General features: G+C 41.4%; 5 protein-coding genes across 7 annotated transcripts in view; 3 read left to right on the top strand and 2 right to left on the bottom strand.

Moving 5' to 3' along the window:
* HECW2 (HECT, C2 and WW domain containing E3 ubiquitin protein ligase 2) overlaps positions 1 to 36,302 on the top strand; it is a 133,127-nt gene extending 96,825 nt beyond the window's left edge. Inside the window, exons 13-29 of the mRNA XM_026047485.1 lie at positions 1,899 to 2,023; positions 3,424 to 3,609; positions 6,761 to 6,895; positions 9,627 to 9,729; positions 11,770 to 11,866; positions 13,147 to 13,230; positions 14,921 to 15,030; positions 19,033 to 19,153; positions 19,889 to 20,002; positions 23,415 to 23,567; positions 25,310 to 25,408; positions 26,575 to 26,704; positions 27,211 to 27,357; positions 28,073 to 28,187; positions 28,925 to 29,010; positions 29,474 to 29,586; positions 33,714 to 36,302. Of these exons, the coding sequence (XP_025903270.1) occupies positions 1,899 to 2,023; positions 3,424 to 3,609; positions 6,761 to 6,895; positions 9,627 to 9,729; positions 11,770 to 11,866; positions 13,147 to 13,230; positions 14,921 to 15,030; positions 19,033 to 19,153; positions 19,889 to 20,002; positions 23,415 to 23,567; positions 25,310 to 25,408; positions 26,575 to 26,704; positions 27,211 to 27,357; positions 28,073 to 28,187; positions 28,925 to 29,010; positions 29,474 to 29,586; positions 33,714 to 33,825 (2,030 nt within the window). The 3' untranslated portion in view covers positions 33,826 to 36,302. The remainder of the gene's footprint in view (positions 1 to 1,898; positions 2,024 to 3,423; positions 3,610 to 6,760; positions 6,896 to 9,626; positions 9,730 to 11,769; positions 11,867 to 13,146; positions 13,231 to 14,920; positions 15,031 to 19,032; positions 19,154 to 19,888; positions 20,003 to 23,414; positions 23,568 to 25,309; positions 25,409 to 26,574; positions 26,705 to 27,210; positions 27,358 to 28,072; positions 28,188 to 28,924; positions 29,011 to 29,473; positions 29,587 to 33,713) is intronic.
* A 6,769-nt stretch (positions 36,303 to 43,071) lies between these two features.
* Positions 43,072 to 55,540, top strand: STK17B (serine/threonine kinase 17b). Of its 2 annotated transcripts, none has more exons than XM_026047497.1 (8): positions 43,072 to 43,138; positions 44,804 to 44,959; positions 48,681 to 48,893; positions 50,516 to 50,660; positions 51,026 to 51,152; positions 51,749 to 51,797; positions 52,377 to 52,556; positions 54,596 to 55,540. In XM_026047497.1, exons 2-8 carry the CDS (start codon positions 44,838 to 44,840, stop codon positions 54,876 to 54,878), a joined length of 1,119 nt encoding a protein of 372 aa, XP_025903282.1. In that variant the 5' UTR covers positions 43,072 to 43,138; positions 44,804 to 44,837; the 3' UTR covers positions 54,879 to 55,540. The 2 variants fall into 2 exon arrangements, with proteins under 2 accessions (XP_025903282.1, XP_025903290.1); XM_026047505.1 differs by lacking the exon at positions 43,072 to 43,138 and adding an exon at positions 44,052 to 44,064.
* Positions 55,541 to 60,360: 4,820 nt separating this feature from the next.
* On the top strand, positions 60,361 to 144,265 carry DNAH7 (dynein axonemal heavy chain 7). Its single transcript, XM_026048219.1, has 63 exons — positions 60,361 to 60,375; positions 64,444 to 64,552; positions 64,656 to 64,806; positions 65,177 to 65,270; positions 66,119 to 66,299; positions 66,671 to 66,746; positions 70,109 to 70,234; positions 71,147 to 71,266; positions 72,575 to 72,758; positions 74,097 to 74,276; positions 75,405 to 75,677; positions 76,484 to 76,611; positions 76,777 to 76,855; positions 79,543 to 79,767; positions 81,011 to 81,157; positions 81,621 to 82,306; positions 84,036 to 84,222; positions 87,829 to 88,022; positions 88,721 to 88,919; positions 90,381 to 90,521; positions 91,125 to 91,337; positions 92,249 to 92,358; positions 92,834 to 93,002; positions 93,772 to 93,874; positions 93,978 to 94,105; positions 95,618 to 95,830; positions 96,671 to 96,769; positions 98,559 to 98,807; positions 100,116 to 100,265; positions 101,370 to 101,552; positions 102,205 to 102,381; positions 102,714 to 102,845; positions 103,514 to 103,738; positions 105,433 to 105,630; positions 107,009 to 107,164; positions 108,156 to 108,324; positions 109,250 to 109,376; positions 110,248 to 110,467; positions 111,310 to 112,182; positions 112,885 to 113,114; positions 113,774 to 114,104; positions 114,633 to 114,979; positions 116,019 to 116,199; positions 117,288 to 117,473; positions 118,732 to 118,895; positions 119,602 to 119,756; positions 120,687 to 120,877; positions 122,374 to 122,507; positions 123,275 to 123,610; positions 125,200 to 125,326; positions 126,177 to 126,371; positions 128,136 to 128,225; positions 133,507 to 133,683; positions 134,054 to 134,215; positions 134,614 to 134,814; positions 137,366 to 137,527; positions 138,714 to 138,899; positions 139,395 to 139,532; positions 139,712 to 139,942; positions 140,681 to 140,833; positions 142,077 to 142,254; positions 143,485 to 143,588; positions 143,929 to 144,265. The coding sequence occupies exons 1-63, from the start codon at positions 60,361 to 60,363 to the stop codon at positions 144,133 to 144,135; spliced, it is 11,955 nt and encodes a 3,984-aa protein (XP_025904004.1). The 3' UTR covers positions 144,136 to 144,265.
* LOC112954743 (baculoviral IAP repeat-containing protein 5.1-like) lies at positions 128,707 to 132,574 on the bottom strand. Its single transcript, XM_026048008.1, has 4 exons — positions 132,437 to 132,574; positions 131,266 to 131,375; positions 130,699 to 130,813; positions 128,707 to 129,298 (listed from the first exon to the last, which is right to left on the bottom strand). Exons 1-4 carry the CDS (start codon positions 132,572 to 132,574, stop codon positions 129,113 to 129,115), a joined length of 549 nt encoding a protein of 182 aa, XP_025903793.1. The 3' UTR covers positions 128,707 to 129,112.
* Positions 144,266 to 144,557: 292 nt separating the features above from the next.
* Positions 144,558 to 176,082, bottom strand: SLC39A10 (solute carrier family 39 member 10). Of its 2 annotated transcripts, XM_026047908.1 has the most exons (11): positions 176,035 to 176,082; positions 162,658 to 163,737; positions 161,500 to 161,701; positions 156,492 to 156,661; positions 155,342 to 155,560; positions 154,357 to 154,477; positions 152,225 to 152,593; positions 151,304 to 151,384; positions 149,942 to 150,132; positions 147,299 to 147,466; positions 144,558 to 145,807 (listed from the first exon to the last, which is right to left on the bottom strand). In XM_026047908.1, the coding sequence occupies exons 2-10, from the start codon at positions 163,726 to 163,728 to the stop codon at positions 147,308 to 147,310; spliced, it is 2,583 nt and encodes an 860-aa protein (XP_025903693.1). In that variant the 5' UTR covers positions 163,729 to 163,737; positions 176,035 to 176,082; the 3' UTR covers positions 144,558 to 145,807; positions 147,299 to 147,307. The 2 variants fall into 2 exon arrangements, with proteins under 2 accessions (XP_025903693.1, XP_025903685.1); XM_026047900.1 differs by having other exon boundaries at positions 144,723 to 147,466.
* Between the last annotated feature and the right edge of the window lie 45,237 nt (positions 176,083 to 221,319).

The raw sequence follows: 221,319 nt of genomic DNA, 5'->3' as shown, positions 1-221,319 counted from the left end.
TGTTTTTTTTTTTTTTTTTTTTTTTTTTTTTTTTTATCTTTCTAAGTACATTAAATATCTTGATAATTCTCATGGTTTGTATGTCTGTTTGGAAACAGAAGATATGTTGATTTGTCTTTAGTTTCCTTTGTCTTTCTTTTTCCTGTTCTTAAAGATAGATGTAATACTTATTCCTTTCATATCACAGATTGGTGTGAGGTGGTTTTGTCTAGTTCCATTCACTCTAGTTTTCTAGAGTGTACTTTGTCAAGTCCAAAATGTTTGAAAATCTCTAATTTAAGGGATAAATATATATATATTCTTCTTTATTAAATGAGTTCAGGCTTATTACAACTTTTCTAAACAATTCTTTCCTTGCTCTTCATCTTGCTATTAACTTGCTAATATCTTTAGAAAGATAATTTGTCATCCATCTAGTCCTTTGCATAGTTGAGTCTTCTGTACTTTGATTTTTCCTTCAGATTCTCTTGATATTCTGTTATAACCCTCCTTCCTAAGGAGGTTCCCTCACACCCCTGCAATGCCACAGTGCCCTGAGTCACTGAAGGACTTGCGGTGTGTAGCTAAGTGGCCTCCTTATTCTTCCTTTCTGCCTAGCCTTCTCCTTTTGCAACGTCAGACTAAACCCCCATCGACAAGTTCAGCTTAATGAGGCTCTCATAAATCAGACTGAGAAGCCTCTCAGCTGCTGAGCGAACCTAACTGAAGACATTCCCTGCTTTCCAGGTTAGGCAGGCTGTGGTGGCGGGCCGCAGGAGGCAGGATGTGGGAAGCGCCTGCAGCCCACCCAGGCTTTTGATCCCTGCAGAGCTCAAGGTAGCAGCAGCACCCGCCTGCTCCCGGGGGAGCTGCAGGGCCCTCCCAGCCCCAGAATTTGGGCAGAGCTTCAGGGCTTTTTGGGCCATGCTGGGGGCTTATGGGCCCATGTCATGAGAGAAGTGTCTCTTTTACATTTACTTTTCCCCTACTTAATACTCTTCCATTTCTGGTTTCATTTAAAGCTTAGAATGCCATTCAAATAGCCTACTTATTTCCCCTATCCTACTTTTTACATGATTTTTACCAATTTGTATATAACATTTCACTCTAATTTCTGTTTTGTTTCACATTTGCTGTGTTCTACATAGTTAATACTCATTTAGCATTAATTAATAGTGAGAGTCAAGTTGATGGAGAAACATGCAATAATGTAATACAAAAAATGCAGAGCATGTGAAATGTAGAAAGTGGCATGTGTTCTGGAATAAAACCACTGCAGAGCTAGTCTGAATTTACAAATTTTCATTTACTTTAACAGATACATCCAAATATGCTGTGGATTTTCATAGTTTGGGGAGAGAGTTTAAACACTGTAATAAATATTGCATTTATAATATAGTTTCAGTTCCTGATAGTGTTGCAAAATCAGTGCCCCTCACAGTTGCTATGAGAGGACCCAAACATTTACTGAAAGCTGAAATGGAGAGGTGCTCCTTGGCAACCCTTTTTTTATTTGGGTAAGCTGGTTAAATACTGTATCATGATCAGGGCTGTGTTGCTAGCAGTGACTTGCCTTTCTTAAAACAAGGATAAAATACTTCTGCATGTGCAATTTCTATATGTTGGTCAGCAGTGGGAATTCTGTATCTCTGTGTACAGCGTTGCCACAGGTAGCTTCTCATGTGCTAGGCCTAGGTGTGTCTTGTGCCCCGAGGAATAAACTCATTTTTTAATCCTTGAAATCCAAAAGCAATGAATAAATTTTATCAAATACATTAATTCTGTTATTTTCAGGATTTTCAGTGCTGTATTAGAAGAATTTCTGATACACTTGTGGAGAACACTGAATAAGTCTGATATTGTGGTGTCTTTGGTTAATGTTTATAATTGGACATCTTTGTCATTAACTTTCTCATTAGATTTTCGACGAGAGAACATGCTGCCTCACTCTACCTCCAGGTCCAGACTTACGTTATTGCTCCAGTCTCCCCCTGTGAAATTCCTCATCAGCCCAGAGTTCTTTACAGTGCTGCATTCTAACCCCGTGAGTACAGTGGGCACACATGAAAGGCTTTCTTAACTTGTGTCTCTGTTTACAAATATGGATGTCTGATACAGATTCATAGAATGCTTAAGGTTGGAAGGGACCTCAGAGGTCATCTAGTCCAACCCTCGTACAAAGATATCTCTCTGTTTGATACTAAGATACTTGTTAGTACCTAGGGAGGCTGGATCAATTCAGTGCTTATCGCCATTTCTTGCAATTGATGGACTATCAGAGGTGCTGATACAGCTTCTTCAGCTTTTATTTTTAACTCAGCTTTTCATCTTTCTTATGTTGTCTGCAAGCACCCTTGTTAATAATTCCGTGTTTTTTTTTTTTTTTTTTTTTTTTTAAACTACTAGTCATTGATGGCCTAGTTTGGATATATCTATATGCTTGTGCATTTTTGAGTAATTCTGCTTGGCCTATACAGCTTTATATTTAATTTATGAAGTAATGTAGGAGTAGGTAAGACCTACTTTAAAGTTTTCCCTATTCCTCTATGTTCTCTCCTCTTTATTTTGTTAGATAAGTTACAAGTAGACATACAATTATAGACTTCTGGTGCATTTTTTTGGTTTGGAGTCTTTTTTTTTTTTTTTTTTAAGAAATCACTGGGTGGAAATGATAGCTACACAGGTTTTTTGATGAGCTTGAAAAGCATGTATATGTGCCAGCAAAAGCTGGGCAGCTTTTTTTGCTATGTTCCATGGCTGTGTTTGATTCCTTACTCCACAATTTAGGGAATAGCTGTGCAATTTTCTACTTTTTAAGCAAATTCAATGCTCTCAGATGCCTCACAGTTTCAATGATGAGTGTGGTGAATGGCATATGAAATGATGCTTCAAACTTTGAAGTGATTAGGTAATGACAGTTCCTATATGTTCATCTCAAATCCTCAGTGTGAGGACAAAGGTGAAAGGCCTTTTTCAGGTTTTATAGATAATTATGTCATTTTTTTACATTGGAAAAAATGCCTTTTGTAGTAATAAGAAATGATGGTTCTTTTTGGTGTAAATTAAATCTGAAAGTATAAAGTATAATGGGAAGAATTTACTCAGAAAGTGCTTATTTTCTCATTTTTCACAGGACCGTCTACTTATCAATGTCCCAGATCAGGATATCTGCAAAACATAATTAGCATTTTATATGTGTGGGCATCCCCATTGAACTACTTCTGGCCAAAATTCAACATCTTCCAAGTTCAGGGGATCTCTTTTCATTGCTGTGGTGGTATAGATCACTCCCAGTTCCCCGAAAGCAGTGTACCTGCTTTACTGCCCTCCTTGGAAGACGCTTAAATTGCTATCTGTTTAGCAGGCAGACACAGATGGAAGTGAACTTGTAGCTTTTTATGTAATTTTTGTCGTATAAAATTATTTTTGTTGTGGATTTTTCAGAGTGCCTACCGCATGTTTACAAATAACACGTGTTTGAAGCACATGATCACCAAAGTCCGGCGGGACACCCACCACTTTGAACGCTACCAGCACAACCGGGACCTGGTTAGCTTCCTCAACATGTTTGCCAACAAGCAGCTGGAGCTGCCACGAGGCTGGGAAATGAAACACGACCATCAGGGCAAGGTAACTGCAAGAGTTGCTTGGCATTTGTCCTTGACTATTGCCATGCCAGAACTGAGTTGGTTGGTCTTAACGAGAACGTGAGTGCACATCGTTCTTCAGATGCACAAGGTGCATGTCCTGTGCTCCTTCCTTTGCCCAGCAAAGGCTGGAAACTCTCATTTGCGCCAGTAGAGCTTTATTTGAAAAGGGAAAGAGAATGGTAGGTGAATATAAACATTGCAAAAAAAAACTCGATATAAAACCCTTAGCCTTTTTATTGTGAAATAAGTTGTTTTGATTCCCCTGGATACTTAAAGCTTTTTTTGAAGTTTTAAGAACTTCAATTCTTTATGGAAGAGAGAATTAGAATTCCATAGAATTCTCTCTTCCATAAATATAGGCACTACTGTGGAGTTCTTTGAAGTTTTACCTATGTATTTGGAAGAGAATTTAGATGTGAAGTTATTAAAGTATTTTCTATAGAATTTTGTCTGGATATTGCTGAGCTTCCTGTTTAGCTGTCAAGATTTTCCTTAGAGCTTTTTCCTTCTTCTTTTTTTTTTTTTTTTTCCCCTCCTCCTCTTCAGCCTTTTGAGTGGAATTTATTAGCATGCAGTGTTTGCTTTTTCTTTTCTTTAACAGCTACCAGTCTTCTCAGGTGAGTTCTCCGTCCAAATGCTGAGTAGATCCAATGTTCATCAGCTTCTGAGGTGAAATGGATGCACTGGGACTCTAGGGATGGCCACTTTGCTTATGGGTTGGCTAACAGGAAAGAAACTGTGTGTAGCAAGTTTTACTAAATCGTATGAATCTTGAATAGTTGCAAACCATGTTGACTGTTAAAGCAGATAATTACAGATCACAGTAGCAGTTGTAAGAAAGTATTTTAAAATACAAGGATAATAACTGACACTTATTTGTACAGTGGGAATAGAATTTTAGTGCAGCTTTAAACTGTGTAATTTTTGCTATCTAGAATATGATTTTCTTTGCAGAAAATAGGAAGGATAAAAATAGACCCTGATGAGCACTGAGGAAGAGATAAGGCTATCGGCTTGTGTGAGACATCCTAATTAAGACTTTAGGCACATTAAGCCCATCAGTTCTTATGTTTATCAGTCTTGGTACGCTTAGCTGCAAATGTTCATATAAATAATGATCTTGGTGACCAAGAAGATTACGACAGATTTCTAAACTGAAGGGCTAGAAAATGTGCTTGGGGGTTGTTCTCTTGAATTTATTGTCTTTGGAAAGCACTGCATTTTTTCATTGTAAACAAGATTAGAGGCATGCAATTATAGTAACCTTGTTATTTGCCTGTCCTGCTCTTTTCTGTTCTAAATCGACCTTTTCTCTTTGTTTCTTCAGGGCTCAGTTTCCTCCTGAGGAATACTGTAGTAGTTTCAATTGCCTTTAATAGGTGCCCCATAGAGAGAACGAAACCTCTGGATTTCTAGTGTGGTTTTTGATAATGATTATGCTACTATAGCTTTAATCACCCAAAGGAAGCACTGAATACATCCCCTTGGGATTTCCTCACTTTGAATTATGCTCAGTATTATTCATTCTCGTTATGTTGAATTGTCTTTTTCCCAAGCAGCACTTGTGGCCTCCAGAAAAGCTTACTCAGCACATGAGAGAGATGATGGCCAGTAAACGATGAAGGCAGCACTTGAGGAGAACAAACCAAAGTGAACCTGCCCTTAGCAAAGCGTAGACCAAAAAGAGATGAGCAGAAATTAGCCATGCCACAACAAGTAATTTTATCTCCTCTCCATAGCTACTGATGCTGCTGAGACAAGGATTTCTGTAACTTAGAACTAAGTTCATTGTAGCATGATGTCCTTGTTCCTGCTCATAAGGAACAGTAAGTGTCCTGACCCTTATGAAGCACTGGAAGTAGTCAAGCCTCTAAGTTCTTCATCTGCCTTTAAATAGAAGCTACTAAGAAGAACAATGCATCTCCATGCAGTTCTAGTAGCTTGTCCCCTTCGAAGACTGTCTTCCCCCTTCAGGCTGGGGCTGCCCACCTCTCACGGCCCCGCCAAGCTGCACAGAGCAAAACCCCTTTTGCTGCTGCTCTCTGAAAGGAGAGCTTAGGAAGCTGCCATGTTTCATGGGCTACCCGTAGCTTTGGCCCCATTCATGTTTTAACAGTCTCTTCAAACATCAGGATTTTATGAATTACATCTAGATAGGAATTCTGAACAGGTTTTTTTTTGTTTGAAAACAGACTGAGTCACAATGTATTCCCAGCTGTCAAATGTCCAGAGTAGCCCAAAGCAGGGAAGCTCCAATGATTGGCCTCAGTGAAGCTTCAAAATAGTAATGTATGCTTTATTTTCAAGTAGTCTACTGCTAGCTGGCCTTCAAATGTTCATGTTTAATAAGACATGATTGTCTTTAAATTAGTACTTAAGTTGTTTAACTGTAAGTGTAACTGTAAAGCCAAAGGGCTCTCCATGCAGTGTTAAATTGGTGAATGACTTAACTGCATGTTGCAGCTCTAAGTATTTCTTCTTCTCTATTGACTCATTATTTTTATTTCCTGATATTTTCTTTCCAGAATGTTTTCAGTATGTAATGTTAACTAAATTAAATCAACCTTTGTCTAGCCAGCATTTGGGAAGAGTGAGGAAATGTCATCAAAACAGAGGTTCTACCCACCAGATTGTATGTAGCCTGGCCTAGATAGAATAATAAATAGAGGAGCTTGCAATGCATATCGACCACCTGCTCACAAATTAATAAACCTATTAAATAACCTATTAAATAACCTATTATTCAGGATAATTAGTATTAATTAAATTATTAGATTAATTATTATTAGATTAAAATACCTACCAAACAAGAGCAAAAATTTCAACAAGCCTGGATCCATTCTGGCAGCTTCATCCAGCCTCTTGCCAAGCCCCAAATTGAAATTTCAAAGTGGCTTTCATTCTGCTTTCCTGTTTTCTCCCTCTAGAGAGGTGGAAAAAGTGTTATCCCTATTCTGCCAAAAGGAAATGGGAGCTGTGGTAATGGGAAAAGATTTCCCAAAGTCTCGTATCAGTGGTTGAAACATGGATTCTGGATGTATGTCAACCTTGGACACATGCTCTTGGGTGGTTCAGTAGTTTGAGTCATAAATTATTGACTATGAATTCCTTCTTCGTTTCTGTTCCTCCAGGCCTTCTTTGTTGACCACAATTCCCGAACCACCACATTCATCGACCCCCGGCTGCCCCTGCAGAGCAGCAGGCCCACGAGCGCGCTGGTCCATCGGCAGCACCTGACCAGACAGCGCAGCCACAGCGCGGGAGAGGTAACACGGATCTGTCCCTGTGCTGCCAAGAGCACCCCTTATTTTCAGATCATCCTGCTCCACATTATTCCGCTTCATTATTATAATTTTGTTAGGGTGTGTGGAGTGTGTGTTGTGAATTGTGCTCTGCAGGCATGTGGTACTCACCTGTAAACATTCATTCTTTGTTATTTGCTTTTTTTTTTTTTTTGAAAGATACGATTTGATATCTTTCAGATGATTTTGCAAACAAAATTGTGTACATATATATATAGATGAGTAACTCTCTGAATAAATACAAAAAAGAAATCTTGTTACCATATATAACAGCTAATCACACTGTTGTATGTATGTACATATATATGTATGCATTACCTCTGTACTTTCTAACTGGAGACACGAGGAAAACACTATTTTTTCTGAGATATGACAGTGGGCCACTAATGGCATAGCCTACAACTATGAACTGCTTTCACCAGCAGTTTTCTCACTTCTGTGACTTCTTTTGCCTCATGGGCAAGTGTATGTGCAGTGACTCAAATTTCTGTTGTTCTTCATTTAACCTCCATGCTGTTGGCTGTCAGCTGTCTTTCCAGTCTTCTAGAGGAGAAGACTCTTGATAGAAATTACCCTTAATATGGGTTAGGCTGGCCAGAAGGATGCTCTGATTTATGCTATCTCTAGCTCAGTGTCATGGCAGATGAATTGCTGCTGGAAATCTGTTTCAGAGCAAGCATGAGTCTTCCTTGCCACTCATCTTAACAGGACTTCCGCCGAGCGTCAGGAAGCGTCAAGCCACCCGCTGTGTATCTCACCATATCCTGTGTGACTGTAGCTTAGCTGCCCTGGTTACTTCCCTTCCCCCCAGGTGCTTTTCACAAAGGACTTTAAATAACATTTTCCAGCAGTCTGGTTTTGCAGTGAAGGCCAAAATATCTTCTCGATAAACGACACAGCTAAAAGCACCTTTGTGTGGCTATTTAGCTCTTGTGTGAGGTGAAACAAGTGTTTCTGGTGAAACGAGTGTTTCTGTTGTGGTTGATACATAACAGAGCAAGAATAAGTTGTTTTTCTTGACTTCATCAAATGCCCAGACTCTCTTTTTGTAAGCAGTGCATAAAAACTCACAACAGATATTCATGTGAACTATGCTGCTGGAGTTGTCAATACTGCAATGTAAGCACGGTTTATCCTATAGGAAGTTGTCACATATATTGCATCTACACAGTGCTGTCCATCTGTCTAAATTTCACACTCAATTTAGATATATGGAAATCTTTAAACCGTGTTTTTGCATGGCAATTTAGAAATACTTTGATATTGTTACGCTTGTAACATGATTCCGAAGTTTAATTCCAGATGGGAATCTTGAATCTAGTGATTCACTACAGTATTCTCATTCTGGGATTAATGATATAGATACTCATGTGTATGAGCCTAAATATATATGCATATATATGGATCTGATCATTGCTTTTTGTCTCCCCTTCTGATTTAAAAACTGCTTGATTTTTTTTCTATTTTTGAACTATTGCATCAGGGCTATTTATTGCATCAGGGCATGTTACTGTAGATAGATGAATGTGTAATGAACTCAGATTCTCAGAATACTTTATTTAGATTTGTACAGCCACAGACTTTGATGTTTTTAAGTCGCTGACCCAGTTTTTTACAGGGGGCTGCTCTAAAGCAAACATAACCCATTGTAAGGAATGCCTGTATAGCTAACACTGAGCTGCAGCACAAGGCTGGAGCTAATAACAATGGCATTCCTTTTCAGCACAGTGTCTACAGGAACTAGTTTTTCATTTTTCTAAGAGAGTATTATCAGAGAGCACACAGGTCTTCCAAGGTATCGAGGGACTTTTGCTTCTTTGTGGCTATATTTAACAAAACCTGCATGTTATTTGATCTTTTGGAGTTAGCTTTTGGAAGAGTTGTTCAAATGCTAACCATTGTATGTGGCTGCAGGAATTGAGAAATAAACCTACGGGTTCAAAAAGGTGAAAAAGCGGTTGAACACAATGCTCTGTATAATTAAAATACAAAATACCAACACTGTAGAAAGGACTGAAGCCACAACATGCGGAAAACTGTGGTAGTTGCCCCGACATCACAAGTACCACTGGGAATGATTTTACATTGTGTTTCTACTGGAAAAAAATGTTCATGAATAACATTCTTTTATTCCCAAAAGGTGAAAACACACACACACACGCACACACACACACACACACACACACAAGCTTTGGACCGAATCCGAACAGACTACGTTATCCCTCTTGCATCAGCCACAGAATTGTTTCCACTTTAAAACTGGTGAAATTCCCTTCATGCACAGAGGTAATAGAAGCTATGGTGCTAATAAAGAAATCAGAATTTGTTCTTCAGGACCTTTGATATGTCCTGAAGGACATATACACAAAAAGGTGTATAAAAATGCCCTCTGAATCCCAATTTGAACTTTTACAGAATGAATTACTTTTCCAAATAGGACTGTTTTTCAAAAATAACCACAAATCCGGAATGCGTCTCTCTCAATTTTTTATACTAATAAGCACAATATACCAGATAATCTTTCATTGATAATTTGGACAGTACAGATTATCCCTTCAAGTGGTTACTTGGAATAGTTCTTCGTCAGAGCATCCATGTACGTGCTTAATTTTAAGCGATACAAGTTCTCACCGATATGTACTTAAGTGATTTGCTGGCATGGAGACATTCATTGTGCTTACGTGCACCCTTCCAGGTTGGAGAGGACTCCCGTCACGCAGGACCACCGGTTTTACCAAGGCCATCCAGTACCTTTAATACAGTCAGCAGAGCTCAGTATCAAGACATGGTTCCAGTGGGTACGTCAGCATTTGCGATATTTCCAGAGAAGTACTTGGTGAATTAATTTGTCATGTCAGTGTGCGTTTTTGGGGTGTTCAGCTGCATGAGGTGGGTGGAATTTACCATTTTTTAAACTCATTCTGTCTGTCGGCATTTCCTTATTGTACAATTGCAACCTGCAGGAAAGATTTTGAAAAGATTCTCTGCAAAATAGAATAACCAAGGTAAAAATTCTCCCTGTATGGAGTTCCCTAATTTACCTGATGAAAGCGTTGGCAAAAAGTTGAAGGCGTTGACTCAAGTTCTGTCCTAAATGAACTCCATATATTCACAGTGATTCTGTACAGCTTCTGGATGTCTGTTTTGGCAGGGTCACAGAAAGTGTTAATCAGCTTGGAATTAGTCTTTAGTTTAAATTCTGCTCTCAGTTACATGCACAAAACTTTCTGCCTTCTGTGCCACTGAGAACAGAATTCAGCTTCCCGAATCCAACAGCTGTCACATTGTGCAAAATCCAGATAACGAATTTGACTGACTATAACTGCTGCTTTGTTCTCTGCTGTGTTTGCTTGAAAAATGCTGCTAATTGAAATCTTTACCCTTTCCATGGATGTGGTGAGCACTGACTGCAGGCTCAGTAGTTGTTGAGTAAATACAGGTGTTTTCAGCAATTGCTTAAGGTTGACAGTGGACTGGACACCAATGCTGACCGAGTCCCAGAATCACTTTAGAAAAAGGAATACACAGATAAGAAAACGTATTTGAATAAGTGACAATATGTAAAAATTAGGACACTTCTATTAGGACGTATTAATATTCTAAAAAGCTGAGTATGGATGTAATTAAACAGGAAAACTATATTGCACTGTAGTACCAGGAATGTGGGTTTTTTCCCCCATATAATATAATTTGCCGATGAATTTTGACAGCAAACAGTGAAATCTTTAATCATTTCATTCCTATCTTTTTGCAAAGTTGCAGAGAAGAGAAGGAGTAGCATTAATTAAATTTTGAATATTTCTTAAACACATCAATAAAGTGAACTGTACCGCAAAGCTGACGTAACTGGCCTCAATAGACATCCTGTCAAAGTGTCAGAAAGCCACATCCCCCCTAGCAGCTGAATTTACGGTAAGCAGGAAAACCTATATGGTTTAAAGGTGGAGCCTGCATGTACAGCCATGCATTTGAATGCACTGCCTTTGTGAAGTTCAAGGAGAATAAACCCAAAAAGTCATCACTTCTCAGAGGAGGAGATTAAAAATATTCACATATTTACCCTATGTATAGTGGGTAGGAACTTCATAATGTCTAAGTATCTGGGCATCTTGTAGCCTTGGCTAACTCTATGAGTCTAAAATATCACACAAATGATGACGTGAATGATGCTTAACTCGTCAGTCTACAAGTTAGGTGGTTAATGTGGTCTCCCACTAGTGCAGACAGACAGACACCTCCAGACTGCAGTTCATCAATTTAAAACCAGTCCCCCGTGTGGGATGATTCTTCCCTCTAGTAGGATTTATGGAGATAACAGTGAGACAAATGGCCTGGAAGGGGATGCTAAAGGTGTGAAGGAACCTTGTGGAACACATCACTGTGAAGCAAGGTATAGGACTCCCCATTGGTGTTGTGAAGGAGGATTTTACAGAGGAAGCAGTGCTTCTCCCAAGCCTTGTATGGCTTTGCATGGGTGTTATATGACTGATCATGGGGAAGTGCTCTGGAGGAGAAAAAAAAAGGTTCTCAGAATTAATAGTCTAGTTTGACTTCTAGTGAGAGAACATGAGTGGTGAGGTACTATCTAAATTCCTACCAAAAGTCTCACAGTGGGAAAGCAGGGTCGTAATCAGATTTGATTCCTAATCACAAAGCAGGACCCTCAAATGATAGTATGATCAGTATCCTTAGATGAAAAGATCTATAAACCTAGTACTGCTAAACAAAAGAAGTTTGTGGAGATGAAGTGGGCTGTCATTATTGTTCAGAATTCAGAAGCAGTGCAGTCTTGTTCTGTACATCCTTGTTTCAGAAGGTATTTTTATTGCTATTTTCAGCTTACAATGACAAGATCGTTGCATTTTTGCGACAGCCCAATATCTTTGAAATTCTACAAGAGCGTCAACCAGATCTTACCAGGAATCATTCACTCAGGTAATTAAACTGTATTTGGAGTCTAACTAAAAGTAGTTTCTCCTGTTAAAGTTAGGAGTAGAACATAGAAGAGCTAGAATTTGGGCCAGTGAGAAACAAACTTATGCATAAAGTTGTGGGAATTAGTTCTTTACTGTAATTCTGTACAATTTCCTGAAATAAGATTTAAATGAAGCAACGTGCAAAAAAAGTTTGCAACAACTGGTTGCAAACCAGAGATTTGCTGGTGTCATCAAAACGTGCCAAGACAGCTGGATGAGAAAGCAAATGTGCCCAAATGTGAGACTGTATTCAGCTAGGAGTGTGAGACAGAGGCAGAATGATGTTTGGATTAGTAAATCTAGTTTTCCTCTAAATGTGTATTTACAGAAGGCCTATCCTGACCTAACAACCTCAGAGGTCAGCTTAATTAGCCTTGTCTGTCAGCATTTTTAACGTTCCCACCTATTTTAAGTAATTATGTATAGCTTTTTCATGGTTCAATGACATATGATGGTGAGACCTGATACAGTGGTTATAATTCACTAGCATGGGTAGAATTCCCAAATCTGAACAGGCGTTTTTTCAGAGCATCATTTTCTAACAAGTTATGTTTGAGATTTGATTTATTCTCTAAATAAATTCTGACTAACAGCCCAGAAATTTAAGTACTTGCAGGACTCAAGCTGTCTAGAACATACAGAGGAGGAGAAAAACTGAAATCTTGTGGTTCTCAGCCTGTCTCAGCCATACATACACTGTACGTATGGATTCGTAGCCTGGATCCATAGCAATACATAACAATTCCTCCTCTGGAAGTGCCCGGAGCCCCTGACCTTGGCTAAAATTATTTTATCCTCCTAGCCATGGTTGCTTATAGGACAGTGGGAGAGATGGACCTCCGAGCTGAGCCAGTGCTACTTGCTCTTGCTCTACTCTCCTCTTTGTTTAGGAGAAGCTTCCTCTAGAATTGTGGCACTTTTTACTACACTTTTTATTTATATATCTGTTTTTCTCCCTCCTTAAAATTAAGGTCAGATTAGAGTTCAGTTTTCTTTAGCATATCACTATAGCACTTGTCCTGAGAAAAGAAGAGGGGAACGCTTTCATTTCAGAAAAGCAGGCACGATCTCTACAGAGCAAAAGGGCAAAGGGGATCTCTGATATCCAAAAGAGATACCTTCAGCACGGACCCTAAAATTCCACAGCAGTGTACAAGCTTTCTCCTGTTGCACTGGTGTAACATTGGTGCATTACGTGCAAAAGATGTGTTTTTTGTTTGCCTGTTTTGGCTCATGCAGGGAGAAGATCCAGTTCATCCGGACGGAGGGAACCCCTGGGCTGGTGCGTTTATCCAGCGACGCAGACCTTGTCATGCTGCTCAGGTAGGCACTGCTGCTTCCGGGCTCCACAAGATATTTTTAATTTTTTAATTTAATTACTTTTAATAGTTAATTTAGTATTTTGAATGTTGAGTTTCTAGGTGGTAGTTACTAGCATGGAGGTCACATTGTTTTCTCATAGCACAGATGAAAGATTTCCACTCGGTGGAGGGGAGCAGGTAAGGATGCTCTGCCTCTTTAACAGATCTCATTCAGGCATCTAACTCAAATAATCAGGGATTTTTTTTTGTCAGATTTAAACCTTCATATCTTCATATTGTGTTCTCATTAGTTGTAAAAGTACTCCTGGAAATTCATAACTATATTTAATACTAAATCTAGTGTAATAGGATTGGCATGAGCAGTATTTAGATGTCAAGTTGCATAATCACAATCCTTTCAAGCCCTTAAATCTCCGAGTTAGTTAAAGATGTAGCATCTCATTTTGAAGCTGCACTGAAACTATTTTTAAGTGAGAATATAGATTTAAAAAAAATCCTTAGATTGTGGTTTTCTTAAAATGAGGGTTGCAGGAATGATTTTGTCATTGTTAATTAGCAGAGTTCTGGGGTGTTTGCTGTTCTAACAGTAAAGGCTGCAACAAAATCTTATAGTGAAAATACATCAAATTCTACATTTTAATTACAATCTTTCTTTTGTAGAAAAGCCATAATCAGTATGAGAAAATAAAGAGGATCCTGTGCTACAACTTCATTGCTTTTTTCACGTTTTATTTCTCTTAATCTACTGATTATTTTATCCAAAAATTGAAAAGCCCCCCTCCCCAGGATTTATTGCTCTCTTTTGGTAATTACTGAAGTTGACACTAAAACCTAAGAAAAAACAAAGTATCATTTTTCCCCAAGATATATTACTTGCTATGTGCATCCATTGGTTTCTTAAACCATTAGATTTTGTGCTTTAGAACTGGAACAAGTTATTCCAACTTTACTGTAGTTACGTGTTTATTTTGAGGGTAGATGTTTGTGTAAAAGGAAAGTTGAGCTGTGTTAACATAGCAGGGCAGTGAGATATGCTGGAATTTCTCTTTATACTGAATTCTTATTATATACAGGTCCTCTGTATATGGCTGCAATAAACAGGCTGTAATAAAAAGTTTCATTTTTCCTTTAAAAGTTGTGTCACCCAGAGGGCAATAATATATGAGGCATAAAATAGCCTGAGCAGACTATATGCAATACCAGTTTCAGCAACCGTGTTAGCTGTAAAATGAAACAAGGAAATCACTTGCTGTGCTAACAGGCCTTGCTTTTAAATATGTTCAACAAGTTCAAATGTGATTCTTTCTCCTAGAGCCTTAGAATATTTGTTAGAGTTCCTGATCTTTGTGCAGTGTTACAGATATTTTTACAGGAAAGTGTGACTGAGGTTATTGACCCCTTTGTAACGAGAATGCAAATTGAAAAAAGTTTTAAAAAGCCAATTAACTGTTTTTTAATCTTGAAAATATATACTGAACTATTAAAGTGGTGCCACACGGAAGCAGTAGTAATTGCTTTCTAGTAATTTCCAAGATTGAGGGAAAGGTGATAAAATATTTTCTAGCACCCTAGGTGTATACAAGGAAATATATGTGTGCCTGCCAAATAAATCAGGTTAGTTTTGAGGCTGTAACCAGAGAGTGATCCCATTCATTCACATGAGTATGTTATTTTGTCTCTGACTTCACCAGCTTGTTTGAAGAGGAGATAATGTCATATGTGCCGCCACATGCCTTACTTCATCCCAGTTATTGCCAGTCCCCGAGGGGCTCGCCGGTGTCCTCGCCTCAGAACTCTCCAGGTAGGTTGCTTGAGCACCACTTCAGCAGAGGCTGCAAGAAACCGCTCCTCATACTCTGTAAGGGCCAGTTCCTGAGTCAGGGAATCTGCTTACACGTTGCTATCACCATCCCAGAAGCCAGAGAATAAAAACAGGAGAGGAAGAATTTGACTATAACTTCTCGTTTGCTTTCTCAATTCAATTTTATGGTAGCCTGAAGCTGAGATCCTACCATGCTGGCAGCAGTAACCTGTTTTCCTTTGCAGCTCCCACCTTCTGGGTGGCTGGAGATGACCTGGACCTCCTCCTCAGTGATCAGTACGCTAGTAATTGCTGTCATTCTCTACTGCACTCCTTTCATTATGAGATTATCTCTAAAATTTTGCAGTAGTGCAAGTCTCATAATTTAGTTTACATTATGCTGTATGAAATTACTTCCCCCCTTTCTGAAGATCCAAGTTCTGTTACTGCAGCAACAGCCAAGATCTGTTTCTATTTGAGCCAAGCCAACCAGTGTGTTTGAATTTGACTGTCAAACTTCAACCTTTGCCTTGGGCTGATAAGGTGTTTTGGCAGTGGAAAGATAAGTGTATTTTCCAACATCAGAGTTTGGGATTTTGTTCTGACTTGCAAAATGTGCAAACTGGTTTTTCACAGATGTGGAACAATCAAGTACTCTTGCCCATATCCTGATGCCTTGAGAATTAAATTAGGAGAGCTAATAACTGTACATTAAAATGCCACACAGTGGTACAATGAGTCATAACAATTTTATGTAGAGTCGGGTTGTTGCCCCTTAACCGGAGTTCGAAAAATACTGTATTGCAGCTATCTGGCTGCACAAAACAGAATGGAATTAAGTTGTGCAAAACATTGCACAGAACATTGTACAGCACATCCAAATGTTAACTAGCTACATTGCTGAGAAAAACTAAAGTATTTCAGATTTGACAAGTTCCATTTGATCGCTGAAGGTGAACTACAGCGATTTGCACTTTATAGATGTCACTGTTCTTAGTTTGTTCCAGAAGATAATGATAGGTATGTAAAATCCCTACAGTAAATCAGAAATGGCTTAAGGGGGTTTCCACCAATTAGAGAGCAAAAATGTAGTTAAGTAAACAATCTTTGGGATATAACCAACTCCAGAAGTTTCCAGAAAATAAGGAGATTTTTATTAGAGATATTGTGATTTTTATGGGCCGCTTTTCCATCCAAAGATATCAAGACAAGAAAAGCCGGATTAAAAACATACATTAAGCATGTCCTAAGCAGTATCTTGTCCTCCTAGTGGACTTAGAACTTCTACAGAACCTGTTCAGAGAATCCACCCTAAGATCCTGATGATCTTATGGCATCCTGAAAAGTGGCAAAATATATTCATGTGTTACATTGCTATTTTGGGGACATTAATGATACATATATAATTATTGTCCTTCATTAAAAAGAAAGAAAGGATGAACATCTGTGTGTGTACCTTATTTTCAACTGCAAATCTGGCAATCTTTTTGAGTAAGAAGAGTTTTATCTTTCAGAGTGGGCATTTTGTTATTAGCTCATTCACCCTGGCTGGCAGGGCTTCAGTCCAAGAAAGTAATTTAAAAATGTTTTTAATCTTTAGCATGTGATCTCTTCATCTAGTCCTCCAAGTAGCAAAGGATGAGCTGTGATGGCCTCTTTTCCTTAAAATTGTACCTTTATTCTACCACATAGAAAAAGGTAGAGAGCAATCAGTTGGCTTGTTTGTGAGTCTGTGTGTTTGTACTGATACACAAATAAAGTCCTAACGCTTTTTGATCAGAAATTATAAACTGAGCAGCACTTCTGTAGTGGCTCTGTGTTTTCATCTGCGAAACTGGCAGTGCTGCACTGCAAGAGGCTGCGTGTTGAGGATCCAGAGTTTAGATGAGTCGCCACCGGTTGTATTTTCTCTGTTGGAAAAGGCAAATTGTCATGGAGCTGTTCTTTATTTTGTAAAATAATCTGTTTGAGAATCTAATCCGGTTATCCCTTCACTTTGTAGCCCTTCCACTAACATCTTTTGTTCCCAAAGCAGAAATAATCACTATAATTGCTCGGGAATTTCTTGGCAGATGTGTCTGATTTGCAATGAGAACTTGTCATGTGCTGACAGAGTATTATATTGCAGCGTATTATCCTGGTGATTTCTGAATCATGAAGTAATGTGTTGCCAGAGGGATCTTCTATGGTAGCTCTTAGCAAGAACTTCCTCCAGGGCTTGAGATGGAAATATGCTTTTGCTGCATTCTTTGGTGACTACATTTTTGCACCTCCTTTGACCCAAAGCAGGATAAACAAAGTAGAGAGAAAAGACCAATAATTAAAAGGCTGTTTACAGTTTCAGCCTGCTGGGCTTTCTAGAGCATTCAGCACAGGGGGTGTAAGAAGCTCTTGGAGCTGCCAGTGAAATATGGGAACCGCGGCGGGTTAATCAATGGCTGCGGCTTGTCCTCCCAGGAGGATTCTGCACATTCCTCTTGGAGCCAGGAGGATTTCCTGACCCTTTGTATTCCTCCCACACACCAGTACCCTAGACCTAAACGAAGTGGCACTTCTTTTCTTGTCAGACAGGTCTTTAGAGACCTCCAGATGATACGCGGTGTTAATTCTGGTCTTGTTCTTCCTTCTCTCTCCACTCTCCGCAGTTTCTTCCGGCAGCCACTTGCTGCCTACTCCTACGGCCAGACCCACATACTTTGTGGTTAAGCTGCTTTCTCTTCCCCTGCTCTTTTTCTGCAGGCTCTGTGTACTCTCTTCCTCTTGTTTATAACCTGAAATACTACATTCTCTTGTCTTCACTCCTGCTAGTAAAATCACTTTCTGTATGTGCATTGGTTTATAGAGGGAGGCAAAAGAAAAGCAGTGCAAGGAGCTGGCTGTCATTTAAAAGACACAAGCCTCCATACATATTCTTATAAACTGTTGAGTTGTGTTTCCTGGGCATTATTGGTGCATGGGGTGCATTTTGGGCCCCCCTCTTTGCAGATAAGGAGTTAGCAACCTATGTACAGCGCATGGCGTGAGACACGTTCACGTCCTTTGCGTTTGTATGAGAAGTCTGCACACTGCAGGGAAGTCTGCAAGGGAAGAATTATCTCATGTAGTAAAAAGTAGAGGGGAGAAGATGGAAATAGAACTCTAGGGTAAACTGCCTCTGTGGCCCAATTTCTTGCAATTACAGTCAATTGAAGTGATTTCCCTATGGAGGCAATGGAAATTCTAGTGTTCGTGATACTCAAAATAGATCAGACTGAAACACTTGATTTGCATCTATTAGACTTAGGCAGAAGAAACAGCAGAAGGGCTATGTGTGTTTTTTGGCATACTAATCTGTTCCTGCTTTTAGGAAACTGGTCCTCAAAATCAATTTCCGTTCTTACAATATTATAATATTATTCTTCCTTGTACTTCCCCAAGAAAAAAAAAATCCCTAATGGGAACTTTCCATTTAGGTACAAACATTTTCATTCTTCTGGTGTTTTTTTTTTTTCTTTCTTTCTTTACAGCTTTGCAGAGTTGCATTCTTCAAGCTGACAGACTCAACAGGAGCACATTACAGAGAAGAGGGCTGTCTCTTTATGTTTTATATTACTTTTTATTGCTTTTTCTCTTAATAATTTTAATCTAATAACAGAACAGAGGGGAGTATTTATTTAATGAGCATGAGCTATCTTAAAGTTTAGACATACAGTACATTTAACAAACATGAAGTTTTTCCAATTGATCCTCCTGTTACTTTTTAATCAAATTTTTGCATCCCTCTGGAATCTGGATTTTTTTTTTTAACTATATAAACATAATACCATTTAAAATCAGCAGCCAAAGAGCCTTGAATGTGGAACAGGCTTGAAGGCATGCAGCTTTAACTAGTCTGTAAAGGTGGTTTCCAGTGCAATCAAACATATCCTGTGCTGTTTGCTCTAAAAGAGTCTTTTCTTTAGAAAAAGGGATGTTATCAGTTCATGTTTTTATAGCTCACTCTGTGCCTCTTGCTTCCTGCAGGTACTCAGCGTGCCAATGCCCGGGCCCCGGCTCCTTACAAAAGAGATTTTGAAGCCAAGCTGAGGAACTTTTATAGGAAGTTGGAGACTAAAGGATATGGACAAGGCCCAGGGAAATTAAAGTACGTTGACAAAGGTCCTGAAACTGGACTTGTTTCACCAGCAGCCGGTCTTGCCTTGCACACCTACTAGCCTGCTCCTGCTAGAAGGAACACAGATGTGTCACCGTTACCCTCACACTTTTGAAATGAAGCATTAACCTTGCCGTAAAAGATATAGCACCGGCACACAATGCATAGCAGAGGATACCAATTCAGTGCACTGCTTCTCCATAGTATTTCCAAATGTTTTTGTCCAAACAATATTGCTAATGCAGTGACAGAAAGAGCGTTGGGAAAGGGCATGCTTGCAGAGCCTCATGTTTACAGAGCAGGACACATTTCAACTCTTCCCATACAGGAATCACTGTGAAATAAATAGTTACATTTTCTTTTGTCTTTTCAGAAGATTAGATGGGCTTATTTTTTGGCATCTTTGCTTGTATTAAGACTGTAGTTCTACACAGTAAAGAGGACTTGTAGAATTAGTTTTCAAGGAATGCCTTAAAAACTGCTAATATTTTTAAGTTCAGCTGTCCAAATGCTTCTTGGTATGAGTCATTTTACTGAGGTTTAGTATGGACCTGGGAAGGACAGAAGCAAAACCAAACAGAAGCTACTTGATCTGGATTAAATCAGCAAAAATATGTATCAGTGCTCTAGTAAGAGTTACCCTGTTACCTTTTGCAGCGTAAACAGATGTTTCCAACTCTAGTTCACGTTCATGAATTGCTCTTTCAAACTTATTTTGATCTTTAGATTAATCATCAGAAGAGACCACTTGCTGGAAGATGCCTTTAACCAGATTATGGGTTACTCAAGAAAAGACCTGCAGAGAAATAAGCTCTATGTAACATTTGTTGGGGAAGAAGGGTGAGTAGAAGAGGGAAGTAGATGTCAACTCCGAACTCGGTATGTCTTGCAGCTGTGCTGTTTCACCAAATTTTTTGTGGTCTGGGGTGAAAAGAGGAAGGATTGTGGTCAGGAAATGCCACATACATAAGCCTAGAACATACAGCTGTTCGAGTCAGGCCTTGTGAAACATGATGCATCCTGCTTTGCAGAAGCTGTACGTCTGTTTATGTGAATTTTCGGAACAGTCACCCTGTGTTTCAGAATGTTGCTGGGAACGCCGAAGCAAAAGCAAACAGCACTTTGTCATGTTGCTTGTGTTGCTTTTCTGTTAGCCCTGACAATATCCCTCCGGTGCTTTGTACAAGACAGCTGGTGCCTCAAGAACGAGCTGAAGGCTCAGTCCTTCGTTCAGCTCCTACCTAAGGCAATAGGAGCTGAAAGCTCCTGCTACAAGAGATGCTCATTGTGTGTCCAAGCCAGGGCAAGGAACTAAGCTGTGGCTATATGTCAAATAAGTACAGGTATTCCTTTGAAATTTTGTTCTTTGGTATTTGAGGAAACTGCAGCGCACAGCTCTTGCAGTGCTGTGTGTTAGTACTGTGTGATGTGTGAGTCTTTAAAATTGCTAAATTGTGATAAAAGCACAAGATTAGGTAAGTATAAACTGAACCTGTCTCTGAAAAAAAACCCTAAATACTCCTTGTTTGTTTAAAGTTCCCCCTGAAATCCTTAGTATTAACAAGAAGTCACTGAAGGTTTAAAATAAAGAAGTTGACAGCTGAGAGCCAAGTGTAGGCTTGTTCATGTAAGTAATATCCCCACACAGAGAAGGCAGAACTGGAATGACGGGGCCGGTGCCGTGCGAGACTGCGCTCTATTGACAGAGCAGGGTGGGGATGTGTATATAAGTAACTTTAGATTTATAGGGGTAAGTTAGACATAGTTATTGCCCTTCATATTATTTGGATCATAACTCCCTGAATGTTCACTCTCATTTTTTAAGCTTCAGTTTCAACAACCTGTGATACTATTGGGTTTTTTTTTTTTTATCATTCATAATGCAGATGGAAAAAAAGAAAAATGATACAAAGAATATGATTTCTTAAGTTATACTCTCTAAGTTGTATTATTTTTAAGCACAAGTTTAAAAAAAAAAATCTGAACTAGTGGAGATGATAAAAAAGGATTTTTTCTGGATTGGATTTGCTCTGGTAGTAAAACTAATTTGTCTATGTTTCATGGTTTTAAATGTTCCTGCTGTGTGTGTAGTGTATAATTCTCTTAGTTTTTGATTGTCTGCCTGTGAAAATCCTTGTTTCCTAGCCTGCTAGGCCTACTCAGATGCCTACATAGTAGGCATGTGTGAATGTTTCATGACATCTAAAAATGCTGCATGAAATTTTCACCTCTGTCATAATTGCCTTGTTGAAGGGTCAGAGAGAATGCGAAGAGCCCTAAAATCCAGGAAGTGCCTCCTTAGTGGAGGCAGTCTTGAAGATGCTTTCACAAGTCCATATGTACAGGAGCTACTAGGGACATGTATTATACACCACAGATGTTCAAGGAAGAAGTGTAATCTGCAAATGAGTCCTGGGAGCCAGGCTTAATTTTGGTTCAGGTAACCTCTGCAATCATTACAGCAGGCCAGGAGGGCATTAAAATGCCTTAAATAATTTTGGGGGACTCTTTATTTCCCTGACAGATAAAGTTCAAAAATATCACCAGTATTTTAAACCTTCGATATATATTTCATAAAGAAATAAGGGCTTTTTTGTTTGTTTGTTTTGTAACATAGGAGAATGTATGAATGCCCTATGTCTTCTTAAGGTATCTCAGAATAATAACAAATTAAACCACAAGAGTCTTGTGCAATCTGCTTTTCCTGACAGCGGATGCCTCCCATTTAAGAGTGGCAAATCCGAAGTGTTCTCCTGGTGATTCCCAGGAGACCAGGCTCACGTTGCCAACAACATATTCCTCTATTCCTGAATACCCAGATGCCCCCCACTTGCAGCTGTTGTGCGGTTGCATACCTCTTGTATGAAGTTTCCTGCCCCTCATGCCAAGCCTTTAATTGTGGGATAAATCTGAGGGACGGGGCAGCGCTCACACGACTGATTTATTTAATGTGACTCACAGCAGTGCCATTCACTAAGGGAGCTGTAGGAGCTGGCTGGCAGTCGAGCACACGGTTTCTCTTCTATGATTCAGATTTCATAGCGATTCTGACTATCCCAGGAGTTTGCAAGAGTCTTGCAAGAATCATTTCTTGGTCTGGTGTTTGTACCTAATTAAGATTGTTAATTTGCCCATCAGTTGCCCATGATACCAGACGGTAATTTCATTCTGCAGTTTGAGGGGTGGAATCTGCCCTGCTTGCCAGGGTGGGAATCTGTTTCAGGACTTCACCTCTGAAGCTCAGCAGATGCCGACTTCTTCCATGTGACAGAAGGAAAAATACTTTTCCTTCAGCAGGAGAGAGGCTCTGCCCTCAACTTAATAAGGGTACCTAGCCCTTACTTTCCTGACGACTTCATCTTCCCAAGCCAGTCTCACGTGCAGCTAATAAGCTTCTACAGAAGACAAACAAAATGTCAGTAATAGGAGTCCCATGTGGAAGCTGACTTTTTGACCTGTGTGCATTGTCTTAGTTTTGAAGCAAGACCTTAGAAGTCAAGTAAGAGTTCTTCAGGCTACAGAAGATGCTTTATAGCTGTTAGGATTATAGTCATTTCTGTACAGGAAGATCCCTCATTTCCTGGTTTCCACCTCTACCAAAGCGTTAACTTCAAACTTAATTGGTCTCACTGGTGACCCACAACATAGTGTCAAAATTCAGGCTCAGTGCTTTGTCAGCAGCAAGTTTGTTTATGATTCAGGAGAAAGGGTTTATTTAGATTCCTTGTCCATTAGTACTGGAATCCTGAAATAGCAAAACCCAAAGGAAATGCCTTCTGCAGAAGATATTTAATTGCACTGAATAGGCCGAGAAAGATTAAACGCTGAAGTGATTTCTGATGGTACTGTCAGGGAAAACAGAAATATTACCCCTGCTGCAAGGACAGACCATGAGTGTTCATCGTCATCCTTACTTTGTCAGATGAAGATAGTTCTAGCATTGGTTGTGTTCAGGTGTCCTTTGCCTTTCCAGAATTATTTGGTAGATTCCGATGGCAAAGGGACCATTGCAGATGGTCTTTGAGGAAGGCCATCCATGTAGCATTTCATTCTAGTCTTCCAAGCCTTCCATTTCAGAGGGACTCCAAGAGCATTTTGCATCCCTTGGCATTAAGCAGTGTGCAGGGTCAGTGTTCTGGTTGAAACGTTAAGAAAGTTTAATATAAAATGTGACATAAGGAATGTAGATTCACCAGCATGTTTAATTGTATGCAGTAAACACTTCATAGTAATGTCACATTTCTCTTTAAAGGTTGGACTACAGTGGACCTTCAAGAGAGTTTTTCTTCCTGGTGTCTAGAGAGCTCTTCAACCCCTACTATGGTTTGTTTGAATACTCAGCCAATGATACCTATACAGTACAAATAAGTCCTATGTCTGCTTTTGTAGACAATCACCATGAGTGGTAAGAATTATTTTGTTTGTTTGTTTTTCAGATGTCTTCTGTTGTTCCCACTTGTGGAGAACAGCTCATATTTGTTCAGACATGTAACACATAATTTGATCTTTTTAACCAGCAGCAAAGTAATTCCATTTCTCTAGACTTTCTTCATTTTGTTTTCTCTTGTGGTCATTTTAAATGATCTTACTTCTCACAAGGTCAGCAAAACTGTGATTTGGAACATGTGTCACGGGATTATCTCACAGCAGAACTCTGCATTTCTCGTGCGTTAGGAGACAGTCATTTTGTGAAAGCAGTATTAACCCCTCAGGCAAATTTAAAGAAGAAATTGTGGATAAAATATTGGCCTTTTGTCTCCCTTCATGTCCTAAGTTGACTTGAAGGAAATGTTGATGTACATCATTTGTCCAGGACTTCCTGAAGGGTGTAGAGGTCTCTACAAGGGAAAAAAAGCCCCCGTCTACTGGATTGGAATCTCTTCAGATATCTTTATTGAGTGTAAAAAAGAAAGGCTACTGGTAGCATAGCTCATGACCAAATATGTACACAGACACAAACTTTTAGCATAGTTGGCAAGGATTTACAGAAAAAATGGAAAAAGAAATACTTTTAGTATGTTTTTATGTAATACTCTTTTCACAGTTATCACCCAGTTTAATTGTGCTCAGATAATTTAAAGCATGGGATCTTTGTAAGCCTGTGAAGCTCATGCTTGTAAAGCTGTGTGGTGAATAACAGCAGAGTCTTGTTTGATGGGTCATTAGGTGATGGCAACAGTGGAATGGCAGCCGCTCGTCTGTGTAGCACAGGTAGGTGCTGGCTTCTCCATGGAAGCCAGAATGAGTGTCTGAGAGGAATCTCATGAGTCTCCAGCATGGACCTTGTCAGTGGTCAAGGGAGCCAGGACCAGGAGCGGCCTTGAGGGGCTGATGTGACCAGCAAGGTTCTTGTCTGCCCGGGTAAAGCCCTGCTGAGGGTGCATCTGAACAGAAAGTTGTAAGAAACTTTGTTTTCTTTGAAAAGTAACACTAGACTTGAACCTAGTTCCAGAGATGTGGATGATTTTTCATTAATCTTCATTGTTTTGGGAATACTTGCATTACCTCTATTGCAAGGTTACTATCTGACTCATCCGATCTCAAACCTGTCTCTCAATCCTCCCTGTACTTCCAGCAAAATGAAGATAAGAGAAGGAAAAAGGAGTGGAGGAAGTCATTTAGATCCTATAGATATAGGAGTGAGATATTTAAGAATCCAGCCACTGCTCTTTAAATGATATATGAAAGTCCACAATAGTCAGAAGAGAGAGCAAGTCCCCTAAGCAGAAGAGAAAAAAAGAGCAACATCTGTTAGGCTGCAAAAGATCTTCATCCTCTCAGTGGTGTGAAAATAAATTATTCAATGCAAGGAGTGTGCAGAAAATAGGCAGACACTGGCTATTGTTTTGGAAACTGTGTTTTTATAAAGGCCTTGTCTGGTAGGGATCGAACGGGTTAATATGGATTCAAGATTTCTATAAAGTAGCAGCTCAGATGACTGAGGGGCTTTCCACACCCTGCTGATTTGCTTTTTTTGTGTGCCATAGTAGAAATGTCAGAGAGACATGAGAAGACACAAAATACCACAATTTGAAACTGCTATCTGATTTGAAAATGCAGTTTTGGAAATATATGTGAGTTTTGCTGACAAAGCAGTGTACAGACCACAGGATTTCAGTGCCATGATTGTAACTCTTTCTCTTCTAGGTTCAGGTTTAGTGGTCGGATCCTTGGTCTTGCTCTCATACATCAGTATTTACTTGATGCCTTCTTTACACGGCCCTTTTATAAAGCTCTCCTCCGAATGTGAGTAGAAGTTTTCTGTCTCCTTCCCCACCCACCATTTTGAGTAGAGATAAATTATGAAGTTTTTCTCCAGTAATTCTATCATTTCATTTTAAGCCAAGACTTCCTTACAAGCTTATTTTTTTCTGCCTCTGATGTTAGCCAGGTACCTAATAACACAATATATGTTGTTTCTGAGCAGCATCAAACCCTCATGACTTGTTTTAGCTGTGGTATCATCTTTCGTCTATAAAATATTCTTTTTCAAGTTGTACAATGCTGTGGTTTTATTCCGGTTATTAATAGAGTTCTTATTCGTATGTCTTCCAGTGACTCATAGGATAGGATATGAATCACTTAACATAGACCACAAGACCCACTCAGAGGTGGACTGATTTTTGGCAGTCTCCATGTTGAGATGCTTTACTTTGGGATATTTTAGACCGGACTTTTTTAGAAAAACTGTTCTGGTTGAAGCAGTAAGAACTGCACTTAGGCAGCATGTCTGGACGTACAAGGCAGTGACCTGAGAGTGCTTCACCTCATGTCAGTGAACTATTTCACAGAACAAGGTGTCACACAGAATTGGCAAGAGCAGCAGCTGACCACTCAAATGTTTAAAGCTTGTAATAGTTGGCTCACTTTTATAAATGGACCAGTTAAGGGCAATATCACAGAAGTTCATAGGTATTTGCGTGGTAAGTAGGCTGTCTGAAGTGACTTTGCACAACAAGGGGACAAGAGAGGTGGCAGTGTAGGAACATAAGCAGTAAAAGGCAGCAGCTGCCTGTTATTAAAACTTAACATTTTATTTCTGAATTGAAATTTTTCTTAAATATTATATATTTTCCTAATTTTTGCTCAAATAAAGAAATACTGTGTACACCGAGTATGGGACAGATTCAGAAAAAGAAGCAGCAGAAGCTTGGAAAAGCAGTGCATCTTTTAAGTTAGCAAATGCTGGAGTTCAGTACAATAGCAAAACAACAGTTTGAGTTATGCAAGTAGCTGCTATTTTTAGTAGGCAAACACGCCGAGGTTTGGAACAGTGTCTTTGTTCTCCTGATTTTTCTGTTAGCTGTCTTTATTCTTGGTCTGCTTTGCAGGCCAGTAACTGTCAAAGCTCTGTTATTGAGTGCACGCCACTGCTGTCGTTTATACTTGGGTGTTTTCATCTTGTTTGTTAGACTGTGTGACCTAAGCGACCTGGAATACCTTGATGAGGAGTTTCATCAGAGCCTGCAGTGGATGAAGGACAATGACATACATGATATCCTAGATCTGACATTTACTGTGAATGAAGAAGTTTTTGGGCAGGTGTGCAGGATTCCTGCTTTCATTTCCATTCCTCTTTATAATCTCCTGCAAGCTAACCATTTATTTTGGCAGAAAATGACTGTCATTCCCTAATGATTTTTAACTTGTTTTTAAAATATTCTCATGTATGAAAACAATGTTGAAATCTTGGGAGGAATTATTATCTGTAACCGGTCAAACGTGTCTTTCTGGTTAAGAAGATTTTCTGCAGAGTATTCAAAATATGAAAATTTTGGATTGCTTTACTGATGGTAGTTCACCTAAGTTTAATTACAGTGGATTTAGCATTCAGGCATCCTATTACAATACCTAGATTAACACCTGTATTATTCTTCACATTTTGTGCTAAATATCTTGTGTGGGGAAAAAAATGTTCTCTCATTCCATATATTTCAATTTGTTTAAAGTTGACCTTGGCTAGTACCATTAAGGAATTACTTCAACTTAGAAGTTTTAACTATTATAATTATTCTTTTTATAATGTTTTGTTGCCATCCTCTTCTAAGATCACAGAACGGGAGTTGAAGCCAGGAGGTGCCAACATCCCAGTTACGGAGAAGAACAAGAAGGAATATATAGAAAGAATGGTGAAATGGAGAATTGAGAGAGGGGTTGTACAACAGACAGAAAGTCTAGTTCGTGGCTTCTATGAGGTAAAAACAAAACAAAAGCTTCAATTTAGTATACGTGTGTGTCTCTTCAAAGTATCTTTCTCCTCATATACATTTCCTAAATACACTGTCCCCAAAAGCAGATAAATGCACAGCCAGAAGTGGCCCTATACATATCTGTGTGTATGGAAATATCATTGTTAATCACTAGCTTAAATACTGCAGTTCCCTTTATAAAACCCTAGAAAATATAATCGATTTTAGCTTGTATGACCGACAGTGAGTGCTGCAGAAGTGAACGTGTTTCTTCTTTGGGTCTCTGAGATCATCCGAGTACATAGTACATGCCATACAGAGCATAACCCAGTAGACTGTATTTCAAGGTATTCCTCTTGCATATTTTGCTTTGGACAATGAAATTGAACATACTGATCTCAATCTGTCCTAGAATAACTGAGCGTTATTTACTCATTTAGTTGAGTATTATTTATTGAAGCTAATAAACTTTTTCTACCAAAAGTGAATGAAACTGAGTGAAACCTCTAATAAAACTTAATGGACATACACCTTAGTACAGGGTGGGAAAATCGTCTATGTATTTGCCTTAAAAAAAATAAAAAAAAAACCTTATTCATGAGGCAAGCCAGTACATTACTTGATAAATGTGGTCATAACAGACAAGTCTGTTTACAGAAGTACAAAAATCAATAAATGAAGAAATGTTAATACACTTTTTTTTTTCTTTTTCATTTTCCAGGTAGTTGATGCCAGGCTCGTGTCTGTATTTGATGCAAGAGAACTGGAACTGGTCATAGCTGGAACAGCAGAAATAGACCTGAGTGACTGGAGAAATAACACCGAGTATAGAGGAGGTAACATTATTTTTTTATTGTTCACTCACAGTGTAGGGGAATCTGGAATTACGCAAATTCTAAGACACTAATATATTATCCTATACTACAGATACAGATGTGTTGTACTTTCTTTTGTCTGAACAGCATAGAAAATGAAAGAGGCCTCTTCACAGAGGATACTCTACTCACTAGCGCCCTGGTAGCGTATCACTCAGACACTGGAGTCGAGTGGAAATAGTAATTATACCTTTTTTTTTTTTCCCTTGAGAGAGAATCTGCCTCTTCTCCTCTCAAGAAAAATTAGAAACAGTGCCAGGTGACTACAGCTTGGCAGTTGAGAACTATTGAGAACAGTGGAAAATGGAAACTACTTTGAGGGAGATGGTTTGCAGCAACATTTGCAGCTTTAAATATTTCAATGATCTTATTTACACACACATATCTACATATATATGTATTTATTAGCTACACGCACACACACACACACACTCACTCCAAGAATTGGCACTCCTGTTTGAGACTGATTAATGAAAGAAATGCTTACAAAAGAAATTTCTTTTTTGCCACATTTCCTGCATTATATGACTTTTTTTTTCCTTCTCAGAAATAGTTTTCTCTCATTTGTCTTTTGCTGCAGCTAGATAAGAAATATGGCATTAATACTGTGACCAGGCCTGAGCTAGGAGAGCTTATTAGTGTTGTCTCAAACATTTTTGTGGTCATTAGACATATAAAGCCTATTGTTGTTTTAACAGGTTATCATGACAATCACATTGTAATTCGGTGGTTCTGGGCTGCTGTGGAAAGATTCAACAATGAACAACGACTAAGACTTTTACAGGTAAGAAATCAGCTGATTTATGTAGAAATATTCGGTGTCATTTAAGTTAAATACTAAATTAATTTCTATCTAGGTTTATAACACCTAAAATAATGTCAGTATTAGCTAATAGGAATAGCTTGGTAACCTTCAGAGGATTACTGTAGTAATTTTAAGTGAATAAAATTTACAGCATGTATTTTTATTACTTTATAACTTAAAAAATACACTTAAGAAAGAAATACTTGAGTGATTAAAATATATATTAAAGCTTATAATATGTGAATCAGAAAAGGAAAACTGTTCTTGATTTTGCTACTGAATATAGAATTTGGATCCATTTTCCCTTAACCTACAATTAAAGCAGCTTTTATTACTTAAGGCTCAGACATTACCTTATTTGCAAGTGCTGTTACATAAGGAATGGCTCTAACATGGGCATACTGATATATTTCTATCCGTGATGCTTTATTTGTGTTGGCAGTTTGTTACAGGCACATCCAGCATCCCTTATGAAGGGTTTGCCTCCCTACGGGGGAGCAACGGTCCGAGAAGGTTCTGCGTGGAGAAGTGGGGGAAGATCACTGCTCTTCCAAGGTACGCCCGGGTGTGCAAATTGTGTTAGTGATGTTAAGGCTAGGGATACCTTAGCACATTAGCTCTTGGGATAAGCACCTTGGAAAGAGTAAAAAAGTTGTTATAAAATGTGGGATGCCTTGCAAGATGATTTATTTCCCTATTGTTGCAATGTGTGATTATATCCATGTTTCTTTGAACTCAATTTTGACTCTCATGGAGATGGACAAGGCAGTGTAGTTGTGGCTGACATCTATATTTTAATGTTGTTAGGTAAATTAAAATATAATATACTGTGCTCTGCTTCAGCCAGGTAAGTCTACCTATAGTCTGATTCTGATTGATGTATGGGCTAGCTTTGATACAGTTTAAAAAGAAGCAGCTTTTATTTTTAATTATTTACTACATGAACATTTTAATTCTAACTTATTTTAAGCGTATGTAACAACAGAGATTGCGGAAATCTTTCCCTTTGCTCTTTTCCCTACACTCTTTAATATTGAACTTTCTGCTTGCAATAACATGTAGAACTTACAATACAGAAAAGGTCAGTCCATGCATGGAAATGATGCTCAGAATTTCCTCTGGGAAGGTAATGTAGAGCTCTTGCTATAGGATAAAACTGCTCCCTATGGAGCAGTGGGGAAGGGTGCTGAGAATCTTCACATCTGTAGGGTGCCCAGCAGGTGCTAGGAATTGCCATATCTTCACCTTCATGCCTAGGAGAACGTGTCAAGCCTCTGGAGTTTAATTTATGATTCCCTTGTTTAGAAAACATTAGATTTTGTTTCAGTAGGTGCTCTTTTGTTTTTGACATGTTTTTATGAATATGAGAATTAAAAGAAACAAGCAGTACATATTTTTAAAGAAAGAGCTGTCCGTGACAAACATATGGGATTACAACAATCTGGCAATTCTTGGCATCCGTACAAGGAGCCTAGATGTCATAGAAAATATACTGCTGCTTATAGCTGCTTTGCGCACCCTGAAGTGGAAGCACGAAGCAGAAAGCAGCAGTTGCCCCTGTGCTCTTCAGCTCCCGTGTGCAGTTCAGCCCAAGTCGTGGCAGATTCAAAGACTTGACCAGGTAGACACCAGGTAGGACTGGCCTGAAGTCCAGACCAAGAGGCTTCCGACTGCTAACAGTTATGTAGGTACCTGACTGTGGTCTCACCCGCTGGGGTTCTAAACACAAAAATCTCCACTAGAGATTAACCTGAGTTGCAAATTTGGGCTACTGGGCAATCTGTTCAAAATGCTGTGTCAAAATACTGAGATTTGTCAGATGCAGATCAAGTCACTTTTACTACATGCATGTCAAGTACTACTTCTGCAGAAGTAGGTCAGTAGCATGTAAAAGGCACCAAAAATCTGTTATTTGGAGTTTAGTGTAGCTACTACTGTCCTTGATGCCGCTTTTACCCCCCTTTTCTCTCATCACTTTGTGCATTACACTAAATCAATAGGCAAACTGTAATTCATGCAGTTTATTTACATGTTGAGAAGTTGGTTGTGTTCCCGGTAGCTTTTGTCGCTGTATATTTTTTGAACACACGTTATCATTCACATACAAACAATATTTTTGTCGAATGGCTGGGCTTTAACCCGTTTCACTGCTGTAATGCTGTTCAGGTTATAGTGAACTGGAGGTCAACTCAAACTGCAGACTTTAGGAACCAGTATTTTTTGGTGTGTTGTCATATAATGTGAGTACAGAAGGATGAATGGGTAGCATCCACATGATTTGAAATGTTGGCACAGGAAAATACTTTTCAGAGAAAAATCTTTCTTACTGAATATTGATACCACTGCTGGCTAGGGTGAGAAAAGCATATGTTTCCTCCATAGACTAAAATCTTACCTTTTTGCCGTTTTTTTTCTTTTTTTAATGATTTGGTTTTCCAAAGTTGATGATTGCATTTCCAAACTTACCTTGCAAATTAAGATAAAACTCAATTACCATTTCCATAATAAAAGCAAGGTACCTTAGAATCATAGAATCATAGAATCATAGAATGCCGAAGGTTGGAAGGGACCTCAGAGGTCATCGAGTCCAACCCCCCTGCTCACGCAGGGTCACCTAGAGCACGTGGCACAGGGCTGCATCCAAGCGGGCCTTAAAGATCTCCAAAGAAGGAGACTCCACAACCTCTCTGGGCAGCCTGTTCCAGTGCTTTGTCACCCTCACAGTGAAGAAATGCTTCCTTAAGTTCCTGTGGAAACTTATTAGTATTAAACCAGTTTATAATGATTCCCTCACTAATTATATACTGTGTCTTTTAAAAATTGTGGTTTCACAGCCCACACAGCATGACCCAGAGTTCTAATGAGGGGTTGTCAGTCCACGCAGCAGGAGCATGTGGTTAGACTGTTAATTGCCTAAGACTCCTCCTCAGTCTGCGCTGAACTCCAGAGATCACTGAGGTCTTCCAGCCACCTTGGCAGATTTTATTTTATTTTTTTATTTTATTTTATTTTATTTTATTTCATTTCATTTTATTTTATTTTATTTTATTTTATTTTATTTTATTTTATTTCATTTCATTTCATTTCATTTCATTTCATTTCATTTCATTTTATTTTTGTTTGTTTTCCTGCGGAGGGAAGAATACAATACATATGTTAAGGGATTGCCTTCCTGATGCTGACACTGATGTTTGTGACACTCTGTGAGTGCATTTCTCAAGCCCAATATTTTTATGACACCATAAAGCTGTCACTTTTAAGTGACGTATTTGACCTTCCCTGGGATTTGTAATGAACTGGTGTGTTTTTAACCAATTTAGTAGCTAGATCTGAGAGGCACTTGGCCTCTCAGCAAGCAGTCAAGTTGCTCCCATGGAAGGTGGCTCCTTCTGGCTTGGAGAAAGCTCGTTACAGGTCTGCCCTGGACAGGCACCTCGTTGGCAGGGTCAATGAAGAACAGTACTTGCTATTAGGGACCTTGCCGAGTCCTTCCACTGACATTTTACATTCATCTTTAATATGGGTCATGCTGTGAAGGACGGGACGTTGCTGGAAATGTTTATCTCCTGAAATGTACTGAAATAACTGTAAACCGTTTTATTGGAAAACAATAAAGTTAATTTTTAAGCAGAGACCTATCAAAATACTGAAAGATTTTCATCCTCTACAGAGAACTGAAGTGAGGCTTCAGTAAAGAGCTTTACTCCCCTTCCCAGCATTTCTTCCCTAAGAACCTGACAGAGGAGCAGCTGTATTACCTATTTCACTGGAGCAGGCTCGTCCACGACAGTGTTTTAGGCATAATTATCCTCAGTGGCCCATCCTTTGGTGTCCCATCATTCTTCTAAGAGTGTAAATGTTTATAATCCCCCTTTTTGTTTGCTGCAGGAGGTTGCAAGAGTCAGCCCAAAGTGTATCAAAAGACTTGAGATTAGAAACTGAGAAATAAAATGGTATTTATCCTCTTTAAGTGCACGTGAAGGTACCTTAGAAGTACGTGCATATTCCCATGTAGTTACAGAAGGATTTGTTCTAAAGGTCATTGACTTGCCCAGCCACATCTGTAAAAGCATAAATCAGTAATTAGATTGAATTATGGATCCGAAAAGTCACTTCCCAGGGCCGGAGTCCACCCACTGGCTGAGGAAGTGTGAAGAGCGTCAGGTTAGTCTGTCCTGTATTCATGCAGAATGGTTTTTTGCACATTTCAAGCACTTTTTTAATACTTCAGCAAATCCAATAACTGTAATGGCCTGTAAATGATGGCTAATACAGTAATCAAGTATCATCAGTGCAGAGAAAAATGTTACTTCTCAAAAGATGCATTTAAAACCAAGCTTTCAGAACCTCCTTCTTAAATTGTACCTTTTTTTCATTTTTTCTTTTCTCTTTCACATTTAATGCATAAAATTTACATTGCCCCTTTTGACCTATTCCTACGGTTCTAAAGACCTTGACAAATGCTTCTCACTGAATTATTTTAATTAGAACAGTCAGATTACACCCCACCACTTTCTCATCAGGAAAATGTCATTTGATGGCACGTTTGCTGAAAGAAGACTCTGGCTGTCGCTGCACGAGCATGTACCAGTGTGAGTGTGTGTATTTGCTTCTGAACTCCTTTGACTAATGTATTTACTGGCCTCTTCTTTCTCCCCTCCTTTTCCCTTCGCCTCCCCAAGGGCTCACACTTGTTTCAATCGTCTGGACCTTCCCCCTTACCCGTCATTCTCAATGTTGTACGAAAAACTGTTGACAGCAGTGGAAGAGACGAGTACGTTTGGACTTGAGTGATTCGCTAGCCACAGTGCCCAGCTCGGTGGACGTGGTGGATCTGTCTTCTCAAAGGCTGAACGAACGTTTCTATCGTGTTTCCTAGCGGAAAATGGTTTCACTGTACAATTCGGGAAACGGGATTTGGGGAGTGAGCTTGCAAAGGACTTGAAGGCCCTGTGGCAGTGGCAGATCCTCCACAGAGACACTGGTGTGTGCCTGGCGTGCAGGGAGAGTCAGGTCTCGCCATCCACAGGTCTTGAGGACTGCCAAACTTGTTACGTTTGTGCGCCAGGAAACGCGGTCCCGTGCTGCGATCAACACGGCTGCAGCAAAACCCACCTACACCCATAAACTGGGGCTCACCAAAGTTGCTGAATAGGAAATTTCGGGCAAAATGAGAAATCATTCAGCCCCCTCATTACATAAATGAAACAAATTTACACCGTAGACATGTTTTTTAAAAAAGATTCATAAGGGTTCATTATTTTATGCCATATATTAGACTAGAATATCCAGTCCTTGCTATACCTAAGACTACGAGTGCCTGCATGGTGTGCACCATAGATTGCAGCTTCCTGGGGCACAAGTGAGTTGGAAGGAAAGTCTGCAGCAAAGGACATCGCAGCCACGGCTGGCGCTAAGGAGGTTTGTGGAATTGTATATGCAAGCGGTGTGTATGGCAAAAAAACAGACAAAAAAAAACCCAGAGCTATCATAAAATGAACTCAATAAGACTGATTTTATGCTTTATACTGCATGGAAACTGTTTTAAGAAGAAACTAGCAATTTATCACAGCATATCAGGAAAAGAATCCTTACACAGTGACTTCTGTTTATTTTTATAGGTTCATTATATTATGAGTTTCTTAGAGTGTGAACAGGAACCAAGCAAACTAGAAATGCTCTTTCTGTTTTTGTCACGTTTCATGCTTCAACAGGCATTGTGCTAGTGTTTATTCTTTAAGCACTCTCAAGGGAAAAAAAATGCCTTTTATTTTTATAAGGGTAAAAAAAAAACTCCCAAAATATTTTGCACTGAATGTACCAAAGTTGAAGGGACATTATGATCTGACTGACAGCAATCTGCATCACTATCGAGTATCTATAAAATGCTTAGGAACCAGGCTTTCTTCACGGTGCCATGTCTATAGATATCAGGACTGAGCACATAAGTAATAATTTTATAATACTTATTATATGTGATATTGTAATATGCATTTATTTTAAATGCATCTGGGTCATTTTTCATGCATTGGATAACTTAATGCAAAGGAGTTTAATACTGATATTTCATACGTTCCCCGCAAGTTTTTATTTGTACAGCACCATAAAACACTAGCTGGCAATCCATGAGCAGCCTCCTTCAAGGTGAAGCACTGAGCAGAATGCCACTGCTGTCCTCTGTCAGTGAACACCTAAAGATGTAAACTGTTCATCGTCTTTTTAAGCTTGCATTTTCTCTGATAAGTAGCTTTCTTATCCAGTGTTGTTTGACTGAGTTCTTTTTTTATGGCAATTCCAACGCTGCATGGGCGCCACTTTGTTTCTGCCTGGTTTTGCGGAAAGGCACCGCGCCGCTGGCCTCCCTTTTTGGTACTTCCCTGCGGATGGTCCCGGGGAGCCGGCAGAGAGCCGTGACCGTGGCTGTGCAGCTGCGGAGGTGCTGCCCGTCCAGCAGCTTCTGAACAGGTCAGAAAGCTGCGCTGGATGCAGGGCAGCGAGAGCGCAAAGCTCCTTTGTGCTGCTCCTCCCGATAGCGCTGGAGTACTGCAAGCCTGCTCCGGGGGAGAAGGTGGCTTTGAAGTCAACTTGCCGTGCTTGCTTTGGAAACCGAGTGCCTCAGGGAGGTGTCCTGCTCGCTCCTGACCTGCTGGGCGTCTTTTCAGCAGTGAAGATGTCACAGCAGCAGCTGCCGTCCCCGCGATCGTGGTGGCGGCAGCTGAGAATGAGGAATCCCATGGGGCTTCCGGAGCAAATGTTCCCAGCACAAAGGAAAACCCACTCGCAAAAGCCGAGCGAAAGCATCCTGTGATTTCAGGAGTAACTCGGTCTCTGCATGACGCCTGGACCTCATGCAAGTAACGCAAGTTTTCTTGCCTCCTCTGACCGGCGTTCAGTAGCAAAGGAAAATCCAAGCCTGGCATCCTCCTCTCACCCTCACGCTTGCCCATCTTTGCTGCGGTTGCATGTCCCACGTGCTCGTGCACACCCTGAGCAGTAGCCAAGCTCTCCCCTTCCGCACATCCCGCCAGCAGGGCTCGTTCCTTACGGTCACTTTATTGAGTAGCTGGAACGTTGGCGCTCGGAGCAGGATGCAACTTGTGCTTGGCTGAGGGACGGCAGAGTTTTGATTTTACAATACTGTGTTATCTGTGGTCTAAAAAGGTGATTTCCCAGGTGGAAACTGTACCTACAGAACCAGAAACTCTTTGGGATTAAAAGTTTAAATATTTGGCACAAAAGAAGTTTATACAAGTCTGCCTTTAAGTTATGCTTTTGTACAAATCAAAAATAATAAATGCATCTGTCAGTTTTTATTTATATCTACCACACACATTCGTTCTGTATTTATGCATATCCAAATAATGGAAGTTGACTTGTCGCAATCCAGAACTTTGCAAACATTTGACAAGATCACCAGCGCGCAGACCCCGGCACGCGGAGGGCTGTTCACACACGCGGTGCTACGGTTGGACAGCGGTGCTGCTCAACACCCTGCAAAAGGTGGGAATGGGGCAGACGGGATCGTCACAGCGGAGCTGGCGCCCGCTGCACTTTGGAGACGGCCCTCGGCTGCATGCCCAGCATCGGCGGCAGGTCCATGTGCTGAAGGATTCTCTTAATCCACAATAAATTGCAGTGCAATGTATAATTCAGCTGCCTGGAACCCACACACATGTCATCAGGTGTTCTTGGGATTCTTTAGGCAATTCCCTTTTTGTTTTCAAAACTATTTTTCATTATCCACGCTGTGAGCCTGCCGTGAAAAGGCGTTAATGCTGCTGTGCAGGGTGAAATCCAGCCCGGCCGCAGACCTGCTGGCCGCCGCGTCAGCCCCACATTAAAGCCGCTACCCCAGGTCACGCAGTGCGTGCAGTAAATACGTGTCCTGGGAGGGAGCAGCATGTTGGCAGGGCACCAGAAAAATGGGTTGGCCCGAGGTACCCTGTCAGAGCACCGGACCCGTAGTTTGCTTGGATTTTAATTATTAGGAAAGAAAGCAGCTTTGTGGTTTCCTCTGTGATTTCCTTCTTCCTCATGTCCACACGCAAGCTTGCTTCTCAAGCGTTCGCTGTATCATCTGCTTGCCGTGGGTAATCTCGGTATTAACTGCAGGAGTTTTGTGAGAGCCTGCGGCGTTAGCGGCTGCGGGTCCTGGAACCGTCTGGAAGCGCCTTGTCCGGGAGGCCTGGAATTCCTGCGCGCGGAGCGGAAGCCTGGGATAGCTCTGCCGGGATAGCCGGGATGAGTTCGTTCGCCACGGCATAAAGCCCGTTATTCCTTCTCAGCGATTGAGACTTATTTATATTAAATTATACTAACAACTGTGTTGATCTTGCCACTAGTTTTACGTGGAAGAGCAACTTAGTCCTTTCAGTGCTAACGAGGATCCAGCGTTAAGGATTGTCTCCAGCGTTAAGATTACAGGCGTTTGCCTTAACGTGAACCGCGCAGGTTAACTCTCAGCCACCACTGTTACGCCCCTTTCCTATCCACTGCTCCTCACTTCCTAAAGGTAAGCAAAGTCTACTGCAAGCAGAATATTTCAGAATAACCACTCAAGCCTGGATTCTTCAACCGTTTGTGTTTTGCCTCTACTGTGCAGGCCACAACCAGACTGCAAGAGAATTAAGATGAGATGTTGCAAGCACAAAACCTTTGCAGTGTTGTTAGCACAGCCACAGTGGCTGTGTTAGAACTAAGCTAAGGGTTTTTGCCTAGATATTTTAACAAAAGAAAAAGGTTAGGGGGTTACATTTGAAATTGCTGGTCTGAGGGAAAGATAAATGGAAGTTATGGTGAATTTAGGATAGAGCCAAGCCCAAGTCTTCATCCTTTTTTAAACAAACAAAAAAAAAGTTGAATAGTGGAAATTATATTTTGGTTTTCAGGACATAGTTACATTATTCTCAGTCCATTCAACAGCCTCAGTCGGCTGTTCCACTGGTTTGGCAGTTCAGTGCTCATCTCAACCTAATCATTTTTAAATATACAGGCCTGCAGTGTTCCACGAGAGCCTGGCCTGCCTTCCCCGGGGCCGCTTCCCACAGGGTGTCCTCTCCCCTTTACCTGCACGTGGTCCTCAGCGGCGGCCTCCTGCACCAGCTGCAGGGTCTGCACCAGGTTGTGCTTCCATTGATCCTTCTGCTGAGAAGGAAACTGGCCTCCCTTGCAACAGGAGTAGCTGCCACCAATCCACAGCGGCAAGAGCCCAAGAGTTGCTCTGAAATATAGATGTTGTGCGTGAGTTAAGGACAAATATCTCCTCATCCCATAGTCATAAAAGTTACTTGGAAAACAAACACTTGACTTGGTATCCAGTGGGCAGATGTGCTCTGGCTTTGGTTTTGCAGAGGTAACAGAGGTAGGGGACGGTTCTCACCAAGTTTCCTTTGACCAGAACTTACCCATGTGCTGCCAGGAGGCACAAGTAGCCCCTGCTGTGGGGCAGGTCAGGGCGGCCCCCGAGGCCACAGGAGCCCCTCCGCATCCCCATGAGGAAAGGGATGCCCAGAGCAGTGCAGGTGGCTCCCAACATCATCTACCGACACGTCCCTTCAGCAGCAGCTCTCATCTTAAATCAAGAAAACGGTGGTTTTTACAGCTGGAAAATACCAATGAGTCCAGATAGCAAAAAAAAAATATATAAAATAGATATGTATTTTTTGCCCAGATGTCATAATGTCACATTCGACTGCAGTGCTGATGGCAGTGAGACTTTGGAGCTGAGCGGTTATAAATAGATTCCTGCCTGAATAAACAAATCTCCAAAGCCTCATAATTTAGGCTGGTGCAGGGAGGTAATTACAGGCATTGTAATGATAAGATGCGGTTGTTCCACAGGGAAGGTCCAGCGCACAAAGTGCAGCCCGTGAAGAGTGCTAGGGCGAGGACAGGATTGACAGAGCGGGCACAGAAATAGGATTAGCCATTTGCAAATAGCAGCTGGGACACGGAGCAGAGCTGAGCCCTGCTCACTCAACAGGGACACGCAAGAGTATTAACGTAACACACCAGGAGAACGGGCTCCTAAGCCTGAATTACAGTGGTGTCGCCCGCACGTGCAGCAAGATGTATTTTAGCTAATGTTTTAAGTTTATACAGTCTGGAGCGGAAGATGGGAAAAATAATTCCTCTGGTAATTGTTTTTGTCCTTTCGGTTTGGTTCTCTTTAATTGGACTGCTCAAGAGAATGAAGGGCTCTATAGATAAGATAAGGGTGGTGCTGGGAAGTCTTGTTTATTTGTGTTTTTACAGTTGCTGTGTTTATGACTAGCTGTCCTGGCAAGCTAATCGGTGCTTGATAAAAAGTTAAATCATTACCACTAATGGTAACTTTCCTTGTAAGTGTAGTGGGCCAAATCAAAAGGCAAGTGAAAAACAATGTGCTTATTTCAGATGGTTGGGTTGTGTTAGGGTTCTATAAAAAACATGATTTTTTTCACAAAGAGTGTTTATTTATTTATTTATTGCCATTCTGGAATTGGTGTGGAGTTTGTGGCGTGTATTTTAGGTGATAACGCAATGACTACGTTGGCTTTGGCCAACTCTCACCCTCTAGCAGGATGACAATTAAAAAACAAAAAGAAATACTAAGTAAGAAGGTAGGAAGCATTTCAGGATCTGGTTCTTCACCTTAAAGAAACTCAAGATGGTAACTGAGGTGGCAGGAGATCCGTATGAATGTGAAGTCGCCAACTAGAAGACGACCAGTGCATTGGACCCTCCTGCTTCCATAGTCCGTCCACGCAGCAGGGCCTTATCCTGCAAGGTGTCCACCTGGAGACTGCTGTTCATTATCAGTGCTACAAGGAGGAAGAATTTTAACGATATCAAGTACATAAATGATGTACATAAATCATAAAGCAGGATACTTCTTCTCTGTGCTCTCTTTTTCGCTCTCTTTTTCCTTGGATGGCATAACTATGACAGCATCCATGAATCCACATCAGCAAGGCTGCCTTTTGTATGAGCAACAGAATATTTATACTCGCAAGGGGCAGGACAGGACAGGACAGAAAGGGAACAGTTTGGAGAAGACAGGGCACTAAAGTGAATGTTTGGCAAGGCCAGCTGGTGCCCCCCGCTATTCTCATCCTTGCCAAACTGAAGCTTTGGTTTTCAGTGTGTCTGCATGTAGTTTTACCAGTTTTTGTAGCGGGGATGCAGGCATCCAGACTCTAGCATCTCCCTCATTTTTGACAATTACTTGATCTAATTTTATACCAAGTTCTTTGTTCTCAAAGGATTTCGGGCACTGCGAATATATAGTGCGTATTTATTTCTAAGCTTTAAGTATAACCTGTGGTGTATTTTTTAATCCGTTCCATAGTTTTCAGTTTAGTGTCCACAGGACCGTATATCAAATACAATACCAAGTTTTTTCTATCTTTCTACAAGAGAATTTAAGTTTCACCTGGATTTGGTATATGTCTCACAAAACACTAAATGGGGAAAATGTGCTTTAGGCATCAAGATGGTGTATGTCTTTTTCTCCATTGACATTGCATCACATTTCAATTTATTTTGAGGCTGGGAGAGCAGGTATGAGATGTGCTGTGTGTCTGACAGGGGTGTTTCATTGTGCCTGGCTTCAAGGACTGTAATGTCAGGTTTAAATCTGCTCACAGATCTGCATAATTATTTACTTAGTTGAACACTGGACTGTTGCGTTGCATTTCCTGTTACACAGGAACATTTTGGGAAAAGATTTTTCTGTGTGTAATTTTATTTTCATACTGATATCTATTTTGTTTAAGACCATGTTTCATCATGAAATCACTTAATTCAAAATAAATCTTCTTATAAAAGCACCTTCGGAAGTGTACGCTTTTATCGTGCCTCTGAATGTATCGCGGTTTTTTTAAACGAGTAGTCCTTTTCTGCAGATTGTTGCTCATCAAATGCAGCAGGTTAAAACACTCAGAGAACCCAGGTGGTGCCACCCCTCACACCATCTTTTCCCAGCTGGTCATCATTTTGGAAGCAAATACGGATCCTGCAACAAGGCACCCCCCAATTTGAGCCAGGATTACGTTTGGAACGAAGGCGGTCGCAAATAAAACAAGCAAAGCCCGGGATGCTGGAGGAGCCCGCCCAGCCTCTGCGCCCTTCGCTGGAGCATCCGCTGCCAAATCCCTGTATCCAGAGGTGCCTTTGGACACGGGAGCCGCTGGGCAGGGTGCGAGCAACCAGCCGCCCCCACCACCCAAGGTCCACCACTGGTGTCCACCACCAACAGGCACCACCACGTGATTCCTCCTCCTTTTGGGACAGATGAGGCTACCTCTAGCAACAGGGACCGGCCTCAGCGGGGAGAGCTGCCTGCCTTTGCTCACTCCTTTCCTGTAACTGTGGTAGGATTCCTGTAAAAAGAAAAGAAAAAAAATGGCACTATCAAAAGCTGGCTTTTAAAAACATCTGTATTAAGTAAAATGCTATTACCTTGGTGAGGGATGGGAACATCCCATGACTAGGTCATTTCTAGAACTGTTGTAGATATGGCGGGACTGGCACACTGGGTAGCAGGAGCTGGAAATGTTGGAAATGTTAGGTGTTTTATTAAATGTCTCTGTTACTTGTACCGTTTACAGTACTCTGGGTTGTAGTTTGGCAATGGGCATATTAGGCTTCTTCAGCTAATCATTGATATGTTTAGGCCATGGGGTAATGTCTGTGAGTTTGGGGTTTTTTTTTTGTCTTTTCTTGCTCATTTTATCCCTGCAAAACGAGAGAGAAAATGCTCAGCCTGGGTCCTGGAATACCACCGCTCACTCAGACGGGCAGTTTTCATCTCTATCCATCCTCTCCCGTGACGTTTGAGCTTCGGAGCACTGAAGATGCTCAGGTGAGGGTTCTTTTTGTATACAGGATCACAGTTTGTATACAGGATCCAGTTTAGGGCATCCTGACTGCTTGTGGCTGTGCCATGGGAATCACAGAATCCTAGGAATCCACAGAGGGTTGGAAGGAACCTCTAGAGATCATCTAGTCCAACCCCCTGCACACACAGGGTCACCTAGAGCCCAGATCTTGCCTTGCCAATGTCTTGTCCAAGCAGTTATCACAACTGGCTTGGAGAGGAAGGCTTCGAGAGTCTCAACTTCACTGGTGTGGCTCTTAACTGGTGTTGCCTTCTTGTCCTGTGCTGCAACAACAAAGCCAGCTGCTGTTTACGTCAACCCCGTCATAGGTCTCATTTGAAATCAGCAATGCTGGAAGGAATAAAAATAATAAGAGAAAATTAGTGGTAAGAATAGTAATTCTGAAGCTAATGCATTCAGCGTAATTTAAAAAATATCCACTACTGACCTTCACCTGAAGTTCTAGTAGAACCAATTTTTAAACCAAGCTAGTCAGATGAGTGCATGATAAGAGGCCAAGCTCAGGCTCCTGCTGTAACCTTCACCCTGCCGTTCTCCCTTCTCCACCCCTGTCACTCACTGTTGTCTCTAATTAAAATTCCAAAGTCCTGGGGTGGAGACCCACGGATTACACCCTCCTCAGGGTGCCCGGCACGTGTCCTGCTTCCGTGGCGCTCCATCAACACACAACAAAGACGGCAATAACGCTCCTGGGGCATGGAGCGTCCTCACTGCCTGCTCGGCTTTCCGCACTGGGAGAGCGCAGCAAGCCCTGGCCTGGAAAAGATCTGCACGGAGACACACGGAGCTGGGGGACACACATAAGCACTGGCCTTTATTTTTGGCCTTACGTGCAATAATAACCTAAAGCATCTCCACTGCGGTATCTTCTCATTTTGCTCCTGCGGTCATGTGGCCCGTCCGCAACGCTGCTTTCCAGACTGTGCAAAAACCTCAACAAAAGGAGCCCTTTCCAGGCACGGTGCGGTTGTTTCATTTGGCAGAGCCCTCTGAAATCGGGTCACACACCGCGAAGAAAGCGGGGAGGCCGCAGCGCCGCCGTTGACTCTGTCCAACGACTGCTCAAAACGCCCGAGTTACAGAGGGAAGGTCGAGCCGCGACAGCCACTCTGAAGCTCTGAGCAGGTTATCGTGGCCGCATTCCCAACTCCTGCGCTTTCGATCTGAACTCAGCTGCCGTGAACCCGTCACCTCCCGTTCACGATAAACGGTGTCGCTGACGCCAGGTAAGCGCCGCGGGGCCGGGGCGCCGCCTCAGGGACACAAAATGGCCCCGCCGCGGGGCCGCGGCTGCCGCTGTGCCCGGCCTGGCGGCGAGCCGAGCGGTGCGGGCCGGGCCGAGCCGAGCCGAGCCGAGCCGGGCCGGGCCGGGCCGGGCCGGGCGCCCCGTGGGGACCCCGCGGCCCCGCGCAGGCGACACCTGCTGCAGCCGCCTCAGCGCCGCCCCCGAGGCGCGAGGGGAGCCGGGCGGCGGCGCCACCTCATTGGGCGAGCGCCTGACCAACCGGCGGGGCGGACGGCGCCGCCCGCTGGGCGCGGATTGGCTGCGGGCTGCCGTTGGGGCGGGCCGCGCTGGGCGCCGCCGGCAGAGCCGCGGTTCGGGGGCTGCGCTTTTCAAACGGCCGTTGTGGCGGTTGAGGCGCGGCCGTTACTGGGCGGCCGTTACGGGCGGGCTCGCCGGGGGCTCGTTGGAGCGCGGTGAGTGCGGTGAGTGCCCCTGTGGGACGGCGCGGCGCGATGCGGGGGAGGCCGCGGGGAAGCTGCACGTCTTTGCTTCATCCTCCTCAAGAGGAGGATGTGCCCCGTAATCCGGGATAAAGGAGGACGTGCTTGGGGAACGGCGGCTGCTGGGGTTGATTCAAGGTTGTCCTGTTGGGGCCCCTCGAGAAATCTTTAAAAAGCTCTTTTGGATGCTGGTCCAGTGCTAGTTGAAGATACTCTTTGAAAGACATAGAGATACTTTTTTTTGATAGTTTTTTTCCCCTCCCTCCCTCGCTTAAGCCTTCATTTAAATCTAGAGGAGTTGCAGTATGAGTGCGAGCATTTCCAGAACTGATTTGCCCCCTGTTTGATGGGGGTTGGATGCTGTTTGAGCTATCGCTGGGTCACGTACTGCCCCAGAGGGTTTGAGAGCATAATTTGGATAATTAAAGTATGTTTTTATAAGGTTGCTAGCTCAGTTCTGACCTGTAATCTTATTTGCGTTCTTTTTTCACCGTTAAGAATAATCCTGCTTTTCAATTTATTACAAAGCAATTAATTAAAGTTTCTCTTTAAATAACATAACGGTGTTCTGCTTTTGTGCCAGGCCTATTTGTGTGAAAGCCATAAAACAATATGCCCAGATCATATTGAGCTACTTTTGGTGACCAGTAGAAATAACGAGGGTGAGGATATGTTCACAACGCACAATTTATTAATGTACTTTAATATTGCTAGTTATTTGTTGGTTCTAAAAGATCTGAGCCTGCAGAAAGGATGCTGTCCTTTCATAGTGATTTCTGACAAATTTGTCTTGCACTAAGAAATGCTTAGGTGAGCTACAAGTAAGTTTAATAAAAATGCAGAGCTTTGAGCTTGTTTTATTTTCCTCTGCTCAGCTGTGCCTGCTGTGTTGCAGACAAGAAGAAGGAAGGAAGCTTGTTCAAGTCAGCCAATACTAATTAAAAACAAGGAGTGTAAAACATCAGGGAATTGCCAGAACTCTAGATTCTGTAAAGGAGTTAAAGCTTACTTTAATGAAATTTAAAAAAAAAAAATGTAAATATGTTGTCTTTAGTAACTGTTAAGCAAACCTAAGGCTATTCTATTTTGTTAGCCCTAATATTTGTATACTTTGCTGCTGTGTAGCTGTGGGATTTCCAGAACTCTTGTATATATTGTCTTAACAGGTAACTGGTAGAAGAGAGACATCTGCTCCTAACCATGTCCAGGAGAAAGCTGGAGAATAAAGGACTTTCTGGCTTGCTGGCCACATCTCTGCAGACGCAAATCAGGACAGACAATTTTCACAATTTCTATGTTCTTGAATCTAAAGAACTAGGAAGGTAAGACTTCTAATAAGAGGGATTTCTGCTGCAGCCAAATCCTCAGTGCAGTGATAGAGTTTCTGTCTGGAAAACTCTTCTGGCAGTACACGTGGAGAGAGAGCTATGTCCTTATTTTTCATTACCCCTCTCCAGTGATGCCCCAGATTCCAGGTGTATAAAGAGGAGATGGCGTAGGGTGACACTGCAAAAATGAGAAATTTCAGTTGGCTGGAATCATCTAGAGAGCAAAGACTTGTTTCTTCTCATCCTCAACAATTTTGACTGACTAGTTTTTTAGCAACCTGCCATTTCAGATTTATTTTGTAGTCAACTGCCTTGACATGTGCAATAGTAAAATAATTTTTTCAATCCTCTATGTTTATACTACCACTGACATCTGAGTTATGTGTGTTTCTTCATACCTTCAGAATACTCACAGCATTGGATAGAAATACAAACATAATAGCTCCTCTAGAGCTTTGATAATCTGAAAACTGTATTTGCAGATGATACAGACCTGAGACATAATGTCTGAGGCATCTGCATGCATGGATTTTGCAGGCATTCCAAAACACAGTCCCTACAAAAAGAGACTTAAAAAGTTAATGCTAAAATGTAAAGAAACAGGCAGGGAAATAGCTTTTCCAAACAGCTTATTGAACTTTTCCTGACCTAAGTGTTCATATCTATTCTCAATGTTTTATCGTCTTAATGTTTAAAAGATGCTTACACTTCTTCCTAAGTGGTATAAAATTTATCTTTATATGTAATTTCTCTAATAGGTGTAATTAGGTCCTGCTGTTTTCTTCTTCCTCTTCAGATTACTTATGTATAGTTCTTTTGTTCCTCTTCTGTTTCCTCCACACCCTTTATCTTTTAGGTCCTCTTGGTATTTAAGACAGTGACTCACGGGTAAGGCAGGTTTTGTTGGAGGATTAAAGTAGTTGTGTCCCTGCAGATGGCTTGGCTTCTTCCAGAGTAGTTGAGTAGCTGTGGTTTACGGCTTGCGATGTGAAAATAACTTGAATTGTTTTTATCTTATAAAACTGGGTTGTGAACTCTAATGGCTTGCCGGCAACAAGGAGTGGGAACAAACAGTTTACTGGAGGGTCCTCGGCTAGAAAACTTGTTTCTTCAAGGTGCAGCTCTGCCGTTACACTGAAGTGCTGCCTCGTAGATGAGCTGTCAGGTTTTAGGGATGTTTTTTAATTTTGGTTTGTGAGATTACAGTTAGCTGGCAGGATGTATTAACTGTGTTAGCTTGTCTGCAGGTGCTTTTAGAAGCATAGTCTTATTTTCTATATCCTAATAAAAAAAAGTGTTTCAATGTCTTTATCCTTGACTGTCTTTCCTTTAAAAGCCTGCTTGCATAGGACTAAGTTTTATATACACCCATGTATCCTGCCTTTAAAGGAGTTTATCCCATACTTTGGGGAATGGTAGCATGATCATGTGAAGGTAAAAGGGATGGAAAAAGATGTCCGCTGAAAATTCTTTGTGGTGAAAGCTGTGGATTAAGCGATGAAACACTGGAGTCTGTAGAGAAGGAGGCAGAAGCCAGACAAGACTTATCGCAGCACCCCTTCACATGGCTAAGGTTAACAGTTGATAGGAAATTGTTATGTTGAAGAGGGACTTCTGTATAAAACTTGGTTTGCATGACAAATGCACTCTGTTTGTGAAATGCATTTTTTAGATGCCAGAGGTGCATAAAACCGCTATTTGCCAGAAAATATTTATTTTTTCAGATGGTTTTCTTTTCGCTTACTTCCTCAAAGGTGTCTATTGATTTGCAGTCTCATCCTCTCACTTTATAATTATACTTTTTAATAATTGACACACTACAAAACAGTATAAGCAGATAGGAATTCAGACATTATCAGTCTTCTCTGGAGATACTGCTGACTCTTCAAAGCTGCCGTATCTGCAGTTACTGCCTGACAGATGTCCAAAAACTCTCGGGGAAGATCTTGTTCTCATGAAACCCAAAGAGTTCCCCTTTTTCAGTCTGAGGAAACTGTGGTGGGTGACTCTCTCCAGGCTCAAGTATATTACAAAATTCAACTCGGTAAACTTTAAATCCTCAATGCTCTGCGACAGTAAGTTGCCTTGACAGTTAGGAGAATGCTTAGGTGTTTCACATGGGTGGGTAGATTGTTTCTAAATTAAGTGTGTATACATTAGGTTGTAAATGATTTTCGGCTCTTAAATTGATTGCTTTCTTTTGTTTTTGTGCTCCTGCCTTTTTGAACGTAATGCTTAGAAAAAGGACCAAAAAAATACAAAATCCACAGGTAATTGACACTGAAAAATGATGATAGAAAAGCTGTTTTGTTGAATGTGTTATATATAAATGACAGAAGTACAAATAAAGGTCAACTCTTTGTGATTTATAATTTAGACAGACTTGTACAAACTGTGCCTGACACATTATTCTTTTAATAATAGAAATCTGATTTATGATGGCACTTTTTTTTTTAGTAGAATGCTGAAATCCAGGCGTGGGTTTTTTTTTTTTTTTTTGAAAGATGCCACAAACATGCTTTTCATTTTAAATGTACTACTTTTAAGCAGTCTTTTGTACCAGATGAAGAGCAAGACTTTCACAGGAATAGCTAATATTCTTAACTAAAAAGAGTTAATATTGATGAAAAAGCAGATGAGATAGTGAATATTCAGCCTCTTCATTGGGTTTGTGCTATGATGGCAAAAAGTACACATGGAAAAATGTCAGTTGTTCAAAGATGTGTCATTCTTGTTCTTTGTACATAGTTTTATCACTGCTTTTAGAGCTTTACATAGTTTATTTTAGCCCTTCTGCCTTTTTTTTTTTAAAAAAAAAAAAAAAAAAGCCTCTTGTTTGATTTGAAAACACTTCCTAAGTATGCAACAAAGCATTTTGGGGAATGTGTAACTGGTGATTATAAAACTTTGTTTTTTTGGGAGTTCATAACTTGGCTTAAATACTGCATTTTTTCCTTTTTTTTTTTTTAAAAAAAAAAAAAAAGGTCAGCTTGGTGTTCTAACTATGGTATGTGGTTTTCTTTTAAAAACATATCTTTGCCAAAATACATTTTTGTTTCCATGCTTAGATGGTTGGCTAAGAAATTAAATAGCAGGCTTTGCCTAACTGTAATTGGGAAAGGGAATGTGAAGTACTGGGGCTTTCTTTTTATTTGTTTTTTAACAAGACAGAACTGAATTTTTAGCAGTATTTACGTGGTTTGTGAAGGCAACTTCTTTTCATAACTCCCAAACTTTCTAGTTTTCTGCTCTTTAACAGATGTGTTTGCTGTATCCTGTAAGTGCCATAATTCACTTGAGTTTGATTTTTCTCTGGTAACATATTACCAGCTTGAACAAAATCTCTGCTTGAGTAGCCTGGTCTCGCCTCGGAGATGACTAGGCTTTGAGCAGGAGGTTGGGTTGGACCTCCACAAAGGCCCCTTCCAACCTGAGTTTTTCTATGAAGCTGTGAACTTTCAGTAAGAATGCTGTGTAGGCAGGTACTCTGATATAATGTTTTGTTGCTCTATGTACATGAGAGGAATTGTACTTTGTCACACCCAAGTTCCTTTTAGCTTACAGTGACCAAAAGTGGATATTCAGGATTGTAAGAAAAGGCGAAACATGTCACTCGCCTGACAGTTTCCCTAGCTGCCATTTACTTGCCATGCTCTAATGGAAATTCAATTACTTCTGATATGTTAGGTTTTAATGTTTTCCTTTTACTTTGCAGAGGAAGATGTGCTGTGGTTAGAAAATGTATAGCTAAATCCACTGGCCAAGAATATGCAGCTAAATTTTTAAAGAAAAGAAGGCGAGGTCAAGACTGCAAAGCAGAGATTTTTCATGAAATTGCTGTCCTTGAATTAATGAAATCTAATCCTCGGATAGTCAATCTCCATGAAGTCTATGAAACAGCAAATGAAATCATCTTAGTGCTGGAGTAGTAAGTATGCTTTCTTCAGGTGTCCTGTGTTTTGTAAGAAGAAATCTGTCGATGTATTCAGTTTTAGCATAAGTGCCTGAACACCCAGAAAAATTACAACAGTACCTGGTGTGTATTATGCTTGTGATTATACCTCAGTAAACTCGCACGGCATTTTTTGGTATGATTTATGTTCATGTAAATGTAAGTGTTGAATCCATTTCTGTTCACTTCAGATGTTTGTAGTAAGTGTTGTACGTGTATTGTGTTGCACCCCTAGCTAAAGAGTTATATCAAACAATATGGAGTAGAGACATAAAACAAAAATGACCAAAACCTATCCTGATTGTGTTCTCAGAAGTCTTAAAAACATTGCATTCTTTCTCATGTATGAATGTGTTAAATCAACAAAACACTGAGAAATGCACTTAGGATGTAAATACCAGGACAGTGATATTAAGCATCATATTTTATACAGGAAAAAGAAACAAACTGATCTGATTGAAGTGAAACACTTAATAGGCTCACTCTTGGACTTTTTTTTTTCTTAATAGACTTTATCATTTTGTTGAGGATGGAATTCGGTATTAATCCTCTGGTTGAGAAACTCCTTTCTCCACAAGGGAGAGAAGCTTGAGGCAGTTAAAGCAGGCTGAGTGATGGTTTGAAGCTCGTATGAAAGGAAACGCTGTGCTGCTACAGTGTTGGTAATAACCAAGAAACCACACGCAGCCAAGTGACGCAGCGTCGTTTTCATGCTTCCTTTTTGCTTTGCTAACGGTTTTCTATATGGAAATAAGAGTTGAGGGAGCCATTTTGAATTGCTTTCTGAAAACCTGAAGCTTGTCAACCTCATCTTTGTTGTTAGTGTGGAAATGGTGCATCTCAAAGCATGAGTAGTTTGTATCTGCTGGAGATATTGCTTGTTGGCTGGCCGAGCTGGGCATTACAGCAGCATCAGAGAGAAAGATTTTCTTCCCAGTAGCTCTGGCAGAAATAGGTCATTTTCAGTCTTTTGTCAGGATGGCAGGCTTCATAATAGTAATTGTGCATTCTTCAGTACCTCTAGCTATTTATTATGTTGTTGTTTTTGTATCTTTGAAATCAATTTCTCTTTGACAGTAAGAACACTTTTGATCTTTCTTCCCTTAAATTGCTCGTGGAACTGCTCTATTTGAAGGTTTGGAGATGTCACAGAAATTTTAGGTTTCATTTCAAGAGGTAGGCTCTGCCTCTGTTGTAGAATAATGACAGAACTCATCTTCCTGGAGCCTTGTGCAGGCCCAGTTGCAAGAGAACCAAGTTGAGGCTTCCAAAGCTTTGTGAGGAATTCAAACAAAAAATGTTGTCCCTGTTTGCACCCCTGTTGGCCTGCAACAAAAGCATCATTAGATTTCCTGACCGGCCCTGCTACATCTTTTCCATTTCAAAGTGCTCACTTGCTATGTCTTAGCACGTGTGTTTAAAAAATAATTTTCCCAACAGTTTCTAGGATGAATAGTGAATAAATAGATATCAATACATTTATGTACATATATAATACTACCATATCTACTTACATAGTATTTTGTATATGTAACTTTTTTTTTATTTAAGCTTGACATTTCATGTTTAATAAATGGATATTCTTGAATGTGTTTCAGTGCTGCTGGAGGAGAAATTTTTAACTTGTGCATCCCGGACTTGGATGACAGAATTGGTGAAAGTGATATTGTAAAGCTCATAAGACAAATACTTGAAGGACTTTGCTGCTTGCATGAAAATAATATAGTGCATCTTGATTTAAAGGTGAAACAGTGTCAGACTTTTTTTCTTTCAATAGTTTACTTTCAAGTTAATATTGCGAAATTTGTTTAAAAAAATCATTTGTTAAAACATAACAAAGATGAGGAAAAGGGGCAGTATAGAGTTTAAAAACTTGGAATACAAAAGATTTTACAATACAGACAATGTCTGTTCTGTTTAGCTCTCTGCAAATTTCTGTGGTCAAAATAATGTAAGTTTAACCTTTTTTAAAAATGCCTTAGTGTTTAAAACTCAATGTTTAAAACTTTTGCATCAAGCTTTGCATAGTATAAACTGGAATGTCATTTGGCATGTTGTTTCTTATGCAGCTTGTAGTGTATGAATTAACTAAAACTCATCTATTCTAGCCTCAAAATATCTTGCTGAGCAGCTCCAGTCCTCTTGGTGATGTGAAGATTGTAGATTTTGGTATGTCTCGGAAGATCGAGAATTCCAGTGAACTGCGGCAAATTATGGGAACGACGGAGTATCTAGGTATGGAAGAGTTCCTTCAAAATTTCTAGGTCGCAATTTCCTGGATACAGCAGTTCATATATTGTGTTTGAGCCATTGCTGGAGAAAGAATAGCACAAAGCAATATTTTGTTTTGAGCTGTTCCATTCCTTAAGAGAGTATTTCCAGAAACCCCCCAAACTATAAAAATAGCCTCACTACTACTACTAAAAAATAGCCTGACTTCTACAGGAAATATAGCTTTAAGAAGAACCCACAGAATCTTCAGGTAACTCTGTGAAGTTCTTACAAAATCTTATCTGTGCATCCATGTGAACTGAAAATATTTTGGAACTTAGAATAGGCTTTATGCCATGTAATACTATTTCAGTCTGAACCAGTTAAGCATCAATGTCCCTGATCAAACCGAAATAACGTTTTTCACCCTTGTAGCTTGAAATAATAAACCTGAATATTGAAACTGGATGCTTAGTCTTACAGTACTGGTCAACAACAACAAAAAAACTTTGCCAAAAAGATCAGAGTATGTTTTAAAAAAAAACCCTTGAATGTATTGAGTGTATTGTATCTCTAGTGCTTTTTTCTTTCTTTTTAATCTTTCCCATCTCTTTTTCTAGCTCCAGAAATCTTAAACTACGATCCTATTACAACAGCTACAGATATGTGGTAGGTGGTATACTTTGTTTTGATAGGCACAACCAATTAGCAATCTAGAGTCTAGATGCAGTTCTTGAGCAAACTTTATCTTGCTTACAAAAATACTGTTCTCATGGTGGGCCAAATAAAAGAAGGAAGAGGAAAGATGGTGCTCAGGATATATACTGGAATTACTGCACACAAGTCTGGATTGTTCAGCGGTTTGTAGGGAATGCAAATGGCTTCTGAGCATACAGACACAGGACAGTGGTTCTAAGGGAATAATTATTATTGGATAGCAGACTTTAGATTACTCCTTGATAACACTGGAAACGTACTTCAGGTATTAGCTACTCTTGGACTTTGGAGGAAAATAAAGAAGAAAGAGAAATAAGCAGTTTTCAGAAATCCCTTCATTTGGATGTATGAATGATTTCCATTTGTGTGTACATGCACATATAGCCAAATCGCATAAGTGAGAGATAGTATGTTGTTTCCTATGCTTTCATATGGCAAATATCAAAAAGTTGTGATCTGCAGTACAAGTAGGGGGCAAGGGACTTGGCTTAGCTGTGCTACATAGGATGACGCACTGTCTTCTTATCACAGGAACATAGGTGTAATTTCATACATGCTGTTGACACAAGAATCTCCATTTGTGGGAGCTGATAATCAAGAAACTTTCCTTAATATATCTCAAGTTAACGTTGATTATTCGGAAGAAACATTTTCATCGATTTCACAGCCTGCCAGAGACTTCGTTCAAAAGCTTCTCATCAAAAATCCAGAGTAAGTAACAAATTCTTCAGGGTAAGAATTCTATGTTCTGTGTTCATGGAGCATTTAGAAGAAGCGAATATTAGTATGAAAATTTAGTATTATATTTGTATTTTACATAAATATTTACATATTTAATATATATTCAATTATATATTTATTTAATAATTTATTATATAGATATATTTAAAAATGCAAATACATATGTTTATATTTTATTTATATATTAGATATATATTAAAAAATATACTCACACACCATACATGTAGGGTATTATTGGCTGGGTATTTAAAACTTCAGGTTTCATTATTTGCAGGCTGGTGCTATAATTGCTCACTTTGACTTCCATTTGGATGACAGATTATCAGTGAATCTTAAATATCCTGGAAAGATCAGATTCTGTCTAAAAGGAGCTTGCTTTTTATTCCTCTAAATGCAGTGTGGATTTTTATTACACTAAATGTGTAGAGGAAAGAATATGATGCTTTGATGTTTCGTGATTTATATTTAATGCAGCTTTTCATTTTAATACGGTTTTATATATTAATACGGTTTTATAGTCTTACGATTGAACATTCTTCAGGAGGAAATAGCGTTTCGCTATGTTCAGGCTTGTCAAAAACATCTTCAATCAAGAGTACAAACCTCTCTGTACTTCTAATGCGTATTTCCATAGGCTTACATTCCTTGTAAGTTTGTTCCTTGTGAGTTTGGAGGCCTTTCAGAGCAGCTGAACTGTGAGATGAGTTTTTGAGAGTGAGAGAACTGTGCACAGAGAATGTGTGTGCCTGTCTTCGCTAGTGTTAAATATTGAATTTTTAACTGTCACACTAGCACATTAAAAAGGCAATTGGAGGATGACTCTCAATCATTTGTAACGGTAACTTTTTAACAATACCTGAGTTTAGTAAAGTCAGCTGGTCATGTTCTGCTAGGCCTGGTCAGGGATTGTTGGTGCTGGTGCTGCACGTTGTCACGTGTATTCAGCAGTCACCGTCGCCTACGGAGAGGCTCCACAAAGCAGGAGAAGGCTCTTTGATAGGAGGAGTTGACTCCAGCAGCTGACCGCTGTGAAATGCCTGCTCTGAGGAAGCGCAGACCACACATTAACCTCACGCCTAGCCAGGACAAGATCAAGGATGAGAAGTCCTTTCTATTTGATAGTATCAACAGGTGAAAGAGGTCCCTGGAATCACAGTATCATCAGCACTGAGGCAGGCTCTTCCGAAGTCCCTGTCAGTGTGGAGCCGCGGGCAGCCCGGCACTCTGCCCCAGCTCCGGTGTTTGCCGTGGGCCCGCCAGCGCCTTCGCTGCGTGCTCGGGAACGGCTTTTCCCTTCCCACTGCTTATGCTTAATGACTGCCGCCTTGAATGTTTAAGTCTGTCTGAGACTCATCTCCATAAAGTCAGAGCTCTCTCACCACCACACCATATTTATGCGTTCCTACACAGTTGAGAGCAGATAGTGGCACTATGGCATTTCAAGTAAGTTTGGGGGAACTTGCCAATGCAAAACAGGATGAAAAGTGTAACAGCGCTGCACTAGATTAGGCAAGGGAACAGTAGTAATAGTCTGATGGAGTTGCAGACAAATTCCCTCATTTTGTCCTCTTTGAAAATGGAATGACTGAATATTCATTAAATAAGATTCCCTACTTAAAATATGTAAAATGTAGGACTTCAAAAGCATAAGCATGTGCATATATGTAATGATTCATAGCTCTTCAGAATGATTTCATACTTGCTAAAGTTTCTGTTCCTTGTTCTGATTAAAACTTTACCAGATTTGACATTCAGGAACAGGGAAACCAACTAAAATGTACATGTGTATTGCTAATGATGACCCCTAAATTTCTGTTTGTTCTAATGCACTTCTTATAGCTCTGGTGATGAGAGGAAAAGCAGCAATGTTAGTTGTGGAGTGTTCCCTCTGTAATGCCAACTGTGATTAAGATTTCTTCTCTGCATATGCCAGAACTACTTTAATTATATTTTTACTGCTTCTGAAATTAACTTAGGCAACTTAACCTCTTGGTATTTTTCTCTCAAAGGCAAAGACCCACAGCAGAGGCCTGTCTCTCTCACTTGTGGTTGCAGCAAGGGGAATTCATACTCTTGTGTAGCCCTCAAGAAACTTGCTGCCCGTCTCTGATGCCAGGACACACAACGAAATGCTCAGAAGAGTGGAATATAAAATCCAGTTGCAGTGGTACCTGTAGCAACAAGGAAGACAAAGAAAACATCCCAGAGGACAGCAGTACGGTTTCCAAACGTTTCCGGTTTGATGATTCATTGCAGTATCCACAAGACTTCATGACAGACTTTGTATGTTAATGGGTTTTTAGAGACTTCTTTTGAAATGAATTTGGCATAATCTATTCCATTGTGAATATAAGATTATGGCTTGCCAATTCTTGCAGCATTGATGTACTAGAAATGCACTTTTGAACCTTTTATGCTGGTGCTTCCTTTTCTGTCCGTTGCTGGCAATGGATAACTCCTGAGAAAATGGAGTTATAGCACCAATAAAATGAGGGTTTTGTTTTAAGGTATAATTAAGTAATTGCACTTTTCAAGTTCTAGTCCAAAATTGATGCCAGAGTGAGCAAATTAAACCTAAAAAAAGTTTAATTAAACTCAAGCTTAGCCAAGCAGTGCTTGAGTAACACATACACATTTTAACGGTTACACTTTGATAATAAACTGATCTAAGTACGGAAACTGAATTGGTCTCTCTTACCAAGTTTCTTTGTAACCGTTCTCACCGGTTCTAATGAAAGGTGAAAGTCAGTGTGCTTTGTGAGTACAACACATCTCCTGGGACTGCTGCTTTGTAGGATCACGAGTAATTAAGGAAAAGTTCCTGCTTTATGGGTCTGGTCTGCTTAAGGATGACGATGCGTGTTGTGTGTGTGTTTTTTCTGTGGTACCTGCAGTACCACCTACCTGGGTGTGTTTTTCTGTGGTGAATCTGCAGGGCTTGAGCAGTGTACAGGTAGAATGAACAGATGATCACTCAGAGGGCTAGTGGTCCCTTGCTTCTTGTTGGTGAGTTATATTAGAAGAGGATGAGGAGGATGAGCATATTCCACATGCCTGCTGGTTTCCTTTCATACAGTCTTCTAAAATAGTGTTGTCTACCTGTAATGAATGATTTATTCCTCATCTTAAAAAAGCTTTAGAGATTAAACTGAGTGTAACTTTCACTAGTGAAGCTGCACTTAAAGAGGCTTTTTAAAATTTTTTATTATGCCCTTTTAATGCAGGTGCTCGGTGCATCTTTTCTGTCAAGTCCTGCTACCCACACTAGCTTAGCTTTATGCCCGCTCTGAGAAATGGACTGCAGTGCGTTAGTAGTTGAAGATAAATTATCCAGGAATTGTTTTATCAAACCCTTCAGTATGCTTTGTTTTGTGGCTTTTTTTTTCTTGTTTCTAAGATCTGGGAAATAATAAATACCAAATTTTTGATTGGAGCAAATGCCAATTATGTGTTAACAGCCTGAAGCTAATAGTTTACACATGAAAGACTGACAAGATACAATCCTGATCATAACAATGCTGAGTTTAAAAGTCTTTCTGTATAGGGAATATATTAAAACTCGTAGAAATTTTCTGAAAGTAAGGGCACTATGAAATACTTTTTTTTTTCCCCAATTTTCCATTCCTCATTGCATAGACCAAGCCTCTTTTGGCTTGGATTAAATTTTTTTTTTATTATTAAAAAAAAAAACAGTCCTGACTGTGATATTTTATTATCAAGTGTGCCTGTAGTCCTCTCCATACTTGGGGAAATTGAGCTTTATGAGAAGTAATTAAAATAATAATCAGTAAAAATAATCAGTAAAAGAGTCTTTTCCCAAAAAAAGGAACAGACTTTTTTTTTTCTTATATAGTTTTCAGTATAAAACTTTGCCATAATGTATGGGGAATTCAGGATTTTTGTCTTTATTTTGGGTGATGCTCACCTTGGCATATGAAAAGCCACGTGTGGTAAGGCCTGTAAGACTGTTTTTAAGCTTATGTTTGTCAGAAGTAAACGTCTTCCAAGACTGAACTTCACGTGAAATGAAAACACAAGTATATTTGGCATGGATGGATGCCTATGTATAAATAAAATGCACTGACTTTTCTCTGCACGTTAATTCTGATGATAGAAACTATAAAATGACTTCACTGGAAGTTGTTGTTGAGTTGTATTCAGGTACTTTATACCATTCTCAAAGCTCTTGACTTTTCCCAGGTAGTCTTTAAAAAAGGAGGAGAGAGAGAAAAAAGAAAAAAAAGGAGGAAAAAAAAAGAGAAAAGGGGAGAAAAAAGGGAAAAAAATCCCCCACCAGCCCAGAGTCCAATTTAAACTGAGTAAGTTTAAAAATATGAATTACTAGTTCACTTTATATAAAGTAAAAAAACTATCAAAAGCCAAAAAAGATAAAGGCAGGAAAAAAGGGTCTACAAAGTTATTTACACTTTAAAATCCTCCAAAAGTGTTACTAAAGGGAGATTACAACTGTGAATCTTGCTTTGTATATTAGTATTCTGCTTTTAACATCTGAAAAACAAAGCTGAAAGCATATGCCAGCACTTTAAAATTTTTATTATAACTCATGTTTACATTTCTAACTACTTTTGGAGCTAATTTATCTTTAAATTTGAATAAATGAAATTTTGTCCTTGCCAAGGATAAGGATTAAAGACTTTATTTGTACTTTATGTAAATTCAAAATATACAGTGAATCTGACTTATTTTTGTTTGGATCATTGTTTGATGTTTATTTAAAAATAACTCAGCATGTGCAACTTCAATTGACTGTAAATAGAAACATTCTAGACAATGTCAGCCCATCTTGCTTCCTGCCATATTATTGGGGATTATGAACTGTAAATGGTTGATAAGTAACATCTTAAGACTACTGAAGTCACTTCAATGCAGTTTGTGACCTTTTATATATTAAAAAAAAAAAAAAGCATTGTCTTTTACAATATTTGTGTGTTGTTTTTACTCATACCTTTACCAGCTAGTTTTCTGGGATTCTTGAGTGTGTGTCTCTATTACACTTAAAATTTTTATACATTCTATTTTTGTATTTCAGTGGTCTAATGTCTTGCAGTATTTACTACTGAGTCTAGTCAAAGAATCAGTTCTTTCCCATCAAAATAGGAAGAGCAGGATCATTCTTGACCCAGCAACATCTATGACAAAACTGTTGCCTTCCAGTGAAATGACCTTTGGGAAAAGTGTGAACAGGAGCCTTCTGGATGAAACACTACTTGCAGCCAGAGCCACCAAGTAGCTATATTTACTTGCAGGTAATGATGGTCTCGCTAGCAAACAACTATTTTTAAGAGACAGGCACTCAGGCTGGCTCTGCAGTGCTGTTGGAGTGGCTGTGACCAGCAGCACATCACAAGCACTGTCCTTCTGGCTGGCACAAACCCGAGTCACTTTTTTCCTCCCCTTGTTGCACTGACTGTAGGAGCCTGCGGTCCGTCTATGCGGGAACTCCTTGTTTCAGCTTCTCAAAGCAGGCATTTCCTGATGGTATTAGTTCTTTCATGGTAAGAGCAAAAAGCCTAGTGAGACTGGATGCAAGCTTCTATCAGTACAGCATGTTCCGGAGTATACAAACAGTATGTGCATACGTACCACCCTTCTTAGGAAAATTTTCTAGTATTACAAATTGCATAGGAAAAAAAAAAAAAAAAAGCACAGAAAAACATTACTTAGATTCATGCTTCTGTTTCATTAGTTCAGGTATGGTCTAACTGTGGCATACATGCAATAGTCACCTATTTTGGTTCTTCAAAAATCCACTGAGATTTTTTTTTCTTCTCTTTGAAAGCTTGCCTAAGTGTAATATGCCACCATTCCTGATGAGTCAGAGTTTTTTGTTATCTTTATGAAAATATCACTGTATCTAATTTCATTTTAATTATCTAAAATTCAAGTCCTGCCTGTGAATACAGAACTAAGTTTCAAAAGCAACCACTTGTGATTTAAATTGCTCAAGCTTGAATTTTAATGACTAAAGCTTTTCCTCATAGATCTCTGAGGCTGTACTAAGATGTATACAGGCAGGCAGATGCCATCAGCTGCAAATGAATATCCTGCCTACATGCGGAGTAAAATTCCTAAGGTAAAAACTATGTGAGATGTACCTAAAATACAGCCCTTTTTTCCCCCCCTGTGCTATCTTGCATTCACATGGACTTTGTCTGAAGAACTTAATCTCTTTTCCTCCTCTGGAATTTTATCGTGATGTTCTCACTATATGAGGTGAGGTGTTTTTTTTTTTTTTTTTTTTTTTTTAAATCTCTGTTAAAATTGGACAAGATTCCATCTTGTCACCAATTTTTCCCTAAATTTTGCTAATCTTAGTTGCTAATATACAAACTAGATGATACTGAATGTCTGTCTTCAGTGAACTTCGGTAATAATAGACTTTTCAAGAGTGCTTTTTTTGCTGCTTGTAGAAAAAAAACACTAGATATATATTCTCCATGACATTCTTAAATTTAGAAAACTGTATCTTTCCTTTTCTGACTGGTAAAAGCTGACTGGTATTTCCAACTCCCTGTGTGGAAAATCAAAAATTCAGTCAAGAACCGAATTTCCAAAAAGGAGACAGGGAAATCCTAAACCTTTATTTGAATAGATGATGTTGCTGACGGGGGTCGGCAAGCCTCGTTCGCTAGCTGGACTGACCTGGGGTTGTCCTCACCCCAGGGCCCTAGAGCACAGATACCAGTATGGGGGGTGTGGCAAAATGGCCTTTATTGCGCAGTTTAGTCTGCCTATATACTCCAACTGAATGCGGAGACTCACCTACTGCCCATCTTTTTGCCTTGTATGGCATGGGGTTATCAGTAAGCTGCCTAAATTAATTATGCTCCTAACTCCCGTGACATCGCGAGATCTTCCGAGCGCCATGCCCTAAGCTCTATGCCCTATGCTATACTATATCATCTACTTTTGCTAAGCTTTCTACCTTATTAAGCCCTAAAGGCACAAAAACTCCTACAACATGGGGAGAGCCCATCCGGCATATCCCTGTGGGCTCTCTCAAATTGCTGGATGTCGCAGACTTCTTTTTATCCTAATTTCTGTTTACAAACGTGGGGGGGGGTGTGTTCCTCTCACCAGGCCTAGGCAGGACTTGGAAGAGACGAGCAGGAATATTTACCTCAACCCATGTGAGCACCACATGCACCAATGCAACCAACTCTGTTTTTCAGAAGCTCCACGGCCCTTACGGGGAGCCCAGTGGATTTGCTTCAGGGAGGCAATTTTATCCTCACGGTGGAGCAGCTACAGCAAAGACAAACTTGGCCTGCACTAGCTGAAAACACATTCCAATGGATTAGGAAAAAAAAGGGGGGTGAGGAGGTGGAAGAGCATTATAAGTTATGTGACACTTTGTGATACAAAGCAAGGAATGAGCTGTTTGGAACTTGTAAGCATATGGTCATCTGTGAAACGTTAAGAAGATACTCCAGGTAAAGCGGGCTGGTCATTAACAGTGCTCGTTGGGGAGTAGGGGTCTCTGCTCGAGCAGCTGCAGCTAGTAAAGCAGAGCACGGCTTGGGGGAAAGTAACGGGGGGTTCCTGCCCCGCGCGGGGAGCGGGAAACTGCCCACCGGCCCCCAGCAACAGCCACGCTGGGGGACGGGCCCGCCCCGCCCACTGCTGCCCTGCGCCAATCAGCTTCGCCGCTGCCTCTGCGCGCGAGGCGACCGTTAACGGCCGCGCGGAGCCGCTGCTAGGCAACGGCGTCGCCCCGGCTCCGCGCCCCGCTCCGCGCCTCGCCGCCCCCGACATGAGCGCCGAGCAGGTAGCGGGAAATGAAAAAAGCTTTTTTTCTTTTTTTTTTTTTTCCTCCCCTTAAACGGCCTTTTAACTTCGGCTTTAGCAACCACCTTGAATTGAAAGTTTGAAACTGCGGGTTTTTTTTTCTCCCTTTGCCATTCAAGTTAACCGTTGCGCTCCGCGAGCGAAAGAGCTGGCGAGGCTGCCCGCGTAGCACCCCGCGTCTCCCGTGCTGGTTTTAATCGCTTCAGCGGCGCGAATTCACACAGAGAAGCACAGTGGGAGGTGGATCGTGTTGCCTATATTAAGTTTATAGTATAATCTTTGAGAATCTCGGTGCTCCCTTCCAGGCACTTAGTTTCATTGCTAGTTTTATTATCAGCACCAGAGGTATAAATAGTGGCACTGCATTCTCCGTCTTTCAACTGCAGAAAATCCAGGCGAAGCTGCAGAATGGAGTATACAAAGTAAAGTCATTTTTCTGCTCCTGATGTTTGTGCAGATATCCAGATTTCTCTTAGAATCATAGAATCATAGAATCCTAGAATGCTTAAGGTTGGAAGGGACCTCAGAGGTCATCTAGTCCAACCCCCCTGCTCACGCAGGGTCACCTAGAGCACGTGGCACAGGGCTGCGTCCAAGCGGGTTTTATAGATCTCCAAAGGAGACTCCACAACCTCTCTGGGCAGCCTGTTCCAGGGCTCTGTCACCCTCACTGTCAAGAAGTGTTTTCTTAAGTTCCTGTGGAACTTTTGGTGCCTCAGCTTGTGGCCGTTTCCTCTAGTCTTATCGCTGTCCACCACTGAAAAGAGGCCGCCCCCCTCCTCCTCACTGCCTCCCTTGAGGTATTTATAGATGCTGATCAGGTCCCCCCTCAGCCTCCTCTTCTCCAGGCTGAACAGACCCAGCTTTCTCAGCCTTTGCTCACAGGGCAGATGTTCCAGGCCTCTGATCATCCTCGCAGCCCTGTGCTGGACTCTCTCCAGCAGCTCCACATCCCTCTTGTACTGGGGAGCCCAGAACTGGACGCAGTCTCCAGATGTGGCCTCACCAGGGCTGAGTAGAGGGGGATGATCACCTCTCTCGACCTGCTGGAGACGCTCTTCTTAATGCACCCCAGGATCCCGTTGGCCTTCTTGGCCACCAGGGCACACTGCTGCCTCATGGCCAACTTGTCATCCACCATGACGCCCAGGTCCCTCTCTGCGGGGCTGCTCTCCAGCAGGTCCACCCCTAATCTGTACTGGTGTCCAGGGTTATTTCTCCCCAAGTGCAGGACCCTGCACTTGCCCCTGTTGAACCTCATGAGGTTTCTCGCCACCCAGTCCTCCAGTCTGTCCAGGTCCCTCTGGATGGCAGCACAGCCCTCAGGGCTATCAGCTACTCCTCCCAGTTTGGTATCATCAGCAAACTTGCTGAGGGAGCGCTCCATCTTCCTCCAGGTCATTAACGAATAAGTTGAACAGCACCGGACTGAGGACCAACCCCTGGGGGACACCACTAAGTACAGGCCTCCAACTGGACTCCGTGCCACTGACTACCACTCTCTGCACCCTGCCACTGAGCCAATTCCTAATCCACCTCCCCGTCCACACATCTATCCCACACCTTTGGAGCTTGCCCAAGAGGATGCTGTGAGGAACGATGCCAAAAGCCTTGCTGAAGTCCAGATAGACCACATCCACCGCTCTGCCCTCATCTATCCAGCTAGTCACCCCTTCATAGAAGGTGATCAGGTTAGTCAAGCAGGATTTCCCCTTGGCGAATCCATGCTGGCTACTCCTGAGCACCTTCTTCTCCTCCATGTGTCTGGAGACAGTAGCCAGGATGAGCTGCTCCATCACTTTCCCGGGGATGGAGGTGAGGCTCACCGGCCTGTAGTTGCCCGGGTCCTCCTTCTTGCCCTTTTTGAAGACCGGAGTGACATTGGCTTTCTTCCAGTCCTCCGGCACCTCACCCGTTCTCCAGGACCTTCCGAAGATGATGGCGAGCAACTCGGCTATGACATCCGCCAGTTCCCGCAACACCCTGGGGTGCATCCCATCATGGATTTGTGGGTGTCGAGGCTCCCTAGATGCTCTCTGACCCACTCTTCCTCTACCCAGGGCAAGCCTTCCTCTCTCCAGCTCTCTTCGTGTGTCCCTAGGGCCTGGGATTCTAGAGGGCTGCCCCTGACAAACACCGAAGCAAAGGCAGCATTCAGCAGCTCTGCTTTGTCCGTGTTTTCTGTAACCAGGGTACCCACCTTGTTCACTAGTGGACCCACATTCTCCCTGACCTTCCTCTTGTTGTTAATGTATTTGAAAAAGTTTTTCTTGATGGTCTTAACATCCCTTGCCAGATTTGGTTCCAAGCGTGCCTTGGCTTTCCTCGTAGCATCCCTGCATTCCCTGACAACGCTCCTGTATTCCTCCCAAGGGGCCTGTCCTTTCTTCCACGTTCTTAGGTGTTCTGGGGTTGTGTGAGGATTAACATTACAGCCCTTCTCATGCAAGGGAAAGGACAGTACGCTTTTGGGGCTGCTAAGGCTCTGTGCAGCACTATTTGTGCAGCACTATGCTCAAACTGAAAAACTCTGTATAGGCCACACAAGTGTTTAGTACTCATAAAAGTACGTTTTATGATGCAGCACAGATGCCGTTAGGAGGTAGCTGATATCTGATAGTGTTGCTCTATTTGCGGTTGAGTGTGTTAGACTACAAAGAAATAAATTGTTTCTTATTTTCTCAGTAGAGTTAAAGCTGTTTGAAATCGCAGACAAAAAGCAGATTTGTTGTGCAAATCTTTCTACATTTTTTTTCTGTTCTTCTTTTCTCCCTTCCATAGCCTTTGTGAAAGAACCAAAGTGGAGAGGATGGTTGTGGAATAGATAAGCAGTATTATCGCAAGTGCAGGAGCGGGAAAAGAGCTAGTATTGGCATGGGTAAGGAAGAAAGGAGCACAAAAAGCACTCACGTCAGAGACAAATTTAAATAATTTTGCAACTGGATTGTCTGGTGTATCTGTAGGGTGCAGTTCCCTGCTGAAACACCTACCCAAAACTCTGGGTATGGTCAGAGGCTGCTCTTGGTTTTGATGTCTGATGCTGAGTGTTGGGCTGAGGTGGTAGCTGACCCCCGGTGTAGACACTGGTGTCACTGCGGGTGCCTTAGCTGTGCCAGGTTTCCTTTCCTTTCCCTAAGGGGAGTTCGTTACGTCCCGTTTTCTCTCCCTCCTTGCACTAGAAGGGAGGGAACAAATAAATATAGGATATAGTCATATGTAACAGAGGCAACGTATTATGAAGAATATCAGTTACTCAGTGATGAATAATTCCCCTTCCCTTTTTTGCCTCCAACCTCAAAAAATGGATTTCAGCAATTGGATTTTCTTTTTCTTTCCTCTTTTTTTTTTTTTCTTCCTCTCTTCTGCTCCATCTTGAAGCATAAATAAGGTCTAGGAGTATTTGCTTGTTTGTTTTAATTACTATGCTTTCTTTTGCTACTCGGTAATTTATCAAAACTTTTCTAACCTCCAAGACATTCACTAGAGATTTAGATATTTATTTGTGATTTTCCTTCTATTTTCAAGACCGGATCAAATGGGAAAGAGAAATCAGCAAAGAAAGCAATGCAGTCTCTCCCACAGTTGCCTCAGGTAGTTGTGTTGGCTTTTTTGAAAGCTTTCATCTTCGAAAACGTGTCAGAGCATGGTTGGCTAAAGACTGTTCTCATTATATTTATGGTGAAGTTTAATAATGTCTATAATCTCCCTCTTTGCACTATGCACACATACACACATGCTCTATATTAAATCTATATTAAAAAAAAAACTTAGTATTTTGGAATGTATGTCACTATTTGGAAATACTGAAAGTAAAGTATTTGAACAAGCTTGAAGATATGTAAAAAACAGAGTAAATTAAAAATTGCATATATAAACCTAGGCAGCTCTCTCATGATCTGGATAATATGCTGCATTTTTTTATGCTGCCTTATTCCTGCTGTGTATTAGGTTATAGTCTTTCTGGCTTGCTTCATTTAAGATATTTTAAGGTATGTGTTAGTAGTACCTACAGCAAGTATAAAACTAAAATGTAAAATATTTATTCTAGACAAAGTCCAAGCCACTGTGGCAGCAGACTCGTCCTTCGTTCCATTTGAGGAAAGAGCAGAAAGATGATGAATCAGATGATTTTGCTGTAAAAAAAGTGTATTTACCCGGTAAGGTTAACATTTAGTACTTTTTAAAAACACTCAGAAATTAAGCATATGCACAGCACATTAGGGTTCATAAAACTTAAGTTCAAAATGTATTTTCTGCAAGGAAAATATTTGGAGACAAGATGTAAGAGACGCAAGATGCAGGACTCTAGAGACAGTGAAGCGGTTGCTGTACCATCAACTTCTAAGCTGCAGAAAAGCAGTCACCTGAAGAAAGATGAACGCTTTAGAAGCGCCCTTGTTAACATTATATTGTGAGTATTTCATCTTTGAGTAATGCATTTTTACTTTTTGGTAGATGAATCAAATTTAAAAATTAGATTAGTGGGAGGAAAGAAGTTAAAGATTACATTCATATACATACTTTGGATTTGTGTCACCAGAACATTATCGGTTTTCAACATTGAACCTTAGCAGATAGAAATACAAACTTGGTCACCTGCTTCACAGTTGTTTTTACATTAGAATGCCTTAAGCTCATTGTAAAATGGTGCCAGTTACCTCTTTTGGTTTGTCTTAGTGCAGCTGGCATGTGTATTGGCTTTGTTTCAGAATATTTCAGAATATTCTGAAATATTGTTCCTGAAGAACATGAGACATGCTCAGTTTTTTTTTTTTTGCTAGGCAAGAAGACCGTTCTGAGAAGCAGCTTTCATCCCATGATGGAACCCAGTCTCCAGGAACAGATTCTTCCGTAGAAGTAGAGAAAGATATTTTGGTAGTCAAAGATGCTTTTCTAGACTACTAAATGAAATATTGTTTATTTGCCAGTTGTTTATTGTAAACACAAACAAGGTGATTCCATGACAGATGATTGGCAGTGACATGTTCTTCTGCTGTTAATTTCACTTCAATATGTTATTTCTACTGTGAGGATGTAGATTCATTTTTAATATCTGTCAACAGATTTTCTATATCAGTATATATACGTAAATATTTATATATTTCACACACCTAATTAAATGCTGGCATCCAACCAGATGTATTTGTGATTCTATTTTCATATTGCTTCTTACATTTCTGAGCAATGCATTACCTGTAAGTTTTAGATTTGTTTGTTTGAAGCTCTGGAGACTGCATGGATTTCTCAGTCCAGATCTAGGTACAGGGAATAACAGTGACCACACTGGAATGCTGCGATAAATGAGTATACACTGGAAATGCATTTAAGGAAAGGGCTGACACTAAAACAGTGCTATAGTAAAGGAAAGTCAGCTCACCATAATTGTCCTTTTTTTATATTAAACTGATTTCAGAGAGTTATGTCTGATGTTCACTGAAATTGTTGTTACTTTGCCATCCTCAGAGAACTGGGGTAAAGAATATGGTTATGTAACCATGTTTTCCATCTCAAATCTTTTTTATGATCATTTTACCTAATAGTCTTTGGCAAGCTGATTAAGGTATTTGCACTAGATTTACTAAGAACACATCATTTAATGTGTAAGCCAGTCCTTACAACTAATTAAATATTCTTTTACTAAACGAGCCCATATATACTATCTAAACCTGTGGTAACGCTGACTGTCTGTACATAACCATGGATCTTATTCTTTTATCTTGCAGAAATACTACTATTACATTCACCATGGAATTGATACAGAAAATGTGGCCCCCATGGAGAAATCATGGCTAGACCATGTCTTAGCTTTAATTCCACCACGTTTGAAAGTGCTGGAGGAAAGTATACATTTATTGTCTGATGAAATGAAAGAAGACTATCTTCTGAGTGTAAAAAAGTCTATAGGTAAATTTCTAGTATTTTACTCCTCAGAAATGTTCATTGTTGAGTGCTTTTCCCTGTTGATATCTACTGTTATTAAAGCATTATATAAGTATCTTCCTAGGTGTTAGGTGCACATTTTAATAAAAGGAATACTCTCATTTTCTTATCCTTGCAATGGTGAAAGGTGATATTGTTGAGTATTTTTTATCTTTTAAGATTTGTTTTAAATGTTCTTTTATTTTATGAATCCTATTTTAATAGTATAGCTTTCTGTTGAATCCCTTTTCATATATATTCATTAATATTGCTCATATAAATGAGCAACCCTTTGGTTGTTTTTATTCTTTTGCTCAGTTTATTTATATTTTCGCTTATTTTTACACTTTTTCTAGTTGACTTTGTTTTAAGAGATCCCAGGGAAAAAGATGAAGACAAGAAGAAAGTTTTTCTCCCACCTCATCGTGCAGAGTAAGAAAACGTATTTGTTCAAAAACCACTGACTAGAGAGCAATGGAGTAGTGTAGCGTGTGTAAGGAACAGTCTTAAGTAGAGGCAGTCAATGTCAGTTGGAGTAGAGCGGAAGACGATAGAAGTAAATAAGAGTTATGTAAATTCAAAAATGAATATTCAATGTACTTGGAGGAAATTATGAAAAATGTTGGTTAATTGCTGGAAATTAATTTTCCTTTTCAGTGTATAACATTTAAGTCTCAGAGCATTTGAAAATGGGATATAGCAGTCTGAATCCTCATGTGTAAATTTTTTTGTACTCACTGGAACAAGGACATGCCCTGCACTTGATTTCACTGAAACTCTGGCTTGTTTACAGATGATAGTTTGCTTCAATATATACTAGTTTAAGATTTTACTACCTGGAGCAGCACAAATCTATTTTATTCTTCAAAACAATTCAGCAATTCATTAAAAAACAGTAATAGATGCCTAGTTTGCTTTTCCAGTATGCACCACCATCCAAATTGTAATGGATAGAGTTGGCCTTTATTTGGAATAAAGGACTAGTTAGAGTCCTTTCAAATTTCCCTCAAAAAGTCTGCTGTATAGCAATAGCTTTCTATGATGAGATGACTGGCTTGGTGGAGAAAAGCTGTGGATCTTGTCTACCTTGAATTCAGCAAGGCTTTCAACATTGTCTGCCATAACGTTCTCATGGATGAGATGGTGAACTGTGGGCTAGATGAGCAGACAGCGAGGCGGATTGAAAACTGTCCGAAAGACCAAATTTAGAGGGTTGTGTTCTGTGATAAGAGGTCTAGTTGGAGGGCAGTAGTTAGCAGTGAATCCCAGAAGTCAGTACTGAGTCCAGTGCTGTTCATCATTAGCGATCTGAATGATGGGGCAGAGTGCCCCCTCGGCAAATGGGAGGGGTGTGATGCCACTCAGAGGGACCTTGACAAGCTGGAGAGTTGGGCAAATAGGAATGTTATGAAGTTCAAGCAAGGGAAATGCAAAGCCGTGCACGTGGGGAGGTGTTTCCCCATGCACCAGTACAGCCTTGTAGCTGGCCAGCCTCAAAGCTGCTTTGCAAGAAAGGGGTCATCATTGAGCTCATGGGTCAGCACCAAGCGGAATATGAGCCGGAAGCGTTGTGGCCACATCAGGCAGAGCATTGCCAGCACTGTGATTCTTACACTCTGCTCAGTACTGGTGAGGCTACCTGAAGTGCTGTGTCCAGTTATAGGCTACCCAGGCCAAGAAAGACATGGAACTACTGCAGCAGGTCAACCTTTGTCATATGAGAAAAGGCTGAGAGAGCTCAGAGAATAGGCAGCACAGGAAGGAGCTAAATATCTGAAGGGGAGATGTGAAGAATATGGAGCCAGACTCTTTTCAGAGGAGCCCAGTGACAGGACAAGAGCCAATTGGCACAAGCTGAAACACGACAAGTTCCTTGTGAACATAAGAAAAAAAGTTTTTATGGTTGAACACTGAAACGGGTTGCCCGGAGAGGCTGAGAGAGACTCAAAAATGTGATCCTGGGCAACCTGATGTAGTTTACTCTGCTTTGAACAGAGGTTCGACTGGATGATCTCCACAGACCCCTTTCAACCTCAACTTTTCTACAATTCTCTGAAATGCCAAAGTAAAAAATTTTCATAATAGGCTAATAATCATTTTATTCCTTTAACAGTACTTAAAATATGAAACTTTCTTCTAGATATGAAAGACAGATGTAGAAAAAATTCATATTTTTTAACTTCCTATCATCACTTTTTCTGTCTTCAGTAGAAAACATATTTACTGACAAATTTATGAAGATTCTATTTTATGTCTGTCTTTTTTGGTAATAGTACTTAATTATGGAGATGAGAGTAAAAGTTCTACAAACACATGAGCTACTTCTCAAGAGTGTTTTTGCTTTTCCCTTAGAAATATGTTCTTCTGTTGGAAATAAAAAGCAGTTACTGTTTTGTAAACTGAGGTTAAATTTGCCCATATATGGAACAGAAGTCATTTTCTTCTAGCATCTGTTACTATTTACTGACTTTTTCCCCCCCCCATATTTCATTTTTAAGTCATCTCTAATCATGTTATTTGAGGAAAGCAAAATCTTGGAGGAGAGACAAAATGTTTGTGGCTGAATAGTTCTTAGATTAGTTGTTTGTCATTATAAAATACTAGGAAAGATTATCATCAGTGTTTGAGTAGCCTCATGGTGTTCCTTGTCATGAACTTACTGAATACCTACTGGGCCACTTTCATAACTGCTATGCCCTACTCCAGTAATGGATTATTATTATTATTGGTATGAAAAAGGCTGTCTATGCAGTAAACACACTGTCAATACCACCAGTTGAGTGAGATGTGTCAAGAAGCTCCTGGATGGGAATACCCAAGCTGTTTACTGGAAGTTGCCTCAGTTTGAGATGGTTGCCAGTTTACTCACTCCTTCCAAGAAGGTACCGATTGTCTGCACAAGCAGAATGATCAATATATAAGTTCCTTTACTGGCAGAAATGTAGGATGCTACAGGTGTGTAAATGGCCAGCTGAACACTTGTTGGTGCCTTGCCTTAAATTCCTCAAGTGTTAACTGATTTTGTGTAGCTTAATCTTCTTGTTCGCTTCACAGAGAGCATTTCATGTACAGACAGGCACAACTCTTCATTAGTTTCAGTGCCCAAGTTTGATGCTCAGTATAACGGAGCAGCATTTTAGTCTCTACTTAGGACTTCATTTCCATCTTCTGTTTAGGCCAGTACCATTTGGAAAGTTATTTCATAATGTAAATAAGCAGAGAGCACTTCAAGAAGAAGTGAAAGTTACTTGTCTGGCATTTCTAGGTAACTGTTTTCCTTTGAAACCTGTTATCGGTCTGAGATTTGATGTGAGGCAAAAGAATCTGAGGAGGGATTAGAGTATCATGTTTCATTTTGTAGTATCACTCCAGGAATATTCAGGAAGATGTGGGAAAAAGCATAGGGGGGTGTAAGGTAATGTGCTATATGTACAAAATAAAATGGTGCAGTCAGTGGTTCCTAGACACATAAGTCTTTACTGAAGAACTAGTTACAATTAATAACACAAAAATCATTAAAATTACAGTGTATGTTTCTTAAAATGTAATTTCAACAGTATTAGTTGTATTAGTATTTCAACAGTAACATCACCTGCTATAGAAATTTACATAGCTGCAAGTAAAATTGTTTTAAATAAAAAAGTATTTTAAAGATCTAAATAAAGAAGCAGAAAACTAGATTGATTTTTTAAATTCTAAGCTTTCTGGATGCAAAACAATTATCTCAAAGCAGAGTACAAACATTTGATTTTTAGGACAGCTATATTCATTGTACTATGCTTTTTGCTTTTTAGAATTGAAGTAGTGCCAAAACCTTGGAGCAAGTCTTTCTTGTCAGCATACAGTTACATAAAAGAAAATTTGCATGCAGTAAATCCTACAATACTAGCAGTTCTGCATTTATGGGAGAGTTCATTTAGGTAAGTGCTATCTATATCTCTTAGCTTTTCAGATACTATGGTTGATGTTTATTGGCAGAACTGTATTTGGTCTAACAGTGTTCAATGCTTTTGAAATTCATGTAGGGAAAAACATGGTTGGAGACATCTTACAATTTCCAAGTCACCATACTGTATTTTTGGCTGCTGCACTAAATATTGGGACATTGATTGTGGATATGACTTCTTTGTTCAAAATCTGTTATTTCCACTATGTTTTATTTGTCTATGTGCCCTCTAAGTTTGTGCTTTGAAGAATTTCTGCCAACTTTTCCTTTATAGAGGTGAAGCTTCCTTATCTGTACTTCTCCAGAACTGACGTGGAACCTTTTCAAAAGATGTCACGTGTGCCATCATCTTTTCTTCTGATATCTTGGCAGTTTTAACCAAGAAGCTTAACATCTAAGCTAAAAATTTAGCTATTTCATGCTTAATTTTCTTCAGAGCGTGGCTGAAATGCCATCTGGATTTAACAGTATGTAACTTTTTGTCGTTTTTTTTTAACCAACGGCCTGTTCTTTTGTGCAGAAAAGTTCCAGAACAGAGCTACTATGATATTATCTTCCCCAAGGGCCATTCTGTGAAAATACATTAGGTGACCCTTTATTTTCTGCTTTCCATAGCAGCCCAAAATGCTTTCTCATTTCTTGAGTACTAATAGGAAAGAAATTAACTGATCAGACCGGGCCAGGAGCAATTGCTCTAGCAACTTGCAAGGAGTGCTTTTTTTCTTTGTTGTTGCATCTGCTTAGTAGTAGATAAAACGTGGTTAGTTGTCTTTTTATAAATACTGAAAATAATATTTATAAGCTTTGTATCATTTTATATATTTGTAAAATGTATTGAGTAATTCATGTTATATATTCATAATATTCATGTTGTATTCTTTTTCAGAGATTTACGCCTTATCGATACAGCAATATTTCGCAACAAACAGGGAGCTGCAGAACTCTCGTCTTTCCAGATTAAAGCCATGAGGGAAATTGGAAATTCCAAAGTGATTCTGTCTAGGAAGTATGATCCAGTGTATCCATATCTTTTAACACTATAGTGGTACCTTCAACTTTTCCATTTTATGTTTTTGGAGGTCCAAATTTTGCAGAGGGACAAGGCATGACCCGTCTTAATTGTCCACATTGAGGAAAGGGGTGCCATCTTGTAAACTTCTTTGTCTGTAAGCCTCAAACAGAGCTGTGTAAATATTTAGCATATTATCATACTCTGTACTTTTTTTTTTAATTCTGAATTTTGGAGTGATGATACTAACAGTATATATTTTTAGTGTGTTATGGCAAAAACTTTTGAGGTTTCTTTTGTGCTCTGTTCGTTGAAGGATTTTTTTAAAGTATTTTAGCTTAATGAAGGCCTGCTTTTTAAAAACTTTCCTAACTTTGATTTCCAGTTTAAAATTTGTTGGTCCACTGAAACCACCTAAAATACTGAATGCTAAAAGAAATAAAAAGTGAAAATAAATACTATAAATAATGTATAACAATTTAAAATATAACTGTGATATAGCTTTTTGTATAACGAGACATACTGCATCGATGCAGCATACAAAGAAAGTGTCTCTTCATGACAGTAACTCAGGTTAGCACAGTACTACATAGACAGTACTGTGCCATGTTGGTGTCTACTCAGTTTTGTAGCTCTGAGAGCAGAGTCATCTAAACAATGTCATATTAATAAGATCCCTTGACATTTTATTCCTTGACATTAAGGTTTTTTTCCTTTTTATTGCTTTATCCCTTGACATTAAGGTTTTTATTTCAGCCTTTGTCTATGATTGTCACATATAACCTTTGCTTTTTTCAGATATATTTCTCCCTGACCCAGAGGATACTTTTGTGTTCTTAGATTAAGGCTACACTCTTCAAGTGCTTTCTTCTTCCTTATTTTTAAGACCGCCTAATATAGCTGATTTCATTCCTTTCATTTTTTGGTCTTAACATCTTCTGAAGTTACCAGGTTGTTTAAAGAATTGTATTATCTCTGGCACTTGAGTGTGATGCTTCTGAAGCCTTTCTGACCTTTCTTGACCAGAGAAATAGGAGACAAAGCAAGACAGCAGATTTATCTGTCATAGTATCTTATATTTTAAATGTGATTCCATTAGGAATAGGAGATAACAGTTTCATTTCATATTCATAGGAGATAACAGTTTCATAACATTTTCAGTTTCAACTTCTGAAGTTAAAGTATGGTTTTCCAAGTGTATCTATTGACTGCTTGTAATATATACATATCTAGTAATTAATTTAAAAACCAGTGCTTATTCATGGCAATCTCTTTATAAACCTTAAAATACTGTATTCTTTTAAGGTGGTTTCCAGAAGTGCAGAATATCTTTTACCAAGGTAATCGAAAAAAGCAAATACCCAGCAGTGCCAACAGTGTTGCATTAGCATCTTTCTTCAGCTGTGCTGCCACTTTAATGACACGTCAACTGGAAAACTTGCTTTTGTATTCAATTCAGGACTTCACGGATTTAATTGTTCAACCTGCAGTAAGTAGTCTTAATGCCCGTATTAGCAGCTTTGCTCGCCAATGTACATAAATAGTTCTTTCCTTTGCATTTTACTGCTTTTTCTGATAAAAAAATGAAAAGACAGCATGAACTATGGTGTCAGATACCTCCTTGGAAAAAAAATATTTTAGAGGTGCATTATTTATTAAATGGAATTAAAAAAACTAATACAAAGCGCCTTTTTTGTCATGTAAGAAAGGAAATGTATTTTATGTCTGGTAACTTCAAGAACATGCTGCAGTCAGGAAGACTTAAGAGTAGAAGTTCGTTAATGCATAGGCCATGTGCATGTAGCATTTTGTAGGGCTACTTGTCCATAATCCTCATCCATGAAGAAGACAGCATCACCTATCTGCTGTTGGTAGATGTTTATTACATGATTAGGCAGCATAGTTTCGGGGAAGAAAAAAAAAAAGGTAAAGAAAGAAGACTTCTTTGATATTCATGATGATATAGAGAGTATATGTTTTTAATTCCTTCGTAATTAGTAATTAGTTCAGCCTGCTGTCCCCAAAGTCTCTGAACTGAGTGAACTTGAATGTCTGCAGTACTGCTTTCTGTGATCATTAATAAGATGTACTTATTTTTTAATTTTATATTTTCTAATAGCAATCTTATGCTCCCAAATGGTGATAAAATTCTTCCTTTATTCTTCCTATTTGTATTTAAAAATAGTTAGAATATATTGGCAGGTACAGAGAAGTTAAGAAAAGTCATACTCAGATTAAAGATATGAAAAATTCAGTTATGCCACCAGGGATAAAAGCATATGAAAATTTTTAGACCAGGATACATCAGAATCCATACCACAAAAGAGACTGCTCCCTGTATGGCAAATATGATGTTCTCAGATGAGTTTTGTGTGGATCAGATTCTTGGGTAGCAACTAAGATAGGAAGCAGATCTTTTAAAGTTAGTAGATTAGTATTGACTGCTGCAGAGGATGAATAGAAGTATTACAATGTAATACAGTGTAGTAATAGAGTAATGCCTATATTGTACAATTGTGGGACTAATACTGTAAAGCTACTCTGCATCAGTCTGTGGCAAGAACCTTAGCAAAGTTGTGGCTGGTGTGTGGAGGATGCTTATTGTGCCTACTAAAAAAAACAACATATTACGTTTGATAACAATATCACTTTAGTGTGAATTTTATTAAATATCCTTGTCATTTGCATGTAATTTCATTATGATTATGGCATGGCATTTGCAATAAATGTCCCAGCAATTTCAGGTGTACATGCTGGAGTATTTCTTAACGATCCTTTGATTATTAGCTAAAATTTTACTCTGTTTTTCACTCTTTTTAATCTTAAGAAATCAGTCCTTGCCTACGAACACCCAGGTTTCATCCTGCGGTTAATTCTTGAGAATGACTGCATTAAATTTGAACCTAACTTCAGTGACTGTGAGGATATATTACTGAACGTTTATACTGTTATGATAAAAGCTCTCAGCGATATACCAAGAGTTGAGACCAAATTATTTTCTAAATGGGTAAGAAATTACAAGCTTCTTGTTTTTATTTTCTTATTGTATTGCTGCTGTACTTATTTCCTAGGTATTTTGAGGAATAGTCCTACTGACACAAGTCACATGGTAATAGGATAGTATGCTTTGAGTACATTTGAAACATTTTGAAATCATCTTAGCTTTATTAGTAAAACTACAATCACTGTTCTCTAAGTAAATTGAAAGCCAGGAGAGAACTAGTTTCTTCTTTGTGTTACTGTCTCAGATACTATACTCAGATACAATACCAGGGTATTGTAGGCTAAAACCAAAGCTGAAGCAACTAAATTTTAAATGCAATTCTGCAATATGATGGGAAATATCTTCTATTTTGATGATGAGAAGGATATTCTTATCTTAAACACAGATTTTTGTGATTAGATTATCCCTTATAAAATAGAAAACATTTTTAAGCAATTCAGATTTTTTTTGGTCAAATTAATGAGATTATCCAGGTAAATAAGAAAAGTAATTTTCAGCTACTTGTTTTGGAGTTGCATGTTGCTGTCAGTGTTAGTTTTTAATAATGAGAGAATCAATGGAATGTCCTTTAGTGCCTCTTGGTTATCTAGTGAGCTGTTGGATGTGGATGTTTTATTCCCGAAGGACTGTCATTTGGAGTTACTACTGCTCTTTCTATTTAGTACAAATTTGTATTTTAAGAATGAAAAATGTAGTTGTGTAATGTAAGAAAATGTAAACAAGTATGTCGAGTACACATGAATTCATGAAAAAAATTGAGCTTCTGACACTTGCAGGAAGGCTTCTGTGTATTTCAAATGTTACAGATTCATCAGTTCATGACAAAACTGATTGTTAAAGTTTGAACTGAGGTTGTGGTGACTCTCCAGGAAGGAAAAAATCAATGTAGATGAAGTTTATTTTTAATAGTGTTTTTAAATGTTAATTAGTATATGGACTTCTGAATTTCAGAATGAAGCAGCTCTGTTTATTTGTTAAATACAGACGTATAAATAAAATTTGGAAATAGAGTGTAAATAGCTATATGTAAAAATTAGATGGAGATGGATTTAATTTTATTTTTTATTCTGTTTATCTTCTGGGAGATAAATGAATCATGTGCATAACTGAAATGTGAAAATCTTTTTTAAGCCTAAAGATGATGCTGCCAAAGTTTTGAAGCCTGTTATCCTGGATGAAGTCTTAGATGAACACAGGAAAAGGATCAGAGAAGAAATTGTCAAGGAAAGCGCTGCGCCAATGGAACATCTGAAGCTTTATGATAAGTACAGCTTCTTGGTAAAGAAACAAGCTGATCGAGATATTGAGAAGTTCCTGACACAGAAACATACCTTTGAGGAAATAACAAGGGAAATTACTAAGTACAATGAACTCAGTAAGGAAATACAATATACATGTAGAAAGGTAAACTATAATAATTTTTTATCAAGAGATATTAAGATCACTTTGATGTTGATTTTGTACTAAGAGAAAGAACTAGTTCTTCAGGAGTAACCATTTATAGGATGTGTTTGCCCCATTTGTGTGAGACATGGTTCTTTCTGCTAAATGTCATTCTGGAATTTGTGAAGGCATTCAGGATACGCCTCTCCTAAATGTCAAGGCCTAAAAGAAAGTAGTAGTCCAGCAATCCTATAGTTTCTTCCAAGGATCCTCATTGTGATGGGGTATTTTTGTTTGTTTTTGTTTGTTTGTTTTTGAGAAGACCAAAGAGGTTTTCCTTAAACTTTTTTCCTTAAAGTGTTTGATGTGAACCTGAGTTTTAGAGAAACTTGTCTGCACTGACCTGTCCTTCATGAGCACCCCTGTGTGGGGGATTCTGATACTCACAGGGCAACAGAGTCCCCCAGTAATGCTGAGGAATGTCACATCCTTCGGGGTTTATCAACATAAGGCAAGACCCTTCATTTTAGATATATTTTAAGCCCTGTAATTTTACCAGGCAACATTTGTTGCTGTCTCCTTACAGAGAGTACATGCCTTTCTATAATGAAGCAGTAGCAGTATTTATCAAGATAGAAAGCAGTAAAGTGCTTTGAAGATTGGATTTCAGACATGGAAGAACAATCATTCCTAACTATAGTTTTTGTTTTTCCTTTGCCTTCTTCACTGGAAAGTTTTAAGATATGACTATCCCAGTAAGGTCCCTGAGGAAAGGTAAAAGATAAAAGTTGTGTGATGTTCTGATAACTGTTACATTTGTATTGCAGTACCTCCGTCTAGGGATGTTTGAACTGCATTGTGATGAACTGATAAATGCTTTGGCAAACAGAGCAGATAACATTTCTGGAAAAATTATTGCCAAAATGTTCAAAGATTATCAAGATGTAATCCTGAGGTAAATCTCAAACTAGAAGTGTGTACTTAGGTGTACTTATTTTTGTTTCCACTGTTGAATTTTGTAATCCTTAAAGCATATTTAATCTCATTTTTGCTGTTGTACACATGTATGATTTTATTATGGATGATTTAAAAAAGAAAAATTGTTTTACATATATTTCAGACTCTGTGATGAGTTTGAGAGAATATCAGAAAAAGCCCTTTCTACTCCATCAAATACACATGAACTAATGGAATTTAAGGTACACTCTTCCTTTTAATGATTCCGATAGCGTCATTCTGTCCTTAAGCAATAGCATTTCCAAGTTGTATGCTTTTGTGGGTATGAGTCAAGCCTGCCTAAAGTCGCTGGTGCTGTACCTGCATTACAAAAACTTGAATTAGAGATTAAATATCCTTCCCAGTGCCACAAACTAGTTAAGGTCTTAAAACCTACGATATAGGAAACTTAGGTATTTTATCCTTCACAACAGAACATTCATTTGCACTTTTTGGGACCGTCTGTGAATTTTGCATTTATGTGTTGAATTATAATTTTAAATTTAGGAGATGCAGACTTTGCTTTTTTGTAGCTAGAATTTGCCACTTCTGTAAGGAAAGCCTGCTGTTGATTGGCTATACTCCAGCAAATCCCTCACATACACACCTGCAGCAAATTATGTGTCTTACTCTCCCGCTGTTCAGCAGGTTCTGTTCTGTGTTCTTGCTTGAGCGATTGGCTGAAGTTGAGCCTAAGGGCTTTGAATCTGTACTGCTGTCAAGTTGAACACAAGATATAACTGGAGTCATTTTTTCAAGTGAAAAATTGTAGAATCCTTAAGGTTGGAAGGGACCTCCAGAGATCATTTAGTCCAACCTGCCTGCACACACAGGTCACCCAGAGCACGGGACACAGTGACATTAAAGCAAGTTTGGAAGATCTCCAGAGAAGGAGACTCCACAGCCAATCTGGGCAGCCTGTTTCAGGGCTCTGTCACTCTCACTGTTAAGAAAATTTTCCTTAAGTTTCTGTGGAACTTTTGGTGCTTCAGTTTGTGGCCATTTCCTCTGGTTCTATCAGTTGCCACCACTGAAAAGAGGTCACCCCCTCCTCCTAACTGCTTCCCTTGAGGTATTTATAGGCACTGATCAGATACCCCCTCAGCCTTCTCTTCTCCACGCTGAACAGGCCCAGCTCTCTCAGCCTTTCCTCATAGGGCAGATGTTCCAGGCCCCTGATCATCCTTGTAGCCCTGCGCTGGACTCTCTCCAGCAGCTCCACATCCCTCTGGTACTGGGGAGCCCAGAACTGGACACAGTACTCCAGATGTGGCCTCACCAGGGCTGAGTAGAGGGGGATGATCCCCTCCCTCGACCTGCTGGAGACGCTCTTCTTAATGCACCCCAGGATCCCGTTGGCCTTCTTGGCCACCAGGGCACACTGCTGCCTCATGGTCATCTTGTCATCCACCACAACACCGAGGTCCCTCTCTGTGGTGCTGCTCTCCAGCAGGTCCACCGCTAATCTGTACTGGTGTCTGGGGTTATTCCTCCCCAAGTGCAGGCCCCTGCACTTGCCCTTGTTGAACTTCATGAGGTTTCTCACCGCTCAGTCCTCCAGTCTGTCCAGGTCCCTCTGGATGGCAGCACAGCCCTCAGGGCTATCAGCTACTCCACCCAGTTTGGTATCATCAGCAAACTTGCTGAGGGAGCACTCTATGCCTTCATCCAGGTCCTTAATGAATAAGTTGAACAGGACCGGACTAAGGACCGACCCCTGGGGGACACCCCAAACTACAGGCCTCCAACTGCAGTCAGCGCCACTTATCACCTCCCTCTGAGCTCTGCCATGCAGCCAGTTCTCAGTCCACCTCCCCGTCCACTCATCTATCCCACACCTTTGGAGCTTGCTCGGGAGGATGCTATGAGGGAGGGTGTCAAAAGCCTTGCTGAAGTACAGCTAGATGACATCCACCGCTCCCCCCTCATCTGTCCAGCTAGTCATTCCATCATAGTAGACGATCAGGTTAGTCAAGCATGATTTCCCCTTGGGGAGTCCATGCTGGCTACTTCTGAGCACCTTCTTGTCTGCCATGCACTTGGACACAACAGCCAGGATGTTCCATCACTTTTCCAGGGGTGGAGGTGAGGATGAGTGGCCTGTAGTTGCCTGGATCCTCCTCCTTGCCGTTTCTGAAGACCAGCATAGCCTTGACTTTCTTCCAGTCCTCAGGCATCTTCCCCACTCTCCATGACCTTTTGAAGATGATGGAGAGCAGCTGAGCAATAACATCCACCAGCTCACACAGCACTCTGGGGTGCACCCCATCAGGGTCCATGGATTTGTAGGAATTAAGTTGCCCTAAGTGCTCTCTAACCCAATCTTCCTCTACCCAGGGGTAGAGGGATAAAATAAAATGTTAATAAAATGTTAAGTAGCTGAAATATATGTTGGAGTGTGTTCCCTTTAAAATTCTGTGTTTAATGCTATAGTTTTATGCTGGATACAAACCAGATGAGATGTTCTCACGTGTAGTATGCAACAGTATGCCAGCTTTGAAGCTCTCCTAATAGTTCTTCCATCTCCTTGCTGGGAAGATGCATAAATCTTCATTTTGGATATTTGTTAGTAGGCCAATGTTCTCCAGATCCAGAGCAATGAGTATAACCTGCTGCATAGAAGCTTCTGTTAAGAGAAGCACAGGTTTACTGGATAGTTTATTCCCATCTAAAAAGTCTGATACCACATTATGTCATCATATGTATTCTTTTCCTGTAGCCTGATGGATGTAAAATATATTAAAATGATGTAATATTGACCTGTCCAACTGGCCCACATTTTTACCACTACAGCTCTTTCCCTGTTTAAGAAGAATTGTAACGCTTAAGAAGTGATATTGATATTAAATTACATAAATCATATCTTTATTTTCAAATTTCTCTTCTCCAGGCCTATATACAAAAGGTAGAAACAAGCGACATGCCTGAATTGGAACAGAAGTTAGTGGATGCTGTTCACTGCCTTGCTTTCTTGATAGACTATGTCAACCTCTCACCAGCAGATACGCGACTCAACAATAGTGTTTTTCAGTGGTATGCACGAATGCCAGATATTTTTGAGGAGCACAAAAAGATAATTGAAGAAAAAACGGAACAATTTCAAGAAGGTCTTAAGGTTTGTAACGACAACCTTTTGAAAGTTTTTGCATTACTGATTTTAAATGACATATATGACATAAAATCATATCAAATTGAATACTCTCTTTTATTTTCTCATATATTTTAAAAAGAAGTGGAAGCTTAAGTACAAGCTGTTATATAATTCCTAATAATAACTAAATTTTGTCCATTTCCTGCTTGTTCACTGTTTGCATGTCCATGAGTTATAAGCTGTGTTTTCACATTTTGCTCTCAGTTCCAGTGATGTTGACAGAAGCCATTTGAACGTGAAATCTTAAAATCTGTATTCCTTAAACACTAGTGGATGGCTTCATTTTTGCACATGAGCAGTTTTCTGTTGTCAATGGCAGTGTACTGAAGGCAATGAAAGTTCTACAATAACTCCCAAAAGAAAACGACATTTACTCAGCTTTTACTTTATTTACTCAGCAGTACAGTGGTTTTAAAGTCTATGTGCTGTACTGTCTGTACAAAATCTGGTAATTCCTAGGCTGCCTATGCCTTTTGACTACTGCCTGTAGAGCTGTCTGCTTTTTTGTCTGTGTATGTTCCCTGGTCTCTTCATCATTTTGTCTGAGTTAATACCCTTTGAGAAAGTTAATTGCTATGTTTATGAAGTATATACCAAAAGAGACTTGCTAAGTGTAACTGTAATGCAAATAAATATTAAAATGAGTAACTTGATGGAATGCAGCATAGGCTGTGTTTTCTGAAACACGGTAATGCTCTCTTCAGTTAGTTGCTGTGTTCCAGACACTGGCCACTGTTGATGCTCTGATTTGCAGATGAGGGAAAAGTTATTTTTGAACTGTTTTGCTTTAAAGTAAGAGAAAAAATTATCTTTCTCTTGTGAAAATGTTTAACTTCAGCTGTCATTTGATTAGTCTTTTTTTCCTAATTTAATTTGTGCTATATTTGGCATTTCTATTTAGCTTTTTATTAATAGCCTACTATGTCCATCACAGTAAACAGAATTTTCTGTGCTACCCATATCCTATTAAAGAGCAAAGAGGAAGAACACTTTTGTCAGCTCACTGAGTCGCTTTATGTAACAGCTGTATTCAGGGGAAATTCTGTTATTTAGGTGGAAGAGGTATAAAAATGTACAAAGACATCGGAAATTTTGGGTTTTCTTAAGTGTTCTTCAGTGGGAAATCAGAGTTACTATTACTGCTTTTTGCAGAAAAATTCATTTATTGTCTTTTTTTTCATAATACATTTGTTTGATATTAAATTAGCTACGTTGCCAGCGGTTTGTGGAGGAGCTGGAAAGTTGCGCAAAACAAGTTGAAGAACTGTACACGTTTGGAGACATTCAGGAAGTCAAAAGGTACTTGAAGAAGGCTCAAGCGTTAAATGCAAAGTTGGATCTTGCTGCTGACAAGGTATTTTTCATAGTTTAAACTAGCTCAGTTACATAAATTGTAATTTTTGTTATCTGTGTTAGCAGAATTTTTAAAAAGAAAAAGCCTCAGCAGTATGGTTCCTGGTATGGTATGTGGAAGAATAATTCATAATTCAGTTGTGAAGTAAATTTACTTGTTTTGCCATATAAAGAGCAAATTACTGAGCACAATAAATACTGATTAGACTTGTTTTGAGTTGGGACAGCAGCACTATGCATAGGGGAATATTCGTCTTAGGTAGGTTTTCACAAAACTTTTACTTTGATGTGGGATTACTCCTGCTGCATTCAGTGGCAGCAGTTATTTAAGGACAGGTTTAATTGCTGAAAATGTACTTTGAAACCTGTTGAAGTTGCAGGACGACCTTCATAATCAATGTGGCAAAGACTTGATATCACAGATGGCTTTATTTATATTTCACACCTCACTTGTGTCTCAACAGATTGATCAGTTTAATGCAGAAGAAGAGGCCTTTGGATGGCCAGTATCTCACTACCCTCAGCGTAAAAAGGTCCAGGATACTCTCGCTCCATATCTTCGTCTTTATGATATGACTGTTGAATTCAACAGAAAACACCAAGACTGGACGGAGGGGTCACTTGCGAAAGTGAATCCAGATGAAGTAGAGTCAGATGTAGGAAACTACTGGCGTGGGCTATATAAACTAGAAAGGACCTTCCATGATTCTCCAAATGCATTATCAATAACAACAAAAATTAAAACAAAAGTAGAAGAATTCAAGAGCCACATTCCTCTTATCCAGGTGATTTGCAACCCTGGTTTGCAAGAAAGGCACTGGGAAGAAATGTCAAAAATTGCCGGTTTCTCACTATCTCCTTCTGAGTACTCAAATGTCTTGTCATATATTAATTTGCATCTTGAACCATTCTTAGAAAAGTTTGAGACCATCAGTGAAACAGCCAGCAAAGAACATTCACTTGAGAAAGCTTTACTGAAGATGATTTCTGAATGGGATCAAATGGAATTCTCTGTTCTAGCCTATAGAGAAACAGGAACACATATTTTGTCATCTGTAGATGATATTCAGATGTTATTGGATGACCACATTGTCAAAACTCAGACTATGAGAGGATCTCCGTTCATTAAACACTATGAGAAAAGAATAAGGTAATTTCTTTTTCTAAATAACAGCCACCAGTGATACTGGAAGATGCTACCAGACGACAGAGAGCTCTTGACAGGTTGCTAAGCAGTTTTAAAATGTTCCTGCAACTGAAGAGATCAGATGCATCCTAACATTATTTTATTTTAGTACTTATTTGTGGTGTTAAAGGAAAAATTATAAAATAAGCATGGAAACTAACTTTTCTACCTAGAAATCACTAACTTTGAAATATTAAATAGTGTTTTTTCATGTTAATAGGAGTTTGGATGCACTCATGTAGCTAGATAATTATGCCCAGAGTTTAGCTAAAAGATTTTCACTTTCTTCCCCAATATGACACTGTTCAGAGGATTTATTAAGCAAGTAATGTATTTTTTGAGGAAATAAACAAAGTCAAATTAACCTATGCTCAAGGATGAAACTATATGATTTTTAACATGTTAACACTAAGTTTTGGAACTGAATTTTCTGCATTAAGAAAAAATCTTTTCTCACTTCCCTGGAATTTGTCTTGTTTCATTTTCTTCATCTCCCTTTAAAACCTAACGTTTTTATACATTGAAAAACTAAATACAATAAATTATAAAGTTACTGATTTTTAGGTAGAAAAGTTAATTTCTGATATCTGTTCAATAAATCCAAGTGCGTACTTGCAGATACACATATATATGCACATATATACCAATAAGTATGAATTCTGTAATTACTGCTGCATTACTTCATGACATTTCCTTCCAAGCTAAACAGTAGGTTTTACCAGTTAAATTTTAATTATGTTCATCAAAGAGAAAACTGTACTATTACAAACAATATTAGACACAGGAAGGCTCAGATTAAATTATCGTATGTGATAATTTTGTCTCAGCTTTCAGGTGTTTTTGTAGGTGATTGCAGATCATCGTGGAGATGTAGGTGCAGACAATTAGGAATGCCAAGAGAGTTAGAGAACTGATAATACTATGTCTCTATGTAGTATTGGTAAGTTAGTGAAATGTAGCCTCAAATGATTGTGTTAATACTTTAAAAGGGATGCAGAAAATTCGATGACATTCAGGAGAACTAATAAATTAAAGCACCTTGAATTTTTGCCTATCCAAAGGAATAACCAAATAGGTGTTGAATTATAATATCTTGAATTCACAGTTATGTACCATAATATTGAAGGACTGTCTAAACCATCAGATAACTGTGTTCAACATCGATGTTTCAAACAGAAGTAAAAAAGTAAGATGTGATGCTTTAAATACTGATTTAAATTAGCCCTGAGACTACGCTAAGGAATGTAGTGAATATTCTGTTACTGGAAGTCTTTCAATTAAGTGTGAATGTCCTTTAGGGAGAATGGCTGCGTTTTTTTGTTTTGATAGTCCAGGCTACTTTCCTGGCCTTATTTTAGTCCCTTGGCCTTTCTTACCAAGCAGATATTTTGATATGTTACCATGGGCGTCACTGATGCTGGTAGTCTGCTTAACTGATTATATGAAATTCTGCAATTAATTTACAAAAAAAATGTAGTTCAAACACAAATGGATAATCTAGTTATGGAAATGAGTGTGGACTTCATTATGTAGGAAATCAAACGAGGTTAATGCAATATTCTGCTCAGCGTGCTGAAGATGAATTACACCCATTGCACCTCCTGTTGCACATAATGTTCCAAAAAGAGGTCAGCAGCCTGAGAGAAATATTTTACTGGAAGCATCAATTCATGCTTTTGAACTCATTTTATAGGGAATGGGAAGGAAAGCTGATGTTGGTACAGGAGATCCTGGATGAATGGCTGAAAGTTCAGGCTACTTGGCTTTATTTGGAGCCAATTTTCAGTTCTCCTGACATCATGGCTCAGATGCCTGAGGAAAGCAGACGATTCACCTCTGTGGATAAAACATGGAAAGATATAATGAAGTCAGTTTTGCAGGTAAGTACCACTGTCTTAAGCATATGGAAAGGATTTGTAGCAGGTACCAGAAAATTGTTTCTGACAACATAGTTATCTGTTTCTTTGCGGCCCCTTTTCTTAGTTTCTCTTAGAAATGCTTTGTAGAAGTGTTTCACTGAGAATAGGAGGAGTGTTGGAGCAAGGAAGCGCAGAGGGGTCTCCAGAGTCCAGCTAGGCCTGCTTCCTGCTCGAAGCAGAGCTAGTGCCAACGCCAGGTTCGGTCAGCCCTGTCTTAATTTAAGCAAGTTTTAAAAACCTGTAAGGACAGAGATTCCTTGGAGATTACCTTCAGAGACGATCTGCTCCAGTGCTACATTTCCTAACATTCATGCTGAACCTGCCAAGCAACGGTTGGTGCCTGGTGCACGTCTGTCACTGATGACAAAATGTTGGCTCTGTTGCTTTTGTGACTGCTCTTTGAGGAATTGCTTTGCTGGCTGCATTTGGATTCTACCTTTAATTTCCTTTGTACCAAGCTAGAGAACCCAAGCTCTCTCAGTCTCTTCTCTTAGTCCATGTACCGTATTGATGTATTGATGAGGAAAATCATAGAATCCTTAAGGTTGGAAGGGACCTTTAGAGATCATGATAATGAAGCAGGACATAAAGCAAGGGAGTGTATCAGGAGTGGTATTGGCGCTATAGGTCAACTTGTTTGAGATTAATAGATGAATGAACAACGTTTTCACTGGTTATTCCTTTTGAAAAAAAAAAAAACTGTTTATTTTGTATATTGGATGGTAGAGATACCTCAGTGAATTGTAGATGTTTAATTTGTTTCCTAAGCACTGTACTGATCTACTACAAATCGGCACATAAAACAGTTGTCAAACACATTCCTATGTCTGACAATTCAAGATTTGCTTGTTATTTTTCTCTTTCTGGAACATACTACACAGGACTGTGCAAATGTGTTTGCTTCAGTATTTAGATTTTTCTAGTTCTTGGCAAATGCAACCAGTCCAACCAACCTTAGGATAAAAAACGTTTGTGCGATCTGTCCTGCTATTCCTCATGGACAGAGAGTTACTGTGTAATTCTGGTAGCCTTTTAGGTAATTCCAGCAATGATTAGAATGACTATTTAATCTGAATCTGTTCCCTAATACCAAAGACTTTTCCCATCAGCTTTTTGCTTTGCATTATTTTAGCAGGCTTTATTTTAGCAGGCTTTACTAAGCCTTACTAAGCCTTAAACCTATGAAGGTTCATGAGGTCCTTTATATGGGGCCATAAAGTGTTATTTGAAAGAGAAAATCAAGTTTTGCTTTCAGCACTGTCATGCCTTTGCATGCCTTTGAGATCCAGTAGGTCATCAGAAGAACTGCGGACAGGCACACACTGAGCAGCTTTTGGTCTAAACGCTTTACACGTTGCAGATATATTCTTAATATATGAATTAAAAAGACATGCAGTATATAAAAGGAAGCATTTACTTCATTTCCTAGCAATTCTGTTTTATCTCTTAAAAATAATTTTATTTATTTATTTAGCAGAAAATCCGAAAATGTATTGAATTGGACTAACGTGAAATTAATGCTACTCACCTTGGAGAAGAACTGTGTAGAGAAAGAATGCACAAGAATATGATTTTTAAAAAATATTATATTTTTAAAATATTATATTTAAATATTATTTTTAAAATATTATATTTTTAAATTTATATATTATATGAATATTATTTTAAATATTATGTTTTAAATACTTTAAATTTAAATATTATATTTTTAAAATAAATATATTAAATATTATATAAATGTATAAAATATTAATAAATATTTTTAAAATACTAAATATTGTAAATATGCCTGCTCAGTGATCTGTTTTAATTAAATCTTCTAATCTGGAATTTTGGTGTTGGCCAAATGTAAATGATTTTAGATTGTTATTGCTGTCCTAATTACTGAGTATACTATTCTGCTGTATGTACTTCCCTGTACAAACGAGATGTTTTTGTTTTCTGTAGGTGACTAGATATGCCATACTCACAGATTTATTTTGGCTAAACAACTAAGATTTTTTTTCCAGAAGATGGCACTATTTTTCTGCAAAATCAGTGCCTGACTTTTATGGTTCAGAAGCATGTTCTTCCCTAATGAATATGAATGGTCTTTCTTAAATCACAATACTAACTTGAATGTGCTTATGCTTTTCTGCATTTATGCCATTGTGTTATAAAATTGCTCTGAGAGGAATCCAAATACTTTGTCTATTTGCTTTTCTTTTCCCTACAAATTTGAATAATAACATATTATTTATTTTAAATATCTAATTCAAGCAGTGTGCATTAATGAGGATTAAATTACCTTCTGATTTAATATCCACTTTTCAGTTAAAAAAAAAGCTAGAACATTTTCATATTTCTGTTAGGAAGAAAGTAAGGATTAAATGCAAGAAAAAAAATCCAACACAGCAACCTAGGAGACATTAAAAGTGGTATATGGAAACTAGAATTAGTGACGGTCTTTTTACAAGGTGTTCCAAGATGTTGTCATACACTTCTTTCACACTGTTTTCCTGATACAGTTTTTTTTTCTTTAATAGATGAAGTAAGTGATAATGATGTTTCAAACAACTAAAAATGATGGTTTACTCTTTTATTTTCTCTTTGCCTTAACAGAGCTATAAATTTAGCCTATTAAATGCTAAAATTAATCAATACAAAATTAAATACAACTGTGTATTAATTCAGGTACCTTTCATTTAATGCAGTAACTTTTCTAAACATTTATGTTAATTTAATTTAAAAGATTAACTTGGAAACCAATTCTAAATATATGCACATTTTGCCATCTGTGAAATAAATAAATAAAAACCCCTTTATGTTCATCCAATAGTATATCCCATAACATCTGTCTTGGCAGGTGTTATACGGGTGCTATTATAAAAAGAAATAAAGATATAAAACAATTTACTTTGAGATCAAGAGTAACTTTTCATGTTTTGCTAGCATTTTTATTATAAAAAATGTACTTAATTGTTAAACATATTCCCTTTTCTAGATCTCACGTGTTTAGTCAAATTTAGTATTGAAGTTTTATAGACAATGTCAGTGTTGTCTATTTGTAGCTTTCATGTGTCTAATCTCCTAATCTTCTGTATATATTTACATGTTTTTTTAGTAGAAGGAAAGATCATTTCTATCTATGCATTGAGGTCTGATAGTTGGTTACCACTTAAAGTCACTGTCTTATTATCATAGTTGCATACTTTTAAAAATCCATAAAATGGTCTTGATTGTGCATTTTATTTAGTTTTTAGTCTAGTTATTTATTTAATTTTTAGTCTAGTTGCATAACATGTGTAAATTCATAATGCTGCAACAGAGTGATAGGAGTTTTGCCACTTGATGTATCGGTCCTGTGTTTTGAATATTATTTTGAGAATTGTGGCAGATTCCTTAAAGCATAACTGCTTTTCCAGTGAAGGCAGGGAGTGAAGAAGATCTCTAAGTTGTACTCTGGAAATACTTGGAGTAAAGCCAAAGTTGGCATAAAAATTAACCTTGATCAAGATTTCTGCACTGTCTTGTGGCACTTTGCTTGGGAAGACTTTAACATGCTTATTGAATGATTTTCTTTTTCAGGACAAACATGTGCTGGCAGTAGTAGTAATAGAGAAGATGCTGGAAAAACTGAAAAAGTGCAATGAATTTCTGGAACTAATTCTCAAAGGACTTAATGAATACCTAGAAAAGAAGCGCTTGTTTTTCCCCAGATTCTTTTTTTTATCTAATGATGAACTCCTTGAGATTCTTTCAGAAACCAAAGATCCAACTCGGTACAGTAGTATTTGATAGAAATATTTGTGGCTCATGGGGCATGCAAATAGGTTGTCATATTATTTCTCTAAGCCCCAAACTCTCTTTTTATTCACTGTCAGTCTTTTTATTCACTGTCACTGAAGTGTATACCAGATTCGATTTTATGAGAACTGATTGCAGAGTAATTTTTAATATAAGTGATTAAACTTCGCTTAGTTTTTTAAACTAGTAAACTGTCCATACCTTGCATTTTCAAAAAGATTTTGGAAAAGGTTTACAAAAATTTACAAAGTTTTCGCTTAGGTTGTACTTGATTCCTCCACCCCAATTCCGTAAAGTTTATTATTGTTTGTTTGGAAGGCATATATAGGGACACATTACATACTGTAGGTAGGTTAGTAGTTGGACAAAGGATGTTTAAAACATCCTTTTTTATTTATTAGGGATAAAGGATGTAAAAAAAAGGATGTTTTAATGATAAAGAAACTATATGTAATAATTTACATGTACAAATTGGTCTTCAAAAATAACGGGATAGGTGTCTTGCAGGGGTGTGGTATACAGGAATTATTGCTGAGGATAAACTTTTAGTATTAAATGAACTAAAAATAAGCTTTCAAGTAAGTTTTTCAGATGTAAATTACAATGAAAGCATTTAGATATTCTTTTCTAGTATTGGCAGGAAAACCTTGTCAAAAGATGTTTTGTTTTCTAGTGTACAACCTCACTTGAAGAAATGTTTTGAAGGAATCGCAAGAGTGGAATTTACTGATGTACTAGATATTACACACATCAAAAGCAGTGAAGGAGAGACCGTGCAACTCACAGGGACAATCTCAACATCTAAAGCTAGAGGTCAGGTTGAAAAATGGCTTGTTGAACTGGAGGCCGCTATGCTGAGTTCTATCCATAAGGTAATGTGTCCTCATCTCTTCTCTTTGCACTGAAGCTGGGCAAAACCTGATCATAGGAAATATAGATGTTGAAGAAACAAAGTATTTAATTGCAGAGATTTAATTGTCCATTACATTCAACACAAAGCCAACTATTTTGGTCCTGATGCGGGAAGACTAAACAGTATAGGCCTCTGAAAACCATGATGATAGTCAAGCAAGTTTTTCCATCAGTCACGGTTGTTATTGTGTACATTTATGTTGCTTACTGGGCATGGAAGTGCTTAAATTAGGAGTTTATACTTCCTTTGTACCTGTTTGTCTTTCTCCAAGCTAACCAGTACCTGTCTAAAGAGGAATTTCTTTTATTAATTCTAAAAATATAAGAAGTTTTTCACTGGTTCTCCAGTGATACTGGTATTAATAGACAAGATTAAACTTCAAAAATGCCCAGGTCTTTAATGTCCTACTTTTATTTTCGTTTTCAGTCTCTCAATATCCTATAATATATGTAACCGTTTCTACTAATATTTTCTAGTTCTTTCAATGCCAATGAGGTAATTAAAGGTACACACGGTTTCCCTGATGCATTATTAGTGTACAACACTTTAGTTGTGATAGTTTTAGAGTAGTGTGTAAGAAATGGAATAGTCTTATTTCCTTCGTGCCTATAAGATAACAGCTTATGCATAAGAAATGCATAAGCACTGTTTATCTGCATTAACCCTTAACTACAGGACTGTTATAAAGCTTTGAAATAGATAAACTTTTCATATTTTTTATGTGGATACATATTTTTTACTCATGGATGTATCTTTTTTACTGATGTCATAGGGCATATAGATTTTCTTAATTATAGAGAGGCTTGGAACTGCAAAACAAATGGCATGTCTTTATTCACGTAATTTACATTATCTTTCCAAGGAAACATCTGAATTTGTTAAGGAGCTGATAATAAAAGAATCTGTTTGAGTGTACTGGTTGCAGGGGTGTGGACTCTGTTGTGAGCTTTTATTTCATGTGGATTTCTGGAATGATTCTAGAATCAGATTTATCCTTTTATTGTTAGCGAATAAAGTTACATACAAGTGTAAATATGCCGAGGTTTTATTAGAGTGGCCCCGTGAAAAAAGCACTATGACTTTCGGATATGACTTCCAACTAAATGTGTACTTGTTTTCAAATTCATTTTAGCTGTGCATAGAAAATTAGAAGCTTCTGATGACAAGAATCATATCAGAAACTGCTGTAATATTAGTTCACAGAAATTTTGTGTAATTGATTGGTTCATATTATGATGATTATGATGATTTTTTGACATACTTGCTTGCAGGGTTTCAGTGTTACAGAATTAAATTTAAATCTGAATCTTGAAGCTGATTGATCTTTGATTCTCAGAACTGAAGCCTAACCTAAACTAATTCTAGAGCGGAGTGTTATCTGTTTTCCCTTCTACTTGTGGTACCCTTTTCTCACATACAGGTCATTGGGGATGCAATTGAAGCTTATCCAAAAACCCCACGTGTTGACTGGGTAAGAGAGTGGCCTGGACAAACCGTCCTTTGCGTGTCTCAAACTTTTTGGACAATGCAGGTGCAGATGTCTATTAAAAAAGGCCAAGCGGTAAGAACAATTTAAAGGACATAATAATGATCTATGTAAAATTAGTATCATGTGTTGGTACTCCAGGCCTTCGTTTTGGGGTGGAGAGCTGTTCAGTGTAATAATAGATAATCTTCTGAGTATCTGAACTCAGATTCTTGAGGTCCTAGAAGCTGGCATTTCCTTTGGGCTGTAGGCAAGCAGGCTTCACACCACGTCACGGTGTAAAAAAGACGGGCTAGGACTAATAAAGAAGCTCTGATGGTTGTCAGGGAATGACTATACATGCAGAAGCAGTATAGAACTGATGATCTACGAGCTCTACTAGTAGAAAGAAAGGCATTTAATACACTGAATTTATGGTGAAATATATAGAAAGGACTATTTCTGGTACTTCCAGAAGAAAATAGGGTAGACTCTTTTGTTTCCAGATAGATATTATAGGTGTTTAAATAAGATTCTATTAAAGTAGAAGAAAACTAAACAACAACAACAAAACATTTGTTGAGAATGCTAGTGAGTGTACTATTTTTATAATAAGCATAAACATTTTAATACACAGAAAAAAAGATAATGCCTCAGATTAGAAATGCAACTTTCTAACTTTTTAACATTTTTTTCTAGGCCCTTGAGGATTTTCTGGAACAGAATAACAAACAGATCGAGGACATTGTCACCTTGGTGCGAGGAAAGCTGTCAAAGCAGAATCGAGTGACTCTAGGAGCACTTGTTGTGCTTGATGTTCATGCTAGGGATGTTCTTGCATCTCTAGTAAGCAAGAAAGTCAAAGATGAAACTGACTTTGAATGGTTAAGTCAGCTTAGGTACTACTGGGAGGTAAGTGATACATCTCAGTGCTATTAGAAGGTAATTTGTATTCACAGCTTTTCACTTTGTGCTTGCTTGCTGATACAAAGAATAGACACACTAATATGGGACTGTTTTGCTGATCAGAGAATTCATCTAACCAATCATTCTGTGGGTTGCGAACTAGAATGGCCAATAGCATTAAATAAGAAATTGTTAATTAAAATTACTTTTTAAAATCACTGCACTTGCTGAATCTGCAGGAGGTTTACAGATAAAATTTGTTTATTTAAGCTCTATGCTTTGCTTTTTTGATTCTGCAGGATAGTGAATGACAAGATTTTAGTTGGAGGTTTTAATCAAATTTTTTTGTTAATTTTATTTGTGTCTAGTGTTTCTTGGCAAAATAAGATATCTACGTAGTAGTAAGATACCATATATTTACATTTATCAGGAGGAAATTTCTTATAACAGAGAAGATGCTGCGTCTGTAATGAAGACACAAAGAGCAAGATCATGTTTTAGCATATTAGAATCACTAAATTCAGCATGACTGCGAATGTTGGTCATGATTACTTCTGTGGTTTGTTTTTCAGAAAGCCCATTACTTTCTGAAGAGCTAAACACAAAAATTTTACTTTGCATTATGGTTAGTAGGGTCTTTTGGGGGATAACAGTTAATGAAAAAAAATGTCCTGACTGTTGTTAGATCCATCTATACAATAGCGTATATCTACACTATATAGATACTACAGTATTCATTAAATGGCAATATTTTTGTTTGCTTGGGCCATACTGAGACTGGTATCTCAGAGTAACCAGTGGTCTGCCATGAAGATGTTTCTGATAACATTGTGCCTATTTAGGATTTTAAGGAATGGTTATTGAGGTTTTTATATTATTATTTATTTAATTTACAAAATGAATGCTTGGTTCCTTAGGACGGGCATCTACAAACAAAGATGATCAATGCTGGATTGATGTATGGATATGAATATCTTGGCAACACCCCTAGACTGGTTATTACTCCACTTACAGACAGATGCTACAGGTAAAACCATAAATTACTGTATGTGCTATGGTTGCACTAATTTATTTACTTCAAATATTAAGTTTGTTAAAAGAAGAGATGACTCCTAAAATTCTGCTTTTGTTTTTCTAATAGGCATAATTGGAATTCTTTTAGTAGATTAGATTTGATCCTGCATCAATTTATTTATGTAAAATTGTGATAAAATAAATCCTTTGAGATCCTGTAATTCGTGATAAATTACAAACGGAATGAAATTTAGAAAGTGACTGATGAGCTACAGTCTGTGATGAGGTTTTATATACTATATATTAGTATAAATTTTTAGATTGCAGTTGCCAGTAGTAAGTTAACAGTAATGTCAGGTGAAATTTTTAAAATTTCTGATAAAAACTAGAGTAGCTGAAAAAATTGTAAAAAAAATGGTATAATTACATTTTCTTTTCTTTTCCTTTTACCCCCCTACCCCCCCCCCCTTTTTTTTTTTAATTTTCAGAACCCTATTTGGGGCACTTCACCTACATCTTGGAGGTGCCCCTGAAGGTCCTGCTGGAACTGGAAAAACGGAAACCACTAAGGATTTAGCAAAGGCTGTAGCTAAGCAGTGTGTGGTTTTCAATTGTTCTGATGGATTGGATTACATTGCATTAGGAAAGTTTTTTAAGGTAAAAAAATAAAAAGACCTTTTTTAAGGGTCATATTCTCTATTATAATACTAAATTATAATATTATAATATTCTCTATTATAATAAGCCCCGTAACCTCTTTGACACTTGAAGCAGTCTTAAGGTATAGAAATGTAACTTTACCTACTCCTAGGCTACATAATACTGTCATTGTGTAGATGGGAGAGCTCTTAGGGTAATTAAGAATGCAACCCAGGTATCATAATATTTCTTCTGTGCTTTAAAAATGGAATATACCATAACAATTTTGTTTCACATAGACAACAGAGATTCCATCTAAATTAGCACCTTTTTTTTTGCTGATCCAAGTTCAGAGGAGTTGGTATTTAATCTGAACTCTATAAGCTAAGTAAGGGAAAGTAGTTATAAAATATAAATCTAGCACATTCCTTTCAATACCAACCTGAAAATCCAAGTATTGCACAAAACTAAGCTAGCTTAGGCAAAACATGCTAAATGTATGCATTAGGGACTTTGCATATGACAGAAGAAATAGGGTTTTGGACAAATGCACACAGGTTTCTTGTCCTGATTTTTTTTTTTTTTTTTTCTGACATAAATTCTGTAATGCCTTAGGGAGAGATTTCTGTATCTGGAATGAGTTCGATTAGAAATGAGTGCTCTTAATTATGGTTATAAGTTGTCTCAGAAAGTGAAATCTTTTTCCATCACAGAATTCCAATCACCATTGGTCTGTGTCCAAAATAAGTAGTCATCTATGGACCAATTATATGTTTGTCCCTTCTAGGGGTTGTTGTCGTGTGGGGCATGGGCTTGCTTTGATGAGTTCAACAGGATTGATTTGGAAGTACTCTCTGTGGTTGCTCAACAGATCCTTACTATCCAAAGAGGTAACCTGTTCTTGTCATCTTACCTTTCTCTTAAATATGAAAAAGAAAAAAAAGACGCAACCGAAAGTCCCCTGCAATGACTTTGGTTTTTATTTTTCCCTAGGCATTAATTCAGGCTCTGACTTAATAGTGTTTGAAGGAACTGAATTGCAGCTGAACCCTACATGTGCTGTCTTCATTACCATGAATCCTGGTTACGCTGGGCGTTCAGAGCTGCCTGATAATCTTAAGGTATTACAACACTGGTCATTTTACTGTTTTCAGGAGCTAATGCAGAGAGTAAAGAAAAAAAAATGGCTTTCTTGTCAAATACAGAAATTATTAAGAATATTTCATACTACAAGCTACAATTTCTCAAAATAGGTTTTGGTGGCATATCTCATATGAGGAAATTAAAAACTGTCATTAGACTGCAAAATAGGGATAAAATAACAATTTTTAAGAAATCAATGTCAAGAAGTGATTGCTTGATTAAAGACCTTTTCCTATCCTGACGGATTTTTGATAAACATTAAGAAAGTTTCCTGAACGTCATGTCAAGCACTTCAAAGTTTAAAAACTAAAATGTACTTTATGGAGTTCAAGCTATGAACAACATCTTTACAACTGATAAATCTTTTTTTGGTTGGCTTATTTTTATAACTTTCTGAAAAAAATATTTGTTTTGATCTCATGGGATCAAAGTAAGTGTAGGAAATTTTTGTCCTGTTTAAGTCTACTTAACCGAATGGCAGATTTCTTTTTGTGCTGTTCATTATTTTTAAATAAGTTTGATTCCAGAGCATAGAAAAGCATTATGTTCCTTAGCATATAAACAGTGATCCACTGATGATGGGAACCGAGTGAGAAGTTCTGATCATAGTAATGTCAGTGGAAGTTTTACTATTGACATTAATTGAGCAATACTCACTTTTTCTTGTAGTAACAAGAAAATAAGATTGTTTTGGTGGGCAACACATAACTTTTCTTTTGCTTAAGGTTTCACAAATAAGATTATTGCAACATGAGGACAGTTGTTATGGAAAGAGAGTAATTTGTCAGTACTCGTGTCTCTTAGATGAGAGAAATCTCATTATACTTTTAAAAGACTCTATTCCTCCTATGCCGTAGCAAGAAAAGGAAATCTGAGTGAATGTATTAATAAATTAATAAAACCATGTAGATAGTATGCAGTCTTTCTCAAAACTGAAGTTCACTTGCTAGCAGATAGTGTGAATACAAGATTCAAAATCATTCCTTGGATAGATGAAAGAGAATTATGAGAAGAACCTCTTGGACGAATATTAAAAGCAGCAGAAGTTTTATCTTTTTGAGAAGTATTGGCTAATAATTTGGTAGAACAATGGTAAAAGTTAAGCAATACTAACTGCAGTTAAACAATAGTAATGGGAAGAATCTGACAGTGGCTACTCCAAAACTTATTTATGATAGTCGTATGAGATTCCCCTATTCCTGCTAAAGCATGTGATATTTTATGTGTTTTTGCTATTAATCTTGAGTAGAGAGACCTACTACTATGAATTGTACTGAAGAAAAAATAAGTATTTTAAAACTTTTATTAAAAAAATGCAGTATAATTGTGGTCATAATGATAGGTAAGATTAATTGATATTAATGTAATAATGTAAAATGTTAATATTTTATGTAATTGTAGAAAAACGGGGTCGAAATGTTTGCTTTTTCATTTTTTGCTCTGTAGTGTGTGATTTGTAATGTGCTTTCTCATACATGTGTGTCCAATAGGCTCTCTTTAGGACAGTAGCTATGATGGTTCCTGATTATGCCATGATTGCGGAGATAGTGCTGTATTCCTGTGGTTTTGTTACCGCTCGCCCTCTGTCCGTGAAAATCGTGGCTACCTATCGTCTGTGTTCAGAGCAGTTGTCCTCTCAGCACCACTACGATTATGGCATGAGAGCTGTGAAGTCAGTACTGACTGCAGCTGGCAACCTCAAGGTAAATAATTGCTTGAATTTCTTTTGCCACCCACTAACACAACTCTTTCACAACAGAACGTTTGCTGTTCTCCGTAAAGCCAAGTAGATATTTAAAATGTCATCCTTGTGAGACCTGAGGAACTCCAAAAATGAAAAGTGTAAGTTCTCAGGCACAACCTGAGGAAAACCCAGGAGGAGATTAAAGCCCCTGGGCCATTGGCCACACCTGTTGACTCTCAGCGTTGTCCAGTTACTTGTCTTCCCTGAACTCTAATTAAACACAAATTCTTCTCAGTTGTGTTTGACCTTCTGGCCACTGCTTGGCTGTCTTAACAGTTTCAAATGTCTTTGCTCCCTAGTATGGAAACACACTCCAGTAACACTTGATCTATTACCTGCTATATGTGGCACTGATCTCCCGTTTATCTTTAAGGAACACTGTGCAGAATGTAGGATTTTGTGTTGGCTCATGTAATGGATGAGTGAGTACATTTTATTAGGGTAATTAAGGTGTCTGTTTTTAAAAAATTAAAGATTTTTATATAGATAGGCTGTTAAAATAGATAATTCTCTTCTACCTCAATCATTTTATTAGATTTATTTTTATCAGATTTTATCAGATTAATGGTAACAACTAGCACTAGGCATAAACTGAAGTGAAACTGGACTGACTGAAGAAACCCACTGTAAACATCTGATATCAATGCATGAAGGTATATCCAGAATACCATGCGTTATTTTCACTGGACCTGTACCTGCCAAAAAGACTACACAGATGCACAATAGGAACTATTCTGGAAAGGAGACAAATTTAAAATTCATTTTCTGGAATTAGAATTTTTTTTCATTTTTTTTTCAGCTAAAATATCCATCGGAAGATGAAGAAATTTTGCTGCTTAGATCCATTATAGATGTAAACTTGCCTAAATTCTTGTCTCATGATCTACCACTTTTTGAGGTAGGAAACATAAGTATTTTTTGTAGTGTGAAAATATGGTTATAAATATTAATTGATGCAAGAGTTATATAACAGATTTATCAAAGAAATGATGTAAAGGACTTTTTTTTAAATTTAGCTTATAGTTATTTTAAAAGTTAGTGTTAACTGTTCCTCCCTAGCAGATGTATGTAGAATTTGGGTTTGAATCTTTGAAACTGAAAATTTCTAACAAGTCTTTTGCTTCAAGTGATAAACTATTTTTATCTATCCTGTGTTCAGGATTTCAGAACGTCTTATTAATATTCTTGTAAAATTAGAACCAGCAGTCTCCCTTTTATAATAGAAAATGAATTTTCAGTTAAAGCATGTGCAAAACGGTAAAAGATCTATTTGCTCACATTCATTTTTATTCTGAGTTAATCTTAGTGCAGGACTAAACTGGAGATCATTAACTGTTGCCTGCTCCCGTGATTTATATCATGAAGAGAATAATCATGAAAGAATGAAAATCATAAACCTTTTTTTAATTAGGAATTTTAAGAGAAAAAGCAGTAGAATCCTGAAACACACAATATTAATTGTCTCACCTAAAGAAATATGAAAAATGAATAGGATATATATATCTGGACAGTGTTGCCCTAACTTAATTAATGCTATACGTAAACTATTTATCTTATCCTGAAAGTGCTCATGACTATGCATGGACATTTCGTATTTTCATTAGCTATGAAGTAATGTAAATAAGCTTAGATAATATTTTGAGAAAATTGAAGAATCTTCACATTTTTCCACCCAAATTTCAGTCTTCAAGTGTGTGAAATGCAGTGTGTATAATTCATTTAGCACATAAAAATTACCTCTAATTATACTTGCATAATAATTGCTATACATTTTTCACTTTCATAGACATATGCACATTATTTTAGGTATGAGGCATCTCATGCTAATACCTTTTGCTTGCTGTCATTGCCTAAAAATAGCAAACATTTTAAAAGTTGAAAAAAAGGAAGCATCACAGTGCTGACTTGTAAACAAAAAAAAAAAGGCCAAAGGGTGTAAGACTCATAAACAGAATGAAAATAGATGGAATAGTTGATACAGAAGGAATGTGTATTAGTAGGAAAAAAAATTAACAAATGAACATGACATCAAAGCGTCATTGTAACTAGTTACTCATTACAGATTTAAGAATCAGCAAGAAATTTGGCCAAGAGTATGCAGGAGTTGTAATAGCCTAAACTGTTAGTTCTGAAATAAAAACTTCAAACAAAGCTACTTTATTAGATACAGAAATAATAAGACTTAAGCCTTATCTTCAGCAGTAATAATGCATGTTTTAAATTTTAAATCATATATTGTCTGTACTGCTTCATTCAAAGCTATGATAGCTTCACTTTATTTAAAATTATTTAAAGGTAGGCTAGATTTTTGTCTTGCTTTTTACACTAAAAACATAATTTTGCTTTAATACTAACAGTCTCCAGTGCTTTATTATATCGGATTTATCATAAAGGGTTTTTTTGCCCCATTATTGGGTCTGTATGTAACATTGATCCTGCTCTGTTGTGTAGAAAACGAAGCTTTCACCAAAAAGGACTATTGTTGAAACAATGGTCAGTAACAAGTTACATAAGCTAGAACTTTGGCTCAGACAAGGATGACTTTGGAAGTTCATATATATGTTATTTAACTCAAAATATATTTTAGTCTGCCAAGTGTTAAAGGACAAAAGTTTGGCTGCATGAGCTTCAAACTAAATGGCTGTGAACATGTTAAGTTTTCTTCCTAATTCATTCTTTGGATATAGGGTATTACCTCTGATTTGTTCCCTGGTGTGAAGCTACCGAAACCAGACTACAATGACTTATTAGAAGCCATCAAAAAGAACTGTGATGATATGAATCTGCAAATGACTGATGTATTTGCTATGAAGATCCTACAGATATATGAGATGATGATTGTACGTCATGGCTTTATGATAGTTGGAGAGCCGTTTGGGGGAAAAACATGTGCCTATCGAGTTCTGGCCAGAGCCCTAGGGGACATATGTGAGAAGGTAACTGAACATTTTAATATTTCTGATCAAATCTATTTTCAAAAAAAAAGATATAAAACTATTTTAATATTTCTGCAAAACGCAGTGTCTGCTCTAAAGATCTTAGAATTTAAGGAGAAACGATATAGAATTTGATTGAGAAGCCATACTTCCAAAGGTGACCCAGTGGTAAACATACCCATGCATTTCTGTACTTAAAATTTATTGTAAATTCTTCTGTAGAATTGGCTAAGGAGTGAATTAGCTACCTTAAATTACAGGATAAAGCTGTTCCTTGTGAAAACTTTATACCAGGTCTCGGCTATAGAAGTCTCCTTACTCGAATGACAGCTTCTGAATTCTCTTTTAACATACATTATTCAGTTTAGAACAAATACACAGAGCAATAGATCTGCTTTCTTAATTAACACGAATTTTTGATGATACATGAAACCAAAGTTTAAATGTTTCAATTTTTTTCTGGTAATTTATGGATATGAAAGGAAACCGAAAAAATGTTTTGTGAAATAACTTTGCACATCATATATGAGAAATGGGTAGTAACTGTTATCTGTGGACCACTAAAGTTGTCCAGTAATGTAGCTGGGCTTAATCCTCCTCAAACTCAGGCCATCAGTATGGTTGTGTTTCATATGGTATTTCTGGAATTCTGCAGCCTGGAGTTTGGAGGCTTCTGCGGAATAATCTCATTTATATTATGAGGGAGCAGTAAGCTGCTAATTCAAATGAATGTATGGAACTTGCCAGTTTTACTAGTAATTCATTCTTGGGCAATGGTGGTTTTCACCCACCTCATCTCTATTGTGTGCAATGTTAAATGCCATGTTTGGTCATAAGGAGCGAAGAATAAAGTTAATCAGAAAGTAAAGTTAGGTATCTTTCTATGGTGTGAATAATAAAAATCTTTGTCACTAATATAGTACATTAATTATAGAAAAATGTGATGAAGATGCATAGGGTTTTGACTATTGTCATCCCTGTAAGCATGGGAATAGAGCTGGAGTCTCTTGACAGGCTAATGTTCACAAGCATTACAAAAAAAAAATAAATAAATAAAATAAATCAAGCAACTACTCAGTACTGAAGTTATTCTTGCAGTTTTTCAGTTATCTATGATAATGATGGGATAAATTTATCTAGGCCTTTCTGAACTATCCTTACTGTTTAATATTAGATATCTGTCCTGTTTTAATCTAATGCAAATTTCGGGAAGTTTTAATAATACAGAGCTTTAAGATTTATAATAAAACATGGCATAATAAATGACATATCCAGTATTAACAGATTGCATCACGTCTATGTTTTTAGGGGCTGATGGAAGAAAACAAGGTTCAGATCACTGTTTTAAATCCTAAGTCTATAACAATGGGTCAGCTCTATGGTCAGTTTGACCCAGTGTCACATGAATGGTCAGATGGCATCCTGGCAGTGAGTTTCAGAGCCTTTGCTTCTTCTCCAGTGAGTACCGACAGACTTAAAACATTTTGAGAACTAGCTTTTCAATAACTACATTGAAGCATTCAATGGTATGTTGTATGCACAACTGTAGGATTTGTAGGACTAATCATTTGAATGAAAAAATATAATTTGGCTTGACTCTCATAGGTTCCTTTGCAATGTGCTTCTTGGATTTGATGACTTATTATTTGTATTTCATAAGCCTTTATGCAAGAAAAAATACTTGTATATTTATTAAGGTTTTATTTGTACACCTTATAAATAAATATTGAATCCTCCTACCATGCTGTCCTTCCTTATTTCCTCTGATTTTTGGCTGAAATCAACACTGTCTATGTGTATGGTGATTTTGTTATTTGTTTTAGAAGATACATCTGTCTGGCTGTAGCTTACAATTGAACTTCTGTTGATGTCCATTGTCACTGTATACAATGAAAGTTGTACCACAGACACCTTAATTTTTGCTAGCGATTGCATTAGCAAATTCTGCTCCCCCATGAACTTAAACGTGGTAGCAACATTTTGAAGTTGATCAGTGTAAGGTTTATGAGCACTATTAGCATTTGCATTTGCAGGACCGCAGAGCTGCTTTTTCTTTTCCTGTAAGACACCTGATGAGTGCCTGTAGTTTTTTGCTTTTGCTGTAGGGTACCAAACTCATTCTGTACATAGTTATAGTAATGCCATATTCCTAAAATTAGTCCTGTTGACTTCCATGATAAGCGTCGAGTCCTAGTACTCGTGATGAGTAGCCATTTCATAGAATGTAGAATCATTGTGGCTGAAAAGACCTTCAAGATCGAGTCCAACTATTGGATCAAGTCTCTCTTTGTCCGAGTCAGAATATTTACTTTTTAAATTTAAATTGCAGCTTGACTAAAATGATGTCTGCTCTACAAATATAATGAAAAGACTGCAGTCAAACATATTATTAACCTTCCAAATTTAACTACACATATATACTTCACAAAACTCGAGTAACGATTGTGATTGCTTTCAGAAACTGCTGTTGAATGCAGCTTTGTACTTAAAATATTTTCAGTTATTGTTCATGGAGAATAATAAACTACAAGTATCTGATGAAAAATGTTTTCTGCAAATCAGACCCCAGACAGGAAGTGGCTGATTTTTGATGGACCAGTGGATGCAGTATGGATTGAAAATATGAATACTGTGCTTGATGATAACAAAAAGCTGTGCCTTATGAGTGGAGAGATAATCCAGATGTCACAACAAATGAGCCTTATTTTTGAACCAATGGATTTAGAAGTTGCTTCTCCTGCTACTGTAAGTGCCTGTCTTTGAAGACCCAATAACAAATCTGAGTTGTTATTCAGATATACTGTGAAGATTTTTTCTTAAGTAAAAATAGTAATTATGAGGCTTTTTTTTTTTTAATATTAACAATGTTACAGTAACATTGTAGACTTCATTAGATTATGAAAGATTTAAGGAATATGATATGAAATATTACATATGTTCTGTATTATTGTTAGTCCCTGAAAAGGGAGTTACGACCCTGTGAGCATCTGACAAGCAAAACAAAAATCATGTGTGAACCTTTAATGTCCCAGAGAAATTCTGTTAAAAATGAGCAGTCATTGGATTTCTGGCTCTTTTTTTTTCCGTTGGTGCTTTGTGGAAGGCAAACCTTTTTTCTTCAATATGAATAGAAATTCTGGTGATAATATAAACAGAACAGAAGGTGAGGCAGGAATTTTGACTTAAAACTGGCATAATTTGGTCTGTCTCAGGGCTCACAGGACCACACTCTGGCAAGTGCATGTTTGTATGCCTTTTTGTACAATTTTTGTCGGTTTCTAGTAATCCTAAATATTATAACATCAAATGTTATTTTAGTTTCTTCTGAGTGGGAAAAATTAGTGGTACTTGCATAAGCTAATGCCCATCTATTTTTTGGGTTTTTTTTTATTTTTAGGTTTCAAGATGTGGTATGGTCTATATGGAGCCCCACATGCTGGGCTGGAGACCATTACTGATGTCTTGGCTAAATGTCATGCATCCCGGAGTAACCTCTGAGCATAAGGAGTTCATAGTAGGCCTGTTTGACAGAATGGCTCCACTTTCTCTTGAGTTTATTAGGAAATGCACAAAGGTAGGTTAAGCCTAAGGTTTGTGACAGCCTAAATTGATTTTAACTTCCACATGCTAAAGGAACAAACCATTTTAATGGGACCATAGTGATTTGTATTTTTTATCTTTATACACAGTCGCTTAGATGAAGTCTGTAATTAAGGATTTTTTGTATAACTGACTACATTTAGAAGCACATTAAAACATGACTTGGGCAAAAATGTCCTTTTGTTATCTTTACAATTAGTAAATAAACAAAAATGAAAAGATTTCCCCTTGTGCAGCAGTTTCTTTTCAATGTATAAAATAATCCTAACTTTGCATTTAAAAAAAATGCTTCTCCTTTCTTTTCAGGAATTGTCTCCTACTTCAGATACAAACTTAGTTCGATCATTGATGAATCTGATGGACTGCATGATGGATGAATTTGCTGATGAAGCCAAAATCAAAGCTATGAGTGACCATGATGTTTACTCCTGGCTTGAGGTAGGCAATATGTTTAACACTGAGAATAGGGAGTTCCAAATTAGACTTTACAGGAAATAGGATTCACAAGGAAGAAAATCTGTCTTTGGTCATTAGGACTACTTTTTTTTTTTTTTTTTTTTTTTTTTTTTTTTTTTGTGTGTAATGACCATTGAGGAAAATAATGTTACTTATAATATAGCCACTTTTTAAAATGATACTTAGTTGGATCTGTTGTGATTGATTTCTTGATAGAAGTTTAGTGAATGTTAAGACCAGGAAAGAAAATTTTACCTGATTCTCCAGTTTCTGGTATCTCAGTTGATTCCTACTACAATGCTACCAAGCATCCAAGGAAAGCCCTGTTAACAAACACAGATTGTGTGGGATAGACCTTTGAGCAACAGATAGATAAAGTTTTTGAAATCAACAGCAATCTCTAATTGAGCCTTCTCAAAATAAGTGCTGTGCAAGTCAAATGTCAAGTGTTCCACCGCACACCAAAGGGGAAGAGATGCTCGCAGTTATTGTAAATGCTGTTTTCTACAACCACCACGATGGTGCTATATTTTCTGTGTAATAACAAGTTGGTCCAGCATACTTCTGATTGGTAGCAAAGAATTCTTTGACTGCACTGAATAAGATTACAACTGCTGAAGAGTTGTCATTCTTTTTCCCTCGATCTCCAGGGTATTTTCATATTTTCACTGATATGGTCTATTGGAGCTAGCTGTAAGGAGGATGATAGACTGAAATTTGACAAAGTTCTGCGAGAAATGCTTCATGGACCAATTAGTGAGGAGACCAGAGAAAGATATACATTGTTGAGTAGCATTGATCAACAATCTTCAAAGGCTTTTACAGTCCCATTTCCAAAAGAAGGAACAATTTATGATTATCGGTTTGTCAAAAAGGTGAGGATTGCAAGATAAAGTGCGGATTTCCATTTTGAAGTATTCTTTTATAAACAGTACAGGGCTTGTACTGATATTGTAAATTTATTTACAGAAATAGTATTTAAATTTATTTCTGCTACTGCCTTATTATACTGTAATTATCCCTCCTTGCAACCTAGTAATGGTCTAATGCTTTGGCTGGAAATTGCAGTAACACGTTTTTGGCCACCAGAATATTTATCTGTTGTGCCAGAAGCAGAAAATCTTAACCAGTTATTTTGTTCTATTATTTTTTTCTTGCAATAGTATTTTATTCTCATTTCATTTTTTTTCATAGGTTGAGGAAGCAGTTAATATATTTTAGACCATAGCTTTTTCATTACTGTGGTAGGCAACTTCTGTTCTTCTCCTTCTCCTCTGCTCCTTTTCCCTGGGATGAGCATGTATGAGCAAATATAAACATAACTCTCCCAATGAAGAGGAAAACGTCATACGATGGATCTAGTATACTCCAGGGACTCCTTTTTGATGCAACGTTTGAACTAGCAAAAATTCAGAATTTGCAAATAAAATGCAAATCCTGAGGTTTTGCACCTCAGGTTCTTCCTAACCAGAGACTGCCACTGCTGGACAATTTTATACTGTGCTTCTCTCTGCAGTAGATCAGGGCAGTTTGAGTGTATTATTCCTGCAAAGTCCTGTCACAGTACAATGGGAATTACATTTGTCGAGATTTTGGCTCATGCCAAAATTCATGCCTCTTGCCATGGAAAGTGGCTGGGATTTCAATCAGTACTAAGGGCTCTGTGTCATCTGATTGTAATCCATAAAACCGTGTTCTACCAGTAAAAAGGATTTTCTGTTCAAAGTTGGAAATATACCTCTTCTAAGAAAGCCCTCAGGAGGGAGCAATTTATAAAAGTTTTATGACTTTGATATCAAGAGAGAAGTTTAGGGGGTTTCATGGCACATTCAGCTATTTAATTTTCTTTTTGCTTCATCCTTTTGCTAATAACGGATTGTAGGAGAGTTTCTGCACCTTTTAAAAATTCCTCTGATAGCTTGGACTAGAGGAGAAAGCTTTGCTGTGGAGTTTCAGCACTAAAAATGATGTGTCTTGATACCTCTTTTGTAGATATTAAGAATGAGGAAATTCTGTGATGAAAACGGTGTTTTCTTTAGTGATAATTTTAAACAGTAACTTCCTATTTCATTTACATGCTTATCTGGTGTGTATATATAGACTTATATATACACTTATATACACTTATATATACTTACACTATATACTTATAGTGTACTGTACTGTATATACTTATAGTGTATTATACTATGTATACTTATACTATATACTTTTATATACTTATATATATATACACACACATATGCATTTTTCAACTATATACATTTTATAGCTATGGATGTAAAAGATTAAGCAAAGCTCTTGCCTTTCATCCATTGCACTCCTGAGGCTCAGGCACTATGTTTCTTAGCCTTGGAATTGAAAAAAAGTATTGTAAAAACCATTGTGTAAAGTTCAGTATATTTCAGTTATATTGCTGAACCAAACCTATGAGATTTATTTTTTAATAATTCTAGAAGGTGTTCAATAAAACCATATATTTCAAAACTTTGGGTTTGTTATTTGCATTGATTCTGCATTGATTTTACTATTGGTTTTAAATGTTTGACTTTTCTATAAATTAAAATAGGGAGCGGGCATTTGGGAACCCTGGGTGGAAACCCTGAAGTCAGCTCCTCCTATACCACGAGATATGATGTTTAATGAAATAATTGTACCAACTCTGGATACTGTTCGATACATGGCGTTGATGGAATTGTTGACAGTGCATCAAAAGCCTTCTATATTTGTGGGGCCAACAGGAACTGGAAAGAGTACCTATATTACTGTAAGTGCTTTTAATACTAATGTTATAGCTTGATAAAAGTGTAAAAAAGGGATTTTTTTTAAAGCAGAGATATTGTTACATATTATGAAATGAAAATATGGATCACTTTAGTTTTGTGCCCCTTGTAGTAGTAATACATGATAGTAATAAAAACTTTCAAGTTCAGCAACAACTTTTACAGCCAAATACCATACAGTTTTCAGAGCTCATGAAACTGTAATGAAAAGGAAATAATGCACTTATACAGGTATTTGAATCAGAAGTCCTGATGACTGCTTTTTCAGTTCTTCCATATCTATAAATACTATTTCTTTTTTTTCTAAAGTGTAACATTAGACATTATGATTAAAAGCAGACTTTAACATTTTGAAATAATTGAACCATCATTATTTTGAGATAGACTAGTTCCTTTTAGATCATCTTCAATCACTGAGGCATGCTTCGTTCATGCTGGTTTTGTGAAGTGGTTATTAAAAGAATGAGTATTACAGAAAAAAAGGATTCCAATTTACTATATGAAGAGGATCATTGGATCAATGTTAATTCTTCAGAACATCTGAGAATTAACATCTAAGAGATTGAGATAATCTTTTTTTAACCTCTGTGAGAAAAAAAAATTTGTCTTTAAACGGTGTCGGTGTTTTGCTGTCCAACACAAATACTCATATTGTGTTTTGAGGCATTGTGTTGTTCTGCTGTTTCATTGTAGCTTATTAAACCCTTACCCTGTTTTCTGAGAGTAGTAAACATCATTAACTTCAATGCAAAATTGATACTACTTGTGAAATGAGTTTTATGAGTCCTACTGGAAATGGTGGCCTCCCTGGCAGCTAAACTGCAGCAAAAGGGAATTTAGAAGGCAACAAATCACTACCAAACTTGAGAGCCAAGCTTATCTTTAGTTATTCTCTCTGTGCTCTTTGAAAGAAATATTCCTGGAGACTCATCAGAAGTCTCAGTTTTGTGGATGTCTGTGCAAATTTGGGTGTGGATTTGTAAGGCAATATGAACCTAGGCAGTTCTAATCGGTGTCGTGCAGTGATATGCTTATACAAAATAATAACATACTAAATATACATAATATACTAGGTAGACCTTTTTAAGAAAACCTGGACATACCTGTATTGGGAGGTATAAATTTTTCTTTGTCAAATTAAATTTATTATATTTTGAATTATCCAAGAAAATAAGTACATCTGATGAAATATCATTGTTAAAGAATTATGTTAGAGAGAAATTACATCTTTTTTTTCATTTTAGGTGAAATAAAAATGTTGTAAAAACATCTGTTTAGATTGATGGTCATTTGCTGAAGTTCTAAAGAATTTATGTTATCTAAATATCTAGTTTAACCGTCTCCTCTTCACTATACTTCCAGAATTTTCTTTTAAATAATTTGAATAAAGAAGTCTACAAGCCACTGCTCATTAACTTTTCAGCACAAACTACAGCAGCTCAGACACAGAATATTATCATGTCAAAGCTGGATAAAAGGAGAAAAAGAGTTTTTGGACCTCCTGTTGGGAAAAGAATGGTAAGTGATATACATGTATTTATGTACATAAGTAAGTGTGTAAATACTCTCTTCTCATGTGTTCAACAGGAAAAAGAGAACAAATGGAATACATGGAACAAGGGAAGTTCTGACTGAATATAAGGGAAAAATAGCACTATGAGGGTAAATAAGCAGGCAAAGAGGAGAGCACAGAGGCTGTGGAATCTCTCTGTGGAACTTCTCTCATTTTCACATTTCACATTTACAGTAGTGCTTTCAAAAGCACATTTTAAAATTTTCTGCTGTTGCTTTTGATGACTTTATAATATGACTTCATGACATTTGTTTTTTTCTTATTTTCAATAATTCCTAGATTTTATTTAATAATTGTTCATTATGAAGAGCAAAATATATTAGAAGTTGCAGAAGGAAGAGAGACTCCTGAGAGTATCTTGTTACCCATGTTAAAAGGCTAAATAGGTCCCAAGTTCCATGATTAGAACTGCTCAAATTTTGATCAGATTTCTGCTCTGTCATGGAAAGAATGAGAAGAAAGGGAATAAGTGTGTATCAAGAACATACATTGGATAAATTTTTCTGATAAGAAGTGCTTTGTGATTTATAGGAATGGCCAACAAAAATTTTATGTTTAATAGATTTAAAATATATGTAATAGATTTAAAATAATTTTGTTTCCAAAAAGCAGAACTCAAGACATGTGAGTAGGATGCTATAGTTTAAAAAGCAAGTGCTAGTTGGTCCTTTTTTTATTAAACGCACTTCAAAATAAGAAGACAAATACACTTTTTCTCTCCTCTATAGGTATGGTTTGGAACAGCTTTAGATGGACATGATTACATCATACATTTAATTGTTATTTATCTCAGCAGTAGGACTACTTTTCAGAAACACATTTTGACAAATGTTCCTTGTACTTATTTCAGTGGGAGTGAATCAATGATGCGCAGGATTTTTGGAATCAAGGCGTATCCTCGGTTAAATAAATGATACTGCGTGTTTTCTTTTTCAGATTGTATTTGTAGATGATGTTAATATGCCAGCACGAGAGGTGTATGGTGCTCAACCCCCTGTTGAATTGCTGCGTCAGTGGTTGGATCACTGGAATTGGTATGACCTTAAAGACTCCTCAGTGATTAAACTGGTGGATATTCAGATCATATGCGCCATGGGCCCCCCAGGTAAATTGGGCGTATTATATGCTCTTTTCTTTTTACTCGCATTCTGAGGGCTGAGTGTTTAGGGATGTTTATTTTACAGTTCGGATGGCTGTGGGAAGGGGTAGGATTTAACCCATTGCTTGTAGGAAACATGAACGGGAAGCAGCGCGGTTGAGAGGCAGTAAGGGAGCTACCCAGGATTGACCTGTAGAAGGACAGGAATGTTTTGGTACTGTATTTTTGAAATTCCTTTGGTTTAATGAGATCCTCTACTGGCCTTCAATTTAATTCTTCTTTTAAGCTTTTCTTAAATGGTTGTAGGTGGAGATTTTAGGCAGAAAAGCCTTATCTTTATTTGAAAAAGGAAAAAAAAAGTAAAGTATATGACATAAGAAGGTAATTATATTTCTGAAAGACTGTTTACATACTGATAATATATAGATAGAGATGCGTACTGATTTACTCTATTGCTGTCATTTTTGAGCTGTATATTTTACCTGGAAGAATTGAATTTTGGATATTTGTAACAGTTAAAAGGAGAAATTAAAATTTCTTTGATATCCCTGTTTTAAATGAATTTATACACTTATAAGGGTCAGTCTGTAGAATAGCTGAAATAGAAGAAAACTGTGAAAATTAAGTCATCCTTACTTGAAGTCATTAATAGTACAGCTTCTGGCATAGCTTCATTGCACAGATCTATTTTGACACTGGCCAAATCTTGGAGGTATTTTTGCTGTAAAACCTTCCAGCGTGCTACATTCCTCTAGCAGGGTGATAATGTAGAAATTACTAAGCTATTTGGAAAATGAGTAGAATTTTCTTTCCCAGGAGAAGTCTGTAGCCAGGTTTGCTCCACCACTCTTTTGGTTTAACAGTACAAAGCAAACAGATCAAATAAACAAGTTAATGGTCCTAACGTTTGTGTGTGCTGTCCAATTTGTAGGTGGTGGTCGAAACCCAGTAACGCCACGATTCCTGCGACACTTCAATACAGTTACTATTAATGAGTTTGATGATAAATCCATGTATACAATTTTTTCTAGAATCTTAAACTGGCATCTGACTACGTGGTAAGTGACTTCTGCATATTCAGAAAAACGGAAGTATTTAAATTATGCAGGTAGGAAGTCTCCAAAACGTATTTATAGGTCTCTACTGCAGAAAAGAAATGGGCATCTGTGATAGCCTGTGCCTTCTGAGAAGTTTATCACTCCATAAAACTAGGACTCATATTAAACCCCCATGGAGAAGTTATTGGTTTTGTAGTCTCCAACAAAGCCTTAGGTCAGTTAAGGCTACTTCAGTTAGTTGAGATATTTCTGTAATACTATTCTTTGATGTATATTAAAAAAAAAAAATTAGTCACTGCTCTTAAAAATAAGTTTCCTATTGTTTGAGAAAGCAGTAAAAACTGTCTCTCTTTTTGGCCTTTCATCATTATATATATTTTAATGCCATTATTAGGAATGTTTATAGTTTTATTCAGATTCCAATATCCATTCTGACTGATGAGAGATCCCAAAAGATTATTATATCCTGTTTCTGGAGCAGGTTTGTGTTTTGACAGCTTCTTAACCTTTGAAGGAGAGATAGCGCAGAAGAGAGGAAAGGTTGTTTGTCCCATCATCCCTATCATCCCTAGTATTGCTGTAACTATTAAAAAACTACCAAAAAATAATTTACATTGGCAAACCTGTCAGCAAGTCCCACAGTTACTAGGCAGAGTTAATATATTTTATTCACAGACTGAGTTAATCTGTTAAACCGGTGGGATAACTAAGATTTGTAAAACTGTCTGTGAGGAAGTCAAACCACAGACCTTAAAAACTGGCACAGATCTTAAAAACTCAGAAAAAAAAACAGTGTTCTTATGTATTTTTCCACGTATTAATATGATGGAATTCTAATCATTCTATTTTTACCACTTTTTTAACCTGACAGTTATAACTTTCCATCCGAGTATGTAGACTTGACACCACAGTTGATTAATGGAACTATGTCTTTGTATAAAGAAGCCATGAAGAACCTGCTTCCTACCCCTGCCAAATCTCACTATTTGTTCAACCTTCGTGATTTTTCACGTGTTATTCAAGGAGTTTGCCTGTCAAGGCCTGAAACAACAGCATCTGTAGGAATGATAAAGCGTCTCTGGGTTCATGAGGTAAATCTACTCCAAAAAAACAAGAAATAATATTTTTTAATAAAAAAGAAAAAAGCTACAGACTTTTTTTCTCAGAGCTGTGTTAGTATTTTAACAATATTGTGTTAACTAGTACCTATGAATTAATATTACTTTATTCAAATTATTAACTAAGATTTTAATTATGGATAGTGTACAGGTAGAGGAAATCAGATGTTTTCAAAATCTGGATCCTTTCTTAGAGATACCGATTGTCAGTTCCTTCACTTTTACATGATTTTTTTACAGTCTCTGCTGCTCTGAATGACTGTACATTCCTTTCTGTTTCTTCTCTCCTTCCCCCTGTGCAACAAATGAACAGTAAGAAGAGTAGCAAGTAATCCAGGGTCACTGGAAATAAAAGACATCTATATTTTGGACCTTACTTTATTCTTTTTTTTTCCTTCCTTCAGGATTCCCTTTAGAATAAGCTCCTGAGTTTTCTGTCCTCAGCAAATACTGTCTTGCAGCAATAACAAAATAGAAAAACTAGGTGAATGTAAATGAATCATCCCTTGTAGAAATAAGTAGAATAAAGCACACAGCCTCCCAGATTAAAAGCATGTGTGTATTTCCGTATGAACTTTCACTTTAACTCAGAATTAATATTACTGTCATGAAAAATTCTTCAGATTCTAGGCACCTATTTTTTTTTTCAATGTAGTGAAGTTTAAGATAGTTTGTACTTTGAAGCCTTTTTCAGATTTCTGTTTCTTTCATCTTAATTAAAATAAGTGTAAGTAGAAATAAGTATAATAAGTGTAAATAGAATAAGTGTAAGTAGAAGCAACCATTGAAAGGATTCTCTTTTTTTTATTATGCAGGTTCTTAGAGTATATTATGATCGTTTGGTGGATGCTCCTGATCGGGCCTGGCTTGTTGGATTTATCCAAGAAGTAGTGAAAAGTTATTTACATGAAGACTTCCATGAACTTTTCCGGAATCTAGACTTTAATAACGATGGAAGAGTGGAAGAAGATGACTTACGTAGCCTAATGTTTTGTGATTTTCATGATCCTAAGAGAGATGACACTAACTACAGGGAGATTAATAACGTGGATCAATTGAGATTGGTCATCGAGACTCACCTGGAAGAGTTTAATAACATGAGCAAAAAACCAATGCAGCTGGTCCTGTTCCGGTTTGCTATAGAACATATCTGCCGAATTTCGCGCATTCTGAAACAGCCTCGAAGCCACGCACTCCTTGTTGGTGTCGGAGGGAGCGGTCGACAATCTCTTACTCGACTGGCCGCCCATATGGCAGATTACACCCTCTTTCAGGTAGAAATAAGTAAAAGCTATGGCACCAGCGAGTGGCATGAAGACATAAAAATCATACTAAGAAAATCTACTGAAGGGGAAATGCAGGGAGTCTTCTTGTTCACAGATACGCAGATAAAAAAGGAATCCTTCTTAGAAGATATTAACAACTTACTAAATGCAGGTGAGGTTCCCAACCTCTTTGCAGTAGATGAGAAGCAAGAAATCTGTGAGCGAATGCGCCAAATAGATCGGCAGCGAGACAGGACCAAGCAGACGGATGGCAGTCCCATAGCTCTCTTTAACATGTTCACCGATCGCTGCAGAGATCAGCTCCATGTAGTGTTGGCAGTGAGTCCCATTGGAGATGCTTTCCGTAATCGTCTTAGAAAATTTCCAGCTCTTGTCAACTGCTGCACACTAGATTGGTTCCAGGTAAAAACAGTTGTGCTTGTCGTTCTCATGGAAGTGCTTTAGAAACACGACTATTTTTTAGCAGCAAGTAATTCGCTTTGGTCAAAACACCAGTAAAAACCATCTTGGATTTTCTTTGTGCCGTGTTCTCACTAGCTTAAACTATTAGAATCATCCAGTTGTGATGAAGGCCAGTATAGGTGAAATGCCAAATCAGTAAGGAAGCAACTCTCTGATTCTGTATTAAGAAGAAAACTGAACAAACAGTACCGTAGTCGTTACTATTGTTATATGCCATCTATTGTTATATGCAATAGACCTTACCCACGGTATTTAAGATGTAGAATTTAATTATACAAAAAAAAAAAAAAAAAAAGAGGAAAGTTCTTGAAGTTCCAAAGTGTATTACTGTAACTATAAATCTTACTTTGAATATAAGAGTTACAGACATATTGACATATTGAGAATGTAAAGTGTTACTTTTAGTAAGAGTGTTCCCACTAGATGAAGTAAAACAATGTGCTTGAATTGAACACCTAGATAAACTGGTTATTTTCCAATTCTGTTCTTGTCCTCTCCAATGATTTTGGATCAAATTACTTCTCTGTACATTAATGTCTTCATCTGTGAAATGGGGTAAAGATGGATGTTTTGGAAAGTGTTCTGAGGTTTTATGAATGTGAAGTTCTGAGTTTGAGAGAAGTATTTCTCCATTTGTTTTAGACATGGCCAGAAGATGCTTTAGAAGCTGTTGCCTCTCGCTTCTTACAAGATATTGAAATGTCAGAAGAAACTCGGAGTGGCTGTATCGATATGTGTAAAAGCTTTCATACATCTACCATTGTTTTATCTGACTTATACCACGCAGAGCTTCAAAGACACAACTATGTTACACCTACCTCATACTTGGAACTGATCTCCACTTTCAAAATACTACTGGAGAAGAAGCGCGCGTACGTGAGGATTATCTTATATGGAATTTTCTAGAGAAACCAAAGTTCCACCTCATTTTTTCCACCTGCTGTAAGAGTAATTAATGACACCTGCTACCTGTATAGCTCCAGCTGCTTGGGACCACACTATGTGTGTGGTAGGAGCTTCCCGAGGCGGTGCTGCCAGCTTCCTGACGCGGTACCGCTGTGCCCCGCAGATACCAAATGTTCAATTTAACCAATGGATATATGAATTATTGTGTGCATCAAGAAATCCAAAAGGCAGCAGGGTATATTAGTCAGGAAATAAATATAATATTGAAGATAGTGGCCTGGAATTTCTTGAGAGGCAGAATTGGCTGCTGGAATGTTTTTTTCCAAGGATATTAATCTATTCACTAATCTGTCCCTGTCTCCTTCCTCTACTTTTCTTGTCTGTAGAACACTGTGTTGCTTCTGCTGACAGAGCTGTTGCTGACAATTATTTTTCTGTTTTTCTTTATTTTCTTGTTTCTTTCTTTATTTTCCTGTTCTGTGAATATACATGATGAACAGTTAAACATTATGACCCAAGGAACCCCTGTTGTGTTTGCTTTCTGAGCAAATAAAACAAGTTTGGCAGTGTTGAATATTGAGAATAGTATCAAATATCTTTATAAATAAATGCTCTTTATTCTCAGTGAGGTGATGAAAATGAAAAGAAGATACGAAGTTGGCTTGGAGAAACTGGACTCCGCAGCATCTCAAGTAGCCTTGATGCAGTCTGAGCTGGGAGCTCTGCATCCTCAGTTGCAGGAAGCCAGCAAACAGGTTGATGAGATGATGGTGGTTATTGAGAAAGAATCCTTGGAAGTAGCCAAGACGGAAAAAAACGTTAAAGCTGATGAAATGGTGGCAAATGAACAAGCCATGGCTGCAAAAGCCATCAAAGACGAATGCGATGCCGACTTAGCTCAAGCCATGCCCTGTTTAGAAAGTGCTCTGGCTGCCCTTGACACTCTCACTGCGCAGGTATGGCTAATGATACATTGTGACATGCTGGAGAGGTTTTCAGACAGATAACAGGGCATTTTTATATTATTTTAAATTTACTGATGCACTACTGATGTGATCCTGTAAACTTGGAAGTGCTGCGTCACACTTTGAACTGCAGGGCAGAGCATCATGCTGGAAAATCTGGGTATCATAACAGAGCTGCAATGCCCACAACTGATTATAGAACAGAAAAGGTCCTGTGAAAAAATAAATTACAAATAGGCATTTTCTTCTTCTCTGAACTAATTGCTGACTGATTGGATTTTTTTGTTTTGTTATTTTTTGAGTGCAGATATCAGTTTAACCTGTGTGACATCTTAAGGAAGGAGTAGAAAGATTGGAAAATTTGAAATCTAAGTGTTTAAAAAGAAAGGGAATAGTAAATGTACTTGGAAAAACGGTATCTCTGTGGAAAAAGAAAGACTTTTTTTCCTATTATCATAGAAAAATTAGTCCAAAACTCTGCTCAGAGCTCTAAGGATATTTTTGTTTGTTTGTTTGAAGGATATTACAGTGGTTAAGTCCATGAAAAGTCCTCCTGCTGGTGTCAAGCTTGTCATGGAAGCTATATGCATTCTTAAAGGCATCAAAGCAGATAAAATTCCAGACCCAACAGGCACCGGAAAAAAAACTGAGGATTTCTGGGGTCCAGCTAAAAGACTTCTGGGTGATATAAGATTTCTTCAGTCTCTTCATGAATATGACAAAGATAACATTCCTCCAGCTTACATGGCTATCATAAGAAAGCAGTATCTTACAAATCCTGAATTTGTACCGGAGAAGATCCGAAATGCTTCCACGGCAGCAGAGGGTCTGTGCAAATGGGTCATAGCCATGGAGTTTTATGATAAGTGAGTATGTGTTAAAAATGTTAAAAGGAAACAAATTTGAGTGAAGAGATTGGTATATTGGGATACCAAGAGAGATTTAAAATTACTTCTTACTGTGAGAATGAAACACGTGAACTCTGAAACATGTGCAGAGAAACAGTCGTAAAGGTTACTATGGGATAGCTGATATTAAGCTATATGTCTGATTTTCAGTTCTGGATTTTCCTGAGAATGTCCAGGAGTAATATTGAACCCTGCATATTGAATATAATGTATTATATTATTGCATTATTATTATTATATAATTATAATTCAATACTATTCTGTTATAATTATATATAATCATATTATATATATAACTCATAATATCATGCATAATATATAATTATATAATATTTAATATTATAAAATATATAAAGCCAATAATTATATTATTATATGATTATAATTCAACATGCATATAATTATTATATGCATATTGATTATAATATATTGCATATATATATTGCATAAAAAAGCTTACTAAGCATATTGAATAACAATAGAGGCAGAATCATTAATACCATTCTGAGAGGGAAAATTAACTAAAAAAGGTGAATTTCAAAAGGAGTATGCAACTTAGACCACTAAGGGGGAAGGAGAGCTATGAAGCTAATACTTGTGAAATACTGTTTTAGTTGAGATAGGAATATTCTAGCATGTTTTCTTGTCTTTTTTTTTTTTAAGAAAAATAAATGGGAAATGTTTTCAATTAAGTGTTGCTCACAGTTTATTGCTTGCAAAAGTATCTGTGCGAAATATTGAAATCCTTTGTTCTGGAAAGCCAATCCTTGAATGTGAATTATTTGAAATATATATATGCATGTGTTTTTGGAATTAGACTGTTGAGAATGTTTTTGGTAAACTGTTTGCATGTGTATGGTTACCATGAGTATAATTTAACAGATCTGTCTCCTCTTAACTTAAAAAGTTAACGTTTTTGTGGACTGAGGGTGTACTGTGGACTGTGGCCTGAGGGTGTACCTTTCAGATATTCAATGTATTCTTTTGGATTATTTAGAGTGATAAAAAATGTTGCACCCAAAAGACTCAAGTTGAATCAGGCTGAAGGAAAATTAAAGATTGCTATGGACGGTCTAAGAAAGAAACAAGCGGCACTGAAGGAGGTTCAGGACAAACTGGCTGCACTCCAACAGGCACTGGAATCCAAGAAACAGGAGAAAGCTGACTTGGAAAATCAGGTATATGGTGCAAAAGATGACTGCTGTTGAGTTTTCAGAGAAAGTTATTTCAAATCTTTCTTTTTCTTTCTTTTTTTTTTTTTTTTTCTTTTCCAAATGATATTTTTCCCTTTGACTTTCAGTTTGGTCAGTTGTAAAGCAAGAAAAGGACTCATTTTACAACGTTTTTAGTTCACTACACTGGTCTTGAAGATACGTATGGGCAAAGCCTGGTGAATGCATGCTTCTAAGTAATAAAAAATGTAGATGCTGTGATTTTCCCCCTCATAATAGCACTCCTTTTTATTCCTACTTCTATCTTCTCTGTTGTGAGATGACAAAATTTCAGTGAGTGCTCATTGCCTTGTAGGTGTGTATTTTTAGGGTTCTGAAAGTTTGTTTAAGCCTTCTGAGGCTTTGGTGTTGCCATTGCTGTCTGCTGAATAGCTAATATACATTTAGAAAGACGCAGCCTTTAGAAGACAGGTTTTCAATATATCTTGGTGTTTGTTACAAAAATGAGGCATTTTGTTACAAAAATGAGCGCCTGATTATATTATTGCTAAATATTTGGGGTTTTTTGGGTGTTTGTTTTTCTGTTCTTTTTCAAATATATTTGAAAAGTCTGCTTAAATAAAATCTACCACAGAAACGGAAATGGAGACTATGTATTCATAGATGCTGAAAAAAAAAGAGGAAAAAAAAAAAGGAAAAAATATACCAACTTTCAAGGAAGAAAGGAGCTGTTTATCTTATGACCTGCAGTCATTTCCTTGACTATTAATGTTTTCCATATCATCTAGTAAACTATTATGAATTGCATGTTTGATGATCTTTGATGTTTTTACTTTATTTGGATGAGAACACAACTTTGAAATTTCATGGATTTTGCTGTGCTGTAGAGATACTATGTCACATAGATGGTTTCCTTCTTCAGATACGATGGAAAGATATTTTCTTTTTATTTGATGAATTTATGGAAGCAAACAGCTGCACAGGAAAATAATTTGTAATGCTTTTAATATTTGTAAAATGTCAAGAATGTAGTCACATAATATAATCAGATATAAGTGATCACATCCCATATATCTTTTTTTTTTTCTCCCAAGGTTGACTTATGCAGCAAAAAACTACAGCGAGCAGAACAATTGATTGGAGGTCTTGGGGGTGAGAAAACCCGCTGGAGTGAGACAGCTTTGGAGCTGGGAAGGCAGTACATAAATTTGACTGGAGATATACTTATTTCATCAGGAATTGTAGCTTACCTAGGAGCCTTTACATCCAACTATAGACAAGTAAGATGTAATTGTGTCCCCATGTTTTGTAACATGGGGACAATGTTGTTTTTTTTCTAATGTTCTATTTTCTTCTAAATGTTGCTTTTCTTCTGTTGTAAAATTTATATTTTTTTTAAATTACTTTTTAACAGAACTCATACTGAAGTTGTACTTCAGCATTTTGAGTTTTGCTTGCAAAAATCCTGGAGGAAATTTTTCCCTCATATTGCTGTAAAGTACTTATTATTGTGTAAAGCATAGGGTGCTTTGGTTGCTCTTCTCTCTAAAATAATTGTCAGTGACTTTACACATCCTAAATGTGTAAAAATTTTCCTTCAAATAATAGAGAATTAGTGTCTATTTCTGCAGCAGCACAAATAAGCAAGTTTACAAAGCTCAGTAATTCTATATAGGAAGAGACAAAAGCTGCAACAGGCTGAAATCACAGCAAGTTTGTGCCTGTAGCAATTGATGAAAAAGAATGGAAGTTCCATATAGAAAAGAACTTTAAATGGCAACTAGTTGTAGATTTTCTCTGTAGTTTATAATTGTAGCTATCTCATCACTGTGCTAACACATATTGAGTTGGTACCTCTCTGAGGTGGATGGCATAACTGCTTCTGTGAACTTGCTCATTTCTTGTGCTCTAATGATTGTTTTCCTTTAGTTCTCCTTGCCCAAGATGCTTCTTTAATCTTACGTGCAGTGTTCATATAGGCTTGAGATGGAAAATGCTATTGGGATTACATATTTAAAGGTATCCATCTTCATTTTAGAATGACACACCTTGCACACTTTTGTAGAAGGAGCAGTTGACACTGTGAGTTAGTCTGATACAGAGAACAGTGAAGAGCAACTCTAAGATGGTTGAGCCGGGCCCAATATATATATATGATACATAGCTGTTGGCTAGGTCCTAACTAGGGCTTGTTTTTGGATGACTTGCAAGTTGAATATGAAGAATATAGATTTATTATTAGAATATGTGTTCTATGTATTCTTCTAGTAGAGAAGAATAGTAATGAAAAGACCAATAAGCTCATACTAAGGTGCTGAACAAATAACCTGTTTTCATATATAGAAATCACACGCAAAAATATTTTAGAAACCTTTTTTGTTCTTATACATAAGCACGACTTATTTGCCTCTGAACATATAGTGATCCTTATATGTAGCAATTGGTATAGGAGGAAATTAAAACATAGATTTCTTCATGGATGTTGAAAATTTCTGTATCAACAGAACGTCAGTTAATGTTTATTATCTCCTTAACTAGATGCAAACTAGAGAGTGGGCATTGCTATGTAAAACAAAAGACATTCCTTGTTCGGATGATTTTTCCTTAACCCATACCTTGGGAGAACCAGTGAAAATCAGAGCTTGGAATATTGCTGGATTACCCTCTGACACGTTTTCTATTGATAATGGCATCATTACCTCGTAAGTAACTTTTTTCTTCACTGTGAATATTTTTTCTTGGATATCTTAAAAGGAAGTGTTTTTCTAAGAATACTAGATTACATTGGCTGTCTTAAATGCTTGACTGTTCTCTTGATCTAGACTTTTAGAAGTAAATTAATTTTTGAATTCTCACATCTGCCTGCTTAGAAGTTTGTTTAAAAATTATATTTGAAGAAGTTTGATGAAAATAAAAGTTGTATGTGTGTGTTCCTCCTTAAAAACAGGGATGAAAAGGTAGATGTATCTGAATCTGCTTAAATAAATCCTTAATTGTTAAAATCCTTATACAAAATTAAAAATCTCTTTAGTAGAAAATTCCATAAATTTGCTGTAAAATGCAAGTTATATATATTATGTCTGTATTAAAGCTGCTCAGAATTTCCAAATTAACAAAATGATCTTATATTTTGAAGTTGTAAAATGAAATTACATTAAACTGCTAGAATGTTTATTATCAGTACCTTCTTTGAAAGAAGAATGTCACATTTTGTTACAGTATTATTACATCTTCTGGTAAATTCAACAAGGATGTTACCCCAGGATATAGATATATCTACTGGGATTTCATATTTACTTGACTTTGTTTTAATTGCAAAAGGAAATAAATTGTTTTACTGCTTTAACATATACCTTTGAAGAACTTAAATTCAGTCTTGAAAGTCTGTAATCATTTTTTTCCCTTCAGTAATGCAAGAAGATGGCCTCTGATGATAGATCCCCAGGGTCAAGCAAATAAATGGATAAAAAATATGGAAAAGGCCAATAGCTTGCATATAATCAAACTCAGCGACCCTGAATTTGTAAGAACACTGGAAAACTGCATTCAGTTTGGCACTCCTGGTAAGTTATTAAATAATGAATCGTAAGATACAGAAGAACCTGGAGAGGGCACAATTAACTAAAAAAATAATGCATCTCCAATGAATGTCAAATGTTCGCGTAACTGAGGAAAACAGAACATTGTTTTTCTTTTCCAGTCAAATTAAAACTGTCGTCTCCACCCCAGGTTGTAAAATCCTTCACAGCACAATCTAGTAATTGCTGATTTAATTTGTGTCTTGGAATTGTTATGAGGCTTGCCATTTCTGTTTTAATGTCATAATTTTTTTTTTGCCTAAAAAGTGATGTTATTTTAATTTTGCTTTTCAAGATGTGTATAAATTATGAGACTGCAAGACTCTGATTACTTAATAATGATTCTTTTATTCAGTACGGTAGTCTTTTGACAAGTCTTGCAGTACTCACAAAAAGAAATAAGTTAATTAAGAATATAGTTAGAGTTTTTCTTTGGATAACTGGAATACAAGACTAATTGACTATTTATTTATTCAATAGCTTATTATTTATTCTCCATTATTTCTCTCACAGGTTTGAGAATCTCATAGGCTTACAGTGAAAACAAAAGTAGAGTTAACCACCCAAAATGCCTCTGGCATATGGCATTCAATTTGCAATTAGGTCCCTTGTAAAAAAAAAAAAAAAAAAAAAATCTAACATAAAACTGCCGTTCTATATCCATATTAATGATGGCAGTTCTAATTGCTTGGTTTCAATTTGGTATAATATTATAAAAAGAAAATTAAAGGTACATTTCTCTCATTCATTTCTGTTGAACACTCTAAGAAACTCTAGCCTTATTTCTAGATATTTGTAGATTAGTTTTTGTATAGTTTCTATATAAGTATATGTACATATACTTACATGTAAGTAACTGTCATTAAGTACTATAAACACAAAGAAAATTGTCCTAATCTCATTGTCATATTCAAGTGCTGCTGGAGAATGTTGGAGAAGAGTTGGATCCCATCCTGGAGCCACTTCTGCTCAAGCAGACGTTCAAGCAGTCGGGCAGTATATGCATTCGCCTCGGGGACTCCACCATTGAGTATGCTCAGGACTTCCGCTTCTATATCACAACGAAGCTGAGAAATCCACATTATCTTCCTGAAACATCTGTTAAGGTGAGCATTTTGAAAATGAACGTGCCACTCTGCTTTAGTTTTAAAAGGATTCCTCAACTCTGCTGAGAGGAACTTCCTGGCATTTCCCTGCCAATGCTGTTCTTCCTTTGACGAAGTGTGGAAAACTAGTGTCATCTGGAAGTGATGATGTTTTCAAGTCATATATTTCACCTTACAATAGTGTCATTCACTTGTACTGTGAGATATTGAAAACTTACTTTCTAAATTTTAATACTCTTCCCAGTCTATATCTCCTGATGCTATTTAGTCGCTTTTCTAAAAAAACATTTATAGAGAATGGTAGCTACCTCACAGGCAAACTCTACATTAGGCTTTTAGATTAAGTATTTTCATCACTGTCATCAAGACAAATTCAGTTTGGAGATACTTTGTACTCTTAACTGAATGCGATGCTCAAGGTGAGTTTCATTTGAAAAGCAAGTCAATGGACATCTCTACACTCCAAAATCACCCAAATCTCCAGTCAGTGTTACTTAGTCAATTTTTTAAACTTTCTTCAGTTAAAAAGTACATTCATCAAACTACTTTCTAGCTTTCTACAGGCTAGAAATGTCTTCCTGCCTTTATTCATCTGAAATACTGTATATTTTTGCCACTTGCTCACTAGACCTTTTGGCATTTTCTGAATCAGTTACACATACTCTATCATGGCATGAGAATTACTTTAAAGACTAAAGCCTTTTTTCGGACACTATTGTTTTCTAATAAAAGAAAAAAAAAAAAAGAGAGAGAGGACATGATCCTGTCCCGTTGAATACAAATATTCTAGTAATAACAACATAAATTGCATGTGAGCAAGACTATTCAAAGGACAAAATATATGTGGCGGAGGCAGTAATAATATTATGTATTACCATTTATTTTATGAGAACAGCAAAACTTTTATAGGTGAAAAGTTTACAAATACCATAAAATGTGCTCTATCTGATCTGTATCCATATTTTCTATAATAGTGTGTCAGCATCCCATTTTCAGTAGATGCAACAATCCTGGAAAGCAAAAAAAAACTAAATTTATTACAGATTTTATAGATTTTTAATTCATAGAAAGGTTTTGCTGCTCTCACTGTGAAGGCTATTTAATGCTGATACCAAATCAGGAGGTCCATCTTCTATATGTAAAATTACTACTTGGCATTTTATGCACAAATCACTCCGAGAAGGCATTTTACATGTAGATTTTTACAGTAATTTTGAGGAAAAGGGTGAAAGACCATCGTTCTTGTCACAGCTCCGACAGCTTTGACAGGGCTTTTTAACATCATATAGTTAACGTTTTTGGTTAATCTTGTAATTAGCTTTCTAATACATGATCTTAAACCCTTACCTTCATTCATTTCCTCTCAAATTTTGGTTCAACATTTTACATGATACTATACAATTCTCCTCATCTTGGAAAAGAAGAAAAATTTTAATAGACTCTTGTCATAATTGTGTAATTATGTGTAAATCAAAACTTTTTTTTTTCTCTTTCAGGTGACATTACTGAATTTCATGATAACTTCAGAAGGAATGCAAGATCAGCTTCTTGGAATTGTAGTTGCAAGAGAAAGGCCAGATCTTGAAGAAGAAAAACAAGCTCTCATCTTACAAGGGGCTGAGAATAAAAGGTATCAAAATAACTCCCCTTGCTAATGATAAAATTAGATTGCAGTTACTGGAAATATAAATCACAGGAAATGCATTTCAGAGACTTTTTCTAATTATTTCTTGGAGATATAGTGAATATTTAACAAGATTCTGATTTATGAGAGTTCTTATTTATAAGAGCCCAAATGTAGGCAGTTATTTAGGCTAATAAAGGCTGATTTTTGGATGCATGCTCCTAATCATCTTCCTATTCTTCATGGCTTTTTTTCCCTTGACCTGATTTCTCAATTCTGAAAATATTAGAAAACCCTTAAAGAGCAGAATTTGGGGCTCGTGTAATTGCAAAATGTAATTCTTGATTCCATGCCATTAATTCTTGATTCCCTTATGCATCCCTTTCATGATGTTGCTGTAACGTGACTTGCTGTCTTCACAAGTTTTGATCAGAGATTAATGGATGTGTTTTAAGAAGTCTTCATTTTGTGCCAGATTTGCATTGACTATATATGCAAAGGGCATCTTTTCCCGTAGGCCAATGAATGAAATATGCTTTATTAGATGTTGTTTAGCACTTTATCCCTTTGCATTTAGATGAACCCATTTCATCTTCAGCATAATGCCTGAAATTGGCTAAATTTTTCAGAAAATTTAAGTGATTTTTTTTTTTAACGAGAAAGTCTTAAGAGAGTTTCATAACATGAATAAAATTTACACATCCTATATTGTGTTCATTTATGGAGACTAGCAGAAATCTTCTGCATATTCACATGTGAAACCTTTCTTTTAGGCAACTCAAGGAAATAGAAGACAAGATTTTAGAAGTTCTTTCAGCTTCAGAAGGAAACATTTTGGAGGATGAAACTGCTATTAAGATATTGTCTTCCTCCAAAGCTCTGGCTAATGAGATTTCTGAAAAGCAAGCTGTAGCTGAAGAGACAGAGAAGAAGATTGACGCCACCCGCTTGGGCTACCATCCTATCGCGGTCCACTCATCTATCTTGTTCTTCTCTATTGCTGATCTAGCCAACATTGAGCCTATGTACCAGTATTCCCTGATGTGGTTTATTAACCTTTTTGTCATGTCTATAGATAATTCAGAGAAATCTGAAGTTTTACAGAGAAGGTAAGAATGATAACTTAATGCACTTAATGATGTGTATTGCTTACTGACATATGTCCTAAGTGTGTTGTCCCAGGCTTTGCATTTTGAAATATTATTTCTGTACACGAATCTGTGAGATACTTGGCTGGAATGCTATTTAATCACAGAAACAAAATGATTCAATGAATTACAAGTGCAATATCGGCTGCTATTTCTATTTAGCTATTGCTACCTCAAAAGCCCCGTGTGAAATTACAAAATCCTACACAGATAAAAATGGCCCAGTCCCTTGATTTTCACCCTGCATGTCATCTAGTGATGACTTTGTATGTCTTCAGAAAGCAGGCAGTATTTGTTTCCTCATATTTCAGGTGTGATAGGAGGAAGTCTTTGGACAAAGACCCTTGACTGTACCTAGAAAGGGCAAGGCAGCATTTTTTATCCAAACAGGTTCTGGATTCAGTTTGATTACTGTCTTGTAACTAGGCTCTTCCAGCTTGTTCATGAGAACAGGAGGAACTTTGCAATCATTAACGATCTTGTTTGGTCACCTAATTGCAAAAACGCTCTTGTAAGCTAATGATGCTATTGGTGAACTAGCCACAAAAGATTGAGTATTTTTGATCATGTTTTCCTCTCACTTAGTGGTTAAACCTGGGAATTTGTCACTCATTAATGGCCTGATTCAGCAAAGTATTCAAATAATTGCTTGTGTAAAAATTAATTTTACTGGGGTTACTCACCCAGTCGTTAAACAGGTGAACAAACAAGTGTTTAACTACTTGCATCTTCAACCAAAGAGCAGAAGATGGGAAAGAAATTTCGTTCTCCAGTTTTAGTTAATATTGCAAACAGCAATTGCTCACTTACCTGTTACTGTTCATGTCTTCTTTAAGCACAAGTTAGTTGTAGTACAGCGTAAGGTAGCACTAAATGCATGCAGTATATGCATGCATGACAGAAGACCATAGCTAGTTTTTCGTTCAAATTTAGTCAAGGTCTGTGCAATCTACATCTACCATAATTACTAAAAATAAGATTTTAAGTCAGAGTGAGGTTATATATTATTATCTTATTGGTAAAAGATTGCATTGAGTTCATAACTACTGAGTTATTAAGCTCAAAAGATTAAGCTCAGACATAAATACTTAGTGGTAATATCTTTGATAAAAATAAATCTTATTTTTAATTTCTCTAAATATCCCTGCACAGCCCTGTGCCTTAATCAAAACAAATGGTAAATAAAAAAATGATTTTCATTTAATTTTAAAATTAAAATTTTCTGTCAGCAGCCGTGTGAAGATACAAGAGCTTAATCTCAGCTGACAGTATGTGTTGCCAGGGAATGATTGGTATAAGCCTGTTTTGATAGTTCTGCCCACTGAAAGCAGAGGAAGACAGACCCAACAGGGCAGAGAAAATGTCCCCGATAATAATTCACCTAAGACTCTTTATCTTTGGCTACCTCCACTAGTCAGTCCTTCCTTAGTAAAATATCCTGTGCTGAAAATTGTACATTTTTTTCTTAATCAGGAAGATCTAAATGGTTTGTAATAGGTTTACTAAGTGTACAGACTTTGAAATGTTGTTAATTTTTTTGACACTTGTAGGTTGAAGATCCTCAAGGATCATTTTACTTACTCGCTTTATGTCAATGTCTGTCGCTCACTCTTTGAAAAGGACAAGCTGCTCTTCTCTTTTTGTCTAACTGTGAATCTCCTGAAATATGAAAGATTGGTAAGAAAAAAAATGGTAGATAAACATTAGATGGCATGTACAAGCTATCAGTAACAACATTGCATAGGATAAAAAAATTATATGTGATTATAATATACTTTAAGCTGTAATTCTATGCTATTTAATTTTCATTTTAATAAGAAGCTATAAGTGATTAAAGAGATTCTTTAGAATAAATATTAAAAAAACAGGCGTGGTGAAACTATACTAAATGATGCTAATAGTTTATCTGATCTTGTAATTAAGCTTATATTAGGATTTTTTTTTTAAATTGATACTGAAATATATCCATGTTAATGATATCAATGGTCTCCTGAACAGTATTTCTAGCTGTAGTGAGATTGGTTATCTCAGATTTAACATATATTAGCATTATAGAATTTATTTCATTAGGGAATTCATTAGAAATGAATAATTTCTAGAGCTGACAATAATAGTCATTGGACACTCTAGTCCCCTATTTCTAGGGATTTTGATTTACAAATATACGCCATCAAATACATTTGGAGATAAAGGACATTAAGAAATAAATGCAAGCTGCTAGGGACTGATACATTTTTTCATCTCTAGACAGAAATAAAGGTTTATCTGAAAATCTAGTTAGTATTGCTTATGTCTCAATTTAGGGATAAGGATGAATTTTAAAATTCATTCATGACTTTTTTTTTCAGTTGCATAAGTTAGTGCTTAACTGAAAAGCAGACACCAAATGTTTTGGAATTTAGTATTTATATAAAAGCTTTTTCAATAAATCTAAGAATAAAGTATAAGAGTATTAACTCCCTACAAAAAGCACCAAGCCCATCAGATTTTATTTATTTAATCCTGAGAGGGGTGTCTGTCTTTGTAGATTGATGAGAATGAGTGGAAATTCCTCTTGACCGGTGGGATTGGTTTGGACAATCCTTTTTCCAATCCTTGTACCTGGCTTCCTCCACAATCATGGGATGAAATTTGCCGACTAGAAGACTTGGCACACTTCAAAAACATTCGCAAGGATTTCATGCAACTCAAGGATGGATGGAAATTGGTCTATGACAGCTTGGTATGTTAACATTCCTGCCTTCATAAGTTAGTTAATGCATACCAAACACTTAGAGAAAAAGAAAGTGTTGTTACGATATTTTACTGTGTATTTTAATGTAAATAGTGTGCATAGTGGCAGATAACTGCCAATTTTTCAGGTAGCTTGTGAAGAACAACTTGAATTCTGATGGAAGGGAAAAAAAAAAAGCACAATAAGGTGATAGTGGAAAATGCTAAACTTAAGATAACCACTGTGGCTTTATCAGTCTGTGCATTTTTCACCTTACTTGGAAAATGCCTTTTTGTGTTATTACATGTCTCTGCTCTCCTGGACAGGGTGGGATGGGTGCATGAAAAGGTAAAAGCCAAGAGAGTCTCATAGAGGAAGCAGAATAGGAGTCAGGAGGCCTGTGTCCCTTTCCTGACTGTCAGTGTCCTGATGCTGACTTGCTCTTGCATAAATAACTTGATCGCTGTTTCCAATTTAAGCTCTTTAGATTAGTTTTACTCTGCAATTATGCAAATGTTTCAGCTTTACTCTATTATATTTTTAATTTGCACTCCTCCAACTGCTTCCTGCTATGAAAAGCTACCTATGCTTACCATTACACAGGCTTTCTGAACAACACAAGCTGAAAAGTAAAGTTTTCCTGCTTTGATACTTGCATCATATCTCACTGTAGTTACTCTCAGTATTTGGGTAAAACTGTCTGCTTTCTTATGTCTATCAGATAGACTAGTTCTCTGTCTGATGAAAAATCATTAGTTTTCAAAGGACACAGGATCTCTTCAAAAATTCACCCTTCCAAACTGTTTACACATGTACCTCAAACATTTAATTACTGTTTATTAATTGGATGCGTCAAGGAATTGGTTTCTACATTAACAAGTGAACTTAAATGATCCCAAAGCTACTGGCCTTGTCACAGAGAAATGAGCACTACACCGTGATGCAACTTAGGTGTAAATGTTGCACTTAAGACTCCTCATGGGTTCTTACTTGGCTTATTCTTACCAACCTTGCATGCTTTTAGCTTAACTGTTCAACTGCTGCTACCAAGAGCATTCTGAGGTACCTCTTCTCCCATTTGTTAATAGAAAGATATACAGCATTCCAGACTCCAGTCTGGAATTAGGCACCTAGAACCAGGCTCCAGCTACCCCTGTGCTCCCTTGTGTTTTGATCTGCTAAATAAAAATTGTTCAGCATGCAAGTTCTGCAGCTCTGGCTGCATGTAGCTGAGGAGAACTCCCTGCAAGCAGGTCTGGGGTAGCTCCCAGGGCACTCTAACATCCCATTCCAGAAAGGGCCCTACAACTGGTGCTCTGCTCCATTTGAGTAAGAAACCACACTTGTAATAGAGGCCAGTTATAGCCTGAGGTTACTGGTCCATTTTTTTGACTTGCCTTTGCAATTCTTGTGACATCTGACATCCTAATTCTACACTATCACTGAAAGAGGGAAGTAAAGCATGTTTTCTTCCATCCTATCCCTCTTCCACTTTCTTCCTAAAGTTTGTGTTTACAGATTGTTTAAAAAAAAAAAATACAATTGACTCTACCTAGGAAGCACATGAGGATTCAAAGATATGTTTAAAGGTGGGGGTTTTTTTTGGGGGGAGGGGGTGGGGACAGGAGGGAAGGGCATGAAGGGGAAGGGGGCATGATGGGCATGAGAAGGTAGAACTGAACATGTAAATGCATTTCCCACAGATTTAGAAAAAAACAGATGAATATATTTAGTTAAAAAGCCTTCCCTTAAAGCATTTATCTCCATTTTTAGGATCCTCCACATGAAGATTTTCCTGGGGAGTGGCAAGAGCTGGGCGAATTCCAAAGGATGCTTATCATTCGCTGCCTGAGGCCTGACAAAGTACGTACAAAACTTCCCACTTCCTCACCTTTTCCTGCCTTTCTTACAAGCCAAATGAGTTTGTAAGTATTCATTTATTCATTAGTCTATTGACATTTTAGTGTCTCTTAATAAAAAGGAATTAACAAGCAACTTATGAACATCCTGAACACAAACAGAAAATATTGCATATTTTAATAAGGTTTTTAAAGTGATTTTTACTATGGTTACCTAAGGTATAATGCTGTCAAGTAATAAGAAAGAAACATTTAGTTTTAAATGAAAGAGTAGACCTTCAGGTCTTTTTCAGATGTCATTGTATACACAGAAGTCCCCAGAGCTCTTGCTCTTCAAGACTGCCTTATATTCCTTCTAACTTTCTCTGTACAGCTGCTATTGGTTTGTGTAATTTTTTTTCTTCTTCAAATGAGCTTTATTATCTATGATAACATGCAGCTGATCCAGGAAGATAATTTAATCGTAAGCAGGAGTATGGATAATATAAGTACTTACAGTAACAAATCCTTTCAATAAGTTCAATAGGTGAAGCAGAACTGTTTAGCTTTGTCTTCAAGATTTACTGCTAGACAGGTTCAATCTAGACCACAATGAGTTGTTACAGTTATTTCAAATATTTATTCAGAAGTCAAACTATAAAACAAGAAAAAATTCATTAGACATTTTCATATAGTCATAATGTAGTGGCTAATGTGGACTAACAGCAGTCCCATAGTCACACTACACAGTGATGGGCAAGAGCAGTATAAACAGTTATGTCCTCTGTTACAGGCAGTCTATAAAATTGTTTAGAGAAGAAATCCTTAGACAACTTTTTAGCTATGGTTAGTACTCAGATAATATGAATGCTTTTACCATATAGAGAAGAGATAAGGCTTTAGAGTCAGACTTCACACTTCTGGATTTGTTGGCTGATAACAAGAACTTTCAGAAGTTGGGGCAGGTGGCTCAACAAGGAAATCTGTTGGCATCTGGGATGGGTACTGATGTTTGGAGACAAAGTTATCCACAAGACGCTTCCTAGTTGCAGCTACTTCTTCTTCAAAAGAGTTGATTATGCTGCTGCCAATCTTGCACTTAAAGCAAAGCAAAAAGATTGAGACTCTCAATTGAACTTTTTACCTCATAGTTAAAGTACATGCAAACCTAGATCTTCAGAGACCTCTTGATCCACCTTTAACCCTGGATTAGAGGTCTGCTCCTGCCTATGGCCAGCAATTCCAGTCTGAATGCTGCCTAGTTAGCCATCATATGCAAGCCTCATTGAAGAAGTTCTTCCACCTACCTTACCAGTAGCATTCTGGTCAGAAACTATTTTGAGGCTATACTTTCATTTTTAAAATAAGTCGTGACATCATTCTTTACCTACATTTTAAATCTAATTAGGGATGGAGGCTTTGGGTTTATTTCCTTTTGTGTGCAGGTACTGGGTCTCACTTCTCAAAAAAAATGCATGAGTATTCCAAGGCAGCAGCATGTTCTGGGTCAATCTTAGCTATTGGCATCCTTGGGTTGGCAAAGGGGAAGCTGTCATTTCAAAGTCTCTTAATTCTTTACTTAAATAAGGAATATTTTTAGCCCAGGCCCTTAATTGCTCTAAATCATTTGCTGATCGGACATAGTAAGTAAACATCACCACCTTCTTATTCCTCAGTTCACCTTATGCTGCTCCCACTGTGGTATGTGGTTCCATTTACAGATATTAAGTACATTCTGTAGGGAACTTAACTACTTAACCTTGACATCCAACCAGAAGGTGGTTATTTCCACCTGAACAATACCCACAAAATAGAGACCCCATGTGTGCAAAGTTGCCCAGGAGCTAGTGTGCAGCACTGAGAACTAAGAGGCAGACTGATCAGAGTCCCATCAGGGGCTCCTTGTGGGACACCCTATTCTCACAATAACTATTTTTCAGATGAGAGGTCAAATATCACAGAATACTAGTTGAAGCAGCTCAGCTGCAGGCTCATGGATATCACCATGAGATACCATGCATGAAATCCCCAAGCAGAGAGCAGTACAGCTGAAGAACTGTTAAACATTGTAAATGGGCTAGAAAGTTTGACAGCTTAATTGAACAGCTTTTATATGTAAGGCTTTGGACACGTGAAGCAATAAAAGATGGACTAATGACTAAGTTTAGTCTGGTCTGGTTTTGTTGCCCTCACATGTTGATCCCCTTCTAGGGGTAGGGAGATAGGGAGGACACCTAGGTATATTTGATATTTTCTTCTGTAACAAGTCATTGAACCTTTCTAAAGGAATTAGGTTTTCTTTCAGAAGTTACGGCAATAGACTAGATGTTCACAAGTTGTTAGGTACAGAATTTTTAGCTAATAATGCACATGAATCCGATTTCAGAACCTTCTAGCCTGTCCCCATTCCTTACTGCTAATGCACACAAATGAGGGCAGAGCCCCCAGTTACATTCTAGTCTCACACCTTAGATTGCACTTGTTTGGTGAATACTTACAAGGAAAGTTCTCAGCCGTGACATCTCCAGCATGTAGAACTCCTCCATGGTCAGGTCATCAAAGGGCTTGGTAAGGGATAAAAAGCCACATTTCTGACGCTTGGAGTGTTCCACCCTGCAACATAAGCTCAAATTAAGAACATACATCTAAACCTTCCATGTATATTTAAAGAGATAAAGAAAACAGGACTCTTCATTAGGGGTACAGTCTGTCAGTAGAAAAGGTATTAGCAGAAGACAGATGAAACACTTCAGTGAGTATTTCATATGCTAACTAGTTGTATTAGTTGCAATCTGGAAAGAAAACCAGGATTATGGAGGGGGAGTCTGTAGTGCTATGGGGAACTTTCCTGATCTGTTAAAGCAAAAACATTCTCTGCAGAGGCAAAGCCAACCTCAAGGAGCTGTATAGAATGTATTTAATGAGTTCTGATGCATTTCAAGCTTAACGGGTAAGATAAGTTTTCCTTAGACTTGCTTTTTAAACTGCTATGGAGAAGTTAGTTGTTGTATAATCAGTAAGGGACATAGTCCCAGAAACCTGGGTGTTGTTCTGTCCCTACTTACCATGGGTCATCATCTGGCTCCCAGCCCTCCAGCTCTATCAAGCAGAAGAAGCACTTGACCACATCAGGTTCACTGGCACTTGGACAGTGGACAAAGCCTGCCCGGGCCATCTGCAGGGGACAGTTGACGAGGTCAGGGCACTTAGCACAGCACCCACACCATGCCCTTCCCCACAGTGTCTATCAGCACCATCAGGCCACGAAGAAGTTGTAACTGAGAGCTGTGAGCTGCTAAACAAGCATCAAATAGAGGCACAAGAAACAGCTGCAAGCAGCAAACAGTGGTTTGCATAGTTGCACTATCCACAGGCAGCTGCAGTAGCTTTCTTCCAGCAGGTAAAATCTGTCCTTTATTTGCCAAGTGGCATTTGCACAAGCCTTCCCTATCAAAACACTGCATCTGCAACAGCCAGAGCTTCAAAGACTGTTTCCTGAGGGAACAAAATAGCCTAAGAGCTGCAGAAGACTCTTCAATATAAGTTAGGCACATAAAGTATTATAATTTCTACATTTTCCTGTTACTTTTATTGATTGCTAGAAATAGCTTAAGACTATCACATACAGTCAAAAGCCTAGAAGGGTGGGGGAAAAACTACCCCAATTCACAGCTTCAATTATATCAATTCACATCTCCTTGAGTAATTTTAACACCTTTGTTCATCTGAGATCCACCTATCCAACTTCCAGGTTGCATCCAAATGAGAAGTGTTATAGTTTGCTGGGTCAAAGACTAGAAACATAAATATTAATTTACTTACATTTTATGTAATGTTTATTTCTGAATTTTAAGTAATAACAACCCTGACATACTGGCCTTTCTGCTCAGAGAGTCCTTACATCACCTAACGTAAGCACATCTCTAAATTGGAAGTTGCAAGCAGAAAAAGAACGCATAATGCACAAAGGTAACTTTGAAGCAATAAAGAAGAAAAAAAAGAAGAGTAACTCTATTCAATGTTACAGCTAGACTACTGACATGGACATACAGAAATCATTCATTCTGCTGCAGTATCTCAAAGCAAAAAATAAAAGAAAGGAAAAACACTCTTTTTAATGAATATGAGTTATCAGAAGCTCCTAGCTGTTCTTAAACATGAACATATTTAACAGCAACTCCACACAACCACAGACGTAGAACAAAAAAAATCAGAACTACTCCTTTTCAGACTTACATTCTCTGGAGTACATTTACAGTTCTCTGCAAAAGGCCACTTCGTGAAGGTTTTAAGGCGGTTCTCATACTCATACATGTCCTTAAAATCAGTCAGAAGCTTAGCAGATGCAGCCAGCTCCTCCAACAGCCCCTCCATCTCCAAGGCCACCACAGCTCTTCCCCCTCCCTGCTCGCAGTTTATAGCCCTGCACTGAGTGGCCACGAGTTGCACCTGGGAGCTGAGAGGTGGGAGGTGGGTGAAAACCACCCGTGTGACCAGGAGCAGGAGCCCCTGGGCTGTGCCATGGAATTAGTCACAGCAGGTATTTATTAACCCACCCTAATGCCATCTAGAAGCTACAAGTTTTTATAACTGGGAAGCTTAAAGTTAAATATTCAATGTGAATTTAGCAATGTTTCATGTGTTGAATTCATGCAATAAATATTTTTCATGTAAGGTATTACAAGCATTTTACTCTGAGTGGGATCAAGATATCATTTCTGTTTCAGCACTTTCTGTGTTCCCTACACTTCTTTGAGGTGGGAATAAATAAAAATATTAGGTTAGTAAATAATAAATATTATAATTAGTAAGAAAATCTATAAAATATTCTGGAGTATGTCTTAAATTCTAAGAGTTCAGAAGCAGAATAGGAGAAAGATGTGCATAAGTATTTATAGATCCCAGACTTTACGCTGTCTTCATACAAATTGTCTCTCACTTTGCTTCAGTAGGAAGCAGTGCACAGAAGCTGCTCAAGTTCTCTAACCTAAGATCTTTTGGGAAAGGCAGTTGATTGCTAAACCTGAAATTCTCTCCATAAAACACATGGATCATATGCAGGAAAAAAAATCCAGTGTGGTTCACCAACCCCTCAGCCTGCCCAGATGTGCTGCCTGAAAGGACATCAAGGGCTGTTTGTCTTGAATGTCTTTCTTCAGCCATTTTGCAGCATCGTCCATTACAGCAGCTATTTTTGTTGTTATATAATGAGCTATTCTTGGCATATATATATTAAAATGTTCAGAGTAATGTGTTCTAATGCTGTTGTAAGAGTGGGCTATTTTAATTTTTTTTTTTTTTTTTAGATAATACCAATGGTGCAGGAATTTATCATTCACAACCTGGGTCGTCCGTTCATTGAGCCGCCTCCGTTCGACCTGTCCAAAGCGTTTGCCGATAGTCACTCGTGTGCCCCCCTCATATTTGTGCTGTCTCCCGGTGCAGACCCCATGGCCGCCCTGCTCAAGTTTGCTGATGATCAGGTTATGTTATTTAACATTGTTTTAATAACGTTGCCAAGATTTTTTAAGCTGGATGATGCGTGTGTGTGTATACATCTGTGGGAAGCAAGGACATCGTACTGCAAAATGTGGTAACTAACTGGAACTGGTAAATGTGTTCTAAATTTCATAGTAAGTTCTGAGGAGTCTTATGAACTAGTCAGAATTGTACAGTTCAGAATGAAGTGGAGAAGGAGTTGGAGGTTTCCCCTGGCAGAGGGGGGTTTTAGTCAACTGGACTGACATGAAAGACAGATTTGCTCTGTGATTTAAAATGTACTGCACATTAGCTGTGAACTGCTGTACCAGAGGCTTTGATGTGCGCTAGTCCTAACATGCTTTATATGTGCAGGGATATGGTGGTGCGAAGCTCAGCTCTCTCTCACTTGGTCAAGGCCAAGGCCCAATAGCCATGAAAATGATAGAGAAGGCAGTAAAAGAAGGAACGTGGATAGTTCTGCAAAATTGCCATCTGGCAACGTCATGGATGCCAATCCTGGAAAGAGTCTGTGAGGTAAAAATAGCATTTTCTTCTTACAAACACTGTGGGTATGGCAGAGCCATCAGGTAGCTGAAACCAAACAGCTCAACATACTTCATGATTATGCAGGGGGCATCATCACAGCTTGGTTCTTGTTCCTTCTATCTACTGGAGTGAAAAACTCAGGAACATTGTGGGTCTTGCCCATTCTGTGGTGAAAGTCCCATCCACCGCAGCAGCCCTCAGAGCCTTCTTCCAGTATCTGCTATTGCAGCAACTGGTGCTCTGAGGAATTCTGCACTTGTACAACCACAGGTCATACTGGTGTATTTTCCCACTTGAGAAAAAAAAAAAAAAAGAAGTCTCCTTTAAGATGAGAAGTTGAAGTGTATGTTCATGTCTCCCAATCGCTTGTTTTATTTGTGTTTCAGGAGTTAAACCCTGATACGACCCATCCCGATTTCCGGATCTGGCTCACCAGTTACCCATCTCCGAATTTCCCAGTGTCTGTGCTTCAGAACGGGGTGAAAATGACTAACGAAGCACCAAAAGGTTTACGGGCAAATATAATCCGTTCCTACCTGATGGATCCAATTTCTGATCCGGACTTTTTCAACAGCTGCAAGAAGCCGGTTAGTGATGTTGCGCCAGCGCGGATACCGGGGTCGTGGGAAACCTGCTGGCAGTGAAGCAAATTTTATTAATATTTTAGTTTTGTTTTACTGAGTCATCTTCATCTGAGATTTTGTGTTAATGATACAGCTTTCTAGTTATTTTCCTTTTTTTTTTTTTTTCTTAACAAGTGATTTCCCATTACAAATCTGAATAGGTTTCAGCCCCAGGAGGCTGGGGACTCCTGTTGTGGAATATCCCCTGACCTGCATGCTGTTCTGGTGTGTATTTAATCTGTAACATAAAAATATTCCCATCGCAGAATTGAGAAGGCCAACTGATAGCATGACTCACAAGTAAATGCTTCCCCTCCACATGTTTTAAGTAACCCAGGAAAGCAGTAACTTGTCATAATTAGATTTAAGTACTCAGTCATATCCAATTGAAAAAAAAGGCTTTTTTTTTTTGTATTTTTCACTTCACATAATTAAATAGTGCAGTGTTAACAGTATTTTACAACAGGAGAGTGTAAAAAAAAATGGGAACATAATCTCTTACACGCATGGGTGTAACTATCACAGATTTAAGACTAAAATTATTTTGTGGGTTCTTACTGGCTTAAGAGAACATTCAAAATCACTGCTGGTGCCCAGGCTCAGGGTCAGCGCACTCCTACAAGAAAGAAGTTAAGTAAGTGGGGAGGAGAACCGTATGGATGGGCAAGGAGCTGCTGGGCAAACTTAATGAGGAAAAGAGCACATACAGCATGTGGAAGAAAGGCCAGGCCACATGGGAAGGATATAGGAGCATTGTCAGAGAATGCAGGGATGCAACGAGGAAGGCCAAGGGATCCAAGACATCCAAGACATTCAAGAGATGTCAGGGACAACAGGAATGGCTTATATAAATATATCATCAGCAGGAGGAAGTCTAGGGAAAATGTTGGTCTGCTGCTGAATGGGGAGGGTGCCTTGGTGACGGAGGATGCCGAGAAGGCAGTTACTAAATGCTGCCTTTGCCTCTGTCTTTACTGCTAAGGCTGGTCCCTCTAAACTACAGAGCTCAGGTGAAAGAGAGTTAAAGAGGAAGACCTGCCACTGGTCGAGGAGGATTGGGTTAGGGATCTCTTAGGCAAACTGGGCACCCACAAATCTTTGGGCCCACTGCAGTCTACAAAAAAAGGCCAAAGGGAGGAGCTGGGCAACTACAGACCGATCAGCATCACCTCCGTCCCTGGAAAGGTGATGGAGCAGCTCATCCAAGAGAACATCTCTAGGCACGTGAAGGAGAAGGAGGTGATCAGGAGTAGTCAGGATGGATTCACCAAGGGGAAGTCATGTCTGACGAACCTAAGAGTCTTCTACAATGGGATGACTGGCCAGCTGGACGAGGGCAGAGCCATGCATGTTGTCTACCTTGACTTCAGCAAGGCTTTTGACACCGTCTCCTATAATATTCTCATAGGAAAGATCCAGTGTGGCCTGGACGGGTGGACAATGAGGTAGATTGAGGACTGGCTGGATGGCAGAGCTCAGAGGGTAGTGACAAATGGGGCCGAGTCCAGTTGGAGGCCTGTGGTGCCCCCAGGGGTCAGTGCTGAGCCTGGTGCTGTTCAATTTGTTCATCAATGACCTGGACGAGGGCACTGAGGGCACCCTGAGCAAGTTTGCAGATGACACCAAGCTGGATGGAGTGGCCGACACTCCGGAGGGCTGTGCTGCCATCCAGAGGGACCTGGACAGGTTGGAGAGTTGGGCAGAGAGGAACCTCATGAGGTTCAACAAGGACAAGGGCAGGGTCCTGCACCTGGGGAGGAATAACCCCAGGCACCAGCACAGATTAGGGGTGGACCTGCTGGAGAGCAGCTCCACGGAGAGGGACCTGGGAGTCCTGAACGACACCAAGTTACCCACGGGGCAGCAGGGCCCTCGTGGCCGAGGAGGCCAATGGGCTCCCGGCTGCATGAGGAGGACGTTGGCAGCAGGGCAGGGAGGGGATCCTGCCCCTCTGCTCAGCTCTGGGGAGGCCAAACCTGGAGCACTGGGGGCAGCTCTGGGCTCCCCAGCACAGGAGGGACGTGGAGCTGCTAGACAGGGGCCAGCGCAGAGCGACAGGGATGATGAAGGGAATGGAGCAGCTCTCGTGTGAGGAGAGACTGAGCGAGCTGGGCCTGTTCAGCCTGGAGAAGAGAAGCCTGAGAGGGGATCTGATCAATATGTACAGATACCTGAGGGGAGAATGTAGGGCGGAAGGGGCCCAACTCTTCTCAGTGGTGGCCAGTGACAGGACAAGGGGCAATGGGTACAAGCTGAAACCCAGGCAGTTCCATCTCCATGTGAGGAGGAACTTCTTTGCTGTGAGGGTGCCCGAGCCCTGGCCCAGGCTGCCCAGGGAGGCTGTGGTGGCTCCTGCTCTGGAGGTCTTCCCAACCTACCTGCATGCAACCGGGTGCCCCGTGCTCTGAGTGTCCCTGCTGTAGCAGGGACAGAGCAGCGCCACACGGGGCGTGACATGGGAGAGCCGGGCTGATTAACATACAGGTGAATAATTAACTTTGTGCTTGGCTTCCAGGCCGAGTTCAAGACCCTGCTCTACGGCCTCTGCTTCTTCCACGCGCTGGTACAGGAACGGCGCAAGTTCGGGCCGCTTGGCTGGAACATCGCCTACGAGTTCAACGAGACGGACCTGCGCATCAGCGTGCAGCAGCTGCAGCTCTTCCTCAACCAGTACGAGGTAGTGCCCTGTGGCCACGGAGCAGCCCCAACACGGCCTAGGGTTCGCGTGGGCCGCTGGGGCACGCAGCAGAAACCACATTTTAGGAATTTGCTTCCTTCGTGGTTTGTTCCATACGATAATCTCTTCCCTGAAAGTCCCTGGCTTGAGAGCGTGGGTGCTGGAGATGCTGCTCTATGCTAGGTGTCCTGCTGGAGCAGGGGGGTTGGACTAGATGATCTCTAGATCCAGCCTTAAGGATTCTGTGATTTGTAAGTTGTAATATATCAAACACTTAATATATTGTATAACTGTGATTTACTTGATGCTAGGGATAAGACCATGGAGAGATTGATTGACCTTTCTGTATTTGTGTGAGTTTGGCAGATGACTTGTTTGTCTGCAAAGCTAGCCAGGGTGTCATAGCAGGGTTTCTGCAAATTGGTTTTCAGTTTCTTACTATTTCTAGTTCAGTTCATCTTCAAAATTTCTTTAAAAAAAGGAACTACAGATAGTATTGCTGTGAAATTTGTTTACATTGCGTTTATGGGTACATGATCATTCACAAACTAGCTTTCTAGATAGTTAAGGTTTTATTTATGTAAGTATTTTCATATTGTCTAGTCAGTAGGCATTTTTTATTATGTTTTTGTGAGAGAGAGAGAGAGAGTTTAAATGATTTGTATATGGTGGACAGGGTTATCTCTTCAATTTTTAATTCTCCAATTTGCTTTATTAGGTATACTGAGCCCTTAACCAATCCTCAGTATGTCACCAACTGTTGCCTGCAGTTTCAGTAGAGCATTTATCTCGCAGTAGCCATAATGTGTTCTGTCTGTGCCTCCCAGTTAAGTCTCACTTGTCCCGCCCTCGAGCCTCCAGTTGGGGATTTTTCCATCTCCTTTAGCTCTGTGGTAGCCTGGGGGGCTCACTGGAGTGAACATGGCCCTGGCTACTTGTGTGCTTGAAGACTGGCAGTAGCTGCAGAGCTCTAACCATGCACTTGGTTAAAAAGCACCACTAGCCAATCAGGTTTGACTAATTCTGGAAGAGTTTTTGGTGACCCAAGGCTTGGCGATGGGCAGAGGAGTCACTGGCAGCTCTGCAAACTGTTCAGCGTGTGCAGAAGCAGCATTTGGTGACGGGGAGGGCAGGGGCTCAAGCCTAAGGCCCTGGCAGCGCTCAGCCCCAGCGGGGCCCTTTGCAGGAGCTGCCCTTCGACGCCCTCCGCTACATGACGGGCGAGTGTAACTACGGCGGCAGAGTCACAGATGATTGGGACCGGCGCACGCTGCGCAGCATTCTGAACAAGTTCTACTCGACAGAGATCATTACCAACGCGGAGTATAAGTTTGACCCCAGCGGCCTTTATTTCGCCCCTCCTGAAGGAGACGTAAGTAGCTGAGAGTAACCGACTTGGGTTCCTCTTTGAAAAGCAAATAGATCCCACAGCTCCATTGAGAAGTGCCTTGACGCTTCTGCTGTCACTGCTCCCTTTTATTGCTTAGTCCCACATTGTTAGCATTTGTTTCAGTGATCCAACTCCACCCAAAAAAACGGAAGCAAAAAATACCCCCATTACAATGGCTTTGCTGTGTCAGCACCTTGAAAGGGCAGTAGCCACTTGCTCTGGTATCCTGCCCTGTAAGGCAACAACCAGCAGTGATTTAAGCCAAATTAATCCTCTCTTCAGGATAAGGGGATGGACGACAGAAACATGCAAGGTGCCTTCAATCCCCATAGTGTCCCTATCTAGATGCTTTACAGTAGGAACATTGGTAGCATTTTCCTAGAGACAGAGCTTGAGGCCTATTCTGTCTGGTCTGCATCTCATTACAAATCCAGTCTTTTCTTCCCCCTTTTGCTGTTCCCCCCCCCCCCCCGCCAGTACCAAAGCTATATTGAATATACCAAGACTCTTCCGCTGAATCCCTCCCCGGAGATATTTGGAATGAACGCCAATGCTGACATTACAAAGGATCAGTCAGAAACACAGCTGTTATTTGATAATATTCTTCTTACACAGGTATGTAATAAGGCAAAAGGTCTTTACATAATCCCCTACTCCATCTATACATTACTAAGTTCAGGTATTTTTTTTTCCAGTTTTGCTGTACCATGTCCATTCTGATGAAATTACATTTTTTCCAAGACTCCCTTTTCTTTCCCCCACCAAAATAAACCCACATTTTTGTCTATCTGCAGTCCCGAGCATCTGGTGCTGGTGCCAAATCCACAGATGAAATTGTTTTTGAGGTCGCAGGAGACATTCTGAGCAAGCTTCCTTCCAACTTCGACACGGAAGCAGCCATGAGAAGATACCCAACCACTTACACGCAGAGCATGAACACGGTGCTTGTGCAGGAGATGGGCCGCTTCAACAGGTTACTGGAGACAATACGCGACTCCTGCGTGAACATCCAGAAAGCCATAAAAGTGAGTCAAAAAATAACTGGGAACTGAGGGAATTGGTGGGGGTTGTTACTCTCCGTTAGTTTCGAGAGGTCATGGAGAGCAGGGGAGGTGCCGGAGAATCATCAAGGACATTTTTCCCTCACTGCAGCAAACTGTTTATTACTGTGTAAAGCACAGGGTGCTTTGGTTGCTCCTTTTGTCTCTAATTAGTCATTACCAGTGGCTTTACACATCCTAAATGTGTAAATTTTCCTTCAAATAATATAGAATTAGTGTCTATGCGGCAGTACAAATAAGCAAGAGACAAAAGATGCAACAGGCTGGAATCATAGCAAGTTTGTGTCTGTAGGTCCATGTAGAAAAGAACTTTAATTGACAACTAGTTGTAAATTTTTCTCTATAGTTTTCTCTAACTGTATAGTTTTCTCTAAGTGTAGCTGTAGACTACTGGGTACCGATTCTCACTGTGCTAACAAAAATTGTTAGCACTATATATATAGATAGATATAGATATTTTTTCAGTATTCATTTCTAAAAGGGTCTATGGATCTTATTGACCCATAGGATAACTGACTGCTGTGGTTGACTTTTTCCTCTTGTCATTCTTGTTGTCAGGGTGGCTCCAGTACAATTTAGCTAAAAGCTGGTTAAATCTATTGGAAAAAGAATTATCTTTAATTCTTAAAGTGAGGCTATAACAATTCACTGTTATAAGCAAAACGAAGTGTTTAGACATCTTCTTTTCTATATTTCTTTTAGGGTCTAGTAGTGATGTCTGCTGAGCTGGAGGAAGTGGTAAACAGCATTTTGAAAGGCAAAATCCCAGGGCTGTGGATGAGTAAGTCTTATCCGAGCCTCAAGCCCCTGGGCAGCTACGTGAACGACTTCCTCAGTCGCCTGAAGTTCCTGCAGGTGCGAGCATGGCCGGTGGCTGGAGCTCTTTGTTGCTGGTTACTAAGCTCCAAGTTTGGTGACAGTTGCCCAAGTGAGCACACGGACCCGCACTCGCACACGTGCATGAGCACAGGTGTGCACACACAAGCACACACACTCCCACATGTGAACACCCGCAGTTGCATGGTCACTTGCACACGTGTGCACATTCCCATGCACACAGGCGCACACACATGCACAAGGCCACGTATGCAGGTGTGTGCGCACACACATGCACAGGCATACAGGGGCGTGTACACACACACGCATGCAGGCACATACACACATACATACAGTCACATGCTCATGCATCCAGATGCGCGCACACATATGCATATGTGCATGCAGGTATACACACACACATGCATGCATGTATACACATATCTATGCATACGCAATTGCATGTACATGTATGCAGGTGCACACACACATGCAGGTGCACACACATGCCCATGCACGCATATGTAGATGTACATGCATGCAGGTACACATACACATGTGCACAGACATGCATGTACGTGCGCGCGCGCACACACATGCAGTCATGTGCACACTCAGGAACACATTCTCATACACACAGAAATGCACACACATGGTCACACTCATGCACAGTCACAGGCACACACTTTCACAGTGAAAGTGCTCCTCTTCCTCCTCCACTTTCACAGTGAAAGAGCTCTTCCTCTTCCTCCTCCTTCCCCTTCCCCGTCCTCCTTCCTTCTCCACTGTCAGTGAAAGAGCTCCTCCTCGTCCTCCTTCTTCCTCGCCCTCTTTCGTCCTCCTTCCTCCTCCGCTTTCACAGTGAAAAAGCTCCTTCCCTCTCCTCCCTCCTCCTCCTCCTCCTCTTTCTCCTTCCTCCTCCTCCACCTTCTTCCTCCACTTTCACAGTGAAAGAGCTCCTTCTTCCTCCATCCTCCTCCTCCCTCTTCCTCCTCCTCCCTCCTCCACTTTCAGTGAAAGAGCTCCTCCCTCCTCCTCCTCCTCCTCCACTTTCAAAGTGAAAGAGCTCCTCCTCCGTCTTCCTCCTCCATCGTCTTCCTCCCTCCTCCGTTTTCCTCCTCCCTCCTCCTCCTTCTCTTCCTCCTCCTTCCTCCTTCTCCTCCGCTTTCAGTGAAAGACCTCCTCTTCCCTCCTTCCTCCTCTCCTCTTCCCTCCTTCCTCCTCCTCATCATCATGCAAACCCTACATTTCTTTCCTGCTCCTCTTCCTCTCCCTGCTGCAGGAGTGGTACGAACACGGCACCCCACCAGTCTTCTGGATTTCAGGGTTCTTCTTCACTCAGGCCTTCTTAACTGGTGCCCAGCAGAACTATGCCAGAAAATACACTATTCCCATCGACCTGCTGGACTTTGACTATGAAGTGCTGGGAGATGAGGAATACAGCAGTGCTCCTGAAGATGGCAAGTACAGCGTGTGCCGTAGCACTTAGAGCTTAATGCAAATACTTCTGCACGCAAAAGGCTGTAATTAATTTCATGAATTTCGTTTTACATACAGTACATACTGTATTGGTACCTTCCCCAAGAGATCCACAAAGAGTGCTGCAACAAAATACTATTTAAGACAGAAATTACTAACATTAATGAATTTCCTAGATTCGCCTAAAGGCATAAAAAATAACACCTCCAAAAAAAAAAAAAATTATTGTCCCAAAGTTTTCCAAAATGGGGTAAATTTCTAAATGATATTCAACCTGCAACTTCTAAATATTATTTCACCTGCTTTTTTCCTCCATTATTTCAAGCCACAATGTATGCACCTGAGGTAGAGAGTATTTGCCTAGGCCAAGGAAACCAAGACACTGAGCAGAAGATGTGGGTATCTTAGTTCAGTTATCGGAACACAGTTCTGCTAATACAATAATTCAGAAGGTACAGTACGGGACTTCCTCTATGGGGGAAGAGGTATTTTTCAAACCAGTCTTACCTGTTGCTTTCCTTAGGTTGCAGATACTGTCCTGAGCCTGCGTGTCCTCAGAACAAGGAGGGATTTAACTAAACGGCTCTTCCTGGTCTTTTCAGTGCTTTTCTGAGGACCAGTGTGGCTGGAAGTTGTAGAAGGAAGGGCTTGGCAGGGTGTCTGGAAAAATCCTTGTATTTCAACTGCATATTGTACAGAGGGCTCTATAAACAACAACAACTGGAAGTCTGTAAAATAATGACAGGTTTTTTTGTACTTTGGAATAGCTTTTAGTTGAGGAGATATGGCTGTGCTGGACACTGTAGCTTTATATAATGCTATATATGTATCTATAATTACATATATATGATAATTATATATTTATTACACATAATAATTATATGATGATAATATATATAACATAGTAAATATATTGAATATATTATAAACATAATTATATATAAATATATTATAGGTATAATATATATTATATATGTAAAATAATATGTATAATATATAATGTATAATATATAATATGCGCTCTCTCTCTTTCTCTCTATATATAAAAAAAATAGACAATAAGATTGTTATATCCTCCACGTCATTTCATCACGGTTTGAACACAAAGACCTGGGAAAGGCCCATATAATGCACCGACTCTTGGCCGAGTGAGCCTCGCCTTGCACATTTTCAGTGCCTGCCTAATACTGTGTCTTTTCCACCCGATTCAGGGGTTTACATTCGGGGATTGTTCTTGGATGGAGCACGCTGGAACAGGCAAACTAAGAAGCTAGGAGAATCTCACCCCAAAATCCTCTACGATACAGTACCTGTGGTCAGTAGCTTTCCTTTGATGTCATCTTCTTGTAGCAACTAACACTAAAACACAGTGTGAGCCATGCCCTAAGCTCTAGTCCTAAAGAAAGTAATAATGATAAATCCTAAAACTCCTTAAATGGAGTTGAGAGTGTTCAGTGTCACATTAGAAGTCACATTCCTGAGGAGATTGGAGAACTCTGCTGCTGCCATGGGAGGGTTGTGGTGGCTTCTGTTGGGAGAGGATCAAATCTGCCAAGGAAGAGAAAATGGCAACCACTGCCAAACACCTTCAACATGCTAGGAGAGTTTCCCAGTATTTTTTATTTTGATCTGAAAAAGGTTGTTCTCTCATGCAGATATGGCTGAAGCCCTGCAAGAAAACGGAGATTCCCCAGCGCCCAAGTTACCTGGCCCCTCTGTACAAGACCAGCGAGAGAAGAGGGGTCCTGTCAACCACTGGCCACTCCACCAACTTCGTCATCGCGATGATCCTGCCTTCGGACAAGCCGGAGGAGCACTGGATTGGCCGGGGGGTGGCTCTCCTGTGCCAGCTTAACTCTTGACTCTACCACAACTGAACTGAGGCCCGTTCCCTACATCACTGACACAGGATGCGTGTCAAGCCTTACACGTCTCGAAAAAAAGGGAAATCTACATATAAAAACAATTTGTTCACAGTTTTGCATTTGTGCCTTTCGTAAGCATTGAAACATGAAGATGAACACTACACTACAAAGGTGCAGAAGAAAATCTTACAAAAGCCAACACGAATATTTGCTCCTTGAATAATTTTATTTTCTGAAGGCTCCTTATAAATAAGGAACATACATAAAATGAACACAACACTGTTGACAGTGAACAAAACAGCATTTGATCATTTCCAGCTTTATAAAATTAAAAAAAAAAAAAGATTTAGTTATAACAAAAAGACTCATAGCTCGGTAAGTATCTTATAGGACCATAATCACATTTTGAAACCGTAGACTCAACTGCTAAGGGGGCTGGGCGGAGGGGAGGGAGGGAAAGTCACACTGCATCTAGCTACTACAATAGTTCCTAAGCATAATCACAGCCGATTGAATGCAATGTGATCGACATCAAAATTCATATGGGATGTCACACAGTGACAGCATTGTAATATACAAGTAACATTTACGCCCTCCAACAAATACAAGTTAAATGAGACTCTGGATTCAAGCGGAATGGAATGTTGAAGCCAAGTAGAAATGTAGTGGAATTCAGATTGTCTGTAACATGACCTAAAATTGTATATTAAAAGGACTTGGAATCAATACTGGTGGAAACTTCTAGAAGCCACAGCTGTTACACTGCTCTTCATAGCCTGTAATAAATATTAGAAAATAAATGGGAAAACCCCATATTTAATATGAAAAATGCAGTACCTACCTGACCATGTTTTTCCCTTGCCTGAGGATGGTCTTGGAAGGAAGTTGGCTATTTTCTACAGAGGCAGCGTATTGAGCTATAACTACATCTGAACTAACACCAAAGGAAACCTACTACCTGAAACAGTGAAATCTTCATGGGAAGAGAATTAAAAAACAAGTCTTTTTAAAAAAATGATTTGACAAAAACTCAATTCAACCCATGACAGAATTAATGACATTAAAATGAAAGGTCGCACTAACACATAAGCAACATAGGCTGTTTCAGCTCAGAAGGTGTCCCGTTAAGTCTCTGAAAGTGGTTACTCAGGGACCTAACCTGGGCTCTAGGAACAAATGCCACCCAGGATGTTCACACTGGAGGAATTCCTCTGAAACAGCAACAGTGGATTTGCTACTCATAACCCAATAGCCAACCTGCTTTAAAAAACAAACCACAACAAAAAAACAGCCCCCTCCACACACACACACTAAGTTCAGAGCATCAGACAACTGCGTAACTGGACCCTGGGCTTGTGGCCTCTTCACTGAAGAAGCCGCCGCCGCCTTTGAAATGGACCCTTAATACTGTTCCGTGCTACTGCGGTCGGAAGAAATACTGGCAAGAACCACCCGATACCTTTAAAATACACGAGCTGCTCTTAATAAAAACTGACTCATCGAGGGAGGCTTCCAAAAGCAAACGGCCACAGGAAACGCGCATGAACTTGAAATGGAATGAAGCGACCAGGCGGCTCCCGGGGAAGGCGTCAGCATCGACGTGTCGTTAGCGGCTTTGCTGGCGCCAAGCGGACTCAAACTAAATGGCACGGAGTCAAATACAGCTTACCTGGCACACACATAAAAGAAGACAAACCGTTTTTGTTTTAAAAAAAGGCTGCTACCATGTTTGGGACTGGTACTACAGCATCACCGTGTGCTCCTTGCAAACTCGCGATCTCTACGGGAGATGGGTGCAAGAAAAACTAACTCTTGTCTGGCAGCGTGAGCATCTCAGCATGTTCCAGTCCAGCAAGTTAAGGCCAAAATTTCCCATCTGCCCTTCTGAATTACACACAGCATAGATCTATTAGATCTGCTTTTTAATAATCTAATTTAAATACCAAAAATTGTGTTAAAAAAACAAAAGGAGAAACGAACTGCTGAACTGCTTCACGCTGGGAGTAGAAATCTTCCTACATACTGTCTATTGCCAGAAATGGCCAGTGCTGCAATGTCTGATACCAAGGCATTGCAGGAACAGATGTCATCTGATATTACAGTATCGCAAATAACCCACCAGAGCGACACACACAAGAGCATAATTTAACCTCTGTGCCCAGGTTCAGTAACGAGCAACTTGCACTTCGGACTGCGTTAACATAAAAGAAGAAAACATCTCAAAGTAACTGTTAACAAAGTGAGAAATTCCCATACGGATTCTCTGTTAAAAGAGAGTTTGCATAAAGTCACAGACAATTCTTCAGTAGTTTAGGCTGCAAGTGGCACACTGCATGTTTAGCATCTGTAAAAAAGAACCTGAAATACCTCAATAACTCTAACATCAGGGATTTCCCCAGGCTAACACTAAATCTACTGCATTTTGCATGTTCCGACTAGTATCAAGGAATGGAGGTTAAATAAATCTGAGCCAGGAAAACACTGTCAAACTGATCCTCAGCAGAGCACAGCTCTCTGCAGCGCGTATCGCGACAGGCTGCCTCCTTACACATGCAGCTTGTCATGACAGAGTGCAGCTTACTGCGGAGTTACAAACTTGAACAGCTTTTGGGATTTTATTTTTAATTTAAACCATCACAGTGGTTCCCAGTCACATGTTGTTGTAGGATTCAATACTTGTTGCTACTATGCAGAGGAATCAGCGCAGAATATATATTTATCTATAAAAATATTCAAGTGTGCTACTCAAGCCTTATATGGCACTAGAAGCTTACTCTGGTTCTGAGGTATGAACTTCAGCTTTGAGATTTTTGGGGTTCTGCTCAAATGTAGTATGAAAAGTTGTTTTCCCAAAGAGTAGATGCTTCACTGCAATTTTTATTTTCTTACGCAAGCAGAAAGTGCTTCCTGTACAGCACACTGCACCAGTTTTCTCCTTTTCAGTATTCCTAATCGTCTGTCCCTTGAGTTTAGAGGATGCACTGGGTGGTCATATCCAATTTTAACTGGTTAAAAAGCGGAAGTTAATCTACACCCAAATGAAGACACTGTAGCAGTGTGAGTAGTGCAAGCCACTGCTTTTCCTGGGAGCAATGTGCATACAGTAAAACAGTGCAGACTCGAAGCCACACAGCGACATGAGTGTAACCACAGAGATTACCAGAGACGGTCAAAACTGGATGTCAAGCACAATTTTATCTTCGTAGAGGGCAATCACCAGCATGATGGCGAATCCAAGCAGCAGACCGAGGTTCTGCAGGATGAACTGCCCCACGGGGCAGTACCCGTGCTCTTCATCATCTCCGTCGCCATGAAGCATTTCTGGCAGCTACAAAGGAAAAGGTGTGGGAATCATTCCACTTCTATTTCATGTATATACAGACAAGTTCATAAGGTAAAGCTGATCCAGAAAAACACTGCAACCTTGCAGGATTCCGTTAAAAAAAAAAAATCCATTAAGAAACAGTTAAAACTCCACCGTGTCACTGCATGTTATTAAAACATGCTCTCAAACAAATCACATATTTACAAAACGAAGTGAACTCTGGCACAGCCTTTCCTTGGGGCGTTTTTTTTTTTTTAGCTTGTATTTGAACTTCACATTCCTCAGGATAAGGACCGGCCCAGCTTTCTTTGAGCGCTGCTCTTTCATGTTCTTTCCCTCCATTGAAACCAAGTCATGCTCAAATAAACATAAGTAGAAGCTTTAATTATTGATGCACTGTTATAAATACATTCTTACATCAGAATGTTTATGAAGATCAAACTCAGCCATTCATTTCCTGTTATACACTAACACACATACATATATATTTCCTTTAAAAGTACGGAAATAATAGGGAACAACCTGTATTTGAGGAACAACTAAAGAAAAATTCTATGTAAATCCAATAGAAATTCGGATAGTTCTGGGTATTTGTAAGACTTCTTCACGTGTGAGGAAAAGCCCAATAGCACCGTTGACAGCAGACAAAGAAGAGCAGACTTGGAAGATATAAAAGTGTGACAGGATCATGTGACAAATTACCACATCAGCACATCAAATCTGCCCAAAGGACAAACGTAAGGACCCACGCGCTCTTACATTACTGTATTTCAGAAACAAAAAGCTGCCAATTGGACTTGTTGAGAGTTTACATCTCTATTAAAAATATACCTGAAAAATGGTACCACTTGTAGAATAGACAAGACAGCCTCAGGTCAACCACTACAGCAAAGTACCACGTGCCGTAAGTCAGCAGGGCTGAACAAAGTCATCACAGACCTTGCCCTGCTGGAGACTGCCACAGAGCTCCTCACGCTGCCAGGCTGGGGCAGCCCGTGCTGAAGAGGCTCATTTGTGGATGTGCAAATACCTCCAAAAGGGCCGCAGGAACTTAAGGAAAAAATTCCTAACAGTGAGGGTGCCAGAGGGAGGCTTGTGGAGGCTCCTTCTCTGGAGATCTTCCCAACCCGCCTGGAAGCAGCCTGTGCCCGGTGCTCTGGGTGTCCCTGCATGTGCAGGGGGTTGGACTAGAAGATCTCTAAAGGTCCCTTCCAATCTTTAGGATTCTGTGATTCTATGAAATAATTAATTTCACCCACAGCTGAGAGCTGCAACAGCCTGCTCCTCACACATCCAGTATGTTAAGATCTCCCCATCTGCTATGAAATTAAAAATAACTCTTTAGGGGATCACCAAGCAGAGCCCCGACACCGGTTAGGTGCCAAGTGCTTTTGTATAAAACGTACGCAGCCGTACCTGCTGATCCAAATAACACTCTAATGATCATACTTGATCTATCCAAGTAGAGAAATACCAGCTGTCAAAGCTTGCCTTTGCTTCCGATGAGCAATTTGTAAATGAAGAGATGAAAATCCAGGCACTGCAGTAACTGCAGAAATGTTCTCATTTCTGAGAGAAGCACCAAGAGCTGCCTGAACACCTAAGAACTGAAATTTCTGATATAGCTAATAGGAGATCTCTCTTTACAATCCAGGGAAATTACTTGAGCTATCTTTTTTTTTTTTATATATATATATTTAAGCTGGAACAGTATTACGGAATATCCAAAAAGTGAAAACTGAGTGAAAGTGAAATCTCATCATCATTATTTGTGGCCTAGGAAAGAAAAAAAGAAAAAAAAAAGGAAACCAAAATAAGCCAATTGTCTTATTTAAGTGCAACTCTGAAGCTCTTCAGAAGATTCATGTGGATTAAGTACAGTCTGATAACATGTGCAGAAGTACGTTGCTGTCCAAAGAATGTGGACGTATGGTGTATGCTCACTGAATGTAACGTACAGATCAGTTAAATCCTTGAATCAACAACATGTACTCCAGCAAGTAAGTTTTTAAAATCAATGCAAAAGCCAAGTTTTACCATCTGCTCTTCTTAAAGGGTAAAACTCATCTTTCTAGGACTGAATGCATCAACATTACATTTTACTGAGGAACAAGTCTAGGGGAGGGGATTGAACTCAAGTGTCTATCTGTTTTGTGTTCCAACCATAAAACAGATGATCATCTATTAGCGATGATCATGAAGTTTATTAGTGGGAAACAGTGATCTTCTTTCCCAGCCCCATTATAGTTTTGTATTTTAATATAAATTATAGGCAGAGCTCCATAGCAGAAACCCAGGCAGGCAAGCGACTACAGGACTTTGCTACGTTTCTCACAGTATTCTCACAGAAACAGCTATGTCCTGTCTATACATACTTCATTTTGTGTCATAACAGCTAAAAATCCAGAGCAGGTGCTATTCCAGTCCTAGGCTTTCTGCATGCAATGCAGGAACGACACAAAATCCTCATGTTCTTACCATATCCACCAATGCCACGTAGAGGAACATGCCTGCAGTGATTGCAAAGATCCAGAGGGTGATGTTGTTGGCATACTGCCCCACGGCGGTGCCTATGAGCATGCCGATGTAGGCCATCATGGCAGACAGGACGTTGTACACAATGGCCTGCTTGACCGTCATTCCTGCTTTGAGCAGCACCGCAAAGTCCCCTGCACCGGCAGAAAGCAACAGGGAGTGAGAATCAGCCCTCCTTTAGAGAGCAAGCAGACACGTTAAAATAGACACATTTACTCTAGGTGACCCTGCGTGTACAAGGGGGTTGGACTAGATGACCTCTGGGGGTCCCTTCCAACCTTAAGCATTCTGTGATTCTGGAAGGGCTACAAGGAATCACAGCTCTTAAGTCTTCTAGCTACCTGCGCCTGCAGCATGACCTTGGTTAGGATATGACTTGAGGGGGCTCGTTACGATGCTCACTATGGAAAGGTAACTTTGGTTGGTAAAGACAGAGAGGTCCTGAGAGGACGCCCATGCTCATGGACTTCAGAGTTCATCAATATCTGCCATGATTCCTCTTGTCCAAATGCACCTCATTATACTAATTGCAGAGGAGTATCATGGAGGCATCAGTGCCAGGAGAAAGTGCAATTCATCTGAGAAATATGGACCTCGGAAAAGCAATAGTTACATCCAGAAGGAGGGTTTTACACTTCTGCTGAACCACAGCTGCTTGGAGATGTGCCAAGTTAACCCATATTGCCATCTCTAGTGCAACTGCTGATTGAGGCACACGCTCATAAAGATCTAGACCTTCATTCCAGCAAGTTTGCTTATCTTTAACTGCTACGCAGTGCCGTTGTCCAACCATGACCATTTTCTCTATCATGACCCATTTTACTCATTATCTTTAAGGGCTACAGGGGGACAAATTGACGGTGCCAGCAAGAATGTCTGCAGACTTTATCTAGATAATCATCAATTTCTCCTGGTTTCAGTGACTGTGGGGCACTAAGTATATTCTGAAGAGTCCAGAAGAATCTGCTAATTTAATTTTTGGCAGTGCAGCACACCCTAGTCTGAAACTCTGTATATAAAAGGCAGAGGCATAAGGCTAAAATGTAACTGCATGTTCCTAAGAGCCCTTGGAAGACAAATCCCTGACATCTTCGCAAACAGATACAGCTACATTCTTGCTAAAATAATGCTCTACTCATATTCTCATTATATACACTGAAAACAGTACTGTTCCAATACTCCCTGAAGTTCTGGTCACCCCAGTAGCATCTGCATTGCATCAGGCTTACCAGGACAAGCACCAAAAGATACATCAGATACATATTTCAAACAGAACAAGGAGACTGAACTGATCGAGTTTATTACCTAATTCATGGGGAAGCTCATGACAAAACACTGCTATAGATGTACTAATTCCTCCCGTCAGCCCAGCACTAAAAGCTGCTCCTGGAAAAATAAGATGCAAATTACATAATTTTTCAGTAAGCAAATTCAATCAAGAAACTCTTTGAGATTACACCTTTTCTTAGAGCACACGCTCTAAAATTGGTTCATTATGTCTATTCTTTGTCTATATATGAACTGAAAATGCTGGAAGTCTCCTGAACTGATATAATACGATGATATGATAATACGATGGTATGATAATAATCAAAACTTTAATGGTTCCACTTAATCTGCTGGTTTTATTTCCTCTTTGTTTGGTTAGAAATCAATCTAAAACAACGAGAAACCAAGAGAATAACTTAACAGTGTTCAATCAAAATATCTAAAGTACTATCTTCCTTAATTTTGTGAAAACCTGACTTCTGGTACATTTATTAGTTATAAATTATGCAGTATTGTAGATGTTATTACTAACAGAAATTAAATCACCAATAAATACTATTATAAGAGAACTAGGAACTTATTGCCTTTTACTCTAAGGCAAATACTGAGACCCTAACAACAAATGTATATTGTAGGTATATTGTATATTGTATATTGTACTTGCAGGTACTCCAAAATTCTTGCCAGCATCTGAATTTATTTGGCAAAAAAGCTGGTGCTATTGCTAATATCTATACAATTATCTTGATGGGAAGAACACTGAATATCAACAAAGCGAAGACCACTCCAGGTGATGGCCTTTTCACTCCTGTTCTGAAGAAGGGCAGACACTGCCTTGCCCAGGCAAGCACAGGAGCTACCTTGTGTCCTGACCCACGATCCCTGACAAGGAAAGCATTCCCAGAAGCATGCCCAGCAAGAAGGAACCGCTGAGAAATACCTCCTGCTTTTCCTTACCTATGGCTAAGCCATCACTGAAGTTGTGGATGCCATCTCCCATAATTACCATCCACGCAATATTAGCTATGCCGGTATCTTTCAGGTCTTTTCCAGAATGGCAGTGGCCATGGGAATGATGGGCGTGTTTGGGATGCCAGTGGTGGCTGTGCTTTCTGGCCATCATCTTCTCTTGGCCGTTGCCGTCGTACTCCGCGTCACGGAGCTCGTGCTCGGGAGCGGTGCGCGAGACATCGTTGTGGGAGCAATGCTCCTTGTGCTCCTCCTCGATAGACAGGAAGTTCTTGGGAGGAGATTCCAGCTGCCCATCCAAATCAGTCAGTTCTGTTTCGTTAAGTCGGTCTTCAGATAACACGGAGTCATCTGCTCCTGCAGGGAGGCCAGTTGAGAGACAGGGTGTCAATTCATTTTGAAAATACCACCAGCAACTACTCTGTGATTGGGCAAATTTTTAAACTGATTTCAAAAGCAACAATCTGAAATATTTTAGCATAACCCAATCTAAAAGCTGTTGTCAACATTCAGCCAATAAAGATCTCTCCTGTTGTGCTCTTTGTCAGTTACTGGCAGGTAGAGCATTCGGAAGTCTCCGCAACGGCTCCGTACTCATAGCACACAGTCGCTTTCAGCCTGATGTAGGCTCCCACCTGCTACTTTGCTGCTGACAAGATTTATTGTTCATCACTGGAAAAAACATAAAAAGCATAAAAAAAACCTATAAAAAAAAGCCACTAAAAAGAACTGTAACACGTCTCATGCTGCAGGTGGAATTCAAGCTGCTGGGCAAGCTGGTTATTCTGTGCACACGCACATCCAAGTCACTACTGGACCTCCCCGGAGCAGCCAGGAGCCGCAGTTGAACCCGGCAGTTTCTGCACCGCCCGTGGCTCCCTGCTCCACGCGCCTGTGCCACACAGCGGGACCTCCTCAGGAGCTCGCTGCTCTGCCTCCTTTGCAAGGCCCTTTTTGCAAAGGGCTGCAAAATGGAAACAATGTAGAAGGCAAACGGGCATACATTTTAAGCCTATCCATATTTCTACAGTGTTTGTAAATAAATAAAATTGGCAAGCTATGCCCCAGGAAACAGAGCTGTGGGAGAAAAAAAGCAGTTTCCGCACAATGAAATTATTAGACTAAAACAATTGAGCAAAAATATTTCAGAATAAAAAAATATGCAACTGCTAGGTAGAATTAATTAAAAAAAAAAAAAAAAACAAACAGGTATCCAGCAGCAATCTCTTTCTAGATAAACAGGCTTCCTAACATCATTGATAGGCTGTATAACCAGAAATGGAAGGGCCATTTGGATCAGTGGCACAGCAATTCAAAATTCAGATTTGCTTGAATAGCCTGCATCTGAACTTGCTCGAACAGCCTCGAACAGGAATGATTTCCTGTTTGACTGCATGCTGTCGGAGGAGCAGTGTTACAGAGCCAGCTGCCTAAGAGGGCGACTCTGAGCCATTAAAGCAGTGGAAGAGAAGGAACATGTGTAAAGCACGTGTACCACTGCACTCAAGGCTGTAATGGTTCCCTATGTCAAATCTCATTTAACTCCTCCGAATGGAGCCCTAACTCTCTCTCTCCCGTTTGCGAGAGATGAATGAGGCTGCTCCTCTCTGAGCAGGGCCTGTGGGCTCCTCCAACGCAGCCACCTTGTTGGCAAGAGAGAGGGAAGCGCAGGCAGCAAAGCCCTTCCCCTCTTTCGCCCTCGGGCAGCGAGTGAGCGGGCACTTCCTCTGTGTTCAGGCTTCAGGAGGACTCATTGTATGGGAGGAGAGGCATTTGAAAGCTGTTTTGGATACCTGAGAAGTGGCTGTGTTTATGAGAAGAAATTAGTTTTTCAGCCTAACTCAAATCGATCAGAGATTGTAATGTTCAGTGCGACTTTCCTCTTTCAGTTGTGGTTTCTTTTTTTTTTTCTTTTTTTCTTTTTTTTTTTTTTTAAGTTAGGAGCAGTTTAACAAACTGCTTCAGGAAGCTGAGAACCAGCTACACAGCAAAAAGGAAGCCTGGCAAGTCTTACCAACCAAGGTTTGCACATCCATACAAGAGGCCACGTGCTACACGCCACAGGCTACAAGCCCTGATCGCGATGGCATCGCCAGTGAACTCTCCAAGCGAACATTTACCTGCGAGCGGTTTGAGCTGCAGCCAGTCAGTATCTGGTCTGTTATTCAGTTTGTGATCTGAAAGTTTCCTTCCAATTGGCGATTCTTCAGTCTGTTTCTTCTTGCACCACTTCTGTTTACTCTGCAGCAGGACACAAAGTTAATGTCTCGCTTGTTGACACTGACAGAAATGGAAGATAAACTGAAAAGTCATCACCAATCTCTTTAAAAGAGAGCAAGTAATAACTTGGTCTACTCCTTTAATGTGTCCAGAAGAAGTACATGTCAAGACTGTCAGTCACATCTGTATCTCCCTGGAAATTCGGAGGTACCCACCACAGAAACACACACACGCACACGGAAATACCGCGTTATTACCAGGGAGCTTCATGACAAGCACTGCACATGTACACAGAATCACTGCATTCTCCTCTTTAGCTCAAGGAAGCAAACACGAAGCAAGGACACCTCTTCTATTTTGTCCATTTTTAGAAAGTTTTCTATGCCTGTAATTTCCTCACATTTCCTTCAGAGAAAAGATTGCTATTTTCTTGTCTGCAGTTGCCATGGCAGTGCAAGAGATTTAATTAACTCCATAAAGAAAATATTCCCAATGTGACAACTTTTCTCTGTAAGAAGACCTAAGCACAACCTCCAACAGAGAAAATCTTTTGCTGCTGTCCAGCTTAAGTCAGTGTCTGATGTGAGACTAGAAAACTGGGCGTCTTTCCTCACTCCTCCTGTTTTCAATTTGCCAAAATACTTTTCTTCTCAGAAACCAAGCAGTGAAGACAAACAGCTGCCAAATGGTTATTTGGAGGGACTGTTTAATGAACAGAGGGTTTCACAGGTTGAGCTCCCCGCTACTCTCACAGCCCCTCTCAGGTTCTCTCCTATCAGACTGCTGGTGTGAATACAAACAACTAACCAGCAGAGAGAGAGCACTGAGAAGCTAAGTTTGATTGCCAAGTTTGTTTTTTAAATAGCAGGCAGTTTTAGCACGTACCTTTTGTTTATTGTAATGCTTGTACATTCTTATACAATGCTCAATGATGAACAAAACATAAATGCCTCCGAGTGCCACGAGACCTTTCAGCACTGGGTCATTTTCTTCCAGGAAGCCCTCAGCCCCCGTGCCATGCCCATGGGCATGTCGGTGAGAGCGCCTGTGTTCGTGAGCGTGACCTTGTCCATGGTGGTGGCTGTGGTTGTGGCCTCCATGGGACTATGAGGAGAGAAAACAGTAACACGGCGCCTGACTCTCAGCAGGGCTGAAATGGCTCCAGGATGTAAAGGAACAACCCAGCCCAACCAACCAACCCCGCAGCCTGGCCAGAACAGCACTACCAAAAACATTTAAGAAAATTCTTTTTATACAAATGCATTTTACCTGGGAACTTTGACCCTAATCAATGCAAATTATTTTACTGGGTAATTTTTAAAGGAGGAGTGGTAAGAAAAAAAAAAAAAAAAAGAAAAGATAAAAATCAGCCTTCTGCTTCTTTATCTCACTATGCTATAAAAAATGAGACCAGCACTCCAAGGCATCACACAAAATTACTACTCTAAATACTCCCACTAGCAATTAAATTCATAAGCTCTTTAGCTACTTCCACCAATTACAGTCTGAAATACTGAGATTCTATCCCTTCTCTCAAATTTAAAATTAAAATTTACACAAAGGAAACATTTTCCCTTCTTCCTCTCTGCAAGAATTCCAGTACACTGACAAAAATTGAAACCTGCTTACTTTCCTAGCAACTTAGACAACTTCTTGATTAAATGTATGAGAAGAACGTATGAGAATTTCTCCAAATTACACGTACACTCAAACAAAATAAAAAGAGTAGTTTACAAAAAGAACAAAACACGGTTCTAGCTTAAAAAGAAAAAAGTAGTAATCAGGAAGCTGAACCCTCTGAAATACTTTTTGGTGGCCCTGAAACATAAGTACCAGGAGATAAGGGACCTCAAGTAATTAAACCTCTTCAAGCAACTATGAAAATAGAACTATATTTCTTTAGAAATGTGCATTTACTTTGTTACTAACAAAGTCTCAAACTCTGATTGTAGGCCATCAAGGCCACCTTCACCTGTTTCAGTGAAGAGCTGGGTCTATAGTCTACAGCCTTAAGTTAGAGGAATGGGATACTCACGTGTGGTAACAGATGGAGCAGTGCGTCTCCGCTCATTGTTCCTACAGCCAGAGCTACCAAGAAAGTTAGAAGAAATTTGAAGCACCATTGGTTAATGATGGGAATCAAGATCACCCCTAGCAAGGAAAGCAGGCTAATGACGGTGATAGAGATGATACCACAAAACCAGGCTGTGGGAAGAAACGAACACAGAAGGGTTATCAGAACAATACGTGGCAAACCTTGAACACCGATTAATACTATCTCTTAAGATGAATTTTGACCTAACCATTTATTCATTCAAAACAGGCGGAAATATAAGCAGTTCCCAAGCGCAGGCCCAGCTTAGCCTGGCTTGCTCACAGCGCAGTGCCCCACGAGACATGAGCAAGTACTTGGCAAGGAAAGGACCCTTCCTGCGCTTAACCCGCAGCCCATGAGCGAGGTGGAAAAAGCAATTCCGTGCCCCAGCATGATGCTCTCTCCTACTCAGCTCACTAGAGTTCCACTAGCCCTTACTTTACTTAACTAGAATAAATATTTCTCCCTTTTGAGAAGAACAGCTTGCAGAGCTGGGCGCTTCTCTTCCCCTGGTGTTTTGAAACATAGCATCTTAGCTTGGAGAAATAAATAGGGCTCAGACTTTAATAGAGGAACCTTACAAATAAAGCATGATAAAAAAAAAAAAAACTAAGTGACTTGGTAGCAATAAAAAAGCAGCACATGTTTCTGAGGACCTCTGCATTGTTCCCGTTATAATAAAAAGTGACAATGGAATAAGTGACAGTCCAGGTAATGCCAACAATTAGCAAAGATGCCTACATTTCTATACAAGATAGAACTGCACAAGAAATAGACACCATGAGCAAAGGATCAGGCCTCTTGGAACCAGCTCTATCTCACCCTAATAATGTGTTTTCCCTTCTACTTTTTAACATCACTACTAAGCCTTCTCTGGCACTTCCCTTTCTTCTTCCATCACAAAGACTTCCAAAGAACAGGACACAGAACGTGTTTCACTCCACCAGCCCAATTCACAGGGCTCACAGTCCCAAGACAAATGGGACCCAGAAATCTGGCTCTTCAAATCTGATCTGACTCTTTTTAACCCCATCCCAGCGATGCACTGACAGACAGAAACGAACTTACGACAGAATTATAGGTACACACAGGGAAATTATTAACCTAATTCACGTACATCACTATACATAAAACTAGTCAAACCTTAAACTACCAGTGTTGCTGTGAAAAGCAGTTCTTTATACATACATATACACATACTGTATATATGTGTGTGTGTATATATACATATATACACACAAACACAATGATTTATACAATGTTATGTGTATATATATATACATATAAACGTATGTATATATATATATATGTGTGTGTGTGTGAGGGTGAACACCACAACTGACGTTGCTTTATTATTTATGATTTCCACGTGAAACATCTTATGTTTTACATGGAAAATTCATTCCTACTAAGGCCATCTCTCACTTCAGGCTGCCGAAGCGCAGGAAATTCCACTGAATGAAATTAATCTAATTCAGTCTAATTCATCTAATTCAAATGCAAAGGGTAAAATAACACACACTCCAAGGTGGACTGACTCGAAGAAAACTTCAGAATGTATATGGGATATACTGGAAGGGCAGGAAGAAAACAGGGAATTGGTGGCAAGGCAAAAACAACCAGAAGAGAAATTAAAAGTAGAAACCAAAAATAGGTGCAGACTGGAAGCAGGACCCTGCAGACCAAACGACTGTCACTCCCTGCCTTGGATTGCTGCCCAAAGCAGTTCAGTCACGTGCACTGGACGGGCAAGCCCTGCCAAAAGGCACCATGTACACGGGTACATCGTGTCATAGCGTAGCGTCACGTGCCTGCAAAAGCAGCCCCCATTAACACTGCAGGGCCACCTGCATCACGCTGCATCTCCATTCTGGACACGAATCCTTTGACACTAGGGTCCAGGTTAAATGACCAGGAATGGAAAGGAGATTACACAGACTAGCTGAAGTTTCGTATTTCATACATATTTTTTTTCATATTTCATACATATTTTGGCAATCGCATCTCTGAAGGGCTCGTGTACTCTGACAAATGAAACAGCACCTAAAGATGGAGCTATGATTAACATGAGGTGTGCTGAACGAGTAATCTGCAGAGTTCATCTCTAGCCGTGGCCTCCAGCTGCTATCTTTATCTGTTCACAGTCTCAATGATGGCATGTAACGAGAAGTATTTACAAATGCTATGGAACCACAACTACAGCAAAAGGTTCCTGTTGAGCCTAAGGACAAGAAATGTAATATATGCAAAAGCACAGACTGGGATAAAGTTATTTCCCCACAGGATAAAGGACTACCAAGGAAGACACCTGACAATGGTGCCACCAAAATGTTACCGAGGGCTTCATACAACTATGGAATTCAAACCTCCCCAGCATGCGAGCAGAACCAATGTGCCACATTAGGAACACTGAAAGAGCTCAGAACTACTAGAAGAAGTTGATGTGTAGTGTCCTAGGAACGCTACGTGAGGCCTGCTCAAGCAGCTGAAGTTATTGCTACTGCATTGTAAGTTATTTATGTGGAAAAAGCAGGGAGCAAGTGACCCAAGTTTCTTCGGTCGGAGACCTCAGTTCAAACAAGGGTCAGCAAACATCAAATGTGCAGTGTCATTTGTCAGTCAAGACAAAGGCTGCTGCTGTGGGTTTGCTAGGAAGGGTTTAAGCCCTGCAGGCTGCAGGAAGCAAACAGGCTGATACGGAAGCTGTGCGGAACAGAGGCCTTCCTCGAGAGGGGAAGGAAGAGCTCCGGGTGAGCAGGCGCCTGCACGGGCCCATTCAGTGCTTTACAAGATACATCTGGTCTGAAAGGGTTTCAAGCAACGGCTCAAAATGGTCCTTGCCTTGGAAAAAACCAACAGATTGTTCTTCACTTGTTCTGTTCACTTGTTTCTTTGAGTTGCACGCATGGATTTACTGTACAAGTCCCTGACACAAAGAGACCGAGAGGCTTTTTCCAATATGGTACATGATAGTATTCATATAAATGATGAACTACTACCAATACAGGTCCTGCTCTAGAAGAACTGAAGCAATCAATCTGCACAAGCAACTGGCCACAGAGCCTAGGGTGAAAGAGAGCTGAAGTCAACGGAAAAAAATAAACCTACAAGTGGCAGACCGTCCAATAACTGTAAACAACAAAAACTCAAATAATCAGAAATTACATGCAAAAGAGAGAGAAAAAAAAAAGGGATTCTCCAAGGTGGAAAGCTTGCTCTGTTGTCCCATGTGCAGCATGGGCCTGCTCACTGCTCCCGAATCTGCTTCTCCATCACACAGACACTGCCATTCCCTTGCAAGCTTTCCTGGGGATGCCATATGCAGAAGCTACATTTCCAAGGAGCAGCAGGACATCCCAGCTAGATTCCTGGGACACGGCATAGGAAGAAGCTGAGCTTGTCATGGGCATGTGGAGGGGGAAAAACACCCCTGCCTCACACAGCCCCCCCTGCTCCTCTGCTGGGTACCGAGCGCTCCAGGGACCACAGGAGATGTGCGTGATTCCCAGACGGGTTTAGGTCTCCTTGTACGTGATTAGGAGCTGACAATGACAAGAATGTCACCTCTTTTAATGGGTACCCCGCGATAACTCAGCTGAATATATAAAGATACTGCGAGGGAAAAAGAATCCTCAGAAATCCTCCATTAAAGGTACTACAAATTCCAACATGGTTTCATGAGTTCTTGGTCACCAGTTAATTAAATTGGCTTTAAAAACCCAACCTAGTGAAAAAAACCTTAGAAGATAAGCAGCAACAGAAGAGAGCGGGTCTAGAACGATTTTTGAAAGCATTAAAATGGAAGAAAAACACAGAAATAAATCAAGTGTTTTAGAAACCTCTCTCATCCTCCTGACTTTGACAAATATTTCCAACCAAGACTGCTTTACACTAGCCGGGGTAAGCAGAATTTCATTTTATTAGAACTACACAACCAGCTACTACAGTTAATAGTTGCTCAAAGACTGATGTTAGTCCTACAGCTCCTGCAGTCCCCAAGAAATTAGGAAGTTTTCTGCAGAAACTTCCTAATTAAACTGGTGCAAAGCATGCGACCCGGGACCGTTTTCCACACGGTTTAAATGTTTTAATTGGCAGAAAATGCTTAGGGCCATTCTGCAAATCTTGTTTATAATAAGGCAGGGGTCAACTCTGACTAAAAATGAGCCTACTCTGCAAGGCAAACGATGCCGCCAGGTAGAGGCTATTTAGTTAACAGTGGCCTCTGAGCAGACACTGAGACAGTAGCTGTGTCACTAATGGAAATATATGTGCAAGAAGTTCATCTTTCTCGATCACGTTGCAGTCATTAAAAATAATTACCAGCAATGCAGTCTTTTACACAGGTGTTAATAAATACCAGAATGGCAATTTACATGTTAACTCTAAGTTAAATGCTCTCGAATCCTTCTATTTCCTAAGCATCCTAAAATTCTGTCCGGTCTACAAAGTTGCATCACTGCTAGAATATAAAACTGAAAAAAATAGTATTTTCCAAAGAATGAGTTGCAAGGAAGGCACTGTTCTCTTTCTAAATGAATAAACTTGGCTCAAATTTATTAAGAAAATACGTATTTGTCTATGGGCAAATGCACAACACTTCAGTTGCGCCAAGAGAAAAAGATGCAGTATTTTAAATGATGGAAATGAAGCAAAGTGTACGTGGACTCGCTCATCCCCTAGAGCTGCCTCTGACTCCAAAGACCTGTATGTTGCCTATGCTCCCTCTACAAGTCAAACGATAGATGGAGTGAAACAAGGTCAAAATGGTCAGGCACAATTGTTGGGTGTCACTGACTCAAAAGAAAAAAGGAAATAAAAATAAGAAACATAAAAAAACCCAAATAATTCCTTTGCTATCAATGCTAAGCTGTATGGTGTTTCAAACTCTGAAGAAAAGTTAATATTTATAATGCAAAAATAACTGCCAAGAATATTACACACTTACCTGATGCACCTGTTGTGTTTTTACTTTCAATTGATGAACTTTTATTTTTCATAAAATCTTCAAGCTCATCATAGTGTACAATGCAAAGCCTCCTCTCAATCTGGTAGAGCAGAGCAGGACACATATATACAAACAGCTCAGGAGATATCGGAGAGCTGGTTTCCAGACCATAATACCGTAGCAGCTGGGTAACATTTAAGCACTGCAAACAAATGGCACAAACAAACTGAATAGGAAAACAATTATTTGATTAAAAACTAGCTATGGAAAATTTAGGGTATGATATGTAGAAGAGAGAAATTCTGATGCGTAACATTTCATCAAAGCTGAAATATGTCTCAGCTGATCTAAGTGATTTTCACGGAGGGAAAAGGGAGAAAATATCTGCCACCCAGTCTCCAAACACCTCTGCAGCTTTTAATAAATGCCAATGGAGAAGTTTCACATTCCTCAGCACTACAGAAGACAAGCAACAAAAGAAAAACAAAAGTGTAAATCCAAAGTAGAATTTTAAACTTTTCTTTTTACCTACCTGGTTTGTGTGTTTTGAATTTTCAATCAATTTTAGATTTGGTCTAAAAAATTCAAGCTCAGCACTCAATACTGCACTATTCTATCTATCAAAAAAATTAAATAAATAAAAATCAAGCCATGCTGCTTGTAGAGTTAAAAGGAAAATAAAGAGTTCTGACAAAAATAATGAATACTGCAAGGAGAGATGGAGAAATGACCTAAATGAAGCACTGTACTACAGAAGTTACATCTACTCTACTTTCACAGCTGTTTATGATGAAGAAATCAGAAGTATGTTGAAAAGATATCGGTGTTTCTTTTAGGAAAGAGCTCAGCAGTTTCCAAAACCATTAAAGCCTTAGGTTCAAGTAGAAGTGAAAAAAATATAGCGAAAAGCTATTTACAAATTTGAGGAAGGGAAGAAATGCTTGTGAGCAGAATTATTTTAGCAAGCTTGAGGTATGTCCTCTATACAGAGATAAAGGGGCAGGATATTCCCTGAAATGGATGATAGCTAGATAGAAATGAAAATCAGTAAATTCAGAACTGCAGCCTCCTGGAGTATTCACTCTGCTGCCTGTACTATGCACCCAGTGCAAACGTTTGCTCCTGCTTCATCTGCCGCTCCCAGGCAGCAGCACTCACCTCCTCACGGTCACGCTCCTCTTCGCTATGATCCTTGTGACCCCGCGTTGAAAAGATGGCATGTTTCCTGACACTGATCTGCTTGTGCGTTGCCTCCCGCTTGCTCGTGTGGTGACGCCCATCCTCGTTACCCAGACTGGAATCTGCGTGTCCGTGACTACTGGAATGATCACTGCCATGTTCATGAAGGTGCACGTGCAAGTGAGATGGATCGTGTACATGATCGTGTTTGTGAACATGATTGTGCTCATACTGATCACCCTGATCGTGATCTGGAGCATAATCCTGTGCAGTATCTACTGAAGTCCCACTGATTTTCTTCCGTCTCTTTTTCTGTTTACGCTGTTTTCTTTCAGGCTGATCCTGCGTGGCGTTTGTTTCCGTTGAAGGTTCATGGTTCTGTTCTCCATGGTCACTATGACTAACTGAATCGTTATGAGAATGATACGTACCATTACGGCTGAGATGATGATGTAGATGAGGATGATGATGATGGTGACGGCGACTCTGGTCATGACTATGTTTACCCTCAGCTTTGACTGACGACACAGCTGTCTCTCTCTCAAGGTCACATTTATGGTTTCGCTTGGCAGCCGTGCCAGGCATGGTTTGGTTTTCAGCATCGGAGTGGCTATGAGAATGAGGATGGCTGTGAGGGTGCGCATGCTTTCCTTCCTGTACTTCTAAAGCATATAAGTGGGAAACATGATCATGGCCAATATCATCATGATTTATCATCACTACTTTTACCTCTCCTAAACCAAGGCTTAGTAAGAGTTTTTCCAGACCAAAAAAAGAGAGTCTTCCATTTTCGCCGTACCGATCAAAAATCTTTTCAATGTAGTATTTCTGTTCGTTTTCAGCGTCCAACGCTGAAAATTTACTCGGCACAGATTCTGTTCCCCCGTTCTGGAAATAGGATTCCTCCGAGATCTGATAGTCATTGTGGCGGTGCACGTGCTCCTCTTCAGGACCGTGGCTGTGTCCCTCCTCACGGCAGTGATTGCACTGATGAAAGATAAACGTCAGCAAACAAATGAGGCAAAATTTCGTGTGCGCGTGAACCTTCATCTCTGTTTCCTACAGGAGACACAAGAAGAAACACTTCAGTTTAAAAGCTCTCTCAACACTTTGACTGTACTTCACCTGCTACACGTTTGCCTCAGCTGAATGATTCATGGCAGACCAAAAAATTAAACAGTATTTTTTAACACACAAATTCTCTCCTGCAGTAAGATGGCCTCTGTGCATTTTAGAGTGAGGTGCATTCTCACATGCTGTACTTGCAGCATTCAAAGACTCTCATACGAGAAAAATATTTGTGTTTATTTTCAGAGCCAATTAAGGCTATGACAAGTTACAAGACAAGTTATAAGACAAGTTAGAAAGGAATAAAACAAATTACACTGTATTTTTTCTATGAGGATAAGGGGATATAATATAGTTGAAAATCCAAACCTTGCCTCTTCCCTCATCTGCTGCTACACACACGAGTTGCCTAATTACCACTTTTAAATGCTAAGTAGTACAATTATTTAAAACATAAAGTTACCATTAACAAGCTTCAACATACTGCTCAAGTAGATTTTAGTCACATTTTTTAACCTTCTTATTTACATAGGTATATAGATCCCTAAGATCTATGTAGACATTCATTTAAAAATCAGGTTACATGGAAATCAGGTCTCTGTAATGCAACTCAGGAATTACTTATGTTCATTAACCACACAATCTAGATAACATGGTTTTCAATTTAGTATTCACAAGAAGTTTACTACTATCTTAAAGATACTAAGACATAAGACTAAGACGTAAGATACAGTCTTAAAAGTTAAAAGAGTAAAAAAAGCTATATAAATATATATATGTAAAAGGCTAATGTAATAAAAGAAACCTCAAGAAACAAAACCTGCAACTTTATGCAAAACTCATGTCAAATTAAAAAGCTAAAAATAAGCCAAGACTGCATTTTATAACTTCTGTTTTCTACAGACTTATTTTGGATAGAGGGTATCTGCTAAAAGGCAGATTTTAAAAACAGCAAAAAAACCTTTTTCAATACTGATTAATTTACAGGTGTAAGATCACAAGGAAATTTAATGGAGGCATCCGTAAGAAAGGTGACTGCAGGAACAGTGCATAGGTCAGGGGGGATCACTGTATGCTGCTGTTTTCTTTTTGTGAACAACTGCTCCATCACCTGTCGGGAATGACGCTACAGTCCATCGTTAGTTCCAGTCCCCACATGCTTCAGATATCAATTTAGGGTCAGGGACAGACCCTTCCAAAACATTTAGTATGGTAAGTTCACCCCCAAAATTTACAGAGAGATGATTTTCAATCCTTTTTAACTCACACGGACTGTTTAAAGCCTCTTTAATGTTCTTTTCAATACATCCCTGGGATTAATACACAAAGGGTCTCAAAGCACCTTGCAAAAGTTTCTTCCATCCCCGCTTGAGGAAAAGGACACACAGTCGCTAGGGCTGAAGCAGAAGGGGGTGCAAAGCTTTATCCAAGAGTCCTAGGACTGCATCACCCCTCGCACTGTGTTAGGCCTGGGAGCCCCTGCCTAACCTGCAAATAGGGACCGGGCTCTTCTCACATGGGTTCAACGCCTGGACTCCCTAACCTCATCATCCCACGAAGCACCGACCTCTGGCACTGCGCAAAGGAGCTGGGGTCATGGGTACAGTGAGGGCAGATGAGCAGAGCTCCACATTTCTACTGGAATATGTCGATTTACATCAACTGGGGATTTACGGTGTTGAGTGGTACTCAGTGTGAATGACAGATGGACAGAATCACAGAACGGTTAAGGTGGGAAGAGACCTCTAGAAGTTCATCTACTCCAACCTTCCTGCTCAAGCAGGTACACCTAGAGCATGTGGCACAGGGCGGCATCCAGCCGGGTTTGGAAGCCCTCCAGAGAAGGAGCCTCCACAACCTCCCTGGGCAGCCTGTGCCAGGGCTCTGGCACCCTCACAGTGCAGAAGTTCTTCCTCACATGGAGATGGAGCTGCCTGGGTTGCAGCTTGCACCCATTACCCCTTGTCCTGTCAAGATCCTTGTCCTGTGAAGATCATATTCAAGATCTGGAACGAGCAATGAGGGGTGGTGTTGTCACACAAGACAAACGGAGGTGCTGGAGGAAGGCTGAACACACGTGTGCTTGCACAAAGCACATGTTCCGCTTCCCAGAATGAAAAGAATGTCCCAATAAAAATCAGTTACGCAAATGATACTAATTTATAGTATATATAGACACCTTTGCTCCTCCCTTGCAATATACTGGTAAGCAGAACAAGCAACTCCTTAGCTTTGCAAAAGCAGAATCAAGACTGAAAAAAACCCCCAACCTCTACCAGGAAATTCATGACTAAAGCATGATCATAATCCGTGTCACAACCTCATGATCTTTTCCATGTGACTGGCTCATACAATACTACTAATACATTACTTGGAAACCTCAGTCATGCATCTCTAATTGTGGTGGTTAGCATCGAATGGTACCTTTTCTCTGCGCTCTAATGGTTAAAATAGTTTGAAACCTACGAGCATGATTCATTCCTAATATCCAAGCCTTATCATCGACTTAGTTAAATTACTATCCATCTCACTATTCTCAATAAAACTAATAACTCTAGCACAATGTTTTAGTCTTTTATTATAAGATTTTCTTGTTTTCTATCTTAATTACTGGGCTATGGAAAAAAAAGCACTTGCAAAACAAATACACCTGTCCTAAAGAATCTCAAGCAGAACAACTATTTATGAGTATTTTTTCCACACAAGCATGACCGTTATCTAGGTAAGTTCAAATTCTATGTCAGTAACAGAGCCGTACGTAGATTACCACAGCACGTGAGCATTAAGAATCCCAGCTCCTCTCCAAAGAACGGGGACGGGCGGCCCGAGGACAAGGCCACGCGAGTGGGAGGGAGCCCCCACAGCAGGAGACACGAGGGCAGCCTCCTGGAGGGGCACGCTCCCACAGGCCTGGGGGAGCAGCCCCTAGGGGCCCCACGGGGCAGGGGGGAGCAGCCCCTAGGGGCCCCACGGGGCTGGGGGGAGCAGCCCCTAGGGGCCCCACGGGGCTGGGGGAGCAGCCCCTACAGAACACAACCCGCGCTGCCCAGGGCCTCCGTCCTCGGCGCGGCGGGCCGCAGCACGGATGTGTCCCTCCATGGCTCCAAGGCGGGCGCGGAGGCCCAAGGCCCAAAGGTAGCACCAGCTGGAGGCCAAGTCACAGCTGCCAGTCACAGGGCAGCCCCCAACGCACCACAGCTACACACGTGTTACATGCACGTCAGCCACGTGTCATCTCCTTTTTCTGATACTCGTGAGACCACGAGACCACCTCAGCATCCACCAGAGGTATCTTTTCTGTACAGAAAATTCCCTGTACCTCTGTGACCGGTAAACCTGACTACAGCCTTGCATATATTAAGTTATATGTACCTGCTGGTCCCAGTTGATTTTTTACAGTCGTTTTTGCTCAACTTCCCCTGGATTCCTGACTTCAATACACTGCCTACTATTTCAACCACTCTTCCACTTTACACCTAAAAATTCAATACTCCGACTAAACTGAAACAAAAGCATGACCTAGGATTTTGAGGGATTTTTATTGTCATTTATTTAACATCAGCCTCTGAAATGAAACCATAAAGCAGTTCAACTATTATGCTTTAGAGGAACCACCTTTGATTCCAAAAGCGTGGTCACAGCCAAACTGCTACAAATGAAGCCTATCATTTTAGTGTTTGCAACCCAGAGCACATGCTCCAGCCCTTGTGCAAGACCTGCTTCCCTATTTCAAAGCCCCATTTCTCCCCCCTTCTCCTTCTCTGCTCCCAACCATTTTAAATCTTAGATATTCCTCACATACATGCACTGGCTTTCTGCCCTCTCCATGCTCCTTCCCAGGGATTTACCTTGACTCTCCTTTTTAGTCTCTCTTCCTTTCATGCCATTTTCCTTCTTTCCTCCTTCCCTCTGAAGCACCTCATGCCCTTTGGTTTATCTGCAAAAGGGAATTTGGAAAAATAGCCTGGACCTTTCAAGCAAGTTACCAAGCCTGAATGTCCCAAGGACTGCAGTCTCTTAGCAAGACTTCTTGGACAACCAGAAGCTTCACACCAAACAAAAATACCACAGACATAGTTAAGATATAAGGAAAGTCTGAAAGAAGACTGTAAAAATAAAAGATTTAAAAATAAAAACATAAAATTATTAATTTATTTAAATTATTAGTTTAAATTTTAAAAATAAAAATAGGGAGGATTTAAAAATAAAGCAGTATTCTTACCAAGCTAAGTTGTTCTCTCTGCTCAGCACTGAAAAGTCAAGCATTTGTCATGTGTCCCTATAGGAACTGCTTGCATTAATAGCATTATGAGAAAGGGCATTTTTTTTTTAAGGTTAGAGCTACACGTTTCTTGAAAGAAAGCTACTAACTCCATATACGCAGATATCCCTACATTTCCTGATATTTAAGATTTCGCTTTGTAAGGCAGATATTTGCTCCAGCGCCCACGCGGCAGAAACCCCAGCACCGCTCCTCTGCGCTGCGCGTGCCCTGCAGTGTCCGTACTGCTTCCCAGCGCAAGGAAGGCTGGAAGCTGAGCATCCAACCAACCCACTCGTCAATTCCTAAATACCAAGTGTTTAACAAATGCCAGAACATCAGCTCCTCTTAATCCAATATTCCCTCTGAAGATTCATGACTTTAAAAGATTATTGATGTGAAAATACATTACTATTACCGACAGACACTTTAGGAAAGTATTTAAAGCAGCTAGTGTTATTTTTTGCTATCATCTTTAGCTTTTGTATTATCAGGTATTAGTTTTTGCACATACAAACAGCAAAACATGCTATGGACCTAAAGAAGTTATAAGGAACAATCCGAGGCTTCAGTTCTCACCCATCTCCTGTATTTTCTTCCCTCTTCCATTTCAGTGCAACAGGTTTGTGGATTTGAGTAAAACTCATTCATTCGAGAATCTGCAGCCCAGGAGGAGGGGCCCCCGGTAAGAACTGACCATTAACTGATTGATCCAAGGCGTATTTGCCCAGTTAATATCAGGTAAGACTTACACTACAGAAAGCATTTGTGCATATCCAAACACATCATGAATACGTTTCAGAAGTCTGAAACGGGAAGTAATGGAAGTGTCCGCTACCAATGAATACTGGAAAATGATCCTAAAGGAATAGGAGAGCAATCCACTAGCTTAGTTATCCAGAGGGAGGTGTTCATTTAATTTGAAGGGAAAGTAGCTGCACATCCTTCCTGAAAAACAGAATTATTTGTAATTAACTGTAGAACGTGGGATCCTTCTCAAAGTAATTCCAAAACATCAAAACAGCCGAGGTTCCTGCAGTACTAGTTCTGCTTCCTAACAATTTGTTTCTGGTTTAAATTCCAGTAAGTTGTATGTACTTAAAAACCATCCATTAATGCTACTTCTAGTTAGTCCAGAATTTATAAGGAAACTGATTAAATTTTGTGCCAACATCGTACTATTTAATCAGGCTCTATCGAAATACCAGTGGTTGTAAGAATTGCATGCTTGGAAGGATGACCCACAGTTACACATGTATTTTGATATCTTTTTATTTTTCCATAGGAAAAAATCAAACACTTTTGTCAGAACTAAGACTTACGGTCACCAGGCACTTTACACCCACACCAGCAGTCCTGTCCTCATTTATCCCCATTTCCACAGCATTATTTTTGCCTCCCAGCCCATTTGTTTGCTCATCTGTTCATTGTGCAGCTGTACAATCAGAATCCACGAAAAACAGCCCAGAAAAAAAAAAGAAGAAAAAAAGCATTATTTTTCATCAGATTACTTTTGCTATCTGGTTCCCTTTGCAGCTGCACAAACAGCAGGGAGCACAAGAAGGAGCAGCCCTGCTTTTGGTGGCAACACCCGTGTATGGCGTTCCCAGATGTGTGGCTTCACGGAGTCATTTCAATACAGGACAAATACAATAACTGGCTGCTTTAAAATGGACCCAAATAATATTGAGGGAACATCAGGGGGCAACTTTCCTATAGGAAACATTGGAGGAAAACTTCCCCAACTCAACACAGAGCTCACGGTAATATTGGCAATGACGTGTTAAAAGCAGTAACTGCATTTTTATTCTTACTGGAATTTAAACCACTCTGCATCTCATCCATGCGCTATGTTAACACGCTTGCAATAGGTTATAACACATAAAGGCTCATCTTCGATACGCATTTTAGTTCCTACGCTACTACAATTTTAAAATCTCTATCAAGGACATGATGTAAGAAAGGGAGTTTATTATATACCTACTACTATCTTAATGATTTCCCTCATGCTTTTTAATAAATGATATCTTACAAAAGCTACCAACTACAGAAGTCTCTTGGAATGCGGAACCGAGACGTGTTTCTTTCACAGGCGACATTAATACCTGGAGATTAGGATGCTTAGTGCACATTTCTAGAATTTAAAGGCTGGAAATTGCCCGCAGGACGAGAGAGAACACGGATTCCAATATGCACTTTCGAAAGGGAGATTTAAACAGCAAAGCAGCTCTGCAGAGCGCCCCGAGGCCTTCTCGGCACCACATTCCAGCACTCGTGGCTGGGCTGGCTGGTTGAGGGCCTCAAGCGCGAGGCGGCCGCCGCTGCGAGGCCCTCGGCCACCACAGCCGCCAAGGGCCCTGGGGACGCACAGGCAGCTGCCGGCACCACGCAGGGCTCGGCGCCTGCGGCTCCCGCAGCCGCGGCCGCTCCGGGACCCACATGACGCATCCAGGGGGTGAGGACTCTCTACTACCCCGTTACGTGTCCTACTGCATCCCGCGGCTCCGCCGGGGAGCTGCAGGGAAGGGCGGCGCGGGCGCAGAGCTGCAGCCTCCGCCGCAGAGGCCGGCAGCCCCGCTCGTTAAAACCAACTACTGCTGCTAGGAGTTGGACACGCCTGCAGTTTATCTTATCTGCAGGCAACACAGCTGCACGCTCAGTGCAGAGAGCAGCGAATAACCGGAAGCACCGAATGGTCTTTTCCTGGTTGATAAACTCAATTCGCTCTTTGGAAAATTCCCATTAAACTACACTTTCTTCCTGGTGCTTGAGTTACATTCTGATAATGTAAATTTAAGGTTTAAGAAATATAAAAATATACTGCTGCTGCTAAGACTGTGAGGCAAGACTGCCACGTTTTGCCTATTGACAAGAAAATTTAAAAAAGAAAAAGCAGAATTGTACTCGCAGACTGGAAAACAGCAGAACACATGGGACGTCATTTCTAGTGTTCAGTCACTGCTTGGAGCTCCTGTATGACACATCTGATAAGATACAGAAGGAAACCAAGCAGAGTTGAGCATTTTGGCATAGTTTAAATATATTCCCTTCACTTGAACTACTATGGGCTCTTCTCACCATTTCCTGCGAGACAAGCCTGGTTATGACGTGTGATTAACACTTGTCTCAGAAGATAATTTCATGTTCATATTCTGAATTTATAGTTGACAATAACACTACAGTGGCATGGGCAATACCAGAGCATTAATTTGATGCTATTTCCCTGAAGAAGGAACAATTTGCCGTTTTCCAATTTTATTATTGCTTCAAGAACTGCGGAGCAGCACACCCTCTTATTCCAAGCTTTGATTTGACCCCAGTCTGATCAACCAAAAGCTGTTAACGAAAAGAAAAAAAAAAAAAAGCACACCACCTTTTTTCCAAATGGGTTCTTAGTAGGATTGCTTTACAGTTAAAGCTATGAGATGTGTTCTTGCACATCAGAGATTAGAAAGCACCGTAATAATATGTTTTCATTAAAAGCCTCTGAGCGCTGAAAAAGCAGTAATTTCCACATGGACTGCAAGGAAACAAAGAAAACTCCTTGAAAACGGTGAATATTCTCTTGCAGGGCTTAGGTACAGCTGCTTACTGCCTGCTTCCTACAACCACGCTGAACCACAAAATCCAATGCCAACAACTGTATAGTACTAATTTGCTTTAGTTGCTGCGTTATTAAAGCGTCTCATTCCAATGCATCCTTCCAAGACTCAGTGTAAAACCCTCTTCACGGGCTTCACACGCGCCGAGGAGTGACACAACCAGCAGTTACGGGGTGGGGGCCACCACTGCGCTTGACTTTAAAGGACATTAAACACACTCTGCTTTGTTTTGCCTTAGCTTTCCCTGTCCATCTTGGATATGTCCACATAGTATCAGCAGTAATTTGCTTGGTTGAAGACTGTTACAGATGTATGGTTGTGAGCTGCGAATCAAATATCACTTCCAGTTACCCAGTCAACTTGAAAGTATTATTTTAATCCATTTAATAACCATCATGCTACACGGTAATAAAAATGCAGCTATAACAAAAACGTGCAAGAGCAGTTTGTGAAGGTGGCACAAGTCAGGTAACTTTTATGTATGGATCCTTATATACCACATGACAGCACCCATCTGGTCTTCATGTTTTATTAGAGCATGTTATAGTTATTATAGCATGTTCTATTATAGCAGCTTTTACTGGTGACAGCGATTGGAAACTATTCCTGAAGTGTTTGTAACTTACATACAGAAAGAGTGAATGCAAATCTGGTGTGCAAGGCCGCTGCACCTTTATGAAAGATTGTGCAAATCCAGCAACCTTCCACAAAAAAAATCCCTTCTTACGTGCTTAGCCTGAAGTGCTTTTTATTTTACAAATATTTTTTTTTTAAAGGACATTATCTCTTCTTGCTAAGATTACTCATCTATTCCTCATCTCTTCCTCATAAAGGAGAACAAGTTTCACTCAGGACCCTTCTTTGAAACCCTGCAGCAGGCTCATTCACCACCAACACCTAGGGGAGGACACGTCCCCGGCACAGGTACCGACGCGTCGCTTTGGAACCAGACCAGGAAATCACCAGCTTCCTGGCCCTTGATGCTGCCAGCTTCTGAGCATTAAGGCCTGTTTGGGGTCTGCATTATCACAGGGGGTAACAGGACACAGGCAACTTCATAGCTACTCCCTCCTTCCTCCTCTGGCTCCAAAGATCCTAGAGCAGGGGTGCAGGTGCACACGGAATATCCCGAAAAAGCCCATGGCCAGAGCGTGGGGCTCTCCCCCTTTAAAAGACTACAGGACAGGCCAGACCATTCGCAGTAGTTTGATCAGTTCAGGTACTAAGATACCTGTTTCTAACTCACTTTCTAACACTTTATTGACACACTTGTCCTCACTGGACTTTTTAAGATATATTTTAAATGCTATCTCGGCTGCAATTTAAGAACGATCTGGCCATGAAATTTATAAAAGCAACCGGCATTCTTTTCACCTGAGGTGTTACTTCAGGCCTCTATCAGCATGCTAAAAATAGTATTTTTCATCTAGAGTAACTTCAGCAGCCCCCTCCCAATGATGAATACCCATTGTACACTGAAAGTGCATTTTAAATGTTTGTTCTCTAAACTAAACTGGGACTCCCACAGAAAAAATAAAAAGTCATATTGATTTGCTTTACAAGAGGAGCAGAGAACAGAAATTCTTCCAACAAGACATGAATTTTTAAACTCACAGAACTCTGTGTTCCTAAGGATTAATTCTGTGAGAAGCAGACCTGTACAAAGAGAACAGCAGTGCTGAATTCCTCTCTCCTTCTTTCAAATTGTCTCCTGAGATTAAACAGAAAAATCGGCGTGCGGTCCCTTGTAATTCTGAAACCACCTTACAAAAAGTGCTAGGCAAATGTTCCGACAATTGTTTGAGAGTCAAACTGTGAAGAAAATGCTAGAGACTCTGTTTTATTGCTCCGATAACAACGTTTCTCATTGCCGACATAGACACACACACCCCTGCCCACCCAATTCTATTCTGCAAAGAGGCAACGATCTCTCTGCTACATGTCACCACAGACACGGCCCAAATTTTAACTTACAAAGGCACCTGCATGAAGCTTCACTTGCAAGTACCGTAATTTTAATTCAAAAAATATGTAATTCCATAAGGGAAAAAAAAAAAAAGGTTTCCAAACAAATCCAGATTAATTTATCTTAAGTATCCACCATTACTGTTAGAAGCACCCTTAACTTCCGCTGAACTGCGACTGCCTTCCTGTAAAGCCATAGGGGATCTGCTGGTGTTCTTGGGTGCTACACAAGCTATTTAGCAGCACGTAGGGCCGCTCCTGCTCTACTCCTTGGGGCAAGGCCTCGGCGGCTGCCAGGAAGTCTGTCTGCATCCACCTCTGCTTCCCTGGCTGGTACCTTCGTCTTATTCACGTAAGCCAAACTGCACAAAAATAAATATAAAAATACACTCATCAAGGGTACCAAGTTTAAAAAAAATGGAGGGGTGGGAATGGCTTGTCAACATATATAGGTACTCAGGGTTTTCCTGCTACTTTTCAAGATGCAATTCTAACTGGCAGCTATTGGACTGTCCTAGGCGCTGCACATGCACGGCAGGTCACACAAACCCTGGTTCGGGACGCCTGGCTGAACGTGAGCACTTCCCAGCATTACAGCAGGTGCCCATCAGCATCAGGATACATGCCTTTCAGCAGAAAGCAAGCTTTCTGGAATATTCCTCGATTTCCAAGATGATTTATTTTCATTTTTTTTTTATTATTACTGTTAGTGCTTTTGTACTATTTCATAAAAGATAACTTTTTTCTATTTGTGCATTTTATGATTGGGTGGATACTTACTCCAAACTAAGTATCTGACTCATTTAAGTCACCCTTAAATGCACAGAAAGACTCATATGAAAAGCAGTGATACTAATGAAAACAAATTTCTCATTTTTCAGATAAAAGTTCTTTAACAGGTAGAAAGAAGCACAGTGTGTTTCACAGACCATTTCTCTTTTTCACTCACTTTTTACCTTTTGATAACTTCTAGCAGGGATTGAGAAACTTTTCAACAACTCGCCTTTTTTTTCCCATAATATTTCAAGTTTCTGACATTTCTACAGTCTGCAAACAAGAGAAGTTGATACCTATGGCCCAATTTAGTTTTATTTTATGATTTAATATTCCAGATAGACAACTACACAACCCTTCTGCATCAATCTTCTGTGGACACTAAGGCACATTCCCTTAGAGAACCACCACGATTAATCTCGTAAAATATATTATATTTATTCCTAGTCTATATACAGGCTCTAGTCTCTTTTCCAAGTAGTGTTCATTGTTTTTCCTCTCAAAAGCATAGGGAAGTGTTAAAAGCAGTTTAAAAAGATTCACTGTAGTAAACAGTAAAAATATATATGTATATACTGATGACATTTATTTTAGAACAAAGGTAATAGTAAAGCTGGACCACCTTTGTTTTTGAGAGCTCTCAGGCACAAAACTATTTCACAGAATTGCCTTTATTTCCCACGTTACCATCCCGTGCAGGTTATCAGCTAGGAGTCATCGTCACTATGCACTGCTTTGAAACCGGAGCCTGCACCGAGCTCCTGCTCCCAGCCCGGCGTGAGGCAGCCCGCGAAGCGACACACGTTCTCTACAGCAGAGCTGAACAAACCTCCCCTGCCCAGCCCGACAGGACACGCTGCCTCCACAGCCATCCCGTCCTTCCCATTTCGGGCTTAGCGGCCTGGGCAGTTGCTGTCCCAAGACACCGTGGCCAAGGCAGCTGCAGCAGCAGGGTCTCGCAGGCGCGCAGGCCTCCCGGCGCGGCCCCAGGGCTGCCGCAGTGCTCGGCAGCCGCGGTCCCCTCCGTACCAGGGCCTCACACGCTGCCTTTACACAAGGCCTGCCGTTGTTACTCACACACCAGGTGCTGGCAGCAACAGACATGAAAGTTAGCTTGAACTCTGCCAGTGCTCAGGATATATCACGGGGGCAAGAGTTAAAAGAGGCGGCAGGGAGGTTTCTGCAGAAGCCCCGCCGGGACAGAAGACAAAGGTATTCCTTGGGAAAGGTATTTCCAGAGCAGGGTTACTGAGGGCAGCCCGAGCCCCGGCGCGGCGCTCCCGGCTCGGCACGGGCAGCGCCTCCCGCCCCGGCCCTGCCCGCGTACACGCGGCCCCGCTCGGGGCTGCGCCCGGCTCCTCGTGCTCCCAGCGCCCTGCGCCGCCGCGCTGCGGCCGCGGGCACGGAGCCCCCCGCTGCTCCCGGGGCGGCGAGCCCGTCACCCCCGCGCGGCCAGCGCGGGCCTCGTGCCCCGCCGGCGGCAGCGGCCGCCCCCGCCGCCTCCCGCGCCCGCCGAGGGTCCCGCGGCGCCACGTGACGAGGCGGCCGCCCCGCTCGGCTCGGCTCGGCTCCGCTGGGCTCGGCTCCGCGGCCCGGCTGCCGCGGCCGCCCCCCCGCCGCCCGCCCGGCCGCCGCGCCGGCCGCTTGTGGGGGAGGGCATGTAAACAAATGGGGTTTTATAGCTACCTCACTCGAGTGCCGTGTGCATCTCCCTCTCCGCTCGGTACCAAACCGCGCGGCGCCTCCTCCTCCTGCTCCGGCCGCTCCTGCCGCCGCCCTGCGCCTATTCACCAACCGCGCTTACGCACAGCGCGGCGCACGCTGCGGCCCGCGCGCGCCGCGCTGCCCAATGCGGAGCCATCTTCTCCCGCGCCTGGCCCCGGCTCCAGCGGGCGCTACGAAAGTGGCGTAGCGCCCCCCCGCTCCGTGCCCGCCCCCCGGCGCCCGGTTGCGCTCATCACTCAAGGGCCGAGGCGGGCGGCGCAGGCCGCGCCCGGGCGGAGCGAGCGCAGCGCCGGGCGGGCCGCGGCCCGGGCCCGCTCCGTTCAAGAACCTTAACAACCATTAACATCTTCAGCGTTAACGATCATTAACACGGAGAAACGGGCCCTGCGCGGCCGGGCCTTGGCGGTCCCCACTGCCCGGCACCGCTGCGCTGCGTGCCCGCGGCGGGGCTCGGGAAGGCCCCGCGGCCTCCCCGTGGGACAGGAGCAAAGGGGACGGTGCTAACGGCAGCGCCCGGCGCAGGCGGGACCCCGGCCCTCGGGCTGCTCGTTGGAGCAGCTGCAGGACCCCAGAAGGCAGAACTAACACTTCCCGCAGTGCCACCGGCCTCACGGGCATCCCAGGGCCAGGGCAGCCGGCCTGCACTGCGCAGGAACCAGCCCCGTCGCCCACCTTTTAAAATAAACCTAATTTGTAAGGGCTATTTACAGCAAGTACGTTCATGGATCGAAAGGCAATTGTAAGAACAGTTCAGATGGGGGAAAAAAAATAAATCTAAAACCTGCTAAGTAGGCATGCATTTTCATCGGCTTCTCCAGAAATACAGCGCGGCTGCACGTGAGGGCTCAGGCCAGGCACAATCAGCCCTCTGTCCAGAGGAACCCAAGCTGATTCTTCCCGCCTCTCCTAGCGCAGAACCACAGCACAGCTGAGGTTGGAGGGGCTCTCTAGGGTGCAGCCCTGCTCCAGCAGGGGCACAGGGCACAGGATGACACCCCAACCGAACCCCCTCTCAAGCCGCCCCTCTGCCAAGGTCCACAGCTGCCCCAGCCCAGGCCCCATCCCGCCACACCACCCCAGCAGCTGCCGACGTCATCGTGGGAAGTTTTAGCGACATAACCCTAAAATACCGTAGTGAAAAATACTGAAAAGGTAGAGGATTAACACTGTTAATTTACAAGTCAAGGATAAAATAGATATAGACAAAAGTATAAACCAAAATCACCTTGCAGAAGAAAACCGGGGTACATTTTTCGAAAGTCTGCTATCAGTTTCCAGGACAACAGACTGCCCCCTATCCCCCTTCCCCAAACAACGACTACCACCACAACCACCACCACCCAACCCCACTCTTTTTCATCCCCTAGTAATTTTTTTAGAGGTGAGACAAGTTGTGTTGTTTCCCCCCGTCATTCCTTCCCAGAGCCCTCTCCCCTCATGCCCGGCGGGCAGCGCCACGGCGCAGCGCACGGAGCGGCGCCAGCACAACCGCCTCCAGCCGCAGCCTTCGCCTGCCCTTCTCCCTCTGTAACAACCTACAAGGCCGACATACACACATACATGTATTGTGTGTATGCATGTACATGCCTAATGTGCACACACAGCAGTAGCTCATCAAGAAGCAAGTTTTTACTCCCTATTAGAGACAGGATATTTAGACTTTGCTGCCTAACTCTGCACTGGAGTTCACTTCTTGTTTCCTCATACTGCATCTGACTAAGCAGAAGGAATAATCTTGCGACTGCCTTGGGGAATAAGGAAATATAGCAGAGAATGTTTTCCCCCAGAGAGTTCATCACAATTTACGGTAATACAAGTGCCCTAAAACCCAGTTTGGCATTTCTCCGGGTCACTTTTTTTTTTCTAGATTCTGTAGCAGCCTTTTGTTCCTTCTGAGAAGCAGAGCCACAACTTTGCAGAGCCAGAACTCTTCAAAATGCTGGAGAGTTTCATAGAGAAAGCAAATGGCAAATTCTGAGGCATTCTCATTTCCTAACGCGGATCTCCAAATCTGACCCATGGGACACTGTCTCCCTGTGTTACTGGGGTGCACCAGAAACCAGTGTGGTTAATTGCCCTGCCCAGCTGGCCCCACACAGTCACCACTGACTATATGAGAGGGGGCACCGGGAGCGGGACCGCGAGGTCCTGGCTCCGAGGGAAGGTGCCTGGGCACTGGGCAGAGCTCTGGCATCGCTGCGCACAGGCGGCAGCCGCTCTGCGACCAAAGCTCCTGCTTCCAAACAGGCAGCGATCTGTCTGCGGGGCCTGCGCGGCCTCGCGGCTGCCTGGCTTCTCTGCAGCGAGCTTCAAGGCCAGGTTTAGTCACTCCAAGGGAGCAGGGAAAATGGCACTTTCAGGACAGGCACTGCACGCTTCTCTCGCGCTCCTGTCAAATGGGGCCATCTTGTTCTAGCCTTCCCTGGGCAAATTCCTTTGCTGAGTTCTACATGGTATGAGCTGTGTAAATCCCAAGGCTAATTCAAAGTAGGTCTGCCTTACTTTGCACCGTTGAGAGCGTTTTACTCATCAGACAGGACAAAAAGGGAAAATACACACACATACACACACACATATATACACATACACACACACACACATATCTCTTTTTTTCAGATGAACAGTTCTTATTCATTCTCTCCTAAAAAATATATTCATACATCCACGCAAAAATATGTGTGCTTTGGTGTAAGCTCTGATACCAAACTACTGACCGATTGACGTCAATCATACTTCATAATTTTGAATCTGGTACTTGTTTAAATATTAATAGGAAGTGAATTTAACCAGCAGTCTTTTCTTTTTGATTATGCAAAAAGACAACATATTTTCAAGATCTTTCTTTCAGAAGATTTTCTGTAGGAATCTCTGAAGGAAAGGGCTAGACTTTTTTGGGGGTGAGAAAAAAAAACCCAAAAGCAGAACCACACACATCCCCCCTACACGCTGACATTTTCAGTGGAGAAAAAGCTTTCATTTCTTTTTTATTAGCACTCCCTAAACATCAAAGGGCCTAAGCTGTGATGCAGCGGCAGGAGCTGCTGCGCTTGCTCCACACAAAGCCTTTCTCCTGCATCATGGAAAGAGGCCAATACGACTTGCAGACTTCCAGCAAATTTTGCAAAGCGAGCAATTACTAGTAAAGCTGCTCCCTCCAAAACCCCTCCTGGGCTAACCTCATGCTATTAAATCATGCTGTTTAACTTCATATTCTTTTAAGTAAGACGTGCCAGCTCTCCCGTGGGAAGCAGCCAGGGTTCCTTTCCCTGGTGCCACGGGGTCTGCTTAGAGCAACAAACCCTGAGGACGGGAGTCCCAGGCAGCCAGGCCCCCAGCACATGGCAGGCCTGGGCTCGGGGCTGCTTGTTCCTGTGCCCCCCTCCTTCCCGCCCGTTCCCTTGGAGCAGCCTTCCTGCACGCAGGAACCCCTACAGAGCTCATCCCTAAGGACACGACCCCGGCTAGAGCGCTGCCCGCCGGCTCTGCCCTGCTCTGCCACACGCCAGTTCCTCCCAGGCCCCTCTTTGGTGTAACGCCAAGCAAGCAGAACGCAAGGTTTGTGCTCGTGGCATCTGGCAGCTTTGGGGGATTTTAGGGGGTCCAACACTGTAGAGAAGGCATTGAAAGGAGAGGAAGGGCCAGTGAGCTGCTTGCTTCAGCACACGCCTCGGGCACCAAGGGCTGGGGCTCCCATGCACAAGAAAGCTCTGTATCTGGATCTCCCAAACCCACTTGGAAGCAGCCTCTGCCATGTGCCCCCGTGTGCAGGGGGGTCGGATTAGAGGTCTTCTGGAGGTCCCTTCCAACCTTAACCATTCTGTGATTCTATGATAAACTGAGGATCCCGTCTGTTGGAGCCCCGCAGGTCTCTCAGCAGCAGCAGCAGAGCTGTGGGAGCACCCAGGCGCCTGCAGCCTGCACTGGAGGCCTGTGCCTGCCCAACCAAACTGGACCCATTCCAAAGCTGACCCACACCTTGCTGAAGAGGAAGCGCTTGACTTGAACGTCATCTCTGTACAAGCTCAGCACCATGTTTGACGCCCTCTTCTCAGATAGAAGGGGAAAATTTCATGATATGGTCCCTTAAATTTAACATTTTTCTGAATAACCTGGAAAAATTTAAAAATCTATGGGCAGAATAAAGAGAAAATTAAAGCCAGTATGTCAGCTCGTGCAAATTTAACTACTAATGTGATGACTGGCAGTCATTAACCTAAACTTGGCTGAGTAACAGAAATCCAGCTTTTCTAAAGCTGGTTTTTACCAGGCAGCTGGGGCTCACGCCTCCATTTTCCAGCTAGGGAAAGGAGGGAGCAGCTCGTGCAGTTCCCCTGCTCGGGGGGCGGCAGAGTAGGGGCAAGGTTGCTGCACAAACCTGCCAATGTTCATCATAATTTTTCCACTCTATAGCTGGCACCTATTGCACCTATGTTCTACAACCTGTGCTGCGGTGGGTTGTGTGTGCTATTTTTACAGCAATAGGCACCATAAACGTCTGAGCGCAAAGGAAGGGTAGCAGTGACTGACAGCAGTCTCCAGAGTTGGAGGGTGGGTGGGTTGTTTTGCTTTTCAAACATGCTGTTTGACTCCAAAAAATATATGCACGGGGGCCTGGGACAGTGAGGATGACGACAGCCACGTCTCCAAGGGAGCCCTGCCGTGGAAGCTACAGGTGCAAATACAGTCAGACTGTGGGACACCATGAGCTGCTGCTACCACCAATACCACTGCAATAACACCTTGGTACCTGAAGTTTACCTCGTGGTCACTGCAGCTTTTGCACAAGAAACCGTTTTTAAAACACTGAAATCACCGCTGATGGTTCCTCAGCAGCAGCATTGGCCAAGGTGGAACAGCAAAGGAAGAGGGATGAAATAAGGGAACCGGTAGGAAAACCAGATCTGCTGCAGAGCTGATGCTGCAGGACCCTCACCGTGCCCGCTCCCGAGGTGGTGCTCCGTGCTCCGAGCAGCGCCCCAGAGCAGCGCGCCCGCCGGTGCCCAGGACACAGCACACACGTCTGTCCCCGAGACCCTCAAGCAGAAAAATCTTCCCAGAGTTAAGTTATAAAACAGTTTTCCTCCAGTACCCTACAGGAAGAGGCAATTTATAGTTTTCCCATTCAATGCCTACATAGTAACACAGGCTGTAATAGTCTCTTACCATGTCATTGAAGTTCATGCTTCGTAAAAATAGCTTCTCCTCAATGAACTTAATTTGCTTGAAAATTACTTTCAGGGGTTAAACCTTAGCAATAATACTTAATGTAGACTTAAAACTCTCTTGCTTTCAGACAAAGGGAAGTTAGGAATATGAGTTCAGAGAGGAGGCAGTTGTTTCCCTTTGCTATGACAGTGTCACAAGCTGGGGAGCCACAAGAAAACCCAGAACCTCCCACAGAAATGCTGACTGCCGGAGCAGTTCTAGAGAACTTATTTCTACACCGCCTTGCTCCTCTGGAAAGAAAAAAAAGGCAGAAAAACACTGAAACACTTAAACAAGCAGGTGCTACATGAGTCATGATTCGCTTTTTCCCTAAACACATGCACTCAAAAAACATTAGCTTTGACACACAGACGTTTTTTACCTGGCGGTTCTCTAAGCAGCTTGAAAAAAAATCTCGGCTAAAAGTTCCCTAGGGAAGACCTGGTCCTGCTGGGGCCCTGGCATGGGGGTCTCCTCCTCCCTCTGCCCGTACGCGGCGTGCCGCTGCGTCATAAAATTCCAAGAAAACGTGGAAAAAATGACCACTTGGTTTCTATTAATCGAACACCGTCGTTTCCAGCAGGCACCTCGCGCACCCAGAAGCGGCCTGCTCGGTTTCAGTATCCCCTGGGAATGACCACAAGCAAGCAGATAAAGAGCATCCCCGAACAGGGAACGTTCCTCGCTCCAGGCAGGCAGGCCCTGGCCTCAGGTGCCGGGAGCCCCTTTCCAATCGACAGGAAGGCAGAGATAGGCCCGGCGACGCACACGCCTTGGCATCCTGCTGAATCACCGTCCCTGCAGGGCACAGTCACTCCCGAAAAAGCCTCTCGAGGCCACACACCAGAACAGGAAAGCTTTCTTTAGGGAAGGGGTGGGCTGGGAGCGCCGAGGGGGCCTCCTGCTGAGGGAGCACCAGACCTTTGGCTCTGGGCCACGTTCTGCCATTCCCGGGAATTCCCGCGGGCTCCGAGCCAGGCACTCCCTTGCCAGGTCCTTCCCCCCATCCAGCTCTTCATTCATATCTACTCCAGCACGAACCAACCTGATGTTGTCTCCTTCACTGCTATTTCCACTCTGTAAAAACATGTAGACCTCGCTAATACCCACAGAGCTATAACAGGTAGGGAAAACAAAAACCAGGATGCCAAACCAGGATGCCAAATGGCTGATATAAAATCAGCTAAAATTAATACATTTACTCCAACAGGCCTTGGATCGAACGCTATAATTGTTTACGAAGCTTCACAACTCAACAGAGACATTTTATCAGCAATGAGAGAGGAATGATATGAGAAGGAAACCCAAGCTTATTAACCACGGAGCAGTAACAGGGATCTCTAACGGCACGGCACGGCTTGTTTGTCTTCCCTAGAGCTCCGTGCCTGGAAGGCTCCTTCCTCTCCCACCTCTGCAGGACCTTTCAGCTTTAGGTGTTTTGGAGCTTATGGACCACGACGGGTGTTTCAGGGCGAGCCGGTGACTCCTGACGCTTCCAGGTGTCTGCGCGTGGCAGAAAGGCACCGAGCAGAGACCCACCAGCTGCTGCCTCTGCCCCACGGAGCTGCCCTGCTTTGCATCCCCTTGCTCACACGCATCCGAGGAGCCTGCAATTACTCGTAAGTCCCGTTTACTCATAATGACAATTCTCCGTGAGGGAAAACCCTGTCGTTTTGGCGTTTGGAGGATTTAATTAAAACATCAGGTTTACGAGCAAGTTCTTCTCGTTTCACAGCTCTGCGCAAGGCTTTGCTGGACTGGTTTAGGGGGCGCTCCCCAACACCATTTGTAGACACCATCTGCTGCGCCAGTAACCCCAGGGGGGCCAGCAAGGCTCCCAGGTGGCTGCTTCTTGCCGCTGGCTAATACTTCTGTTAAGTAAGGACCCCAAGGTAGATGAGCCCGGTCTTACCAAGGAGACCCTGCTCATAAGGCCACGTGCGCCCCTGCCCAAGCCCTCCGTGCTCAGCGGGCTCCCAACTGGCCGTGCCACACAAGTGACATCACCTCCTCATGCAGGAGATTTAGCATTGGACCAGAACACTGAGATCATCACATCCAAGGATTCTGGCGACCCTGAGAACTGAAATTAATGATGGCATTTCCTACCATCCTCTGTACCTGTTATTCAGAGCATTTTCCCACACGTTCACTTCAAGTTCACATCAGAGAGGCTGCAAATTTAAAATAGCCATGTTCCTCCCCTTCTCCCAACCCAAAACTCTTTTAAGTCTTAAAATACTTCAGAAATACAGAAGAACATCCATCCACCTACGAGCAGGGAGACAGGTGCCCTAAAGACACATATTCCCTATAATAGCAGCTCTCCTCGCTTGATTCCTGTGTACTGCCAAGCCTCAGGATGCTTTCCATCCAGAACTCTCCATCACTGCTCCCCAGCAGTCCAACCCAGCCGTTTGAGCCACTAGTGACCTGGCTGACACTCGGATGTGTTCCTGGTCAGGAATACATCAGAGGGGGATCCGCACCAAAAAGGAAGCACAATGGGAGCTCCTATGATCATCACACGGGGCTCCAAGAGGTCTGAGCTCTCCAGGCTGGACTTTTAGCCACAGAGGGGGACACAAAAAGGAAATACAAAAGCACCCTTCCTTTGGGCAGGAAAGCTAGGTGTTGTTTCAGCAGTGATTTGTCTACATGGAAGAGCTGATGCTGGATGCAGCACTTTTAGACTAGCTTAATTCCACTCTAGACTAGTTTCCACTCTATCAGTGACGTTTCTTCTTGCAGCAAGAGGAGTAATGCTTTACTATGTAGGCCACCCCATCCAAGCAAAGTCTAAGTGCTTTATTTTTTTGTATGCGAAAGAAAGGCCTAAGGATAAGCCAATAACTATGCCAAAGCTGTGAAAAGATATGCATCGAGTAACATTAGGTTTGACATTCCCCTCCAGTGAGCCAAACAGAGAGGAAAAGGAGCGTCTGTGCCGAGAACACCTGCAGTGGCATTCACCAGGAGCACCCCCCCACACAGATTTGCCTCTCTTGAGCCACAAGTTTGAGGGAAAACACTCTACTTTTGCTTGCTTCTTTTGCAGAACTACTAAGTGAACCAGGGAGTGAACAAATTGCTGAGGAGGTGAAGCAGCCCTTCCAACGCGGGTGGAATTATTATAATGACTCCCTTTGGCCAAGACAAGAGAGATACAGTCAGAAGAAAGCCGCAAGTTTTGAAACACTGCTAGTCCGTCCGCTCCTGGGAGCCTGATTAGGTTTACATCTGAAAACCATAATTAAGATAGGAGAAAAACACAAAATGATCTTTAATTATGGGCACTGCCTTTCCCTCGCTTCTTTCCTGAGAGAATCCAGCAGGTCCTGGCTACTCCATGTTTGAAGCTCAAGCGGGTTCTTATAAATCCGAACTAAGGCTCCGTAACAAAGGCCAACGGGCCCCGCACAGGCTGCCACGTAAGCGAGGTGTCCGCAGGCAAAACGTAAAGCCCTCCTGTTGCCCCTCTGCCAAGGTGCGGGGCACACGCTCTGCACTGGGCATTTTAGGGGAGATTCAGGGAATACTGCGGAGCTGTGAGAATGCCAGGAAAATGACAAAGCTGCTGAGAAGGTTATACAAAGTAGCTCATTCGACATATTTATGTAATTTTGGAAGCGACAGAGCTTATGAGGGATACTTTCGCTCTCAAGCTTTGACAAATCTCACCCTGTACAATAAATAATGTCTCTCCTCAAGCTCTTGGAAAGCAGCTCTACCTTCTTACTGTTCCCCTTCTGGGGAAGGGACCTTCTTACGTCCCATCCTCACATCCAGGCCCTGACTATATTATGATTCCTGTATGCAGAATCTTCTCACCACTGGATCCCTAAGAAACGCTAAAGTTTCTTTAGCAAGCGACAATAACCTCCACAAAAGCAAAGCTGCTAACACTGGTATCAAGCAACCTCAATCCATGGAGATCCCATGGAAGATCTGCTACCTGCCTGAGAGCATGAGGTCTATGATACTCTCATACCTACCAGAAGAGTCTTCGTTTCTGAGGAGCGCCCTGTTTGAGGGAACGAGGAACAACTCAAAGAGCATGGGAGGCCACGCTAGGCGGGTGACTCCAGTGCATCTGGCCACACGCATGAGGTCCTTCCACGGGGCCTGCCCTGGCCCAGGGGGGCAGCATGGGCTGCCCTCGCAACACGGCGCCGACCCTGGCGTGGGACGGCTCCTGCGGGCCCCTTCCCTCCAGCCAAGAGGAAGGGGACGCAATGATCCCGGCCTCTCTCCTCAAGCCGGCTTCCGGTGGGCAGGCCCCTGTGCCCACACAAGGCCTCAAAGGCGTCGAGCATCTGTCCTTCCCTCCGAACGGAAAACTGAGACTTCATTAAGATCTTCGTTAATACAGTAGAACTATTTTCTGCAAGACTCCGCCAACACTATCTAGTTGACTTTGTTTTGGATCCTGACATTTGACGTTTACTATTAACTCCACTACAAGTTTTTGATAGAAAAATAATTGAGCCACATATTGATGCTACTGCACCCTAAGCAGAGGCAGTAAAAGTGTCTTAAAACCAGTGATGGGAAAAGAGAAGCAAAAATTAGAAGCAAATTAATGTATCTGGCCCATTCAAAAAAACCCCATCTGCTGCCTTTGCTTTCTCTAGCACATTTCCTGCACCGGCTTCAAAGTGCAGGAGCTCCAGTGTTGGATGTATGGAATGGGGCTCGCCTTTACGAGCGCTCCGAGAAAGACGACTTGTAAATGAATGCAAATAATTAAAGTTCTTCAGAAAAGATGAGGACAAAGGCTGCAATACTGGGCTTACAGGTGGCAATTAGTAGCTTAATCAAACCCTACTAGGCTACATGAGAGAGATGCACAACTGGAAAAGCAGAATTCCTGCCAATTAGACCCCTGTGTCTCCTAGCCATTAAATCCTACGTTTCTTCAAGGAAAAGGGAATTGTTGGCAGCCTGTTCCTTCAATGTGATTTAATGGCAAATGCATCTGGGTGGCATATTACTGCCTAAACAGAAACTTAATAGGAAGAGTTAAAGAATGAAGAGGTAAAGAGTGAAGGAGCATAAGCAGAAAGACTGAAAAAAAGAAATGCCCACAGAACCAAGTCAGAAATAATATCAGAAATAGATTATCTGCCATATAGATGAGACTGTAAATTGGATGACTAGGAATAGAATTTAAAGGGGCAAAATGAGACAAAATGGAAAACGGAACCACGAAAGAAACAGCAGAAGTGAAAGTGGAGAAGCCATGAGGAAATTTTGTTGGCTGAGCAAAAAGTGCAGTGACCTCAGAAGAACAAGCTTGGGAGACGGAAGGACTAGGAAGCACTTGAAACCTGCAGGAGACCTTTTATCAGGTTGAGACAGTGTTTAAAACTTATCCAGATGAACTCCAGTCAGCATTTGCTTGTGTACAGCTGCTGCTACTGTTCTGCACCAGGAAAAAGTAGCTCCCAAAACCCAACTCTTGGATTATGATTTGCTTCCAAATCCCCTGCAATCACCTGAAAGGTGCCAAGAGACACAACTTTTAAGGAAGCTACTGATGGTTAGTTTTTACCTTGGATACTGCAAGTAGAATTCCAGTTTTGTACATTCATCATGTAGATGTAAATGCATTAAGGGATTTACAGGGACACAGGGTACACGAGGTGTTAACACGGACCTGGACACAAAACAGAGGCAGGAGAGAAGGGAGAGGGAGCCAGGAAGAATCTATTTATCCCCAACCCAAAACTTCCTTCTGCTGCTGCTCTTCTCTACCAGCCAAGGGCTGCTAGATTCGTAACACAGACACGCAGGGACTGGTCCTGCTGCCCCGACTGCATCCGAGGGAGAGCAGGGAAGCTAGCGCTGGGAATCCTTCCTCTTTGCTGTCCAAAACAGCAGCCTTAGGGAGCAATGAAGATTCAAGACATCTTCCCCACTCCACCGTACTGAGAAGGATTTCCTGAAGTCCATTCTGCCCCAGGTAACTTAAAAATCCCTCCATCTTTGCCATGGATTGTTCTGGAAATGCTGATTTGCCTTAGGCTGTCCAGGAGTGGTCACCAAGCGGCTCGGCAATAAGACGGGCTGTGGTAACGAATGCTCTGGGCTCTGGCTAAACCTTAAGCACAGCTTAACCTGCTGAGATGCAAAATACCCTTTCTTGCTCAGCAATCCAAATCCCCAGCTGAAAGTGTTGCCCAGCATTGTGCAAGCTGCTCTTTTATGTGCATATATAACCCGGCAGCGGCATCCAACAACATCCCACAACTCAATCTACCTGCCGTTCATCCACAACTGGATCTTGTTTGAAATCAGACACCGGAGCCACCTGTGAAAGGGACTTTGTGGAGGTGCCGCCGCCTCCTCTCCTCCCTCACATGCTTTTTGAGGAGCACTAAGATGTTGCCAGTTGGAGATCAGACACCTAACTTGACTGCCTTGGCTGTAGCTACTTAGTTCCATTAAGTTAAAAGAATATTAGGGAGTTAAAGTTTACAATTACACAGCATGCTTCTGAATGAGGAACATTTTTAGTATTAAAAAAAAAACCCATCACTACTGGATAAATTAATAAATTTACAATAACTCCTTTAAATGTAGGCATTTGGTAACCCATTTGGTCATCTAGTTTATCTCCTTCTCTACCAGCTTTTCATTACTACTCGCCCACTTAATTTGCAAAGCGAATCTAAAGAAGAACCGTTTAAGAGGAAGCGATGGGATTTTGCTTCTTCCCGAGCTTTTTCAGAGTGCAATGCCCTTCACGCTCGAGACAGGACTTGCGTGAGAACAGTTATGATGTGCCATTAAAGATGGATCATGCTAACAGCACCTCTCTCATTCATTGTTTAACATCTCATTGATTCTCCTATACTCTTCACTCTGCTTCTGCTTTTTCTTCTGCTCATCCAGTAGGTCTCTCCAATCTCCACTACCTTTAGTGCTTTTAACACCCAACTCCCACACATGAAGAAGCTGCAAAACTTGGAGCATTTCTGAACTCATAAAAGAGATGGTTGGCAAGGTCATCATCCCATCTGCTATCATAGTTCCCCACTGCAAACCAATTTCCTGGGAGGATATTTTATGTCCCCAATAAATTTTAATCCCCAAACATGCTAAGTTTCTAAGTTTACTGCTTCAGTTCATGAGCTAGGACAATCCTTCTCTCTTGGCATTCCTTGTGCCCCTCAAGTTGCATAAACAACCTGTGAGACAGGAAAACCTAATGACTTCCAGCATTAACTTATGAATTAATAACCAAGTTCAGTCCTCAGGTTTACACTCACAGACTTAAAGAGATCACAAGAGCCTCCAATTCTAGCTCTGCAAGCGGAACTTTCCTAATTTTGAAGAGATTTGTTCCACCAACTGCTTTATTTCCCCATTTCATTATCTGGTAATGCATTTTTTGCTCAGCTGAGCCAACAGAAAGAAACTCAGTACTCTCTGGTACTTACTGGCTATGCTGGAGATGACTGGAGCCTGTCTTCAAAAGGGCAGAGAGGACATCAGTGCAAACCTCTACCCTGCGTCAAGCCTCCTTCAGCCAGCGCAGCACCACGCACCGCCGGGGCAGCACCTTCTGGACAGGGATGCCCCAAGCACCTGGAGGATATGTTTACCAGCTGCGACTGCTGCCAGGAACTGAGCACGAAACATCCTCGGGCATTTCTGGGAAAAGGCTTCTCACGAAAGCCACGGCCAGGCCCTGCCAGTAGCTGTTTAGCAGGGTCCCTTGGGACAGTTTCCAAACAAAATGTGCAAAGGCCGTGGCCACGCAGCGGCAAAGCGGGTCCTGCGCCATGGCGGCAGCGAGAACTTGTTTTCCTCGCGCTGGACAATAGGACATCAAGCAATCAAAGAGCCCAGAGGTTACTTCCTGTCAAGCCTGACGTAATTACAGGTGATTAGTTAAGACGGGAATACTTACGGAAGGGATACTGGGTTGTTTCTGCTGGGAAAGAGAATGTGCGTGTAATTAAACAGAATCAATATAATGCTGTATGTATCTAGGATAAGCAACATATGTCAAACTTCTATTTCTTTTAGTAAGTTGCTTTAATATTGAATCTTCCTCCCTACAAATCCATGCTGAAAGGCTAAATTAAAGTTGTTCAAAGGGGACAGAGTTGCACACTTGCTTGCAAAGTGGCCTGGGTGGAAACTACGAGTGGGCTGCTCCATTCCACGCTTTAAAGGCTGCTTGGAGCTGCTCCTGCAGTGGCTTCCAGCCGCTCCTGCAACGGAAACCTGCGCTATCACCAAGGGGTGTGAGGAGCAACGCTCCCTGCGACGTGGAGCACGAGCACGCGGCCTCTCCCAGGGCTGCCGTGGCACTGGCACACAGCTACAGAAAACAGAGCCACCCTTGTGCGCGCTCTTCCTCTTGTTTAACAGCATTCGTCCCCAGGAATACCTAAAGCTATGGGATGAGAGAGTGGTTTTGAGATGTTGGGGTTATATTGGAAAGGCTAATGTAAGGATGGCTGCATACAGCATCTTGTGCTGCTTTCAGAAGCAAAGACACGTTAGGATTCCAAAATAACACAACTACTGAGAGTCAACAGGACTGCTCAGAGTTTTTCTCTCAAGAGGATTCCTGGGAAGGGAAACGTAAAACAACATTATAGGACCAATGAATAGATACTGGCTCATAAGAAAGATAACGGGAGAAAAGTGTCTAGGGGGGAACAGAAACAAGTCTTCTGTTGACTATACACCCAGAATGGCCAAGCAATTAGGGAGAACACCACTATTAGGAAGCACAATGACAAGATGGATTAGAAAAAAAGAAATTTCTGCCTCCGCAATGAACAGCAGCAGCAGACTCATTTTATACTCTTTAGATCTCACTTGAACGCAACCTTTTTTCTCAAGTACAGTACAAAATAAGTTTAAGATGCAAATGGATTTCAAAACCTTTATGAAGAAAAACAGCAGCCATCCACAGAATCCTTTACATCCAAATCAATACTATTATTTAAGGGTTGAATACTGAAGACACACAGAGCTCGACTTTACCCTCCTCTCATTCATTTTAATGCCTCTGTTTTGATTGAATTTCTCTAGCCCTTTTTGTCAGCCCTGCTCATTCCTGCAGTAACTGCCAGCTTCCAGGACAGCAACTTGGCACTTGTTTAATGTTACCCCCAAAAGTCAGGTCACCTAGAACAACAGCTTGGAGAGCTGCCACCTTTCAGCAGATTCAAAATTACCTTTTTCTGCATGTGGACTGAAAAAATGCTGAGCTGCTCTTCTTGCAAGCAGCTGGTTTAGCCTGCCAAAGGGACCTGGCTGATCCCATGACCTAGGACAAGATTTTTCACTCTTCAATGTGTAATTTAAACCATTTGACTTTCATTAACTTGGACAAAACCATCAAATGCTCATCATTAAAATGGCAGTATCTGCATTTTTTCCAGCAATTTCCATGCCTGCTGTGCCTGACAGAGCGATGGCTTCCCTGTCGAAAGCTCGCCTTATTTATAAAGCTAAAGCTTTTTGCCTACTTCACGGCTCTCCCCTCTTCTGCTCCGAGTTTTCTTTGGGAAGGAGCAGGCGACACCTCACACTGGGCCCGTCCTGTCCTTCAGCCCCAACGTGTGGCCGGAGGGAGCTGCCCGGCCGCATGCTGCACTCGGTCGAGCTGCCACTCATGACATGGGCTCCTGGCAGCTCACGTGGGTGCAGGGGACTGGCTGCCCAGGCTGCCTTCTAGATCCCAATCCCCGCTGTCCAGAAGAACCCGGACCTCTGCGTTTTGCACCATGCATAAACAAATGTAAAGAAACAAAAAGGTTTCTGGCTATAAATACATGTCTCATTTCACAGATAGGGCAGGTGGAGGCTAAGCAAAACGGAGAGAACCTGCCGCACCCAACGTCCTTAAGCTCAGCCCGCAGCGTTACTAACCCCACGGCCATGCCTGCTGGTGAATCAACGAGCTGCTTGAGGTGCCTTTCTGGGAATCAGGATCAAAGCTTGATTATACATGATCAATAAAAATTTGAATGATGTTTTTGTTGTTCTACTTTTGGCAAGGGAAGACATGTTTTGTTCTTCCTGCCAAAATCCATTGCACTCTCCATTGCATGCTCCTACCCACTGCACTCTGCCTTTTTACTGCCCATTTTATAGAAAAGAACATCATGCTGCAGAGTGTGCACCACATACAGATGTAGATACAGATATACACGACACCTACCAGCAGAACCCCCACAGTTCAGCAACACCCCACGCTGCCAGGACGGCCTCCCTTCCAGCCAGGGCCTGCACACACCTCGTGGCTGAGTGGGAGCCGGGCAGCCGGGCCCGTGCAGCCCGGCTCCGCCTGGCCCGAGTCCTGCGTGCCGTCACCTGCGCGGAGCCCGGAGCTGCTGCACTTGGCCATGGGCTGCACACACGTTTGAGGGGAGGCTGCTCGGGACATATAGTGGCACTGAGGCAGCGCTGTGGGGACCTGCATGGGCAGCGGAGCGACACGGGAATGCGGAGGCTCTGCAAGATCGCAGGGAGAGGAGGATGCCACATCCAGCTCCCTCTTGCATCCAGCATTCCCTGGTTTCAGCACAGCAGCAGGCCACCACTAGCCGTGCAAGGTCTTGCATGGCAACCACCCAGGGTTTGCAGGGAATAAGGTTGAGGAATAGGGGCTTTCTTCCTAGAGCAGCCAAGCATTTCCTTGCAGTATCACCAAGCCTAGTTCCCTCCCGTGCAGAAAGCAGCTATATTAGCATTTGCAGATCATAGTGACAGCATGTTTGAAATCTGTCCTTCCAAAGAGCAAGGAAATGGCTCAAGCAAACAGGGAAATGCTCCTTTTTCTGTCCATCATTCCCTCAAAAGCCCTGCAGACAGTCCCATCTCACACCAATGCATTTGCCAAAGGAACTCTGCTGCCTGTTGTGCTTCTGAGAGACTGGAGCCAAAAAGGCATCTGCTCCCCTGAGAGCCCCTTTTCCAAGGAAGGGTTGAAAGCCCCAGTTAGAACTCATGAATTTTTTTTTCTTTTCCACTGGTTTCACTGAGATGTCACAGATTTTATGAATCCCGACAGGCTGACTGAGCTCTGGCAAAATTGAGAACATGTTTGCAGCTTCTAGGGTCATGCTGGGCTGTAGGGAAAGGCAGGTTGGGGAAAAAGGCTTCAGCGGAGGAGCCCAAGCGGCTTTCACATGCCTTGAGTAATTCCTCCTTTTTATTTAGACCTGGTCCACCAAGAATGGACTACAACCAACTAGGACCAGCTCTGGCAGAGCTGGGCTCCTGCTGGCCACGTTGCCTCCTCCTCTGCTGCTGTGGGGAAGAGGTGAGCACCCTGAGACAAAACCTGGCACCCCTGAGCAAGGGAAGAAGTGGAAGTTTTAACTTGGCCTGCTCCCGACGAGGGATTAAAGGTTGACCCAGAGCCTGGCTGGAGGGGCAGCTCCCCCGCAGCAAGCCCAAGGCCGGAGGCACTCTGGGGGCTGTGGTGGCAGCAGGGGCGGCAGCGGGTGCTACGGCCATGGATGTGGGGTGGCCCGACAAGATCCGAGCCATCCCTCAGGCCCGAGGCATGAGGCCCGGTCAGCGGGCGGTTTGTGCAGGGCAGTTCCCAGGTGACAGCGCAGGCGGCTGTTGGTGAGAGCGCCCGGCACGGGCATACACAGCCGCACCGGTGTCGCTGCAGCGGGGAGGGCTGCCAAGGCCGGCTTCCCAAAGCCCAGAGCTCTCCGCACAGTGGGGCACCATCTCCCAGCGGGAGCAGGCAGCCCTTATGAACGCGACAACACAGATCTGGGCCCGAGCAGCGGCGGAGCAGGAAAGATTCAGCCGTGCTACGTTCTCTCAACCATAAACTGCAAGCTCTTGGTGACGCTGAACGGGAAGGCCCCGACGGCTCTCGGCCTACTGGGGTGACAGCAGGACGAGGGCGGAGGCCGGGTGAGCCGGCCCTCGAGGCCCAGAGGCCGCGGTAACCTCCGTGCTGGAGCTGCACGGGCCGCTGCAGGCCGCAAAAGGTGCCCGGATGGGCCGGCAGTGCCACTGGGAACGGGAGGCCACAAGCGTGGGCCAAGGCGGGAAGGAGGCAGCCGCCTCGGCCGCGCGTCTCCCCAACGCACTGCCCAGATAAGGCGACAAGAGCAGCAAACCGCATCCGCCTTCACGGAACTGGTGGCACGAGCTCAGTGCACAACCACGGACTGGCCACGGCTGCCCGCTCTCTTCCAGGCCTCCCCACAGGAAAACCCATCCCGAGTGCCGGGCCGCGCTCTGGCTGCTGGTAGAGCCCCCAAGGCTGCAGCCTGGGCCCACAGCACGATGAGGGGCTCAGAATTAGTCCCTGGAAACCACGACACCGGGCTGAACCTCTGCTGAAAGCCCGTTTTGTTTCCATGGGAATTCAGCGGGTGTTACACACTTCACCTTCCCTGGACTCTGCAAGTCTTAGCCTCAAACTTTTGCATTAAAGAATTAGGGGAGACTTTTCCAGGCTCTCAAGACCACAATTAAATGGATTTGCAAGACAGACTCTTGAGAACGCAGAGACTGAGCTCCTTTGCTAGTAACAGATCAAACACCACCAGATTAAACATACTTTACATTCCTGGGAAGCTTTCTAGATCACATGACTCAGGGCGCTGATTTAAAAACTGCCGCCTTTGACTTTCCCGCTTTGTTTTCCAGGTACGAGTGAGTCTAACCACAATTCAACACTGCCTGCTACATGTTATTGAAAGCTACCAGCTTGTGAATCTAAGAAACAGATCAAACACTATGGGACATTTGGATATTTATATTCGTGTATATAATATATATATATAACATATATATAAATGTGTGTGTATATATACATAAAATGTATATATATATAAAAATATATATATAAAATGGATTAAGAAGGAAGAGATCCACAAGAAAAAGCAAGGTCTGGTTACCAGGGCCATTTCCAGCGCCCAGAGCAGGTTCAAGATTGAAGAGATGCTTCAGTGTCTCTGTTCAGGGCGGCAATAGTGACAGTGGCCTCAACGTCAAGGCAGGGCAGTGACACACCTGGTGACCTGCTCCTGCTCCAGCTAAGGGCTTCCAGATGGCTCTTTTCCAGCTCACAGACTGCCCCTCCTGACTGTTAGCTAACTACTTGCTGAAGTTCTTTGATATCTACAGGTTGACAAATGATTCACAGGTTTCATGAATGTCACCCTTTCTTTTATAAGGGCATGACGATACTAGGGAACCTGCCTCAGAAACCAGCTTAAAAACAGTATTAGACATCTGTGACCACCATCAAGAAGGCACCTTCTAGGGCTGCTGCCATGGGTTTAGCCACCCCGGATATGTCACACGGGAGTAGCAGTGAATGCTCTTTGAGCTGCTGACAACTAGGTTTTGGGGAATTTCTTCTTCTGAACAAAAAACAATACCTGTTAGTCTCAACTCACCTTCCAAAGCAGCAGCACAATTCAGTTTCAAGTCAATATTCAGTCTCTTGAACTATACACTTTGTATTTCAAATATACACTTTGTATTTCAAATAAAGGCCCAGTTACTAGAGTTTATTCTCTCCCTCCCATGCAGTAATGCTGCTCATATTAGCTCATGAAGTTGATAAAATAAGTTAATGCTGCACTTGGCACCAGAGTAAGACCAAGCTACTGTTACTGAAGACCCACAGTGTTCCTTGCAACCCAGCTGTTCAAATGCCTGTTGGACTTGGAAAGCAGGGACTATTTACAAGCGTAAATAAGCACGTGTGGAAATGCCCAGGGCTGGGGACACAGGTTTTTGGGGTCTTGTTCGAGTCTCACCCCCGGTCCCACACACACACTTCATTTCTTTAAAAGCCCTAGAACTTCTGCTGTTAAAGACTCCGTGAGTACCACAGCAGCTGGGAGGCCACTCAGAATCCGTGCATATACCCAGTCCCTTCACACAAGCAGTACTTCATTTCGATACTGTTTTCATCACACCGTTGCCAGACTCCAAAATGACTGTTCAGAACTGCACTAAGCCTAGCTTGCAGCCTCATGCACGCTCCTCACCCCACTTGCTTCTTCTGCGGTAGCTGAGATCTGAGAGCACCGGCAGTCACCTTCCGCGCCCTCCAGCAGCTCCTTGGGGAATTCTCTTCCGAGCATTTTCTAAATTCTTTGGCCAGACTACACAGCATATGCGAGCTGCTATCCAGCACAGTGCACCACCTTGAACTTTATTTTTCAAACAAAGAGAGGAAATCACTCATTCAAAAAAAAAGTCTTGGAGCTTTTATTTCAAGAACTCAGTTTGTGAGAGAAGAGGGTAGAACTTTCTCCTTCTGATCCGCTCTCCTGAAGGGGATTACAAAGTAATGCCCTCATGAAGCCCCTCTTGCTATTTTAAATATTGACTTTCCAGAATCACGGTAGCATTCAATATGCTGAATGCTCCGTCATTCAGGAAGGTCAGTTCTGGAGCTGAACACCAAATTTAATATCCCAAAGTATCATCTTATTATCAGGCAATCGGAGCATCCTTGTCACGTGGAATGGAAACCAGCATTTTCCTTGCTCGCTGGAGAGGGGAGCAATGAAGTCAACTCCACCTAGGTAGACCATGGGCAGTTTTCACAGCTTCTGTCTTCTGATCCTACCACTCATGCAGCAAGACCAGAAGCTTCACAACTCGCTCTTGAGGATGCTGCCGCTGTGTTTTTGTTGTGTTTTAACCAGCAATTCGTCTCTCAGCTGCCTTGATGCTCAGATGCTAGTGATACAAAAGCCATCAGGGGAGAGAGGCTGATTCTATTATCAGATATACTGAGATTAGATCTAAAGCAAATAGATAGCACCCATCTTCAGCCCAGGCCACTAGCCAGCCTTCACTATCACTCCAATTTGTGCTGCACAACAGAGCTCCTGTCAGATAAGACAGTTCACACATGCATAGTTTTCTGGGGGCTTTTTAAGTTTTTTAAAACACATCTGACATCCCATTGTGTCCGTACTTCACACTCATGAGATTAAGAGCCATGAGAGAATGGATACTACGGGAACCGGAGTGATCACTTGGGAGCCCCTCTCTCCTCCCAGCTGCTCCAGTGCTCGCGCCCTGCAGCCGTCCCAGGCGTCCCAAGCTTCAGTAAAGCTTCCACTTCCTCAGCAGGGAACCCTGAAGTTTCCTCCCACTGCTGTGTTTGCTCATTTAGTTCCTCTGCTGTCTACGACCAGTCACCATAGGGTGCTGCCTTTCCTTTTGTGAGGACATTTAGACATGTGCTCTCCCCCTATCTGTTTTTGCTCTCTGCTTCACCATCAACTTCCATCCCCCTTCAGAACATCATTGTCTTTGTTACTGTAGCGTTATCCTCTGAACCACTGTCACCTTCTACAAGCTACAAGTTACTGCGTCTTCTGCAGGCTTCCTGCCCCTGGATCCCCACTGTGCAACAGGTTCAAGCCATCTCTACGTTAAGGGAGCTCATTTCTTCTCCCAGGGCCATTTCTGTTCCTCTCTACAACACAGAGAGCTCTGCCAAGGTAAATTCCTCCTCTTCATCCTGCATTCCTGGATTTTCCCCTCCTCATTTTCCCAAAACTTGTAAATCAAAAACTTTTTCTTTTGAATCCAGCACCGTTTCTTTCCTTCCCTTATGCTAGTTTTAACCAAACATCCATGGCTCGGCAGTAACTCCAATACATAGCTAAACCCAGCGCATTTGAATAGCATATTTTTGAACAGTTTTGATGGCAAATCAAAAAAAAAAAAAAATGCAGCTGCAGTTAGTTCCTGCAATAACAGCCGTCTGTCTACTTCGCATCTCCTTCCCCCTGCGCTGCAGGTGCTGGGGGACCCCGGCGCGCAGAGGGCTGGGTTGTTTGAGCACGCAAAGCGCAACTGGAGGTTTGAGTGTGCCCACAGAGCGCTCGCGTTTCCCTGCCGCCGCGCAGGGCGAAGCAGCAGGGCTGACTCCAAGGGTCCAGCAGCAAAGAGCAGCCTCTACTCGGCCGCTTCGTGACACAGCGACAGGCAAGCTGAGGCCGAGCGCAGCTGCCGTTTTGCTGCCTGCCGCCTCCGTGCCCTCCCTCCCAAGACATGGGAGGCCCTGCAGTGCTCACAGGCCTCGCTCCTCAAGCTAGGTGCTGTGCAAGAGGTGCCAGTGCCGAGGGACAGGGCTGAAGGGCCTCTCGCGGGTGGGAACACATGGAGCAAGTCAATGTCATCAAGAGCCACCTGCCCACGGCCTCCGTGGTGGCCGAGCTGCCCGCTGCAGGCACCACCAGCACCACTGGCATTCCTGTTGCATCCCACCTCCTCTCACCTGGATTAACCTACGCTCTTAATGAACTCTTAGCTTCCTCATTAACGCAAAACCTTGGTTCTTTTATCTTGCTAACTGCAGAACTCCAGACAAAAACATGCTCAAGGCTTCGTCAGTTCTTGTTCTTCCTTCTAAAAAGGAGGGTGGGAGGTCGAATGCCTGTTTTCACTCAACAGCAGCTCTGTAAGGTTGAGTAATTGTCACTGACAGCCTAATTTTACCCATATATACTTTATCATTATGAAGCACAAGGAAGGAATCCATTTGGCTTTCAGCTCTGAGACTGAGTTTAAGGTTAGCATTTCAAAGAAAACCTATTACGACTCTTCTATGGGAGTACTCCCATCTGATACGGGCTTACACACAAACAGACACTGTTCATCGTTTCCCAACATTACAAGTAAGTCACACTTCAGAACTGACCAATGCATCAGAAATTACAATTTAAACCCTCCAAGAACATGAACACAGATAAGGCTCAGTCTAAACTGGTTACTGTCTAAGCCTGTAACACTGATAAGCTTACTCATTTCCCTAAACTGCATTTTCATTTACTTACAATTTTGCAAGACTTGAACCATTTGGGTGAAATATTCCACAGGCAATGTGCATGCAAGAACTGGAGAGCCTGGCAGTTTTCCTTAAGCTCAATGTCTTCCTACGGACATTCAAGAAGCGGAGGAAAAAAACTTTTTAAGTCCTAAGGCCTGAAAATGGAGAGGAAAGACGAGGGAGGAGAGGGGTTTAACCTTTATTCTGCAGGAATGAACAAGCTCTTTCACTGGGGCGCCCAAGCTCGTCCTTGCGCTACATGGAGCGGCTGCATGCCCGTTTTGGTAGCAAAGTGCCCTCTGCAGCCTCCCCTGCCCGCTGTTCCAGGGATCTGTAACTCCAGTTGTCTTCTTACACCTGAGAAACGGACAGGTGGCCTCAGCAAGACGAGCACCTGCCAAAGGCACAAAAAGCCTCTTCACCTTTCCAGTTAAATACATGTGACATGACTGTATCCCAGGACAGCACCTGGGACACGATATCATTAGTGCAGACCTCACAGCAAACCCCTTGCAGCTCGTGCTGGGCTGCGGCCTCCCGCACCCTGCCTGCACTGGTGCCTGGCCCCGCGCAGCTCCCCAGCACAGCCGGCTGTAGGGTGGCCACCTCCTCAACGCTCTGCAAGCTGGCTTGTCCCTGGGACCCTCGTCCCCAGGGGCTGCTCTGAACCCTGAGGCTTTCACAGCTGCAGGCTGGGCTGACCTGGACCTCAGGTGGAGCAGAGTGGAGGGGTTCCCAAGTATCACAGGGAATCATAGAATGCTTAAGGTTGGAAGGGACCTTAGAGGTCATTTAGTCCAACCCCCCTAGGGTCACCTAGGGCACGTGGCACAGGCTGCATTCAAGCGGGTTTGGGAGATCTCCAGAGAAGGAGACTCCACAACCTCTCTGGGCAGCCTGTGCCAGGGCTCTGTCACCCTCACTGTCAAGAAGTGTTTTCTTAAGTTCCTGTGGAACTTTTGGTGCCTCAGCTTGTGGCCCTTTCCTCTAGTCCTGTCGCTGGCCACCACTGGAAAGAGGCTGCCCCCCTCCTCCTCACTGCCTCCCTTGAGGTATTTATAGACACTGATCAGGTCCCCCCTCAGCCTTCTCTTCTCCAGGCTGAACAGGCCCAGCTCTCTCAGCCTTTGCTCACAGGGCAGATCTGATCATCCCTGATCATCCTCGCAGCCCTGCGCTGGACTCTCTCCAGCAGCTCCACATCCCTCTTGGACTGGGGAGCCAAGAACTGGACACAGTCTCCAGATGTGGCCTCACCAGGGCTGAGTAGAGGGGCACGATCCCCTCCCTCAACCTGCTGGAGACGCTCTTCTTAATGCACCCCAGGATCCCATTGGTCTTCTTGGCCACCAGGGCACACTGCTGCCTCATCGTCATCTTGTCATCCACCATGACGCCCAGGTCCCTCTCTGCAGGGCTGCTCTCCAGAAGGTCAGTCCCCAGCCTGTCCTGGTGTCCAGGGTTATTCCTCCCCAAGTGCAGGACCCTGCACTTGCCCTTGTTGAACTTCATGAGGTTTCTCACCACCCAATTGTCCAGTCTGTCCAGGTCCCTCTGGATGGCAGCACAGCCCTCAGGGCTATCAGCTACTCCACCCAGTTTGGTATCCTCAGCAAACTTGCTGAGGGAGCACTCCAGCCCTTCATCCAGGTCCTTAATGAATAAGTTGAACAGGACTGGACTGAGGACCGACCCCTGGGAGACACCACTAAGTACAGGCCTTCAACTGGACTCCGTGCCACTGATTACCACTCCCTGCGGCCATCGAGCCAATTCCTAATCCACCTCTCTATCTATTCATCTACCCCACACTTCCGAACCTTGCTCAAGAGAATGCCGTGAGGGACGGTGTCAAAAGCCTTGCTGAAGTCCAGATAGATGACATCAACTACTCTGTCCTCAGCTATCCAGCTAGTCACCCCTTCATAGAAGACGACCAGGTTAGTCAAGCAGGATTTCCCCTTGGTGAATCCATGCTGGCTACTCCTGAGCACCTTCTTCTCCTCCATGTGTCTGGAGAGAGCAGMCAGGATGAGCTGCTCCATCACTTTYCYRGGGATGGAGGTGAGGCTCACCGGCCTGTAGTTACTCGGGTCCTCCTTCTTGCCTTTTTTGAAGACCGGAGTGATGTTGGCTTTCTTCCAGTCCTCCGGCACCTCCCCTGTTCTCCAGGACCTTCTGAAGATGATGGCGAGCGGCTTGGCTATGACATCCGCCAGTTCCCGCAACACTCAGGTGCATCCCACCAGGGCCCAAGGATTTGTGGGTGTCAAGTTTTCTTTGGTGTTCCCTGACCCACTCTTCCTCTACCCAGGGCAAACGTTCCTCTCTCCAGCTCTCTTCTCGTGTCCCTAGGGCCTGGGATTCTAGAGGGCTGCCCCTGACAAACACTGAGGCAAAGGTGGCATACATGGGATCGGTTTGGCACAGCCCGTTCGCGCGACTTCTGACTTCTAGTGATCCCGGCTGCACGCGCGGGAGCACATCCTTTGGCTGGAGACAAAGAGCCTTTCTACCTAGAGAGAACTCAGCAGTGACAGATCATATAATGAAGATCAGTATCAGCCAAGTGCAGCTTCACAGACTGGGTATTAGAAACAGCTTCGCCAGCAGGGTGGACTTTGAGAAAATGGTCCAGTTTCTGCCTGCTCTGGAATCTCCCACTACTGGAGCAACTGGCCTTTCCGAGTCCTTCGCAGCAGACGAAGCCCATGCCCATGTTCACCACTGGCAGATGAAGCCCATGCTCGCAGGGCTGCCTCTCCTTGGTGCCGGCCTCCCTGGGGGGCTGCGGGCGGGCACAGGCTGCCACGCGCTGAGAGGCCTCCATGCCGAGTGCCCGGGCACTGCCCTCCCTGGCTGCCCACAGCGCCGCCCGGCTGCGCTAACCTCTGCTCCACACCTCTGTTTCTTCCTGTAATGCGCTGGCCTTAGCAGTAAAGGGGTTCCCATGGGACACAGCCAAATTCAGTTAATGCTGCACTCAGTCCTTGCAGCGACAGCTGGGCTCTCGGAGGTAGCTTGTAAACAGGTATTTGGAAAGGCAAAAAAGCCTAAGAGTTCATGAGAGGGGAGAGGAACCAGAAACGTGTCTGCAGCTGTAGGCTAAATGGGGTCCCTGAGGAGATGAAGATAACAGAGCACACACAGAGAACCACACAGATCAACTATTTAAAATTAACGGGATGACAACAAGAGGTAGCAGAAAACCAGGGGAAGAGATTTTGGGAAACAAGATAGCTGAGCTTTGCTGGGGTTACAGGCACCAGGCAGGGAGGTGACGGGCAGAGGAAGGTGGCCGGGTCCCTGCGCCAGGCAGGGCGACGAGCGCAGGGTTTTGCTTCGTTATGGGTGCAGCCGCTGCCCCATGCCCAGGCTGCAGGGCATGTTGGCCATGCTCCTGCCTCCTACCCGCTGCTCCGGCCCGGGCTACGTCGCTGCTGGTGGGAGACCACAAAGGAGATAGTCTCCAAACCTGAGGACTTCAGGCCCTTTACCCTCGCCCAGGCTTTACGGTTCAAAGCAAGCGTACCGGCCAGCAGACGTTATGTCCCTCCTGCACACCTGCTCGGAGTCCTGCAAGGACTTGGCAAATGCTGCCATTTCCTCCCTTGGTCTCTTTGATTTCACTGCACAAGGACTTGAAAGCATGTCTGCCTCAATACAGGAAATTCAGAAGCATTTGCTGCCTTCTCTGCAAAAGCCATTCCTTTTACGCTTCTGCTAACACTTTGCCAAGCTTTCGTTGTAGATTATTGCTAAGAAGTTCCCCAGCAGCAGAACTGTACTGTTTGCAAGGTTTCTCTTAACTCTTTTTGGGAGAAGAGTTTGCAGCAGTTGCGCCTCACGCTTCAGCATGGCCTCAGGCGGGGCTCTGCGTTTCACCTTACCGAAAGAGGCAGAGAGCATCCACGCAACCAAAAGGGATGAAGGTTCAAAAAGACTTATTTCCAAGCACATGTGGAAGAGAAAAGTTGCCCTTTTCTTTACCATGAGCCTTCATGGGAAGGCAGAGCTGCTGCTAAGGTTCTTGGGGTCCATCTCCGCTGCATTCCAGCAAGTTTCTCCTGCAGAGTGGCCCGGGAAGCACCTCAAGGCAGAGCTTTGACCATGACTCGGCTCCACCGCCCCAGGGCTGCCAGTGCTCTGGGCTGCCTCTAGCCCCGGAGGGAGCCCTCGCTGCCTCTCAGCCCAGAGCACCACCTGTCTGCTGTACAACTTGATCCGTACAAAAAAAGGCTAGGTTTTTTTTAAGGACAAACTTTCACCTGAGTTAGCTCTAACAAACCTTCTCCAAAGGGCAACAAGATTTCAGAAGGGGGAAAACGCGTGGAGAAGCAGTCTGTCATGTGGTTACTGTTCTCAGTGTTAAACTGTTCCTTCTTTCATCTGCCTCATCGCTACTAAAACTTCTCTCAAACTTGCAACAGGCCACATCTAAGGGGCTGTTTTGTTTTGTCATCACTTAGACCTTGCCATTAGTGCTTGATGCTTTGGATTGGCCAAAGCAAACCGCAGAACCTTGGCAGCAGCACCAGGGTCATTAATGCTATTTTTACAGCCATGCATTTCATCTGAAGGGCCCCCGAATCATCACAGATCAAAACAAAATCCTAAATTCAAGCAGAGTTTAGGGAAGTTTAGGGAAGTCTCCCAAAGGAGAAGCTGAGTGGGAAGCTGAGACCTTCCCACTACTGAAGGGAGGTGCCACTTGGGTGCTTCTTGTAGCTCTTAGGGGTGGGGGAAGAACCACGGATTTTCTCTCAAATCTGCATCTGGAGTATGACAAGTTTGCCGGAGAACACAAATATGCTTTCCCCATCTTCCTAGGCCTTTCAGTACAAACCACCAGGCTGCATTGCATGTCAACTATAACAGCACCGCAATCTCTAGCCCCCTAAATCAAATTGCTAAGTTGTATTTTATTTCTGGCTTAATTTACTTTAAATTTAGCAAGTGTAGAGGTCACGGGCAGAATTAGTATTTGGATCCCTCTTCATCCTCTTTTGGCAACTCTTTCCCTTCCCACAAAAAAACACATCCTTAAAGTGTCATATGAAGCTTTGGTACCTGCTGCATAGCCCATGCCCAGCTACCCCCATTTAGGGCTGCTCTTCACACATCACTTAAAAAAACCCCTATTACAACTATTCCATGGGAGTTCTCACATTTGATATGCGCTTACAGACAAATAGCTACTGTTTCACCTTTTCTAACATTACAAATAAGTCACACTTCAGAACTGACCAATGCGCCAGAAATTAAGATTTAAACGCTTCAAGAACATGAACATAGATAAGGCTCAATCTCAACCGGCTACTGACTAAGGCTGTAACATTGCCTTTTGATAAGCTTACTCATTTCCCTATGATTTTAACGATCTGGGCTGAAATACTCCATAGCCAATGTGCATGCAAGAACTAGAGAGCCTGGCAGTTTTCCCTAAGCTCTCAATGTCTTTCTATGGACATTCAAGAAGAGAAGGAAAACAACTTTTCTGCTATTAAACTGATTATTATTCTGTTATTATTCTGACTGATTTTAAGCCATAAAATGGCTTAAATGGAGAGGCTTAAAAGCCTGAAAACGGAGAGGAAAAATGAGGGAGGAGAGGACAAACATTTATTCTACAGGAATGACTACTTTCGCTGGGGCACCCAAGCTCGTCCTTGCACTACATGCAGTAGCTGCTCTACCCATGTCTTTTCTGTGTAAAATGGGTTTGTTTAATCCAGGGGGTTTCTGACCTCCTTCCTCTGAGTTTTGGTGCTAAGAACAAGTACAATCCCATGCACCCTCTCGGTTTTTACAAATTGTACTTCAGTTTACTCAGCTAGAGTAGCAGACACTAAGACCCCATGACTCTGGGGCTGTCCTGAGGATGCCTCGCTACTGATAGCCCTGCTTTAGCAGCAGGTTTTTTTCTTAAGCTATCTAAGACATCCTCTTGGTCGGGAAGAGAAAGAGAGGACGTATGGTCACACTGAAAGGATTCCATAGAGTTAAAGAAGATTGAAAGAACAGACATTCATAGTCTTTACTGAACAAACTGACTGCATCAAATACATGCCAGAGAACAGTACTGGTACCATGGAAGCCACTGGCCTGACTAGGTCAGGCATTTACTCTTCTGATGGATTTCTGGAAGGAGAATCGTGTTATTTGTATGCACCTATTGAAAGTATGAAATGACCTACACACGATGCCTCTAGCAGCTGCAGAGCCTTCTTGCAATGGGCCCTGGATGCCCACGCACAGAGCCCAGTCAAGGCAAGGCAACGCTCTCCTTTGAGACACTGCCAGCCCAAGCTGCAGTTAATCACAGACCACAGTGCCATAAAGAACTCCAAGACGAGAGCACTCAGCTCACGTTCAGGCTGGAAGTCCAGCCTGGTTTGCTTGAAGTGAAAGGACAGCCTACAGCCCAACTTGGTGCTTGTGTTCTGCCTTCTAAGGAGAGGCAGTGAATCTTCTCCATCACTTGGTGAGAAGCACTTCGTGACAGAGAGCCCAAAACAGAGCAACTTCAAATGCCTTTCTTTTTAAGATAAAGACAGCAACCTTGTCTACTGTTTTAACAGTAGCCATCAAGATTCCAAACTCCAAAAATAGGAGTTTGCCCCCTATTTTCCTCTTGAAGGAGATTTGCAAAGATTTACATGGCCCATTTTCAGTCCCTAATGAACTCCAGCAGCTCCAAACTTGGTAAAGCTTCAAACTGACACACCCAAGAGAATCACCTTGAAACTGAGGTACAGCTCATGCTCCAAGCATGAGTTCAGGAAACAATTCAGTCTGACAGCGCCACACTCCTGCACTCAGACAGCATCTCTAAAACACGGTTATTTCCAACGTGGGAATGGGAGTTATGGAGCAGAGGGTTGAAGGGGTCCCAGACCTCACTACGGGAGCAGATGCTGCCCGGCCCCTCTGGAAATGCACAGCCTAACCAGGAGAGCACGGGGCAAGCACAGCGGGACGCGGCCCCGGGCAACCGCCTTCCACGGGGAGGCTCCTGCTGGCAGAGCCGCACACCAGTGGCACGGGCATCTGTGCCGCTGAGAAAGGTACCGCTCACAATCCTGTTTTGTTTGCCTTTTTTCTTTTTTTTTTTTTTTGAAGAACATATATTTAAACAGTGTTGATCCAATATAATAAAAAAACCCAAAGCGCTAGAACGCACACGCAAAGCCATTAGTTGAGCACAGTGAAGCTGTGCTTGTTTGCATTGTCTGCAGTCTGGTTCCTTCCACCAAAATACAGTATTTCAGTCTAAGTTCCAGAAGTTCCTGTAGGTTTTTACATCTACTCCTATCAACAACGTTCCTGTCCCACAGTGACGCTCTAGGGAATATTTTACCTGTACCTTTATTAGGCAACCTCGGGAACAGCCTGCAGTGCTCTTGCAAAGCTACCCCAGAGCAGATCATGCCTAACACTTGCCAAATAAAGGGGTTATAGACTAAAAGAAATGGCTTCAGGAGGTTCCAAATTCAACATGCATTTGAGAACTCCCATCTCTGGGCAGATTCAGGCAGAGCACACACACTAACACATCCACCCTCACCTGCTGGCAGCACTGGTCTCACCTGAATGCAGGGAGAGCAAAGCATGTTCTCGACCTTACAGTGTTACGTCGGGGAGGATGGACGTGGTGGGGGAAACGTGAGGAGGAAGGGAACGGTTCCTGTTTCTGAGGTAGGAATAACCTAGCAAAGAAGCCCCTTTCCAGCGAGCGCAGCAGCCCAGCAAGGTGCTGGGCCATTCTGCACTCCTGCAGCTCCCCACGATGCTCCCGTGATCTTGCTGCATCAGCTGTACTGCTGGGAATGCCACGAAAGGAAAAATGCCACGGAGAGCCCAGGGTCAATGAACAGACCTGCACACCACTAATGGGAGCACTAGGTAAAACACTCAGTGATAGGGTCTTGGTGTGCCACGCTTTTCATGCCATTACATAAAGAAGTTAGGCCAGAATTACATTTTCAGAACCAAACAACTAAGCAGAACATCCCAACGTCCAGAAAAAAAACCCCAATAACACACAACAGCAAGAAAGAATTCTCAAGGTTTTGCTGTTGTTCAGATAAAACTACGGGTTGTAACCACAGACACACTTTGGAACCACGTAAAACTTAAAAACTCCCACTGTACCTCACTTGCAGCAGATGCAAGAGAAGGAAGGATAACTACTGAAATGTAACTGGATCAAACACCAGGATGTCCAGCACACGCCCTTTCCCTTAGCTACTACAGTCAAAATGAACATTTCTTTTTTTTAGAAACCACAAGTTTCTGAGAGAGAAACAGAAACCGGATGATCTTGGGGGATACTGGCTGTTCCTGGAGCTGGACAACAGGGCAATGACATGTTTCTATTTCTAGCTGCTCAGCATATTCAGTCTGTTCTCAGCTACTGTCTGGTATCTAATGAAAACCACAAGCAGATGAAAGTTATCCCTAATTAAGTCTCCCACTGCCCCTCAAAACTCATTAGAAAAAGAGAGCTTATTATGCTGCCTTTTGTTCTATACAGTCATTTTCAGTTTATCAAAAGCCTTCTTTTCAAAGAAAAGATGACCATATTAATAAGAGCTAACAAAAAAAAGAATTCCTCATATGTAAGTTACATGTTCAGTAGCAATCCTGCTCGTATGCAATTCCCAATACCAATCCCTGAGTCCCAATCCCAGGACTTCCTGAGCCAAGCGGAAAGTTCGGGTGACACCTGCTTGCGCGCGCAAACGTTAAACGTGTTCCCAGACTGGCGGCGCGAGGGCCCAGCCCACGGCCACGGCGGAGCCGGGCTCGGGCACTGCGCGGTCCCTGCACCAAGGGCACAGCCCGTGGCCGCGGCGGAGCGCCCTGCCCAGCGGGGTGTTCTCGGAGCAGCATGGGCCGCAAGCCAGGCCAAGGAGACAGCACCTCCGCCGCACGCTTGAGGCTCCGGTGGCGCCAGGCAGCCGCGCGTGGCGGCGCTCGGGCCGCGCTCCCCTCCGGCGCCGCACGACAGCCCCGCGCTCCTCCCCGGTGCCGCGGAGCAGAGGGGAAGGCAGCTGCACTTACCCGGGCGGAGCGGGCGCTAGCGCGGCCTCGAACCCTTTACATGGCCTGGCTTCCAGCACTCCCTTCTCCCAGTGCTGAAGGAAAGAAAAACTGTTTATGCTGCTGCACTCCAAACCAAGATAAAAATCACCTGAAGAGGAGCCCAGAGCTGCCCTCATAGTTCATAAATTGTAACTTTACCCTGTTTGGCACAGGCTTGAACCCAGTTCTAACTTAAGTTGAAAGACACCGCACAGGCTCTGCCCTTCCAGAGCCGCTGGGCAGGTTGGCTGCTGAACCACAGGCTCTGGTCGTGCCTGCACAGGTGCTCCTAGGCAGCAGAGAAGCCACTTTGGGTAGTAGCCTTAAAGGTGCACGTCTTGAGAGCAGCAGCCCTCAGACCTGAGCCCCATCCTCTCCACCAAGCTGTGCCCACACCGGGCACAGATAAAATATAGTGTTTCACTAGAAACGCTGTTTCCCTTTGCGAGTGAAAGACCCTCCAGCAGCTCTCCTGGAGCGCATGAGCACAGAGCTATCCGCACCTCAGCCCTGGCTCATTCACCCCCCTGCCTCGGGTCTGCCCTGACACTTACACCTGAGAAGTGCTTCCCTCCTCAGAGCGGGGAAGGCATGGGGGAGTGACGTACAAAAAATCAGCACAGATGTTTCTTGTAGAGTTCAGTTATCTTTGGGAATAAATCAGCTGGCGTCTTACAGTCTCAAGAGAAGACTGAATGGTTTTAAATCTAAAGGCTTCAGAAGGACAGTGTGAAATCATGCACAGAAATACCGAGCTGTGAAGGAGATGGTCAGTGATGGCATGTAACCTGTGAGGTTATCTGGAAAGCCTCAGAGGAACAACCAACATGAACTCAGAGCTACGTTGTCACTGGTTACAGGGACAGACAGGCATCCGTGTATCCCTGACCCTCGACGCTAAGCAGCTGTTTGCCACGGACCCAGGAGCAGCCTGCGCGGGTTTGCTCTGCCCTACAGCACACGGTGCCAAGTCCCTCTCTAGGAAGGGGGTTCTCTGTTCTCCATGGATGTTGGCAAAGAGAATACAGAGTGTGTGACAAGCACCCTGTCAAGCAACACTGCAATGGGCGCCGTTGCAGCCATGAGGCCCCCAGCTCAGGAGTTCTTCGTTTTGGATACCTCAGCATCACCCTCAGTGCTACTGCTGAATTGCCATTCATTTCTGAAAAGTACTAATATGAGAAGCAATTAAGGAAAATAAGATTCCTGCCTGAGAGAAATTGATGTTATCATTAGAAAAAGATAGAGCAGAGCAACCAAGGCAGTAAAATGAAATGTAAACAAGCACAGAAGATAATGTAAAGATGCTGAGTCAGCTAGGAAATTATTTCTTATGTAACTAAGTCTCTCTGCTTTTTTAATACTTATTCCACCAAAATGGACGCATTTCAATTGCTGATTCGATGCCCCTACTCACTGCTGTTTACAGCATAGTAGCTTATACGCAGAGCTCATTTAACCACCCCAGTCAGTAACTGTGCTAATGAACAAGCTCCATCATTTGCTTTCAGACAAACACACGCTCTTTTCCCAGAGAAAAAGGCGCTAGCTTTGCAATCTCAGAAGGCCCCCAAGGGAAAGGGCTGATCCTGGACAGGTTCAACTAAGAAGGCAGACGCCATGAAAACTTAATTTAAAGATAGGGCAGTTTCTCATGCGCTATAAAATCAGTGATTGGCATGAAAGAAGACCCTGCTTAACATCCATGCACTTTGATTCTTCTTAGTAGTGAAAGTCACAGAAGGAGCAAATTTATTATTGTTAAACTAGTTGCTTTATTATAAGCAGCTTAGAGAGTTTTCTTCTTCCCATTAGTGAATTCTTGATAGAGAAAAATCACTTTAGCCCTACATATTTTCAAAGACTGTTTTTAGTTTAAATTGCTGTACCATAAGTAATTATGAATTTAATAGTGTAGTGAGGACATCACATCTGCAAACAATTAGCTAACTTGACACAAACTAAATAAGAAAGCTGGCTAAAAATACACCACCTTCAAACTGCAGATCTGTTTTGCAAAACAGTCACCCCATTCTTTCAGTCTCCCCAAATATAGAAAGGGCTGTTTAGTTTTTAACTAAATACCTTCAGGACACTTTGTACATAACCCAACTCCAAGGGACTCTTTTCTAAAGCTGCCAGCTCCTACTGCAATACAAGGCTGTCCCAGCCCCTCGCAGAACAAGGGATCCAGCACTGGGAAACTGCTGCCCATTCATTTCTTAGCTGAGTTCCTGACAAACCACAGTGTGAGGAGCGAGTTCTCTACGACCCAGCACGTCTCCATCTTCTCTAGAAAGTGCAGTACAAGTTTCTTCTCCTTGTAATTTGGGCCACAGCACAAGCTAATGCACAGGCCAAAACCGCAGCGCTCTCTTCATTCAGCCCAGGAACTATACAGAATGAAATACCTGTCTTTATTTTAAAATCTACATTTCCGCCATATCCTTACCTTCTTGGAGCATCCAAATCTTCAATTTACTGAAGGCAGCACGTACAGACTTTTCTTTTATGTGGGCATGGAATATTCAATGTGTTCTAAAAAGTTGCCAAGAACAGAAGTGTCTTGGAGAACGGTCTTACTACCGTTCTCATTTTAAGCTCACAGCCTTTGTAGATCCTATTTTCCCATCTGACACAAGCATTAAGTGCTAACCTATGAATCCAGATCCAATGCATTACTCAGAGGTCTTCATTTTGGTTAACACCTTTACAACCAATCAACATGTTCCCTTGAGAACGTGAAATACTTTTCAATGTATGATTTCATTTGAAGAGCTGCCATCCTTCCACTTATTCCCCTTGTGTTAGATTAGTACCTTTCAATACGCAGAGCTCCCCAATAAGCCTCGAGGACCTTTTCCTTTCCTGCAAATAACAGGACTTCCTCCCTTCCCTTCTGTTTTAACAGAGAAGTGAAGTCATCCCCGTGTTGAGGCTTTAGGCGATTTTTGGTCCCGTTCCTTTTCTCATAGAGCTTCTGCTGCTGCAGAGATCCCTGCCCGTACCCGGGACACGAGGACACGCTGCTGCCCGCGTGGCGGGAGCACCGCCTGCCACAGGCGGGTATTGAAGACAGCTGGCACTGGGGGGAAGACCATGGAGCTGCATTTTATCCCCTGTACAACAGTCTGCAACAGAAGCTGTCCCATCATCTACGAGTATTGCTGTTACAGAATCACAAAAATGCTTGAAAGCCTGAAGGACAGACAGCCTCAGCTGGCCTGGGGGGCTTCACATGGAACGCCCCTCCCTCAAGTTTGCTGTGTGGCAAATGGTGCTTTTTCTCCTCGGGCAGCAGAAGCCAGAATGGTATTTTCTTTTATATAGGTGGTTTGGAAAAACCTTATGAAATTGTCTCCACAAAATTAATTTATATTGGTTAGAATTATGCATGTTAATGAATTACTTTTAGGAAGCATTCAAATGTTGACATGTTTGCATTCAGACCAAGGGTTCTGATATTCTGATGTACTGTAGACTATTTCCACAAAGGAGTATGTTCTATTAATTAGATCCTACTCCAGTTTGGTAGGAATATAATAAAAAGAAAAATCTGTTGGGGTATTTGGAAGTACAAATACTGAATTATTCCACTTGTTTTCTCCTGAGTCTGTTGAAGGACATTCTAAAATAGATGCACCAGATACGTCAGTGCAAAGTGTGCATCACGACTGGCTTTTTGTTCACAGAATCTGCAAGGGGGGATCCAAAGCTCCACTGACTCCCAAAGAGCACAGAGGAAGTTTTAAAAGGTATTCTATTCAGAACACTTGGTTATCTAAAAATTACTTGTTTTTTGGTCTTGTTTTGTTTTTGACTGTTATGTGAACCTTCATAATCCGCAGTGCTTAGTGCTTGAAATCTGTGTTGGGGCTTGCATTCATTTCCCTAACCAAAATGATGTAATGAGAAAATGCCTAACGTGTTCAGTCCATTAAGGAACTAACACACAAAGCCCTGGAATACGTATTTCTGTAATTAGCACCTCTGCTGACAAAAGCTCTTCATGTCAGAGACTGAGTTGGGCCTGTTTAGCCTGGAGAAGAGAAGGCTGAGAGGGGATCTGATTAACATGTATAAGTTCATGAAGGGAGAATGTAGGGAGGAAGGGGCCAAGCTCTTCTCAGTGGTGGCCAGTGACGGGACAAGGGGCAATGGGTACAAGTCGAAACACAGGCAGTTCCATCTCCGTGTGAGGAGGAACTTCTTAGCTGGAAGGGTGCCCGAGCCCTGGCCCAGACTGCCCAGGGAGGCTGTGGAGGCTCCTGCTCTGGAGATCTCCCAAACCCACCTGGATGCGACCGGGTGCCCCGTGCTCTGAGTGTCCCTGCTGGAGCAGGGAGGTTGGACTAGATGATCTCTAGTGGTCCCTTCCAACCTTAACCATTCTGTGATGCTGTGTTCATGGCAGGCTGTGTCCTTACCCTATTTTACACACAGCTGACAATGCACAGAGTGTCTTTAGCACTGCACATATCTGCTACAGAGCAAATTACCTCTCCTCCAGAAAGTGACTCAGGGGTATCACTGAGAAGAAACTGTGGGGTGAAAATACTCACCTCCAAGGTTAAATCTCAAATACAAGGTCAGTGTATTGGTTCTTCTCCCTTTCGGAGATCACGCTGTGTGCTGCTGCTTCTGGCGCAGGGGAACGGCCCGGAGCACCATGTGCTCCCCGAGATGCCTGCTGCACGTGTGGGCTCTGACACCTGCAGCTCGCTGCCTACTGCTCCAGAACAGGTCAGCCTGCATGTGAGGTTTTAGCTACCAAAAAAGCTCTGTCTGTTCCACATCAGAAACTAATTTTCCATACTGCTTACTGGGAATTCGGCACATAGATTCTCAGCAGCAACACTTAATGCAGCCTATTGAACAGCTTTGCAGATCTGGGAGATAATTTTCAGAGCTTTGTCACTTTCTATTGATTATGTGACTTCTCCCCTTGTGTTTCATGCTGCTTTGTTCTCCGTTTTGACGATAAAAAGTAAATGGGAAGGCAGGATTCTGCTGATGCAGTGGGAATGTACATCAGGGAAGATGACAGACAGAACCTTCCGCAAGAAATAATCTTTATGCGATCGTCCTGGCTTGCTACATATGCTTTAGATTAAGTTTCTCGCTACACATTCGGCATAAAATGTGTAATACATCGCATAGAAAATTGATATGCAATAGAATCTGGTGCCAAATTACAGCGAGCAATTTAAGTGCAGACACAGCAACATGCACTTGTTTGGACTGAGGTGCTTATGAGCTGAATAGCAGCTGGACACACCAAAACCTGCTCCACAGCCAGGCCTAGTGGGTGCCCAAGGGTGCAGACAGACACCTACGGCACAGGGAGTCACTGCTTCTCCAGTCATGGCAGTTCTAAACAATCTTCCTCTCTATAGCAGGAAAACATCCAACAGAGCAAATGTAAAAAGTAGGAAGCAAGCAAACCAAAGGATGAACAGGCACGGCCTCCTCCAGCTCCCTGGAAAATCACAGGAGGACTGCACTGGAAGCTGGATTTCCCTGTGCTCAAGGCCTTCAGAGAGCTTGTTGAGGAAGCCCTATTATCCGGTCTGGACATCCCTCTGAAAAAGGTGCTGCACTAACACTAAGCAAGCCAGGGTCATTGGGCATTCTCCTGCGTAGGCTTTCCATTATTATTCAACTCTGTGGCAGGAAATTTGTTTTTCTCTCCAATAACAGTAGACTTCCTGTCTCCTCTTACTCAACCTGCTCTCCTCTTTTTTTTTTTCTCCTTTTGTGCTTTTAAGTAAAATTTGTCCCTTGAAGTTCACCTTCAATAATCTGTGATTATCTTTCTGGTTCATGAAGGTCATGTCTAAGGTTCCAGGGTTAGACATTATTTAAGGCCGCTCTATCAAATTGCTCCCAAATCATCTCACAAATCACCAGGCAAGTTCTTCTCTTCTAGTGTTTGCCATGCAAACAAGATTCCCTTTCAGGAAAAAGGGCAAATGTTACCAGGACTCAACAAAGCAAATGCAGGAAAGCACCGTTTATCATAACGCTGATAAAACGTGCAGTAGGTTATACCAATTTTCTTGCCTTGTCTCAGAGGTAATTTCCTCTCCCAACTCCACGTATTTCTCTTGTGCTCAGGCCCACCGGTTAAGCAGGCACTAACATCCAGCCTTTCCCAGAGAGTGAAGATCTCGATTCAGAGTCCTAGAACTGCTGCAAAATATATTAAATACTGATGAGCCACATACTCTGAGACTCTACTTGAATGAATTTTTAAGTTGTTCTTTTCCTTCCTTATTTTTGCATCATTAATTGTCCTTGTGATAGCCTGCACAAATTCCAATTGAGAACACGTGTTTTCAGTCTCACTCGGCCTTAGCTCCTCTTATAATATGTATGCAAGCTATTGGTTAGCAAACAGAGTGTTTAAGCATTTTAAAAAGCTTTCCTTCACTCTCTGAAAGCACCTCATTCACAGCACACCCTCATTCACTATCAGCACAGAATCGTCTTGGACAAAGCGGCCTGTTTTTCTCCTCGCTCCCTACACTACACATTGAATCCTACGCTCTCCTCTTCTTCCAGCTCTATGCAGCTGCCAGCCTGCGGGTCCTCTCCAGCCCTCTGGGACCAAGGAAAGCGGAGCGAGGAGCAAACTGTGAGAGCAAAGCCCGTGCACCCAACGGGACAGGGCAGCCTCGTTTGGAACGGAAGTATTAGCGGCTGTATGCTCAGGGAAGGGCGCAGGAAACGAGGTCACCCTCATTTTTCAGACTATTTTAAGACTGGATAAGTGATCACCAAGCAGGCTGAGAGGCAGAGGGATCTGCAGGCACTTTTGGGAAAGCTTTGGATGTGTGGACAAGCGGGAGGGCTCTCCAGCTGTTCACCTGGAGGAGCTGACAAAGCAGTTCCTGGATGTGGTCATTCACTTCGGTCATTTGTTGATTAATACAAAATCCAAGCCAGCTGTAGCAACACAACTGTGCTCTCCTGCTTACCGCATTTAATGTTGTCTTTACAGCCAGCCAATTTCCTTTCCTTGCTCCTAAAATTCTGCTCAGAAGGACAGGAGCACCTTAAAAACTCCAGGGATGGCAAAGGAAAGGTATTTTTAGTGTACTTAAGACGCAAAAAAGAATGGGTTCACGTCATCTGTGATTCACAAATGTGCTCAGCTCAAGGCAGGCTGATGGCTACTTCACATAAGACAGCCCCTTGGAAACACACACATGTTCTACAGCCCTTCAAGGAGCTCCTCATTTGCTGTGGGAGAAACCCTCAGCTCAGACTTGAGCAACAGCGTGCTGCAGAGAACCCAGGCTGGGCCATTACCAGACCTGCAGCCCCTAGGGCCTGCGGGAGGTAAACCGGGCTGTTTACTGCAACACAACCATCACTAGTGTGAGAGAACAGGACTTGCTCTGTAACTCTGGGATTGTCTGAACTAATAAGTGTGTCTCATCACCTCCCGCAGGACTGCACTGATTTACTGCGCTCCTCTAGCTCCATCACTTTCTGGTGTCTTCTATTTCTCTATTGAACTCCAGGAATTGCAAAACTGGTAGTAAAGCTGACACACCGACTATTATATGACGGATTATTTTATATTATTTTGACTCTTATTTATACTGTAATTATTGGTGTCTCTATAAACATGATTTATTGAACTAATAAGGTTTCAGACAACTCCCATTGCTCTACTACGCTGGATTTTAGGATCCACTGGTATGGTGTTCTCCTTCCCTCTTAATGGAGATGCCCATGGCAGTGTGGTTAGCCCCACACTAAGGATATTTAATGCACCATCCTATCGTGGCTCCCAGCAGGGTGGCAAAGCCAAGGGGAAGCACCAAGGTTGTACTTTCCGACCTGAGCTGCTCCGCTGTCTCCCTCATCCCCGTGGCAGACAGGATCCAGCCCTGATTTCGGAGGCTCAAGAGCTGGTGCTCTGCAATCTTCTTGAGCGCAGCTGCCCGAGCGACGTGGCCGGCTCCGCCTGTCCTGCGAGGAAGGGCCTGAGCACAACCAGCACTGGCGCAACCCGCCCGCCACTGAAACCTCACTGCAGCCCGGAGGAAACGCAGAAGGGCGCGAGCGGTTGCTGCCTGCTCTGCCTCAGCTCGCGCTTCGCGGGGCATTCTAATCCATGATTTAGACTACATCTACCACAGCCCTGGCCTGCAGCAACAATGGAAAGCACACATAATGGATCTCACTGGAATAGGAAGACGGAGATGAGCAGTTTAAATCATAGGCTCACAGATTCATAGAATGCTTAAGGTTGGAAGGGACCTCCCGAGACCATCCAGTCCAACCCCCCTGCACACACAGGGTCAGAGCACACAGAGCACAGGCACAGGCTGCATTCCAAGCAGGTTCGGGAGATCTCCAGAGAAGGAGACTCCACAACCTCCCTGGGCAGTCTGTGCTCTGGCACCCTCACTGACAAGAAATGTTTTCTTAAGTTCCTGTGGAACTTTTGGTGCTTCAGTTTGTGGTCGTTTCCTGTAGTCCTATCTCTGGCCATCACTGAAAAGAGGCCGCCCCCTCCTCCTCACTGCCTCCCTTGAGGTATCTATACACACTGATGAGGTCCCCCCTCAGCCTTCTCTTCCCCAGGCTGAACAGGCCCAGCTCTCTCAGCCTTTGCTCACAGGGCAGATGTTCCAGGCCCCTGATCATCTTCATAGCCCTGAAACATTTATTTCAAATAAATGAACAACTATGGAACCTAAAATTAAAACTTACTCTGTTTGTTGAGCTACCCCTGCATGTCCTAGTCTAAAACAATTTCATTATCAGCCGGCCATTTCCTTGTGCAAGAACAAGAGCTCTTCCGGGGTGGGTTCATGTTCACATGTTCATTTAAGTCCTACTGCGCTGACAAATTACAGATCAGGATTTTTCCCACAAGAGCCAAGTGCTGAGGCTCCTATGTGTAGTAAAAACACATTTTTGCTGTCTCTAGAGTCTAGTCTAGTTTTCAGTGTCAACTTGCATTTTGGATACTGATTCAGCTGCTAGAACCTTCTTTAGCAATGACATAAGCATCTGGTTGGCAACCTGTCTGTTAAACACAAAACCAACAGGAAGATAAATGCGACACTGGGGTGCATGGCACCAGTACAGAAGAAAATCTAGAACCATTAAAGGCCTGTGTTGGATTTTTGCAGTTTGGGGGTGGGACACTTCAGCTAATAGTGGTAAAAATCTGCTGCCTCTGCTGATGCAACACAAGTGAAGCACACTCCTTACGGGCTCTTCAAATGGCTGGCGTGTTTGAAGGCAAAGCCAAGGGCTGATTTCTGTTAGTGTGAAACCAGCCTGCCCTCCCCTGGACCAAGTCTGTGGACTTTGATCTTGTGAGGTGTTTTCAATTCTTTCTCTCCTTTTCCTTCTGTTTTTCTGCTGGCTTACATCACCCAGAAGCAGACTAGTAATTCCAACCAGTGGCTTCAGGAGACCCAGGCAACTACAGAGCCCTGCAGACTGCCGGTAGAGCTCACGGAGGAGTTTGGTTTGTGTAGACAGTGGCTGCTAACCATAACTTTACCAGGGTTTACACCTGGTGCAGTCATTTCTAGACGTACAGTCTCATCATTGGTGCAATCAGTTCTGAAAGTAAAAGCTAACAGCATTTGGCAGCAAGAAAAACTGTGAACAAGGAATTCATTTTGCAGAGCAGGGAATAACCTTGGTACGTCCAGCTGATGAGGCCACCTCCATTTCTTTTCTATTCACACGACATCAGGGCAGTTTTCTGAGTACCTTCACACTGGGAATTGAAGGGAAGAAGCAAGAATGGAGTCAAAGGCAGCTGTGGGGAGCTGTGATACCCATTTGGACTCCAATTCCATTCTAAGCTCAAGAAACCTGCATTTTTACTGCAAAGTCAGTGGGATAGATGAGACAAAAAGGACTGAAGTCCAGACTAAATCCAAAGTAATGCAGGTCCTCTTCGGAGGCTTTGGTACCAGAATTTGTGCTGGGGTGAGGATTGTGCAGGCACATGCAGACTACAGCACAAACAAAGAGCAACCAACAGCGTTCCTCAGCGTCAAGGAGCCACAGAAGTTAAACCCAAAAAGACATTAGAATATGGCCTTTTTTTTTTTTTTCTTTTTTTTTGGGTAGTGGCCCCAAAAGCTACCAGGCTCTGCTATAACTTATCTAAAAACCAGTAACAGAAAATCCCTAAACATTCAGAGATACAGAATTGAAAGCCCAGTATCCACAGAGGTGGTCAAATCCACAGAGGTGGGAAGGGACGCTCAGTATCCACAGAGGTGGGAAAGGACGCTGACCGGATTTCCAGTGCTTCTTGTTAGCACTTGGCCAGAGAAGAGGTAAGATCCTGATGGAAAGGCTCTTTTTTCCTGAGGTTGCTGGCACTTAACAAAAGCAGCTAGGAATTACACAGGAGCTGAGCTCAAGGCTCCTCCTGCTTCTCAAGGGCTTTGGAGCGCTCCTGCTCCGAAGCACACAGTACATCAACCACGCTTTGTGGAATTGCTTATGTTCCTGCAGGATCTCATTCCTCAGAATTTAAATGCACGTTTACGAGCCGAATATCACCACATATGTGAGCACCATCACAGCAGCTTGTACCGTGCCAAAGTACAGCTGCTCTCCTAGTTGCATAGTGCCAGCTAGTTGCTGTGCAGCACGCAGTGCACTCAGATGTAAACACGAGGCTCTTGCACCTATCAGTGACATTTCTGACGCGCCGAAAGCTGCAGCTTTCCTAGCTTCTTCATGAGCGCCCAAGCTGTGGGCCGGGGAAGGGGCACTTCCCAGCTCCCAAAGCAGACAAAAGCCTGGGAGTGCATCGTTCAGCGAGGATTCCTCACTGAGAGGAAGGGAAAATGAGAGCGAATTTGTGAGCATCACCAAACTGCTACATATTGTTCTCTGTATCTAGCAGTGTACTCAGGAGAGTCCCAGAACTGGCAATAAGAGGCGCCTGGGGAACCGCGGGATAAAGCGGGAATACGTGTCCTGTGCAGACACTGCTCCTCCCTTCCTTCCTCTTCCACAAGCGCTAACGCAAGCCCTCATCCCACATTTCTCACATTTACGCAGGAGAATTGAGTAGTTTTTACGAATATAACTGATAATTATTTTGTGATGGCTTGGAGTATTTCCCAGTGAAGAGAAGCTGTAGTTACCTGCATCATTTAAAATACACTCACCATCTACTCCTACTGCGCACGTGTTTGCAGGGCTGGGACTGCCTTGCTGGACAAAGCGATCTTTCAGGACCGTTCATATAAAGAAATATTTTAAATAAATATATGCAAAATAATACATTTAAAAGAACATTATGAATAAACACGACTGGATTCTCAGCTTCCCATTTAAAAAAAGCATTATTAACACCTGCCAGTCAGAGCAATGCAACTAGGCAACCCTGTTTGAACTGGTTTCCATTTCATACTCAACCACCTCCGAGTAACAACTAGCATAAAGGGCTTGCAAATGTACCAGCTACAAGCCACAACTCAAGAAAATAAAGAAAGAAATAAAGCACATCCTTTAATCTGTTGCATCATCTGGAAGCACTGGCAAATGCCGCATGCATCTGGAACAGGATGCCCTGAGACGCTCCATCTGCACAAGAGAATATACAGTTTCCCCACCACGGGCATGCAGCAACTGGCATAAATTCCATTTAAGCTGCTACAAAAAACAAGTTGATTCTTGTTATTTCAATATATCAGTGTATCTTGAGCCAGTTTTCTTCTCAGCATTATAAAGTCTCTGTGTCACTATAATATCTCCCGCTACCACGCTGGTCCCTCAGTGCACCATGTGGCTCGGACACTGGAGATGACACAGTGGATTGTGAAGCAGGGGTGACAAAACGCAGGCCACCATCTTCCAACTTCCACGAGTGACCATGTGGCTCCGAGCGGCACTTTGAGTCTCCTCCTCACAGAGCAGCCCTGCTTTAACGCTGCTACAGCCTCAATGAGCAGCAGGGCACGTGCCGGGGGCCGTGGGAAGCATGCCTAAAACTCAACGCATCTCTTACCTCAAAGGATAATTTACGCTCCATTTTGCAGATATTATGGCACTAATATCTGCCTAACAGATGAGAAATCACACCTGTCATCTAGAAAAATCTCTCTGGCTTCCTGCAGATGCTAAGCATCTCCCTATGTGCTGGACACTATTTAGCAGAAACCATTTCTTAGCTCGAATGGCTCTAAGTGGCGATGCAGTTGCAGTCCCAGGGGGCTGCATGGTTTCAAAATAAAGATGCCAGAGGGAAGGGACAACTGGGGCAACAATCCAAAGAAGGTCTCATTCTAGTCCTGTGTTTAGTGCTGGTTCTGAACAATTTTAGGGCACAGCTCTTTAACCTCTCAGGTGCTTTGCTGAAGTTGCTATTTTAGCTATTGTTGGAGGTTGTACTGCTATATGTTACTGCTGATGTGTATCAAGAAAAAAAATATAAATTACACGAGAAAGGGCCATTAGCCATGCCCAGTTAAGTATTAAAAATTGTATGTACAATGCCTGGTGTTATATTCCAGAGTCCAAATTCGGGATTACTGCTGGAGCTGGAGGCCATGCAGTGCCGTGACACCGGGTGCCAATGGGTGCCACGAGGCACTGCCACCAGGCAAATGATGCTCAGCAGTGGTAGGTGACACTGACACAGGCTTCGAGCGGGGAACGTAAAACCCAAAAAGAAAGATTATTTAAAAATAGTTCAGGAAGATGAATTAAATATTCCTTCAGATAACTTCCACCTCCCCTGTGAAGCTTGGTTGTGATATGAAAACATGATTTGAGCTGATTTTAGAAGGGAGAGGAGGTTATTTTAAGCAGATGTAACTTTAGCTTCAGACAACAGCCGCGTGGTGGGGAACAGCAGGGTGTGTGTCCAGTGTCCACAGAACCCTCTGAACGTGTTTCCATCCTAGCTGCATAAACCACAGGATGCTGAATGCAGAAGAGCTGAGTGTTTTCCAGCATTGATTTCAATACCATAGTAATTATGGACGGTTGCATACAAATTAAACAGTGGCCCTCTAATTGTTACTGATGAACTCCTTTACAGTAAGAACTTTACATAATGAAATACATAATTAAACATTAACAATCAAGATCATTACTGGTAATTTCATCCCACTTAACACATCATTTTGGCCTAAGGTGAAGCCTAACGTTTTAAAGCCATCATTCATGCTGCTCTTCCTCTGCCTGCTTTGCAGCTGCATCATATTCTAGCCTTAGAAAGTCCCCGGAAATACTGATTTTTGACGTAGATTTAAACTTCAAGCCTGCTTCTAGCACTAAGGACATAGGGGATCACCTAGTAAGACTACAGCAGGCGTTAGGCTAAACTAGAAAAATCACACCGAATTTTCCAGGGTTCCCTGAAGCGGTTCTGTTACTGCTGTCACCAGCGCCCACGCTCTGTGTCACAGTGCCAGGCCCCGAGGACCGCGGTGGTGACAGTGCTGGGTTTTGCGTGACTCTGTCATACCCCTTGAGCTGCAGCCTCAGGGTGGGACGCTTGGGATCCCGTGGCTCCCGCCAGCCTCAGCAAGGGACGTTTGGGAAGCTGCTGCTCCCGCCAGCCTCAGCGCAGGACATTCGGGATCCCGTGGCTGCTGCCGGACTCAATAAGAGACGTTCGGGAAGCCGCGGCTCCTGCCAGCCCCAGTGCGGGACGTTCGGGAACCTGTGGCTCCCGCCAGCCCCAGCACGGGACGTTTGGGAAGCCGCGGCTCCCGCCAGCCCTAACATGGGACGTTCGGGAACCCATGGCTCCCACCAGCCTCAGCACAGGACGTTCGGGAATCTGCGGCTCTCGCCAGCCCCAGCATGGGACGTTCAGGAAGCCGCAGCTCCCGCCAGGCCCAGTGCGGGACGTTCGGGAAGCCGCTGCTCCCGCCAGCCCCAGCATGGGAAGTTTGGGAAGCCGCGGCTCCCGCCAGCCCTAACATGGGACGTTCGGGAACCCATGGCTCCCACCAGCCTCAGCACAGGACGCTCAGGAAGCTGTGGCTCCCGCCAGCCCCAGCACGGGATGTTCAGGAAGCCACGGCTCCCGCCAGCCCCAGTGCGGGACGTTCGGGAAGCCGCTGCTCCCACCAGTCTCGGTGCGGGACGTTCGGGAAGCCGCTGCTCCCGCCAGCCCC

Source organism: Nothoprocta perdicaria, unplaced genomic scaffold, assembly GCF_003342845.1.
Source record: "Nothoprocta perdicaria isolate Ctin4 unplaced genomic scaffold, notPer1 scaffold_11, whole genome shotgun sequence".
In the NCBI taxonomy this organism is placed as follows: domain Eukaryota; kingdom Metazoa; phylum Chordata; class Aves; order Tinamiformes; family Tinamidae; genus Nothoprocta; species Nothoprocta perdicaria.
The sequence above is the reverse complement of the archived record's forward strand: the minus strand, read 5'-3'. Positions and strand labels throughout refer to the sequence as shown.

Excerpts from the sequence above, each read along its gene's own strand:
- STK17B (XM_026047497.1), top strand. The coding sequence starts at position 44,838 with ATGTCCAGGAGAAAGCTGGAGAATAAAGGACTTTCTGGCTTGCTGGCC. Across the intron at positions 48,894-50,515 it reads ATCATCTTAGTGCTGGAGTA|TGCTGCTGGAGGAGAAATTT; the intron begins GTAAGTATGCTT and ends AATGTGTTTCAG. Across the intron at positions 52,557-54,595 it reads CTTCTCATCAAAAATCCAGA|GCAAAGACCCACAGCAGAGG; the intron begins GTAAGTAACAAA and ends TTTCTCTCAAAG.
- DNAH7 (XM_026048219.1), top strand. Across the intron at positions 108,325-109,249 it reads ATGCGCCATGGGCCCCCCAG|GTGGTGGTCGAAACCCAGTA; the intron begins GTAAATTGGGCG and ends TCCAATTTGTAG. Across the intron at positions 140,834-142,076 it reads GTCGCCTGAAGTTCCTGCAG|GAGTGGTACGAACACGGCAC; the intron begins GTGCGAGCATGG and ends TCCCTGCTGCAG.
- LOC112954743 (XM_026048008.1), bottom strand. The coding sequence starts at position 132,574 with ATGGAGGGGCTGTTGGAGGAGCTGGCTGCATCTGCTAAGCTTCTGACT. Across the intron at positions 130,814-131,265 it reads GAGCCAGATGATGACCCATG|GGTGGAACACTCCAAGCGTC; the intron begins GTAAGTAGGGAC and ends CTTATGTTGCAG. Across the intron at positions 129,299-130,698 it reads CACGGCTGAGAACTTTCCTT|TGCAAGATTGGCAGCAGCAT; the intron begins GTAAGTATTCAC and ends CTTTGCTTTAAG.
- SLC39A10 (XM_026047908.1), bottom strand. The coding sequence starts at position 163,728 with ATGAAGGTTCACGCGCACACGAAATTTTGCCTCATTTGTTTGCTGACG. Across the intron at positions 154,478-155,341 it reads AGCATTACAATAAACAAAAG|AGTAAACAGAAGTGGTGCAA; the intron begins GTACGTGCTAAA and ends GTCCTGCTGCAG. Across the intron at positions 147,467-149,941 it reads ACGTGGCATTGGTGGATATG|CTGCCAGAAATGCTTCATGG; the intron begins GTAAGAACATGA and ends TTTCCTTTGTAG.